At 47.0% G+C, this 288,358-nt stretch overlaps 2 protein-coding genes, 1 long non-coding RNA gene and 1 other non-coding gene across 6 annotated transcripts; 1 reads left to right on the top strand and 3 right to left on the bottom strand.

The window, feature by feature from the left end:
• Positions 1-95,090: 95,090 nt before the first annotated feature.
• On the bottom strand, positions 95,091-97,316 carry LOC138986256 (uncharacterized). Its single transcript, XR_011463114.1, has 2 exons — positions 96,092-97,316; positions 95,091-95,543 (listed from the first exon to the last, which is right to left on the bottom strand). It is a non-coding gene; the product is annotated as an uncharacterized lncRNA (long non-coding RNA).
• Positions 96,931-228,893, top strand: FLI1 (Fli-1 proto-oncogene, ETS transcription factor). Of its 3 annotated transcripts, none has more exons than XM_070365244.1 (9): positions 96,931-96,952; positions 167,513-167,724; positions 176,389-176,543; positions 180,507-180,710; positions 189,595-189,660; positions 221,080-221,145; positions 222,844-222,903; positions 225,614-225,661; positions 226,903-228,893. In XM_070365244.1, the coding sequence occupies exons 2-9, from the start codon at positions 167,594-167,596 to the stop codon at positions 227,430-227,432; spliced, it is 1,260 nt and encodes a 419-aa protein (XP_070221345.1). In that variant the 5' UTR covers positions 96,931-96,952; positions 167,513-167,593; the 3' UTR covers positions 227,433-228,893. The 3 variants fall into 3 exon arrangements, with proteins under 3 accessions (XP_070221345.1, XP_005897048.1, XP_070221346.1); XM_005896986.3 differs by lacking the exon at positions 96,931-96,952 and adding an exon at positions 97,399-97,755; XM_070365245.1 differs by lacking the exons at positions 96,931-96,952; positions 189,595-189,660.
• Positions 228,894-232,571: 3,678 nt separating this feature from the next.
• TRNAC-ACA (transfer RNA cysteine (anticodon ACA)) lies at positions 232,572-232,643 on the bottom strand. The gene has a single exon. It is a non-coding gene; the product is annotated as a tRNA-Cys (tRNA).
• Positions 232,644-256,974: 24,331 nt separating this feature from the next.
• Positions 256,975-260,529, bottom strand: KCNJ1 (potassium inwardly rectifying channel subfamily J member 1). Its single transcript, XM_070365077.1, has one exon. It carries the CDS (start codon positions 260,193-260,195, stop codon positions 259,044-259,046), a length of 1,152 nt encoding a protein of 383 aa, XP_070221178.1. The 5' UTR covers positions 260,196-260,529; the 3' UTR covers positions 256,975-259,043.
• Between the last annotated feature and the right edge of the window lie 27,829 nt (positions 260,530-288,358).

The raw sequence follows: 288,358 nt of genomic DNA on the forward strand, positions 1-288,358 counted from the left end.
GACGTCCCCAACTCTTAGCGACACCAAGGACTGCAGCCTACCAGGCTCCTCTGTCCATGGGATTTTCCAGGCAAGCATACTGGAGTGGGGTGCCATTGCCTTCTCCGATCGAACTCCTACCAGGTCATTTTTAAGTCTGCTTTTAATCACAAAATTGGTATGTGGTCCTAACTTATTCACACATTACAGGACAGGATGAATTAAAACCTGAAATTCACCTAAAAGCCCTGCCCCCTTCCACCCAAACTCGTGCAGCCCTCTAGAATTGTTTCCTACCTCTTTTCTATGAGATTTTATCATAGGTATTTTCCCTCAGCGTGCTGTCAAGCACTTGGCAGTACATTCACTAGGGTCAGCTTTCTGTGTCGGCCCCATCTGAGCGACCTCATTCATTTCAGCAAGTCTTGACCCTTCATCATATTTCATCAGCTGCAACTTGAGTGCTTTTTCCTGTGTCTCCTCGATGCCCAGGCTTCTCTTCCTTCTCTTTCCCACAAAGGCATCATCTTGCTCGTATGTTGTCACAAGGTGCTATCAGATCAGATCAGATCAGATCAGTCACTCAGTCGTGCCCAACTCTTTGCGACCCCATGAATCGCAGCACACCAGGCCTCCCTGTCCTATGGATGCGCTCATCTCTCCTTCTTAGGTCCTCCTGCTTATCTCCCCAACTAGAATGTGATTCTGGGAGAACAGCCATTATCATATCATGTAAAGGGCCTCTTCAGCATACTCCCTCAACATAATGCACATTCATGTGGACTGGATGAGTGTATACAGTTACGGCTTGACAGGTCAAAATACAGTATGTGCAGGATGACATCATTTTTTTTTTTTTTTTTAAGGTCTAAATGTACAGATCACCTAAGTATTAAGTAGTCTTTTCTGGTGGCATGGGAGACTTTTTATTTTATTCATTATACATCTGTGTTTTCTGATTCTCATACAATATAATATCCTCTTCCATTCAGGTGAAGGAAGAAAGGGGATTTTATTTATAAATATGTAACTTAATTGGCCTAAGATGACAGGAAAACACAAACTCTGAGGTTCAGTTCATTTCAGTTCAGTCCCTCAGTCGTGTCTGACTATTTGCGACCCCATGGACTGCAGCATACCAGACTTCCCTGTCCATCACCAGTTCTGTGACTTTACTCAAACTCATGTGCATTGAGTTGGGGATGCCATCCAACCATCTCATCCTCTGTCGTCCCCTTCTGCTCCTGTCTTCACTCTTTCCCCGCATCAGGGTCTTTTCCAATGAGTCAGTTCTTCTCACCAGGTGGCCAAAGTATTGGAGTTTCAGCTTCGGCATTAGTCCTTACAATGAATATTCAGGACTGATTTTCTTTAGGATGGACTGGTTGGATCTCCTTGCAGTCCAAGGGACTCTCAAGAGTCTTCTCCAACACCACAGTTCAAAAGCATCAGTTCTTCAGTGCTCAGCTTTCTTTATAGTCCAACTCTCACATCCATACACGACCACTTGAAAAACCATAGCCTTGACTAGACGGACCTTTGTGGGCAAAGTAAGGTCTCTGCTTTTTAATATGCTGTCTGTGTTGGTCATAGCTTTTCTTCCAAGGAGCAAGCGTCTTTTAATTTCATGGCTGCAGTCACCATCTGCAGTGATTTTGGAGCCCCCCAAAATAAAGTCTGTCACTGTTTCCATTGTTTCCCCATCTATTTGCCATAAAGTGATGGGACCAAATGCCACAATCTTAGTTTTCTGAATGCTGAGATTTAAGCCAACTTTTTCACTCTCCTCTTTCACTTTCATCAAGAGGCTCTTTAGCTCTCCTTTGCTTTCTGCCATAAGGGTGGTGTCATCTGCATATCTGAGGTGATTGATATTTCGCCTGGCAATCTTGATTCCAGCTTGTGCTTCATCCAACCCAACATTTTGCATGATGTACTCTGCATATGTGAAAAGGCAAAATGATAGGATACTGAAAGAGGAACTCCCCAGGTTGGTAGGTACCCAATATGCTACTAGAGATCAGTGGAGAAATAACTCCAGAAAGAATGAAGGGATGGAGCCAAAGCAAAAACAATACCCAGTTGTGGATGTGACTGGTAATAGAAGCAAGGTCCGATGTGTAAAGAGCAATATTGCATAGGAACCTGGAATGTTAGGTCCATGAATCAAGGCAAATTGGAAGTGGTCAAACAGGAGATGGCAAGAGTGAACGTTGACATTCTAGGAATCAGTGAACTAAAATGGACTGGAATGGGTGAATTTAACTCAGATGACCATTATATCTACTACTGTGGGCAGGAATCCCTTAGAAGAAATGGAGCAGCCATCATGGCCAACAAAAGAGTCAGAAATGCAGTACTTGGATGCAATCTCAAAAATGACAGAATGATCTCTGTTCTTTTCCAAGGCAAACCATTCAATATCACAGTAATCCAAATCTATGCCAACCAATAACGCTGAAGAAGCTGAAGTTGAACGGTTCTGTGAAGACCTACAAGACCTTTTAGAACTAACACGCAAAAAAAGATGTCCTTCTCATTATAGGGGACTGGAATGCAAAAGTAGGAAGTCAAGAAACACCTGGGGTAACAGGCAAATTTGGCCTTGGAATACGGAATGAAGCAGGGCAAAGGCTAATAGAGTTTTGCAAAGAGAATGCACTGGTCATGGCAAATACCCTCTTCCAGCAACACAAGAGAAGATTCTACACATGGACATCACCAGATGGTCAACACCGAAATCAGACTGATTATATTCTTTGCAGCCAAAGATGGAGAAGCTCTACACAGTCAGCAAAAACAAGACCGGGAGCTGACTGTGGCTCTGATCATGAACTCCTTATTGCCAAATTCAGATTTAAATTGAAGAAAGTGGGGAAAACCACTAGACCATTCAGATATGACCTAAATCAAATCCCTTATGATTATACAGTGGAAGTGAGAAATAGATTTAAGGGACTAGATCTGATAAAGAGTCTGATGAACTATGGACTGAGATTCGTGACATTGAACAGGAGACAGGGATCAAGACCATCTCCATGGAAAAGAAATGCAAAAAAGCAAAATAGCTGTCCTGGGAGGCCTTAAAAATAGCTGTGAAAAGAAGAGAAGAGAAAAGCAAGGGAGAAAAGGAAAGATATAAACATCTGAATGCAGAGTTCCAAAGAATAGCAAGGAGAGATAAGAAAGCCTTCCTCAGCAATCAATGCAAAGAAGTAGAGGAAAACAACAGAATGGGAAAGACTAGAGATCTCTTCAAGAAAATTAGAGATACCTAGGGAACATTTCATGCAAAGATGAGCTCAATTAAAGGACAGAAATAGTATGGAACTAACAAAAACAGAAGATATTAAGAAGAGGTGGCAAGAATACACAGAAGAACTGTACAAAAAAGATCTTCACAACCAAGATAATCATGATGATGTGATCACTCACCTAGAGCCAGACATCCTGGAATGTGAAGTCAAGTGGGCCTTAGAAAGCATCACTATGAACAAAGCTAGTGGAGGTGATGGAATTCCAGTTGAGGTATTTCAAATCCTGGAAGATGATGCTGTGAAAGTGCTGCACTCAATATGCCAGCAAATTTGGAAAACTCAGCAGTGGCCACAGGACTGGAAAAAGTCACTTTTCATTCCAATCCCAAAAAAGGTAATGCCAAAGAATGCTCAAACTACCACACAATTGCACTCATCTCACATGCTAGCAAAGTAATGCTCAAAATTCTCCAAGCCAGGCTGCAGCAATATGTGAACCATGAACTTCCAGATGTTCAAACTGGTTTTAGAAAAGGCAGAGGAACCAGAGATCAAATTGCCAACATCCGCTGGATCATGGAAAAGGCAAGAGAGTTCCAGAAAAACATCTATTTCTGCTTTAGTGACTATGCCAAAGCCTTTGACTGTGTGGATCACAATAAACTGTAGAAAATTCTGAAAGAGATGGGAATACCAGACCACCTGACCTGCCTCTTGAGAAACCTGTATGCAGGTCAGGAAGCAACAGTTAGAACTGGATATGGAACAACAGACTGGTTCCAAATAGGAAAAGGAATATGTCAAGGCTATATATTGTCACCCTACTTATTTAACTTATATGCAGAGTACATCATGAGAAACACTGGGCTGAAAGAAGCACAAGCTGGAATCAAGACTGCCAGGCGAAATATCAATCACCTCAGATATGCAAATGACACCACCCTTACGGCAGAAAGCAAAGGAGAGCTAAAGAGCCTCTTGATGAAAGTGAAAGAGGAGAGTGAAAAAGTTGGCTTAAACCTCAGCATTCAGAAAACTAAGATCGTGGCATCTGGTCCCATCACTTCATGGGAAATAGATGGGGAAACAGTGTCAGACTTTATTTTTGGGGGCTCCAAAATCACTGCAGATGGTGATTGCAGCCATGAAATTAAAAGATGCTTGCTCCTTGGAAAGAAAGTTATGACTAACCTGGATAGCATATTCAAAAGCAGAGATATTACTTTGCCAACAAAGGTCCATCTAGTCAAGGCTATGGTTTTTCCAGTGGTCATGTATGGATGTGAGAATTGGACTGTGAAGAAAGCTGAGCGCCGAAGAATTGATGCTTTTGAACTGTGGTGTTGGAGAAGACTTGAGAGTCCCTTAGACTGCAAGGAGATCCAACCAGTCCATTCTGAAGGAGATCAGCCCTGGGTGTTCTTTGGAAGGAATGATGCTAAAACTGAAACTCCAGTACTTTGGCCACCTCATGCGAAGAGTTGACTCATTGGAAAAGACTCTGATGCTGGGAGGGATTGGGGGCAGGAGGAGAAGGGGACGACAGAGGATAAGATGGTTGGATGGCATCACTGACTCGATGGACATGAGTCTGAGTGATCTCTGGGAATTGGTGATGGACAGGGAGGCCTGGCATGCTGCAATTCATGGGTTGCAAAGAGTCGGACACGACTGAGCTACTGAACTGAACTGAACTCTGCATATAAGTTAAGTAGCAGGGTCACAATATACAGCCTTGAGGTACTCCTTTCCCAATTTGGAACAAGTCTATTGTGCCTGTCCAGTTCTAACTGTTGCTTCTTGACCTACATACACATTTCTCAGGAGGCAGGTAAGATGGTCTGGTATTCCCATCTCTTGAAGACTCTGAGGTTGAATCCCAGCCCTGCTTCCTTCTGTGTTACCCTGGGCATTTCATGAAAATTTTCTGGTCTGTTTTCCTCGTATGGAAAATGAGGACAGTGATGCGTGCATCTCAGGGTAATGAGTGCTCAGGATTGTTCGTACTCAATAAATATTTTATTAAAGAATTTTATTTATTTATTTATCACTGTGCTGGGTCTTGCTGCTGCATGGGCTTTTCTCTGGTTGCAGAGAGCAGGGGCTACTCTCTAGGGGCAGGGTCTGGGGTTCTCATTGTGATGGTGTCTCTTGTAGTGGAACTCGGGCTCTGGGCATGCGAGCTTCAGCAGTTGCTGTGGGTGGGCTCACTAGTTGTGGCTTTTGGGCTCTAGAGCACAGGCTCATTCGGGCTCACAGGCTCAGTTGCTCCGTGGTAGCATGTGGGCTCTTTAGGGAACAGGGATTGAACCTGCGTCTCCAGCATTGGCAGATGGATTCTTCACCACTGAGCCACCAGGGAAGCCCTGTACTCAATATTTTTTACACGTTTATGTGTTTGTTTTTAATTGGAGGATAATTGCTTTAAAATGTTATATTGTGGTCTTATTGTTCAGTCTGACTCTGTGTGACCCCATGGGCTGCAGTATGCCAGGATTCCTTGTCCTTCCCTGTCTCCCTTAGTTTACTCAAACTCATGTCCATTGAGTCAGTGATGGTATCTAACCATCTCATCCTCTGTCATCCCCTTCTCCTCCTGCCTTCAATATTTCCCAGCTTCAGAGTCTTTTCCAATGAGTCAGCTCTTCGCATCAAGGGCCAAAACACTGGAGCTTCAGCATCAGTCCTTTCAGTGACTTAGGATTGACTGGTTTGATCTCCTTGCTGTCCAAGGGTCTCTCAAGAGTCTTCTCCAGCGCGGCAATTCACAAGCAACAATTCTTTGGCTTTCAGCCTTCTTTATGGTACTCAACAAATATTAACCATCAACAGCATGGCCAGAGCTAGACTCACAGCTACTATTTCCCAGCCCAGCACCATCCTCCCTACACTCCACGAACCCTCAGAGAGTAGTCCAGGGGCTGATTGCCCCTCCTGGCTGCAGTGCTGCCTGCTGATCAGGAAGAAAGAGACTGACGCAGCCGCCAGCAGTGCAACAAGATGCCTGCTGAGAGAGGAGGAGTCCTCCTGAGTTTGTAGAAGCAGCAGCTGCAGCTTGGTGAGTCACACCAAGTAACATGACTGCATTAACGTGTCCCTTTGAAACTGCACTGATTACAGATGGAGGCCAGTCTTGGAGTCGGACCTACCTCCCAAAGACTATAGCAAGGTATCCTCTGAAGCTTCCAATCACATTTTCTAGTCTTGATTTAGAAGGCAAACCAATGTCTTTCTTTCTTTTTTTTTAATTGAATGAAGGATTCTTTGAATTCTATAGTATTTTATAATTTTCAAAAGTTTCACACACAAGATTTCATATAATCCCATAATAACACTAACACACTAATTTGAAAAGATACATGAACCCATTCATAGCAGCCTTATTTACAGTTATCAAGACATGGAAGCAACCTAAGCCAGTATCAATTGCTCAGACAAGATAGGCTTCCTTGAACCAGACCATCATGATCTACTATTCTAGAAGCCATAAGATCGTGAGCTGGGAAGAGTCTTTAGGGATTTTGTAGCTTCATTGACTTTTTAGATAAGCAGACAGAATCAGAGAGATCAACCTCTTGGTTAAGAGAATGTTAATAGGTAAATTTACCATACATCTTCAAAGCTAAATGATTAGCCTGTCTGTAGGAACCATTGTCAGTTGCGTATGAAGTTATCTTGGGTGAGTTGAAGTCTGTGTTTGCAGCTGGAGGAACCAGGACTGAAGGAGCAAAATTCAGATTAATTGAACTGTTGATGGATTAATTCTCTCATTTTCACATCGAGTGCCTGGGGATTCAGTTGATAGCTCAGCCCCCAGTAAGCCAGGAAGAGGAAAGAGCGATCCAGATACCACAAAAGATCATCATGAATTTTGCTGTTTCAAAACATACTTAGGACCAAAAGTCCAATAACCACAGTCAGCCACAGCCATAAAGGCATTGAGAGATTTATGGGAAGCAACATCATCAGTGGGTAATGCACTCTTTATTTTGGCCAGGTGCTCATGAATGATTAGCAGTAGACTTGTTTGTTTTTGAGCTTTTTGGAATATCATTTCAATCAAATGCCAGGATTGCTGCTGACATGTTTATCCTGGATACTTCCCTTTCTTCCTCAATATAGCCAAGATGGTCCCTGAACTCAGAGACCAAAGAGACAAGCTAGGAAGACGCAGATGTCCCAGACATTCATCTACATCTGGTTTCGACCTGAATTCTACCTCTGCAAAGAGACTTTCTCTGAACACCCCTGTCTCTGCTCTCACTGGACTATGTCATCTCGTTATGTTTTAATAGTACATGACTTTCTCTTTTGTAGCATAAATTATACTGTAATTATTTGCATAATGTCCATCTCCTTTGTTTATTGTAAAATCATAGGGGCAAGAAATGGATCAACCTCATTCACCATTGTCCCTGTAACTCATATCATTGTCCCAGAAAACTGAAGACTATGTGAGTATCTGTTGGGGGTGATGAATGAGTGGATAGATGGATGGATGAATGAGTGGATGAACAGAAGGAATAACAAGTGGATGAATGAATGACCAGATGGATGGATGGATGAACAGATGGATAGATGGACATTTGAATGTTGGCTCTATATTATCTAATTAACTCATAATTTCTTAACTTGGTTCTTTGACCTTTAATCTTTCTCCCATTGCTCCTGCTGTTGTCACATAACATGATATCAAATTCTGGCACTCAACTCTCTCTAGAGTACACATCACACCACTGTTCCAACATGAACTTTTTTTTTTTCAATCAACCCCAAAATAAGCATGTCAGAAGAATAATTTATCATTTACATAGCACAACGCGAAAAACTGACAATTAACCAGAAGATTCGGGCTGTGTAAACAGAGAGAATGAGTCACCACTTTGCGCCAGATTTCTTTCTGTCTGTTATCTGGGTAATTCAGTCTACAGCTGGTGTGTTTTTCCCTTACCACTTGAGTAGTTGCCACAATGCATCTTTCATCTTATTTTTCCTTAAGGATAAGCAAAATGGAAGCAATTGACTTGTGATTGCTGGACTGAGAATCTAGAGTTGGGATTTTTTTTTTCACTCCTAATTTGTTTTCTAAGAGTTACAGGTCTGAAAAATTTCTGAAATATCTTACTCATTCTTTTTTTTTTAATTTTATTTTATTTTTAAACTTTACATAATTGTATTAGTTTTGCCAAATATCAAAATGAATCCGCCACAGGTATACATGTGTTCCCCATCCTGAACCCTCCTTCCTCCTCCCTCCCCATACCATCCCTCTGGGTCGTCCCAGTGCACTAGCCCCAAGCATCCAGTATCGTGCATCGAACCTGGACTGGCGACTCGTTTCATACATGATATTTTACATGTTTCAACGCCATTCTCCCAAATCTTCCCACCTTCTCCCTCTCCCACAGAGTCCATAAGACTGTTCTATACATTAGTGTCTCTTTTGCTGTCTCGTACACAGGGTTATTGTTACCATCTTTCTAAATTCCATATATATTCTTATCCATGGTTATTGGCCGCAGAAAACTCCTCACAGCATAGAGGTGTGTAGAAATGGGATCTCAGTACTAATTTGGAATGGGGCCAGCATGATGAATGGAAAGAAACATTTTGGTTGACAATCCAGTATTCTAACTCCCCAATAAGCACACTAACTAGTTACTTACAGCACCAATTGTGTTTTCAAAGAGGCAATGAAGGAAATCACAAAAGCTTAAACTCAGCCTTTGCACCACCGGAGAGCGGAAGAGCAAAGACGCTGACCTTGCCCCAGGGAGAGAGACGCTTGTGAGCAGAGAGAATCAGACTCATTATCTAACGAAACTGAACTCCCAATTAGGGCTGTTTCTTTCAATGTGCTTCACAGTCCATCCTTGGTCAGAGTACAGCAGGATACAGTCCACCACTCTTTATCTTATTTTTGTGGCATTTCAAAAGTGAGTTTTTAGAAATTCTGGCTCTGCAGATAACAGATACTTCCAAAGAGGTCCAAAAGAAACCAAAAATAAATAAAAGTGAAAAGGGCATTGTTGCTTCTAACTTAGAGTAGGGCAAAATCCTGCGATGGGTCAGAGGTGCAGAAGGGCTGGTGCTTGTCCAGACAGTAGAGGTCAGCTCTCTAGTCTCGCAAAATCCAAGGAAGCTAAAAGAATTTATATTGAAGTTATACTCTTAAATCATGCTCCAAGATTCACATTCAAGGACTTTAACCTTGACTCCAAGAACATTCTTCCTTCTATCTCCTTTTCCAAGTACTTATTATCCTTTTTAATCCAAAAGTAATCCGTGTGTGTTGGTTAAAAATTGAGAAATATGGAAAAAATAAAAACAGATTAAATTTATCTATAATCACCCCCCCAATCCAGAGATAGTAATAACATTTCCATGGATAACTTCTTTCCTGTCTTTCTATGTACATAGGTATTTTTATTTTATATAATATATATAATATAATATATAATATATTATATATAATATATATAATATAATATATATTATATTATATTATATATATAATATAATATATAATATAAAATAAAAATTAATAGATATTAAACATGGTATTTTAGCCTATTTTTTCTTAATTTATAAATCCTAAACCTACTTTTCATGCCAATAAACGATTGCCCTTACAGTATTTTATCTGGTACGCTCACACGTATTCCTAAAAACATCTAGAAATTTAGTATAAGATTGAGCCTTCATTTTATTCTGACTCTTTAAGCAATGAGAAGAATCATAAGACATGGATTCAATTCCTAGTTCCACTAAGTAGTTGTGTGTTTGGAGGAAAGTTCTCTGGGCACTGGTTTTTTAATCCATGAGATAAGATTATATAGTTAATTTCTAGAAAGTCCCAGGAGAGGACTTCCGATACAAAAGTCATAAAACAGACTGTTTAACTGCTCCTCATTGCCTATTATGGACACTCCAGATGAGAGGGGTTTCCCCTTTCCCTTCATTCTGTGATTTGCTTTTCCTTTATTTTTCCATTTCCTTTCCCCTGAAAAAATGAAATGTGATGCCTTTGATCAGCTCACCAGAAGATGGGTGGCTGGCCTCTTCCCAGCTTCTGCAAACTCAGCACCAGTATCCCGCTGTGAGGTACAAGATCTGTTTTGAGCCCCAAGCTTAACGCAGGTACTTCCATGTGTATACTGGGGGCTCATCTGAGCTCTGAGCCCCTGGGGTAGAAACTGACTCCCAGAGCTTGAAGTCTTTGCTTTCTTGAAGACTCCAGCCAGAGAGAAACTATGAGAAAATGTTAAAGACACATTCATTTTCTTTGGACCAGAAACAGAAACATAAGTATCTTCCTCTTTTAAAGGAGCCAGTAAAGATTCTGTGTTTCACATCCAAAGGAAGCAAGGAAGAGACAATGTTTTCCACTGTAGATGAAGATGGATGGGGGATCTGATTCACCAGTAATTTGGAATTCAAAGGAATCCTGAGGTCTGATAACAGAGGTTCACAGTTGTCCCCGGTTTTCTGAGTTCCACATACGATCCTGCAGTACTGAGTTCTTAAGGTGTTTCTCATGCCCGTGGCCTGAAAGAAAGGACATCCCTCTTTGCTTCCCTACCCTTCGGATCTAACCAAGCTGCTCATGGAGCTGGCCCAAGACCAACGAAGATCAAGAGATGGAATACAAACTTGAGTTTTATCTCTGCCTATTTTCTGGAGCCTGTCAATTTGGGTATCTCAAGAAGAGCCAAGCATCTCATCAGAGAGCCTTTGCAGCACATCTAGAGAAGATATGATGGAGCTTCTGATGTTTTGCTTTTATCGCGAATGCCATTGACCCCAGAGACTTGAGATTCTGGTATGAAATAGGAGCAGAGCAAGGAATAGCCCTGGTGCATTGCATATCTCAGGAGGCACTGGTATTCCTGCATATCAGCAAGCAGGATTCCAAAGCGTGGAGGCATCAGATCACTGAGCACCCTCTGAGATATTTCCTTCTTGATTCCTCTCCCATCCTCGTCCTTGATACTAAACATATCAATAATCTTCACGGAACCAGACATCTCTCCTTGCTGTTGCCTACGCTCCTAGCAGGTCCTTTCTCATTGAGATGTTGAAAAATAAAATGAGATAATAGAGAAAATGCTTTGAAAGTGAAATGCTTTGCATATGAAAGGGACTGGATATTTTGTTTGTGATAGCTCCGATGAATCCTCCCTTGTCTCCCTGTTGCAGACTGTCATAATATTTCATTGTGGGAATTGAAATTGCCTCATAATAGACAAGTGTCATAGAACTTGAATCTGTAGATAAATATTACAGAGAAGCATATTTCAGATCAAAATGATGGAGTGCTTTTGAGTGTTTGGAGAGCTTTTAAAGATGTGGAGCCATTCAAATGAGAAATGAGAGCCTGGAAAAGCTTTGGATTTGGAGGGCCAGCCAGCAGGGAGGCTGTAGAGACGTTTCTTCCACAGGGCTAGATGATAGCCAGGGTTCCATCCAACTCTAAGAATCTGTAATTCCACTATTTTTGATGAGCTCTAGTGCTATTTTGAAATATATAAAGGGCTGTCATGTGTAAGAGGAAATAGCTCATTTCAAATGTATCAAACCAGGCCCTGTTGATAGAATTTATAGGAAGATGAACTTTCACACCGCAGAGGAACAGCATTCAAACATTTGGATATGCTACACAATTAATTGTTTCAAAGTCAAGTAGATGTGAAGATCCAACTTGTTGGAAAAGACCCTGATGCTGGGAGAGATTGAGGGCAGGAGGAGAAGGGGGTGGCAGAGGATGAGATGGTGAGATGGCATCACCGACTCTATGGACATGGGTTTGAGCAAGCTCTGGGAGGTGGTGAAGGACAGGGAAGCCTGGCGTGCTGTAATCCATGGGGTGGCAAAGAGTCAGACATGACTGACAGCTGAACAACAACAGCAACGAGTAGATGTAACTGTGGGAGATTAAGGTGACCAAAGCTGCCCTGCCCGTGTTAGACCACAAACTCCTGACATTTAATCCAGCTCCAGTTTTTCTATTTCATATGTCTCCTCCAATCCAAGGCCACACACACTGTATTTTAAAAATCAAAAGAAAGCCATGTGTAGTGACCATTTGCTTAGAGTCCTCCTCTGGTCCTGCTACCTTGTAACTCCTTTTCTTAGGCTTCCTTTTTTGGGAGAAAAATAAAGGTAATTAGCTTGTGTTACTCTTAGATCTATAGAATTAAATTGAATTGAATAAAAATTCTTGATGGGAATGTTGTATTTGTTGTTGGGTATCGCGTATGGTTGCTGCCATTCAGAATGCTCTCCTCTGCCTTCCCCTTAGCAAAATCTTATTCAGTCTTCATCTCCTCTCCTCTCTAAATCTATCCTGACAGATTTACCCTTTCACCAGTAACATCACTACAGGATCAGGTATTCACATTTCCGGTTACCTTGTCCATAAAGCCAATAAGTATTTGCTGCCTCGTGTCAGTTGCTTGGTTGTGTCCGACTCTTTGTGACCTCATGGACTGTCACTGTCACAGCTGCCAGGCTCCTCTGTCCATAGGATTTCCCAGGAAAGAATACTGGAGTGGGTAGCCATTCCCTTCTCCAGAGGATCTTCACAGGGACCGAACCCGGGTCTCTCACAGTGCAGGCAGATTCTTTGCCATCTGAGCCACCAGGGAAGCCCCTTACATATTGGCTGCTTGTTTACACTTAGGGCTCATTTATCTTTGGATCTCCAGCATCTCACTTAGTGCCTGGCCCTTAGGAGCTTCTCAGTATACCTGCATTTGGTTGAAAACATGCATAGGTTTTTCATTTATTTTAGAGCCTAGGAAATTAGTTGCGAATCCTCTGACAGCCTTCAATGCAACAAAACATGAGTACAAACTTTTAGATATGTTTATGAATCCTCCAAATGCCTTTCTGGGCTAAGATAGAAAGGGATTAGAGAGCAAGGAATGTTTACTGCGAGGCATTTGCACTTGCTTTTTTGGCTGCAGTTGCATGAAGTTCCCTTCCTTGCTTCACATATATCACATGAAGATGGCTCTTCAGTGGAGTTCTTGCTCGGCTCTTCTATAAAACAAAACCACCCATTCCAGCTCTCAGTACTCCTTATCTACCTTCATCTGCTTTCATTTTTTTCCATAGTAATTTCTATCTAATGCACTGTGTATCTACTTGTTTGTTTCTTCTTTGCCTCCTCTCTCATCAAAAGGGAAGATACTTTGCAAGTTTTGTTCATTGTTCTACTCCCTAGAAGAATGCCTGGCATGCACCAAAGGTTCAACAAACATTTACTAGACAAGTAAATGATCAGTGAATGAATAAATGAATTGTTTAAAATGAGAGAAACATAGGAGTGCTAATTTCCTTCTTTCATATGGCATAAGGTCATCAGTTCAGTTCAGTTTGGTCTCTCAGTCGTGTCCGACTTTTTGCAAACCCATGAATCGCAGCATGCCAGGCCTCCCTGTCCATCACCAACTCCCGGAGTTCACTCAAACTCACGTCCATCAAGTCGGTGATGCCATCCAGCCATCTCACCCTCTGTTGTCCCCTTCTCCTCCTGCCCCCAATCCCTCCCAGCATCAGAGTCTTTTCCAATGAGTCAACTCTTCCCATGAGGTGGCCGTAGTATTGGAGTTTCAGTCTCAGCATCAGTCCCTTCAATGAACACCCAGGACTGGTCTCCTTTAGGATGGACTGGTTGGATCTCCTTGCAGTCCAAGGGACTCTCAAGAGTCTTCTCCAATACCACAGTTCAAAAGCATCAATTCTTCAGCACTCAGCTTTCTTCACAGTCCAACTCTCACATCCACACATGACCACTGGAAAAACCATAGCCTTGACTAGACGGACCTTTGTTGGCAAAGTAATATCTCTGCATTTTAGTATGCTATCTAGGTTGGTCATGGAGAAGGCAATGGCAACCCACTCCAGTATTCTTGCCTGGAGAATCCCATGGGCAGAGGAGCCTGGTAGGCTGCAGTTCATGGGGTCACGAAGAGTTGGACACGACTGAGCGACTTCACTTTCACTTTTCACTTTCATGCATTGGAGAAGGAAATGGCAACCCACTCCAGTGTTCTTGCCTGGAGAACCCAGGGACAGGGGAGCCTGGTGGGCTGTCATCTCTGGGGTCGCACAGAGTCGGACACGACTGAAGCAACTTAGCAGCAGCAGCAGGTTGGTCATAACTTTGCTTCCAAGGAGTAAGCATCTTTTAATTTCATGGCTGCAGTCACCATCTACAGTGATTTTGGAGCCCCCAAAAATAAAGTCTGACACTGCTTCCACTGTTTCCCCATCTATTTCCCATGAAGTGATGGGACCAGATGCCATGATCTTCGTTTTCTGAATGTTGAGCTTTAAGCCAACTTTTTCACTCTCCTCCTTCACTTTCATCAAAAAGCTTTTTAGTTCCTCTTCACTTTCTGCCATAAGGGTGGTGTCGTCTGCATGTCTGAGGTGATTGATGTTTCTCCCGGCAATCTTGATTCCAGCTTGTACTTCCTCCAGCTCAACGTTTCTCATTATGTACTCTGCATATAAGTTAAATAAGCAGGGTGACAACATACAGCCTTGATGTACTCCTTTTCCTATTTGGAACCAGTCTGTTGTTCCATGTTCAGTTCTAACTGTTGCTTCCTGACATGCATATAGGTTTCCCAAGAGGCAGGTCAGATGGTCTGGTATTCCCATCTCTTTCAGAATTTTCTACAGTTTATTGTGATCCACCAAGGCTTTGGCATAGTCACTAAAGCAGAAATAGATGTTTTTCTGGAACTCTCTTGCTTTTTCCATGATCCAGCGGATGTTGGCAATTTGATCTCTGGTTCCTCTGCCTTTTCTAAAACCAGCTTGAACATCTGGAAGTTCACGATTCACATATTGCTGAAGCCTGGCTTGGAGAATTTTGAGCATTGCTTTACATAAGGTCATAGATGTTGTCTAAAGATGATGAATCAAGGAATTAAAAGTTGAGGTATATTATTCAAAGTTATAACGATAACTGAAAGAAAATAAAACCCTAAAACATTTAAGCATTGGGAAACTGATGGGGTTGGGTGTAGTGTAAGTGAGTGACATATTTGGTTTTATATTGATGGTCAACTGGTATTTTTAAAGTGATTAAGCCAAGAAATAGCAGTAGAAGAGTATTCCATGTAATATGGAATTAGCTAGCAAAAAGCTGAAAATATGCATAGTTGTTACCGCTATGGGGTGTGACTGGCTGTGGGATGAGACTATGGACTCTCACATTATATTTCCTAATATTTTGTTAAGTCGGACTTTTCAGTATCACATGAATATATTATTTTTATACTTAAAACAGAAACAACAACAACAACAAAAAACCCTCTGACTTTTAAAAGATAAGACCATTTGTACTGGGAGATGCTGGCCTGTAACCATGTCCCTTATGACATTTGGTGTGTCAGGATGAGAAAAATCTCTTACCAAGAAAATTCTAAAACTAAAATTTGCTTTATTTCTCTCTAACTTGGTGTTTAAGGAAGTTATGAGGACCTTTGAAGGACTGTAGAATTTGGAATGAAAAGAAACAATAATCCTAGAAAAATCTTTTAACACATTTATATGCCTCCATCTTCTAACTCTTCAATAGTGACTTTGCCCATAACATTCTACTCCTTTATTCAGGGTTCCAAGGAGATGAGATGTGCAAACTCTAAGCTATAGGAAACCCTGACAGCATTTTTCTCACTCTATGAACCAGAAACTGTGGAGAAGAAAAGGCTAGTTCTCTTGAATTTCAGATATGCAAATGAATGTGCCAACCTTTGTTTACAGGTTGTTGTTGTTGTTCAGTCACTAAGTTGTGTCCAACCTTTTGCAACCCCAAGGACTGCAGCACGCCAGGCTCTCCTGTCCTCCAATGTCTCCCAGAGTTTGCTCAAACTCATCGTCCATTGAGTTGGTGATGCTATCTAACCATCTCATCCTCTGCAGCCCCCTTCTTTTGCCTTCAATCTTTCCCAGCATCAGGATCTTTCCCAAAGATTTGGCTCTTCACATCAGGTGGCCAAAGTACTGGAGCTTCAGCAACAGTCTTTCCGGTGAATATTCAGGGTTGATTTCCTTTGAGGTTGACTGGTTTGATCTCCTTGCAATCCAAGGAACTCTCAAGGGTCTTCTCCAGCACCACAGTTGGAAAGCATCAGTTCTTTGACAGTCAACCTTCTTTTGGGTCTAACTCTCACATCCACACATGGCTACTGGAAAAACCGTAGCTTTGTTTAAAGGATTCGGTATGATTTCAGAGTCATCAGCCCCAAAGATCTTACTGCATGAAGATCTTCTGAAGAAGGTATTGACGTACTGAACGTGCTACAGCCACCCACGCTATTCAGAGTACACCTGGGAAACAAGCGGCGGGGAGGGGAGTGGACGGGAGACAGGTTCACAGGAGCCTGCAGCCAGCCTCATTCTCTTTTCCTAAAGACTCTGGGTAGTCTTTCTTAAAGACTTTGTTAAAGACTGTTCTTTCTTAAAGACTCATTCTAGTGCCCTGGGCTCTAAAAGACGTAAAGTTGCCCTTTAAGACCTCTCCCCCACTCTTCTAAACAAAAGACTGTCCGGTTCCCCTCCCTGGATTGATGGCCATTCCACGGGGGTGTGCTGGGCTGGGCTGGGCAAGAAATATGCAGAAAATAGAAAAAAAAAAAAAAGATTTCTGCAAATCCTCATCGCAGAAGCCTACATTCCCAGTTGCCTGCATTTATATTAAGGGGGAAATTACAAATAAGGCAGTCAATGAGTTAGTATGAATCAGATCTTTGTTCCTTGGCAAACCCTGCCTGGAACCCTGAGTGCAAGCTTCTCATTGACTTGCAGCATTGATTTTTATAGAAAATGGCTTTGAAATGTTCCTGACACCCATCTCCTCCCACCAGGCCATAAAGTGTAAGAGAAGGTGACTCCACGGCTGAATCCCCTTTGGTCAGGTTTATGAAAGGAGCAACATCTATGCAGTGTCTACGCATTCCTCCCAAATTGGGAAAGAGGTGAGAAAATGGTCCCTGGAGGGATCTGGGAACAGAGGAAGGCAGCCAACAGGAGCAATTGTTCTGGTTCCATCATGTGTCACCCACATCCTCGGGCTGGTTGCTGTCTCTGAGGTCAAACCAGCCATCCCCAGTCACCCTGCAGGCAAATGGAGCTGAAGCAGGCACCTGGAACATTCCACAGTTCAGACAAACAAAAGAAACAGACCTCGGGGTTGGAAGAAAGGGAGGAGAATCATTTCAACTGCGTTTTGATTCTTTTCCAAGTTCAAAGCGCTTACACCTTTTGTTATGGCTTGATTTTTTTTTTATTTTTAACACCAAAAATATTTTGTACCAGGGTATAGCCAATTTAAAATGGTTGTGATAGTTTCAGGTGAACAATGAAGGGACTCCAACAAAAATCTATTTTATAGCACGTGGAATTCTGCTCAATGTTATGTGGCAGCCTGGATGGGAGGGGGGTTTAGGGAGAATGGATACGGGTATATGTATAGCTGGGTCCCTTCACTGTTTACTTCAAACTATCAAAATGCTTACACTTTTAATTCATTTGTCCTCCAGGTAAATTTTGAAGGCAAGACCGTATTTTCTCCATTTAGTAAATAATAACATCAAAGCTCAGATTTGTTTCAGATCATAGCCGATTTGCCCAGAGAGGACTGCACTCTGTTTCTTGACTGGTTTGTTTTCTGGTCTTTTCCCAAGGCCACGTTACCAGTAGATGTCATTATCTGACCAGCAGACAAGTGCTTGACAATAGAAATTCCGACCACTTGGCTGAAAGCTACGGTTTGGGGAGGATGTTCGCTAGAAGGGAAAGACTTGAACCCCATCTTCCCCACACAGAGTTTGGGGACTAGACCTCATATCAACTCCCGTCACTATGACTGGATCCTTTTTTTTTTTTTTTTTTTTTTAACACATACTCCATGAATGAATGGCCTCAGCACCACTCAGATCTTCTACTTCTCTGAAGCCCCGTCACCAAAACGGGGGAGGTATGGACTACATGTTTTCCTTGCAGATCTAAAATATAATTCCAAGGGGTTTATTTTTATATTATTATTATTGTTGCTATTACTGCTATTGTTTGTTGTTACTTATCCCTTCTGGTTGTGAGTCAACAACACATCCTAGAACAGGTGGGTTCCAACACCTTCCATTCTAACTTTAATTTCCACACTAACAATAAACATGGTGGCCTTGATTCCTTATTTTCCTATGCTGATGGAAATTAAAACTCAACCTTTCTCACGCTGGACAGCTCGCTGTTTTGTGGCTCCTGCCACTGCTAACATGGCAGCTGTCACAGCATTTAGTCATGGAAAGACCCATTAGCTCATCTGATCCCATCTCCCTGCCAGAACAGGATATAGGCCCTAAAAAATGCTTCCTGGTCTAATGACTGCTTAGGAGGGTATTTATCCGAGGTTACAGCAAACGTGGCTTCAAAAAACAGGAAACAAGACCTCACCTCAGCTAATTATGATACCAGTTATAACAATGCAGTGGAGGCTCTATGGAAGCCCAGCCTGCACTCTCAGGCAAGGCTCTTGGAACCTCATTGGCTGTCAGGGACCTGAAGTTGCAGCTCTGACCATCCTCGTAGGATCTTGGGAGTACTGCGTATTGCTACTTTCACATCCCGTCAGATGGGTGCCTGATCAGAAATTAAGAAAATTGTATCAGCTAGTGAAGTTCCTAAATTGGTCCCAATTCACAGAACCCCTTATGGGCAAGTCCCTTGTCTCATTTGTCTTTGATTGTTACCAAAACTTAAATACTCAACAGAATTTTATTTAAGACTAGATGAAAAGGAGCGCATGTTTATCAGAGAATAGGGAGGGGGAAAAGGACACAAAGATTCTGGGTTCATTCATCTGGGGAGTGTCTAGGTGAATAAGAGCTCAAATGGAAAAAGAATTTCTCCTCCTAATAACTACCTGGTTGATATTAGTAACTGATGATGTGATCACTCACCTAGAGCCAGACATCCTGGAATGTGAAGTCAAGTGGGCCTTAGAAAGCATCATTACAAACAGAGCTAGTGGAGGTGATGGAGTTCCAGTTGAGCTATCTCAAATCCTGAAAGATGATGCTGTGAAAGTGCTGCACTCAGTATGCCAGCAAATTTGGAAAACTCAGCAGTGGTCACAGGACTGGAAAAGGTCAGTTTTCATTCCAATCCCAAAGAAAGGCAACGCCAAAGAATGCTCAAACTACCGCACAATTGCACTCATCTCACATGCTAGTAAAGTAATGCTCAAAATTCTCCAAGCCAGGCTGCAGCAATATGTGAACCGTGAACTTCCTGATGTTCAAGCTGGTTTTAGAAAAGGCAGAGGAACCAGAGATCAAATTGCCAACATTTGCTAGATCAGCGAAAAAGCAAGAGAATTCCAGAAAAACATCTATTTCTGCTTTATTGACTATGCCAAAGCCTTTGACTGTGTGGATCACAATCAACGTGGAAAATTCTGAAAGAGATGGGAATACCAGACCACCTGACCTGCCTCTTGAGAAACCTGTATGCAGGTCAGGAAGCAACAGTTAGAACTGGACATGGAACAACAGACTGGTTCCAAATAGGAAAAGGAGTACGTCAAGGCAGCATATTGTCACCCTGCTTATTTAACTTATATGCAGAGTACATAATGAGAAACGTTGAGCTGGAGGAAGTACAAGCTGGAATCAAGATTGCCGGGAGAAACATCAATCACCTCAGACATGCAGACGACACCACCCTTATGGCAGAAAGTGAAGAGGAACTAAAAAGCTTTTTGATGAAAGTGAAGGAGGAGAGTGAAAAGGTTGGCTTAAAGCTCAACATTCAGAAAACAAAGATCATGGCATCTGGTCCCATCACTTCATGGGAAATCGATGGGGAAACAGTGGAAACAGTGTCAGACTTTATTTTGGGGGGCTCCAAAATCACTGCAGATGGTGATTGCAGCCATGAAATTAAAAGAGGCTTACTCCTTGGAAGGAAAGTTATGACCAACCTAGGTAGTATATTCAAGATCAGAGACATTACTTTGCCAACAAAGGTCCATCTAGTCAAGGCTATGGTTTTTCCAGTGGTCATGTATGGATGTGAGAGTTGGACTGTAAAGAAAGCTAAGTGCCAAAGAATTGATGCTTTTGAACTGTGGTGTTGGAGAAGACTCTTGCGAGTCCTTTGGATGGCAAGGAGATCCAACCAGTTCACCCTAAAGGAGACCAGTCCTGGGTGTTCATTGGAAAGACTGATGCTGAGGCTGAAACTCCAATTATTTGACCACCTGATGCGAAGAGTTGACTCTTTGGAAAAGACTCTTATGCTGGGAGGGATTGGGGTCAGGAGGGGAAGGGGATGACAGAGGATCAGATAGCTGGATGGCATCACCAACTGCATGCACTTGAGTTTGGGTGAACTCTGGGAGTTGGTGATGAACAGGGAGGCCCGGTGTGCTGCGATTCATGGGGTCACAAAGAGTTGGACATGACTGAGCGACTGAACTGAATGAACACTCTGCATACTTCCTACTTGTTCTGTCCTAAGCTAAGCATTTTAAAAAAATATTTATTTACTTGTTTGGTTGTACCAGGTCTTAGTTTCAGCAGACAAACTCTTATTTGCAGCCTGTGGGATCTAGTTCCCTGACCAGGGCTGGAACCCAGGCTCCCTGCATTTGGAGCACAGAGTCTTAGCCACTGCTCTAACAGGGAAGGCCCCTGAGCTAAACATTTGACCTGTATTATCTCAGGGAGGGGGTATTATTATTATTCTCATTTTGCTGAAAGAAAAAAAATGAGGCTCCAAGAGGTTCAATAATTTGCTTAAAATCACATCCAAGCAAATGTGAATTCAAATTCAAGTTAGTCTGACTCTTCAAGCCTGTATTATTGACCACAGTATGGTACTGCCTTTCTGCTTCTGGTTTATTTTTGGAGAAGCAGTGCTTTCAGAGAAGAGAAGTGAGAGGTAGTATCATTGTTGTTATCCATCAGGTAATTTTAACTCGGCCCTCACTTCTGAGAGGTACCTTCCTTTCCCACCACCTTGGTCCTCATCTGACCCTCACCGTGACTTTCATTGCTCCACTCTCTCTTTTTTAGCCTCTTTTCTATCAAAACCCTAAATGATGGGTGAGCTAGAAGCATGGCCATGGTCAATGACCTTGATAAATCACTTTCTTTCCATCCCTGCCTCAAACTCAGGAGAAGAAATAATCCTCTGGACACTAATTTTTGTGAATCAGAGTTTAATTCAATTTTTGTGTTCACTTCATTCTTACCGTCTTGTTGGATGGAAAGGACAATCATTTAAATTAAGCTAGGCAGGATCGTGTCCAACTCTTTGCAACGCTATGGACTGTAGCTTGCCAGGCTCCACCGTCTGTGGGATTGTCCAGGCAAGAATACTGGAGCATGTTGCCATTTCCTACTCCAAGGTGGGATTATTAATCTATTTTAGAGATAACAAAACTGAAGCTCAAAAATAAGATATAGTTGGAATTTTTTTTTTAAGATTTTTTTTTTTTTTGGTGTGGACCATTTTTAAGGTTTAATTGAATTTGTTACAATCTTGCTTCTGTTTTATGTTTTGATTTCTTGACTGTGAGGCACGTGGGATTTTAACTCCCCGACCAAGGAGCGAACCAGCACCCTCTGCATTAGAAGATCAAATGTTAATCACCAGGGAAGTCCATACAGTTGGGATTTGAGTCAAATCTGGTTCCAGATATCATTGGTTCTCTACAAAACTACAAGAACCTTTAAGGAGAATCAGTGCCTGCCCACTGACGCCATCTTGACGCAACGGTCCATGTCCTCTGGTGGACTTCCAGATTCACTCCCTGGAGCACTGCTGTCATTCGAGCTGGTGAAGAGGTTTCTGTGAGATTCTCGTGTTTATGTTGGGCACAGGATTATTCTTCTCCTTGCACATAAACATTTTTTCATTTCCTTTAGTCATTTCTGCATTGCTTTAAACATTATCTTGATATAAAGGAGAAAATACAACGTCTCAGGTATCAATGTAAAGTTAATCAAAAGTCCAAACAGAAATATGCATCTATAAATATAGAGTATGAAAAGCAGTGAAATGTGATTCAAAAGATCTGGATTTGAGCCTACATTTCCCAGTGATTGCTAGGAAGCCTTGGGAGGGTCTTCTAAGCTGGCTAAACCTCAGTTTCTGCAAAGAAAACAACAGTGGTGGGCTGGTGGGTCCCTCCAGAACCCTCTTGGCTTTAAAATCTCAGTGTTTTAAAGAGCTCTGGCCATGCTGACTCTGATGTGAGCAGAGGAAGAAGGTTTGTTCTGAATAATTGCCGTTGCAGAAACAATAGAAAAGGAAGGTGTTTTCTTCCTGGAATAGCTAGGTGAAAGGTGGAGGTAAAAAGATGCCCAAGGAACAGAAGGTGTGCTGCAGGGCTCATGTGAGAGAGCTGGTCAGCTGGAGAAAGGATAGAAATGCAGAGACCCTTCTCCTAAGAAAGACTCCTTGCAGCCCATGACTCTCTGTGGGTGGTCCTCAACTCTTCCTTATAAGAAACCTGTGACACCATGGGCTCAGCATGATTAACTCACCCGAACAACAAGTGGGCTCCAGATATTTTATAAGAACTGAAAATAAAAGATAAAGTCAGATCTGTTCTTAGAGTTTGACATTTATCAGGGGGATGAGTGAGAAGATGATCTAAATGGTTACTGGAGGTGTGTATGGAGTTAGAGGAGGGAAGAATTAGGGATGTTAAATCTGATCTTCTTGGAGGATGCTTTCATTTTCAAATTTTGTATAATTGCTTTTTCTATTTGAACCTCTTATTATCTAGGGCATTTTTAATAGATCAGAATATAATTAAATAGGTGAATTATGATATAATTTAATAAATTATAGTCGATAAATTCAATAAATGGACCTAGTGGATAAAAATAAAATATAAAATATTTTATAATATAAAAATGTGATAATAAATTTAATAGATCAGGAGAATTTTTATTCTCCTCATTTTCTTCCTAAGGGGTCTCTATCTAAAACCCTACTATTCCCCCCAACCCTGTAGTTGGGCAGGATATATTATTTTATTAATATACCAACTCATTATGTTCTTTAACTACTTGATGTATGGTAAGTCCTAGTTCCTCAACTCCATGTAAAGCTTCTGAAGGCAGGACTGGGAATTTGTTCAACAATACCTAACCTGAAATTGCTGCTGCTGCTGCTGCTAAGTCACTTCAGTCGTGTCTGACTCTGTGCGACCCCATAGATGGCAGCCCACCAGGCTATCCCATCCCTGGGATTCTCCAGGCAAGAACACTGGAGTGGGTTGCCATTTCCTTCTCCAATGCATGAAAGTGAAAAGTGGAAGTGAAGTCGCTCAGTCACGTCCAACCCTCAGCGACCCCATGGACTGCAGCCTTCCAGGCTCCTCCTACCATGGGATTTTCCAGGCAAGGGTACTGGAGTGGGGTGCCATTGCCTTCTCCGAACCTGAAATTAAGCGTGTCCAATTTTGGGGGGGAATATAGTTGCTTTACAAGGTTGTGTTAGTTTCTGCTGTAAACGAAATGAGTCAGCCAGACGTATACATATACACCCTCCCTCTTGGACCTCCCATCCATCCCACTGCTGCATTCTGCCCTTCTCGGTCATCACGGAGCTCTGAACTGAGCTCCCTGAGCCATACAGCGGCTTTCCACTAGCTATCTGTTTTACACTTGTCAGCAGCACCTCCAGTTTATTCACCAAATAAAGCTGGCTTTTCTTCCTCAGTGGAGCGTGTGGTAGAATCTCACTTCCCTGCACCCTTGACGTTGGGAGTGGCCTTAGGACTTGTTTTCAGTGATGAAATTGGAGCTCTTCTGGCAGAAACTTGGAGAACCCACGAAGAGTCTCAACCATTCTCTTTTTCTCTTGGGCATGTGTCAGGTGACAGCTGCTGAGTAACCCATGGCCCTGGGTGACTCAAATGCCATGGCACAAAGCCCCTGCCAACCTGCCGTGCTCGAATAGCCTGAGTAGCAAATGTAGCTTGAGGCACTGAGGTTTGGCGCTTGCCACCACAAATGTCTCCTAGCCTGGCCCGGCTGGTACAGAAGTGTTGAACAAGTATTCCCTGAGCTCTATACCAACTGCTGGATTGTAGCCGATTTAAGTAGGAGGTGAATAAATCAGGTTGGCAACGCCTTGGGGAAAGCTACCGCCACTGGAAAAGACTTTGCTAGGTCTGTCTAATACATTCTTGTTCTGTTTCTAGAAAAGAGCCTTTCAAAGCCACCAACATTTCATATTTTTCCGCATGTCTTTCGCTTTGAGGCTATTTTCTTTAGCAGGGAGGGTCTCTGTCTTTGCCTGCAGAATTTAAAAGTCAGAGTAAAGAAATGCCATAAGTTGTCCTAGAACATGGCAGAGAACTCTGGGGAGAGTTAGAAAGAGAGAGATTGTCTGAGGGAGTATGCGAAGACTGAAAAGGGAAGGAGGTTCCACTAGAGAGCTTGCTGGGGCCTCAGTCAGAACCCACTGGGACACTGAACTCGAAGGTGTCAGCCCAACCTGACCTTGAGTTCCAGCACTTCATTCATCCCCTGGGTGACTCTGGGCAAGTTTCTTCAAGCTCTCTATCCACTTAGGTTTTCTCGTCTGGAAATGGGGGTAAAAATAGAATTCAGTTCTTAAGGTTATTGAAGATGTAAGAAGGTAATGTTCCTTAATAATAAGGAAAAAAATATGTTATATGCTCTTTAAAAAGTCTTAAATAAAGATAAATGACATCATTTTCTAGTGCATTTAGCATAGTAACTAACTACAGCATAGTTAGCATTCAAAAAAAAGGTCTAGGGAAATAAAAGAATATGGAAACATTCACCCAGGGCCCTGGAATACAACAGGGAGCTCTGCCCAGGCCCAGCTTCCAGGAAACTCGAACACTCTTGCCCAGAGCTCACTGATGTGGCCTTTGGCCCACTCACAGGCAATGATGATGCTTTTTCCAGATAGCAGATCTTACCTCCACCTCCACCAGCTAAAAGCTGGGAAGTGCTCGATAAGGTCTTCAGAAATGAGGGAGACCGTGATGATTGATGGGGTTAAATCAAGGGAGAACCTCATTGTCCCCGGGCTGAGTTCCAGGACATTCCAGAAAGTTAGAAGCCGTTAGCCTTTGTTCTGTTCACCTGACTTTGAAACACTGGCCAGAGGCCTCGGGACAAGTGAGAATGTGAAAGGTCATTTGTTCCTCATCTGGGGTTATACTTGTCCTCCTGTTCCAGCTGGAAATGACCCCAGAAAAGCAGGAGGAAATGTCTGCTTTAGTTTCCCAGCCTCCCTTTTCATTACCCTTTCAAGGGATCCTACCTGGACCCAAGCATCCGAGGCTGTCTTAAATATGACTCTCTCCGTAGAGTGGAGAAAACAAAAGGCTTTAATTAAATATCTAAAGCTGAGTGTTCTCACATAAGCTCTTTTGTTTATTGTCCCAAAGCCTGTCTCCTGGAAATCGTAATAACCACCTCAAAGTATAATAATTACTTGATTACATTATAGTAGTAACAGATTTTGGTTTGATTTGAACAGCAAAGACCAAAAAAAAAAAAAAAAAAAACCCAAAACCCAAGCAAACTTCATTTCTGCTCCTATAGGTTAAATAAAACCTTTCCAACTGGATGAAATTCCCTAACTTGCTCAATCCCTTTATTCTTCATCAGTCTCTTCTCTCAAGAAACATTTATTCTGTGACTGTTATTGAACTAAACAGTGCTAAATGCTGAGGACTCATTAATTAAATGGGTAATTAAAACAGAGTCCCCAACTTCATCGAGCTGACAGCCTGAGATAGGAGCCAGATACATAAATAAATTGTAAAGCACGGCAGCACATGCAGTGTTTGAAATATGGTCTGTGTATCTCAGAGGACGTCCAGCAATCCACCCTGGAGCGTTCAGGGAAGACTTCCTGGAGGAGGAAGCTCCTGGCCTGAGTGTAAATGATGCCTTAGACTGAAACAGGTAAAAGAAACAGAAGAGAAAAGGAAGCAGGGATGAGATGAGAGAAGGAAAGATTACTTCAGGCAAAGAGAGACAAGAAAACAAAGTGGCAAGGAAAAAAAAAATTTCTATGTAGCATCAAGCAGGTGGGGAGAGATGGAAAATAGAGATTTTCCTTGCACTCAGTAAACTTTCATTTTAGAAAGGAAACTATAAAATGCACAACTCCTCCCTGGAACCAACCTCTGTATCCTGTCCTCCATGGATTCCCACGTACATTTAATTCATAGTGAAAATGGCAGAAAAAATAAAATGTGATGGTCTTAATGTTCAAAGCTCTCTTCACCTCCCTCTCTCTCCCTTTTTCTGTTCCCTTTGTGAGCACCAAACCCCCAATGGTAGGAAGCATTAGTCTAAAAATAACCCCTCTCAAAGACCCGATTTTTTCTGAGTTTCATAAAACATCTGCTGAACAGTTTCCTATAACTGTTTTTGGCCATTAAATCAAAGCCGGGAGAAACAATGTCCTGTTTCTGCCTTGAAAGCAGAGAACTGCCATGAGGCCTTCCTCTCAGACCCGACGACAATGGAGCCAGAAATAGCCGCGGAGGCTTTGAAACACCTTAAGGCCCCAGTCGGAGCAGAGTTACTGGGGTCTTGTTTTTCTTTCTTTTTAAAGAAGCTGTTCACCTCCCAAGAGCAGAAAAGAAACTCAGATAGGCAAAACCTCATGGGAGAGGGTACACCCCGCCATGCAAATTGCCACCTGCAGGACCAGAGATGGCGAACGTTTGGTGCTGGGTTGGCAGGAACAGCCACTTGGGGAGCCAGGGTAGGGGGAGATGGCGTCTGACTGTGCGGTCGGGCTTGGCTCTGGGTTCTCAGTAGTTGGAGGGTGCCCACCAGTTCATGTTGCACAGACGTGGGGGTTTGCTGTTCCAGGGGGAAAATGGAGGAAGCTCACAGACAGAAGGTCTAAAGACACAGCAGCCACTCTCCAAACGGTGCTCCAGTTAGGCCAGGTCCCGGGCAAGACATTGCTCCTCTCTGAGGTGTAGGCTACCCTAACATGAACAAGCATTGATGTGAAAGCTTCTGGGACTGGCAACCACGGCACATGGAGGAGGAGGAAGAGGAGGAGGCCTGGGGTGATGTGGTCTGGGAAGCCGCCTAGGACCAGACTGGCCCAGTCCAGCAGTTGGGAGGGCAGGGTCAGGTGCAGCTCAGCCCTGGAGTGCTGCCGAGGGGCCAATCAGGGCAGAGCCAACCTCACCGGCTTGTCCTGGGCACTCAGACATTGGAGCTCCTGTACAAGATCCAGTTGAGGCTGGGGGCACAGAGAGCTCGATCCGGTTCCCTGGGGACGAGGAGGTGGAAGTGGGGTCAGGGAGAGGGGGCTGTGGAGGGGGAAAACTCCTCTCTCTCAGATGGGCCTGCAGGCTCTGCGGCTGAGTCGAGGGTCAGGCAAAAAAGTTTAAGTCAACCTCCTGGTGCCAAGGAGCAGTCAGGACAATAGATGAGAGGACATGCGACCGTGAGGTTCCAGAGCACAGAGGGTTCACCTGTGAGGTGTCCGCTGACCTCCCTTAGTGCATGCTTCTGGCCTCAAAACGTAGTGCTGCCTTAAACAGGCAATACTCTGTCACTGTCAGGCAGCTCGGGTCGGAGATGGCCCGGGGACCCAGCTGCAGGCACAGGTGTGGATGGGTGGGCCTGGGCGGGGCCCAGTGTGCCAGGCTGATGGGGGTGGGGTTGGAGGTGTTGAGCTGTGGCCTCCCCCACCTCCTCGGGACCCAGGTCCCTGTGAGTCTGTGTGCGATCTCCCCTTTATCCCAGAATGGCCCTAGTAGGTTTGTGCGGACCCTGGATTCCACGTTCTGCGTTCACCATCTGTAGACTATGTTCACCATCTTCTGACTGTCTTGGAAGACCGAGAAGGCTGGCCAGTCTCTGTGGGCACAGCTGGTGGGGTGCCGGGTCTGGGGTCTTGGAAGCAAAACCAGGAGCTGGAGCTGTGTGCCCTCATCATGGGCACACACATCATTGTGGGCTTGCCCTGAGCACAGAACAGAGCCAAAGAGACGCCGAGATCATTTTCTTCCTGTTTTCTTTCTTTCCTTCTTTTGTCTCTTCTCTCCTACTTGCTCTCTCCCACCCACCTTCCTTCCTTCTCTCCCTCTCGGTAGATGCCGGTTGCTATCAGCATTCTGAGAAGAGTTTCGTAAAAATGACATCGTTTAAGACTTTATCCCCTAAATCTTTATCAGGGCCAGGTCGTGGGCACTGGGTCAGGGGCGTGCCCACCAGTCTCTCGGGTCACGGGTCAGGACATCCTGCCCTTGGCCGGCGAGGGCAGCCCGGTCCTCCCGGCCTCTGAAGCGCCTGCAGTGCGTCCTCCTCACCCTGCCCTTCCTGCAGAAGAGAGCAGCGGATCCTTGTGGGACGCAGCTGTGGGCCTGACACCTGCTGCGGGCGGGAGGCTCGGGGACCGTTGGGCGCTCTCAGCTGTGCCCAAGGGCTCGCCTTACAGAGCAGGGGCAGCTGCTGCTGCTCGGCTTCGGGGTCTGCACATGATGGACCCTGCGGTAGGAGGGGCCTAGGTGACTGCCTGTGCCCCGCATGCTCCAGCCTCCGGGCTGGCCCCGTGCTCTGTGTCCAAGGACACGGGACTTCTGGTCCTTCGTCCCCTGGGAGGCCCTGGGCTTGGTGGAGCTGAGAGGGCTGCAGGTAGTCATGGGGCCTCACGGAGCTGGGCACCAGGGCCTCCAGAGTAGGCTTCTTGAGAAAGAACCCTAAAGAGGAGGGAAAGAGTCTCTCCCGCCAGCATTTGCTGTGTCGGGGTCAGTGGGGAAGCCAGCTGCAGATGGACCACCACACGGGATGCAGCTGCCGGCACAGTGTGGCACTGGGGACGAAAACACAGACACTCATGTATGCACACACACACACACACACAGATATAGACACACACAGACATACAGACACACACACACAAACACACACACACACACAGATACACAGACACACACTCATAGACATACACACACAGACACACACTCATAGACATACACACACAGACACACACAGAGAGACATAGACACACACTGAGATATACAGACACACACACACAGACACACACACACACACACAGAAACACACAGAGAGACATAGACACACACAGAATACAGACACACACACATACAAACACACACATACACACACAGAGATACACAGACATACACTCATACACACACAGACACACACAGACAAATATACACAGACACACACAGAGAGACATAGACACACACTGAGATATACAGACACACACACACACACACACACACACACAGAACAGACAAATATACACAGACACACACAGAGAGACATAGACACACACTGAGATATACAGACACACACACACACAGAAACACACACACACAGAAACACACAGAGAGACATAGACACACACAGACATACACACAGACACACACACACACATACAAATACGCACATACACACACAGAAACACACAGAGATACACAGACACTCACTCATAGACATACACACACAGAGACACACACACAAATAAATATACACAGACACACACACACAGAGACATACACAGACACACACAGAGAAACATAGACACACACTGAGACATACAGACACACACATTCACAGACACACACACACACTCATAGACAGACACATACAGACACAAATATACACAGACACACACATACACACACACACATAGAGACATACACACAGAGACATACAGACACACACACGCACATACAAACGCACACACACACACAGAAACACAGAGAGACATAGACACACACAGACATACAGACACACACACATACAAACACACAGATACACACAGACAGAGATACACAGACACATACTCATAGACATACACACACACAGACACATACAGACAAATACACACAGACATACACACACAGAGACATACACAGACACAGAGAGACATAGACACACACACACAGAAACACACAGAGAGACATAGAAACACACACAGACATACAGACACATACACCCACATACAAACACACACAGCGAGACATAGACACACACTGAGACATACAGACATACACACTCACATACACACACTCATAGATACACACGCACATACACACACAGAAACACACAGAGATACACAGACACACACTCATAGACATACATGCACACAGACACTCACAGACAAATATACACAGACACACACACAGAGACATACACAGACACACACAGAGAAACATAGACACACACTGAGATATACAGACACACACACACAAATACACACATACACACACATACACCCAAAGAGAGACATAGACACACACACAGACACACACAGAGAGACATAGACACACACACAGACATACAGACACACACACACACAAACACACAGAGAGACATAGACACACACTGAGACATACAGACAGACACACACACACACAAACACACACAGACATACAGACACACACACACACAAACACACAGAGAGACATAGACACACACTGAGACACACACAGACATACAGACACACACACACACACAACACACACACACACACAGAGAGACATAGACATACACACAGACATACAGACACACACACACACACAAACACACACAGAGAGACATAGACACACACTGAGACATACAGACACACACACACACACAAACACACACATACACACAGAGAGAGATATAGACACACACACAGACACAAATATACACAGACACACACACAGACATACAGACACACATACACACATACAAACACACACAGAGAGAGAGATACACACACACACACAAACACACAGAGAGACATAGACACACACTGAGACATACAGACACACACACTTACAGAGACACACACACTCAGACACACACGCACATACACACACAGAAACACACAGAGATACACAGACACACATTCATAGACATACGTGCATGCAGACACTCACAGACACACAGAACAAATATACACAGACACACACACAGACATACAGACATATACACAGACACACACAGACACACACGCATGTCAGGCAGACCCAGGTTCAAGCTTGGCTCTGCCACCTGGTTCCCTGTCTGTGGGCCAAACACACAGCCTCTCTGAGCCTCATATCAAGTCAGATAACACACAGAATGTGTATTCACAGTATTCAAGCAAAACGGATCAAGAGTCCACTCTCCGCAGGCCTCTGCCAGGGCTGTGAACACCGCAGAGAACAAAGCCGACACGCTGGAACAGGGTCACAGCTGCGGAGACAGACAACAAACAGGCAAGCAGACAGGCGAATGGGGACTTACAAGCTGTGACAATGGGCCTGACGGAGAGGCCTGGCCGACAGCTGGGAGGGTGGGTGGGGAGACGCGGCCCGGCCAGGGGTGCTGCCTCAGGAAGTGGGGTTCAGGTCACATCTGCAGGTGAGAGGAGGCCAGCCTCCAAAAACAGCAACGCTCCATCCACTGCAGAGCCCCTGGGGTGCCTCACTAAGTTCTAGAGGCTGGGGGACAAAGGTGCAGCCCCACCTGGGGAAGGAGAGAGGTGGAGAAGGCCCTTGGCAGCAACATGGGTGCAACTAGAGACGATCACACTAGTGAAGTAAGTCAAACAGAGAAAGACAAATACCATAGACTATCACTTACGTGTGAAATCTAAACTATGACACACAAGAACCTGAGTCACAAACAGACTCACAGACAGACTGCTGGTTGCCAAAGCGGGACTGGGGGCAGGGGGAGTGGAAGGGGGCTAGCAGGTATAAGCTTTTCGTATAGCATGGATGACTAGCAAGGTCCTATTGTATAGCACAGAGAACTACACTCACTATCCTAGGATAACTTCTAATGGAAAAGAATATTTTAAAAAGAATATATATGGACGTATAACCAAATCCCTTTGCTGTACAGCAAATGTTAATACAACATTTTAAATCAACTATACTTCAATTAAAAAAAAGACAATTTGATTGAAAAGAAAAATAAAATAAAATTTTCTTTAAAAAATTATAATGACCAACCAGTCCATCCTGAAGGAGATCAGCCCTGGGATTTCTTTGGAAGGAATGATGCTAAAGCTGAAACTCCAGTACTTTGGCCACCTCATGGGAAGAGTTGACTCATTGGAAAAGACTCTGATGCTGGGAGGGATTGGGGGCAAGAGGAGAAGGGGACGACAGAGGATGAGATGGCTGGATGGCATCACTGACTCGATGGACGTGAGTCTCAGTGAACTCCGGGAGTTGGTGATGGACAGGGAGGCCTGGCGTGCTGCGATTCATGGGGTCGCAAAGAGTCGGACACGACTGAGCGACTGATCTGATCTGAAGCACCCTGGGGACAGAATAGAGCAGGGGGTACAGATGGGTGGGCTGGCGGCCGGTGGAAGGGAGTGTTGCCAGTTCCCATAGAAAGGTCAGGGCAGCTGTATCGTGGAGGAGACATTTGGGCAAAGACTGGAGGAAGGTGAGGGAGGAAGGGCACCCAGGTCTGTCCAATCCAGCTTCTGCAATGCCAACATCGGGGCCCGAGTAGGAAGGTGGGAGGAGGCTCCAGGCAGGAGGTGCTCAGCCCACGGGTGGCCATGCAGGGGACTCAGAGCAGTGGAGCCCGATAGAGCTTAAGAGCAGAGCCAGCAGGCCTTGCTGACCAACAGCTGAATGTGGGTCGGGAGAAACGGAAGTGTTAAGCAAGACTCCGAGGATCTCAGCCTTAGACCTGGAAGCCAGCAGAAGCTGTGTTGAGAGACCCAGCACCCAGCTGAGGCCACAGGAATCCTAAGATGTTCATGTTTTGAGGTCCATGTGTGTCTGGAGTCAGAGGGATTATCAGCTTGAGGTTGCCGGCTCTAGATGCTCCCAAAACTGTGAGCCTGGCTGGGTTCAACCAAGGAGAAGAGGGTTAGAAGGAGAGCTGGGGATCCTCCAACGTTAAGAGGAAGCTCAGAAGGGGCTGAATGGAGACCAGTGAGACAAGAGGAGGCCCAGAGAGAGGGCGTCCGCACGGTCCAGGGAGGAAAGCACAGCAAGGAGGAAAGGAGGGAAGGACGGTGTCCCACGGCACTTGGGGTATGTGTGTGCATGCTCAGTCATGTCCAACTCTCTGTGACCACATGGACGGTAGCCCACCAGCTTCCTCTGTCTGTGGGATTTTCCAGGCAATAATACTGGAGTGGGTTGCTGTTTCAAGTGGAAAACAAAAACAAGGTCATTCTTTTCTCAGAGTCGCCTGAAAGCCTCCAAATCTCTTCCCCTGAACAATTGCCTTTTCTTGGTGGTACCCTCCCCACCCCCACCTGACAACTGCAGCACAGAAGACCCCCAGCACAGAACAAGAACGGGTGTTATCTCCAGTGTTCCCTGATGGCTCAGAGGATAAAGCATCTGCCTGCCATGCGGGAGACCTGGGTTCGATCCCTGGGTTGGGAAGATCCCCTGGAGAAGGAAATGACAACCCACTCCAGTATTATCAGTGTTATCTCCAGGGCACCACTGATGGAAGGTCAAGTTCTAAAACTGCAACCAGCCTTTGCCCGTGGACTCACGAGTTCACAAATGTAAGAGAAAGTTTGCAAGGAAGTGGAAAGAAGCCTGAGGGAAGCGGGTGGCTGGCAGGAGCATCTCAATAGGGATGGGATGGAGAGTGGAGACAGCCCTCCACACTAGCTCTTTCAAACCATTTTGAAACTTCCATCCAGTGCCTAAGCACCTCTCAGCTAAGGGGAGGAAGAAGGAAGGAAAACTAGAGGAAGCCCTGCATTAGCATCAGATAGACAGCACCTGAGGTCAGGGAGGCTCGGAGGGAGCACACAGCCCTGGGAGTAATTTTCCTGACCCACTCCAGGCTGTTTATGGGTAGGAAGTCGCTGGGCTGGACCACAGAGAAGAAAGTCAAAGCCCCGCCTGCTCACTGCTGATAAGTGATTCTACAAGAAAAGCAGAAGGAGTCCAGACCTAAATCTAAGAAGATCCAGATGCTGGCACAGGGGCCAATTCTTGAGCTATGACAGCTCCTGGGGAGAGAGGCCGTGACACCCCAGCTCAGAGCCACCCCGCTAGGGAGAAGAGGGGACTGTGTCTGCAACCTGATCCCCCAATCCTGGCTGCTTCTTCGCTACACCCCCAAAGGCATGGCCCAGGCTCTGTACAATTTGCAGAATCAAATGTGAGGGGTTAAGTCTATGCTTAATAACTGGAATGAGGGGAGTGCGTCTGGCACCTGAATGGGTGTTCTAGGTACCTTCATAGAGTCCATCCTCACACACAACCTAGGAAGTCATTACTAGTCTGTTTTTATTTGACCAAGGAGAAAATGGGGCTCAGAAGAATGAAATAACTTTCCAAGGTTGCCCAGCTAATTAATGGCCATGCTGTGGTTCCTGCTATTTCCATGGTACCCCCAGGCTTACTACCTTAGCCAGCCACTGAGCCTAGATCCCTTGATATTCAGGGGAGAAGGACCACTCAGATATTACATGTCATTTTTCTACTCCTCAAGTATTTTGCATCAAGAAAGAAAGGGAGAGAGGATTTAACAAAGCTAGGTACTACTTACCAAAAAGCACAGTCCAGATGTTCCTGGATCCTCCCATCTGCGTGTCTTCTCTTCTCCAGCAAAAGAAAAATAAATTACCCAGTTCCTTCTCCCACGAGTTTCACAGAACAAAGACAATAAGACAAAAACGGGCAATGATGAAGTGAGAGGCACAGAACTGTGGCAAATCAACTTGACCCATATCAAAAAGGCGATAATTGAAACAAGATCTCTCCACGTGCCTGGAAAAAAACCCAAATTTCTCTAGCAGAAAGGCTCTCCTTCATATCTTGTGACCACTTGTCATCCCGCAAGACAGACAGGACAGAAACACCAGGAGGTGAGAAAGAGCGAAGGAAGGGAGTGGTGGAGAATGAGGAGAGACAGAGAGAGGGAAAGGCTGGGGGAGGGGGATAAAGATGAAGATCAAAGGACTGGAGACATTTATCTTTAAGCTCACTTCCAACCTTCCAAGTGTGTGAGACCTAGTGACTTGAGGGGGATGACCCTGAACATGCAACTCCAGGGCTTTCATTGGAATAAGCCAAAAGATAAAGAAAAGGAAAGCTTCGAGGTTTTCAAACTTCTTGATAAATAGGAAATAAAGACATAAAAAGACCAAAGACTAGCAGAGAGAGAAATTAACAGAAAATTGGGATGTAAATATATGACAGTAGATCAAAGATGAGAAAAGAAAGAAAAGTCATTGAAAGACAGAACAATCTTTGGGTGGAGTGGAAGAAGGGAAGCAAGATGAACCTGGTCACCTTAGACATATCTCATACTGACCTTCAAAGTTCAAAGCAGAGGCCACACATTTCCCCACCCTGAACCCTGCTGTTCCTTCCAGGCCCTAACTCATGTAACTCATGATCTGGTTACTTGTTCGGGGCTCTGACATCCCCAGTAGACTGTGAGCTCCGTGAGAACACAAGCAGTGGTGGGCACTCAGTAAACACTAGTTGGAAGGATGCATGGATGGATGGACGGGTAAATGAACACACAATGGAGCTTTTTTTACCCAATATGACTGATGCTCTGCAGCTATATCTCAGACACCAGCCTTGACCCCCAGGCTCCAAGCTGTCTTTCCCAGGACTGTGCTCCTGTTCAGGCGACTGCTTCTCACCCCTTCCTGATTTCCAGTTCTGCCTCTCCCAGTATTTGGTGTGAGGAGTCTCCTGCAGATCCAGAAGACAGAAAGGGAACTGGCCCAGAGATTCGAGGGGAGGACTGGCAGAAGCTTTGTCTTCTGTGTCCGTTCATCTGCCAGCTTCCAGTCTGTGCCATGGCTGGGGGAGATCGGGAGATGGGGAGGGGAACTTTGCCATGGATATTTAGAGGAGTGGAAAATTTGAGCCAAAGCCAGACTTTCTGTTGCAAGGACTGAGAAAACACAGGAGGGCGAGAACATCCCTTCCAAGCTAACTCTTGGCTCAACACAAGGCAAAAGGCCAACCAGCTCACAGTGTGTTTGGAAGGCCATACCCTTGGGTCCTGGACCAACTGGCCTCTGACTTCCAAGTCACGTCCACAGCACATCTTGTGTAGATTTCAATCAAGAGCTTCTGCCCTGGGCCTGACACTGTGTGTTCTCAGCGCTAGGGACAAAGCAGAAAATAACACCAGCTAGGACCTCATCCAAATGGTGCATAGGGCCACTGGGGGAAAGTGTGTAAACAAGGAACTAAGCACATGGTTGCATGTGTGCAAAATGCTGTGGAAGAAAAGCACAGGATGCTCTGAGAGCAAGTATCAGTGGGATCTGACCCAGTAGGGTAAGTGCCCCCCAGGAAGTGACTTCTAGCGTCCCCCAGGGATATGGAGGGTGAGTAGGACTGACCCAGCCCAAGACAACAGGAAGGGTGCTAGAGTGGGAAGGCCCTGGCTGGATGCAGCCTGGCTCTCCGAGAGATGAAGAGGCCAGAGTGGCTCCAGTGTAGTGAATAAGAACGTGCCCAGGGGGCTCCACTGAGAAAGGAAAGTAGAAAGGCTGGAGGACTCCCCTGGGGGTCCAGTGCTAAAGAATCTGCCTGCCAATACAGGGGATCTGGGGTTCAATCCCTGGTCCAGGAAGATCCCGCATGCGGCAGAGCAACTAAGCCCGTGCGCCACAACCACCGAGCCCGCACGTGATAGCCCGGGAGCCACAGCAAGAGAAGCCACCACAAGAAGAAGCCTGCGACCCACAACTAGAGAAAGTCCAGACAGAGCAACAAAGACCCAGCGCAGCCAAAAAAGTAAAAAAGGCTGGGGGCATGATGACACTCCTGCTAGTGGCATCAAGGTGGAGGATGCTGGAACTAATCCAAAGCAGGAATAGATGTTGCAGTTACGTCAAGCCAAGGCCTGATCGCCACCCCACCCCACCCCCCGCCCCGCCCCCGGGAGACTGTGGCTCAGAAACAAGGCTAGTGGGCCTAAGTGGCCTATTGTGCCTTGGTGAGGGATGGGGGCAGGAGAGAGGGCCAGCTCCACAGAGCCGGAACTGGAGGCTGGAGGGCCTCCCAGCTAGGGGCTGGGAGCTGCATGTGTGGCATCAGGGCCCAGGCCAGGCTTGGGGATAAGCTATGTGTAAACAAATACTAAGCTATGCAAGGCAGACCAGAGAGACTGCAAGGATTTGCAAAAATCCTTAGGCTGAAATAAATAGGGGCGTCTTGGAGAAGCACATAGAGAAGGTTAGACTTTAAAAGCAAAAGATGGGCAAATCTGGGGGAGTTCTAAAGAGTGGGGCACATTCCTGGGTTGAAGTGGGGAAGGACTGAAGGACGTCTGTATCCCAAAAGGGGAGGACCAGAGTGATCCCACCCAGGGGCTTTTGACTTCAGGTCAGAAGATTTTCATGAGAGGCACTGGAGGTTTCGAAAGGTGGGCACCAGCATAAGTGTAGGTGAAAGAGGTTTTGTCAGACAGTGTTGGAGAAGACTCTTGAGAGTCCCTTGGACTGCAAGGAGATCCAACAAGTCCATTCTAAAGGAGATCAGTCCTGGGTGTTCTTTGGAAGGACTGATGCTAAAGCTGAAACTCCAATACTTTGGCCACCTCGTGCTAAGAGTTGACTCATTGGAAAAGACTCGGATGCTGGGAGGGATTAGGGGCAGGAGGAGAAGGGGACGACAGAAGATGAGATGGCTGGATGGCATCACCAACTTGATGGACATGAGTTTGGGTGAACTCCAGGAGTTGGTGATGGACAGGGAGGCCTGGCGTGCTGCAATTCATGGGGTCGCAAAGAGTCGGACACGACTGAGCGACTGAACTGAACTGAATTCAACATAAACAGAGCAGGAGAGGTGAGAGAGGCTAGTTAGATGGCACAGCCATCTAGGTCCTAACAGGTGGCACAGGGTGGGGGGGGCAAGGCAAGGGTGGGGGGGCAAGGCAAGGGCCAAGGGTCTTGCCCACAGCAGGTGGGCAAGAAAGGGCTGAACCCCAGAAGCATTTCCGTGGCAACAGGCAGGATCTATGGACTTCCAGGTGGCTCATTGGTAAAGAACCTGTCTACCAATGCAGGCGATGCAGGAGGTATAGGTTAGATCTCTGGGTCGGAAAGATCCTCTGGAGCAGGAAATGGCAACCCACTCCAGTATTTTTGCCTGGGTAATCCCACGGACAGAAGAGCCTGGCAGGTCATAGTCCATGGGGTCTCAAAGAGCTGGACACGACTGAGCAACTGAGCAGGCTGCATGCGTGCAGGCGGGATCTGGTGTAGGCAGGAACCACGCTCCTCCCATGCTCTTAGATCTGGGTCTGCACACTGGGAGGACGGCTGAACCATGAAGGAAAGGAGGAGGGGTGGTGGGGAGCAGAAAGGGGTGGGGCACTCTAATTAGGGATATTTTAAATTTCATCAAAGACAGTTTCAACCCAAAGTCAATGGTTGGCAATTTTTTTTTTTTAAGTGGCCGAAAAAAATCTTAGGAGGAAACTTAATACATAAAATATGAGTTTGGCCAAAAAGTTCACTCTGTTTTTCCTATAACATCTTCTGAACAAACCCAGAGGAATTTTTTGGCCAACCCACTAGATCAAAGGGAGATGTGCTAGACTGAAACTAGGCGGGCCCCCAAACGTTAGCCCCTCCACACCCCCCTCCCCACACCTCAGATCCCAAGGAGCCCTCAGAGGAGTGTTGGTACCCACTGCTGGGGGCAGTTGAACAGACTGATCAGACTTGGTTGAGATTAGAGTCAGAGATGAAGATTTGGGGTTCCCAGCATTGGTGATTAGACATTTAGGACATCACCGAGGGAGATGGAGTCCAGTGCTGAGCGTGGGACATTGCCATTTAGGGACAAAGGGAGCAGAGATGACCCTCAGCCAAGCATCCAGCCTGTGTCACCGTTTCAAAGCTAAATATCATGTCCGTGCAATAGACACGTCTTCCCTCCAGGACTCTCTCTCCCTCCTCCCCACTCTGAGTCCAGGCTGTGACTCCACCCCTCCCTCTCCTTGTGTGGTCTCCTCTCCCCTCCTCCTCCTCCCTTCTCCTCTTTCTCGCCTTCTCCCAGCTCCACTGCCACCCCGCCCTCTCCTGTCCCCACCCCTGCCCCTTGCCGGGGTCTTTTTGGTCACGGTTTATTTTTAGCTCCTCTGCCATCCTGAGGATGTGAACCGTATTCCTGAGTCATGGTTTTGGCAAGGAAGCAGGGACAGACGGCTCCCCCCATTTCTCTGAAGATCGCTTATCAACCTCTAGCCAGACTAGCAGGGGCTAGAGCGTAATCTGCCAGTTCCTCTTCTGGTTGGAGCCCCCAGCTCAGCCTCTTAGTCCAAGAAGCAGCTGCTTCTGCTGGTCCCTGGGATCAACTTGAGCTAAACTCACTAGGTCCACATCGCATCCTCCAAGAGAATCAGTTCCATGGAAAAGGACCTTTCGGGGGCCGCTGCTGTCTGTGGGATTGAAAGCAGAGAAAAAGCCTGTTTAGAGAAGGGCAAGGCGAAATTGACTCTAAAGAGCCTTGGATCGGAGTCTGGATTTTAGGGTCCTGAATAGTTTGTCAGTGTTACTGAACAAGTATTTACAGAATCTCCCCTCTGTGCTAATTGCCAGTGTGGATTCTAGTTTCATCTGGGTGAAGGAGACAATTATACTAGATTCTAAGAAGAGCTGTTATTGATTGATTTCCCTACACAACATGTGGCTTCCCAGGAGGCTCACTAGTAAAAGAATCTGCCTACAATGCAGGAGACCCAGGTTCGATCCCTGGGTCAGGAAGATCCCCTGGAGAAGCAAATGGCTACCCACTCCAGTATTCTTGCCCGGAGAATCTCATGGACAGAGGAGCCTGGTGGGCTACAGTCCGTGGAGTCACAAGAAGTCAGACACAATTGAGCAACTAAGCATGCGCATGCAACATACGAGATCCTCAGAGATGCTCTGACATTATTCATAGGGAGAAACTGTTAACTCCAAGAGTTAACAGAACTATACAGCAACAAATTAGGATTTAGAATCACTGTGTGTCTGTGCTAAGTCGCTTCAGTCCTATCCAACTCTTTATGACTCCGTGAACTGTTGCCCACCAGGCTCCTCTGTCCATTGGATTCTCCAGGCAAGAATACGGGACTGGGTTACCATGCCCTCCGCCAGGAGATCTTCCCAAGACAGGGATGGAACCGCATCTCTTATGTCTTTTGCATTGGCAGGTGGGTTCTTTACCACTAGTGCCACCTGGGAAGCCCTTTCGTGTCATCCAAATCTCAGGCATTTTCAGGTTTCTGTCTCCACTCTGCCTCCCCGGACCTTTCCCAGCCTCAAGCTTTACCTATGCTGATGCAGAAGAATCACATCGAGTCACAAATGTATCCACTTGCCGGGGACTCGGGCTGACAGTGTGAAGTCAGGGTGTCAGCAGCTCATGGTGATGAGGGAGTGGGAGACCCTTCTCCCTCCGGACAATAACGGAGCAGATGCCATGTTGGGGACAAGCCCCCAGGTTATCCACAACCAGTTAAACAAGTAAACACATCACATCCCCTACTGGTCAATATCCCCAAATGGGGGAGAAAGAAATTGTGTTTCTGTGACAATGTTTCACCCAGTCCTACAACTTAAACATCTACAATGGTCCCACATAGTGTCAGATGTGACAGGATTGTTGTTCTGTTGCTAAGTTGTGTCCTCCTCTATGCGACCCCAAGGACTGCAGCACGCCAGGCTCCTCTGTCCTTCACCATCTCCCGGAGTTTGCTCAAACTCATGGTGATGCTATCTAACGCCTCATTCTCTGCTTCCCCCTCTCCTCCTGCCTTCAATCTTTCCCAGTATCAGGGTCTTTTCCATTGAGTCAGCTGTTTGCATCACGTGGCCAAAATACTGAAGTTTCTGCTTCAGCATCAGTCCTTCCAATGACTATTCAGAGTTGATTTCCTTTAGGATTGACTGGACCATTTGTTATAATATTATATAACATTATATAATAATATAATTATTATATATACTATTATATAACATTATATAATAATATAATCTCAGCATTATAATGCTGAGAGGAGACTCAGCCTCTCCTTGGCCATTTCACTTCTTTCTGTGTTGTTTCTCTCTCCCCTTTTTTCTTCAGCACCACTCCTTTCCCTTTAACCAACATTTTTATACCTTTGCCTGCAGCTTGAGAATCTCTGTTTGCCTTTCAGATGCTTTGGGATTTCCCAACAGAAGATATAAAATGATGTGTAAACACACGGCTGGGTGAGAGGTGGGACAGAGAATTTTAAGTCCTGAATCTGTTCTTCTGTGACTAGTTTCTTCCAGATGGACACGGACGGTCCCAGGGGTTTTGCTCTAAGAGGGGCTGATTTACTGACCTCAGTGCGAGTCCTAGGACCCGGAGGATCCCTGTAGGATATTAGTCACTCTATAAAACCTCCAGGCCAGTTTCCCAGGCTGTGGGGGCCTATAGAAAATTTCCCATAGGGTTCCAGAGCCTGAGAACATATGCATCTCACGGCTTGGCCATGGGTTCGTGTTGCATTGGATGTGATCTGTCTCTTAAATCAGGACTTCGAAAATGTCCCCAGACAAAACTGTAACGTTTCTCAACTTCTCTCCCACCCATTCACCGTCCTCTGGGCCACAAAGCACCTCAGAGCCCCGAGGAGTCTGGAGTCCTTGATGCATGCTTGTTTCCAAGATGGCACATGGGGAACCTGGGGATGGCGGTGGGGCAGAGGAGGGGCAGAGAGAGCTGGGGGAAGCAAGTCTGCTCCCCAAGCAGGGAGTGGTCCTCAGAGATTATCCAGCAGGAATCCTTCCCACAACATCCCTTTCTTGGATTTATTTCTTGGACCTTGGTTTCAAATCCCCCTTTCTCTCCCCAGAAGCCAGCTTCACCTGTGAAGCCCTTTCCAGGTTATGACATTTTTGTTGTTTCTTAGTTGCTTAGTCGTGTCCAGCTCTTTGCCACCCTGCAGACTGTAGCCTGCAGAGTCTGCTGCCCATGGGATTCTCCAGGCAAGAATACCAGAGTGGGTTGCCATTCCTTCTCCAAGGGATTTTCCTAACCCAGGGATTGAACCCACATCTCCTACTTTGGCAGGTGGATTCTTTACTGCTGAGCCACCTGGGAAGCCCTCTGAAGCTGATCATCAAATGCAAGGGAAGTGGCAGTCACATCTTAGCGACAACCAGCAAGATAACACATTTATTTGCTATTTGTTCCCTCTCTCAGACCTCTAGGCTGCTCATTTCCATCGAAAGGAATTCTGATTCAGAAGAGGCGAAGAGATCAGAGTGGATGGACGTTAGAAGATGAGGAAGACAGAAGGCATGTATGCCTGCAGGAGACCAGGGGGGAGAAGGCTTATGCCTGTTAGATGTGTGGGCTGCACCCTGTCACCTGACCTGGGGGAGATGATCCAGGCTCAGCCTGCGTGTCTGACGCAGGATGCTCTTGTCCTGACGTGAACACAGGCCGCAGGCGTGACCCCCTGGTCTTGTTCTTTTCTTCCTGCCCTGATCAGCAGCAGCCTGAGTCATCGTGTCTGTATCTTGATCTACCCCCAAAATAGCAGCTTAGAACAAAGTGAAAAGCATTCTTCCTAAAAAGCACGACTGGTATTTTTAGAGCATCTTTACTCCTGATGGTGAAATACATGGATGTATCACTTTGGTTCTAAGGCTGCTGTTTGGATCAAATAACACACAAGCACCCCTAGGTTCTAGGATTTGAGACCTTATCCTCCCATCTGTGGGCAGAGCGAGAAGTCTTTAAACCCCTAGGCAGGGCTCAGCCTCCCTGCCACTGTCTCTTCCTCCAGGTCTCAACCAAGAAGCTGAGAGTGAGGACAGGAAGAAACACCCAGGCGTCTGGAAGAGGCAAAAACACGCCAAACTTGCCAAGTTTTACACCAACTTTCTGAGCACTAATGAGATCTAAGTTTCTGGGTTTGGGGCTGACTTACACCAGCCTGGGGTGACTTCCTGTTTTTGAAGAACCAAGGTGGGTAGACACTCAGAGCCGTGATCTGGGCACCAGGCAACTTTGACACCACTGTTAACCGCCAACGTCAGCATCACTGGAGCTGATACTGTTGGTGAGATGCCGTTAGCCCCAGACAAGAGGTTTCTAAAGCCAGGTGGCCATAGGCTTTCTTCGAGATGGGAGGAGGCCAAGACAGGGTCAGGCCTTGGGCCTCCCTTGAGCTTCTGGCTGATGGCTGGGGAACAAAGAAAGCAGTACTGAAAGAGGGTGACTGGTCAGAGACACGCACTCATGCTGGGAGCTGCTGTCTCACTAATCACAGGAAAAGATCTAAGGGAGGATGGGGATACCTGAGCAGGGGCCTTGGGACTACAGGGCACCATTGGGTCAGCAGGACAACACATCTACGGGATTTCCTGGGCAAGAGCCACTTTCAATTCGCTGTCTGAATGGTCCATATGCAGAACCAACTGGCAGACCACAGGTCCTCCTGCCACAGCAGAGGGGAGCGCCATGCCCAGGGGCTGCACTGGTGGTCAGCTCGGACCTGGCTGTGGGTCAGGGATGCTCCACTCTGTGAGGCTTCCCAACGGCTCCTTGGAGAATGGTGTGAGCTCCACAGGCGCTCCCCGCTCTCCAACTCCTCATGCACAACAGCCACTGTCACCACCCTCAATAGCGGTTAAAGGGGTAAGTCCATGTGCGTGCGTGATAAGTCACTTCAGCTGTGTCTGACTCTTTGTGACCCTATGGACCGTGCCCCCCAGGCTCCTCTGTCCAGGGGATTCTCCAGGCAAGAATACTGGAGTGGGTAGTCATTCCCTTCTCCAGGGAATCTTCCCGACCCAGGGATTGGACCTGAATTTCTTACGTCTCCTGCAATAGTAGGCGGCTTCTTTACCACTAGCGCTACCTTATCTCTCCCCAGCCTAAGCTTACGAATGGGGCCTGCAGCCTCCAGTTGTGTACCTCCCAGTGTCTTGTACACAGTGGTTGCTCTAATGAGCAGACACAGGTTGATTCTAGTGGATTCTAGCCCTGGAAGAAGGGAGAGGAATAAAGACCAGGAGCCAAGCAGGCGGGAATCATGCTGAGTCCTTCCAAGAATGCACCCACCTTCACACCCCTCACTCAGCAGCCCTCAACCAGAGTCCAGTCTGACCCCAGCTCAGAGCAACTGAGGGCTGAGTGTTCCCCTCCCCCACCAAATTCCAACCCCCTTCCCCCAACACTCCACTTACATAAGTCTTTCCACCCTTCACTTGGCATAACCTGGTCTCCACAGAGTACCTGAACACTAGTTCAGTTCAGTTCAGTTCAGTCGCTCAGTCATGTCCCACTCTTTGCGACTCCATGGACTGTAGCACGCCAGGCTTCCCTATCAATCACCAGCTCCCAGAGCTTGCTCAAACTCATGTCCATTGAGTTGGGGATGCCATCCAATCATCTCATCCTCTGTCATCCCCTTCTCCTCCTTCCTTCAATCTTTCCCAGCATCAGGGTCTTTTCCAATGACTCCATTTTTCACAACAGGTGGCCAAAGTATTGGAGTTTCAGCTTCAGCATCAGTCCTTCCAATGAATATTCAGGATTGATTTCCTTTAGGATGGACTGGTTGGATCTCCTTGCAGTCCAAGGGACTCTCAAGAGTCCTCTCCAACACCACAGTTCAAAAGCATCAATTTTTTGGCACTCAGCTTTCTTTATGGTCCTACTCTCCCATCCATACATGACTACTGGAAAAACTATAGCTTTGACTAGATGGACCATTGTTGGCAAAGTAGTATCTCTGCTTTTTAATATGCTGTCTAGGTTGGTCTTAGCTTTTCTTCCAAGGTGCAAGCATCTTTCAATTTCAGGGCTGCAGTCACCATCTGCAGTGACTTTGGAGCCCCCCAAAATAAAGTCTGTCACTGTTTCCACTGTTTCCCCATCTATTTGCAAAGAAATGATGGCACCAGATGCCATGATCTTAAGTTTTCTGATTGTTGAGTTTTAAGCCAACTTTTTCCCTCTCCTCCTTCACTTTCATCAAGAGGCTCTTTAGTTCTTCTTTGCTTTCTGTAGTAACGGTGGTGTCATCTGTGTATCTGAGGTTATTGATATTTCTCCTGGCCATCTTGATTCCAGCTTGTGCTTCATCCAGCCCAGCATTTCATGTGATGTACTCCACATATAAGTTAAATAAACAGCCTTGACGTACTCCTTTCCTGATTTGGAAACAGTCTGTTGTTTAATGCCCAGTTCTAACTGGACATCAGCCATCACAATCCATGAACCCACTCCTGTCTGATCAACATCTAAAGACACAAAAGCCTGGTTTTTACCAGCAATCCAGACTCACTGCACCCCTTTTCCCAGGAATGAGCTTCTTTGAGCAGAAACCATGATACATTTGGGCTGGGATAGGAAATGAGAGTGGGAAGGGGGTAAAAGCCCTCTGGAGCTTACTCTCTTCTGATGCTGAACAATGGCGATCATTTTCTGATGAACCTGTTGTGCACTTAGCAACCATCCTGAGCACTGCATGCTAACACTTCTATCTCATTCTCAGGATTGGAAGGTCAAGGGCTCACATGAGACCCCACCTGGGGCCCAGATTCTAGCCCTGGAGTCCCGTGCCGGTGCCTAGGGGCACCACAAAAACACCCAGCCAGACTCTGGGCTTAGAGAGACCTGAGTCTGAACTCCACATTTGCTAACAGTGTGACCTTGAAAAGGAATTAAACTCACTAAGTCTCAGTCGCTCTTGTGTGAAAACAAGAAAATAAGATCTAACTCCCTGGGTGGGTGTGATATTTCAGTGAGATAGCAAACATAAGGTGCCTGGTCGGTGTCAAGGCATGGAAGATATTTGATAATGCAAAAGTCAGCATGGCAATCTTTCTTTCTTTTTTTGGTAGAATGCCAGGTCCCATAGAGGTCCCAGTGGAGATTTCAAAGATAATTTTATAAGCTACCAAGAAAGGGAAGACATGAAGAGGATGACAAAGGGGAGAAAGAGAAAAAGAAAAGAGCACTGACCAGTGTATCTGGGTTGAAATGATAAGAACAGTAGTCAGCCAGCAGCTTTGTGCAAGGTGAAAATTGGTAGCCACGAGCAAGGCTGCAAGGCTGTCACACAGTGAAAACTAAGGTAGGTCTTTATGGACGAGGAAGACTCCAACAGGAAAAAGAAAAGGTATTTCAGGCAGAAGGGATCACACATCCCAAACGCCAAGGCAGGATCCCTGGTCTCGGGTGGCCTGTATCGTGGTCTACGGAGGGAAAGTCACAAGACATAGAAGAGAGTCATGGCCATACTGTGATGGGCCCACCTTGCCTGAGCAATGGGACTTTAATTCAAGTCCTCAGAGATTTCCGGTGGGGAAATAGGGGAGACAGTGGCAATCCACTCCAGTATTCTTGTCTGAAAATGCTTTGGACAAAGGGAGCCTGGCAGGCTATAGCCCGTGGGTCGAAGAGTTGGAAAGACTTAGCAATGAAACAATATCAATGGGGCAATGGGGGAAACAGGACCAGATTTGCTTCTGAAAGATGACTCGGCTAGGTGGAGGGGATGTGATGTGCCGGGGGTGGGGATAGGAAGGAGGTCCCAGGGGAGGGGAAGTAGGGGCAGAGGGAGTTAGCAGCCTTTTCTAAAAGGAAACCACACAGGCTGATGGCCCCATACAGTCAATGAGTATAATCCACAAAGCCAAAGGTGAGCTCCAGACTGGCTAAAAGTCTCCAGTATGACTTGGGTTTCTTGGTGTGGCCGGTTTCTCCTGCCCTCCTATCTCTGCTTCCCAGCTGCTTTCTAATCCCAGAGATAAACGTGAGTAATCCAAAGGAAAGGGCCCCCAAAACCAAAGGGGAATATTTATTTTAAGTAGATTGACGTCTGTAGGAAGGGAAAAAAAATAAAAACCTACCAAGGCCTGAATGGGGAACCATGACATTCACACAGCCAGGCCATTGTGTAAAGAGAAAAATTCCTCAAGATTGTGTTTGTCCAAGAAATCAGACAGTTTACGGTCCCTGAGTCAAAACACTCAAAGATTGGAAGCCAGGGTTTCCTGGGCTGAACCCAGTTACTAAATAAAATGAAAAGGAAGGAGCAATTAGATGCCGTGGATTGTTGGGAAGTGGGTGGGGTCGGTTCCAAGGCTTGAATTCAGCAGATGTGACAGAAGAAATTCAGGGAGGAGGCCCTTGGGTTTGCCAAGCCCCACTCCCTACCCAAACGGGCACTGCTGTGCCCCACAGCTAGACTTTCTGGGGGCTGGAGGTGCCCGGGGCCCCGTGGAGGCTCTGAGCCTGGCCAGGTCTTACGAGGCAGCCAGGCTCATTGCAGAAATAAAAAGACACTGGCTCTCTTCTTGTTCATTTGAGGAGCAGTCTTCACTGGTGTCCTGCAAAGAATGACCCTCATGGGGAGTCTGCCTGTCCTCTTCCAACCTTCCAGAAATGTTGGGAGAGTGGGGATCAGGGATTCTATCATCTATGAGGAAAGGGATTCATGGCAAAAGTCACCAGGTGGGAAGAGTGGGAAAGAAAGAGGGACAGAGAGAGAGCAGGACCATGGGGAGGCTGCCCGGTAACATCGGGGGCTACTGTCCTCCTTCCTCCTCCCCCAGGCCAGCATCCCATGCGCTCAGACGCCGCACTGCACACAGGGCAGCAGGGCGCCTTTCAGGACCACCCTGGCCGAACACTAAGGGAAGAAAGGGGCCGGCGAGCACAGGACATGTCTGTGCCCCTGGTCACCGACTGTGAGCTGCTAGTAGGAAGTTAGAGTCCAGCTGCCTCCTGCCTGGGGGGGAAAGACACCAGCCGCATGGAGCCTGGCTCTGTGTGTTTGGGGTTGCCCAGTGACCTGGCCGTTGCTCAGATGATCCCCAGAGGATCACACCTCAGTGGTCTCCAGAGGGTGCTCTTTCTGGGTTGAGGTTACTGATGGAGCAGTGAGGTATAGACCTTTGAAGTTTCTCCAGGATTGAAGTCCAAAAGATGGACTCGGAGAGCTCCTCCAAGGGTTTTCTTGAGCTGACTTGAGGACAAGGTTTAGCCCGGTGCTTCAAGTAATGGCAAATTCAGAGGGGGTGTGAAATTTCTTCCCTAAGGTGAGGAGCAGAAACATTTCATAAACAAATGAAAGAGGGAAAAAAAAAAAAAAAACCCACCGAAGCTTGTAAAAGATTAACTGTGTCTCTGATTTCTATTTTTGCTCTAAAGTCCTTTCAAAGGAAAGCTCCATTTTTACAACTGACCCTTCCAGGAACAGAATTAAGTGGTTTCTAGAATTGAATCTGATTGTCTGTGTCCCTGAGGAGTGTTTCATGGTCACTCACACCGCATGGCGGAAAATAGAATGTACTGTCAGTCCTCACCGATGCCTTCAAAGGGCTTAGGGGGCGCACCACTAATATCCAGGTCTGTCTCTACCTTTCTCTGCTGACTTGGGTAGGTGCGGAGGGTGAGGTTGTTTTGAAACAGTGTAGATGGCCTGGATTGAAGCACAGCTCAAATCACCGAGGTGGGCTGGGGACCCATCCTCAGGACCAGGCTCTACTGAAGGCTCTTCTGTGCCTTGGTCCCTGCTCTTCCTCCTTCCACTTCCCACTCCTAATTTTTGTCAGCAAAGGAGCTGTAACCTAGAATCACACAAAGATGTTAGGGATGAAGTCACTCATCCCTTATGGAGGCATTTGCATTTTACAGAGTGAAAGCCATGCCAGGGCTGCGTGAGATGGATGTGAACATGAAGCCAGGAAGGCTGAGGCCAGGTTCAAGGCCCGGGGGTGACCTGCAGAGGCCTCTGTGTGCACCCAAGACCCACCAGATGGGCCCCGATGGCTCTGCCTAAAGGGAGGACCTTTGGATAAAGGTGAACTTTGGAGGGTGAGAGGAGGCATGAGTTGGGGGGTGGGGCACGGGGAGACAGAGGGAAGAGATCTTAAGAGCATGATCCTGGAAAGCCCTGCAAGAAGAGAGGAGAGAGAGCCACCGAAGCTGAGTGATCCATCTTCAGCTAAGATCTGGCCATTAAAGACTCCTGGACTTACATCAGAGGACCTAGAACCTCCTAAAACCCTCGTAGCTGAGTGGCATTCTGGCCACCTTATCCCTCTGTACCATTTTACAGGGTATAGAGATTATTTACAGGGTACAGAGATGGTCACAGAGATTGTTGGCAGAGACAAAATGGCCTAATGTAGAGGTCCCCAACCTTTTTGGCACCAGAGACTGGTTTCGTGGAAAACAGTTTTTCCATGGATGGTGGCTGGGGAGTGGTGGGAAGCGGTGATGGTTTGGGGATGATTCAAGAGCACCACATTCACTGTGCACTTTATTTCTAACCTCATGCTGCTGCTGATCTGACAGGAGGTATCGGTCTGGGGCCTGGAGGTTAGGGACCCCTGGTCTAATGCATTTGAAGGTGCCTCCATTCAGAGCTGGGCAGTAAATGCTTGTCAATCACGTCCAGGAGCAGTGGGATTGGAACTGTTTTCTCTGGACCCGGGAGCTCTTCCACACTTAGCCTATGCCTAGGAGGGGAGAGAAAGAGCAACCATACGGGCATGCACCATTTATGGGACAAAAGGGTAATCATGGGGACTGTGACAAATCTCCAGGAGGCTGCTGGCAGGGGCTGGCATCAGGGGAGAGTCCAGGGAGCGGGAGGGCGGGTGTGTTAATGCCCCAGGTGAGCACAGTCGGCTCTTGGAGCATCCGGACACTTGGCCTTTCTTGTTGAAAGCTTCCAGAGAAGCCACCCAGTTCAGCACTTCAGGCTTGGCAAGGAAGCAAAGGGTAAATTGCTCTCAATTATTTTGCAGGACTCCCATTCTCTCTGACGGGTTAGATTCCTGTTAGCATTAACCAGAGACAAACATTTGTCTTTTCTCTAGGTGGTCAGCCAGGCTAAGACTCCATCCTTGACAAGGTTAAGGCTGCAGAGTCTGACACTGTTTCCAGAGGGGTGTGTGTGTGTCTGTGTGTCTGTGTGTGTCTGTGTGTGTCTGTGTGTGTGTTTTAAGGTATCTTTATCCTTTTTAAAGTACTTGGAGCAAAGAAAACAACACACGTTGTAATAACCTTCACTTCTGAAAAGTCCCCTTCTTCCTGCAAGGGGGCAATTTTGTTTTTGTAAGAGCTGCTTGTCATAAAGACAAAAGTCTTAGCAGTTGGGATTTCAGCCTGAGTTTCCTTTTCCTTTCCTTCTGTGTGATTTCTGAGGTTCCTTGGCCTAAACTGGGTGAATGCAGCTCAATGGCGCCCTCTGAAGGCTAATATGAGGGAGTGCAGCAAGAGCGAGGAACTTGCAGGAACCAGGAATCTCTGCAGGAAGGTAGAATCAGTAAAAAACGCTCCTTTCCAAGTTGCTTCTTTCCTTCTCAGCTCTTGGGTCACCCAGCTGGCTATGCAGGTCAGAAAGAGGCTGGGCTTTGCATAAAGCAGGCTTTGATGAAATTCCAGCAAAGATCAGTTGCTTAACCTCTCTGACTCCACTTTCTTTTCTGCATAACATGGATGCAAATAACATTTTTGGATGGCTTACTGTGCAGCAGGCTGTAAGTGTTTGGCGTGTGTTAGGCCATGTCATACTCCCCCAAACCCTATGGTTTTTGTGTTATTATTATCGACTTCACACCAATGAGAAAACTGAGGCCCAGAGTGAGTTAGAAACCTTCACAGCTGATAACTGGCAGAACCAGGTTGGAAGCTGGGTGGTGTGGTTGGGAGCCTAGACTCATCCCACTGCCCTGCAAACTTCCAGGCAGGGCCCCTGGAACACTGGGAAGAGAAATGAGAACTGCTTCACTCTGAGCCTGGCACAGGGTAAATGCTGAATAAATAGAAGATAGGTTTAATAATTATTAGGTTATATATAATAGGTTCCTATTATTAGATTCCCATTTTTAGTCAACTCAGTTTCTTCGTCTGGAGAATTCTCATAGAATCTATGAGACAAAACTATGTCACCTCTCAGGATATCTCCTTATCAATGAAAAGAAGTGATGAGTGGTCCTTAAGAATACCTCGGGTTCACCCCTAGGTAATTCATGTTGATGTAAGGCAAAAACCACCACAATATTGTAAAGAAATTATCCTCCAATTAAAATAAATTGATTAAAAAATAAATGTTATATAAAATTTTCCAAATTTCAAAAAAAAGAAGAGATAGATGACATTAAGGAGATGGTTACTCACCTAGGAGGGTTCATATCTGGGTTCTTACAAGCCAAAGTCTTAGAAGAACAGAGACCAGCAGCATCCTGAAACCCAAATAAGCACATCAGAGGTGACTGTCCTTCCAGATGTATAAAATGACAATTTTCATCTTTCCTATTACAGGTACCACAATATTTCACCTTGTAAACACCTGTCAATATAACTGGCAGATGTTATTATAAGGTCTCATAGTTTCATTAACCCATTAAGACAGTTAATAAATCCTGACTTCTTAAAAAAAATGCCACAGGTTCAGTGACATCTAAGCCATTTCTGTTGACTCTATGCATCACATCTCCAGACATGAAAGCCAAGACCCATGGGTTCTCCCCTCAGCTCTGCCCTTGCTCAGGGTTCTTGGACCCTTTGTAACAGGAAGGCTGGTTAGGAGTCCTCATGACGTGATGAGAATGCAGGCTTGGAAGAGGGTGGTGCAGGGGCTCACTGGTGTCCTGACTCCCTGGGCACATGGGTCCCTGTAAGCCAGAGTCAATGCTCTCTACCAGTCTCACCTCAACAGGACATGGCGTCAGGGGAAGAACGCAGGCTACAGTCTCGTTAGCTGGACCAAGCTCCTCTTCCCACTCTTAAGCGGGAGACAGAACCCAAAACGAGTAACAGTTACCAGTCATGCAGGGAACTGGTAAAAAAGTGTAAATAACAAGATGCTTGGGCTTCCCTGGGGGCTCTGTGGTAAATAATCCACGTGCCAAAGCAGGAGACATGAGTTCGATCCCTGGGTTAGAAAGACTCCCTGGAGAAGGAAATGGCAACCCACACCAATATTCTTGCCTGGGAAATCCCATGCACAGAAGCACCTGGCAGACTACAGTCCATGGGGTCACAAAGTGTCAAACATGACTGAACAACTATCACTGTTTTTTTCCCAACTCCTGCATGACTGGCTTATTTTACTTAGCACACTGTCCTCCAGATTCATCCATGGTGTCAAATGGCATCTTTTTCAGTATCCTACTGTATACACAGATGTACCACATTTTCCTTTTCCACTTAGCTGTCAATGGACCTTCAAAGTGAAAGTCAAACTCACTCAGTTGTGTCCGACTCTTTGCAACCCCATCAACCCCTATAAGTCCATGGAATTCTCCAGGCCAGAATACTCATGTGGGCCAGAATACTAGCCATTCCCTTCTTCAGGGGATCTTCCCAGCCCAGGGACTGAACCCAGGTCTCCCACATTGCAGGCGAATTCTTTGCCTGCTGAGCCACCAGGGAACCCAGTGGGCCTTTAGGTTGTTTGCGTATCTTGGATACTGTGACAAGTGCTGTGATGACCGGGGGCTGCACATATTTCTTCAAGATCCTGATTTCAATGCTTTTGGACAAATGCCCAGAAGTAGTAGTATTAGATCATATGTTAGTGCTATTTTTAATTTTTGAGGTACTTCCATGCTGTTTTCCATAGCAGCTGTACCATTTTGCATTCCCACCAACAGTACACAAGGCTGCCGATTTCTCCACATCCTCGCCTGCACTTTTTGTCTTTTTGATAACAGCCAGCCTGACAGATGTGAGATGCTATCCTACTGTGGGAAAATAGAATATGAAAATGATGTGTCAAATTAACCGGAAAATGAACAGGTAAACGATGTTTGGTCAATCGGCATACCACATCCAGATAAATTATGCTATGATTCAAAAAAATATAATTAACTCTTACTATAAATTCTTAGGATGCTGATTGTTGATATTAACGTGACAATAGGAGAAAAATTCAGTTCAGGAAGAAATTCCCAATGATACATGTAATACACACATACAAATGTTGTTATAAAGAAAAACTTCTTAATAGATGTAAGCTATTATATATAGGATGGATAAACAACAAGGACCTACTGCATAGCACAGGGAGCTATATTCAGTATCTGATGATAAACCACAATGGAAAAGAATATTTTAAAAAAGAATGTGCGTATATATATATATATATATAATTGAATCACTTTGCTGTGCTGCAGAAATTAACATTGTAAGTCAAGTATTTCTTCAATTAAAATAAATCATGTAGTCTAATTTATGTTTTACCTTACCCCATTTGGGGATTATGGTACATGATAATTGCCATCATAAAATAAATTAAAATAATTAAAATAATTAATTTAATAAAATAAACATTAAAATAAAATATTTAAATTAAAATAATTAAAAATAATTAAAATGTAAAAAAAATAGAGAGAAACTCCTTCCCTGTGTACTTTATTTTCACAAAAAGGACACTTGAGTTTAGGGCTAGGAGGGAGATGAGAAGCTGTCTTCCATGGGGAAGGGTCTTGCAAGCATGCCTTCCATCTGGAGGCCAAATTTAGGAGCCTTTCTTTGGAGACAGGAGAGGCACAGAGTTCCTCTCTGTACAGCAGTGAAGCCGGCATTGTCCAGGAATCTTGCTCCTCACTAGACAAGGCTCCTCTCAGCAGCTTCCCAGGCTCTAGCGCAGGGAACCTGTGTTCTGCGCCTGGAGAGACCCCTTCTGCTCAAACGCCGGTGGTGCAACACAGGAGAGGCTGAGATCTCACAGGAGATGCTGAGAAACAGGCAAGGCCCATACTAGCGGCCCCGCAGCCCCTCTGGTCCCTGATGCATCAGGCACAGCGATGGCTTTGCGTCCACCGTGGACCACGTGTCATCCAGCAAGCTCAGCCCGGCTCCCACTCTGGGCGCTCCTACTCCCACAGGTGGGCAGATGAGAGGACCCTTTCCCAGAGATGCTCAGAGCCTGTGGCAGGCAAGAGCTGACATGCGTGACAATGCTGTGGTGGAGGGTGGAGGGTCCTGGCCAAGGGGCACAGCAGGGCAGTGACCACCCTGTTGGAGGCACACACAGAACCTTATCTGAAGAAGAAGCATTTGAGCTACTGGGAAGGACCATCAGCCAAATACAACAGGGGAAAGAGTGGTTGGTCAAAGGAGAGTGTGCAGAGCCTTGGAGACCTGGGAAGAAGGACTTGGCACAGAGGAGGAGAGAAAAGGCAGGATGAGGGGGGTGTGGTGGGAACTCACGCCGAGGGTTAACAGTTTGTCCTAGCTTCTTTGGTTTTTTAGAAGATGCTGGAGATTTATAAGAGAAACCTGAGCTTCCGCTTGGAGGCCTGCCTGGCCTGGGGCTGGAATGATGTGGGGACAAAGTGACAGGGCAGTGACCTCCCAAGGAGCCAGTGACATCTTCTCTTAGCCTGAGTTTCTGTTTAAAGGTCATTTATCACCTCTTTCCTGGGCACAACATGCTGCACTGATGACGAAGGAGCTGGCTAAGGAGCCCCAGTCAACTCCTGATCTAAAGCACAGAATCACCGAAGAAAAGACTCTCCCACCATGGGATTCTGGGACAACCAGAATCCAACTAGGAAGGGACTTGCAACAAAATAGAGGTAAAGGGACCAAAAAAAAAAAAAAAACCCCAAACATGTTAAGAAAGAAAAGCATTACTAAATTCACCTCTAAAACATGCACTGTTTTTAAGAAAGATAAATCACATCCACACAGCAACACCGGATGACCTTTGTAAAAGAAGACGTGACAGCTGAGCCAGAAAAGAAATGACTTGTGTCCCCAAAGGCCCAGACCTTTAGCATCTCTGTAGTTTTTTCTTTTCTAATGCCCATGAAGAGTGGTCCCTAAGAGACGCAAATGGAATAGCTGACCGGGAATAAGAAGCTTCGATCCCAGCTCAAGCAGACCCTGGCCTCAGGTGGCTCGTTCAGCAGATGTTCGGAGGGGCTGCCGGTCCCTGATGCCCTGGGCTCTGGGCACTCCCTTCTGTCTCACCATCCTGGGAAGGGAGAAGAAGGGCAAAGTCCATTTGGCAAAAAAGGACCAAATGGAGAGACTGCCCCAGCACCACTCATTACAAAGAGCACCATTCACCTAAGACTCATAGAGTGCTACACCTCGCCAAGCCCAGGGGGTTCCCCAAAGCCTGGAGCCTCGCCAGCTCTCACAAGCTCCTGTTACCAAGCAGGGGCTCCCAGGCAGGTAACATGATCCTGCCCGGGTCCCCACCCCATGGCTTTCTCATAACCCTGGCTGCCCCAGGGCACTCAGACTCAAAAGACAGCCCTCTTTCTGAGAAGGAGCCAGAAATGGGGGCCCCTGAGATCCTGGAGGAGTCCCTCCTCAAAGGCTCTTGCCAGACCAGAGGTGTTCACTTCTTAGGAAGGCTGCCCACTCAAGTCCCAGAGTCCAGGGATCATCACAGTGAGCCCCGAGTCTCCTCCCATCCAGGGTCTAGTTCATCCCCACACTTGCCCCACCCAGCACAGTTCTCAGCATGCACTAGGTGCTCAAGCACTGCTCACCAGGTACACTAAGCTGACAACAGGGTTTATGACATCTTCTTCACCACCATCAGCATCTTCGCCACTGAACACCGGCAGCATCTAGGCTCTCACAGTCCCCATGACCCAGGTGCCGTGCTGTGAAAGCTTGCTGAAATCTCCCAGCGACCCCATGAAGTAAACACAGCTATATCCCTCTTTCCCAGTAGGAAGTGGCTATATGACTGCAGAGGAGGCCAGACCCACCTGCCACCTGCACACAGGTGTGCTGCCTCTCAGAGACACACCCTCCTTGCCCAGTTCACCAGGGGTCTCAGGCATTGCTGGAGCAACCTGGACAATGGCCTCCTTCCAGGCCAAAGGAGTAATCCTCCCCACTCATAATCGAGGATCAAATATTGTGGACATTTGCCTCTTTTCCTGCCTGGGTTTTTGTTCACTTGGCAAATAATCACTGGGTGTTTATGACATGTTCTGCTAAACATGTGATTGTGTGCTTGAGAGAGGAGATTGAGCATTGGAGAGGGGATAAGTAGGAGTCGCCATAACTAGAAAGCTCTTTTCACTAGTTTCCTTGCCTCTAACTTCTAAAATTCCCTTCTACCTACCCACAACACCATTTGCTTTTTAGAACACATCCGGAGAGGCATCTAGGTACCGACAGTCGGCTCCTCCCATTAGCATCATATCAGGAGAAAGCATAGATGTTAGAATAAGGAAAACCTACCTCTGAATTCTAGTTTTGCCATTTGTTAGTTGATGCCTGTCTTGAGCCTCAGTTCTCATCTGTAAAATAAGTCTCCCTTTGGTGCTCCTGAACGAGCTGATGTCCCTTGGAAAAGACAGGGTTTGGAGAGGGTCTGAAGTATAGGTCAAGAGAGGGAATGGAGACCCCAGGTAAAAACTGCTCCAGGGACGGTGGGCACAAAGAGCAAGAGATCTTTGATGGCAGTGGGGAGAGGGGTGTCCTTGAAAGAGGCAGTGACAGGTAGGGCCAAAGGGGATAAGCAACAGAGAGAGAGAGATGCTAAGACATAGGAAGAGAAAGCTACAATTCCTGGAAAACGCAGAGTCAGACGGACAGGGGTCCAAGCAGCATTGGATGGACAAGCCCCACACTGCAGTGGTCTAATCCCTTCTGCTTGGAGCTGAGCAGAAGGAGGCGACGCCATATGGAAAGTTGCAGAGACGTGTAAGCAGCCAGTGGTGCGGGGGGGGGATGTACAAGTTCCGCTCTATTTCTCTTTTCCTTTCTGTGAAATGGGAAGGACAGCCATGCAAATCAGGGATTGGAATATTTAAAGGGAGCCTGAAGAGAGCGGGGAGAAGCAGGAGGGGAAGGTCATGAAGACAGATGACCCCAAACCAGTGACAGAGTGGATGGAAAGCTCTGGGTCCAGCTGAGTCAGGAGACCACGATTTGGGGTTGAAAAGTTCTACTTGTATTTTTTAAATGTCCTTTAAAAGTGGTAGAGGATGATGAAAAGTTGGACTGAGGGTTCCTGAGGCCGCACTGGCAAGGGTCAGGCAGGGGACAGGAGGGGGCACGAGCCGCAGCAGGGCCCCACATGCCCGAGAGAGAAAGCAAATTGGCCAAGGGTGGGAGGGGCCCTGCCGGCCATGACTGTGTCATAGGGATAAGCAGCCTGGCTGCACACAGCTGACCTCGAATACCTGAGCTTTGGTCCAAAATGATTTTGCAGACAAAACTGACTTAAGATTCGAGCCAGAGTTAGGTCCTGCCTCGGGCAAACACAAGGTCTGCAATGCTGCCTCTGTCCCTCAGGCAATATCCGCCCATCTGCTGTTGTTCTATCTCCTACCGCAGACTCCATCTTGGAGGAGAAGGAGGGGGCCCCCCGGTTCCTCCGGACCCCGGAGACCCACAGGCGGCTAGGAGTCTCACTCCTGGGGACCAAAAGCAGCAAACAGGAGGTGCTGACCAGATACGTGTTTGCGTCTCCCGTCCCTCCCACTGCATTATTCCCTGCTACCTCCAGCCTCCACAGGGCTTTGCTTGTAGAAGACCCACAAAGTCCACGGGGTCCTCTCCTAAAAAAGTTTCCAGTGTTTCAAGGGAGGTGGAACAGATAAGGCCAGCCACCCACACAAGCACCTCTGTCCACTGGCTGTCCTCTGTGCCTTGAACCCTTTAAAAAGTAATTTTATTTATTTACTTATTTTGACTGTGCTGGGTCTTCGTTGCTGCAAGGGCCTTTTCTAGTTGAGGCTCAGGGCCTGTGGGCTTCAGTAGCTGTGGCTCCCCGGCTCTAGAACACAGGCTCAGTAGCTATGGCGCACGGGCTTAGTTGCTTCACAGCATGTGGGATCTTTCCGGGCCAGGGATCGAACCTGCGTCTCCTGCATTGGCAGGCGGATTCTTTACCACTGAGCCACCAGAGAAGCTCCTGTACCTTGAATCTCTCCTCTCCCCTTGCTTCTCTCCTACAAATGGATGAATCTCAAGGTGGCCAAGGTTGGTACCAGCCACCTGGAGAGAAGGGAGACTCCAGCAAATTATACTTCACTTGTGCAAAGCCAAACAGGAAAATCTAAGAAAAATCAAATGGATTTTGGTTTTAATTAGCACGTTGACAATGAGTTTACCATTGGTCATATTTTCACTGTGTTTGATGACTGTGTTGACACAGCCTTGGGTTGGAGGCAGAGGTCCTCCATGCTTTCTTTTCCCTCAAAAACCCGCTCCAAGGAAAACCCACAACTCCCAGCAGACCGGCCTCCTCCCTCTTTAGCGCTCTCCTCACTCAGCGCACTCGGCCCTCCTTTGTGAAACACGGATTTATAAGAAAAGGACCATTTATGAGGACCATTGAGCACATTTCCACACGATGGAGATGCTTGCTAAAATGTCACTCAGCGCTTTCTGCTTTAACCAACTCCCACAGTGCCTGAGCTAAGAGAAAGTCCACAAAGCCCTTCTCAAGCCTCATCTCCCACAGTCACCCTCTCTCCCACTTTTCCCCCACCCCACCCACATCCCATCCCCAGACGCAGGGGGCTGCTTTCCTCTCAGACCACCTCAGACTCCCGAACTGCTTCATCCAGAGTTTTTGTTGTTTAGTGACCCAGTCAATGTCCGACTCTTCTGTGAGCCCGTGAACTGCAGCATGCCAGGCCTCCCTGTCCCTCACTATCTCCCAGAGTTTGCCCAAGTTCATGTTCATTGCATTGGTGATGCTGTCCAGCCATCTCATCCTCTGATGCTCTCTTCTTCTTCTGCCCTCAGTCTTCCCCAGCATCAGAGACTTTTCCAATGAGTCGTCTGTTCGCATCAGTTCAGTTTAGTTCAGTTGCCCAGTCCTGTCTGACTCTTCTGTGACCCCATGGACTTCAGCACGCCAGGCTTCCCTGTCCGTCACTAACTCCTGGAGTTTATTCAAACTCATGTCCATTGAGTTGGTGATGCCATTCAACCATCTCATCCTCTGTCAGCCCCTTCTCCTCCCGCCTTGAATCTTTCCCAGCAACACGGTCTTTTCCAGTGAGTCAGCTCTTAGAATCAGGTGGCCAAAGTATTGGAGCTTCAGCTTTAGCATCAGTCCTTCCAGTGAATATTCAGGACTGATTTCCATTAAGATGGACTGATTTGATCTCCTTGCTGTCCAAGTACTTTCAGTCCTTCCCCTACCAAGTCTAGATGGAAAATCTTTATTTCATCTTCAAGTTCCTGCTCAAATACCCTGAGAAAACATCTCTGATCCCACCAGAATGGGTATGGAGTGCCTCCAGCTCTCGTAACACTTTTTACTGTTCAGGCTCATGATTTGTTTCCTCTGTCATCCTGCTGCACTCAGCTGTTCATCCTCAAATTCCCTGAAGGCAGACAGAGCATCACCTGCCTGCAAGGGGCGTGCACAGATAGGTGTTCGTTGACTAGATGGATGAGGGGAGAGAGAGAAGGAAGGAAGGAAGAAGGAAGGGGGCGGGGGAGAGGAAGACAGGAAGGGGAAAACTGGGCACCCTTATTTCCAGATTATCAAAGCCCATGCCAACAGGGCCTCTGCTGTGGCAAAACCTCTGTCCTTCAGGTAACAGCCCCCTATTCTCCATATTTTTTAGTTCCTATAAAAACCACATGTTTGGGTAGACACAGACTCACAAGCTTAGAGAATGAATTTATGGTTACCAGCGGGGAAGGGTGGGGGGTCAGCGATGAATTGGGAGGTTGGGATAGACATACACATACTACTATATTTGAAATAGACAGCCAACAAGGCTGGCTGTACAGCACAGAGAACTTTGCTCAATATTCTGTAATCGTGTTAATGGGAAAAGAATTTGAAAAAGAATGGATACATGTATATGTATAACTGAATCACATTGCTGTACACCTGAAACTAACACAGCCTTGTTAATCAACCATGCTCCAATATAAAATGAAAATGAAAACAAAAAGAAACAAAATCCCACGTTTTGGGTTTTATGCCTTCAGGACTGGGGCAGGGGTAGCAGAGGACTAATTTGTACTGTGGGATCAGTGACCAATATTTATCTTCTCTTAGTTAGCATCTGAAATCTTAACAGGCTTTATTGCCTTAACCTCAGTGAGTAAGGGTAATTAATGCTCTGCTAAGGCAAAGGGTTTGTAAGGCAGAGGGGAGATTTTGGAGGTTTTGAATGACCTGCAGATTTTATTCTGTTCATCTCCTTGCACCAAGATAATTGCTTTGACCAAGATAATTGCTTTGTCCAAAGCTGAAGTGGACTCAAGAGGCTCCCTACCCCTAATAGAGGCCCTGGATCACAAGGTGTCTGAAATCCTCCTTTGGAATTGACAGAGGAAGTCGGAGGATTTGGGGCAAGTGGGGAATGGAGTGGAGAGATAAGTGGAAAGAAGAAAGGAACCAAGGAAAGAAAGGGAAGAAAAAAGAGCTGCTCTGTGGAGTGCTCAGGGCAGTTTGACTCTCCTGGCAAGCGTGCTTCATCCACGAGCCCAGAGTCTCTAAGGATACGTCAGTTCTGATGGAAACAGGAAACTTATGAGGAAGTGTCCACAAGAGGAAGAAGTGTTTCAGAAGATAAAGCAACACGCTGTGGACCCAGACATGGTGCCCAGTTACGCACAAGTTAAGATAAACAGGAGAACAAATAATCCCCGAAATGCCACATATAGCCCCCAGAGGCTGCGGTCTTGTAGCAGTCACTGCTGTTGCCCCAGGGAAGGGCGCTGAGACGAGAATAAGCACGTCTGCTAATAGCTTTGTCCTTAAATCCCTAATATTCCAGGAAATCCAAGGCAGCGATGAGCTGAATGGATCTTGAGTCCTCACTTCCTTCCATAGGCGTGAAGGGTCTTGGTCAGTTTCCGCTCCACTTTTTCAGGAAATCCTTGCCAAGACTGGGGAAGGGACCCCCTGCTATGTGCTCCCAAAGCTCCCAGGACCAAGTTATAAAATAACTACAGTTGTTATTTTATATATAAAACAACATATAGATACCATATATATGTATCATATCTATCTCTATATATATCTGTATCATATATATGATATCTAGTACTCTTGCCAGGAGAAGGCAATGGCACCCCACTCCAGTACTCTTGCCTGGAAAATCCCATGGACGGGGAGCCTGGTGGGCTGCCGTCTATGGGGTCGCACAGAGTCGGATATGACTGAAGTGACTTAGCAGCAGTATGTATATACATATATAAAATCACGGTTGTAATCACCTGATTGGGCTTCCCAGGTGGCTCAGCGGTAAAGAATTCGCCTGCTAGTGTAGGAGACACAGGATACACAGGTTCAATCCCTTGGTCAGGAAGATCCTCCGGAGTAGGAAACAGCAACCCACTCCTTGGGAAATTCCATGGACAGAGGAGCCTGGCGGACTACAGTCCGTGGGGCTGCAAAGAGTCAGACACAACTGAGCGACTGAGCACACTTGCACATACAGTCACCTGCTTACTTGTTTGAACCCCTTACTGTGTAAATAAGGTAGAAACTGGATCCTGTTTATACTTTTGCCCACAGCTGAGCACAACGCCTGGCACATGACAGAGATGCATCTGCCCTCAGTCAACCTGTCACAGGACAGATATTCAATTAATATCTGAGTCCAATATTGGCCTGTGTAATGTGGTTGGTGCACTTGACTGTACTAACTCATTTAATCTTTACAGTAACCTTCTGAGGTATACTGGTATTCTCCATGCAGGAAAAATAAGGCAGGAAGTGATGGAGTTCTTGCCCTAAAACACCCAGGTAATTAGCATTACAGGCAGACTCGGAACCCAAGACGGTCTGGCTCCAGAATCGATGCTCACAGAGTTCACAGCTCTGCCGCTTGTAACTTTTAGGATCTTCCGATTCAGCAAAAATTTGCTCTGTATCAACTATTCCAGAACTGGAGGCAGGAAGATGAGCAAGCCGCAATGCCCTGAAGGACTTGACAGGGACCCCTCATGTTAAACAGAGTCCGAGCTGCTTCCAAAAGCTTGTAAACTGAGTTTTTCACTCCCAACCGTCTTGAATACTCAAAATAGTAACCGTGGCAATACACAAGCAAAAAGGCTCTGTGGACATAAAGTGCTACAGAAACCTGTCATTAATTCAGGTCTTCCCCACAATTCAAATGTTTCTATTCATTCCAGTTTTGGGCTGAAATCTCCATTTTTGTAATACACGAAGAAAGTAAATAGTATCAATTTAACCTCCATATTACAGGAGGAAAATTATTCTACTACTTCAAAAATGCAAGTATATATTATGACCCTTTGATATGGAAATTTATTGTAAACATAAGGATAACAGGAAAAGACCCTATAAATATACAGGTAAGATACCATGTAACCTACGGGGAAAGAGAAATTAAGATTGGCCGAGTATTTATGGAGAGTTTTGAAATAAAAGAACTACATGCTCATTGATGTGCTTTCACTTGTTATCGTCTTTTGTATGTTCTTTTTAAAAACAAATGATTTTTATTTTTTAATTTATTTTATTGTTAATTGGAGCATACTTACTTTACAATATTGTGATGGCTTCTGCCATATATCAACATGAATCAGCCTTAGGTGTACATATAAAAATAAAGAAATAAAAATACACAGTGGTCCATCCAGAATATGAATGGAATATCATTCAGTGCTAAAAAAAAAATTTGAGCTATCAAGCCATGAAAAGACACAGACGAAGCTTAAAAACCTATTTCTAAGTGGAAGAAGCCAATCTGAGGAAGCTACATATCGTATGATTCCAATGGTATGATATCTGGAAAAGGCAAAACCAAGGGGATCAGCGGTGGCCAGACAGCAGGCAGATAGCAGGGCAAGGCAGTGATGATGTAAACAGACAGAGCCCAGAGTAGTGTCAGGGCAGAGAAAATACTCTGTAAGGTCCTATAATGATGAATGCATATCATTATGCATTTGTCTAAAAGCACTGAACATACAACATCCAGAATGAACCCTTAGGTAAACTATTTGTTGCTGTCGTTCAGTCGCTAAGTTGTGTCCGATTCTTTGGAAACCCATGAACGGTAGCCTGCCAGTCTCCTCTGTCCATGGTATTTTCCAGGCAAGAATATTGGAGTGGGTTGCCATTCTCTTCTCCAGAGGATCTTCCCAACCCAGGAATCGAACCTGCGTCTCCTGCGTGGGCAGGCAGCTTCTTTACCACTGAGCCACAAGGGAAGACCTAGGTAAACTACAGACTCTCAGTAATTATGATGTGTCAATGTAGATTCATCCTTGGTTTAAAAAAAAATTGTATCATTCTGGTGAGTGATGTTGCTCTTAAGAAAGGCTATGCATTTATGGGAGCACGGAGTATATTGTATGGAAAATTACAGCTACTTTTCAACTTTGTTGGAAACCTAAAACTGCTCTAAAAGAATAAAGTCTATTAAAAATGAAAAAAGAAAAAAAAACAAAGGGCAGTAAGACCAAAGCGTCTGGAGACGTGAGTTCAAATTCTGTTGTTGCTCTTTGCTGGATACAAGATTTTAGACAGCTCTTCTGGTCATGCTGTATGCTTCCTGCTTTGTAAAACAGCTACTTAAGAGGCCTTTCTCCACTGCCATAGGAAGGAAGAAGGGAAATACAGAGGCAGATATAAGATGCAGATCTGGTGGCAGGAAGTTAAAGGGATTCCCATTTGATGGTTTCCTTTTTCCCAGTGAAGCAGAACCACCTCCATAGGGCAGGAGATGAAGGGAGAGCACTAGAGGTCTAGGAGAGCTGAGAAGTTTCGTTTTCCCCCAAAACTACATAGTGGGAAATGTTTTATTCTTTGGACAAGTACACTTATTGCATGTTTCTGGACCCACTTTCCTCATTAACTGTTGAAAGAATCTGAAAACCGAAAGGTTAAATTCCTTGAACACATATTGCTTTCATTTATTAGTAAGAAATGTATAAGTGAAATTGTGATTTTTGAGGTTTTGGAAAACAGCTTAATTGAGTCATAGTGTCCGTATTCTAAAATTTGCCCAAGGCGTCCCTGGTGGCTCATTGGTAAAGAATCTGCCTGCTAATGCAGAAGATGCTGATTCAATCCCTGCATCAGGCAGATCCCCTGGAGAAGGCAACAGCAACCCACTCCAGTATTCTTGCCTGGGAAATCCCATAGACAGAGGAGCCTGGCAGGCTACAGTCCATGGGGTTGCAAAAGAGTCGGACACGACTTAGTGACTAAATACCACCACACCACCAAAACTTGTCCATTTTAAGTATACAAAGATTTTTTATGTTTTTTTCATTTTTATTTTATATTGGAATATAACTTATCAGCAATGTTGAGATAGTTTCAGGTGGATAGCAAATACACATGTATTTGCTCACATACATACACGTTACATATACCCTTACATACACATGTATCCATTCTCCATTGAAGAAGTTTTAAAATAGTCATGCAAATGTGGGAGAGGAACATCGTAAGACCACCTTCACAAACCAGTGACTCAAATATTTTCTAAATAAAGGGAGAATTAACTTCGAAATGTTAAGCTATATCATAGAGTTTTATGATTAGAACAAAAATGAGCTTAATATGTGAAATACATGGCCCAAATATAAAGAGCATCATGCTAGAAGTCAGCAGTTAATGAAAGGATACACTTACCAGACATTTGCTCTGGATTTTCTAAAATGCAGATGTTCTGTTTCAGTGAGTCCATTTATAGGACTATGGATAAGGATTTTCACATGGATCATATGACTCCCATACAAATCGGACAAATGTCTACGTAGCACAGTAATTTACCTAGCTTTTGAGCATCATCAGGACTAAGCAATTGTTAAAGTTAACCTGGAAAAGACAGAGAAGTTGCTTTAAATACAAATAAAGTGGCATTTTCCTGGAATCAACAGAAGGGGTGTGTGAGAGAAGCCACAGTAGGGGAGTACATGATTAGGGGAAGGTGCTGTAGGGAGCCTTGAGAAAGTCCTCTGCAGAGGATTCAAGCAAGATGATCGCTAAAATCTTCATTTCTCCACCAGGCAAGGTGGGGGCTCTATGAAGTGCCACCAAACTTTCTTTAAAGACTCTAAGAACTTTACTCTCTCCACCACCACCCCCACTTCCATCCCAATGAAAACTTTGCCTGCATCCCAGCATTAGGGAAATTAACCCTCATGGAAAAAATAAATTCTTACATCTTGTCCCAACTCTCAACAAGAATACTATTGCTGTTTCTTGCAAGCACCACAGTCTTGTTTGACAACATAATGAGATCTGGTTAAACAGATGAAAAATGCCGTAACCTGAGTGTTTATCTCAACTCTGACAAAGCTTTCAGCCCCCCAGGCATTTCCATCTCTGCAGAGAGGGTCAAGAACCTTCGGTGGCAGCCCACGGCTCTGAGCTGGCGTCTTGCTACACCACGCCACTTGGGCAAGAGCAGAAGGCAGGAGTTTCTGTCAAGTTGAATTTCCTGAAATGTACTGGCCCTTGTCACGATCTCAATGGCGTAGGGGGCAGTTTCTTCTTGCATGAAACTAGCAGGAGGGCAAGTTGGCAAGTGTTGCTCCGCAGTGCTCATCTAGGTCTGGCTGGTGTGTGGGGGCTGGGACCCCACCAACAAATAAACCTAAGCAGACATTCTAAAGAACCAAACTCACAGTCTATGCAAAGCCTGTAATTCAGGTGACTGACCATTCCCTTTCAAGTCAAGTCTACAGAAAAAGCAGTAAAACGTTTCTGGGAAATTACCCAGTTAATGCAAACAAGGTATACAGCCAATCAGGATAATTTGGAACGAAAAATTCAATTTAACCTCTGAATATTTAGTGTGAGAATTACTCTGACCCATCCAATGATTTCCGACCCATCCTCCTTGGGGTTTTACCTTCTAACCAGAAGTTTCTTTCCCCAGGGGGGATAAGGTTGCTCGTATCCATTTACATGGCTCTTTCACCCAACTGAATTTAGGGAAAGCAAAGAATTAGCATCTCTCACAGACCTTCACTCCTAAAGATGCTCCATAGAAACACATTGGTTGAATTAACTAATTAATTGGTGAATACAATAAGGTTATTTGAGAAAGGTGGAGAAGGAAATGGCAACCCACTCCAGTATTCTCGCCTGGAGAATCCCATGGACAGAGGAGCCTGGTGGGCTACAGTCTATGGGGTCGCAAAGAGTCGGACATGACTAAGCAACTAACACATACACACATTTGAGAAAGAACAAAAAATATGCCATAAGGTGAGCACTTTGGGGTCTCCACGTCTCTTGTGCCTCCTGCACTGGCAGGCAGATTTGTTTTTTAAGCCACTGTCACCACCCGGGAAGCCCATGGCACTGGAGAATCTCATGGACAGAAGAGCCTGGCGGGCTATAGTCCACGAGGCTGCAAAGAGTTGGACATGACTGAGCACGCACACATTTGGGGTCCCCAAGAGCCACTGAACAAGTCAGATTGTCTGGCACACTTACTGACCATAGTCCCCAGAAAGGAATTTCTTTCACCTCAAGACAATTTCTTCAGCTGGAAATCAGCTTTACCTACACTTCCTGTCCCAGTACTGGTCAGTACTGCCGCTCAGTTAAATCACCTGTGCTTCTCCAGCATAGACTTGACTTTAACAGATGATCGATTCATTTCCTAAAAGACTCTTGGAGATGTAGAAACTAGATTTTCAAAAGTTTGGCAGGAATTATTTAAGCAAGTACTTCACCTGGTAATTAATTTCTTTCAATGGTTTACTTTAGTTTAGAATACACTGTATTGGACCAGAATGACTGGATTGGACTGGATTGGGTTGGATCTGATTGAAACTGTTAGCATTCAAGTGTTGCCTTCCCCTTCAGACTGCAAGCTCCTAGAAGGCAAAGGGACTTTGAGTTTTTTACCTACCACAGAGCTTGATGCATGGTAATTACTCAATGTTTGCAGAATAAACAAGTGAAAGCTATTTGGGAACGAACCTGAAAAATCTAAGACGTACTGGTCATTTATATTTGTCTTTGCCCTCCAGCGACATGGATGGTATTGCCCTTTGTTATTCTTAATACTGCTGAACGTCGTAACTGAGAGGACAGCCATACACTGTAAGTGCCTTGTGTGGAGGCTTTGTGTATATTTGTGGTGAGGATTTTGCTTTCTTTTTTAAGTGCGCATAATGAAGTGAACACCCAAGGGTTTAGACTGGACAAACCGCCATTCCCCCAGCCCATCCGACCCCAGGGAAGCCTTCGCTGGGTACCAAGAAGCAGTAGAGAGAGGGGGGAACACACAGAGCAGAGCCCTATGGGGTCAGAGACAAAGCTGACCAGAACAAAGGAGACACGCATCACCATCCTTCCCTGCCGACGGTTTCCCAATGTTAGAGCTGAAATAAATGCAATTTCCTCTGAAAATTGAGATGTCCCTTTTAAAATGATCTCTCCAGTTATCAATGGGGCAGTGCATGTCTTAAGGATCATTAACCTTCCACCCTCCACCCCTCACACTGGGCTCTGGGAGTGTCCATCTAAGAAGGTAGCTTTCAGAGGGGGTCAGTATTCCCTCTTTGGAGCCCCCGGAACAAATGACTGAACAGATTAGGACGGATTAGACAGATAACAGTTCAGACCCTTTTACAAGCACATTTTTCACTCGACACTCAAATTCCCTTCTGTGCCCCACAGTCTCACACAACCCAGCGACTGGATAGTATTACTGAAATATCTCTGCGCCAGCCGAGTGCGTGGAACTGTGCAAAGCCAGATGTTCTTGTAACCCTGTTTTACTGAGTTATTTATATCCATATAATATTTGACATTTCCTGTGTTGTTAAAGAGTTGGGGCCCTTGACGTATTTTTAAGAGAACATTGCCGACTTTTCATTTTTTTTTCTTTGATGCCCAGCACCAGAAATAAGTAATATAAAGAAGGGTTGTATTAAACAGATGCTTTGCTATCCAGAGTATACCTTATTTTAATGCCTTTCATCTTAAATGATCTTCATGAACAGAAAGATGCTAGAGTCGCCTGAACACATGAATTAAGCCTATAATAAACGCAATAAAAGTGCATGCCTGTGGACCTAAAATAAGTCAGCCTACAAAGAAAAAATTTTAATAAATATTAAAAATATAATCCACATTTCTAAGACTAAACTTTATAGAGTACTGATACATGAAATATATTGTCCCTGAACTTGATCAATATGGAAAGGGCTAGTTAAAATTTTTCCGAGCTGAGCAAGTTATTTGCTGGAAGACTTCTCTGGCAAAATGAAATAATGGAAACTTTATAGAGTTAAAAGTATTTGGTTGGTCCTGTATGGTAAAGAGACTTAAACTGCATGTGAAATTTGATATCATAGAAGGTAATCTTTATTTTTGTTTATTGAGAGGATCCATTCACAAACTATTCTTTCTATTTTGAAGATTTCCAAAATTTTAAAAAGCTTTCTTCTTTGTATTTAGGTTGGTACAAAAGTAATTGCAGTTTCAGACCATGAATTTTAAATCATTATAACTAGGCTCAAACACATCTTTATTAATCAAATTAGGAACCATGACAATCAACACATTTTCGCCAACAAGAAATAAGTTGGTTTATTCCTGTACAGTAAAAATCCACGCTTTGGGATTCAGTGAACTCTTGGAAAGCATTTTCTGCCTCCTGCTGGCTGTGGAAGTGTTTTCCCCACAAAAAGTTGCTGAAATGCTTGAAGATGAGTTAGTCAGTTGGCAGGGGTTGGTGAATATGGCAGATGAGGCAAAACCTCATAGCACAATCTGTTCAACTTCTGAAGCATTTGTTGTGTGACACGCAGTTGAGCATTGTCATGGGGAAGAATTGGGCCCTTTCTGTTGACCAATGCTGGTTACAGGTGTGGCAGCTTTTGGTGCATGTCATTAATTTTCTGAACATACTTCTCAGATGTAATGGTTTTGCCACGATTCAGAAAGCTGTAGTGGATCAGATGGGCAGCAGACCACCAGTGACCATGACCCCTTTTTTGGCTTTGGGAAGTGCTTTGGAACTTCTTCTTGGTCCAGCCACTGAGCTGATCATTGCTGGTTGTCATATGCAGTCCATTTTTCATTGCACATCACAGTCTGATAGAGAAATGGTTCATTGTTGTGTAGAATAAGAGAAGATGACACTCCAATTTTTTAAAATTTCTGGTCAGCTCATGAGGCACCCACTCAGCGAGCTTTTTCACCTTTCCAATTTGCTTCAGATGCTGAACAACCATAGAATGATTGACATTGAGTTCTTCAGCAACTTCTCACATAGTTGTAAGAGGATCAGCTTTGATGACGGCTCTTGATTGGTCATTGTCAAATTCCAATGGCTGGCCTCTTTGCTCCTCATCTTCAAGGCTCTTGTTTCCTTTGCAAAACTTCTTAAACCACTACTGCACTGTACAGTCATTAGCAGTTCCTGGGCCACGTTGCTGGTGTTGCTAGTTGTCTCTGTAGCTTTACACCCATTTTGAGTTTGGATTTTAAAAATCGCTTGAATTTGCTTTTTGTCTAATATCATTTCTATAGTCTAAAATAAAAATACTTTTTATTTTAATGTATTAAAGCTAATGAAAGTAATGTCACTAGCAGAAAAAACATAAAGTGAGAAATGTTCATTAAAATGATGTATAACATAATCACCTTTATTTAATAATGTATTCAAATATCAAATGGCAAAGTTCAATAATGTAAAACCACAATTATTTTTGCACTTAACTAACAGAATGTGACAGAGAGGAGTCCTGGTTCCCAGTGCCATCTTGATATCATTGACTTCTCCATCTTGAAAGCAAAAGTTGTAGAAAAAGAGAAGTAGATGTGAACTATTTGGGGGCTCTATGGTCTTCAGAGTTGCTTTATAAGCTTTTTGAAAACTCCCTACACTAGTTTTGCTTGTTTAAAATCTGTCTCCGCTCCTAAAATTAGAGGAGGTATGAGGATACCACCTTTTGGAGACACTTCCATAACATTCTGCCTTCCAGTGTATATCTTATTCCTACTCACTCCACTCTGTCCCTCCTCACTCTCTGAAGCTGAGGACTTTTCTGATAAATGAAATCCTTCCACCAACTTGGTGAAACAAGATGCCATGGCCGCATCTGAGCACACCGAGCCTGCTCACTCCAAGGTAACAGGCAAATCCCTTGTGAGTCCTCTAAGCTGTGAGAAGTCTCTAGTCTTCAAATAATGGACAGGTGTTCTTGAAGCCTCTAGGTCAGGGTACAGGCTTGCTCATTTCTATCACCAGTTCCCCAGACCTTTACCACTGACCTTCCAGGGTTGCTCCACTGCTACAGTTGGGACTGGGGTGTGGGGTCTGGAAGGTCAGCTCTGGACCCCTAACCCCCTCACCAAGGGCTAGCTGGGTCTGCATCTCCCAGCTTCTTCTGGACTCTAACTAGACCTCTAGTCTCTGGCTCCCACATCAAGATCTTTTCTGCCAACCTCCTGAATTCTTGATCTCAACACCCTCCTCTTTTCCTTGAAAGACTCTTTGGATCTTTTGTTCCATTAAGCATATATTGTCTGTTTTTACCCTTTTTTTTTTTTTTAATACTTACCTTAGAACCTTCTTGTTAAGACCACTGACATCCTTGGTCCAACTCTAGAAAATCTCCCATCAGGAGACAACCTAATTCATTGGGATGACAGTCACAGTTGTCAGTCATGGTGTTTGGGGAGAGGTAGAATTCTGTTCACAGTCTTCTCTATTAGCCTTCAAATCCACTCACCAAGTATAACCCGATAGCAGCCTTTCCTTTTCTGAAATATGAATTTGAGCACCAAATGCAATCTTCTATTTCCTCAGCCTGTCTCTGATAGAAAGAAGACTCAAGCCCCAGAGATAGTCCTCCAAAAAACTCAAGTCCAAGAGATATTCCTCCAAAAAGCTCAAGTTCAAGAGGTATTCCTCCAGAAAAATCTAGCCCTTTCCTCAAAGATATTAATTGATTCACTAGTTGCACCCTAGAATTTATGAAACAAAAGTCCAAGGTTTGGCTTTGGGGTGGAGAATTTCATTTCCCATAAAGACGTTCACACTCACACTAACACCATGAACCTGGAAACTTCTCTAAGCAAATTGGACCAATGAACATGGACAACTTAAGACAGCCCATCATCACCACATGGGAAACAAGCAAACAAAAAATATTAGGATTGGTAGTAGTAAAATTCCTAAATGTGAGAACCACATGTTTAAGTCTAAAGAATGGCATGTATCCAGATAATGGAGAAAAAGAATAATGTGAATTCTAGAAGTGTTACAGACATCCTTATGGAGTATCACAGACGAACATTATGAGAGCTACATGTAAATAAGAAAACATAAGCAAAGGGACTAGCACAGTGCCTGTCTTACACTAAACAATCTGTGAATTATAGCTATGGCTATTATATCAGATAGTCTCATCTTCAAATTAATAACTGGAAGCACAGGGAGAAAAATTTGCTTCTGCCTAGCCTGAACCACTTCTCCTTACTTCTGCCCTTAATCTCTGTTCTCCTAATCTCTGTTCTCAAAGCAAATACTGTTTATTAAACTGATCAGAGCAGCCACTGTTCAACTCCCAGTTCCCATCCTCTGAGCATAACATTCAGAAATGCTTCAAAAACAAACATCTAGTCACCAGATGTCCACAACATCTGGCTAAACCCATAAAACTATCTTCTACACCACTAGCTCCTTCGTAACTCCAAAGTGCAGGGAGCAAAAACGTATGAAATCTCGAATGCAGTGAAATAAGATCTTGACATTTTCATCTTTTTGATTTTTTTTTTCTTTCTTTGTTGTGTGTCCTGACTCCCTCGTCGTTATTTAGAGGAATTTACAGGCTGTAAGAAAAATTTCGACTTCAGTGTAAGGTTAAAAGAAGACATTCTAATAGCCTGTTCTTCTTAAAAATCTAACTTAAACTCCTATGAATGAAAAGGGAAGGTCCTGAGTGAAATGGGAAATCATGTGTATTATCATAATGTGTATAAATCAGAAGGAAAGGAGAGTGATCATACACTTTGCTGTAAAGGGATTTGATGATGGGAACCCGGGTTGGCAATAGAGGAGCAAAGGCGCTGAGGTCAGGACCTTGGAACGGGCCAGGGACTGGGACGATAGAAGCAAGCCTGAGGGCACAAGCAGGAAGGGGAGGAGCCTATGAAGAGACAGTCAAGAATGTAGGAAGCTCAGTGCCCAGGGCAGGGTGAAGGGGAGCTGTAGGACCTGAAAGCCTGAAAACCAGCCCTCTTTGTTTAAAAGGTGCTGATCTCAACTCTTTGGGGCAAGATCCTTTCATCATCAGTTTTATGCAAAAAGCTGTGGATACTCCAGTAGAAGGACCCTTCACCAGGCTCCAGGATTTTGTTGAGCCTGAACGTGGATATCAAATTGTGAGCATTCCATTCATACAGATCCTCAGAACAGGATGAGTTGCCAGGCTCCTAACCCAGCAGAAATGGCATGGGAAGAAGAGGTTAGCATTGGACCTTGGGGAAGTCTAGACCAGGGTCGGTCCACCTCAGCACGATTGCCAAGTGGGGCTGGATGATTCTCTGTTATGGGGGCTGTCACATGTCACTGGAGGAAGTTTGAAGGCATCCCTGGTCTCTACCCACTAGATGTCAATAGCACAGTATCACCTTCTGGTTTTGATGCTCAAAATGTCTCCGTATGTGGCCGACATTGTCCTGAGAGAGTGACAGGTGCAAAACTGTCCTCACCTGCAAATCGCTGGTCTTGACAGTAAGGAAGTCCCCACCCTTATTACACGGAATCTATACCCACCTCCAAGATTTCAAGCCAGATATTCCATCACTTACAGATACAACTTGTGATCAGTAAGCCACTATTTCAGACACCTTGATAGGTGCACTTATTTTAACAGTCTTAAAATATTGGAAGGACCCATTATTTCCATTAATACTCCAACACACACACACGGAGGGGTGGTGAAAACACCACCAGCACAAACTATTCATTTTACAAGTGAGGTAAATAAGTAGAGTAGTTATCATGAAAAGGAAATTTGTGTTAACTTAAGGAGTTGGGAAGTAGGAAATGGCAACCCACTCCAGTATTCTTGCCTAGGAAATCCCATACACAGAGGAGCCTGGTGGGCCATAGTCCATAGGGTCACGAAGAGTCGGACACGACTTAGTGACTGAGCACAAAACTTGCGGAGCCGTGCAGGAAACTAGATGTGACAGCATCAATGGCAAAGCACGGAAAATGGCTACAAGACTAATACAGAATGGAGAACTGGTAGCAACTTTTGTTCAATTGACAATTTCTTCAACACATGGTTCTGTTCAGTTCAGTTGCTCAGTCGTGTCAGACTCTGCGACCCCATGAACTCCAGCACACCAGGCTTCCTTGTCCATCACCAATTCCCAGAGCTTGCTCAAACTCATGTCCATTGAGTCAGTGATGCCATCCAACCATCTCATCCTTTGTCATCCCCTTCTCCTCCTGCCTTCAATCCTTCCCAGCATCAAGGTCTTTTCAAATGAGTCAGTTCTCCACATTAGGTGGCCAAAGTATTGGGGTTTCGGCTTCAGCATCAGTCCTTCCAGTGAATATTCAGGAGAGATTTTCTTTAGGATTGACTGATTGGATCTCCTTGCAGTCCAAGGGACTCTCAAGAGTATTCTCCAATACCACAGTTCAAAAGCATCAATTCTTCAGTGTTCAGCTTTCTTTACAGTCCAACTCTCACATCCATACATGACTACTGGAAAAACCATAGCTTTGACTAGACAGACCTTTGTTGGCAAAGTAATGTCTTTGCTTTTTAATATGCTGTCTCAGTTGATCATAGCTTTTCACACATGCTTAGCAAGTATCATTATCCTCAGATACTAGGAAGGTTCCCCACATATCAGATGAATAATATTGAAAAAAGTATTAATTTTTCTAATACTTTTACTTCATCTGTTAAATGGGAACATAATAACATACTTTATAGGATTACAATAAGATTAAATGAGCTCAGTCATTAAGGCAATTAGCACAGGGCCTGACACATTATCACCTCTCGGTGAAATTAACCACTGTGATTTTCATTATGATGGAATGATAGAGTTGAACTGACAAAGGGTGGTAATAACATTTGACTCTATATATTTAAAGCTCTGACTTACCTGACCCACATGTGGCCTTGTGACATTGTTGCAAAAATGATCACATTCCTTTAACATGGGAATCAAACATGGAAGTTTGACTCATCTTGCTCTCAGGCCCATAATTAGTACATGGTAGCCCCACACCCCAGGCTAGAGCCTTAGATTCCTGTGTTCTCTTCCCCGGGTGCAGTCTAAGTATTAGTCACTCAGCCATGTTTGACTCTTTGCTATCCCTGGACTGTAGCCCGCCAAGGTCCTCTGTACATGAAATTATCCAGGCAAGAATACTGGAGTGGGTAGCCATTCCCTTCTCCAGGGGATTCTCCTGACCCAGGGATTGAACCCAGGTCTCCTGCATTTCAGGCAGATTCTTTACTGTCTGAGCCATAGGAGAAGCCCTCTGTGCTAAGAGTCTACTCCCCTAGATCAGCTAAGATAATTTCAGCTAAATGGCTTAAACAATAAAGAATTTTATTTGCTCCTATAGCAGGATGTCCAGAGGTTGGGTGGCTTCTAAGAACATGTAGTCAAGACTCTGGCTACGTTTCCCTGAGAGGCCCTCAAGCTGCCTTCCTTGGGGTATCAGCCTTGTTCTCAGACCAGTTTCCTTCATGATATTAAAAAGGCCATCGACAGAAAATGAAGCAGAGAGAGAAAAGGGGTGTTTGCTGCTTGTCTTAAAAGTAAGAAACAATGTTCCTAGGAGTCTCTGCGATCTTGGCCTCAAACAGGATAAGGTCTTATGACCACTCCTGAGCCAACCGTGTTCAAGGAGGGAACTACCCTGGAGTCAAGCCGTGGCCCATCCCTGGAGTGGAGGGTGGCTCAACAGAGCAGCATATGGCCAGTACCAAAGAAGGAGGGGGGAAAGGAAGGCATGTAAGCAGCCATCAAGCAAGCCCTTTATGGTGTCCAAAACTTAGTGCTTCCTACTGAGGGCACAGTCCAGATCTGCTTTCTTTGTGGTGATCGCCCTCCACAAAAACAGAGTTTTAGATGATCGAATCTAGTAAAGAACCTGCCTGCCAATGCAGGAGACGCAAGAGACACAGGTTCGGTCCCTGGGTCAAGAAGATCCCCTGGAGGAGGGCATGGTAATGCACTCCAGTATTCTTGCCTGGAAAATCCTATGGACAGAGGAGCCTGGCAGGCTACAATCCATGGGGCTGCAAAGAGTCGGACACAACTGAAGCAACTTAGCATGTAGCACAATAAAACACTCAGCAAGAAAGTGAAATTGGGAGATAGTTCTGCAAGATCCGCAAGAATCATATACCCCAGAAGATCTTTTATCAAAAACAGGAGAAGTAACGAGTCTGAAAGAAGAGCAACCGAATGCGTGAAGGCCCCCTAAACGTGAACATTCCATGTACTTGAATTCCAAAGGACATCGCACCAACTGCTTCATGGTCTCTCCTGTGATTTAATTTGCTCCAAATAACAAAAAACAGCTCTCCATCCTTGGTTTGTTATTTAACACATTGCAGAGAAATTGGCTGGCTGGCTTTTCATGAACAGTTTCTCCTCTGAAACATCATAAATCCTTAGCAGTTCTTCAAGTGCTGGGTTTACTCTGCTTCCAGGTTTTAGCAGCAGCTGATCCATAGATACGGCCTCCTAATGGCCCGAAGATGTCCCCTGAGAACAGGGATGAGGAGCTGAGAAACCACTTCCCTGTGAGCCGAGGAAAGACGGCTACTAGGAAATGCTTTCCTCATGGGTTTGGGGCTTACATTCAATCCTGTGCTGAAAGCCGCTGGTGGGAGGCGGAGAGAGGGAGTCCAGTGCAGGCAGAAGGGAGAGAGCATTTTCACAGGTCGAAGAGAAAAGAGAAGCATGGAAGTGACGGGTGGGTTTTGTTACTACACTGCTTCCTGAGTGGCCACCTGCCTGCCCCTAGCTCACACTGCAAGTGCTGCGTGAATCCTCTAGGTACTTGCAGGCCACCAGCTCCCCTGCACCTTGCCCCTCACCTCTCACCTAACACAAGCCCTCACCCACTCCCAGCTGAGCCCTAAGAAATACATCATGAAGAGGAAAGACCAGCAGCCTGAGAAGGCTGAGCTTAGAGTTTGAATAACTCAGTTACCCATTCAGTTCTACCCAAAGTACCCAAAATGATAAGTCATCATCACTCCTGCAGGACACCCACTCTTTTGAGCACTATCCACTCAGTCAACAAGCCTGGAGCCACAGCATCCAGAAACTAAGCCATGAGCTCAAGTCTCCATGAGCAGAAGAACCAAAGCTAAAGAGCAAGGAGGCAAGAGAGAGAAAAGGGGATGCTGTTGGTGAGATTTTTCCAGGCCGCCATATTGTTGGCTTGGGGACCGCGTGCATGCACGGTGGGTCTCAGACCTTGAGCCCATGTCTGGGATCACGGTCTCCTGGAGACGTTGCCTGCCCGACAGGCACAGTGGCTCCTTTTCGCTGCACACATGGACTCACGAAGTTCTGCGAGCTCAAGCCTTCTGTTTCTGTTTATTTGTCTTGCCTTGTGTTGTTTTATTAACCAGAACTTGAAAAGGAGGATTTCTTTGTTGTATTGCCATTTGGCAGAAGACTAGAGGTTACAGTAGCAAGCAGAGCCTAAACATTTTTTTTAGTCTCGATGAAAGTTCCTTCCAGAGAGAAAAACTATATCCGATTCTCTGTCTCCTATTGAACCTCTGAAGGACTTCCCACACCTTACCTTCAAATAACAGAACCTTGGCCAAGGAAAATGGAAAAACATAAATTTTTGCATGAAAAGTAAAAAATCAGAGGGTGCAGACAGGCCTGTGTCAACAGGGTATTTTTAGCTATCAGTGAATTTTTAGAATCAAGTCATAAGGCATGGTGCTCTGTACATGGACCTAGGGTAGGGTTTTTTTTAGGACCTCTGCTACCCCTGGCTAGTCTCACCTCATTCAACAGTGCCTGATATCCCCATTTGAAAGACTGGGAAAACAGAGGCCCAGATGAAAGGGAAGTGATCAGCATTATTTTCCAGTGGTTGAATAGCAGAGATGATGGTCTAGACAGGATAGTTCCTTGATAACTATAGCTCTTAGGGCTAGGACTCCAACTTGTGTCATTCTTCAAATTCATTTCTCAATATTTGCTTGCTATTCTGGCTCCCTCCCTAGAATTAAACACTGCCCCTTGGTTGGGCATGACTTCTGTCTTTCTCCATCAGAGACAGACTTCCTCATCCTTAAAGCTCAAAAAAGACAAAAAAGAAAAATGCAAAAGGATCTCTTCTGTGAGATTCTCAGAGTCTCTTTCCCAGATACTAAAAGAATAGTTTTAAAACGGAAGGTGACAGTGAGTGATGTCTCTGACTGCACCCTGCCCCTTGTGCCAGGAGGAGATGAATACAGCGACTCAATTTTCCCTCTATTTCCCTCAACAGTCACGGGTGGCTAAGTCTCAACGATCAAGCTGTGGCCGTTAGAGGCAGGAAATGGAATCAGAGAAGAAAGATGAAGACTTACCCACCATGGAGAGCCCCGGGTGGTTCAACTCTTCCAGATCCCTGAGCCCCACCAGGTTGGCACCTGAACAAATCTCCCGAGCTCAGGGCTCCTGCATTTCCTGGACTCCTGTGAGTCTGTGTCTGGGGCCCCCACTCACTGACGCTGCCCAGTCACCCTTTGAGGGGCTGTCCTCAGCTTCCTGAAAAACTGACTCCATAGGATCAAGGAATGCACCTCGTTTTGGATTGAGAATCCGGTGATGTGGTTCCAGCTTGGTTCCCAATCAAACAAAAACATCTGAATGCAAATTGCTTCATTTTTGTCACCAGGGTTCACCAGCTCCAAGGACAGTTCTTTGGGAAGAAGAACAGAATCTTGTGATGGTGAGACGGTGATAGAGAACTTTTATCAACATTGTTCACTCGAATGTTCCTTTCTGTGGCCAGTATTGCCTTTGATCAAGTATTCCATGATGAGGACTTGGGGCTTCATAGAGGCACTAAAGTTATTATTGCTTAAGGTGAAATGTTAAAATTAATGAGCAAAAAGTAAGATCTCAAGGTATTCTCCCCCCCCAAAAAAAACACTTATTAATTACAGAGGAAAAAAATAGTAACTTTGGTGGGGGCAGCTGGTCAAGGTGCTCAAGATCAGCATCACCAGCAGTGCATGGATCCCCCAGAATGATGACCTGTGGGAGACACCGCATATCTATGTGTTCTTCCCCAAAATACATAACCTCAATCTAATCTTGAGGAAAACTTCAGACAAACCCACAGTGGGACATCATACTTAAAACCTCACCAGTGCTCTTCCAAAATGTCAAGGTCATGGACTAGAAGGAAGGACTGAGTTACTATGACAGAGGGACTAGGCTCAGGAGACCCTACAGGTCAGTGTCATGTGGGTCCTGGACTGAACCCTGGAGCAGATCCTGAACACTGCAGGAAAACCGATGAAATTGGAATAGTCTGTAGTTTGTGAATGGTGTTATGCTGATGCTAAATTTTTGTAGTCATGCCAGTCCATTCTGAAGATCAGCCCTGGGATTTCTTTGGAAGGAATGATGCTAAAGCTGAAACTCAGTACTTTAGCCACCTCATGCAAAGAGTTGACTCATTGGAAAAGACTCTGATGCTGGGAGGGGATTGGGGGCAGGAGGAGAAGGGGACGACAGAGGATGAGATGGCTGGACGGCATCACTGACTCGATGGACATGAGTCTGAGTGAACTCCGGGAGTTGGTGATGGACAGGGAGGCCTGGCGTGCTGCGATTCATGGGGTCGCAAAGAGTCAGACATGACTGAGCGACTGAACTGATCTGAACTGATGGTTATTTACGTAATTCAGGGACATTTGGGGAAGGTTATGCAAGCTCAACTCTGCTATCTTTGCACTCTTCCTTTAGGGATGAAGGGAAGGGAAGTGTAAGGTCACATTGGATGCCTTAAACATGGAAAGAGAAAAGGAAGTGATGAAGGCAGTCAACTGGCATTGTTAGTGAAAAACCAGCCCCCAACACCACCTAAAGGAGATGGAAAAGTACTTTATTTCATGGGTCACGTCGATAGAAACTCAACAAGGAAATATGAGATTAGAGGTTAAAAGATCTGGGTTCTAGCCAGGCCCTGCGGCTCCCCCTGCAAAGTTTGACAAACTGCTTATGTAATTACTTAGATAATGTCTAAAACAAGTTACTTCGATAATGTGTAAAAGATGATTCTAAGAGACTCGGGTTTCTCACTTGCGATTCACTTTTCATCAAGTACAAGTAAAGGATGATGATAGCAATAATCGTGTCATGTACTGAAAGAGCATATTTAAAAATTGGCCAAAAAAAAATTGGCATAAAAATGTAATTTCTGTTTCAGATTCTGTTTCTTCATTTGGCAATTGAATTTGAATTCTCTAGAGTCCTTTCCAATAGCATATGACTCTAAAGGCTGCATAAAACATGTCATGTAAATGTTCTGATAGTAGAACAAAATCAAATTGCCTACGTACACTGGTGTCTCTTTGATAGAAGTAATATGTGAAATCTTTATTAGCATAAATGACCTTTCAGTAGCACTCTTGTTAAGATTGGAATAAAAATAGAGGTGAGGAGAGACAATTCGCTTTGCAGAAGCAATATTTGTTTATAAAATTTGAAAAAATGCTAAACCGTGACGTTTATAGAACAGCTTCCCCAGTGCATTAAAATATGACCTAATTTTAATATCACCAATTTAATGGTGTGAAGTTTGTCGGAGCATGTCAGTTTTATCAGTTTATGTCAGATGAATATCCATGCAGTACATATGTATGAGTGAGCTTATGTGTGTGTGTGTGTGTGTGTGTGTTTGTATTCAAGCAAGTAACTATGGATTCTTTTTTTCTTATTCCATGTATAGGAAACTATGTGGAAAATGTGTCTGGAAAATAACCACCTCTGTAGCTCAAACGTACACCATTGTTGATCTCAGTGGGTGCAGTTGAAAATCACCTAGTTCGTGGCCTCAGCATCAGCAATATGTTCCCTCCATCCTTCTCCCCTTTGGGGCAGGCAGGAAATGCCAGCCTCCTCACAGGAAAGCCTGTTGTGGTGAGATTTCCCAATTTACTTTATAGAAGCAAGAAGGCCAGATACAGGAGGAGATAAGCACTCAAGATTACTAGTCCTTATCGTCACTGGGTCCTGGGCCCCACAGCTATGACTAGTCTCTCTGCTCGAGATGCAGGCCAAAATTTATTTTGGTTCCAGATCGAAAGGACTGCCCAACTGAAAAAAATGTGACCATCACCCACCCCTGTCTGTCCTTGCAAGGAAACCAAGCCAAACAACTTGCTGAATGGTCGCCCTGGCTGGTATTCTGACCTGAGGAATTCCTAAGGCAATGAAGAGACTGGCTTCCATGTAGCTTCATATTGCAATCACCTGGGGCTGTGTAAAAAGACTGGGGTACCTGCCCCCCTAGCTAGTAGCTGAAGACATGTTGCCCATTTGCCGCTTGTCCAGCTAACTGGAGCAATGTTTGGTGGGGACACTGCTGCCTGGTTCTGATTTTTTGCTGCTGGTGTCCCTTAGATAAAAATGTTCCTGGACTGAAAAAGGTAGGGACCTCAAAGGACAAGCCAGCCAGCAGAGGTGGCCAGCTGAGTTAACAAAGGACATTGGGACTGGCTGGACTGAAATCAAGCAAGTTCTGATTGCTGCACCCAGGCCATCTCACTCTCTGGTCAGAGCTCAGGGAAGAGGGTGAGAGGGGGCAGGAGGGAGCACTACCCACTTGAAGGGGAGCCCTATGTCCTCAAGGTCCACTCCACCCCACCCTGTTGTGTTCTGGACAATTCTTGTAAAAGAGAGCCAAGGTAGCATCACGCAAGCTGCACAGAGAGTGACATATAATTTCTTTCTTTTTCCAAAGCCAGCTTACAGATCCCTTCGAAACAATGAGAATTCCTGAATCAAATACTCAGTTCATCTACGTGCCACCCACCAGTCTGATCTTTTACAAAGATAAAATAGGATTTGGAATACATCTATGCTCCTCTTGCCCTCAGCCAGAATTCTAGTAGACATCTTATTTTACAAAGTCTGACTTAAAAACACACACCAAGAAAATGAAAACATACCCTCCACTTTTGATCTCTTATCTAAGAGAGCCAGGTTCCCTAGAGGAACTCACAAGGCAGGCGGTGGGTCGCCAGTGTTCATTGTGTTTAGTGAGGTTCACTGTTTTGTGTGCATTGAAGTGATGCTGAGCGGCCATACTCTCTTCAGGACCCCAATGTCCACTGTCCGTCAAAGCTGCAGGTCACCAAAATAATAATAATGACACTTCAGACCAGTATTTGATCAGGCAAGTATTTACATAGCATCTTTTTCCTCTGGAAGTTGGAAGCGCTTGGCTAAAAGTCTCTCAGTTCTTAGAAGATTCTCCTTAGGCGTTAAAATATGAGGAATATTGTTTATACGTGTGTGCTAAATTGCTTCAGCCGTGCCTGACTCTTTGGGACCCCGTGGACTGTAGCCTACCAGACTTCTCTGTCCATGGATTCTCCAGGCAAAAATACTGGACTGGGTTACCATGCCCTCCTCCAGGGGATCTTCCTGAACTAGGGATTGAACCCATATCTCTTATGTCTCCTGCACTGGTGGGTAAGTTCTTTAACACTTGTGCCACCGGGAAAGCCCAATACTGTTCATATCTCTCCTCAATTTTCTATTCATCACCCCACTAATATCATCTTCATTAAAAAAAGAGCCAAAGACCTTCATGTCAAATAGTATTGGCCTTGGCCCAACTTGGCTTTTTCTGTGTTTTTTTCTTCTCTTTTTTAAAATTAATTTTTATTGGAGTAGAGCTGATTTACAATGGTGTGCTAGCTTCTGCTGTATAGCAAAGTGAATTGGTTATGCATATACACGTATCTTTTCTTTTTATTAAATTAGGGTCATTAAGGAAGGAAGAGGGCAAATAATATGGAATCCTATTTCTCTATCCTATCCTAGGCAGTCAGGGTAAGTCCACTCTCATTTCTGTGGCATTTTCCTCAGATCAGATCAGATCAGTCGCTCAGTCGTGTCCGACTCTTTGCGACCCCACGAATTGCAGCATGCCAGGCCTCTCTGTCCATCACCAACTCCCAGAGTTCAGAGGGTACCCCAAAGGTGTTTTTTTTTCAACCAACACAATTATCTTCTACTTCAAAGTTGCAAGGAGATGGACCAGCTGCCCCACTCTGTGTAATTATGTTTCAAACCCTTTAGTTACCAAGTCATTCCCCCCTAAATTGTGAAGGCAACTCTTTTCACAAGAGGTCCTGAACCTGATGCTTTCTTTTAATTCTGTTCTCTTTCCTCTTTTTTAGGGTTGAGTAAGGCCAGACTGCAACTCACTTCAATATTCTTGCCTGGAGAATCCATGGATAGAGGAGCCTGGTGGGCTACAGTCCATGGGGTCACAAAGGGTCGGGCACGACTGAGCAGCAGCAGAGACCAGACTGATAGAGCAAAGATGACATAGTCTTTGCAAGCCTTTGCCTTCTCAGAAATAGCAAAGTGATACTACTCAGGTCTTTTTTATGACTCATTCTCCCACCCCTGACAAATGAATGAATGATTTAATTCATTGTGACGAATAAACATCACCCTACCTGGAATTACACTGGCATTATTAGAAAAAGGAAACATTCTACAGTTTTTAAACAGAAGCAAGGAAGGAGACCATCTCCCAATAACCTGGAAAAATATAACCATAGATGGGATTAGTAATATACCCCTTGAAAGTGCAAGTTAGTCTCTCAGTTGCATTCTACTCTTTGTGACCCCATGGAGTGTAGCCCCCCAGGCTCCTCTGTCTATGGGATTCTCTAGGCAAGAATACGGAGCGGGTGGCATTTCCTTCTCCAGGGGATCTTCCCTACCCAGGCATCAGACCCGGGTCTCCCACGCTGCAGGCAGACTCTTTACTGTGTGAGCCACCAGGGTTTTTAGAGTTATGAAAATTTAAGGTGGAAAAGACCTCAGGGATTATCTACTAAAATAAAATTAGTTAACTGATATCCACGAAAAGATAACTTTAAAGGGAGGGAAAACTTGCTTAGGGTTGTAGAAGAATGAATCTAAATTACACAAAAAGTCTTTGGTCTTCTGAGCACCACTTTGCTTTAAAGCATGGTCCCATTCATTCTCCAATAACCTCACCTCTTCATCCCCAGTCCTGGGAAGCTTTACACACGTTTGATGTATAGGTGAGAGTGAGGGGTGACTCTGTCAGCTGGGGGAGGAGCTTTCTTTTATACCTGTTCAGGTGGCTGAGCCCCAGTCATCCTCCACCCTGGCTCTGGATGCTCCCTGCTGTGCATCCCACACTGCTCACGCTAAGGTAGATGTTCTTTTACACTGAGAATATGTACGAATGTGCCTTTGTGTGTGAGTGTATGTATGTGTTGTTATGTGATGGGAACCAAAGAATCAATCAGGTCACACAAACCTAAAGAGCCCCGGTCAGTCTGATTGCTCTACTCATGCATTCTGTTCAACTCACTGCTTCTATTTCCTGCACTTATCTCCCTGGGCAGATTTCCCGCCCCTTCTCTCTCCTTGTAATTTGTAGGAGCTCAATCTAGGTTTGCAGTCTGTCCACCAGAGAACACAGACACTGAGAGATAAGGTGCATGACACCTCGCCGGCTATACTTTAAAATTTGAAGTTGCGTCTTGGAAGAGAAGGAAGCAACTTCCTTCCTTTCTTCCTAATCATTATGAGCAAAGGCAATACAAGAAAAATCCATACAGGACACTGAAACTCAGTGTGGTTTTGGATCTTATCTGGGGCAGAATCCCTCACTGGCTACGCTTTAAAATCTGAAGTTGTGTCTAGGAAGAGCAGGAAGCAACTTCCTTCCTTTCTTCCTCATTATTAGGAGCAAAGGCAATAAAAAAAATCCATACAGGACACTGAAACTCAGTGTGGTTTTGGACCTTATCAAGGGCAAAATGAACCCCAAAGACAAGAACATTGCTTTATACGTAAGGCCTTACATGGCCCCAAACAGAGGGGATATACAATAAACAGATATTGATCATCACAGCAGTTTCTGGAAACATTGAATCAACATAGTCAATTCCTTTTACCTGCTTGGAGAAACCAAATCATAGCAAAATACCATTCCTCAGTGGTAACTCAGAGAAGGCAATGGCAACCCACCCCAGTACTTTTGCCTGGAAAATCCCATGGACAGAGGAGCCTGGTAGGCTGCAGTCCATGGGGTCTCGAAGAGTCAGACACGACTGAGCGACTTCACTTTCACTTTTCACTTTCATACTTTGGAGAAGGAAATGGCAACCCACTCTAGTGTTCTTGCCTGGAGAATCCCAGGGACGCGGGAGCCTGGTGGGCTGCTGTCTATGGGGTCGCACAGAGTCGGACATGACTGAAGCGACTTAGCAGCAGCAGCAGTAGTGGTACTAGTCTGGGAGGATTGCCATAAGAAAATACATAAGTCTTAGTGGCTTAAACAATTTCTTTTCTCATAGTTCTGGAGACTAGATGGTCTAGACTCAGGTTTTGGCAAGTTGGGTTTCTCCTGAGGCCTCTACCCTTGGTCTGCAGTTGGACACCTTGCTGTGTCTTCAACTGGTCTTCCTTCTGCACTCCCACATTTTTGTGTCCTAATCTCCTCTACTGTAAGGACCTGTGTCCGTGCTAAGTCACTTCAGTCGTGTCTGACTCTTTTCGACTCATGGACTGTAACCTTCCAGGCTCCTCTGTCAGTAGGATTCTCCAGGCAAGAAAACTGGAGTGGGTGGCCATGCTTCCTCCAGCGGATCTTCCCAACCCAGGAATCAAACCTGTCTCTTGCATCTCCTGCATTGGCAGGCGGGTTCTTTACCACGAGTGCCACCTGGGAAGCCCCACTATAAAGACACCAGCCGTTTTGGATTACGGCCCATCTATTTTACCTTATTCACCTCTTTAAAGGCCCCGTCTTCAAATACGGTCACATTCTGAAAAGTAATTAGAGTGTTAGCATATTAATTTTAAGGGAACACTATTCAGTTCCTAACACCAGTCGTCAGGAGCAGAACCAGGACTGGAACTGACTTTTTAACCCTAGTGTGTGAATTTGCCTTTGATTCACAGCCTTTCCTGGGTTAAATTATCTCACAGAATTATAGTGTGCTCTGATTGGAAGGCATCGGGTGATGATCTAATCGTATCCTTCTTATTTGCCAAATAAGAAAGCTGGTCTGAATTGCCTTGCTAACAACCCATGGATGGCCCAGTGTGGTAGGCCTGATCTCTCAATTCCACACCAGAGTCACCCGCCACCAAAGCTCTGGATTGCAAATCTACAGCCCAAGGAAGCAGCTTGGTGCAGGCTGGTACCCGGAGCAAGAAAGTTCCCACCCCTTCTCCTTTGAAAACAGTTGAAAGGATAAGGGCTTTCTTGAGTCTTCCTGCCTCTTCCCCCTCATGCTCCTCTCATTCATGGCTTCTTAAGGCAGCTGCTACCCATTTCAGCAATTTTCTTCTGGCCAGTCGAAGGCTTCAAGTGACAAAGGGAGTTGGTCATGTCCTCCAGGAAGATAAGGGAACCTGGGTCTACTTCCATTCCACCTCTGTTCCCAGACTGCATGGTTAGGGCCATAGGCACTTCCCCTCTGGGCATCCCGAACCCTCCCCACCCCACCCCCATACCTGCACAAACAAGGCAGGCTTCCAGGTCTACATCCAGCCCTGAAACCCTTTCTGAAAGGGATTCCAGATTATTCTTCACTTCGTTCTCAATTCATCTGTTTCCCCAGGACCAACAAGATTTTATTATTTGCATGACCCTTGGGATGAATGCCCATTGCTGGCTCTTAAAAGTACCAGAAAAGTAGAAAATAGGACAACATGCTCAAGCCACGAGTATGCACCTCCTTATCCCTACTCTCCATGCACACACACAACCCTGATGAGTTTGGTACCAAACCCAGAGATGGGATACTTCCACCAGCTGACCATACCCAGAGCACTCGGGGAAAGGGATGATCACATGCTCCTTGGTTAAGCCATTTATATAAAAATGAAACCAATACATGAGCATTGATTTCATGTAACCCTGCAAAGCAGAAAATGAATCAGGATTGCTCACTCAGGTATAATTTTCCTGTTAGTTTTTCATTAATAACAATGTGATGGTTTCATTTGTTTGTTTTGCATTTGTTCTTTAGTTTTTGGTCAGAAAGGAGGATTGTAGCTAAAAAAATTGGGCTTCCCAGGTGGCTCAGTGGTAAAGAATCCACCTGCCGATGCAGGAGACACAGCAGACATGGGTTTGATGCCTGGCTTGGGAAGATCCCCTGGAGTAGGAAATAACAACTCATTCCAATATTCTTGCCTGGAAAATCCCATGGACAGAGGACCCTGGCGGACCACAGTCCATGGGGTTGCTAAGAGTCAGACACGACTGAGCTACTGAGCTTGCATGAGCTAAATAATTGTTCTACTTTGCTGGTCAATTGCAGTATGGAAACTGAGTATCCAAACAGACTCAATTCCTGCCTTCAGGGAACTTATAGTCTAATGAAGGGAGCAAATCTTAGATAGTATGTGTGTATGTATGTGCTCAGTTGCTCAGTGGTGTCTGATTCTTTGCAGCCCGATAGACTGTAGCCTGCCAGGCTCCACTGTCAATGGGATTTTCCAGGCAAGACTACTGGAGCAGGTTGCCATTTCCTACTCCAGAGGATCTTTACAAATAAAGATGTAACGCCAACGGTGAAAACGTAAAGAAAAAAGGGCTAAAAATCTAGGGGCAGGTACTCAAGGGATCTCTTAGAAATCACCTTCAATAAAAGGAAGGTAGAAGGAGAAAGGGTGGGAGGGAGGGAAAAAGAAAGTAAAGGAAGAACCAACGATGGGAAAACCTAACCTGGGTGGTGAGGCATTAGTTAGACAATCTGTTTAGATTTTCATCTCCTCCATGACAGCAGAAGTCTTCATTCTTCATTTTCAAATCTCTAACTTTCCTAAAAAGAACTTACCTTAAAATGCATGACATCAGTGTAGAATTATTACCTAACGAAGCACCTTCTGTTTTATTCATGGCTGTGTGCAGTAGTGTTTATTCCCTTTGGAAGGGAAGACGAGCTCTCCAAGAATCCCAAGAACCAAAGCACGGGGCCATGGCCCTGGTGCTTCAGCCCCTTCCCCTCCCCAGTGCTGTCATGTTTTCCTAAGCCGTGGCCAGGAATGTGCTGGGCGGGGGCAGCCCAGCCGTCAGCGCAGAGCCCGGCAGACCCAGCAGCCCCAGTCACGGTCCAGGGTTGGCCTTTCACCTCCCAGCTCTCCCCGGCCGCTCTTATTAAGCAGCAAAATGTTTCAATATGTTGAGCTTTGGGGGAGGGATGGAGAGAAAAATCGGGATATTGTTGAGAAGGAAATAATGAATAACCCTGCCGCCGGTGTCCATACCCCCCACATGGGGAGATCTGGGTGATAAGCGTGCTTTCTCCAGAAACGGAATCCAAGCCATTACCTTTTGGTCAGAAATTTCCAGAGTCAGTTGGGGGAAGCGGGGAGGCGGAGATGAGGGAGTGGGTACTAAACAAAATTTCAGTGTCCAATGTACCGAAGTAGCCTCCGATCTGGATACCCCAGGAAGGAAGAGGAGGGGAAGGCTGAAGAAACTAATTCTCAGAGGTGCACAGAGCTGGAGGTTTTGCTGTTACAAATTGACACAGTCTCTACTCTTACCTGTCACCTCTACTCCCTTCTTTGAAACTCGCACCCCCACCTCAAGGTTCTGGTCTGGGGCCCGGTGAGCTGTGTTCCCTTTTACAGGAGGCTCTGGAGAGAGGAGCCCAGGATGTGGAAAATGGCCCAGGCTGGAGGGGACCATTAGCCAGGCCAGGTCTGTGGAGAGTGGCCCTGGAATGGGGCAACTGAAATGCTCTGTGAGCATGAACCCACAAATTTGACCCCCAGGTCTACCACTGGAAGGCAAGGATTGAACAACCTTCAAATTTCAAGGAAACACAAATCTAAGGACCCAGAAACCACTCCTTAACCAGAGTATCTTTTATTTATTTATTTATTAAAGTATAGTTGATTTACAATGTTGTGCTAGAGCAAGAGTGTTTTAAAATGTGTATTTTAAAATCAAAATCCCATAATAGCCTTGGTTCCCTAACACAATCCACTTTGCTCTTAGAGATGCCGCCTAGAAAATGTGAATCAGGAGGGATATATCTAGGGAGGACCAAACAAGAGAAAGAAGTAACTAAAGGCTTGAAAAACCAAAATAGAGGTCATTCGTCTGGTTTAAATGTAAAGACTAATTCTTTGCATTGCAATCACTTGAAAGTAAACAGCCAGCTTAAAGAAGGTCCTGGTTTCCACCTCTCCTCATTGCTGGACTCAGCTGTGTGTCTCTACATTTTTGAAACATGATGGTTTATGGTGATCCTGGACATTTCCAAGTAACACAGAGGGGGTCTCTGGAAAAGCAGCTGGGGGCAGATGGGTGGCTGTCCATTAGAACAATTTATCAGATAGCAGTTGAGATATTGATAAGAAAACGGAAATCAAATTAAAAGACAGAAAAGAGAGAGGAAGCAGGAGTGGGACCAGGAGAGCTGGAGAGAGGCTGGAGGGGAGGAGACGCATAGACTTGAGTGGTTCCTGAAGCCTCGAGGATGTGCTGGGGTTGAGGGCGCCTGTCTGGGTACGCTGGAAATAAAGGCACAAGTCACAGCCAGCAGATTTAATTTCACTCTGCCAAGGGTCTGGAGTCTAGGGGCAGAGGATTCGCACCAAGAACTTGAACACCCTGGAGTTGCCGGAGTCAGGCTCCTGCTGGCAGAGCAGGAAGGGGAGCAGGAAGAGGTATCGAAGGTGGGTGTCTGTTGGTTCAGGATCTCTGGGGGCCATGCAGTGTCCCAGCTGCCTGCTCGAGTTGCATCCAAGAGGCTTTCTGGGCTCTTTCTTTCTCTCATTATCTCCCGGGTTTTCTTTTCTGTCCTTTCCCCTCTCCTGCTCTCTTCTTGCAGATTTCACTCCAACTTTCAAAGAAAATGGGGCGAATCTGGAGCGCGGGCAGTGGGAGAGAACCGTGGATGGGAATGTAGGAGCCTAGAGAGACGTACCTGGTCCCTGAACGCCTATGTCTGTTGTGGCTTCAGGAGCCAAAAAGCTGGAATTTGTTAGTGGGGAGAAAAGTGTTTTATCAGAAACATATTGGCTGCCGTAGAAGCTGCACCCTGCCATGTTAGAGATGGTTTAGGAGAGGAAGGGAAGAAACAGGAGACAGACAGCGGCCAGACTTGGCCAAGAAGAGAGAGACTCACTCACGCAGAGGCACCTGGCACCCGAGAGCAGTTTTCACTCCCTTCAGTCCAAATATTCAAGCCTCAGACAGCACCTCCCCTGCCACTAGAAACAAGGCCCCCTCCTTCATTGTCTTTGTCTCTGCAGGAAACCCTATTTTCTTTCTGAAAGTGATGGAGGGAGTCACTCTGGGAAAGGGGCCTCTGTAGACCTCTGGAAGCTTAGCCTGGGTACCTTTCTAAGTGGCCCCCCAGCAGGGAAGAGGGAGACAGAGGGTCACTGGTGGAGCCCTAGGGGTGGTAGGTCAAGCAGACGATCTGTGCTGCCAGGGCCCCAGGGTTGGCAACTCTATAAATATCTGTTTCCTGGGGCCTTCAGTGGCACTGGTGAGGAGGTCTCCCCCTATACTGGCTGCCACCTCTTCTCTGGCCAAGGCACCCCCCCCACCCCCCTGCACCTCCAGGTACCAAACTAGGAAGGTCCTGGGGGAGAAGGGTGTCTACAGTTGCCCATAGGAGAAGGTTACGGGACTGCAGGAAAGAGACACGCCTTAGCATGCAGCCTGGGATAGACGCATAGGAAGGGCAAGGGTACCTGCGTCCCACCCTCTCTCGATGGTCCAGGGGGATTGGAGTCACACCCCCCCACCCAGCAGCTTTCCTGTCCTCTTTTTTCCTTCTCCCTTCATACCCCACAAGGACTCACCCTGCTCCACTCGACAGTGACTGATGTTCCTTCCACACAGGTTGGTTCTTGGGCCTTCCTGACCCTTCCTCACCAACCCAGGATGTTTCAGACAGTCCCTGACACGTCGTCTTACGTCAAGGTAAGACATGACAGCGTCTTTAAACAGGTAATGTCCCCCCACCCCCACCCCAGCCCGCCCTCCACCTTCTGCCCAGACCTAGAGTCCCTTTCTCCTTTTCCGGTTAAAGAGGTGGGGGCCACGGACCGCTCTCTCTGCAGGTGTGTCTAGACTAGGGGCCCTAACTAAATCGGATGGGGGATCCCTGGTTGAGGACTAAGACTCTTGGCCTCTTCGGTTGGGAGAATGGTGTGCGAGGGCCCTGCAGGGAAGCCCAGACCCGCACGGGGACCCGCGGGCCAGCGTCTGGCCCCTGTAAGTCGTGCGCCCCACGCCGCGCCGCGCACAGCAGGTTCCCCCAGTCGAGGGTGTGCGCGGACGCGAGTGTGAGGGTGTGGGCGTGCCCTTGTGTGCGTGCGGATGCAGGCGAGTGACCTCGGCGCGCTCCTCCTACGAGCTCGATAGCCCCCAGTCCTCAAGCCCAGCTTCCTTGGCCCCCCCGGCCTGTTGAAAGCTCAGATTCCTATATTTGACAGTATGTCGAAGGGAGTTAGGTTTTTTTTTTCCCTTTTCCACAACAGTTCCCAAGAATGTAAACAAACCGAGGCCAGGACATCTGGGTTACACGTTTAGTGAAAATTCGCCGGCGGGGCGGGGCTGAGGGTGAGGACCCGCCCGGGGTGGGGACCGCGGGGAGGTCCTCTCGCCGCCCAGGCGCGACCTCCCGCCTTCCAGGTAGCTGCCCAGAGCCTCCCCCGCTCGGAAAAGGAAGGACCACTGCGGTTCGTCAAAAGTACTCCCAACTTCTTGGGTCTCGGCCCCGCCCCCTTCTTCTCGAAACTCCGCCCCTAGAGTTTCCACCCTCACCGCCCCCCCACCCCTCCCGGTTCAGCGTCCAGCGTCCGCTAATGCCCGTGGAGTGACCGTTCGAAGGAATCCGGAACCTCCATGGCGTGGGCACTCTCGGGTCTCATCCGGGGGCGCCAGTTATGCGTCCATCAATGTTTCTGTTTCTCTTAAGGGAAATCCTTTCACACCAAGTAGCGTCTTCCCCGCCTGCGGTCTGAAGGTGTCTCTAGGCACTTTGGGGAAGCCAGGTTGTGGAGCCTTGGCGGGGAAGGGGTGTTTAATCTCTCCGTGATGAATGAATGAAAGACTGAATCAGTGGATGCTACGGCTGGGTGGACCAGTGTCTCCCAGGAGGTGGCAGAGCATACTTAGACTACCGCGTGCTGGGTTCTCCAGCTTTCCCGAGAGGTTAAGGACGCGGTCACCCCTCCCAGCCCGCCGATCCCGGGATGCGGGGCACGGCTGACCCAGCTCTCATTCCCGGCTCTGCCCCGAAGGCTGCAAAGGGCCCCGGGGCGGGCAGCTGTCGTCTCTCTCCCATCCTCTGGGACCCCTCGAGTGTGCAAACACCCGGGGACCCAAAACCTCAGGGAGCCCGGGAGCCTGACCCCGGGCCAAGAGTCAGAGAGACAGCAAACGGGCCCGGCCGCTGGGAGAGGGCCGCTGGGGAGGGGTTAGGGGCGGCAGTCTATGAGTTCTGGCCGCCAGGGTAGCCGCTCGCCGCAGGAGCTCTTTTCAAGGGGAAAAAATGGATTTTTCAGCAGCCACAAAGTTTGTATTGTTGCACAAAGGGGTGCATTGATGAGTGCGAGAGGTCCGCGTGGCGCGGACAATCTTGGGTCTGTTCCGCAGGCTCCCTACGCCTGCCATTCGCCAGAGGGGCACAAACAGTCCCCGGCTGCCAAGCCCCTGCCATTCGGCTTCAGTCACTCGGCTCCGAGCTTGTTGACAAACCCCGGGGGTCCAGGCGCCCGGGCCCCAGGAGTCAGGACACGAGCCGGGCCCTGGGGAACCAAGGGTGTCCGCTGCACCGGGCAGCGATCTAGATTCCAAGTGCTTAAGGAAGACCGCGCAAGAGAGTGCTGCGGGCTTGAGGCTGGAAAGAGCAAGGGAAAGGGGGACAGCATTGTATCTGTACTAACTTGTTGAATACTAATAACAACCCTAGTTGGTGGTCCATTTTGCAAATGAGAAACTGAGGCATTGGGAGGTGTCTGTGACATGGGTTGCAAGGGACAGAGCCAAGATACAAACAAGGAGGGCAAAGTTGTGCTGACTGCTAGGCGAGGTCTAAACACCCACTTCAGCTTTACAACAGCCCTTTGAGGTAGAACCTCTTAAAACGCCGACGCACAGACGAACACGCTGAGGCACAGAGAGGTTAGGCAACCAGTTCAAGGCCACAGAGCGGGTAAGTGCACAGCCAGAATACAAACCCCACAGAGCCGGGTTTCCCAGTGCGAACGTCCGAGCAGGACGTTCCACTTGCTGATAGCGGGGAGGGGCAGGAGACCCAGTGGAGTAACCCGGACCCGGTCCTCGAGAGGTGCCCGCAAGGGACAAGGCACTTGTGAGTCCGAGCGCAGGGAGCCCATCCCTGAAGGCCCCAAGCCGCCCCACTCGAGACTGGCAGGGTCCTCCACGTTCCGTCTCAGACTCCTAGTTTTCGCTCCCCCACCAACTCGCCTGCTGGTTCAGCCCACCCCGCATTCTGGGGGAGACACCCCCCCTCAATCAGAGGAGAGGAGGCTGGTAGCCCCAGAATGTTCGCCGCGGCACGGCCCAGGGGCAGCATCTGGCTGGCAGGTCCTGAAACGGCGCTTCAAGGACACAGGTCTGTACTTTGAACGCTGTTTGGAGTGGCCAGGAGGCTGGCGGCTGGAGGTTGGGAGAGGCCGAATTCTCCCCTCCCCCAAGCCCCCCATCCAGGCGCCGCCACCGGGTGAGGGTCCTGGCACCTGGCTGGTCTCCACCTCTGTCAGCCTGCGCTCTCTGGTCAGTCTCCGACTCCCTTGGGATTTCCTCCTCGACGCCGCGTGGTCTGGGGACCCGGCCCGGGAGCGCCACGGGCTCGGGGCGCAGAGACCCTCCCCCTCCGGGCCCTCCCGCCGCCGCGGCCTCCCACGTAGCGTTTTGAACCCTCTTGGCGCTAAGGCAAGAACGAGCGTGGGGAGCGGGCCGGGCCGGCAGAGGCTCTAAATCTTCCTTCAATCTGTGAGTAGATGAAGTCTGAGAAACAAATTCAAAGCAGGCGCGCCTGCAGAGCCTTCCTGCAGAAATATTCCCCGGCATTCAAGCGCGTCCAGGGGGCGGCTCGAGCTGCCTTGTTTGGCTAAGGTCAGACGAGACTCGAGTTCTCCAATAAAAATAAATCTCAAATTAATTATGGCCTCGAGCGAGGGGCCAGACACTTGAAGCTGCAGTTGTGCAGTCTGGAGTTTTGGCGCTCGCTCGCCCATCCCTCCCCCGCGTCCCCCTCCCCCACCCGCCTTGCCAGTTCGAATACCCGCCGAGGCGGCCGGACGGGAGGGGCCGCGAGGAGGGAGGCCGGAGGGGGAAGGACCCGCCCCACACGCTCTGCCAAGCCTGGCATCTTTCAGGGGTTTCAAGTGACCGGCCGTCCCGAGGTCTGGAGGCACCCCAGGGACCCGGCTCCGGTTGTCGCGTCCTCCCACCCCCAACCCGGGCCGGGGCCGAAGAAACCCGGGGAAGCTTCGTCTGGAAAAGTCTTGACCGGGTCAAAAGGGCTGACATTGAGCGAGCCAAGACACGTTTCACCCCCGCCGCTCCCCTCCCGGGGGAAGCAGGACTTCCGCATCTTTGAAAATATTGTCAAGTGCGTGCGGATGGTTAGAGGCAAGTTACCCCACCACAGTTGCAGTGAAAAAGGTCCCAAGTCCTAAGGTTTCCAGAATATGCGCCCCCCCGGGCATGCTTTCTGCAAGTGACCTTAGAACCATGTAATGGGCTGTTTGTTGGTTAGTCCACTCCCCCCGCTCCCCCAGTGGATAGTTTTTGTTTTAAGCGCTGGTCCAGGGCTCCCTCGGCTGTGAGCTTCCTCGGACTTGAAAGCCAGCGGGGCTGGTGGGGTGGGCAGGATGGTAGCGGGCACCAGGTGCTGCTCACCAACCCTGCCCAGTCTGGAAAAGGGAGAGGCAGGGCAGTCTCTGGTGAGCCAGGAAAAGGGTGTGAGCAAGTGTGTGGGCTGGGATAACCAACCAGCCCCTAGCTGGGTCTGGAGGAAGGAGAGGAGAGGGAAAGGGGAGAGGGCAAAAGAGGGGGTCAAAATAGAGAAGCGGTGGGGAGAGCCAAGAGAAGGGGAGAGGTTCCCCCCTGCCTAGCTCCAAGACAGTTTTCATCTGCAGCCGCCTCACCACAGGCTCTCTATCAATTTGTCTCAATGCAAACATTCGAAATATTCTCTTTGGCTGCTCGTGAAAACAATGTGAGCTGCCAGGATCAAACCATCTTTCCAGATGTCTGGTGGTAACCACATTAAACAGGGCAGACTTGTTTACTGTTGTGTTTGGTTAGGGCTTCTTTCCCCCTTCGGGATTTAAAAAAGCAGCAGCAGCCATGGAGTGGGACTTCAAACCCAGAGTTACATAAGTGGGCAGCTTTGCCCACCACCATGCCAACACAGGTTGCAAGGAGGCTCAGATTCTCTCTGAAGGCTTTTCAGAGTTGGGGTGGGGGCTCTTCTTTCTGGGAAGACTAGCTTGTGAACCGACAGGAGCTCCTCATGGAGGGGCTGGTAAATTCCAAAAGCCAGGGCATCAGTGCCAGTCAGTGACTCACTAAAGGATGACAGCTATGCCAATGCCAGCCTCTTCCCCCTCCCCGCCACCTTCAAAATTACGAAATTGCCAGAAGCTTTGGTTTTACAGGCAGAAAAAGAAAGTGCTGTTGAGTTCCACAGCTCAGTCAGGAGGGCAAGTCTTCATTTTAATCTCGTCCCCCATTGAGTTCTCCCAAGGAGAGAGGCAGCTTCTGCTAAAAGGAGTTAAGGGGGTACGAGGGATGTTGGGGTGACTTACTGACCAAAGCAGTGAATGCAGTCTGTTATTAGCTGTTGGGATAGGAGCTGGGAAGAACTGCCTGGCCAATGTTTTGCCACAGGGGTAGCTTCTCAAGTACTGGGGGGAGGACTGGGTGTAGAAAGGGGAGCCGCTGGCTGGCCTGCGGTGGCCATTAAGGGTCTGAGTGTTTGCCCAGCGCCAGGAAGGGGGCCTCCGGTGGTAGAGTGGAGTTCTCTCTGCCTGCAAGAGGGGGAATGTGGCCGAGGGTGCCGGGTTTCTGGTCGGATCTGGGTGGGAAGCGGTCTCCCCGCGCCCTCCTGAAAGCCTTGTTGTCGTTTGAAGGTCGGCAGAGTCTGGGCTGAAAAGGAAACAATTTGGGGTTTGAAAGGATGTAATTCATTCTTCCTTTCCCTTTAACCTCTTTCCTCTCTGGAAAGCATGTGGAAACGCTGAAGAGAAGAGTGAGAGGGCGGGCGGTGGGGCCGAGGGGAGGAAAGGGTTAAGCCTGATTTCTTTTAATTGAACTCCAGAACTGGTGGCCCCAGGCAAGGGGGGGACTGACCCCGCTAGCGGTAACCAGATGTGGCGGTCCCAGGGGAGCCCCCGAGCAGACCCCTGGATTGAGAAGCAGACAGGAGGTGGGGGGGGGGCGGCCCGGCCCCCATCCAACCCCCACCGCATCCCCCTACCCCACTCCCCCTTACACACACCAAGTCTCAATTGCTGGCAAGCTGCACCCGCCACTCCAGGTCTGGTCACGTTCAGACCCGTGTCTGTATTCGAACCCAAAATTGGAGCTGAATTGATGAGACTAATTTCGAGAGGGGGGTGGGGGGAGGGAGGGAGGGAGGCCAACGAGCTCTCGGGCTCAAGTGCTCCTGAAGAAATAAAGAATTAATAAGTCACCTTTTTCGCCGCTGTGGACACCCTTTTGAATTTTTTTCTTTCCAATTGACTCGGATCTCCTCTGGATTTTTTTCCCCCTCCTTCTCCGGATGGACTCTTAAATAAAAGTGGGAAAGTCCAAAGCGTGGTCTGGAGAGCGTGGACAAGGTAACCTGTTTCGGAAGTCGGGGAGAAAGAAGCGAGGAGTCAGGCCGAGAGCACCCGAGGGTCCCCTCCGTGCCCCAGCTAGAGCGGGAGGGGGGCAGTGCTGGGGGACCCGGGAGGCCTCCGGGTCGCAGGGCCCTGCAAGGCGGGCCGAGGGGAGGCTGGCCTCAGGACTGGATCGGGGTGACGGTCTGGAGCATCGGCCCCGGGGGTCTCCCCGAGAGAAGTCTGGGGCGGTTCATGGATGCTGCCTGCTGGGCTTTGCAGACCCGCCGGCCAGCCTGGACGGATCATCTCGTCTTAGCGTAGGTTTCTTGGGGCCCAAGGTGGCATTGCCTGGACGGCTCAGACCCGGGCGCCAGGGCTTGGGCCATCGGGTCGGGGGTATGCGCCAGGGGGTTGACCTAGAAGGCGCGGAGAGGTGGCCTGGGGTGCCTCAAGGACCGGCCCTCGGCGGGCGCCGGGAGCTCTCCAGTAGCCCAGAGCAGAGGCGCGCCGCCCCGAGGACGTCCCTCGGCTCGCAGCGCTCAGAGCCGAGTCCACGCCCCCGACGGCCGGGGTCCGTCCGAAACCGCCTGGCGTCCGCGTCGCTGGGTGAGCGGGTGCTCCGCGAATCTGTGCGACTCCGCAGCCGAGCGCCCGGAGTGGAAAACTTCCCATTGGATGCACTTTCGAATGGTCTGTCGGCTTCGGTCTGCGTCCGGATCTTCCCGGGCGGTAGGCTCCAGGTTATCCTTAGCCCCAGTAAACTCTTCCGCCCCCCGCCCCCCCAAAAAAAGTTTGACTCCGGCTGGAAAAGACATTAATGAACGTATCTGTGGGAAGAAACGGAAAGTGAATGAGTCAGGAGGGCCACCTTCGGCCAACGGCCCCGGGAAAAGGAAGGAGGCCAAAGGCGTTCGGTCTTGGACTTTGGGGGAAGGTTGGGGAGGGGGGCGGCGGGGTGGGTTCGTGCAGACTTTGGGAATCAGGGCGCGAGCGCCGGGCGTGGACCCCGGCATTGTTCCCAGCTCGCCCTTATCTCCCGGGAACAAGTATCCTGTGTGCGCAGCGCATGAATGTATCTGGGCATCTCCGCGTATATTTATATAGTGTGTGTGATGCGAAAAGCAGGAGCGGCGGCGGGGGTGGGGGGGCGGCGAAGAGGGGGTGTGGGGGGAGGGAAGACGAGGGAGAGCAGAGGGGAGAGAAGAGAAGAGAGGAGAGCGCGAGACAGAGAGAGAGAGAGAGAGAGAGATAGGACTTCCTCCCCATTCGCAAAGTGAAGTCACTTCCCAAAATTAGCTAAAAAAAAGTTTCATCCGGTTAACTGTCTCTTTTTCGCTCCGCTACAACAACAAACGTGCACCGGGGAGCGAGGGCAGGGCGCTCGCGGGGGGCACGCAGGGAGGGCCCAGGGCGCCAGAGAGGCCGCGCCGGGCTAATCCGAAGGGGCTGCGAGGTCAGGCTGTAACCGGGTCAATGTGTGGAATATTGGGGGGCTCGGCTGCAGACTTGGCCAAATGGACGGGACTATTAAGGTAAGCGACCGCTCGGTGGGCGCGGAGCCGGTTGGGGCGGCGAGGCGGCGGGCAGGCTGGGCGCGGGGCGCCGGGGTCCCGGAAGACGTGGCCACTCTCCCTTCCTTCCGCACCCCGGCTTCGCGCCGTCTCCTCCCGCGCTCCGGTGGCGAGTCTCGAAGGCGGGGGCGCGACCCGCCGGGTTCCGCGGAGAGGGCGATCTCCCCCGCACCCCTTGCCCCCGAGCGGAGCCCGGCCCCCTCCCACGGCGCTGCCGGCCGGACTGCGTGCGGGTGGGGCCGGCGGCGTGAAACCCCTGGGAGCCGGGCGCCCATCGCAGCCGGGGGCCGGAGACCTCCCGGGCCCCCACTCCCACCCGGAGAGCCGGGCACTCCGGTCCCGGTTCTGGGCACCCGCCGGGCGGCCGGCGGCTTCCTCTCCCCCGAGGCCGAAGGCGGCGGGGGCGGGCGCGCAGCCGCCAGCAGCCGGGTCTCCTGCCGGGTGGGCCCAGGGGCGGGCAAGTGGATTGGTTGCAGGCGGATCGGGGTGCGAGTGAGTGTGTCCGGGGATCTGTGTGCGCGGGCTCCTCCGGGTGGAAGCCCTGTTTACATGTCAGCGCGGGCCGGTTTCCCTTCCTCTTGGTACTTCTCTTGCCGAGCTGCCGACTCCCCGGGACTAACGGGCCGGACTCTCCTTGCCTTTCCTCCGCCCGGCATCACTTTCCCGGACGGCTCACGCGGCTCTCCGCACGCCCGGCTCCGGCACTCCGCGCCCGGGCTGCGCCAGCTCCGGGGCAGGACTCCCTCCCGCCTCTCGAGGAGGGTCCCTCGCCTGCGGAGCCGCTCCTCCTAAAGGGAGCAGCCCTGAGCCGGCCGCCCTGGGGGATGCCAGGTGGCCAGATCCTTCCTACTCCCACCCCTACTCTTGTCTCGCGCCCGGGTCCAGCTTGCCAAATGCAGCCCAGAGGGACGGGTCAGGGTCTGGGTTTCACCGCAGACTTCAGGAGGGTTCACTGCCTGCTCCCTCTGGAAGGGGGAAGTGGGGTCAGGAGCAGAGAGGAGGGACAGCCCCTAATGTGACGGGCCTTAGAGGACCGAGAGGAATGAATGGGACCAGGAGTTGGCTGCGAGGCTACCCCACAACTGCAAGCCCGAGCCGGTCTGGAAAATCTATTAGGCTGGTGAGGAGGGGACTGGCAGAGCCCACCATTCCCCGAACTCAAAGGAATCAAATCTTTGCTCAGGGTTGAGTAAGAGGAGGCTCAGATGTTGGGCTTGGAGAATTCAAGAGATTTTTATCATTTGGGTGGGGTAGTGGTTTTATTTTCTAAGTTTTTTTTTTTTTTTCTGAGAGTTTGAAATATGCTGACTTAAGTAAAAGGCACCAACAGCAGGAACTTGAAAATCTGGAGATGAGATTACTGATTGTATTGGGTTAAAAGGAGCCTCTGTGAGTCTGGGTTCCTCCAGTTTAAAGTGTGTGGGTGAGGTGTCAGTTGAGGAGATGAGGTTGCTGTAGGGGGGGAACCAGTAGATGGGGGTCCTGTCACTGGTCATTTAATGTCTCTCTCCCTTCTTTTGGTGGATGTGTGCAAGTGTCTCGGTATGTCTGGTTTAGTAATAAGATGCTCCAGTCTAGAAAACTCCCCTCACCAGGACACTTGCCACTGGCCCAGAAGGCCCCTCTGACCCGGAAGGGTGGTAAGATGGCTCCAGGGTCTTGATGTGGACACCCTAAGGAGAAGTGAAGCAATGTCTCCCCAGTGCTCAGACCTCTCAGCACAGGCCCTGAGGGTAGGGAGGAAGCTGTGGTCTGTGTACCCAGAATGTGCTAACCTCTGTAGATGCACACACAGGGATTGGCATGGCCAGCAGTGAGAGCAAGCTTAGGCCAGGACCCTGGTGGGGGTGACAGGCTTCTTTGCTGCAGGGGTGATGGAAGCCCATCAGTCCATCCAGATCTTCCCCTGGGGCACCTTCCATCTCCCATCCAGCTTGCCTGAATATGAGACCGACCAGCAGAGCAGCGGCTTTTCAGGTCGTCATCTTCTGCCCAGCGTTCAGAACTGCCCATCGTTCTGAAGGACTGAGTCTTTAGTGTATACTTTGGTATTTAAATTGTGTGAAAACCACAGTTTCCTGTTCATGTGTGACCTTCGGATCTTGGGGTTCCCAGACCCCACTCCCACAGGGGTTCCAACACTATGTGTGGAGAGGACGTGGACAAGGAGAGGCCCCGGGACTTCTGGTCTCTGTGTGAGGATGCACAGTCCACGAAGCCAGTTTGAGCTTCAGACTCTGTAAAAGTGAAACAGTGGGACTGAATTACCTCTGCAATAGTATCTTTCCAATCGTTTCAGTTCCTAGGATATCTTGCTCACATGCTCTTGCAAGAACATGGAACTCCAAGTTCAGGAAATCCAGTTCTAGATTGAGAGAGCTCAGAAGACAGCACGTACCATGTGGAATTTGTAGACACAAATCCAGAATGTGTATTTGCAGTTTGAATGGCCTTGACACATCATCTTTGACTGATTTGGGGATGTGATTTTTATGCACCTGCGTATTTCTTCTTCATCTATAAAGCATGTTGATATTTCAGAATACCTCTGGGTTTCATCACTGGGGAAGCTCTTTGGTCCAGTTTGCCAGGGAGGTTTTTTGCAGAAGCTTTTTATTTTGTGATTACAAAACCTCAACCTCATCACTCTTGTTATAATAAGTCCTTCTGTATCATGCTCTCTTCTCTCCAATAATGTCTCCTGGGAAGGCTCTGCACATCACGTTGGGAGCACCAACATTTGCTGGAGCCCTTCCACTCTTCATTTGCCACAGGCAAGTCCGTCTAAATATTAAACAACACCTTACCCCGCCCTGCTCCCCCACGGTGATGTTATCAGTTGTTGAAAAGCACGTGATACTGGTTGCTGCTTTAAGAATGACCTGGTTTCAAATATTGCATCTTAGATCTAGGAAGTCTTCAATTGAATCTGTTTATTTCATCTGTGGAAGCTTGATTCAGTCAGTGCATATGCTACCATTAAAGATGGGGAAAGAATCAGAGAAAATCTAGATGTGGTGAATGGAATAGGGAAATGAACTGGGGACTTGGAGTCAGAGAACCCAGGCTCAGTCTCCATTCTGGGAGACTCAGTTTTCTCATCTGTAAAGTGGAGCCAAAGTACCTTCTTGCCATAAGTCACAGTAAGGATTCAATAAAGTTTGGTATCTTCATTGACTGTATGTTAGTTGACTTTCTCCTTGGGGACAGGGCTTGTGGGGATCAGTTGGCCAGAAAATTAGTTCATAGGTCTGGATTTATTATATACATCTTCATTAATTCTACAAATATTAATTAGGTGTCTCTTATGTTCCAAAGCTCTGCTTTATGTGTTGAGGCTAAAGTGAAAAGTGAAAGTGTTAGTTGCTCAGTCGTGTCTGATTCTTTGCGACCCTGTGGACTGAAGCCCGCCAGCTCCTCTGTCCACGGGATTCTCCAGACAAGAATACTGGAGTGGGTTGCCGTGCCCTCCTCCAGGGAATCTTCCTGACCCAGGGATTGAACCTGCATCTCTTAGATTGCAGGCAGATTCTTTACCGTCTGAGCCACCAAGATAGGAATCAAAACCTTGCTGGAAGTTATGCTCTGGTGGAGGAGACAGACACATACATAAATAATTGTGTGCCCAACCTGATACGTCTTCTGAAGAACAATAAAGCGGATTAGGGAATAGACAGGGATGTGGTTAGATAGCCAGGATGGTCAGGACGGTGCTTCCAACAGAGTCCCAGCTGAGCATAAATACAGTCAGTTTTCATCATTTACCTCGGGAAAGCACCGCACCACACAACAGTACATGTGGGGAGAACAAAATGGGAAAGGAGGGCTGAAGTGTCAGCTGGGCTTTGAAAACCATCAGAGTCCATAAGCCATACTGGCCCAGGCGGCAAGTCACCACGGACACTGGGTGTCCAGTTGGAAAACTTCAGGATGAGCCCCCTGGAAGAAAGCAACAGGCTCCTCCATCCATGGGATTTTCCAGGCAAGAGTACTGGAGTGGGTTGCCATTGCCTTCTCCGAGAGTGAGGGGTACCCGGGAACAAAGACTTTACTTCTGTCCTTAAAGATGGATGCTGCCTTCACTCTGGGAGTGAACTGTTCCCCCACCTGTGCCTTTAATTAACCTTCATAGCACCTGGACTCATGCAAACTCAGGGCACCTCAAGCTGTGTCTCTGTCTGGTGACCACAGAGAATTGCCTCCCTTGAGGAGTCACCAAGCGGTGAATCCTGTTTTGTTCCTGAATAATTTCTACCAAAAAAGCTTCCTCCCACGTCTGCTGTTGTTCCACTTCAGGCTTTCAGGACTGCAACTTTAGAGCTTTAGTGGTTATTTAGCTCCATATCCTTGTTTTATGGGAGGGAAACTGAGGCCCAGAGGTGTTTGCTGAATTATCCAAGATCACACAGCTGACTAGCGACAGAGTCAGGGTAAGAATGAGGGTCCTTACCCTCAGCCAGTGTTCTTTCCATTTCCTAGGAACATTTCATTTGCTTTCTTTACATTATTATGAATTGTAGGATCCTGGAAGTGGTGTGTATGTGTGAGAAAGAGAGACGGAGGCAGATAAGCCATTAAAAAAATTATGGAGAATCTTGACAGTTTGGACTAAAGACTGTTTCTCTTATTTAATAGAAATGTATTTCCATACTTAAGAAAAAAATCTCAAATGTTTGTATAGGATTTTTACATAACTGTTCTCCAAAACAAATCCTCCTCTTTCTGTAGACAAACAAGGTCTCCACTACCAGGAGACAAAAAGAAAGAGAGTATTTTACTTAAATAGGCCCCTTTACAGACCAGGGACAGGTGGGCTGAATTACTATTTCAGTTCTTTTAATAATTGAATATTTGACTATTGAAATAGAATGTATTCAGATGCATTAGAATGTATCTTATGGGTCTACCTTCCAGTCTGTGTAGTAAGTAGGTCTTTTAATAACAGCTGCATTATATAAGATTTAGAATTTCAATGTCTCTTTTTATTTGGGGTCAAACAGTTAACTTGGCACTGGCTTTAAAAAGTGGTTCATTTAAACCAAATCTATTTTTTTTTAAAGAAATACAACGTTAGACAAATGTTAGCATTGAGTTGCCCCAGCAAAAGAAAAAGTTGGAAAATTTTTTATAATGATGAACCACCAGGCTGGATTTCTAATGGTCTGAGGCCTTTATCATCCCTCAAATATCAGAAAATATCCCTATGTTGTAAGTCAACACTCAGGCCCTCAGCAAGGTCCTTGTCTTCTTGGGAAAAGTCTCATCCTGCTTGAAGCTTGATAAAAAAGATTTTCAGATTAGGACCTAACTATTTAGGGTTGGAATGAAAAACATCTACTATTTTCATTTATTTGAGACAAGCAGTTGCATTATGTAGGTAGAGAATAACGTTTTTGTTTTGTTTTGAATAACAAGTCTTTCTTTTTTGGCCTGTCTTGAAACAGTTTTTCTAAGCCTTATCTTTTGTTTGTTGCTTTGTGACAAATGGAGAAGACTAAAGGACATTGGCCTCTACCTGCGCGCGCACACACACACACACACACACACACACACTCAACACACACAGTCTCACAAAATCTTCAACCAGCCATAATAGGTTTTTTTGAAATCTCAGAGCTATGCAGGTGTCTTTCTCTCTGCAGAAAATGACACCCTGTTTCATTTTCTGTGGCTTCAATGATATTTATCTATAGTGCTCATCCCATTCATGGGATGCATTTTATGCTTATCTATATTTCCCATTCACAGGAAAGCAAAACAGTGGGACAGTTTTGCTAAATGGTATCACTCTACCTTTTCTACTGACCTGGTAGACCCAATGTCAGTGGCCCAGACTTTGAGATATTCCCCTAGAGGCAATGGATGGGGTTTGTCTGTCCCCGCACTGTCACCCTTAGGGCCATCTTAACAGATGGCTTGGACATTTGACAGAATTAGACAGTCTATGGACTAACCCTTTTCTGCGCAGAGCAAGCTGGTCTTATGGGAACTTGTCACCTTGGTCTCATGGGCATCATAAGCTGATTCCACCTGTGTTAATGCAGGTCAGGAGGTCTGCTGCATGGCTGTTAGGCAGGGGCTGAACTAGGTACTAAATGCTATCAAGACACCAGGCTGGTGGCAAAAGGGCTCCTGCCCTAGAGACACAGCAGGAGGAGAAGCTGTGTGTGTGTGTGCATGCACACCCAGCAGAATGCAGTAGTGTGTGTGCAGTAGAAGAAGGAAAGAGCAATTTCAACTGGAGAGACACAGAAAAGACAGAAGTAGTCATGTGTTTGCCCCTTTCTGTTTACAAAGCATTTTCATGTTCATCCTTGCATTTAATGTTCACTACAACCCTTTGGGAGGTAGTATCGTCACATCTCTGTTTTATCAGGGAGAAATGAAAGTTCAGAGAGGTTAAGTAACCCTAAGATGACAGCGAATAGGTGACATACTTGGTTTTCAAGCCCAGTGTGTTTCTGTTTCCAGAATGCTTGTTTGTTTTTCTTCACACCAGCCGCAAGGCCTCTTGGCCCAGGTAGACCTTGACTTTGAAAGATGGGTAGGACTTGCACAGGAAGATATGGGTCAAGGGCTTTCTAGGAAAGTAGAATACTGTGGGGGTGGGGCATATGAAGGAGAAGGTAAAGTGGAAATATTGGATGGAATAGATTATGGATGATCTTAAATACTGTAAGTGAGCATTTGGATCTTGCAAAACACGTGGAAAGGAGGAATCACAAAATTTTTAGTAGAGGGCTGATCTATATAACTAAAAATTTGTCAGGAATGGAATCTCATCCTAGTCTTATCCTGCTCCTTAGGAGATGGAAAACAAAAACGAAAAAGAAATGGAGATGGAAGTGGCTCTATCACTTATCAGAGGCCGCAAGAATTAAGTAGCAGAAAGGATTAGACAACCAGTCATAGATTCAGGGTACCAGACTATGTTGCCAGCTGTTTGATTATTAAATATGGAGTCAAGGCAGAGAGGAGAAACTCGATTTCACCAGATCTGATAAAAATATGATTCTCCTTCCCTTCTCTGATTGTGTCTTCTTTCACAGTGTTCTAGAGACTTTGCCACAAGCTGTCTTTTCAACCAGGCCATCCATCCTGGGCTACCAACTTAGTTCCTTTTTAGAATGAGTCAGCAGATAGTAAATGAGAAGAGACAAAAGGAAAAGCTGTTTCCTGAAAGGCAAATCCAATTTCTATGGAACTTCAGACAGATCTGACATACTTTCATAGACTGGCTGGGCCCATCATCTCACTTAGAAATACTGATATTTCACCTGTGCAAACCAAAACCTATGTGACTTATCACTATCTTTCCAAAGACAACCAGAAATCAGGTGCTCAGACGCCTTTTCAGATCCTTCAGATCTACTTCTCAACAGCTTAAAAATGGCTTCTACCCACAGAAATGAACCAAAATACTGAATATTTGAGATATTTTCCCTCTTTGGGGAACAGTGTGCCTGCTGTTTAGGTCATGATCAAAATTCCAGAGTGTGTAAGTTTTCACTTCCAAGAGAATGCAGACTTGAAATGTGAAATGCATTCCCCACGGCAGGGCCCATTTTCTCAGACGGCGACAGGTGTCCCCAGGAACAAAAGACCGCGTGTCACACCCCAGTGTGCACGTGTAGGTGATCAGTGTTACAGGTGCTGTGCGAGCTTCCACTCTGCATTTCTAGACCGCTGTGGGTTTCAGGTGTCTACTGGAATCTAACAATCCAAGAAGAGACTTTTTAGGTCTCATATATGGGAATTCATTGATTTTCCATGAGAAGGAGTCTGAGAGTGAACAGTTCGGCAGGACTGTAGAAGAAATGTGAGAACAAACAGGTTGATATAAAATTACCCAGTTTGTGAGTTGTCAACGCTGTTACAATATATATCAATGCATGTATTTAGGGGGAATTATTTTTTAAATTTTTGTTTATTTGACTGTGCTGGGTCTTAGTTGCCGCATGCGGGATCTTTAGTTGTGGCTTGCGAACCCTTAGTTGCAGCGTGTGGGATCTAGTTCCCTGACTGGGGATCAAACCAAGGGCCCCCGCGCTGGGACCATGGACTCTTAGCCACTGGACCACCAGAGAAGTTCCCTAGGTTGAAATTCTTATGCTTGAAGAGTTCTTTTGTCTTTAGGGATTTATCCCTTAATTCTTACTCATGCATTTACTCATTCAACTAAACACTGAAAACTTTTGCCAGGCACAAAGCTTTATATAAACGAACAAGAGCCGGATGTCTTTACTGCTTCTTCTAGGCATCTAGAGGGTAGAGGTTTCTCTGCTCACTGATTTTAAAGTTTCCAAAAGAAGCAGTACTCACTAAGGGCCTCTTTATCCATGGCTTTGTATTACAAGGAAGTGTAGGCACATTTTCCCAAGGGTAACACCCAGCCTATAATTTTTTAATTGCCCTTTTACTCGGGGTGATACTAGTCCTGGAATGGACATTTTTGGAAATCCAGGGTTTCAGCCAAGGAAACTCTTTCTTCTTCTTATTCTCCCTTTCTCAGCTCTAGTTCCTCCTTTTGTATATTGACATCAAGAAAAATACCGTAAGCAGTCTCTTACCTTGGTGGGTAGCACTTTTTATGCCTGGTTTTTCCTAAAGCTGAGATGGCATCCCAGGCAAAGGGCCAAAAAATTATTTAAAAAAAAAAAAAAGAAAAATACCGTAAGTAAAGTGAAAAGACAAATGAGAAACCGAGAAAGACTATTTCCCATCCATCAAGCAGAGGGCACATGTCTTAAAACACAAAGATTATGTGGAATCTAGAAAAATGGTATAGATGCTCTTATTTACAAAGCAGAAGTAGAGACACAGACATAAAGATCAAATATACCAAAGGGGAAGTGGGGTGGGATGAATTGGGAGATTGGGATTGACATATATACGTTATTGACACTGTGTATAAAATACATTAACTAATGAGAACCGACTGTATAGCACAGGGAACTCCACTCAAGCACTGTGCTGACCTGAATGGAAAGGAAATCCAAAAAAGAGGGGATATATGTGTGTGTTAATATATAAACTGATACAGGGCTTCCCTAGTGGCTCAGTGGTAAAGAATCTGCCTGCCAATGCAGGAGATGCAGTTTCGATCCCTGGGTTGGGAGGATCCCCTGGAGAAGGAAATGGCAACCCACTCCAGTATTCTTGCCTGGGAAATCCCAAGCCTGGCAGGCTGCAGTCTGTGAGGTCGCCAAGAGTCGGACACGACTTACCGACTAAACAACAACAGAAATTAAGACAACACTGTAAAGCAATCATACTCCAATAAAAGTCAATTAAAATATAATAATAAAGACTGTTTACAAATAAATAAGAAAAAGGTAGACCACATAGCAGAAAAATAGACCAAAGATGCTATAAATAAATGCTAGAAAAAGAAATATAAATGGTCAGAAAGCATATGAAAAGAATCTCAGGCATCTATATATTCAAATGAAATTAATGAAATTCCAACATTTATCACCTATGAGGATAGCAAAGATGAAAACAGCTTACTATTGCCTCATGGCAGAAAGAGTAAAGGGAAATGTCTCTCACTATTCCTGCTAGTGGGACTCTAACTTGGTACACTCACTCTAGGAGGCAATTTGGAAACATTTATTGAGATGTTAAGTGTTTATATACAAATTTGATGATAATTCCAATTCTAAAAATGTATCAGACATATTCAGTCAAATACCAAAGATAAATGTACAAGATGTCTTTTGTAGCATTGTTGGTAAGGGCAAGAATTGGGAAAACTCTAAATATCCATCAGTAGGGTACTAGACAAATTGATTTTAGAAGACTCAGGTAAAAAATATCATGTAGTCGTTAAGTGGAATAAAATCAATTGTGTATATACACTGACTTAGAAAATTCTCCAAAGTATCTTAATACATGGAAAAAAACATCACAAAATGTGTGGTTCCATTTCTATAAAAAAAGATGAAAGTTTGTTTTTTTATTTATGGATATACTTTTCCAGAGGTTGTCTATGCATAAATAATCCTAATAGATAGATGTGTGTGTGTGTGTTTGTGTTTTGATTTTAACAGCCGCTACTTATGGGCAGGACTTTTACTTTTCACACTATAAACATGGAATATTTGACTTTTTAAATCACTAGTATATATTACTCTTATCCTTTTAAAAACTGATGTAAAAGAGGGACTAGAAATAGATTTGTAAAAAAGAATAAGCTGAACACTGTCATTCTATCCCCAATGTGTTGCTCTCAGAGACTCTGGGATTCCATTTCTCAGTAAAATACAGAGAAAAACTGTCCAGCCAAGGGTCTGGGGACCTGAATTGTAGCCCCAGCTCTACCCCAAAGGAGTTCTGGGAGCTTAGACAAGGCATTTCCCTGCAACAGTATTTGTGTAAATTTCCTCGTGTTAAAGGTTTTCTCATGTATAAAATGAAGGTATGATTTCAAAAGTCCCTTTCACCTCCCATGTTTATAAGACTCTAATCCCAGGCAGACTTTAAAAGCATTTCTCATTTGAGGGCTTGGATGACTGAAGCTCTCACAGAAGTTCTGTCTAGCCTATGTGGTTCTTCTTCATAATCCAAGGATAATTCATAGAATGATCTGGGAGCCGGTTGGAGGCTGGGCAGGGAGGGGCTGGGTCTCACGAGGGCCTTCCTGAATTTCTGGGAGCTGGTGTTTTTCTTACCAAGCACACTGGAGCTGTGTTAATCCCTTTGCATTAATGTAAATGAAGAATAGGGCCTGACTGTGTTTTGGGGGTCTTACGCTCTTTCCCAAAATTTGGTCTCATTTAAAACCCAAAACACATTTGGTCCCAAGTGCCTTTTCCTTGGATTAAAAAAAAAATTCTGTTTAATTGAAGGGAAATTGAATTCGTCTGGTTTTGATTCATTTACACTTAACTCTTAAAAAAAATTTTTTTTTTGAGGACATATTTGATGTCCAGGAAGGATTTTGAGCCTCTTAATGAGTTTTCTGGGAGGCTTTTTTTTTTCTTCTTCTTAAAACAGGAAGTGGTGCTAGGCTTTGGGCAAACACAGTCAACCCTGAAAAGCCCCAATTCAGTTTGAAACCATATCAGCCACCATTTTGCATGAGCCCCAATGGCCCTTACTAAGGCCTTTCTTTTCCTACTCCTCACCTGAGAGTAACAGACACACTCACCTTCCACCCGAGGGGAAGAGTGTGGAGGGCAGACGATTAGAATCAGGAGAAGGAAGAGAAGGAGCAATTCATTGAGCTCTGACTGTGTACCAATAGCTGTTTTTGCCTTTATGGGCATGCTCACTTTTTAAAAAATTTTATTTTATGCAAGGATAGTTCATTTCTGCTGTAGAGCAAAGTCATTCAGTTATACATATATGTACATGCTTTTTCATATTCTCCATTTTGGTCTATCACAGGATATCAAATATAGTTCCCTGTGCTATACAATAGGACCTTGTTTATCCATTCTCTATGTAATAATTTGCATCCGCTAATCCCAAACTCCCAATCCATCCCTCCGCTTGGCAACCACAAGTCTGGTCTCTAGGACATGGTCCCTTTTGATCCTTGTAACGACCCTATGCTGTATGTACTGTTTTCATTTTGGAGATGTGAAATAGCTTATCCGAGGCCAAGAGGACAGAAAGTGGAAAGGCAATGATTTGAACCTTATCCTGTTTGCCTCCGAAGTTCATAGAGTTTAGCCTCTGTGATCCGTTGCCAGTTTGAAACATGCACATCCATAAAACTGAGGCTCCAAACTCAGTCCATCTATGGAGGACTTGCAGGTGGTGGTGGGCTTCCCAAGTGGCTCACTGGTAAAGAGTCCACTTGCCAATGCAGGATATGTGGGTTCGATTCCTGGCTCAGGAAGGTCCCCTGGAGTAGGAAACGGCAACCCACTACAGTGTTTTTGCCTGAGAAATCCCCTGGACAGAGGAGCCTGGTGGGCTATAGTCCATGGGGTCACAAAGAACTGGACACAACTGAGCAACTGAGCCCGCAGGCAGTAGTGTTTGTCTGCGTGACTCCTCTGCTCTAGACGGGTCTGTGGTCTCGCTCTATCCTCCACATCCTGTCCTTAAGAAGGGTTCAGCCCTCTGTTTCCCAGGTTAAGAGTCCCTGCCTGACTCTGCTGGCAGATGGACTGGGTAGCAGTTGGGCAAGGGAAGGGGAAACTGATAGCTTCCATTTTACTTTTTAAATTTGTTTTTCTTGGAGTTTAGTTGCTTTACAATGTGTGTTTGTTTCTGCTGTACAACAACTGAATCAGCTATATGTATACATATATCTCCTCCCTCTTGAGCCTCCCTCCAACCTGCTCCCAACCCACCCCTCTAGGTCCTCAGGTCCTCAGAGAGCACAAGCTGAGCTCCCTGTGCTGTATGGCAGGCTCCCACCAGCTCTCCATCTTACACATGGCAGTGCCTATATGTGAGTGCCACTCTCTCAGATCGTCCCACCCTCTACGAGCTATCAAAATGATTTGATGTGAAAAAAAAAAAAAATCTCTTGTAGCTCAGTAGAGAATAGCATATTCTTTGACTCAATGATGCTTCCTCTTATACAATTTCATGCTTTCTCTTCTCTCTGGATCTAACTCTGGCTGTCTTTTTCATTCTCTTTCACTTACACACACACACATAAATTACACACACTTAAAAAAAAAATCTGATGGGGGATGTGTTTCTATGAAAGACAAAGAAGGGGACATTTTGCAAGGTTAAAAGGGAGTCATCAAGAAAGGCTAACTTCAGGCTCTAGTTTCTCCCGAATAGCATTTCTTGTTATTTCAAGGCTGATTGACTTATAACTGCATCCCCAGCCACCTCACATCAATTCCTTTTATCAGCTCAAGTGAGACTTCCTGTGGACTGGCCCAGCTTCCTGATGTATTTCCTTTTTCCTTTGGCAGAACAAAGAAAACCATAGCTCCAAGGATCCTTGGAACCAAACATCATTTAGCACTGAAGAACCTATTATTTAAAATGTTTTATTCTCAATGTGGAGGCCGTGTGCTTGGCTTTGGGTTTTCTTACCGCCTGCGGCGTACCCCCCTGCCCTGTGTACGTCGTCACGGTGGACCTCGGGTGCAACTCTCAGGGGTCAAGGAGGCACTCGAACTCATTGCAGTTGTAGTTTGGTTTTACTCCAAGAGGGAAAATTAACCCATTCTCCTCCTGAGCACCTCCTCCACCCCATACACACGTATGCCTCTGGGAGTCACATGAAGACCTCTGTGTATAGGGTTTATGTTTTTGTCACCCTAATTCAACATAATCTGTCAGCAAAGAATCTCTTACTTAGAGATGTCAGCTTATCTTTGTTTGAAGTTCTAACTCTAGAAACATGCATATAAGAAAAGAAACTTCAAATTGTATCCCAAGGATCACTGGTGTTAACTGAAGAGGAAATTCCAGAAATTGGGATAAAGGTGTTTCTTTTCTCTTTCGCTTAGAGGACTCCATATTACCCATTACCACTTGGTTTCACCTCCTACTCTACACCTTATTTCTGAAAGGGCTTTAGCTTAATTCCCAGTAAGCAGTTCAGTTCAGTTCAGTTCAGTCGCTCAGTCGTGGCCGACTCTTTGCAACCCCATGAATTGCAGCACGCCAGACCTCCCTGTCCATCACCAACTCCCGGAGTTCACTCAGACTCAGGTCCATCGAGTCAGTGATGCCATCCAACCATCTCATCCTCTGTCGTCCCCTTCTCCTCCTGCCCCCAATCCCTCCCAGCATCAGAGTCTTTTCCAATGAGTCAACTCTTTGCATGAGGTGGCCAGAGTATTGAGTTTTCAAGCTTCAACATCAGTCCTTCCAATGAACACTCAGGACTGATCTCCTTTAGAATGGACTGGTTGGATCTCCTTGCAGTCCAAGGGACTCTCAAGAGTCTTCTCTAACACCACAGTTCAAAAGCATCAATTCTTTGGTGCTCAGCTTTCTTCACAGTCCAACTCTCACATCCATACATGACTACTGGAAAAACCATAGCTTTGACTAGACGGACCTTTGTTGGCAAAGAAATGTCTCTGCTTTTGAATATGCTATCTAGGTTGGTCATAACTTTGAGAACACTACTAAGAGAGCTGCCTGGGGATGTCCTGGTGATACAGTGGCTAAGACTCTGTGCTTCCAAGGCACAGGCCCCAGTTCTATCCTTGGTCAGGGAACTAAGATCCCACAGGCTGCACAAAACAGTCAAGTTAAAAAAGTTTGCTTGTATTTGTCATATTGCCCAAGGCAGACATTGCACTGAGTACCCACCCCTGAGATTGTTAGAAGATAAGAGGCCATCATACCAAAGAAGTATCTAGGTTTCAAGGTCTGATGTGTCTAAAGATGAGAACTGGACAGCGGAACGCAGGTATCCATTCCCTACATTTCACGATAAGAGTGTTTCCACAAGTAAAGATATCAAGCCTCATCGGATCCACAGGTGAACCTGCTTTCTTTGCCTTTCAGTCTTATTTCCTGGCCATTGTATAATTCTCCTGTGGAGTCAAACAGGGCACTTTCCATAGGAACCGCCGATGCATCTAAGCAGTCATGCAGCCACTCAAATGCAGCCTTTCTCTTTACAAAGATCACTGGTTTGAAATGGAAAACAGTTGAAACTGCAATATAGCTCCCCTGGCAAAAGATGTATTTTTCAGACAACAGGAATTATCATGGATAATTCACATTGATTTTTCCCAACCCAATCCTCAGTGTAATCATTTCTAGATGTAAATGCTTTGAAAAGGGGTGATCTTGAGAAAAAAGTCACTCAGCAACTGTATTGTGTGAGGTGAGTGTGTGAGGGTAGGTAAGGGCTCAGTGAGGATACTAAGCCTCAAATAACCTGCTTTGAGGATGCCAGGAGAAAAGGGCTAAATTTTCTGCACTGATACAGAAAAACATGAGATCTTTCTTTTCCCAGCTCTGCCACCAGCCTTGTACCTACATCTGTGACCAGTCAGGAATCTTAGAGAACAAAGACCCATGCATTATCTCTCTCAGTCCCCAAAATGCTATCTGTAGAAAACCATATACGTACAGTCCACTCTGGTACCACCCTGTGCATTGGCTCTTGGATTCCAAAATCAGCAGATGCTCAAGTCGCTTACATTTTGCTGTCCATATCCTCAGCTTCTCCATTCGGCAGATTCAACCCACCACAGATCAGAAATACTATTATAAAACGTCCGCGATCAGTTGCATATAGGGATGAGGAACCCTTGCAAACAAGGGGCAGACTGTACTGACCTTAGTTTTCTCTACCATAAGAGCATATTGGGGGCAACAAGTATAGCCAGTCTTGATCAAATAAGGTCTTTGCTGCAACACAGGACTTCTTTTGAAGTCAAGGACTCGAGGGACACCTGTACTTTCTGCACTTTTCAAGAAAGAGAGAGAAAAGGCAGACTGCTTGTCTGGAAACGTGCTTCAGGAAATTTGGTGTGCAGAGAATTTTCCCAGGGTGCCTCATGGAAGAGGCATCGAGGCATGCAGACTTGCCCCTCTGGGCACTGGGGCCTCTAAAGTCCTTGGTTCTGCAGATCTGTGGTTCCCTATCTACTTTCTGATCTGTACTGTTGTAAAGGGAAATCGCAGTCCTCCTTCTCTGCCTTCTCAGAGTTTGCCTTGCAAGGTGTTACAGGCAAGCCACGATCAGTCAGTGGGGCTGGGTTTGGATCACCTTGGAATTAATCATTTCTTCTCATCAGTTTGGACTGGGCAGGATCTAGATTCTGTTCCGCCCAGAGCACCTTTTTAAAAAACTATTTAGGCCCTGTATGTATTTCATGGAAAATTTCACACGCCTGTTTTTGATTCACTTCCAATTAAAGGCTCAAAATGCTGGTTTTGTAAGAGTGCTTTGATGATTCAGATTCTTGTTGGTTGATCTTTTTTTTTTTCCTTTCTCCTCCTCAAAGAAGTTTAATAAATGTTGCTCAGGCATTTGCATGCTTAATTGTTTAAAATAATTGGAAACAGGAGAGACCGTTTACTGTATGTGCACAAAACGAGGATATTTATGAGCCAGATGCCTTGGTGAAGGTGACTCTTATGGGAAAATAAAGAATATGACGGAAGGTGGACAACTTGGTGTCCCCACCGCTGGGAGGGCAGGGTGCTCTGAGCTCAGTTCCTCCGGAATGGTCAGGGGCATATTACGGGAAACACAGGAGTCCCTCTTAATGCAGCCAGTCAGCATCAACAGGCTATCCATGGGATGGTCAGTCTCACCAGAGATGGACCAGGTGGACTGGTGTCCCAATGCTAATGCTGGTCCCTCTTATTGGAGGCAGTCCATTGTCTGCAGTGACAGCAAGTGCATCCCTTGCCTCCTTCTTCATACTCGATAAAAAGCCTTGATGATGAACCTACCTGCACAAACCTCTGCGCTAAATGAAAAAGAGACCAACGCAGCAGGCCCCCTAGGACCTGTGGAAGCAGTCCCAGGCTCTGCCTGTGTACCGGTCCCTCTGAAGTGCTCACAAGGGCACGGGGCATCTGGTAATCTGATTTCTGCTCCTGGCTTTGCCTTTGGCTGGTTGGGTGACACTGGACAAGTTTCTCCCCTTTTCTTAACTTCTCTTCTCTATCTACCCAAAAGGATAAAGAAGAGGAATAGTCAGTCCTCTTCTGTCTTGACTTTGGTGAAAATCTGGCCTGCTAGATTGCTTTGAATTTCTTGAAGAAAAGCATTAATTAATTACTGCCATTTGCCAAGCAACTCAGCAACTCCTTACATGGTGCTTCTTGTTGTCAATTGTCAAGCAAGCATCATTTCCAATTCTGAGTCTTATTTGGACAACTTACTCTTCTCTCTTTATTGTTACAGGCTGGTTAGCCCTATTAAGCCGGAGTTACACAGTGTAACTTCGTGTTCGCACAGTGTCATGTGGGGATGCGGTGTGGGGCTTCTTGGCTGAGAAAGGTGACAGAAACCTTTATTCTGGTGGGCAGTGAGATGCTATAGTGTTTTGCAGATTACCGTGATGCTGGCAGAATGGCTCCTGTGCAATTCAAAGTGTGAAAATCTAGGTTTGAAAGCAGCTGATTAGCTGTGTGATCTTGGGCTAGATAGTCTCTCATCTCCTCCCTTCCTGTCTGTAAAATAAAACCAGTCGTAAGTAATATGAAGTTTTCTACTGCCATACTGACCAATAATAAGAATCAAAATAAGTGGAAGAAAAAACACTTTGTAAAGAGCTATGGGAATCTGCCTGCCTAGCAGGAGACGTGGGTTTATTCCCTGGGTTGGGAAGATCCTCTGGAGAAGGAAATGGCAACCCATTCCAGTATTCTTGTCTGGGAAATCCCATGGACAGAGAAGCCTGGTGGGCTACAGTCCATGAGATTGCAAAGAGTCAGACATGACTTAGTGAGTAAACAGCAATGTAAATACTGGTTATTATTATCTTAGTTATTATTCTCATCCAGGTGGATGTTTGAACATAACAGGCTGTCCATGGAATTCTCCAGGCAAGAATAGTGAAGTGGGTTGCCATTCCCTTCTCCAGGGTATCTTCCTGACTCAGGGATGGAACCCATGTCTCCTGCATTATAGGCAGATTCTTTACTATCTGAGCCACTAGGGAAGCCCTAAGAGATAATAATTGTTGCTTAAATGGAGTCCATGGGTTACTTTTTTCTGACTTTCATGGTTCCCAAAACTTACTTGCATTTGGTAAAATTCGTCAGCTATTTATTCATATCTCTTTGCTAGTAGAGACACTCTCCCCTACAAATGCACCAGAACAGACCAAACATCCCATATTCCTCCTCTCCCCTCCCTCATATCCGGCCATTGTTCTCCTCCTGAAACTCCCATCCCCATCAATGGGGGTTTTACGTAAAACCCGATGGCAGGATGTGAGTGCAGCTTCAGGAATTCCAGGCTTGTGCTGCTGATAAAGAGTTGTGTCCAACTGAAAACACCAGTGAAACAAAATTCCCTTGTCCAAACTATGCTACTCAGGTTTTGTTTTTTAACTTTTGTCTCTGCCTTTAAAGAGTCAAAAACCCTCCTAGAATATAAGCCATGTATCTTGTACCACTTCCCCTTGCGAATGGTTTTTCGATGCTCATCTAGTGAGCAACCACTGCCCCCACTACTTGTACCACCTCGTCTGTCTCCTCCCTGTCCTTGTGGGAACACAGGACCAGGACTGAAGTGGGTTGACTCAGTGGGAGCTGACATTTCAGTCCTTCCATAGGCTCTGATTTACCTTCCACTTCCAAAAAGAAGAGTCTTCCAGCCTGTAGGAACTGTAGGACTGAACGCTCCTGATCCAGGAATCTGGATTGGTTTGGGATGTGATGGTTTAAGTGTGGAAGTAACTGAAAGCTTAAACTGACTTGAGTGTGAGTGAAGGGGTGACAATGTGGAAGAAGTCATCTACTTTGAAGATGGTCCTCTGCTGGAGCAGAAGGCAGAGATGATGGTGGCTCTTCCCCCAGGCATGGAGACTCAACAGGCAAGCTGTGTCTTTGTTCTCATCCTGCATCAGTAACATTTTAGGAAAGCTTGTCTCTCTCCGTGCTACCCTACACAACCAGTATGACTGTGTGACCAGAGGTGGAATGAAGGGGAAGGATGTTTACCGCCATTATACCCACACTGAAGCAGCTAAGTGATAATGAGACACACACAAAAAAGGAAAATGAAGTTGGCTCTTTTCATTTTAAAAGGCTCATCCAGACATTTAGCATTCTGATGAAAAGCTTCTCCTGACATCTTTTTCTGAACAGGTATTAGGGCTTTCTTCTTCGCCAACAGAATTGGGATTTCAAAGTCCACAGGGTGGACACTGAGCTCCTCAGACGTTTATCTATTAGTTCTTCAGGAACCGCAGTCCAGCTAAGATCAACCCCACTGTTTCTTTCTCCATGAAAGCAAATGACGACCAAGATCTGTAGGCTGTATTGAAGGAGTATTCTGTGTTTTTTCTACACAGAAACCACAGAGTAAAGGTAAAGAGATTAGAGAGCATCTCAAATATATATTTCAAACTATGAAGAACATCTCACACAAACTCAGCCTTGCAGAAAATTCATTTTGACAGTGGTATCTATCTTTGGGTGGTTAAATTGTATAAAGGTTTTCTAGACATACTTAATATCATACCATCTTAGCTACGTCCAGTGTCTTGTCTGAAGATGTTACAGACTTGGAAATCGCTAATTAACACGTTCTCATCTTTTTCAAGTAACTCTTAACATTCTGGTTTTAAATTTATTTGAGTGGGAGGGAGAGTGATATTTTCCTGGTCTGTAGAAAGCTTAAACATCTGGTTTTGGAAAAGACTAATTCATTGGAAACCTCATGAGAGATGTGGTTCTTATATAACTTTTAGGATAAGAGATTTGGGAAATTTCATTAATACTTCTCAGCTTTCTTAACGTGATCTTAAAGGCAAAGTGGAAGATTAAGCAAACTGTCTTCATCTGGGATGTCCAGTAGAACTTTCTACAAAGGAGGCACATGCCCTGTTCTACACCATCCCCTATAGTAGCCACTAACCTAACTATTGAGGTAGCTTCTAAGGCCTTGAAATGTGGCTGGTGCAAAGAAGAACTTAGTTTTTAATTTCATTCCATTTCCTTCTAGTTAATCTACATTTAATTCACATGTGGCTAGTGGCTCCCATATTAGACCATGCAAGTCTGTATATTTCAGGTCAAAAATGGTCTTAAAATCTGAATTCAGTTGGAGAGTATATTTATGTGGATTATTTTTATTTGAGTCAGCAATGTGTGGTCCACATAGAGACTAACATTTCCATTGATTCTTATGACTGACATTAAAGCAAAATCAAAGGAAATGTGGATACCCATGTTTACCCAAATATTACCAGTGCTGGCCTGGGCCTGGAATTAAGGCTACCATCTAGTCTTTTGGCTTCATTGCCAATTCTACACTGGCCTCTAAGAGTATAATGCTGTCTTTTCCCATCTATAAAATGGATGCACTCGGAATCTGTCACCGGGATATTCACAAAAGATGATTAAATGTATATCGGGCTTGTCAAAGAAAGGTGTGGGCTTTTCCTGTAGACCTTTTCACTGAAAATGACCTCAGCCACAGGGAATCCTCCAGAACAAGGTGGTTTCATTTTCCTCATTTGTAAAATGCTGGATGATGATCAATTGTTTTTAAGGTCATTTTCAGTTCTAATGCTGTGTCCTTCCACGAATATATGATTTTCTCTGACAGTAGATTCCATCCTTTTAACAGAGACTTGGCTTTCTGAATTCCAAGATCCCTTTAATTCATTGTAAGTAGATTTCTTCTTAAGTTTAAATGTGAGCAAAGTAACTTATTTAGCAAACGGGTAGGTAGAATGGTGACTTTGAACCCCAGTGTCCCTCCAGTGCGTGTTCCCTGGACTTCCATTGCTTTGTGTTATTCTCAGTCACCGGGACCCACGTGCTTGATCTGTCCAAGGCATGGAGCAATTTCTCTCCCTCCTTCATGACCCTGACCCATGGAAAATCGATCATATAACATGCTCTACCTGCTGTGGATTTGGAATGACCGTGAGGAATAAACACCTAGTTCTTCTCTGGGGAGATCTGACCTCCTTCCTAAGGCCTGATTTTTTTTTTTTGGCTGTGTGGGCTCTCTCGTTGTGTCTGGCAGGCTTAGTTGCCTCGCAACTTGTGGGATCTTTAGTGCCCTGGACCAGGGACTGAACCCACACCTCCTGCATTGGAAAGAGAATTCTTAACCACTGGACTGCCAGGGAAGTCCCCCTAAGGCCTCTTCATGAGCAGAGCGTGGTAGCTTTTGCTTTGGAAGTCTTCAACTGGAATCACTGAGAAGGTTCATCCTGTGTCTACCCCTGAATCAGTGGCGTGCATTTCTGAGCTGAATTGTTTAAAATCAAGATGGACAGATGTTACAGAGAAAATAGAGCAGAGCTCCCTGCAGGCTAACTAACTACACGATGGTTTTAGGGGTGATGAACCACTGTGGTTCTGCTTCTTTCTTACACTTGCCCTGCAGAAAGGAGAAAGTACAAATCAACTCCAGGGCACCTGTGAGTGCCCAATTCAAGTCTTGGATCATCTCATGCTGATTATGTATAGAATCCATCAAGAGTCGGGTATTTCTATGGCTCATGCATTTCCAGAAAAATCTCTGCAGTTTGAAATCTTCCATCCTTGTTCTTTTCAGATTGCATCTGGAATAAAGTAAGGATGTGTGTGCAGAATATAATTCTGTGATGGTGATAGTTCAGTGACTCCTGGTACATCATGGCAAGCACTGAATTGTGGGTTTTCAGTGTTTGCTGTCAGCTTCTTGAGGGCAGACACCCCACCAGTTTGTCTTTGAGACCTCAGCTCCCTGCACATAGTTGTATATTTATTTATTTTTTTATAACTTTTTATTTTATATTGGAGTATAGCCAGTCAACAATGTAATGATAGTATCAGGTGGACAACAGAGAACTCAGTCATATGTATACATGTATCCATTCTCACCCCAACTCCCCTCCCATCCAGGCTGCCACATAACATTGAGCAGAGTTCCTTATGCTGTACAGTAGGTCTTTGTTGGTTATCCATTTTAAATATGGTAGTGATATTTGTGTATTTATTGAGCACTTTCTGTATGCCAGGTCCTGGGATACAGTGGTTAGAAAAAAGACAGGCAAGGCAGTTTTGGTACAGAAATTGCAGTCAAGATGGGAAAAGAGATACTGAGTGTGTTGTTATAAGGGCAAAGAGTTCTGTGAAGAAGGAAGTAGAAGATGCTTCAGGAGAGTGTACTATGGGGACCTAACCAGTCTCAGAGGTCAAAGGTTTCCCCAAGGAAGTGACATTTAGGCTGAACCCTGAAAGATAAGCACAAGTAGGCATGAAGGAGAACAGGCCTTCAAGAAGTGTTCACGGAATGAATGAATGAAATACTGCCTTCCTACCGCTCTGCTACATTTAGTGCCTCTAGGCACTGTCTGTGGGTCTGTAAGCCATTTTCTTCAGTAAAGGCAAGTAAGTGAATAAAGAATATCCCAAGAGGACAATGACTTTAAAGGTTTCAAAGACATGATCAGAGTAGTAGTTGACTGAGCACATAAGAGTTCCTTTGTATTGGTTTATAGACTTTTTTTAAAAAGTGTATTTAAGTGGAGGATTGATATGTTTTGAATATGCAGTGCATCCAGAAATGTCAAGGGCAGGAAGATTCTCTAAGGCTTCTTTCCATCTTTGATGATTTCCACAGCATATGGATTGGACTTGTTCTCAGCCTGGCAGACCTCCTCACTGGCAGAGTAAGGCTGCTCTTGGGCACACAGGGCTCTGGAAGTCATGCTCACTGGCTTCAGTGTGAGCTGCCCTCAGCCCTTCAGCAGGTCCTGGACCTCCTCATGCTTTGGTTTCCTCAACTTCAGAGCAAAGAGATTCTGCCAATGATAATTTTACCTCGAAGTGATATTGTAATAAAAATGGCCGTAAGTGCATTTTGTAAGATCAAAAACAAAAAGAAGAAAATAAAAACCCCTGCTGAAGACGCATGCTTTCTATATCGAGTGTTTGCTAGAATTTCAGAGAAAGCCATCTGGTCTAAAACTTTACAGAGGTTAAGACTGGGATTGGCTTTTAAGGTCTTTTCTGGAGTGGCTGTGTCCTCTACCTATTTATTTACTTTAAAACAACTTTCCAGGAGCTTTCAGTAATGTCAGAAATGATGGTGGGGTCTTCCCTGGTGGTCCAGTGGCCAAGACTCAGCACTCCCAGTGCAGGGGACCCAGGTTCGATCCCTGGTCAGGGAACTAGATCCTGCATTCGCAACTGAGAGTTCGCATGCTGCAACTAAAAAAAGATGATGATGACAATAATAATAATAATATTAATTGAGTAGTTACAGATGAGCCAGGCACTGTCCTGAGCCCTTCAATGCACGTTGGCACTTCATTTCTAGCACAGCCCATGGGTTACATCTGTCATTAGACTTTACCTGAGAGGAACCAAGTGCAGAAAACCCAAGTTTCTTGTCAAAGTGCATGCAACTCATAGGGTCTGTCTGATTTCAGAGACTTTACTCCCTACATATGTGAAATATTTTGAACTTTTCAGAATAAGGGCTCAGGGTTGCTAAGTGACTAAACATATACAATTAATTATTTCTGCCCCAGAATACAAGAGTGTTAACATTAGCAGTTGATTTTTGCAATTCCTTTGGCCTCTGGCGTTCCCACACGCCTCCACCCCTCTTCCTAACTATTGGAGCAGACTTCCGAGGTGATAGTGGTTCAGTTCCAGGCACTGCAGTAAAGCCAGCATCAGCGTAAAGCACGTCACAAGATTTTTCAATTTTTCTTAGGAAAAGTTGCGTTTATACTTTAGTCTATTAAGCGTGCAACTGTATTGCGTCTGAAACCCTTCATTAAAAAACATTTTATTGCTAAAAAATGCTAACCAGGATCTGAGCCTTCAGCAAGTTGTAGAAGCAACATCAAAGATCACTGATCACAGATCCCAATGACAAATATGATAATGATGAAACAGTTTGAAATATTGTGAAAATTGCCACTGTGACACAGAGACACAAAACGCTATTGAAAAAATGGCACTAAGAGACGTGCTTGACATAGGGTGGCCACAAACCTTCAATGTGTCAAAAATGCGACATCTACGAAGCCCAATAAGCAAGGTACGCCTGTATGCTCTTCTGTTGTTTAAGGGGAAAAATAGTTTCCGAACTTGTTCAAGTACAAACGAACTGCCTGAAAACTAGCAAAAGCAGTACTGAAGAACAGACTGTATAAATAGAGAGCGGGGGATTCTAGTCTACATTTTGTTCCCACGATCTTAAACTGTTTCTGAGGGTCTTTTTATTACCTCCTCTATCCCCCACCCCATCCCGTTTCGTTGGATGCTACGGAGGAGAACGCATTTCTAACCTTCTTGAAATGGAAACAATAGGATTTGCCTGTGCTACTTTTATTTCCCCACTGGGGAATCTGAGCGATGACCTGATTGAATTCCGCCCATAAAGGTCAGGCTTTGAATTCGAGGCAGAGGAAAAAGCGAAGAAAACATTTTGCAATGATACCCCCTGGGTCCCAAGCATGGAAGGGCCTCTGCTCGGTGCACTGTGGTCTGCTGATAAGGATAACATGGATGACAAGCGGAACATTTCCAGGACAAAGGAAATTCCCTGCTTCATTGTTTAAAGGAAGCCCCGGTCCACTCGGGAGAGCCAGGTTTGGGGCATAGACACAGATTTCTCTGCCGCAGGGACAGAAGAGGCAGAGAAAAGCCAGGAGTGCGGTGGGAATGGGGAGCAGCCCAGCCCCTCGCGTGCCTGCTGCTCCCTAATTTCATCTGGGGAGCACCAGCGGGGTTGGAAGTCAAAAAGAGGTCATTGCAGTTTATGGCGTTCGTCTCAGCTCAGAGCCAGACTGTTAGTGATGGGGGCGCGCAGGCTGGGAGAGTTAAAAGCCCAAATCGTACAATGTGGCCCATTGAGGAATCACAGAAAAAAGCACTAGGAGATTTAGCGAAGCTGATCTGGTTTTGAGTTTAAATTCTGGACCTCCTTCTCTCCCCACCCCCTCCAAGCCAAAATGTCAGCGAAGGGCCTGGTTTCCCTTTATGGAGTGCAGAATAAACAGATCTACGGCGGCAGGAGAGGGGCCCAGTCCCCCAGCCCGTAATGCCAGAGCTGGGGGTGGGGGGCTGTGGGGGAAAGCAGTTATTCTTCTGTCTGGTTAGTATTTGGCATTGACTTTCATTTTCTCCAACCTCTGTTTTCTAGAAGCCTGCCTGTACGGGAAGTACAGGAATAAAGAGAAGCTGATCTGGGGTGGGGGTGGGGGTGGGGGTTCTTGCCAGACTTCAGAGGAGGTGGACTTTTGGTTTTCTGATTGTTTGGGGAGGCATTTGCAAAATGAAAACTGCTTTGGGGAATTGAACCCAGAGACGGAGCTTTTAGCCGTTGGCCCTGATGGAGGCCAGCGCTGGGCCTTCCCTCAGTCCCCTCCCAGCCCCGGGAGCGCGCCGAGCCCTGGGCATGGTGGGGTCAGCTGTGGTTAGCCTGGCCGCAGGACTCTGCATTCCTTTTGGGCTTTGCTTGGTTTGGGTGGGTGTGACCACGAGTTTACTCTGGAGAAAACTGAGACAAAGGTCTAAATTGGGCAGGATCTCGAATCTAATGACTTGTTTACAGATCCTGTACTTTTTCCAGGGCAGGGAGGAGGAGGGGGAGGAAAGGGCAAGCTGGCCACTGCGGGCACATTATTGTTTTTCAATCTAAGGAGGTGGGATCGTTTCAGAACCCAGCAGGGCATCTCCTGGCAGCCAGTGGGCAGAGCGGCACTCTGTGTAATTTTCCAAGGTGGGGAGGAAGCGGCGGCGGCCGTGGCCTCTGCCCACCAGCTTGGCTTCCGGGGCACAAACGCCCGCCCCTGCCACATGAAAGGCCCCGTGTCCTCCCGCTGCAGCTTACAGCAATGGGGCGGGGGGGCTTGCTCCAAGTGCACCCCAGCCAGGGTACCCAGTAAAGCATGTGCACCTGCAGGATGGCCAAGGAAACAGAGCAGGACCTGTGTCAGGATGAAGCGATGCCCAGAAGGCCGTCTCGAATGGAAGAGCCGTCTCATTTAAGGTTCTGCTCTAAGGTGGCATTTATTTAATGACTGTTAAGTGTAAGAAATTCCGCTGTCCTCCCCTGAAAATTGCACTGCAGATTTGAGGACTTGTGCTTCTAGATTCTGGCCGTTCTTCTGGAGCTCAGAGGGCCTGCTTCTAAGACATTTAGGCCCCCAGGGTTTACCCCCCAAAGGGCAGGTTTGGACCACAGGGCAGGCCGGAAGTGCCTGCGCCCACGTGTGCCCTGGCGCTTTATAGAAACGTCCCTATTGGGCCCACACCCACCCACGAGTCAGATGTTGTCTTTAGCTTTTATGAGGGGGAGACTGAGGCCCAGAGGTGTTCAGTGATTCACTCAAGGCCACACAGCGGCTACACTTCCTTTGCACAGTGTGCACAGATTCACAAGGCGAGGCAGGAACCCACGTGTGCCTGAGCTCCTCAGAGTGAAAAGAGGGTGAAGGAGGGGTCTGCAAGGTGCGGTCTGCCCTTCTCCTGGACTGTTTCAGTTGGGTGTGGCTGATTCAAAGCTGCCCTGCAAGAGAGCGTGCTCCAGTCTGTGAGTAGAGGAGCCAGACCACAGGGCGCTGCAGATTCTTGCTTTGCAGAAATCTTCCAGATGTTGATGTGGGGGCATCTAAGGTGGTGCTGGGATGGTGGGAGTGGGGTGTCCCTGGGACCCTCTAAATCCTCTGGCGGGGAAGCCTCATAGATACTGACTTGCCCAGGGAACTCAGGAATGGAAGGGGACTCCAATTAAAAATAGCATCAGCTGTAGTAACCACCCTTCTGTAAACACTGTAACAGCTAACGTTCACTTTATACCCAGTCACTTAGAAACTCTGTGATGCTGTGAACTCATCTGAATGCAGAGAGGTGGCCAGGGCAGCTAACACAGCTAGAAAGAGAGGCAGCCAGAAGCCATCCACCGGATTCTAATCCCAGTTCCCACCATCAACTAAATGGGATACAGTAATGATTCTCCCCCCATCTTCTGAGGCTCCCCCAAAGCTGGCGACCCAGGCCCGCTGTTGGTCCGCTTCCTTCCCATCCTCTCCCAGCCCGGCCAGGGTCTGACCCATGGGGAGGCCAGGTCTGCGGGAAGGAGTAGGTGGCAAGATTCCTTTCCACTTGTTTCCTGCACCTGGAAACAAGCACAGAGGCCATTATTTGGATGACTTATTGTTTAGAGCTTTTGTTTATTTTGGTTTGGTTTTTAAGAAACCTTTACAGAAAGAATTGTGCAGATTTTTCAAATTTCAATTGTTGTCTGCTGCCCGGTCCAGCTGACCACCTCGCCACCGGCCGATTGCTGGATAAATCTTAGTTAGTGGCCACAGACTGTTATTTATCTGTACCCCCGTAGGTGGAGAGTCAGTGAAATGGGAGAAGCTGCAGAGCAGCTGAGGTTGGACTCAGTGGAAAATCCAGAAGTGCAGATGTGGATCCAAATTGGGCTGAAAAATCTCATGAGATCAGGCTTTCTTGGACTTCCTGCTTTTCGCCCAAGCAGTATGTTCAACATAAACGAACTTTCGGTATTTTGAAACTTCCGTTTCTGATCTCAGAACCTGGAAGTGAAGAGCTGTTGTGAACATTTCCACAAATTTTGTCATGGTTATTCTGGAGGCCAAGTCCAACCCGGTAATTATGGAGCTTTTGGGCTCACTAACACCACAAGAGCCTGCCAGGACTTCCATAGAGGAGGGGGAAGGGCCCTCTGCCGAAGGGTCCAGGTTGGGGAGATCGGTGTTCAAATTGTAGCCCTGCCACTTCCGGCCGTGACTTAACCTCTTGGATGCTTAGTTTCTTCATCAGTTGGATGAAGAAAATATACCATTTCATAATGTTGTGAGGACAGAATTCTCTGTGTGTGTGCGTGCTCTCAAACTCTCCCCTCTTTGCCCATGTACTTGTGTATGATGTGTGCATATATGTCTGTATGGTGCATACTTATCTCTGCACCCACACATACCAAATAGAGGTGTGTGTGCATGTATGTTTATGTATTATTAATGTTTACCTTGAATATGTTCCCCTGGGGATCTAGGGCAGCCAGTTTCTGACAGCAGCTGCATGTGGAAGTCAGTGAAATCTCCCTGATTCACTGTCCAGTGGCACCTCACACACAGGCACCGAGGGCTCTGCATGCAGAAAGGATGAGACTCTGTGAGGCTGGAGAAATCTCTGGTGGTGTAGAACAAGAAGCGAGACTTACCTTGCACTTTGGGAGCTGAGTTATGTTCATCACATCGTCTTTTGCTTCTAGAGTCTCTTGCTCTCCTGCAATAAGCTAGCAGGAATGCCAGGCTGGCGGGTGCAGTAGGAAAGCAAGGTGTGAGCAGAGCCCTGCCCAGGCATTGACTGGAAGGAGCAGAGGTGGGTGGGGGTGTGAAATGAGAGGAGAGACACAAAGAGGCAGGGACCAGAATGAGAGGTGCATTAACCCACCCTATGCTGCTAATCCATTCCCTGGGCAAGCCTACACTGCATAGACTGTGACTTCTTTGCTTCTCTATTTTTTGGCTTACATTTTTCTTTTACTCATTAAATCTATTGCTTATTTTTAAGTATTTTTTAATAGCAATTTCCAAAGTACTACATTATCTTCGCATAAAATTTAGAAAATATGGAAAAACCTGGGAAAATGCCAAAGCGCCTGCAGTATAGCAACCCAGAAAACAACCTATTAATATTCGGGTGTATTTCCTTCCAATCTTTTTAATGCAGATATATATACATCCACGTCTGGTTTTTGTATAACCAGAATCGTATTGTTTTGCAATCTCCTTTTATTCTCTTTGTATTTAATTATGGCTGTTTCCCTGTATCATCAGGCGTTGTGGTAGGTCACTGTGTCTTATGGACTGCCAGATAAACCCTCCATGAATGTTAAGTGCTGCGTTTTTGGACAGTATGTGTCATCTTGCTACTCTTCAACTTCTGAAGCTGGGGTGGTGTTTTATAACAGGGCTAGAAAAGTGTTAGTGGCTCAGTCATGTCCAACTCTTTGTGACCCTATGGACTGTACCTTGTCAGCCTCCTCTCTGTCCATGGGATTCTCCAGGCAAGAATATTGGAGTTGGTAACCATTTCCTCCTCCAGGGTATCTTCCTGACTCAGGGATCGAATCTAGGTCTCTGGCATTGCAGGCAGATTCTTTACCGTCTGAGCCACTAGGGAAGCCCAACAGGGCTAGAATTCTTTCTTTTCTATTTTAATAAAATATCCTTTATGGGCTTTAGAAATGATCTCACATGAAGTGCTGAAAAAGGGATGTTGAAGCAGCTACAGGATCCCCCTTCAGTCGGAAATCGGGAGGCACAGGGGCCTGGGTTCACCCCTTTGGGTCACCCAGAGGGAGGCGGGATTGAGGACTTGCAGGCCAGTCCAGGGCCCAGTCTGATGGCACCAGGACACCTACATCTCTGAGTCTGCTGCTACCACAAGGCTTCGTTTTTGCATAGGCTGTTTGACTTGCACAGACGTGGAAAGCAGCCACTAATAACAGAAGAGCTGCCTCTTCCGTCGTCAGGCCTGGCCGTGGCTGCTCAGCGACTTGGCGTCTGGGGCGGCGGCTGTCTGCCACACCTCTGCCCTCCCAGCAGCAGGGTCAGCCGGTCTGCTTGTCAGAAAGAGGCCAAGCCTCCCTGCCCACCCCGTGTGTGCTGGAGGTGGGGGAGGTAGACTTCTGAGGGCTCTTTGTCTGGTGAGGGAGCCAAACCTCTCTGCAGTGGGAGCCCCTCTGGCCAGCCCCTGCCTGTCGCCCTCCACCCAGCTGATGACCTTCTTCTCCTCCAGCCCCCATGAACCAGAGCTCACTTGGCCAGCCTTGAGAAGCTGGAACCTCCTGGTAGCTTCGAGAGAATCTGTCTTTCCCAACTGAGTGCTGGCAAGTCTGTGAGGGAGAATTTTCTGGGAGGACCAGCAGCTGTGCGTTTATCCCGGCATGATACCTTGCAGAGTTGAGTCAGCCAAACCCTTCATCAAAGCCTGAACTCACATGGTCTGCTTTGTCAACCATTCATTCATTCCATTAATAGATATTTAGTGCCTCCTGTTGGAGGATTGGACTTCCCAGGTGGCGCTAGTGGTAAAGAACCTGCCTGCCAATGCAGGAGACATAAGGGACACAGGTTCCATCCCTGGGTCGGGAAGATTCCCTGGAGGAGGGCATGGCTGCCCACTCTAGTATTCTTGCCTGGAGAATCCCATGGACAGAAGAGCCTGGTGGGCTACAATCCACGGGGTCACAAAGAGTCGGACACAACTGAGGTGACTTAGCAGGCACGCAGCGCACTGCAGGGCGAATGATGGGATGGAGGATAAAACAGCTAACACCCCTGCTCTCATGGAAGACACAAAAAATATAAAGGGAAGTGACTAGAATCGAAGAGTCGATGGTGGGAGTCTCGGGGGAGATACCTCCCAAGTAAGACCCTTGATACTCCTGTCTTAAGTTTGACAGTGGAATCCTGCCCTTAGTCCAGCCCCAGCCTCTGCCGAGCACACAGCTCTTCCAGCCGCTGAGCTGTAGAGAGACCATTGCTTTGGGTAAGATCAGTTACGGGCAGGAAAGGAGCCTGGCTCGAGCACACAGCTCCACAGACCCTTGTGGTCAGAGAGTTCCTAAATGAACTCGAACTTTGGGGGCTGGGATCTGTTTACTCTTGGCACACTGGGATTTCCTGTTTCTAAGAAAATGGGCTTAGATGCTCAGCTGCATTAACCAAACAACATGTTGACGCAAATGAATCTGAAACTTGCCAGCTCCAGACTCTCTAGAAGGTCAGATTTGGGAATGAGGCGTTTGGGTGACTTTCCAAACCCTGAGTTCCAAATCAGATGACTCAGACTAGGTATTTATTGGGGGTGGGGGTGGGGGGTGGGGCTCCTTTCCAACCCTCCCAAACTGAACTCCTGCCAAGTGGCCTTCAGGTCGGAGACTCCCTGATCATCTTGGAGGGAGCAGGGGTGGGGGGACCTTTCCCCTGTCCACAGCTGGCGTTAGAAGCGGGTATCCCAAGTAGCTTAGCTGGGATGCTCTGAAAGATCCAGCCCCAGCATCCCATCTGCCTGAAATGATCACCATGAGCTGATTCCTTTGAGCCCTGGGAAGCTTGTGTCAAAATGCAACTTACTTATTGACATGACTGTCTGAGCCAACCTTAGCAAGGTCCTGTGAATATGGCAAATCTGGCAAGTTTTAACAGGGCATAAGGGAGGGCAGGACAGGAGATGACGTCGAGGATGCTTCTCAGAGAAGCCCAACCCAGAGAAGGGAGCGCAGGATGGGGATGTTCAGACACGGAGCATAAGAGTCTAGTGACACCAGTTTGGTTGAGTGTAGATTCCAGAAAGCCCCATGATCCACCTGGCTACAGGTGGCCCTCATTTGGGACATTCTATCTCTTCTCTGTGGCCCCTAGACTCCAGCACACCTTGCAGAGCTGTACCTGATGAAGCTTCTGGGAGAAGCGCTTTCTCTGCTGGGAAAGATTTCACAGTTTTATCAATATTTGAACCAAGGGACTAAGTAGTGTGGCTTTACATATGAAAGTCCAACTATGTGAGTTGTTGTTCCTTCTTCAGTCGCTAAGTCATGTCTGACTCTTTGTGACCCCATGGATGGCAGCGCTACAGGCTTCTCTGTCCCTCACCATCTCTCAAGAGTCTGCTCAAACTCATGTTCATTGAGTCAGTGATGCCATCCAACCATCTCATCCTCTGTCGCCCTCTTCTCCTCCTGCCCCCAATCTTTCCCAGCATCAGGATCTTTTCCAAAAGAAAAGAGTCGGCTCTTTGTAAAAGGTAGTCAGTTATTGAAGATTTATTCCATCACAGAACTTACAGTCATTGAGATATTGCTGGTTACTGCTTCCTGACCAGCGGCTAGTTGGACCAGGTAAAGTTCCCTTGGGAAAACCCATAGTCCAGGGAATGTGAATGTTAATGCACAAAGTCAATACAGGAGCATTATTTTGTATTTTGATCGTGTATTAGGTATTGTGAACCATGGTGGTGGAAGTCTCTGAAGAACCAGGATAAAAAAATATCTGCTGACAACTGCATACAAGTTCAAAGTAACAGTGGAACTATGAAAGGGAACAGAGGAACGAGTGGGGGATGAGACAGTGTATGTGGATAAGCCAAAAAGAAAACAGAAGAAAAGGAAAGTCCCTGTGGGTTCAAACTAGTGCAAGAGGGCTTCCTGGAGGAGGTGTGTTGTGATCCAGAAAGGTTCATCTTCATGACTGTCCACATCACTGGAAAATAAAAGGCCAGAATCAACATCTTTACAAGCGTTGGCGGCCTGTGAGCAGTGGTGAGTAGCAATGGCTGTGAGTGATTCTATGGAGCTTGTGCACAAGGGTAGAGATATTTCAGAGGTGGAAATAAAAGAATTGTGTTCCTGGTGCCATCTATGTGCTGAGCACCAGGAGCGGGCATGGTGGGGGAAAGAGAAGGAAGGAAGGAGAATGGGAACAGAAAGACTGCTGGAGATTTCCAAGGAAGGGGTGGACGGAGCCCATCCTTTCTTTCATTAGAGTCATCATCAGAGGCGTACTGAGCACCGTGCTGCATTGTGAATGCAGTGATGTATAAGGTGTGGTTCCTGTCTTTGATTAACAGTGTCCTGATGGACACGGGCAGACTCTGAAGGAAAGCAAGTGCTTTCTTTCACAATACTGTGTACTAAATGTCACAAGAGACCAACTGAAGAAACACCCAACTCTGCTGGAAATAGCTGGGAGAGCTGGGGAGGGCTTCGTGGAGGGCAGCTCATGATGGAGTTGGCTTTTTCAAGTGACTTCGGATTTACTTGGCAGGATATTCCAGGACACTGGTTCGATCCCTGGGTTGGGAAAACCCTGTGGAGAAAGAAATGGCAACCCGTTCTAGTATTCTTTCTGGGAAATCCCATGGAGAGACGAACCTGGCGGGCTACAGTCTATGGGGTCGCAAAGAGTTAGACATGACTGAGCACGCGCACACACACACACACACACACATTCCAGGATGAGGGAGCATGAAGGGGAGAAGGATGTCAGTAAGTGTGCCACATTTACAGGGCAACGGGCGGGGAAACTGGAAAGGAGCTTGGGCTTGACCCCCAAAGCTATCACTTTCATATCAGATTCTAGAGAATTTGAATTTTATGTCGTGGCCAACAAAAAAAATCAATACTTGTTTTTGTAAGGGAGTCGGATCAGCAATATTCATTCAATTCCATTAACTATGCATTTATAGGGCACCTACTACAAGCAAAGCATACACTGTGCTGGGTATTCCTAGCCCTCAGGGACCCTCTAAATCTGGGGAGGAGCAATGGAGACAGTGAGGAAAAGACCACAAACAACTAATGCAAGATTGTTGAGGAAGAAGCAGAGGTTCATGGAGGCAGAGATCCCCAGAACCCTACTCAGGCCCGATTCGGAGATTCTACCATTTCTCATTTCTTTCCTTGGTAATTATCCCTAGGACTCACCCTCTTTCCTCCAGGAAAACTGCATTTATTAACCCCAGAAGGAACTGTGGGGTTCAGGTCGGACTGTCAGCAAATGGGGGGCTCCCCAAAGCCACTCAGTACAAGTAGCCAGGGCTATGACTCCAGGCTGTGACTCAAGGTGTTTGGTTTAGATAAAAACTATAATTAGCTGCCACAATTGCTGGTGGATGTGGGAGGGGGGATGGGAAGACTTAAATGTGAGTAGTTGTTTCTGGGTTCCTTTATTTCTGGCTCTTCTGATCTGGAGTCTGTGTTCAGCTAAATCCTTCAGTTTGCATATGCAAAGTAACCCCCTAGGTAGGCCTGAATAGCATCCCCTCCTGGGAAACTCAATCAGGGTCTTCCTGTGCCTTCTTCCTCCTCCTTCCCTTTCCAGTCCCAGCTTGCACACCATGCCATATCCACACCCTCTCGTGTCTTCAAGCAGTACCAGGGGGCTGGCCGGTCCCCTTCAGATCATAACCCACATCTCGGCCCCTCACACTCACCTGTGACCACAGGCAGGCAGAGGCAGGGGATTCAGACTCACTTCCTCAAATCTATCCTGCGCATGCCTCCAGGGGACTGTCTGAAGAGAAGCCTGCGGGGGCTGGCAGAGCAAGGCCAAGCCTGAGCCCAGACCTAGCTATTGCAGTGCCCGGTTTATAGAAAGATAGCTTGTCCTCCCTTTATGTGTTTGCCCTCCTTTTCTTTTTTTTTCTCTTCTTGCTCTCTTTCTGACTGAGTTGCCTCAGCGCTGGTGGTTTCAAAACTAGCAGCTGCAAACTTATGAAGGAAAAAAAAAAAAAAAAAACCAAACCACAAAAACCCGTCTTGTGAAAACCGTGTGTGCCAGTCTAAAAGCGGCAGGCCGTGCGGGAGGAGAGCCTGCTCACGTGTTAGCTGCCAGGGTATGGGGATCACGACTGGGTCTGCACTGAGGCAGGACTTGCAGCATGGCCCGGGCCTGGGGGTGTGGGGGACAAGGCAGGAGAGAAGGAGGGTGGACTCCACGCAGGCTGGGAGCCTGTCAGGAATGACTGTCTGCCTTGGAGGAGATGTTTGAAACAGTCTGGCTTCCCAGATGCAAATCACACCCGCTGTCACCACCACATCACTGGCGTCTTCCTCCCGAAAACCCAAGGTCTGACCTCTATCCTGGGTCCACTCGGGAGCTGGGGAAGCACCTGTACCTGCATCCTGAGTCCCCTTGTCCCCAGCTAACACCCACTCACACTCACCAGTGTGTTCACACCTTTTGGGACCTCCCCTAACCCAGCCTCAAACTCTGACTCCGTTGCTAGTTTCAGCCTGCCACTCAAGGTAAGAAGTAGGAAGGACCTGACAGGAGATCCTCAGACGTTCTTGGAGGAAACTGAGTCCTGGTCTGGCCCAGGTTTGAAAAAAGAAGTCCTCAGAAGTTTCAGGCTGGACAGGAGAGCTCCTTGAGTGACCTCAACAGGCCTGGGCTACTTCTCCTGCCCAAACTCTACATGACTATCCCCTTTGACCAGAACACAGAGGATGCTCAGGTCATTCGGCCAGATCATTGGGAGATCTGTGGATGGCCAGGCAGGCCACTCATAGACCTACAGACAGAGAGCACGGAGGCCACCCCAGGAGGCCCTCGTGGAGCACACCCGTTGCCAAACCCTGTGGGGAAAGACAAAAGGGGGGACAAGACACAGCTCAATGCACAAGAGCCCAGTGGACTCCGGTTGTGAAAGCAAGGCAGAGGAATCTAGGGTAAGTATGTCAGTATTTGAGAGGCAAGTTGGCGAAGTGATCAGCACTGGGTGGGGTTAATGACAGAAAGCTTCAAGGAGGAAGTAAGTTCTGAGTAGAGGTTGAAGGAGGGGAGGGACAACGGCTGGGCCAGAGGAGGGGGAAGAGGAAGTGTGTCCTGTGGGGGGAGGGGCTGGCCTTTGGGAAGGGTGAATGTGCTCTCCTGCTGGCCCTGGGAGCTGGCCACTTAGAGTTGGACCACTTGGTGGTCCCACTTAGAGTTGATATCATTTGGGTATATATATATATATTTTTTTTTTTGATGTGGACCATTCTTGAAGTCTGTTGCGTCTGTTACAGTATTGCTTGTGTTTTACGTTTTGGTTTTTTGGCCACAAGTCATATGGGATCTTGGTTTCCCAGGTGGCTCAGTGGTGAAGAATCCACCTACCGGTGCAGGAGACTCAGGACATGTGGGTTCGATCCCTGAGCGGGCTATAGGATTGCAAAAGTCGGATACAGCTGAGTGACTAAGTACGTATGCATAAGGGGTATCTTAGCTCCCCAACCAGGGAATGAACCTGCACCCCCTGCATTTGGAAGGCGAAATCTGAACCACTGGACCACCAGGGAAGTCCCATTTGGTTGTATTCTTAAGGAGGAAGAATAAGATTTATAACAGGCGTGCTGTGTAGTGGCAAAGATGTAGACTTGGGAAGAAGCACATTTTAGCATCAGACAGATCTGGGTTCACACCATAGCTCTGCTGCTGATAAGCTGGGGAACCTCCCAAGCTTCACCTTCCTGAACTATAAAATGAGGAAATTGGCAACAATGAAATGAGATGAAATAACTTACACAAAGTGCTTTGTTCTGTACTTGGCCAAGAGCAGCTCCTAAATCGATAGTGGTCAGTACTATATATTTTATAGCTTACAGTTTAGCAAGGCAGCCACCGAAAACTGTTTAAGGTCCCTAGAGTGTCAGGCTTTCAGATTCTTGACGTCGGGTCTCAGCAGGTCAGGCCTGTGTCATCCTTTTAGTGGGATGAAGTCAGCCAAGCTTTGAGTGCTGGGTCCACGGCAGTGGTCGTGGACAGGGCTGACCCATCAGCTTCGAACATTGGCCTGCTGCAGCCAGAGGCCTCGAGGCATGGGTTCAAGTCCCGTCTGATTGAGAAGTAGGCACACCCACCCACCTGCACGCATGCTCAGTCGCATTTGACTCTGCAACTCCATGGATTGTAGCCCACCAGGCTCCCCTGTCCATGGGATTTCCCAGGCAAGAATACTGGAGTGGGTTATCATTTCCTTCTCTAAGGGTGTTCCCGACCCAGGGGTCAAACCCACATCTCCTGCGTCTCCTGCATTGGCAGGCAGATTCTTTACCCCTGAGCCACCTTGGAAGCCTTTCTAACTGTTTAACAACCAGCTCTCTGATGTACGTAACCTGTTTCCCTGGTATAAACACTGCCACAGTGGCCAACTGGAAGCTGCCAGTGATACTGAACCTGAATCTGGGGCTGGGAAAAGGCATGCGCCGTGAGGTCTCCCCTCGTAACCCTGGACCAGCGTCTGCTGCCTCCCGCGGCTCCGTCCAGACGTGGGGAAGGACGCCTGTCCTCCGGGCCAGCCTGGTTTTGCTTCTTGTTTGTTTGTTGAGGGTGAGCGTTAAAGGAAGAGAGCATCCCTGCCGTCTCCTCCATCCTCCCCTGGGTAGAAGTAAAGATTCCCTCCCAGGACCCACTTCCCCTTGGGCCACTTCCATCCTGACTAGCAAGTTCACTTTGCTCACAAGCCGAAACAGGACAAAACAAACTGAGGGCTCTCTCCAGCTCTGCTTTAAGAAAGACCAGCAGGTGCAGCCTCCAGTTCTACCACCCTCGTTCTGGGAGCTGCGGTCCTTCCGAGGTGGAGTGGCCACCCCTGGAGCAGATGAGGCTTCACGTCCTTTGGGAAGTGGCTGCACCATCTGCCTTCTTCCTCTGAATTATCCAGCAGCATCCAGCACAGGCTTATGGAGCTGCAGGAGATCTTAGGGATGGTCTGGGTGCCCACTGACTGCCGTGAGTGTCGGACGGGGGTGAGCCCCTCAGATGGGGCAGGTCTGCACACCCCGCTCCCTTTCTGGCCTGTGCTGATGTGCACACATTTTCCTCAACCATTTCTTCCTCATTCCTGTGGTCCCTGCGGGTGTGAACTCCCTCGGGCAAGCCTTCTTTTCTTTGTGTGTTCCCCACAGGCACCCAGCACAGGGCTGGGCAAACCGCTGGACTAACTGATGAATAGATCTGCTCCTATTTGCAATGAAGGAACTGACAGGAGTGGTGGGAAAAGGAAAAAAATCGGGGCACCTCCCCTGGCAAATTCCATCTTTGGATGCCCTCCTTCAGTTACAAGAAATATTAATATCTTGTTTCTACTCCCTGTTTACCCCAGTGGGCAACTTCACCTGGATATCAGGTGGGTCTGTACCACCTACACCATGCTGAGGGATACAGCATGCCATGTAAAACCAACCACAGTCAGTGAGCTCCCTAGCTGGGGAGTGGGCTGAGGGGAAAACCCACGACTCCCCAAACCTCTGTTCCAACCACCAGAGCCACGCCTTCTGCCTGCGGCTCTCTCATTCCTCGAGGTGACCCACGCTGGGCTCCACGGTGACGCTGAGCTGCTGGTGCCTGTCTAGGTCTATAAGGAGCTGGCTGGACTCCTGGGGGAAGCCTAGTGCACTAGAGATGGGCCGCGGTGGCGCTTCTGCAGCGAGCACCTGCCTTCCCCCAGGCCCCTCGCCCTGTGACCTGGTGTGGATGGGGACACAAAGGGTATCTGACCGGGCTCTGCCCAGAGGCCTTATTAGGCTCTGAGTTTAGAAGAAAAGAGGGAGGGGGAGGGGTTAATAGAGTGACAGGAAGTGAGCTTATTATATTTATAAACAATGAGCCCATGTTCACATTTCAGGTGTCCTGATTCATCTCGCAGGTGGGAGGGAGGAACTGCTGGCAACCTTTCGCTCGGGGCTCCGGGTTTTGGAACAGGATTTCCTCTGCAAGTTGTCGAAGATCAGATAAAAGTCTTAATCTCAGGCACACACAGCCGCAGGCCTTGGGCCCTGCCACCGTGTGCTCGACTTTCAGTAATGAGACTGAACAATGGTTCGGGCCATGGGACAATTAAAGAGGTGGGAAGAGAAATGGGTGAGGTTGGAGGGATGCAGGGCTTCCCGTGGGAGATGCGGGCCCGCTAAGCAGGAACACTGGCTGCGGTCCAAGCAAGGTCTCTTTTACACCCTTGGCCTCCTTGTACCAAAGAGAAAGTATACAAAAGAGAAACACATCCCTACCGCCTGTTTTTAAAGGATGGAAACGAGAGGCAGTCACTTCTGCTTCTCAAGCTGGTTTCTTCTGAACTGGCTGGGGAGCATGCCCCAAAATTAGCTGGGAGGGCTGGGATGTGAGGACAACTTGTAAACTTGTAAACAACTTGTAACAACTTGTAAGCATTCTCCAGAATGCTTGCACTCAAAGGATGCCTCCCACTTTTTTCCCCCAAAATGCATCTTTAACTTCAGCATCTTCTCAGAGCAGGCAGAATCAAGATGTTCAGGGGTCCCTTTATGGAGCGGCACGCTGCTCAGGAACCCTCTGCTCTACTGACCTCCAAGCTATTCTCATCTTCCAACACAGAGTTCATTCGTGTTGGCCAAGCCAACTAAGTCAGTTTTAGATATAAGGGGTCATAGAAACCTTGATGATCTTGGAATCAGGGTCTGTATTCCGCAGGATTCTTCCTGCTCAGAAGTCCCTCTTTTGATACTTACTCTCACCATCTCCATTCTGCCTGCCGTGCATGTCTTTGGTTGTGTGGGAACTGTGCTGAAAACTTCACCCATCCTCGTTCATCTAATCCTCACCACCTCATGATCCCCATCTTACAGATGAAAACCCAGGTCTCAGAAATGTCTCCTAACTTGCCCAAGGTCTGCCAGTGCACACATTAGACCAAAGTACTTCCGTTCTCACTTTGTGGAAACAGTATTTCAGTCGCTCCACTGTCCTAATGGGGTTTTCCTGGTGGCTCAGCAATCAAGGATTCGCCTGCCAATGCAGGAGACACGGGTTCGATCCCTGGGTTTCGAAGATCCCTGAAGGAGGAAATGGCAACCCACTCCAGTATTCTTGCCTGGAGAATCCCATGGACAGAGGAGCCTGGCAGGCTACAGCCCATGGGATGGCAAAAGAGTCAGATACCACTTAGCGGCTGAGCACAAGCACGCGCATGCACATACACACACATACATTGTCCTAACACTCATCCGGTGTTCATTCAGCGGAGAGAGGAGTGTGGTAAAGGGCAGACCACTACTACTAAAGCCATGGCCCAATTCAAGAATGTACTAGGGAAGGGAAGTCGCTCAGTCGTGTCCGACTCTTAGCAACCCCACGGACTACAGCCTAGAATGTACTAGAAGGCTGATAAATAAGCTGGCCTTCCCAGGAAGCCACTTCCAAAGTGATGAAGAAGGGCTCTTCTCAGAGGAGAGACCCAGGGTGAGAGGCCTTTCTCCTTCCCTTTGGCCACTCCCGTGTGAGGACAGGGGTGACTCCCTGAGTCTTGACACCACTGCTGCCCTGTTGACTCTGCCTCTGATAGAGTTCAGGGGGACTAGACCAAGCCTGTGTGATGAATACACCACGAAGTGGGGCGGGTGGGGAGTGTGCTTAGTTATTTGCCAGGAGGATGCAGTGGGGAGTGAGGGGAAGTAAAGCCTAATTAGTGAGTTTCAATTTACGGAATCAATGATTTTCCCAGATGGGCTGTATTTAGAGGCTCCTGGAAATCCTGCATTTTTCTACCCCTGGTTCCCATCCTTTCCAAGCCTCGGCTGAATGGATCCGGAAATCCCTTGGGAAAGAAAATGCATGGGTCTGTTCACCTTGAAAATGAAGAAACCAAAGAGGCAAAAGGTCCCTCTTCCTTCTCAGGTGGACTGATTAGTTTTACAAGCACCTGGGAGACCCCGAGGAAAACGCAAATGCCAAGTCGTCTCCCGGTGAAAAAGCACGTAATAATCTGTGCAAAACAGCACCTCTGGATAAACACAATGTGGCTATATATATATATATACCGTGGTCGTTTCCTGTTGCTCTGCAGCTTGTACAGCGAAGGTGGGGTGAGGCTGCGGCCATAAGCCGCATGGTGACATGTACATTAGCCGTGCCCTCTGCTTCCTGTGCTGCTGATCGCCCTAAGGGGACCAGCTTGGCACTGCTCAGAGCTGCCCACAGGCAGAGAGCCCCTGAGGTCTGACCTGGGGTGTCTGTCTGTGTCTGTGAGGTGCACTCCCATTCTCCCTGGGTACCGGCTGCCTCTGTGCAGAGAGATGTCAGTGCACAAAGCACCAAAGAGCCAGCAGCCGGCATGCATGTCTAACGGTCTGCTTGTGTAACTTCTGCACCACGGAACCAGAGGTCTGGGAAGAAAGGGTGGTAACAGATGAGCGGCCCTTGTTCCGTTAAAGGGGCAGCTTCAGTAAAATAAAAAAAACCCTTAGTGAGGTTGTATTAAAAATCATTTTGGTGAAACCTAGGGCTCACAGCCCATGTGCTAGAAACCCACAATGCCAGGAACAGCAACCATGATTGGACTCTGAGAGTGGCCTCTCATCTTAGGATTTCAAAATGCTTGAGTAGACATCTCCCAGTGTAATTTTGGATTTGCAGACCAGAGTCCCACTTTACTAAGCAGTGAAATGTAGGCACCAAAAATGCAGAGATTGGCCCCACACCTAGAGCAAGTCAGGAGAAGAGACTGGAGTAAAATTCACCAGGACTCACAGTTTTCCATCTGCTAAGCCAGGGATCGCCACCCCATTCCCAGGTGCTGCCCCTCTCCTCTTGTGGGAGGTCCAGGATGGAAACTGGCATTTTTCAAAAGTGTCATTTTTTAAGTTTGGCATTTTAAAAATTTTCAGGAAATTCTGTTGTGCAGACAGAATCACCATGGGTCTTAATCACTTGGCCTGACATGTTCTACATGAATTGTTAAACTAGAATGCTGTAATTTATCAAGGCAGTAAGCAAATATTGAGTGTATACTGTCTGTGGGCTTGATGCTGAGTCTTGGATACAGAAGTGAACAGATTAGACCAATGATTCTGCTTTAAAGAGTTTTCTAGTGGAGGAGACACTATCCCAGTTTTGAACAGATAAAGTTCAGTTTTGCACATGTATTTCTAAATATGGTTTGTGTGATGACGACAGGGTGGAGAGAATAACTCAAGGCTGGATGTAAGTTAGTCTGAAGATTCAAAGCAAGACCCTCTGAAGATAGGATATTTATACGTAAATGACAAAGATGGAAAGAAGGACCGTGCATCCCCAGTCTTTCAACACAAAACCAAAGCCAGTTATGATTCTAAGAAGCAACTAGTTACCACAAAAAGAAGAAAAGGGTTGGGGGTGGATTGCTGTCTTGAGCTTAAGAGCATTTATCTCTATTGAGGGAACCATGGCTCCTCCTCCCAGTGGTGGAGGTGGTTTATGGCAGGACAAAAGGGAAAAAAATGAAACGCAGGGACATAGGGTCCACTGGTAACTCATGATGAAGGTTCTCTTAGGGCACTGATTGCTTCCAGAGTGAGTCTGGGGGACGTTCACAGGTGCTTTATGCAAACAGGAATCTGATCAAATTAGTGTGGGAAGCACTGGCTTATGCACATATCCAGAGGCCCATGTCTCAGGACTTAATCAGATAACCTTACACATGCTGACATAGGTCGTGAATCTCTAAGGGGAGGAGAGGGCTGATACGGTCTGCCGTGTTTTCCAAAAATATGTCATGGTGGCACAGTTTTTCCATGAGCACCTAACCAGGTTCTGAAATATGATTCTGCCTAAGACCCTCTTGGGGAGAATAACAGATGGTGAAACCAAGAATCTGGTTCTCTCCATCTAGAATGGTCTTCACTAGCTTCCTTTTTAACCAACACCTCAAGAGATTTTGAGGCAGCAAATCCAGGAACCATACTTCAAGAAAAACTAATAGGACTAGAATTCCACGGAGCATCTCCATATCTTTGCTCATTTCCATGACTGGCCTCCCTGGCTCTTCTGTGTTCTTTTAAACCTGGTTCATGCTGAGTGGACACAGCTAAGTTATTGGGCCAGGATAGACTTTTTACAAAATCATTTATTTATTTATTTGGCTGTGCTGAATCTTAGTTGAGGCCTGTGGGATCTAGTTCCCCAACCAGGGATCAAACGCATGCTCCCTGCATTGGGAGTACGGGGTCTTAGCCACTAGAGCACCAGGGAAGTCCCAGCATAGACTTTTTTGAAAGTAATAATAATAATAAGTAAAATGAGTTACAGACAGCAATTTCACCCTTGGTCTAGAATCTGCTGGGCGTCCTGTGTGGGGTTACAAAGGCCACCCTGGTCATTTGGACTCAGGTTGGCAGGAGCATCACGTGTGGTATGAGATGCTGTGCGTCAAAAATTCCTGAAGCTGTGCAAATACTGGGTCCATCAGAAGTTTTCTTCTGCAGCATATACCCACCTGCCTTTGTCTGATTAGCTCCATCTCTTTAGCTACCTCCCTTGCTTTCCAAGAAACACGGGTACTCAGAAAGACCCTTCTGGATGCATTCATATGCACAGAAGTTTGTGTCTTTTATTCTCTCCCTTCTGTCCTGGCCACCAGAAGGAAACAGGCTGGAGAAATGGGCTCTTTGCAGAGGGTGTGGAATCCCCTGGCCCCTTCTATCTGGGTTGCATTCAGCATCCAGAGGAGGGGGGAGGACCAAGCACGTGATCAGACAAGGTTTGTTGCTAAGAGGCAAGGTTCAGATTACTCACCTGGGTCCCAGTAACTCCCCACCCCCACCCACCAGAGCTCCAAGTACTCCACGGCTGCAGATAGAAAACTCGTTTGGTGTTACACTCCGAAAGCATTCCAAAGACCAATGTGCCAGTGATCTGAGTTGGTTAAAAGATAGCCTGGAGATGGGAAGAGGAGATGCAGAAAGAAGCATGTGAGAAAAATCGTGTTTTCCTGCACATTTAATAGCCCTGCCTTGTCCTTCTCAGAGCAAGCAGCTGAAAAAATTTAGAGAAATCTGTACTTGTGTGTGGTTTCTCAGGTTGGTGCAGTGGTAAAGAATCCGCCTGCCAATACAGGAGACTCAGGTTCGATCCCTGGGTTGGGAAGATCCCTGGAGGAAAGAAGGGCAACCCACTGCAGTATTCTTGCCTGGAGAATCCCAAGGACAGAGGAGCCTGGCAGGCTGCAGTCCATGGGGTCACAAAGAGTCAGACACGACTGAGCACACACACATATAAAACTTTTGTGTGAGGCAGGTCTAAAGATGAGTTTTGTGTGAGAACACAGACAAAGAACCAGGTTAAAAGTTGAGGATGGTTGTGACTGAAACCACGGTGAGAGAAGTACCTTTCCTTCAAGATGACTGCATACTGACTGCTTGTCTTTCTGACTCACACATTCTGCATCTTAGTGTGTTTTGCTTGGTTTGCACTAATCCTTTGGCTGGTGGTCATTTGCTCTTGGAGGCCAGTTTCGCTTCCTGGTTTTGCGAAAATGGCAGTGTGGCCAGTCGCTCGGGCACACTGTATCAGTGCGGGAAGTGTGCAGTTTTAAAATGTCAAAGCCAGCAGCCTCCTGTCCGGTGCCTGCCATCAATCAGCAATGTCTCTGGACCCCCAAGGAGCCTGCTGCCAGTTAAAACGGTAGCGCACAGACGAAGATCTTGCCTCAAGACTGCCTACTATCTAACCGAGGGCATGATCAAAAGGGAGAGAAAGATGGGATCAACAGAAAAAGTAAATGCACTCACTGCTACAGTGTTTTAGGGCAAAGCGTGAGTCAGAGAAAGGGCTGCCCATGGGGAGGGCAGGGTGTCTGGGGTCCAGAACATGGGTTCACATTTTTTTCACTGATGGGCTGTGTGACCAGAAATGAGGTCTGAGCCTTCCTGTATCTCCCTTTCTTCGTCAACAAAATGAGGAGGTGGGTGATAATATTACCTACCTGTTCAATTTATTCTGGTGATTAAACAAGGTTATAGGTGTGGGAAGCTTCCCAGGTGGCTTAGTGGTAAAGAATTCACCTACCAATGTAGGAGACGCAGGTTGGATCCCTGGGTCAGGAAGATTAACCTGGAGAAGGAAATGGCAACCCTCTCTAGTATTATTTCCTGGGAAATCCCATGGACAGAGGAGCCAGGTGGGCTACAGTCCATGGGGTCATAAAGAGTCAGACACAACTTAGGGACTAAATAGCAATAAATAGGTATGGGAGGGCTTCCATTAAGATAAATGCCTTACACTATAAAATTGTCTAAAAGTTCAGTTATTATTATTGCTACAATAACAGCATGGAGAGCAATCAGTCTAGAACATGCATCATCAGCCATTTCCCCTAAAAAGCGAGAGAGGAGTAGAGACTGAGCTGAGTATAGGGATTAAACCAGCCCAGTACTCTGTTCTGGCCCCGTCATTCTTTGCTCGGAATTTCTGTATCACTACTGAAAGCTAATCATGGTTACCAGTTGTACTGAAAGATTTAAGATGAACTTATCACATCTAAGATTTGAAGAAATCCAAGAAAAGCCTGTACTTCCTAAGTTATCACTTGGTTTTAATTTTACGGAGCTACCTTCAATTTAGGAGAATTTTGTGACTGTGCAGTTGGTGTAAATTCCATAGAGATCCATTTGATGACTAAAAAATGATCATAGTAATTATGAGTATTATTAAATATCTAGATAAGAGAGGCAAATATAAGGTGTCCTTATGACATCTATGTGATTGTCATTTCCTAGGTAGCTAGATGGGTTTCTTTGGTATCTCAGTGGTAAAGAATCTACCTGCCAATGCAGGAGACACGGGCTTGACCCCTGCATGGGCAAGATCCCCTGGAGGAGGGCGTGACAACCCACTCCAGTATTCTTGCCTGGAGAATCCCCATGGACAGAGGAGCCTGGTGGGCTACATTCAGTGGGGTCAAAAAGAGTCCGACACAACTGAAGTGGCTTAGCACAGAGCACACAGGTAGCTAGATGAACCAGGAGACTGTATTTGGCTATGGTTGGAGAATTAATTGTGAAATGCTAATGAATTTCGTAGGCTTTTGTGAGTCTTCTCCTCCCTTATATGCTAGGTCCTGTTGGAAATTCATATGATTCCCACAAACAGAAAATAATACTGAGAATAATTTTTTTTTAAATTTTCCTTTAAGGATCTCATGTGCTGGTCTGAGAAATTGTTTAATCCCACTTTAAAGGGAGGACCTTGGGAGGAATAAGACAAAGACCAGTTGAAAGAAGCAGCTAGAATTAGGGACTGGTTGATCCTGAAGATTCCTGATACTAAAATCTCCATTTGGTATCAGAGGCCAAATGTCAGTTCCTCATACATCTCCAAGGCAGCCATCTATCTGCTTACGCATTGAGACTGCATTAAGACTGAGACTTTTCTCCTTCAATCCTTCACCCAACCCCACTAAACAGGAAATGCAAACCACTTGAGCTGAACAAGCAACTGCCCTCTGGGCCCCACCCCCACCCCACCCAGCATAAGTACTTTGTTCTCTGCTTTCCATTCATTTTGATGAGCTATGTACATTCATTTCATAGATGCAGGGCAATCAGTTAGAAGTTGTTAGAAAAAAGAAGACTGGGTCATAATTCTTACCCTCAGATATCTTGCCTTCAGGAAACTTCCAACCAAAGAGGTCCTGTGAATTGATAAGCTACAGCTTTTGATGGTGATATTAGCAGCTCTTGATATTTAGAAATTTTGGGGGCACGTACTTGTAGGGGGCACATCACATTTAAAGTTCTGATCGTTGACTTGATATCCTAAATTGGTTTGTCACTTGATTGACTTTGGAGAGGCAGGAACCTGGAGAGACTTCTTGAGACACATCCATTTCAGACACTCCCAAAACATGCCAGGTCCATATAAAAATCTCATCTGAAGCTACCTCATCTAAAACCAGAAGCCTATGGCTAATCGTCCACCAGTAAACTGTTTACTGACTTTCTGGGGCAAATGTTCAGCAAATACTATATGATCAAAAGACAGCTAGAAAGAATGTTTTGCTTTTTTAAAAAATTCTAGATGAGACAGATGATTGCCTATGTGCATTCTTTCTTCTGTAACACTATTTGCATACATTAAATATTTATAGCTCAATTTTTAGTAGTTTTCCAAATGCATTGTAATTTGTGGGTATCTGAGTGTGTGCAGGTGTGTGTGCGGGGGACAGTGAAAAAGACAAGGGCTTCTCGTCGTTGGGGGTAGAACCTGACTCAGCACCCCAGACCAGTCCAGCCCAGTCTGAGTTCCAAAGGATGATACGAACCAGATGAGTCCCTGTCCAAGCCCCAAACAAACATGTTCTAAAGGACCCGTCAGTGTAAAGAACATGGGCATCTGCACTCTCGGTGCACACTTAATTCATTAAATAGATGAGGACTTCTGAAAACCCTTAACTGAATTTGTTGAATCTAGCCAGTTTCTTAGTGATGATGGTATGGGCTCTCGATGGGAGCAGAATATAGAGACAGAGGGAAGGAAAGAGCCCAGGGCCAGCACAGCTCTGTCCCCACATCTGTAGAGGGAGGGGACCCTCTGATCACCTCCCAGCATTATCCTCAGGTCTGCCTGAACTGGGGCTTCCCCGGTGGCTCAGTGGTAAAGAATCTGCCTGAAATGTGGGAGGCATAGGAGACGCAGGTTCAGTTCCTGGGTCAGGAAGATCCCTTGAAGGAGGGCATGACAACCCACTCTAGTATTCTTGCCTGGAGAATCCCATGGACAGAGGAGCCTGGTGGGCTACAGTCAGTGGGGTTGCAAAGAGTCACACAAGACTGAAGCAACTTAGCACATGCACACATGTCTTAACTTGGAGCTGAAAAACCAGACTATGAAGCACAAAGTCAAGTATTCATGAGTGAGATTGGTAGGATAGACATAACCTGGGCCTATTTTGCATTTCTCCAGACTCCCACTATGCCGGCTCACTGGCCTTCTGCGCTGGGCTTCTTCCAGGGTCAGTGAACTTAAATTTTACTCAGTCCTACATGGGAATCTCATCCAGCACTCCGTCTCCAAACCATGAAGTCAACCACGAACAAGATCTTCCTTTTTTTACCCTTCTTTTCAGTTTGATTTTTAGTCAAATAAATAATACAAATACATTATTGGGGAAAAAAAAAGTCAAATAGAGATAAAGTCAGAGCCCCCTGACTCTGAGGTGAGACCACACCCAGTCTCACTTCCCATCCTAGAAGTGGCCATGGAGGGTTTATTGAGGGCGTAAGATAGATCGTTTGAATGATGCATCACTTTTTCCCGCAGGAAACTTTCTTTTTGGCTGAGTTCCAGTTACTTTTGCTGTAATGTGACTTGTGAGGCTTTTGTGGAGAGTTTACTTTCTATCCAAATGCAGATGGTCTACACTGTATGTCTAATGCTGAAGCCTTGGCAGTCAGGTGCAGAACTGCTTAATTGAAGTTTGCGTGGAAATAACTTATTATCTTTATGGAAGTAAATAGCCATCTGTAGTTCCTTAAGTAAAAGACATCAGCACCCTAGAACTTGGGAGCTGGGACGGGTGGCAAACTTCTACCATTGTGCTTCCCATCTTAGTCCTAGTAAGTCATCTCAGTATTTTACTCTAGTGTTGTTATTGTGGTTGTATAATTTTGTAAAAAAAAAAAACAACAACTTTTTATTTTGTATTGCAGTATAGCCAATTAACAGTTTTGTGATAGTTTCAGGTGAACAGCAAAGGGACTCAGCCAAACATATACATGTATCCATTCTCCACCAAACCCCTCTCCCATCCAGGCTGCCACATAACATTGAGCAGAGTTCCCTGTGAAATACAGTAGGTCCTTGTTGGTTATCCATTTCAAACATAGCAGTGTGTCCATGTCTACCCCAAACAATCCCTTCCCCCCCATCCCTCCCACCAGAAACCACAAGTCCGTTTCTCTGAGTCTGTGAGTCTCTTTCTGTTTTGTAAGTAAGTTTAACTGTATCACGTGGTTGTATAATTTTTAAGAGAATGTGCTCATGAGGAAGCCAGCATGCTCCATGCTACCCTCACTAGCTTCTACCTTCTTGCATTAGGTACTTTAAGAGAATGTGCTCATGAGGAAGCCAACATGCTCCATGCTACCCTCACTAGCTTCTACCTTCTTGCATTAGGTACCATTTTGACCCACTCCTTCATTTTATGAAAGGAGTTGTGGAAAATCAGAGGAGCGGTCTTTGCCTAAGACCACCATAGCTGAGCACTGATAGAGCAGAGGCCAGAGTTCTGGATCCCTTTTTCCAGGATTCCTTCTACTCTCACCACATCTTCCATGTGGGCTTCTCGCTAACATCTGATACTAAAAAATCAGCCACTACCAATACAGGGAAATCTAGGACGGCCCTACCTTTCTTGCGTTACTCAAGTGCTGCAAAGCTCAGAGTTCCCCTCTACCCTGGTTCATCCACTGCTACCCAAGCTTTCCAAATCCTTCTAGATGCTACGCCCAGGCTCAAGGCCATTCTAATTTCTGAACATCTTCTAGCCACTGAGCCACTGCATGGGATGGAATGAACAGAACCCAGCTTGATAGCCAAAGAAAACCTGGGTTTTCCCCCTGCCACTACACCTCAAGTTGTGTGGCATTGGACAAACCACACAACCCAGCACAGGCCCACTTTACACACAAACTCTCTGCCCTGCCTTAGAGGGTTGTCATGAGGGCCAGATAACACAGCGCCTGTAAAAGCGCTTTGGAAAAGAAAATGCTGCAGATAGATTGCCATTATTATCAACGTTTGACTCATCCTCTTATATCCAGGACTGAAAATATTTCTTCCATTGATGTCAGAACAAAACACGTTGAACAAAGCCAAGCCCCAGGGCTGCGTTTCTGCTCTGGAGTCCCCTGTGTTACAGTATCTATGTTGGGCTTTCCAGTGAGTAGACTGAAACCAAACAAAGCAAAACAAAAAAGAAGAAGAAAAAGCAGCAGCAAATACTGCTGGGTTTTGCATTTTCCCTTCTGTTTTCTGATTAGCGTCTCTATGGCCTGTGAGCACAGAGAGAACCTCAAAAGATTGTGTTCGCTGTGGATAAGCACCCAACCCGATGTTTATCAGCACTTATCTCTTGCAAACTCACTCTCTGGAGGCTTCAAAGCAGTGGGGAGATCTCTCAGCCTTGTTCTGAGGGAAGGCGAGCTCCTGCAGGGCTGGAGCTGCAGGTGTGGCTCCACAGCCCTAGCTCCATCCTTGGAACATGGCTCTCTTGTTCCTCCTAGTGCAGAAGAAGGAAGCAGGGGGTTTACCCAATGTTTGAGGATGGGTAGTGGGGTAGAGGGAGCTGCGTAAAAAAAGGAATATTTTTAAACAAGCTCTGAAAGGCTGAAAAAGTAGGTAAAGCTGGGGAGGGGAAGGCAGGCTACCTCCACCTACCGACACCCCCACCCCCGCAACTCCACCTCACCCCCACCCACCCCAGCCCTTAATCTGCCAAACAACCCATCACACCTTCAAAAGGTGTTTTAACTCCCTTCATCTGCTCCCAGCTTACCATCCCCTACCTCCTTGGCTGCACCCACTACTCTCAAGGCAGAGCTGTGGTCAGCCAAGGGGGACCCTGGGAGGGAAGGAGGGAGAGAGGGGGAAGGGGAAGGCAGCATTTTATTAGGCTGTTGAATTTGATTTATTAGGGGGGAAAAATCCTTCGCTTGCTTGCCACACAGGTTATTCTCAAAGTGAAAACTCTATTTTACTTTGAAAAAAAAAAATGGTGAAAGTGCCTCCAGTTATGAATGGAGCTCTTTGTTACCTTCCAGATCGACAAGACAGACTGTTTGGTTCATGTCTGTGAGCCAGCAGAGAAGTGCGGGGGCCTGGGAGGCAGATGTGGCCTTAATTGCATGGAAATATTAGAAGATCGTTAAGCCATTTTGACAGGATTTCCCTCCTGCTGCAGGAGCAAGGGGCCATGTCTGAGCTGCATCAGGTCTGGCCCGACCCTCTGGCTGCTACGCCTCTTGTCCCCACATGTGAGGGACACGTGGGTTTTGAGTCACTTGCCCTGATGTTACAGGGAAGTAGAGGTGTCCTTGCTATCGACTTCTATGCGTGTCTGTGCTCCAGCAGTGCAGAGAGTAACCTCCCAAGAAACCCTCTGTCCTGGAGTGGGAAGAGCCACTGGATAGTGAAATAAATACTCAAGAATGTGCATACACATACAGGTAGGGCATGGTCGGAGGTCTCTATCTGTAAGGTGTGCTCAGAAAGCTCTCAAGGGACCGACCCACAGAGGTCCCGAAAGAGTAAATCTGTGATCATATCAAATTGTTGTTGTTGTTCAGTCGCTAAGTTGTGTCTGACTCTTTGTGATCCCAGGGACTGCAGCATGCCAGGTTTCCCTGTCTTTCACTGTCTCCTGGAGTTTGCTCAGATTCATGTTGAGTCAGTGATGCCATCCACCCATCTCGTCCTCTGTCACCCTCTTCTTCTTCTGCCCTCAATCTTTCCCAGCATCAGGGTCTTTTCCAATACTGGTGTCTAAAGACAATATCTTCCCTATCTTTTTCACTTGGAGCTTACGCTTGATGCTTACAGGAGCACTGGCTCACTGGGCATCCTGAAGTTAAGTCCAGAAATCCTTGAACGTTGTTGGGTTGTCAAAGACCAAGACCCATGAATGTGGTCAACCTGGTTTCCTGTCCGCTGGCCCGACTGTGCCCCATCTTGCTTTCACTCCCCGCTCTTCCCCTTCTCAGCTTAGCTTTCTGCGTGCTTTGTTGTCGTTTAATTGCTAAGTCATGTCTGTCCGACTCTTTGGTGACCCCATGGATTGTAGTCTACCAGGCTCCTCTGTCCGTGGGATTTCCCAGGCAAAAATACCAGAGTGGGTTGCCATTTCCTTTTCTAGGGGATCTTCTGACCCAGGGATTGAACCCACATCGCCTGCATGGCAGGCAGATTCTTTACCACTGAACCACCAGGGAAGTCCTCTATGTGCTTAGGGAATGCATTTTTAAAAAAACATTTGTCTAAGTTAAAAATACTTAAGAGGGTTAAACCGCTCAGAGGGAAGAGGAAACCCCTCTCAAACTGTAGTTCAGAGATCTCTTTGGATTACAAGAGTGAATATTGTAGATCAAATCTTGCTCAATGAGCTTAGAACTGTGTTAACAGTTGGGGACCTGGGGTGAATCCACGCTGTAGGTGTCCTAATGGTCAGGCCACGTCTTAAAGTTGGGGTGGTGGATAGTGGCTTAGCTAATGTAGGGCCACAGCCTGGGAGGGATGGGGACAAGGTGGCCAGAAAGGAGGAGTGGAGGAAGGGAGGAAGAGAAGGTGTGGCTACAGAGATCCTGTTTTCATGCAAATGTTGATTTTGTGGGAAGAGGCACTCCCAGGCAGAGCAGGCACCCAGAGTCCCAGGCTGCACCCATCAGAGCTGCCGCTCTCCTAAAGGCTGAGCATTTGAGAAGCATCTGTGAAATGTCTTGGGGCCAAGAGTGCACAGTGTGAAGCTCTGGCTTAAAGCACAGTCACCCGCCCACTGGGACTTGGGCTCCGGAGCTGAGCAACCTGCCAGGATACACGGCATCTCCCCATCATGCTTCCAGAGTGCTCAAAATCTCAGTGTTGCTTGAGGACCCTGCCGTGAGAGCTACCACCTTCTACTAAAGGGAGGCAGTATCCTTCCAAATCCTTAGGAAGAAGCCCCCAGGGGTGGGGGTGCCGCGTCTGTACCCCCTTCTCCCTGCAGCATGCTCTTTAGACACGAGATGAATTATTTTCGGGAGGTCCTCGCTGGCTATTTGTGACGAGGAAAGTCCCTGCTGTACATTTGTTGACAGGCAATGAAGTGTTAACGCCCTCCCCTCACCACGTTCCTGCTCAGTTCACTGCTCTCCCCTCCCCTGAAATCCCCCTGCCTCCGCAGTGGCCATCTCTCTGCTTCACGAGCTGCCACCTTTTCAGGAGGCACTCCTGCGCTGTTCTAGTACTTTCTTGAGGATGCTACACCGGGGTGTCTGGGAAAGCCATTGGCTCGGATTGTTGTATGAAAGGCAGTGTTTTACACTTTCCAGACTTCTTTTGCAGACTTTGTTCCTTTTTAATTCGATCCTCACAACATACGGTAATTCCTACCTATTTAATTCAGGATTTCCTCCCTCCTCTCTCTCCTACCACCAACTCCCCCCGCCCTGGGCAGTGATTTCCACAGCAGACTTGGAGAGGCTGCTTGCTTGTCAGGGGACCCTCTGCTCACAGAATCACCTGCAAGAGATACAAGAGATACTTCACTGCAGAGATACACCAGATCAGTGGGGGAAAGTTTCTACCCATCTCCTAATTCCACCGTAATCAGCAAGTGCTGTTAAAACTCTCTGTTGCCATTTTCCACGGACTCGTTCTCGACTTCTATCACAGTGCCTAGTACAAGGCATGTTTCTAGTCAATATTTGTCAGATGAATGAATGCCTCAATGAAAGAATGCTTTTTGTGACAAATACGTTTCATAATCCCATAATGAGACAGGACATGTTCAAGAAATATCCAAAGTGACCGTCACATGGTTTGAGTAGCATATAGTCCAGCCACCAAGCATGCATGTCTAGAACCTATGCTGGTCAATATAGTAACCACTAGCCAATGTGGCTATGTAAATTTAAATTAACTAAAATGAACTAAAATTTAAAAAGTCAGTTCCTCAGTCACACAGGCCACGTTTCCAGAGTTTGTAGCCACCCAGCGCTAGTGGCTTCTGCATCGCACAGTGTAGATTGGAGAATGGTTTCCTGTAGCGGAAAGTTTTCCTAGACAGAGCTGGTCTGAAGGACCAAATGCAAGAGTTCAGTTTCTTTCTACATTGAAGGATCATAGGTTTTATATAAATGCTCTTTGTTTGTTAATTCTTCTTTTTTTAGAATGTTATTAACACTTTATTTTGGCTGTTCTGGGTCTTCGTTGTGGTGTGTGGGCTTCTCTTGTTGAGGAGTATCGGCCTTGGAGGACATGGGCTCAGCAGTTGTGCTGTGTAGGTTTAGTAGCCCCATGGCCTGTGGGATCTTACTTCCTGGACCAGGGATCGAACTTGTGATCTTTGCATTGGAAGATGGGCTCTTAACCACTGGACCACCAGGGAAGTCCCTGTTTCTTAATTCTGAGTTTATCACAAGACTGAGGTTGAAGAGTATATGTATACCTATTGCTCTTTTCCACAATCTTTAACACTTTTCAGAAAGTCCTTCAGGACATTGTCTCGTGTTTTATGTGGTCTGTTCATAAAATTCCCTTTTTCAGTTTATGAGAATATTCATCTACCAGAAGAAAATGCTGTAAATGTTTGTAACAACATTGTTTAAAACCAGGCCAAAAAAGGGAGAAAAAACAATTTGGGGGAACAAGTTGACATAAAAGTGGTTTTATATATATATATATATAAAAGGAAAAACGCACTCAGGCTAGAAGACCTGAAACCTTTGTTGGTTCAGGATTAGAAGGAGCAAGGTGACCACAGGTTCCAAGAAGGGCAAAGTTGACATCATTGGGTTTAGCCTTTTCATAAGAATCACCCAGCCCCACAGAACGTGGGACACCCCATTGGTGCAGAAACCCAAGCTGAAGTCACAGCACCAGAACTGACAGCTGTCGACAGTGGATCCTGGAGTGAAGGGACCCAAGCAGGGAGAGGAGCCGAGAGGCTTTTTAATGAGGTTTGGACACGTCCTCATGGCTTCACCATCTTGGAGGGTGGTTTCCTATTTCCCATAAGGTTTTGGAACGTCAAGGATTAAGCTTCACAGTCATCATGACTCCTGTCCTTGGGACAGACAGAGAGGCCTGGCTCCTGCAGGGTAAGGCTGGCCCCTCCTGAAGCTTCCAAGAATTGAACACTAAGTACCTTTTATAGAGAGAGTAACCAAATCAGTCCCAAGGCCCTAGGAACTGTCAGGGGGCTTCAGCTGGGGTTTCTGCTCAACCAACTTTACTGAGAGTGACAAAGGAAATACCACCATGTAACCCCATGGAGATGTTTTCATTGGAAGCCCTTGGCAGGACTTGTTCACAAAATATCTGCTTTTCCTATAGATGGACGCTGAGAGACAGGAGGCCGGGGGCCAGAATGCCTGGGCTTGGCACTCAAGTCACATGAGGATGAAGGCCAACCCAGTGGGCGACGGCTTTGAGGGTGGCTGCCAGCGGAGAGGCCAGCTGTGTACCGGAGACAGAGTCTGAGCTCCGAGAGGGGCGATGCTTGGCTTCTTGTGTGGGGAGCAGGCTGTCCTCGGATCCCCTCACCTCATCTCAGAGGGGAGGGCGGGGATGGTGAGCAGCAGGTCCATGGAGCTGAGGCACACACTGCCATCTCTGAGTTACTCGCAGGTGGGGCGGCCCCACTGTGCATCAGCCAAACCGCGATAATTTTGAGAGTGAAAGGAGGCATTATTAAGCATTTTCTGGAACAAAAGCCATCAACTGGGACAGTCCCAGACAGACAGGGCTGTTGGATCCATCTGCTAATCGATGATAGGCATCTTGCTCTACCTAGTTCAGTCTTCTGTGTTTTGATAAAGATACAGGGCTTCCCTGGTAGCTCCATAGTAAAGAATTTGCCGGCCAATGCAGGAGACCCGGGTTCGATCACTGGGCTGGGAAGATCCCCTGGGGAAGGGAATGACTACCCACTCCAGTATTCTTGCCTGGGAAATCCCATGGACAGAGGAGCCTGGCAGGCTGCAGTCCATGGGGTCACAAAAGAGTGGGATACGACTTAGTGACTAAAGAACAAACAAAAGAAACAGGCCTAGAGAAATGAAGTGCTTTTCCTATCTTAGAACCTGTGAATTAGAATAAGAAGGTTAAGCTTGGGGAGTGCTTATAATGTGCCAGGCATCACTTAGAATGTCTTGTCATCGTCTCTATCTCACCAAAAAGGAAACTGTGGCAAAGAGAGATGGAAGAATTTGCCTAAAGTCACAGGACTGACAATCCTAAAGGAAACCAACTCTAAATATTCATTGGAAGGACTGAAGCTGAAGCTCCAATACTTTGACCACCTGAAGTGAAGAGCTGACTCATTGGAAAAGATGCTGATGCTGCGAAAAACTGAGGGCAGGAGGAGGGGGCAACAGAGGATGAAATGGTTGGATGGCATCACTGACTCAATGGACATGAATTTGAGCAAACTCTGGGAAATAGTGAGCTTCCCTGGTGGCTCAGTTGGTACATAATCTGCCTGCAATGCGGGAACCCTGGGTTTGATTCCTGGGTTGGGAAGATCCCCTGGAGAAGGGAATAGGTACCCACTCCAGTATTCTGGCCTGGAGAATTTCATGGACAGAGGAGCCTAGCAGGCTACAATCCATGGGGTTGCAAAGAGTTGGACGTGACTGAGCGACTTTCACTTTCTTTCTGGGAAATAGTGGAGGACAGAGCCTGGCGTGCTGCAGTCCATGGGATCACAAAGAGTCAGACACGACTTAGTGACTGAATAACAGCATCTCAGGACTGACAAGTGGTGTCAGAAACCGAATCTCAAAGGGGACGGCATGGTTCCGCTCAGAGCAGGGACACAGTGAGGAGCCCCTCACCTCAACTTGTGCTCAGCTGGACCCTTTGCAGTCATTTCTGTCATTGTGTTCATTTGACGGGTGAGGAAGCCAAGGTGTCTGAAAGCGTGAATAATGTCTACAGAAAACACGAAGAAAATCCACCCATGTGGGATTTGCTGTCTGGAGAGATGGAATATCAGCGTACGACAAACTACCATATCCAGAAAGAGTTAAACAAAAATAAAATGCAGTCTAGAATAAAGTATTGAATTGGTGATGAGTTAGAAAGTACCGCAGGGACTTCCCTGGTGGTCCAGTGGTTAAGACTTCACCTTCCAATGCAGGAGGTTCGGGCTTGATCCCTGGTCAGGGAGCTAAAATCCTACCTGCCTCCAGGCAAAAAACCAAAGCATAAAGCAGAAGCAATATTGTAACAAATTTAACAGAGACTTTTAAAAAATGATCCATTAAAAAAAAAAATCTTAAAAAAAAAAGTACTACAAATTTCAGCAAAGTGAGAGCTTACTGCAGGGGACTGCAGGAGGGTGAAACTTCCTAGAGGAGGTGATGGAACTCCAGGTGTTCTGGAAGGTCCCCTCCACCCACCTTGGGCTCTACCTGTCCTAGGACGGCCTCCCCTGAGCCTTTACTCACTGCCCCCTACCCACCGACATGAGCCCCTGTACCCGTATCAGCCTTCTCCCCAGACTAAGCACCTTGGGCTCATTTATCTTTGCATCCCCTGGACCAAATGCTGGCATGGAGTATGTCCTCCAGAAAGGTTTGGTGAAGAGCTGAGATTCAGTGAGACAAAGGGGGTGAGGAAGGCAGCTCTGTGGGATGTCTGGATTGAGCAAAGGGACAGGAAAGCTGGAATTCACAAAGGTGTTTTGTTGTTGTTTAGTTGCCCGGTTGTGTCCTACTCTTTGGCGACCTCATGGACTGTAGCCCACCAGGCTCTTCTGTCCATGGGATTTCCCATGGCAAGAATACTGGAGTGGGTTGCCATTTCCTTCTCCAGGGGATCTTCCCGGCCCAGCGATCAAGCCCATGTCTCCTGCATTGGCAGGCAGATTCTTTATGAGCCACCTGTAAAGCCCATATGTTTGCAGACACCCAAAGAACAGTCCAGAAATGTGTATTATAGAGACATCTACAGGACAAGAGTGCTGGGAAGAAACAGGTAAGAGGTCTTATTTGAAGAGAAACCATTTAATAAGGACATTAAAATGCAGCAAAAGAAATGAGAAAGGCAAGAAGGAATAGAGGGGACAAATGGAGTGGAGGAGCAGAGGATAGCCAACCTAAGAGGTGGGCAGAGACAGGGCGGGGGCATCTGAGCCAGCCCAGAAGACAGGCTCCATGGGCACCTCCTCTGGTCACTCGCATTCTCCTGTGCCTGCAGCAACCTGGTAACCGTATGCCCTGGGACCACAGAAGGACTAGACACCTTGAGTAGAGTGACTCATGCAGATGTGAAAGTTAGAGATCCTGCACAGTCAGGATGGGATAGGCCTAAGGTCACCCAGTGTGGCTTCCTGGGCACGAGTCACCAAGAGGAAACAGCCATGAAGAACCGAGAAATGGATCTGGGCTCTTCTTTGCCCAGTGCCCTGAGGGAAGTGAAGTCAACAGGGGTCTTGTGCTAGGACCCAGGTCTAGGTGAAGGTGAAGTGGACTCCTCTCTCTCCCTGGACGGGGCCAGCAGGGCTCACGGACATCGACAGCCTGCTCCTTGAGGCTGGTTTTGTTTTTGTCCTACTGCCAGGACGCTCCCTGGGTGTAGCTGAAAGAACAGAGCAAAGGGCCCCTGTGTGCTTGTTTCCTCCTGGGCTTCCTGTGATTATGAGGGCACCCGTTGCCATGGAAACCATCACATGAGGACATCAGCGGATAATATCACAGCTTCTAGGAAAAGGACCTCAAGTCCTTGTCGGGGGTGGCGGGTTGGGGGAGCGGTCAGTGGCTTCATGTTTAAACATGAACAAGAAACGGTCGCTGGGTGTGGCTGGCTAAAAAAATGGACAAGCCTGGGTGCAAGGCTTAATGTCTCATGGCCAAGAGCGAGTGGGAAGTCTGGCTGGTGGCAGCGGCACTGGCGGTGGGGAGCGAGGCTCTCGGTGTTTTTCATCGTGCTCTGGGGTTCCCATCATGCTCTGGGGTTCTTATCCATCCGAAAAATCTTTTGCACACCTAGTAGGTGTGCCAGGAACTGTGCAAGCTGCTAGATGCAAGCAGTGATTACGATAGATGTGGTCTGTCTCTTTGGGCTGCTTCTCTTGGTCTTTGAGAGAAAGGATGAGAAAGGTCTCAGGACCCCTAGAATTGGAAAAGTTCCTGAGGGTACACACTGCCTACATTTCCTCCTCTCCTCGGGTTTGCAAACAATGGCAGAAAGTCTCATCACCGCTGGTAGACTGAGAGTCTGCTTCCCCCTGGGGGAGCCCATCGTTTCAGATCTGAGCTGCCTCTGCCCCCTCTTCCCTTGTCATCACAGGCCAGACTGAGATCCTCTTGGTCCAGCTACCAGGCCAGAGCCACGAAGACCAAGCCCAAGGGGACCATGTCCCTTCTCCCAGGCCGTTCCATCACCCCCACTGTGGGGGAATTCAGATGCTTCAAGGAAATACTGCAGCCACCCCCACCAGGCTGCTGCTTCCAAGCTTTCAGCATTCTGTGGTCAGGGCACTGCAGCCATTCATCATCGTCAAAGAGCATTAAACGTTCAGTGGAAGACAGTTAAAATTTTCCAGGAACCAAGAGGTTAGGTAATTTGCCCGAAGTTGCACAGCCAATAAAACCCCGCGTTGTCGCAGCTGGCACACTGTGTCTTTTATTGAAACAGACTTTACAGCATCACACTATGGAGTGAAGAGAGTGGTGAAGTGGTTTGCTTCCTTTACCCATTCACCTTTGACCTCTCCTGCAGCAAACCTGCTCAGGGATCCTCTGGGGGACAAGGCTGCTCCCAGCCCACCCAGATCCTCAACTGTCCTCTTGTGCCACCACCTCCGCAGTCAGAAAAACGCACTCCAGGGCAGGGAAAACATTCTGATATAGAACCACCCATGTGCCATAGGGGCACCAGGGTATCAACCTCTTGTCTTGGAGCTGAGTCTTGGAGGACCTGCTGTGCCAATCCTGACCTTTTAGTTCATCCCCAGGGCAGAAGAGAGCAGGAAGAGGTCATAGCAGTGGCCTTCAGCCACCGATATGGAAGCTTCCAGTATTGTTAATGACGAGTGCAGCCACCGCTGTGCAGCCAGGCAGGGTACAGTCCCAGTGCAAGTGATGAGCAGTGAAATCTACTGGGACCTTATGTCTGGTCCATTATCCAGGATGAATGCCTTCCTTACCAGAGTCTCCCATGGCTTCTGTGGTTGTGTTTTGATGGTTGCCAGTTCCCTCTTCATCATCATCCCTTTGTACCTGGCAGGGCTTTATTTAACCCTTCCAGTCCATCAAAATTGGCAGAAGAACACAGGCTTGATTATACAGGCTTGATTTCACGGGCTCCGTCTAAGCTTTCCAACCAGGGTGAGCCCTCATATCCCACCCTCATGCTGCCCTGCCCCTTGGGCACGTTGGGGTCCACCTCTGTGATCAGGTCACTCTTTATTATTGGAGAGGGGTGTGGTCCCTGGATTGTCAAATTATACACAGCAGATCATGGCTGGCCTTTTCGCGCTCCCCATTGTCATTGAGAAAAAGCAGCTTGAAGTGTGGCCAGACCCACTGTAAAGACACAGAAAGGTCAACATACTGTAAAATGTTCCCTTCTTGGAGCTCAGACTAACCTTCAATCCGCCTTCCTGTTAGTTTCCACATTCAGCACTTTTCTTCTTTTCAACAGTAGACTCGTTCTCCGTGGGAGGAGATTTTCACTTTGATCTTTAGAGATGCCCTTTAAATGTGGTTATGGTCAAAAAAGTGACTGTGAAAACTCAATGTCAACAGGCAAAGGTAGAGACCCACGGGAGACGTGGAGAAGCCTCTAATGGGAGACTATGATTAACAGGGGCCTCCGGCTCTGGATTCTGTTACGTGGCCTGCCTGTATGGAACGCCGAGCCCCTCTCCTCTGAACGCACTTAGGTTCATTCCCTTAATTTATTAAACTCCATTAAATAAAGTACTTTCATCTGCAAAGGATTCCAATTCCATCTTCTAGGAACTTGGCTGACTGCCTTTCGCCGGGCCAGTCATGGCAGAAGCCCCCCTCTTCCCCAGTTAGTGAAGATTTAAGTGACAAGGTGGCTGGTGGAGGACTGGAGGTGGGGGTGGGGATGGGATTAGAAATTTCAATAAGCTACTTTAGAAATCAGCCTGGCACTCTGAGTTTCCAGGGGCATTTTGGCTATGCGACACAACCCAGGATGGGGCGAGACCGAGTTGCCAAACTGGGAACAGTTTGGGGGAAGAGCTTTTCAGTTGGGCCACAGATTGGAGAATCGCTAGTTGAAGGACCTAAGGCAAGCGCTGAGCCTCTGGACACTTCGTTTTCTTTTCAATAATGGGAAGATCCTAACATCCTCGGGCTTCCCAGGTGGCGCTAGCGGTCAAGAACCTGCCTGCCAAGGCAGGAGACACAAGAGACGCGGGTTTGATCCCTGGGTTGGGAAGATTCCCCTGAAAAAAGGAAATGGCAACCCACTCCAGTATTCTTGCCCAGGAAGTTCCACGGACAGAGGAGCCTGGCTGGGGTCGCAAAGAATCGGACACAACTGAGCACGCGTGCGTACGTATCATAGTTAATTTACCCAGCTGCCTTTGGTCTTAGGTGCAGCATGCAACATTTTTCACTGTGGTGTGCGAACTTCTCTCTAGTCGTGGCGTGTGGGCTTAGTTGCCTCGTGACATGTGGGATCTTAATTCTCCAACCAGGGATTGAACCCACATTCCCTGCATTGGACCACTGGACCAACCAGGGAAGTTCCCTGTCACCTTCCACTTGTGGAGGTATCATAAAGTTTCCTTTGGGTTCACAGGGAGGGGAATAGACATGGCCTCTTGGTGGGGAGTGGCCAAGATTGGAAATACTGCTGTGGCCGTTTTGGGGCAAAGACAACCTTCCTGACCTGAGTGGGAGCACCTGCACTGCTGTGTGCTAAAGAGCTTTCAGATCAATCTGGGTGATTGATCCATGTCTTCACCTTCTTCCTGATCCATCATTGCCAAACATGTGCCTCCTCTTCCCTTTTGCACCTGCCTTCCCTGTATTGGAAAAAAATGAACCAGAATCAGGCACAGGGCTGGCTGTTAAAAAGGAGGGGGAAGCCGAAGGTTTGAGCAATCTCATAGGAGCCACCTCTCCTGACACGTCAGCTGTGACTGTGCTGAGCATCGTCCACGCCCCGCCCCCCACAACCCCCCACCCCGCCCTGCCCTGCCCCTACACACACTGCTGCAGAGCCTGCTGGTTTCCAAAAACAGAGAAGCCAGAGGACTTTGCTCCCTGGAATCCTGTCTGCATTGTATATGCTCTCTGGCTGCCAGGAGAAGGGACTTTATGTCATTATGCAAAGAATGTAATAAAAAGCCACAACTCGTGGCTTCCTGTGGTGACCCAGGGATTAGCTTTCCAGAGGCCTGGTCTGGGAGTCTTGGACTCCTGGAGCAGAGGCAGCGAGCGGCAGGGAAGTCAATCTGGTTGATTTTGACATCTTTTCAAATTGCCTCTAGCACAGCTCATTGGCCACCGAAAGTTGTCCTTACAGGACTTGGGGCAGCACCGGGGAGAGGTGGGCAGCGAACCAGTGTAGGGTTGGTTGTTCTGGGGCCCCGTCTTTTGGGTCATTCCCTGTGCTAGAAATAAACACTCAGCCTCATTATAAGAATCAGGGTCTCTTCCTTCTCTGACTCCATCTGGCCCATCGCTGTGGCTCCTGTGTGTCCTTCCTGCACATGGACTATGGCAGACACTTCTTTCCTGCCCTCCTGCAGGGAATAGGGGACATCTCACATCACCCTCTTCAGCCTTTGCTGGCTGCTCCAGAGGCTTTTCCCTCTCTGCCTCCATCTCTGCTAAGCTGTCTGGGGACGCGGTCCTCGGTTCATCACTAATGTCAGCCAGGCCGTCATGTGGCCAGGCTCTGACCACATCCCCCCCATCGCTCAACTGATGTGAGCGTGGAAAATAAGCCTGGACTTAATCTAAGGAAAACAAATGGTGGGAGACACATCTGCTGGTATTTAAAAAAAAAAAAAGGAAAAGAGAAGAAACAAAATGTATACATGACAAATTCCGAAATAAGGGAAGTTTATTTATTTATGAATTCACAGTCATGCACCCGGCATTCTTCTGATACTGTAGGACTGATATAGGGACAGCGGGATGAGTGGGTGCTGCTACTGCCTCCTGTCTTTCGCAGGATGATTTCTGAGCCTTGTCTGTGCCTCCTAGAGGCCTGAATTCAGAAACTAGAAAGAGAGAGCAGACTGAGGCTGCAAGGAAACAATCTGATGGTTTGCATGGAGGAGAAGCACAGAGTAAGAAGTAAGCTCTCTTCTCTAGAAGTCCGTGGAATCCACATTACAAATCTGTTATCTCCAAACCTGCTTGTTTTGAACCTTAGGCAAACTTGGTTGCTTTTAAGTAGGCAACACATTTGAGAAGGAGGTACCTCTCTGGTTTTATCTGTCTCCCTTCTCCAAACTGCATCTCCAACCCAGAGGTTCCCATGGCATTCCTATAGGATCTCTCAGCATTGTACTTCTTTTTGAATTTTTAAAAAATTTTATTTATATTTATTTGGCTGTATGGGGTCTTAGTTGTGGCATGCGGGATCTTTTAGTCGTGGCACGCAAGATCTAGTTCCCTGACCAGTGATCGAACCTGGATCACCTGCACTGGGAGTGTGGAGTCTTAGCCATTGCACCACCAGGAAAGTCCATAAAAACATTTTTTTGTTTGTTTGTTTGCTATGTCCTAAGAACTTTAGTAACATGTCGGTTGCGTCTGACTCTTTTGCAACTCCTTAGACTGTAGCCTGACAGTCTCCTCTGTCCATGGGATTTCCCAGGCAAGAATACTAGAGTGGGTTGCTATTTCTTTTTCCAGGGGATCTTCTTGACTCAGGATTTGAACTCGAGTCTCCTGTATTGGCAGGTGGATTCCTTACTACTGAGCCACCTGGGAGAACTTTAGACACTTGATTTAGGGAGTTCATTTATATTATCTCATTTTATACTTATTCTAAATCTGCCAGCTTAGGGACTGTTATTATCCCCATTCTACAGATGAGAAAATGACGTTTGTAAACTGTAAATGAATTGCACTGGGTGGTACATTGGTGAGTAATTGATGGAACTTGAATTGGAACTCAAATCTCTGACTCCGAAGATCAGGCTCTAGGTATGTTTCGACAAACATAAGAGTTACCCTCAAAGAGGTGACAGTCTAACCGGTAGGTGGATGGTCGTGGTTCAATGCCCAGACAGCAGATCTGAATTAGAATCCCAGGTCACATTCAGTTGCTGTGTCACCTGAGCTAGTTAGTTCACTTCTCTGAGTATCTGTTTCCTCATCAGAAAAAAACAGAGGTGATAACAGCACATCCCCTTTAGAATTGCAGGGAGAATTAAATTAGATCGCTCAAGGAAACATGCACTTAATAAATAATACGATAATCATCTGCTACTTTGATCTTTCTTCTGTAATGAGATGTATTAGAAGTGATGTGTATTTAAGGCAACCTTATCCAAATTGGGTAAAAAGGACAATCTGCACCAAGACAAGTGCCCCCTGGCTGTGCATGTCTGCAGGCTCCCAGAGCCAGCAGGAGATCCTGGGAAGGAAGGCTGACATGGTTTGGTCAGCATTTGTACAGCCAGTATTACCATCCTGTTAGCTTGGAACTCAAGCTGCCGCTCCAAGACGTTGCCCTTGCCTGAGTGCCCTAGTAAATGGGTCAAGTAGGATACTGATGTGCTCGACTGTTTCCCTATTTGGAGCCCAGGAGCCCTGTGCTTCTCTCTGGCTCTAGGACCTCCCTCTGGCTCTAGGATGCAGTGGTGAGGGGCCAGAGCATCCTGATGAACAGGCGTTTTGTTCCCAGCATGCAGCAGAGAGAAGGCATGTGCTTCATAGAATCCAGTTACTAAGCAGTTCAGGGCTGACTTCGCAGGGACAGTGATGGGGACCATGAGAGACCTCAGACTGAGGCCACACCCGGGATTAGGGCCCTGCTTCTGTCCTTCCCACTAAGGGCAGTTTCCCTGCAGGGTGCTCTATGGCGACCTAGACTCAACAAGTCTTTGAAGAACCACTTGTCTCCCTTTGAATGAAGGGATCAGTGTCATTCCCAAGGTCAAATGGAGAACTGAAGGAACCCAGCCACTCTGAGAGTAGTGTGTGAACTTTCATGCTGATACTCTTTCTATATTCAGCCCATCCTCCCAGAGTTAAACATTTAGAAACCATCCCTCAGTGTAAAAGAACGGAACACCAACTGTGGACTCATTCCTGTAAAGAGTTTTAAGTACTAGTAAAGACTTTCACCGGGGAAGGCAATGGCACCCCACTCCAGTACTCTTGCCTGGAAAATCCCATGGACGGAAGAGCCTGGTAGGCTGCAGTCTATGGGGTAGCTCAGTGTCGGACACGACTGAGCGACTTCACTTTCACTTTTCACTTTCATGCATTGGAGAAGGAAATGGCAACCCACTCCAGTGTTCTTGCCTGGAGAATCCCAGGGACAGGGGAGCCTGGTAGGCTGCCATCTCAGGGGTCGCACAGAGTCGGACACGACTGAAGCGACTTAGCAGCAGCAAAGATTTTCACATTGAAACGTTTATAAGCTTTAAGTATTTAAGTAAAAGTAAATGGCTTCTGAGCTTCCCTGGCGGCTCAGTGGTAAAGAACTCACGTGCCAATGTAGGAGACATAAGAGACGCAGGTTCAGTCCCTAGGTTGGGAAGATCCGCTGGAGAAGGGACTGGCTACCCACTCCAGTATTCTTGCCTGGAGAATTCCATGGACAGAGGAGCCTGGCGGGCTATATCCCATGTGGTCACAAAGAGTCAGACATGATTGAGAGACTATACAAGAAGCAACAACAAAAACAAACAAAACAGCTTCTAAGACATGGAGTAAATAGCAACAGCTACACATAGGTAATATGTTACAAGCATGTCATTGATCCGTCTGCCTTCTCGGCTGAGAAAAGCAGCCCCTTGGTGCCCGCACCCATCAGATCACCCCCAGGGACTTCCGGGACCCCCAGTGGGGACACGAAGCTGTAGCGCAATACGGTGGCAGCCATCAGTCTACACTGTGCCCCTGCGGTGTCTTCCTGTTCTATGTCTGTCTCCCCGAAATGCACCCGCCACCCCCAAAGCAGTGTAGAGGAGACCTGCCACTGGCCACAGAGACTGTACTGCGGGTGTGGTCTCTGGACACCCTCAAAGCGCTCAGGCTTATTTTCTTTTAAGATTTTTTTCTCCAGGTGGACCATTTTAAAGTCTCTATTGAATTTATTACAATATTGCTTCTGTTGTTTATGTTTTGGTTTTTTGGCCCTAGGTTTGAGGGATCTTAGCTCCTTGACCACAGATTGAACTCAGGCCCTCTGCAATGGAAGGCAAAGTCTTAACCGCTGGACCACCAGGAAGCCCCTGCACTCAGCCTTGTGTGGCAAAGCGCTGCTATTTCAGACGCAAATCACCCCAGCGCTCACGCTCCACCTGAATCCCAAATCAGCTTGCCTGGGCCCTGGTCTCCCCACATGTATGATTCGCATTGATGGTCCTCATGTCCCCCCTGCTTGTGTTCAGTTTTCTGATTCAGTCCAGGCCAGGCAAGGAACCATTCTCCTGCATTTTCTCTCTCTCCCAGCTTCTCCCAGTCACCAATTCTTTTCTACACACTGTGATGAAATTTGTTTAAAAAAGCCATTTCGCTATGAATGGTTGCAAACAGGTGTGTGTGTGTGTGTGTTTGTGTGCACACGCGCACACGTGCCCGTGCACACATGTACGTCTACCCAAGCTGTATTCTCACTAGGCCTTTAAAAGTTCAAATGAGTCAGAGGGCATTATTATCAGGGAAGGTTTCACGGAGTAAGGAAGATTTCATTCACCTACAAAATGGGTAGAATTGGATGTGCACCCGGCTAAGAGGGCAAAGAAAGGATGCTCCGAGAGCAAGGACTCACAGTGTCAGACACAGGAGGGCACTGAGGGCCCGTTTAGTGCAGCTGTGGAGACAGCGAGCCTGGGGGCAGGAGCTGCGTGCGGAAGTCATGAGCGGGAACCACGGATGGTGGGCAGCTGCGATGACCCCTAGTGCTGGGACCACAGCAGACAAGAACAGACTTGTGATGACTGATGTCACGGATGCTCTGGGAGGGTTCTGAGCTCTGGTTGTCTACAGCTCGCAAGGGAGCTGGCTCTGGCAGGGGAATGAGCAGGGTGAACTGGGTGAGGGGGCATATGCTGACAGAGGAAAGAGGCCGAAAGAGAAAAGCAGAGGAAATTGCTGGCAGGACTGGACGGAGGACAGGACATATGTCCTGGAGGAAACCAGGGTCCTCTCCTCCCATGACGTGGCCCCTTGACTGGAGTTTTCTTTGTGAACTAAAGGAAACTTCTATTCCAAAATGAGTTTTAACCAGTTTTGTACCGTTTACCACACTGCACTTTGTTCTATAGAGTATTCTTTCTCATCTACTTGAGAGGTCTGTCCATGGTCAGCCTCTGGAAACCCTGGCTTGGTCTTATCTGTCCTCCGTTGCAACCTCTTTGCTGTGAATCCTGGTTTTGCCATCTGCTTGGTCTGCTGACTTGACAGCCCTGCTTCTCTGCTTCCTGACCTGCCCTCTGCAGGGATAATGATGCTAGGTGTCTTTCACCCTTTACCAGAGCATCACTATCGCCAGTCCTGCCTCCCAGGCCTCTGTTATTCCTTCATTTTCTCCCCTAACCCAGAGGAAAGGAGATGGAAGAAATGCTTTAACTGGAAACTCCTAGATTTGTGCATGATCAAGCATGCATGTGAGCCACTCTCCATGGCCAAAGACAATGCCTGAATCCTTAGGTATATAGTCTCTTTCTGTAGCAGAACTAATGAATGTTTACCACCTCTATCACCAAAAGGGCATTTATAGTTTCTAGCTGGTAATGCATCTTGGCTTCTGGTGTAGAAAGAACCCCAGGAAGTTCATGGGCTCACACTCAGCCCTCTGCAAAATAACAATGCCACACTTTTCAACTTGGAACCATTATGTGCTTGGCTATCCGTACCCCTGGTTTGGGATGTGCAGTCAGGGTGGATCCTTAATTGAAAAGAACAATGGATAAAATAACCAATAGACAAATGGTTGCTGACAGATGGAAGCACAGCTTTCCTCTGAACACGGAACCAGGTATCTTTGTCTGCGTGGAGAGTGGCTCACATGCATTCTTGATCATGCACAAATCTAGGAGTTTCCAATTAAAGCATTCGTTCCATCTCCTTTCCTCTGGGTTAGGGGAGAAGATGAAGAAATAATGGAAGCCAGGAGGCCTGGGAGGCAGGACCAGGGCTCGTGATGCTCTGGTAAGGGCCAAAAGACAACAAGCATCATTATCCCTGCAGAGGGCAGGTCAGGAAGGAGAGAAGCAGGTTGTCAAGTCGGCAGACCAAGCAGATGGCAAAACCAGGGTTCACAGCAAAGAGGTTGCAAGAGAAGACAGCATGGCATAGGACAGCTGCTGGAAATTGAAGGAACCCAGCTGATTTCAGGTCTGAGTCAAGGGACCCCCTTGTCCTTTCCACACTCTGCCAGCAGCTCAGCTTTGAAACTGCCGTCTCTGGCCATGTCTATACTCTGCAAAGCCTCCTGTGCGGGAGCAGACTTCCTGGACTGTGTTCCAGTAATTCTTCCCTGATCCCAGCCGGAAACAGCCACAGAAGAGCCTTTCCCTTTGAAGTATGGCTATCCTCCTGCTGGGGTTGAGGATGGTCCTGGGAGAAAGTTAGCTGGTAGAGTGGATTGTAATTTTATAGGTCTGGGGGCAAAAGTGTCATAGGGCTGCTACAGCAAAATGCCACTGACAGGGTTCATGCAATAGCAATGCATTTTTTTCTCACAGTTCTGGAAGCTGAAAGTCCCAAGTTGGGGTGCTGGCAGGTTATGAGGTCTCTCTCCTTGACTTGCAGATGGCTGCCTTCTTGCTGTTTCTCCACTTGGTGGTCCTGCCGTGCCTACCATTCCCAGTGTCCCCTGTGTGTCCAGATACTCTCTTCTTCTTCTTCTTTTTTTTTGTTTGTTTAGAAAAAATTTTTATTAAAAAAATTTTTTTTCAAACTTTAAACTTTCTGTTTTGGGGTATGGCCGATTAACAATGTTATTATAGTTTCAGGTGAACAGTGAAGGGACTCAGCGATACATATACATGTATCCATTGTCCCCCAAATTCCCCTCCCATCTAGGGTGCCATATAACATTGAGCAGAGTTCCATGTGCTAGACAGTAGGTCTTTGTTCATTACCCATTTTGAATTTAGCAGTGTGTATGTGACGTTCCCAAACTCCCTAACTATCCCTTCCACCTGGCAACGATAAATTGGTTTTCAAAGTCTGCGAGTCTCTTTTCTGTTTTATAAGCAAGTTCATTTGTATCATTTCTTTTTAGATTTCACATATACGGGATGTCATAGGATGTTTTTCCTTCTCTGATATTTCACTCAGTATGACACTCTCTAGGTCCATCCATGTTGCTGAAAATGGCATTATTTCCTTCTTTTTAATGGCTGAGGAATATTCCATTGTATATATGGAGCACATCTTATCTATTCCTCTGTCCATGGACGTTGGATTGTTTCCATGTCTTGCTATTGTAAGCAGTGCTGCAATGAACACTGAGGTGCATGTATCCTTTTGGATCATGTTTTTCTCCAGACACATGCCCAGGAATAGGATTGCATCACATTCACTTTCATGATAGTGCTATTTTCAGTTTTTTAAGGAACTTCCATACTGTTCTCCATAGTGACTGTACCAATTTACATTCCCAGCCATATTGAATTAGGACCCACCCAAAGGGCCTTGTTTCAACTCAGTCATCTCTTTAAACATCTTATCTCCAAACACAGGTTCTTAGGAACTGGGGTTAGGGTATAAACATGCAAATTTTAAGGGAACAGTTCAGACCTTATCAGATCTGAGAGAGACCTGCTGGCCTAAGAGAACTTTTATTTGAAACTGATAACCATCAAAGGTAACTTTATTGGGTGTCACTATGTGGCAGCGACAGTTCTGGGCATTTCTCCCATAATACTACATCTCATCTCCAAGATTACAGATTGCATAATTACAGATGATATCGATTATAATTAATCCTAGATTATAGACTGTGACCTCCTTTCTGAAGTGCGATCAACTTAATTTGGTGGAACTGTGTGACCTAGTGACCACCACACCCCAGGCCATGACCTGGTCCCTGTGATCTGCTGTGACCGGGATGGAAGGGAGAGTTTCATTACCCTGCTCTGCTTGGTAGATGTCTGGAAAGTGCGACGCTGCCTTTCTCCATCTGTCATCTCCCCCATCCCAGCAGGTGATGGGATAGCACACGTGGGAAATACAGACTTGACTCCCCCTCCACAACATCCACAGAGCTGAGACTCCACCCTCTTTCTTGGGTGGGCAGAATCATCCCACTTAAGACTGGAAACTGTCATCTCAAGGAGTCAGACAGGAAGGGATGATGAAGCACTCTGTGCCAGGGAAGCAGGCAGTCCCCTACCCAGATCTCTGATATATAAGAAGCTCAGCACATCCTGGAGCACCTCTAAACAAACAAGCTAGACACCTGTACCAAGGTCTTCTCATTTAATCACCCATCACCTCTGAAAAAGCTATTCTTATGCCTGTTTACAGAGAAGGAAACCGAAATGAGAGGGGCCCCACCCTTCCCCTGTGTGACCTTGAGCCACATACTTAACCTCTCTGGGTGGGTCTCACTGGCCTCACCTATAAGAGCAATGCTCCCTCTCTTATGCCCTGTAGCTTGGCGGCTTCCTGGCCAGGAAGGGGCATGTCTGTCTATCTGTTCCAAGCACCACTCCAACATCACGTGTGTACTGTGTAACCATTCTTCTTGGCCTCAGCCTCCCCACCCTCCTTTCCGGGGGTCCCAGCCTACAGAACCAACGGAGGAACACATTCCTAGGGGTCCCCATTCCACGGCCCAGACTCCCTCCTCACCCAGGGTCATCTGCAAAGAACACATCAAGCTTGCATAATTGTGGACCAGCCCGCGGGTTCCCAGGGAGGGTGGTGAGGAGTGACACCGGCTAAAGAGTGACCTGGGGCTCTGTGTCCTTCTCTGCCCTCCAGGAGGCTTTGTCGGTGGTGAGCGACGACCAGTCCCTCTTCGACTCCGCGTACGGAGCGGCGGCCCACCTCCCCAAGGCCGACATGACCGCCTCCGGGAGCCCCGACTACGGCCAGCCCCACAAGATCAACCCCCTCCCCCCGCAGCAGGAGTGGATGAACCAGCCAGTGAGGGTCAACGTCAAGCGCGAGTACGACCACATGAACGGGTCCAGGTAAGCCCGCTGGACCCGTGCTGCCGGGATGGGGCCAGGGGAGGCTGGAGGCCTGGGGCTGAGTCAGAGATCTGGCGGGAAGTGCGTCTGTGGCAGACGGACCTCTGGTGCTGGGCCGGGCGACTGAGCCAGGCTTTAGTGAGCTGGGGTGAGAGGGCTCCTTGAGGTGGGGCGGCACAGAGCCAGGAAGGCCTCTGGTTCTCTGGGCCCCAAAGCAGCCCTCAGGCCCATGACACTAACAGATACTTTTGTAACACCTGCTTTATGTCAGGCCCAGGCACTGCCCCTCTTGGGGATAATTCAGTAATAAGATACTCTTCTGTTTCTTGTTGAAGATACTTGACCTCTCTGGGTGGGTCTCATCAGAGCAAAGATGAGCAAACCATCCTTCGATTTAAAGTCTAGGATGATGACAAAGATGAACAAATCTGAGGGCTCTCTGTGCGAGGGAGGGCACACTTGGAAAGTGGGTTGGGACTCGGTGCTGCCCAGGGCTGGTAAGACTTTGATCATAGAGATGGACAGGAGAGGACCGCAGAGAGGGAGAGCACACTGGGGGGCCGGGGGGCCCAGGCTGGAGTCCTGGCTCTGCCTGTGGACCAGTCACTGCTCCCTCTGAGGACCAGCTGCCTCCTTTCTGCACGGCTGGAGCATCCGTTTCCCATAGGCTTGTTACGAGGGTCGACCCTGATACTGTAGAAGTGTCCCAGGGCAGGGCCCAGGAAGTGACCCATCCCAGGACTCAGAAAGTGCTGGCTATTCTGAGGGTGACTGTCACGAGTGAAGTTTGAAAGCTGAGAAAACCTTAGTCTAGTTCACGAAACATCAGGGAAGCACAGGGAGATAAAACCAGAGACCAAGGGAGCCCTGATTGGCTGGCTAAGAAAACAGGGAATTTATTCCATGTGCAGATGCCGATTTGACATGACATTTGAACATCATCAGACCTGTGACTGAACACTTGAAAGCTGGGCATCATTGTATACAGAGAGTGGGGAGGGGAGAGTCAGAAAGATAAGAAGTTAGTGAAATATTCCAGGTAGAAAATGACAAAAATTCGGAACTAGAGTCATGGCACTGACTGTGGAAACGAAAAGGGGAAGACACATGAGGGACACATCAAAGGGATAATTAACAGGACTCAGGTTGATAAATATTGCACTGGGGGCGGGGGGTGGGTGGGAAGGGGGTTTGTGCGAGGAAAGAATCGAAGATTAGCAAAGGTTGGGTGTTTTCCAAGAAGGACGGTGCCAGTGGCACCCAGAGGGGTGGGAGGAGGAAGTGCTTTGAGAAAGGATGTCAGCACCCTGTGAGATGCATCAGGAGCCATCAGTAAGTAGGACATCGGATAAATACTATGAGTTACTGGAAACAGATCAGATACTACTAGGGGATGCAGTTGGAATTTAGACCTGGGCATCATCACTAAAGAGTTCTACCTGTGCTGGCAGATGAGGTCAAGGAGCAGACAAGACTAGAGAAAGGAGGAGAAGGGGGTGGGTGCTTGTGTGGTGGGAACTCCCCCCCAGAAGGTCCTGGTCTCAGAGCTGCCTGTGAATACACCTGGCCCACCACACTACAACCCCACTAACCAACACCAGCCCCTGGGATCCCAGCCACCTTTCTGGCATAGAGGATTTCAGGGAGGCTTAGGGGTTCTGAGCCAGGAGCCCGTCTGGTGAGTCCCTCCACAGAGATAACGAGGGTACTGACTCACTCTCTGTGGAGGGAAGTCAGAGTTTGTCAATCTTTCCACATCACCATTTGCTCTCTATCTGCCTCCCATGAGGTCCATATTGTATTTACATCTTGACCTAGAGAGGCCTGGCATGCTGCAGTCCATGTGCTCACAAAGAGTCAGACACAACTTAGCGACTGAACAACTAGAGAGGCATATTGGGCTTTGAGGGGGTAGATGACTTGCCTAAGGATTCAAAGGTGCAGTGAATCCTTTTCAAAGTTGTAGAGCTGGCCCTGCATCCCAGCTCTCTGATCCTGGCCCCGTGGCCACTCTTTCTATCCCCTCCCCACCCACCTGCACCCACCCCACATGTGGACAGCATTCAGCAAGGCCTCCCACATGGGCCTGACCATGGCACTCCCAGTGCTTGCTGACAGTCCAGACTCACCCTTGGACAAGCTGGAGCCTGAGTCCAAGCACCACTCACCTCCACCGCCCACCCATCAATGCCAGCAGCACCTCTCCTTCTAGGCCATCTGGGAGCCTCCTCCTTCTTCCCCTTCCTCCTCTTGCCTTTCTGACGTCTCCTCATCAGACAGCAGCCTGAGTCTTCTTTTCAAAACATTTACCTGTCTTGCTCAAAATCCTTTAATGGCTTATGCTGCAGGGAAGCCTCAAGCACTGCCATATATGAATCCTGGGCAGAGGAGGTCCCCCCCAGAGAAATCAGTTTTCAGAACCCCCTCACCAGCTCCACCGAGGCTCCTCCCATCACACCAGACACCAGCTGGAGGGGAGCTGCGTGAAGACCCCCGGAGACCAGACGTAGTATTTACCTGGCTCTGGTTTCACAAAGCAGCCCCTGCTTTTGATCTGCCGGTCTTGACCAGGGCCAGGAGCTGGTGACAGCATAGGTTCAGAAACTGATGTCTCCTCGCCCCTCCTGGGAAACCAAGATGATGCAGTGGACCCTTGAGAATCAGGCAGGCTAGGTCTAGACATCACCAGCACCTCATAAACATCTCCTAAGCACTCTCATGGAAGCTGGAGTGGGCAGCAGGGAGCCAGGGTTTTCAGAAAAAAATGTCTCTGCTTAGGATGGAGCCCGGTCAGATCACATTCTTGGATCACGCAACAAAGAACCAGCGTGATGAAGCAGATGCCTCCCTAATTAAATCTCTCACCTGCCACGCTGTGCTTCTGTCCTTTCAGTAGCACTGATGATGTGCTTTTAATGCAGAAGATAATTCCTAACTTCAGATGAAAAAAAACAGAGTATAAAACTTGGGATTTCTTGGCTCATACACTGAATCTATGCTGTCCAAGGCAGTAGCCACTGGTCACAGTTGCTGTTTTGGAGCACTTGAAATATGACCTATCCAAAATGGGCATGTGCTTGATGTGTGTGTTAATACACTGGCTTTAGGAGACTTAGTGTAGGAAAAAAGTGAAATACATCATTAATTATTTTTTTTATATTGATGATGTTGAAATGATCATCTTCAGGCTGTATTGAATTAATATATTTTAATATATTATTAAAATTAATTTTACCTTTTTTATTTTAAAAATGTGGCTACTAGAAAATGTTACATTATGTATGTGCCCCTTCGACTGGACAGGGCTGGGCTAGAATGTTTTGGACCGACTCAGGGCTTCCCTGGTGGTTCAAACTGTAAAGAAGCTGCCTGAAATGCAGGAGACCCTGGTTCAGTCCTTGGATCAGGAAGATCCCCTGGAAGAGGGCATGGCAACCCACTCCAGTATTCTTGCCTGGAGAATTCCATGGACTGAGGAGCCTGGTGGGCTATAGTCCGTGGGGTCGCAGAGAGTTGGATACGACTGAGCCACTAACACATTGGTGGCACTTTGTTATAGCTGCCCTAGCAGATCAACAAAGTACCCAAAGATGTGTTTCTCTCTTCTCTTCATGATTCACTGTGAACTCTCCCCATGTTCTTCGATAACTTGGAATTCTGAGTTACTTGATGCTTATCAGAGACCCTACAGATATTTATGTCTCTAGAGGAGGTATTCTGTGCGCCTAACGCTACAAGGTCCTTCTTGCTTCTGATGCTGCCAGTAAGTCATCCACGCCGGTGGAGAGACCGAGATCCAAGGAGCTCACAGAAATTCCATCTTGCCCACGTTGGGGCAGGTTTGCCCCCTTTCTCCCTACCTTCCGCTTGTGGTTGAATCTGTTACCATGAATTGTTCTTCAAACGGTGTGACCCATAGGCTGTGTGCTGGATGTAGACTTCAGCAAGATGATCCAAGCTGTGGTCTGCAACTAACTCTCAGCTGCATCCTGTCTCAACCACGGGTTTGGGGGAAAACATCCCATGAAGGAAAAAAAAAATATCAACTTACGGAGGGGAATGGCAAAGACTCGCTTGCCAGAGTTGCTGGACCAGAGTTCACTGTTAGTCTGCCCTGATGCTGCCTAGCCTGGCCAGCAGGATCCAATGCCCTTATTAGACACCTACAGACTTAACATCCACACACAGGAGGACGAGCCTCACACACCCTTCACTTCTGCCTCTGACTACACAGTCCCATGCTAAACTGCCTCCTAACACTCTGCACCTTGCAATGAGAAGCCTGTCAGGCAGAAAGCTGAGTGGGAGGGGTACTCAGGGTTCTGGAGAAGCTGTGAGCATCTACTAAGTACAGGTTAGAGTGAGAGCTTTGCTATGGGTGATTTCTTGAAGTTTGCTTTTGCATCTCCTTTTCAAAAGCAAAAAGGTCACATACACACATCTCTGCATGGCTCCTACAGAAATCCTAAAGACAACACAGATTGGCGCAATTTCCGCAGTATGCACGTGATGTAGAAGGCACACTAGATATTGCTAATGCTCCAATAGCCCTGGGGACCTCCTTTTAGCTGTGTGAACATTAGGTATCCATTGACTGTAAGCCTGGGCTGCAGACCTGTGGGTCTAGATCCCATACTCTGAGTAAAGTTGCTCTCAGTTGAACCAGAAGGTAGAAAAGATGTTTACATATTTGAATGGGATTATCTTCAGGTAACTGGGCTTCCCTGGTGGCTCAGTGGTAAAGAGTCCACCTGCCAATGCAGAAGCCACAGGAGACGCAGGCTTGATCCCTGGGTGAGGAAGATCCCCTGGGAGAGGAAATGGGAGCCCACTCTAGTATTCTTGCCTGGAGAATCCCATGGACAGAAGAAGCTGGCAGACTACGGTCTATGGGGTCACAAAGAGTCAGACATGACTTAGCAACTGAGCAACAACAACAATCTTTAGGCAAGGTCTTTGAAATCTCCTGTTATCCAAATGCTCAAGATTTCTCATTGTGTTTTAAATCACTTGACAGTCCGTGAGGCACTTTTGGAAACCAGCAGCCGTCTTTTTAAAGCAATGATCCCTGAACACAGAAATAAAACCAGAGGAGCAAAGACCTTATGTCCTTCGGTGAAAATAAAGGACAAGGCTACAGGGCCCACATGCCCTTGCTGTGGCCTCCCAAGTGTGGCTTTCTGAGCCATGGTTGAGCAGGACATGCTCTGAGTTACACTTTCAGAGCCACCACCTCCTCCCCGCTCCATGTGGCAGCCCCTGGCCCTCCTGTCACCTGTCCCAATGCTGTCAGCTGCCTGCAGACCCCAGCCCCATGCTAGCTGTAAGCAGGTCTCAATACAAGTCAGCAGCAGAGTGGGTGGGCTGAATGGCAAAGCCTCCCCGCTCCATGCGTGCCCCCCTTGTTTTCATCGGTCCTCTCCACAGGCGCCAGCTGCCTCGTTTAAGAGCAGCCTTTATGCTGTGCTTCACCTGTATTCCTGGCTCCTTCCAGTAGCTGGCTCGGCTCTTGGGAGGCCTGTGCTGTCTGCCCAGGCGCAGAGTCCCGCAACCCCAGAGTGGAGGTGGGGTGGGCAGGTGAATGGGGAAGGCATGGCTTTCCTTCCTTCTCTCCTAGGAGTCAGAGGAGGGCCGGCCTGCACAAGGCAGAGGTCCAGGGTGACGGCCAGGACGTCTCCCTTAGGGTGCCCCTTTGCAGAGTCTGGGATCAAAGACAGAGCCTTGTTCCAGAGGACAAGCACCCAAGCAGGTGGGCAGTGGGCAAGCAGATCACCTTGCCCTGCCCGGGAGCAGGAGAGAGAGGAGGGCACAGAATCGTGGGAGCTTCTGTGGGCCCAAAACGAAGAGGCCCCACCACTGGACGACCCCAGCGGTGCTCCTAGCTGGAAGGGCCAGGCTTGACGCTGTTCAGACTTTCTCCCCAGGGCCCCCCCACCCCCCACCCAGCAGGCGCCTTTCTCACCACGCTGCTCAGACTCCTTACCAGGAGAGGTACCAGGCAGCTTTTACTAAACGATTCCTTTATTCACATTTTTATTTTTCTCTCTTCCTGATACCAGTGACTGGCTCTGCCCTGCGGCGCCGATGGCATAAGGGGCCATTTCACTGCGATGCTTTCTGAGGTTCGACTTCTCACCTCTGAGTGGCCAGAGTTCTCTTCTGGGCTAAGAAATCCCCAGAGGCCCAGCTGATGGTGGAAAAGAATGTTCACAACTCATCTATTTCTCCGATGTTCCCAAAGAGAGATGCAGCCCACGGAGGGCAAGTCCCTTTCCGCCACGCCCGCCCCCCCCCCCAGCACTCCCCCCAACCCCAGACACCGCCCCCTCACAGAAAAGTGCTCTCCGTCTGCCCAGCCGGGGGAAGCGTGTGCAGCCCCACCCTCTGCACGGCCTCTCCCAGCCAGTGAAAACGTTGCTGTCTTGGTTAAAGGCCAACTTAATCCTCCCAACTTCGGCTGCACTTGGGTTGTTTCACAGTGGACAAGTATGCTGGGGAAGGCTGCCAGGCCGTGGTGGAGGTGGTGTGTGTGTGTGCGGCTGCGGGCCTGTGCATGCGTGCATGTGTGTGTGCGCTCCTGCACGGCTAGCGTATGTGCCCGTGTGCGTGTGCCTGCACCGGTGGCGTCGGCGCCTGTGTGCACATGCGCCCACTTGTGGTTTGCTTGGACTAGGGTGGCGGGGACCCGGCCAGCTCCACCAGAGCTCAGCTCAGACGCGGGACCGGGGTCTTTCCGGGACTGCTTCATCTCAGGCCAAGTCCTGCTCCAGCAGAAGCCAAAGGGCCAAACCCTGGTGCAAAGCCCCGAAGTGCTACTGCCGCCCCTCAGACTGCCATGGGGACATTAAACCTTCAACAATCTGGGGCTCCGACGGCTGGTTCTTGGTTCTCTGCCTGGAAAAACAGTAGGCGAATAGTAAAACCTTAAATTCTAACATGTGTAAGTTATACATCTTATTTTCATTTTCAGCCCTTGTTCCCCTCTGTAAGACATCAGGAAAAAATTACCGTCTGACTTCTAATATCTCAGTGGAGCATTTATCTCCCAGCTATGATAAGTGATCTTCAATATTTTTTTCCTTTCAGATTAAGAAACAAATTCATTTAATTTTCTTTATTGAATGTGCTCTGGCCTCCCCCTTCCCCTGCCGTGTCCCCACCCTCCTTCCCCTCTCCTCTCGGGCTCAGGGACCATTGCTTGCATGCCCTCCGTGTTGCTGCCTTTTCAGGATGGGCGGGTCCATCTGGCACAACCCTGCTCCTCGCCTGCTCCTTTAGGCTTCAGCATGGTCTGTTCCTGCCCACAGCAGAGAGAGGGAGGGCAGCGGCCAGACCTCTGGAAAACCGTTGTAGGTTCTGCAGCCCAGAGTTGGCCGGCTGTAATCTGAACCTTATCTGAACTCCTGGGTCTGAGGGCCTGGTTTGGAGCTCTTGTGAAGACTGACTGTCTCCCAGGTTGCCAGAACTGATGCTTCCTGCTCTGGACAACCGGGAGGGTGGGTGGGAAAGCTGCAGCCTCTCCTTGGTCTCTAGTCATCTCCTTCGGCCCTGGCACTGGGGGAGTGGCTGAGCGGAAGTGGCAGGGCAGGATAGCACTGCCCTAGGCACACCAGGAGAGTCTGTGACCCCAGGCTCTGGGTAGGTGGTGTGTTTTGCCAGCCTGCTGAGGCACCAGGTGGCCACAAGGGAGATGTCAGCTCCGTCTCCAGACAGATAGATGCTCCTTGCTGAACTGAAGCCCTATGCTCCCATGTTGCAAAATAGCAGGGGCTAACCATGTACTTCTCTGGTTTTCTTAACCATAGGAAAGAGGTGTTAACCTTTGTCATGTCTGACCTGGAGAGTGATGGGGAGATTCAAACACTCTATGAGAAGCACATTGAAATGATACACATGCAATAGTAAAGAGTGATTCAGGGCTCAATGACTGTTCAGCCCCTCTGGAAGGCACTATTGAGGATTGCTGTTGTTGTTTAGTCGCTCAAATGTGTCTTGACTGTGCAACCCCGTAGACTGTAGCCTGCCAGGCTGCTCTGTCCATGGAATTTTTCAGGCAAGAATACTGGAGAGGGTTGCCATTTCCTTCTCCAGGGGATCTTCCCAACCTAGAGATCGAACTTGAGTCTCCTGTACTGGCAGGAAGATTCTTTACTGCTGAGCCACCAGGGAAGCCCACTATTACAGGATACTTGAGGTTAAAAAAAAAAAAAAGCCATGGCATTGATCCAGCCAGGGGAAGGGCACCTGCCAGGCTAACCATCCCACAGTGTGACAAGTCCTAGAGCCATGGCCGAAACAGGGTGCAGTGGGAGTGGGGAGAGGCCTGTCCGGGAGCTAGGTCCAGTGCTTGCGCCTGGGGAGGGTAGGTCGCCTGGCAACAAGGCTAAAAGTGTCAGCTGCAGGCAGAGCCGAACTCAGAGGTCCAGACTCCAGTCTGAGGGCTGTGACGCTGCCAGAAAGTCTTTAAGTACCGTAATTATAGGATTGGGCTGGGATTTGGAGAAAACTAGTGGCCGTGTGGATAGAAATAAGGCAGCGTCAGCAGCACCCCCATCGCCCTCGTCCCACCCGGTAGGGCTGGGCAGAGGCTCCACGGATGCTCTGGTGGCAGTGGCAACGGTGACACTGATGCCTTCCCCTGAGCTTTGTCTCTTCTCGCTCCAGGGAGTCTCCGGTGGACTGCAGTGTCAGCAAATGCGGCAAGCTCGTGGGCGGAGGCGAGTCCAACACCATGAGCTACAACAGCTACATGGACGAGAAGAACGGCCCCCCTCCCCCCAACATGACCACCAACGAGAGGAGGGTCATCGTCCCCGCAGGTACTTTGGGAACCCTTTCACTGGGTGCCACCCACGTCCTCAGTCTTCTGAGCTCGTCGTCCTGGGGAGGGGCATCTACATCTTCACCTGGTACCCTGTTCTCTGTGGAAATGCTTACCTGGGAAAGCTGCACCTTCTTCCCTGGCCACCCTCCATGACAGTTTCCCAAATGTCACCGGAACCCTGACGCACAGATTCGGGAAGCCCCGCCCTCAACAGGTCACATCACACTTTCTACCCTCAGTGCCTGGTTCCACGGACAAGGCCTGCCGAGAGAGGAGAGGCAAGATCTTCTGAACCCCAAAGGAATCCTGGGAACACCCAGACGTGCCCACCCTTGCCTTTAAGGACAAGAGTGGCCCGGAGGTCTGTCCTGTCCATCGGGCATGCACTTCCTGGCATCCGCAGGGTCCCACCTTTCCAGAATTACAGCCATCTCTTCCAGGTCCAAAATAGAAACAACTATATTTAACAAAAGGAGTGCCTGAACATGTGTGCAGCACGCTTTGTCATTCTGTAAAAATAGGCTATTTTTCCTAGGTATCGGTGCTGTTGGTCACAGAAAATAAAATCATTGTTCAGGCCTTCTGTGTGCTGGCTGGACACTGGCCTCGGCTGGCGAGCTCAGCTGCCTGTTGAAAAGGGAGGAGAAACTACCCCGTGTAGAGTCCGTGCCAGGTAGAAGGAGCCAGAGTGTTCAAATTTGAGGCAGTCAATGACTTACCAAAATAAGTTTACCCGAAAGGTGAACCCCTTCCATTTGGGAACGTGTAAATGCAGTTGTGAATGAAAGCCAAGGATTAGATGTCCCTTTGAGGTAATCCAGAGGAATTTGCGGGTCGGTCTAGAAGGTGTGGTTCTGTAACAGGCCACTCCGTCCTCGGCCCTCTGTATTTCCTTTCCATGGGAAGCTGTGTGTCACCATCTCCTAGGACTGCAGACACATGCTTGTGCTCCAGGCCAGACTCCAGGTGGCAGGGGCAGGAGGGGTGGGGACAGGGGAGACGGGAGGGCTGGGCTCTTAGGAACGTCTCTGTGCCCTGCAGGACTTGAAAACTGCTCATAAAGCATGTTTATTTCCTTCTTCCATAAACTTGTGGCCTCCCAGAGGAAGAGGAAGAATAGCTCCGTATACTGAGTGCCTCCTGGTGCTGGGCACCGTGCAAGCAGCTTCATCCTTGTGATGTTACTTCTGTCTCTAACATCGAGAAAGAAGCATCTGTAGCTGATCTCCCCTCCCTCGGGACACCAGCTAGGAATGTTTAGCTCAGGTGCATCTGTGAGAGCCAAGAGAACTGTGCCTTTTCCCTTCTCATAGAGAGAAGGCAGAAATGAAACTGAACTAAAACTGGCCTGGAGAGAAACTTCTGGACTCCCCACATTGGAGCCAAGCCTCTCCAAGCCTTTGCTCACTTGGAACCAAACTCTCCCCCCCCCACCGCCCCCCGCTTCTCTCAACAGTGGCCAACATAGGGAGGAAATCTTGAGGACAGAAGAGTTAGGGGGCCAGAGGTTGTCTCTGAACCAAATGTTGACAGCATTTCATTTCCGAAGTCACTTTGGGGAGAAGATAGGGGAAAGAAGGGAGGGGAATGACCAGACTGGTTGACCCTTCAACTCTGAAGTAGTGTTGAAGTACTTTTGAAAAGATAATCAAGGTGGCAGTCTTAGGGGGCCAAGGTCACCAGAGCAGTAATAGTGAAAATAGCATAAATTCCCATCAAAAATGTTCCAAGCACTTCGTGTCATGGATCTGCTAGCCAGGGCTTCACTTCATTACTTTACTCCTGGCGGGATCTTGCAGCATTATCCTCACACGTTTTGGCTTCCTCCTGGCCAGCCTCCTAGACATAAGAGAAAGTCTCACAAATCAAGGCCATAAAACATCGGTGGAACAACCCATTGGATTTATGGTGGGATTTGAAGACAAGCATAAACGAGGGCCCTAGTTCATCACCAGTTCCAAGTTCAGATGGGAAGAAACTAGGACTAAATCATCCAGGAAATACATTTGGAAGAGCTTAGCACGCTCCGGAGTGGAAGATTTATAATTCATTGTGCTGTAAAGGGAGAGAAATAATATTGTGATAGAGCCCAAAGCAAGGGCGGAAATAATAAAATAAATAAAACCTACAGTGTAAAATTGAATTGGAGGCCTTGGATATTCAAAGTGAGAAATTAGGAGAAGCAGAGGCGAGCTGATGAAATAATATGTGACATAATCCAGGTTCCCCCAGGACATTTTCCTTTAGAATTCTGAAATGGTGCAAAATCATGTCCATTTACCAATGGTCCATGCCTAATTGTTCCTGGAGAGTAAAAGAGTGAAACAAAGCAAGAAATTTATGTGAGATTCAGAGAGGGAGAGAGATCCAGACTTGTACAATGTAGCCCTGAGTAGCTCTGCTTTTGGAAGTGATGGCAAAGCACCTCCTGAATGAATTAAGACAGGATGGTGAGAGGGGAGGAGACTTAGGGTGCAGGGACCCTCAGCTAAGTGCAGTCCTGGGAGGCTTTCAGTCGAACCCTGGCTCATACTAGGATTAAAGGTCAGGTTGAGGACTTAATGTTTCAGGACTCCACTTCCCACCTTCGAAATGAAAATAGCCATTTTTCAGGGTATTCTTGATGAGTAAAAAATAGCACACTTGAAGCAGCGGGCATCTAGGAGGTGTTCAAAGTCTGGACTGTTACAAGTTTCTGGGCATTGGGTGCTTAGCATGAACCCTGCTTCTCTCCCCACGGCCCTTCCTAATCATTCAAACCTGCTCCCATTTTTACCAAGAGCCTTAACAGACCCTTAGAATGAGAAAGTGAGGTGGTAGCACAGATATTCCTACCAAATAGCCGGCTAATAAAACAGGTTCAGTAGAAGCTAGGGGCTACTATTAAGTCTCCTCCCCTCCTCCAGGAAACCTTCCATGATTGCAAATTCACAGTCACCCCTTCTGCCGACCAGTCCTCAAACTGCCACCACAAAAATCTGTTGCTTAATTCTGTGCTTTCCTGCCTGAGTTTTCCTGGGCATGGGTCTTCCTGTGATGAGCATGTTTAACTATTTGTTGGTTTAGCTAATTATCTCTAATAATTAGGTGCCAAGGAGAGAGCTGGTTATCAAATTGTGATATGTGATAAGATATAAGGGTTCCACCTACTGTGGAACCTGCTAGAACTCATCACGGCGCTCAGAGTACACACGTTTCCCCCTACCACACACACACCTGTTTAGGAAAGAGTCTGAGGGTCCCAAGTGGAGATCTAATACCTTGAGGTTCTAGGACCTCAGCCCTTACATTGTTTATCCTCAAGAGTGAAAACATTTTCTCCGTCCAACACCATTTCCCTTCTTTGGGGATTCAAATATCCTAAAAACTCTGGGGGGATGATTTTAAAGAGCTTTTAGTACCACTGTCCCTAAAAGGAGAAAATCCGGGTTGGAGTTAAGCTGAAGACTTAACACCACTGGGTTTTCCACCTGCACAGATGGAATTGCAGTCTAAGTGTGCAGGCCCGTCTTTTCTGCAGCCATAGAAGAGATTGCTGTTGCTTCATGAACTCACTGATGTTCTTAAGATATGGATGGTGGCCCTTTCCAGAGCCGTTGGTCCCTGCTCTAGGCAACTGGGCTTATTTTCATTCTGATGCCATGATTTCTCAGGCAGAGGTTTCAGTTGCCCTCCAAAGACTTGAAAGAGAACATCCTATCTGGGTGCATAGTTACCGTCTAAGAACCTTTTCAGAGCGCTAAGTGGTTCAGGCTGCACCAGATGCGATGGCGCCAGATGCGTGTTCTGGGAGGACCATCTGGGGTGGGGGTGGGGGACCGCTTTCCCTCTGTAGGAGGGGCACTGAGGAGGGAGGAGATGGGAGAAAGGTGGAGGTGGGGAGAGAGAGAAGAGACAGACAGAGAAGGGGAGGAGCCCTGCCTCTGGCAGCCTTGCTAACAGCCTGTCTCTCCTGCAGACCCCACGCTGTGGACACAGGAGCACGTGCGGCAGTGGCTGGAGTGGGCGATAAAGGAGTACGGCTTGATGGAGATCGACACGTCTTTCTTTCAGAATATGGACGGCAAGGAACTGTGTAAACTGAACAAGGAGGACTTCCTCCGAGCCACCTCCCTCTACAACACGGAAGTGCTATTGTCACATCTCACCTACCTCAGGGAAAGTAAGTGCCCGGTCCCTAACATTTCTGGGTAGCGAAACACCCCCAGAGGCTATAGCGCCAAGTCCCCAGGGCTGGAGAGAACTCTGCCTGGCCGCTCAGGATGCAGACTGGTTCCCATAGTGACAGCCCAGGGCAAGGAGATAGGGTCCCTGCCTCAGTTTATGCTGGGTGGGTGCTATAGTAGCGACACCTCTGGGTGTCAAGTTGCTAAGGTCACATTGGCTCCCAGGGACCCTGCGAGGGGGCTGACCCTGTCCTGCCATGTCAAAGGAAGGAAAACAAAATATGAAGAAAAACTAGGGAACTGCAGCCATGTGTGTGTGTGTTGAGGGCAAGTCTGCTGGAGGCTGGTCGCACCCTTCCCATGAGAATCCCTTTCTGGAAACTACTTTGCCTCACATTAGAAATAGATGGATGCCCTGGCTGGTTCTATCTTGAGCAATGATTTCAAGTTTCTACAAAATTCTAGGTTCACGGGTTTACTTTTTTGAATATTTACACATGAAGTTCTTCTTATTCTTGGGTTTTCTCTGGCACTGCCCGCTGTTACCTATACACTCTTCTCAGCTAAACAGGAAGAGTAGCAAATGCTACGGATGGGTTAGGATCTGTTGGAGACTCTCCTGGCAGAGTGAGAAGGAAAAGAGCTTTGGAAAGGGAGAATTTGTAAAAGAAAAGGCACAGTTGTCCAAAGGATTTATCCAGTACAAGGATTTTCTAAAACCAAGCCCCGTCAATTTGATATGAATTTCATCTGATATGAAATATACACAGAGATAGGAACAGAATTTTTGAAACCCACTAATAACCTCAGCCTTAACTCTTTACCAGAAAAGTGTAAGTCATTCAGTCATGTCCAACTCTTTGTGAGTCCATTGGACTGTATAGCCCACCAGGCTCCTCTGTCCATGGAATTCTCCAGGCAAGAATACTGGAGTGGGTAGCCATTCCCTTCTCCAGGGGATCTTCCCGACCCAGGGATTGAACCTGGGTCTTCCGCATTGCAGGCAGATTCTTTACCATCTAAGCCACCAGGAAAGCCCCAAGCAGGTGGAACATCAATAACCCCAAGTACCAAAGGATTGTTCTGTGACCAGAAAAGATGGTACTAAGATGGGGAAGCAGAAGATACAGGAGAACAGATGTGGTTCATTCTACAAGGGGTTTTCTAGCAGTCAGCCCTGCCCGAAGATCTACCGGCAGCCTCAGGATGCAGGGTTTGCTGTCTGTGGCCAAGGCTGCAGGAGTTCAGCCTTACAGTGAGGGAGGTTGGTGGTTTGAAAGCCCCTGTACAACTGAAGTCCTTGGACAGCGTTTAAAGGCCGCTTCCCCAGTCTCTTGGGCTCTGGTGGGTTAGTTCTTCGTTTGTTTTCCGTGTTTGGTGTGTCTTCAGCTCGCCAGTCCTGGGAGCTTCCATCTCCTTCTGCACCAGTGCACTCTGCAGGGTGGGCTGGGGGGCAACACACACTGGCTGTAAAAACGAAGAACTTTTAAAATGCCTTCGGAAGTTTCCACTGGTGCCTCCGGGCTCCCCGGTCACCCCTCCAATGCGTCTGGTAGGCAGTGGGATTGTGTGGGTGATGCAGTGTATGTTAACAGCAGAGGAATTACCTCATGTCTGAGTCTTGCTGCAACATGAGGTCAGCCCAAGAAACGATCGTTTCAAAAACGGGGGCAATTTTCCACCCAGTCTTTCTGAGCTTTGGAGAATGAGCATTTTCTAACAATCCATATTTCTGTAAGTGTTTATAGGGTTTTTTTTTTTAAGAAAGAATCTTTGCACAGAGTCCTGCAGCGATGCTAGCTGGGCAGGGCAGGGGTGGAAGTGGGCACACGGAAGCTGAGCGTGATGCGTGACGAGGAGAGACCACCAGTGAAACAGAAACACTCACCCATTCTGCCTTTCTGCACCTCCTGGCCTCATACAGCGGATGGTCTGGGAATCGCTGGCCCCTTTTCTTTGTTTGTGGGGGAAGAGATGGACAGAGGTGAGGACGGTGACTGTGGGGCCCTTAAAGGGCCCAGTTTTCAGATGCCCTTGATGGGGAGTGTGTAAGCACATTCTGACTAACGCGAGTGCTGTGCGTTTTAAGTCACTCCAGTCGTGTTTGACCCTTTGGGATCCTATACTGTGGCCTGCCAGGCTCCTCTATCCTTGGGTTTTCCCAGGCAAGAATACTGGAGTGGGTTGCCCTGCCCTCCTCCAGGGGATCTTCCTGACCCAGGGATCAAACCCAGGTCTCTCCTGTCTCCTACATTGGCAGGCAGATTCTTTATCACGAGTACCACCTGGGAAGGCCTGACTGATGTGGGGAGATGCCATTCATGCCATGTGATCCCAGCCCCTGCCTTCTGGTGGGTCCATGAACATACCCAGGTCCTCGCTAGGACTTCGTCTCACAGAAGAACCCAAGCCACAGATGCTGAAGCAAAACCAGCCTCTGCTCAGAAGGCCCAGGAGTTAAACATGGTGGTCGTGGATAAACCGTTCAGGAGGCTTCCTATCAGAGGAGAGCAGATAACAAAGAGCAGAGGGCCGAGCAGCCTGAGGAGAAGTGGAGGCCAGACAGTTTGGTTTGGGAGTTGTAGGTAGCGGGGCATGAAAAAGGATGGATTTCTTCTTTCCTTCTCAGAATATTTGTAGACATTAAAAAAGATAGCCCCAAAGCAACAAAAATATGAAATTTCCAGAAAAGAACTTAGGAGCAGAGCAAATTCCCAGAGCTGAGTGGAGATGAACAAACCACAGATAGGATATAATGTTGGGTGAAACAGCAAAATATAAAGGAGTCTGTGCAGAAATAGAAAACCACGTCTGCCTGCAAAAGTGAAAATTAAAATACTTGTATTAAGGTTCAAAAAAACTTGCCCCAGCATAGCCTTGTAGTCTGGAGGCCTTTTGAGGACTTTAGGCTTAAAATGATCCCCTATCATGGAAATAACTTTTGATTCTTGCCTCTTTTTCGTTGGTGTCTAGTCTCTGGGACCCCTGGTGGTGAGTGGTCCACGGAGACCCCCGCAGGAGGTCGTGTTTGTGGTGACTGTGCCCTTTCGGTACTGTGGGGGAACTCTCCAGGGCCCTGCAACTTGCCTTCAAACACTGCTTTGTTTTCCCCGTCTTGTTTCCAGCGGATGTTTTGTGCGGAGGCAAGGAGGCCAGCCCTCAGGGGAGAGGCCCGGGCAGCCGAATAGAGGCCGGGAGATGGGTGCTAATTCCTCTTGTTTTGTCATCTGTTCTTTCATGGAGGAGGGGATAAGGTTCAGACAGTTCGACTTTGGTGAGGAGGTGGAAGGAAAACAGCTGAGCTTCTCAGCACAGAGGGAGGAAGTACTGCAGGGCTAAGGAAAGTGGATGGAAGAGAGTCAGAGTCCTTGTAACTTAGCCTCGGTCAGAAGACTATAAAACAGTCGAACCTCTCAGAAGTCTCTGAGCTTTCTGAACTTTAATGGAAAAAAAGACAAGGTTGAATTAAGAAGGTCCCCAGTGACTCAGTGGCAAAAAATCCGCTTGCCAGTGCAAGAGATGTAGGTTCGATCTCTGGGTTGGGAAGACCCCCTGAAGGAGGAAATGGCAACCCACTGTAGTATTTTGCCTGGGAAATTCCATGGACAGAGGAGCCTGGTGGGCTACAGTCCATGGGGTCAGACAGGACTTAGTGACTAAGCAACAACAACATAATATTTACACTTTCACAAAAGGTGCTTGAGTATTTATTTGGTGGTCAGGGAGAGGAGCTATACTTTCAAATTTCAAAAACCAAGTTTCAGATTAAAATGTATTTTCCATGATGGAGAAGAAATATCAGTGTCCTAAGCACTGGCTAGCATGCTAGGATGTGCCTGGCCTGCCCAGAGGCTCCTATTCTCCTTACCCTGGCTTTTCAGCCAGCCCGGGCGACGTGGCTTGTACCTGATACCGCCCCTCCATAATGTCACCTGCTCTTGAAATGGGAGGAGGACAGGTCTGGAGAGATGCCCACAGTGCTTGGGATCATTCTACTGTCCCCTGAGGACACCAGGGCTCACACCGCATCTGCCCAGTTGTCATCCACTTTACGGGGACAAGATGCCCCCTTGTGGACACCGTGGACAGCTGATTATAAATTCCCATTTTAAAGCCAAAGCCACTGAGGCCTGGAGTGCTTCAGAAATTGGTTCAAAGGCACCCAGCCTGTAGAGAGCAGCTTGGTATCTAAGACCCAGGTTTCCTGAGTCCCAGGCTGCAGCCAGGCTCACGACCTCACACTCTAAGTCAGAGGCCAGGCCTTATAGAGAGTGCCTGCTTACCTGGGCCGCCTGGTCTTCCCTCTCCTGCTGTGGGGTTAGCCTCAGGCCCTGGCCACACACACAGACACACCCCTGGAGGGCTAGGCCACTTTCCCCACAGCATTTTCTGTTTTCATTTGTACCTAGAGATAAATGCTTTCTGAAAAACTTCCCTGTGGCCTCCCGGAATGAGGCCACTTAGGACAAACCTATCTGGGTGCCAGTCCTGCCCCTCTGCCTTCCGCGGGGTGCCCCACACCCTGGACCCGCCAGGCGGCCCTATCAGTATCTCTCGCAGGCATACCTCGTTTGGCAGAGGCTGTATTTACAGTCTCGGGCTGCGGGAAATGAGATTGGGTGTCATACGGCAAGATTGGGACGGACCTCAGAGGAAGTGGGAGCTGTCCCCAATGGCAATTCAGACCCAGGGCCACTGGGGGGAGTTTGGGCCTGAAGGGTCCCCAGCGGGATGGCTGGAGGCAGAAGAAGAGCCTTTTTCCATTCTACGGCAAGTCGTGTTCTGTCTGTCTATCTGCGTCTGACCTGGGAAACAGGCTAAGAAATAGCGTTTTGAAATAGTGGCAGCGCTAGAGACATGAAATATATTGGGTGACAGGGAGACCGCAGCAAAGGTATCTATCTTGATTCCCATTTTTAATTTAAACTTAATGGAAAACACATTTTGCGTTTTGTGGCGCTCCCACCGGCCTCCTCAGATGTTCGGGCAAAGGTGATGGGTCCCGGCAATTAAGTGGGTGAAGTATTACCCCTTCCAGGCCGGGTCTGACTGGTGAAGGAGAACAAAAGGCCGGGTTTCCCCAGACTCAGCCGTCAGCCAGGCTGTTTCGAGCACAGAGCCTCCTTCCTCCTCCCTCCCCACCTGCACCCTTCAGCCAGAGCCATTGATGGCAACGCAGAGAAAAGGGAGCCCAGCTTCAATAGGCTGGCGGCGGGGCTGGCGGGGTCTCTGCAAGGCGGGAGACAAAGCCTTTGGCGCTCAGACGGTCATTGTCTCGGCTGCAGGTGCCCCAGATGAAGACCAGGTCCGTTGTCGGCGGGGGGTGGGGGGCAAGGGGCTGAAGAAAGCCCAATTGTTGGACTCCCCACACCTGCGAGCTTCCCTCTGTTCATTTCCATCCTCTTTCAGATCCCAAATACTGTACCAGTGACGGATGGACTCGACAATGGGAAGTGATTTTGTCCTGGTGCTTTCACATGGGGAAGCCTGTTCCATTAGCAGCCCCTCCGCGCTTTCCAGGGCCCCCAGTACATAGATAAACGTGGATGCTCGCATGCATGAATAAAGACATCAACAGAGAAGGCAACAAACGTTTTAATTAAAGTATTGAACAGAGAGAAGTGCAAAAATCATAAATGCACAAGTCAAGGAATTATCACAGTGTGAAGCCACTCACTCATATGAGCACCCCCAGATCAGGGAGGAGGCTGGAAGCCCCCGTGTGTCCCCTTTCCATCAACCCCGCCCCCCTTCTTTCCCCAAAGCAACCACTGCCCTGATTCCAGCACCCTAAGTGAGTGCTGCCTGTCTCTTAGATGAAGCCTGGAGCGGACTGAGAGCAGGTTTTGTAGGTGGACCAGAATGGATATCCTGTTTCCTGGGCTTGCTGGCTGTGTGACCCTGGGCAGATTGCTTGACTTCTCTGAATGTTGATTCCCTCATCTGTATGAGGATTAAGTGAGAAAACAGAGAGAAAGCATCTGGCAGAGGACAACAGAGCGTAGGCTTCCCTTCTCGCCGCACAGCCTGTTTCCTCTGACCAGGTGGCGTTCACCGCACACAGAAGGGACCCGAAAGCAGGAGAGAGACAGTACCCAAGCCACGGAGTGAAAGGCTGGGCTCCAGGGGGTACCTTTCTGCCTCTAAATGAATTTCTTTAAGGAAAGAGTGTGCCTTGCCACTCTCTGTAGCCTGAGGAACTGGCTAAATAAACTGGTTAAATAAAAACAGGAGGAGAGAAGGAAAAGTTGGTCCCTTGGGAAGGAGGTCACTCTCCCCGAGTCAGCCCTCCACGGGCAGGCAGGCAGCCTCTCCTTCTAGGGGGAAAACTTGAACCAAGAACAGTCTTCAGGGTAGAATCCTTCTCCGGGGTTACCATGAAATATATATTTCACGCAGGCTTTGCCAAGGTCAAATGACCCTTTCTGTAGGCTTTCTGGGAGTTTCCTGTGGAATTCACGTGTGCCCAAAGAAGAACTTTCACCAAGGGGAGAATTTAATAAATGCGGTTTATCTAAGCTTCGTGCTCTCTGCTGCATCTGCGCTAATGACTCAGGCAGTTCAGTCCTCTGAGACCATCATTTTTCTTTATTTGCTCCAGCCATGAGGTTTCCGCCCGAGGCAGAGAATGTCGGGGACAGAGAGGCAGACATTCTTGGTCTTACTCCGGAGACTGTTTTCGCTTCCCTCGAAACGTTTGCTTCCTTTCTGTAACCTCCTCCCAGTCATAGAGGGTTACTTCTTATTGCAGCAGAACTCATTCATAACTCTAATTCCAGAGGACAAGACAAATGCCCAGCGAGCTCTTTTATAAAGAGTTTATTGTGTGTCATTGTGGTGTCTGCGGGAGCAGGGATGTAAAAATAATCGTGGTAGTGCCTAGCGTGCTTTGAACACTCATTGTGAGCCAAGGTCTGTTGTGAACAGTTGTATGTATTACTTGAGTCAGTTGTGTGTATTCAGTCTTCACAACAACCATATCAGGTAGGTGTTATTATTATCCTGTTTCATGGAAGAGGAGCCTGTGGCTTGGAGAGATGAGGCAGATTGATGGAGGTCACCAGGCTGGCAAGTGGTGAGAGGCAGGTCTGACTCTGAACTCTCATCATAAAGATCTATATTAAATGAAGTGTAAAAATCACTTTGTGCTCAACTTCTTGGAGAATGGAATAACCAAATGCATCCGGTTCTCGGATATTCCAGGCATGTGACTGCCTTCTTTCTAAAAGTATCTCCACCTAGCCACACTTTGGCACAAAACTATCTCAATCCCACCAGCATCCCTGCACTGTTTCTTTTTTTTCTTTTTTTGCCTGGAACTGTTTCAGAGCTGAAAGGCATAGTCGCCCAAGCCCAGAGTCAGTGATTCTAGCCAGTTGGATGGTTCTTCCAAAGTTCTCTTGGTCGCCCGGCCTGAAAGGGCCCACAATTTCTCTGAGGCACACAACCAAACGCCCACGGCTGGGTGAGGCAGGCGCTCCACTCCGTGTCCCTTCCGTGACTTGAGGCTAAAAATAGGAATGTCTGGCAGTCCATTCCCTGCTCTGGAGCCCTGGCACCTAAGTCTGTCCACTTGGTCCCAGGGATCAGGGAAAGGATTGTTTAGAAAGACTTTTTAGCCTCCAACACTCATGTCCAGCCTCTCGCGTCCTTTGTAAAAACAGATTCTAGCCCTCTGGATCAAACTTCAGAGCCTCAAGGCGGAGGGCAAAAATGCCTACATTTCCAAAATAAAGCTCTTGAGCTTGCTGGAAACAGAGGAACAAGCCCAGTTTTAGGAATGGGCTCAGTTGCTCAGTCATGTCCAACTCTTTGTGACCCTATGGACTGTAGTCCTCCATGCTCCTCTGTTCATGGGATTTCCCAGGGAAGGATACTAGAGAGGGTTGCCATTTCCTCCCCCAGGGGATCTTCCTGACCCAGGCATCGAACTTGCCTCTCCGGCATTGGCAGACAGGTTCTTTACCACTAGTGCTACCTGGGAAGCCTAGGTTTTAAGAAAGAGGGGAGAATTTTTTTTACATGCGAGATAAGAGAAAACTAGAAAATGCCCAGACTAGTGTTTGCTAAGAGTAGTTCTGCATGAACATTTAATTTTAAAAGATTGTATATCAGCAGCCTTCAATGACAGGAAATTCAGTGTATTACGGCTTATGTCTAGTTGTGTTCTCTTAGACATGAGTAAAGGGAGACAAAAGTTGCTCTGAGGAGCGCTGCCACTCCAACCCCGTTCCCAGCTCCCAGCACTCCCTCCACCAACGTGACCATCCAAGCACCTCGCCCACCTGTCAACCCAAAGGACATCAAAGCAGGAAGGACCTGGCCAGGCCTGTCCTCCTCCAGGGCATGGCAGTCAGTGCCAAGCAGCAGCTGGATCTGGCCAGCACTTGCCCGTGGACAAAACAGAGATGTTCCACAGAGGTAGTATTTACTATCTGGTCTTGATAAAACGTTTGCCAGTCCTTCTTGCAGTTCAAGATGAAGAAATCAAGGTGCAGACCAGTAAAGTCCCTCATTCATCGTCACACAGGGAGTCGGTCACAGGACCAGAACACTGTCTGCAGCCGTGTGTCCCTGCTGGGTTGTAGTGTGGACCCAAGACCTCCAGATCCTTAATCATGGCCACTGCGAGGGCTTGTGTGTGACCCACCCATGAGCATTCTGTCCTAGCTGCCTTGGACCCCAGGAACCCGTGACAGTCTTGCACGTTGGCCCCCCAAATGGCTGGCATTAACTTTTCCCTTCTCTCAAGGAGTCATCTGTCCCTCCATTCTCACTGTCTCCTCCCCTCCCCTGTTCATTCTCATCCATCCCATTTCCTGGTCTTGATCTCGGAAGTTAGTCTGAGACACAACCTGATGTTTTTGCTTCGCCTTTCAGGTTCACTGTTGCCCTATAACACAACCTCCCACACGGACCCGTCCTCACGGCTGAACGTCAAGGAAGGTGAGTGTGTTCTCTCAGCCGTGTAGAGTTGTAGAAGTGTCCCCTGTACCAGTCCAGGACTGTGATGGGAAGACTGGGGTGGGGAGCCTCAAGTGTGGGCCCCAAGTCTCTTGCCCACTCGGCTGTTTTAGAAGCCTAAGCTGATCCCCTTTGTGCTGCTCATTGCAAAAACATGACAGGGGTGTAAAATACCTTGTGATAATATCATAAAAATATGACCTGAGGCTGTTACTCCATGAAAGAAAGCATGTTGCTCTTGGAAGGAAATGGATGCTACTCACTTTCAAAGCCGAAAGGCAGGGGCTTTCTCTGTTGAAGAAAACAAAGTGAAGATTTCGAGGATTCTTGCAATGTCACATTTTCAGGGTTTTTTTTGGTAAGACATTTTAGCACTACCAATTCATTTTTAAAGTGCTGACTTGGGGATATGGTCTAGTTCGCTTGGTTTGGTTTGGTTTGGTTGAGAGAGAGAAAGAAAATCATCTCAGAAAATGGTTTTCGCTGGTGAGGGTTTTAGCAAACATTATAATACATTTCTTATCATCTCTATTTGGGAAACAGTGTTGTGGAGATTTCCTGCTTCAGATACTGTTAGATTCTGGGCATTTAAACAAGTGAATAATTCATAGTACCTGGTTTAAGGGAGAAGAAAATGTGAGTGAAAAAATTTCTGCCCGAGGCAAAAGAAAAATTTCGTGGAGGAAGGGCATTTTGAGTGGGGCCTTGAAGGATGAGTAGGAGTACGATGAGCACTCTCTTCTTGGCTGTCTCTCCTTTAATACTTTTTCTTTAATGCACACCTGCCACATAGAATGAATGAAGGCAGAAGCTGTCGATATTGGTTACATGGAATTAGCACAGCATAATATTGCAGAGAAACATAAGGCTCTTCTACGGGAAGAATCTTAGAGACCATTTAGTTCAAAATTGCCATGGAGGAAACAGAGACTCGGTGAGCTTGGGTGTTTTGACCAAGTTCACACCTTCCATCACATGAGACTTCCTGTTTCCTGTTAACAGTTTATAATCAGATGATGACCAGACAGCTCTGTGGAGGAAGTAGTCAACATAATGAATCTGTTTTGTGAACTTTGCTGGTTTTCTGCAACTTTCTTAACCTCCTACCCCACCCTGGGCCAGTCCTATTTATGCTACTGTTTTCTTTCAAAATCAGAGTTACTGGCTTTTGCCATAAAAAACCTGAAGTCATATTGACTCATTGTACAGTCCAAGCCGCATTTTATTAGGTGACCCACTTAACCATCGCGCTGCAGACACCCATGAAAGAAAGAATGTGCTACAATGACAAACACATGAGACTGAGGTCGGAACACCTCTGGTTCACTTTGGGGAAATCACTTCATGCCCCGAACCTCAACTTCCTGTCAAGTAAAAGGGCCAAATTAAGCCAGTAAGAGGGCTTCCCTGGTAGCTCAGTGGTAAAGAATTGCCTGCAATGCAGGAGACTGGGATTCGATCTCTGGGTTGGGAAAATCCCTTGGAGAAGGGAATGGCAACCCACTCTAGTATTCTTGCCTGGAGAATCCCATGGACAGAGGAGCCTGGCAGGCTACGGTTCATAGGGTCTCAAAACAGTTGGACATGACTGAAGCAACTGAGTACACACACACAGAAGCCAGTAAGAATCCTCCCTGACTTTGGAGTTCTTGGGTTTTAAGGAGATGACCCTGCAGCCTCAGGTGAGGCTCTGCTTCTATCCAGAGTCCCCCCTCCGCTCTGATCTGGTTTGCTTACTGAGCTTTCACTTCACCTGCAGGTAGGGATCCACTTCTTGCAAGGAAGGAAGAAGAGAGGGAGGAAGGAAAGAGTGAAAGAAGGCAGGCAGGAGACCCCTGAAGCTCATGCAGGGCTACAGGCTGAGACCCGCTGCTGACAAAAGGACTAACCAGTGAGACTGTGGGACGGACGCAGTGAGAGGGTATCCGATATTGGACTTTAAATACAGATTTCTGTTAAGAAGCAAGTGTGTCTGGGTTGAACTGATTATTGGCTGATTATTATTGCTCTGGTTATTGACTCATGACTCCTGCAGGGGTCTTAGCTCTCAGCCTGTCCTCTACCTGCACCATGCCCCTTCCTTTCCTGGGTTCTTTTGTGTGTGTACAGTGCTGTGCCGGGCTCTCTGGGGCTTCTGCAGGAGCTGCTCCTCTTCTGAAATGAATGAACTGCAGCCTCCAGGCAAGCGAGCGCTGCCAGACCCTCAGTCAGGTGGTGCCGGGCATTTATCTCCCAGCATTGGCCCTGGTCTCCGGAGACGTCTGCGCTTTGCAGGTGCATCTTTTGTCCACCCCTAAAGCTTTCCACTTGAGATGTCTTGCTGCTCCAGCGGCTCCCCCCTCAAGAGGTGGTCCAAATCTGTCTAAACGGCCCTTGGTCCACAAAACAAAAGTACATTAGCAAGACAAAGCTAGTCACACTCCTCGCTCCCTCCCTTTCACCCTCCACCCCACCCCTCTCTCTTCTGCTTTTCTCTAAGAGCAATCTTGAGTTCTTAAAATTTTAAATGGAAAAATAAAGAGAAGGCATGGTGCAACCTTGGCTCCGCCTTCTTTGAATAAGGCACACGCACAGCCCCAAAGAAACCCAGAGCCCCTCAAGAGATCTGGAGCTGTGTGTGTGTGTGTGTGTGTGTGTGTTTCACAAAGGACAGGTGCTGGCATCAAGCACAAAAGAAAGAAGTTGAGGAGGTGAACGCGTCTGTGAATGCATCTTCACTGTGCTTATCCAGTGAGAATGCCTTTTTACTTTAAAATGGCATAATCACCCTTGCAGCTTGTCTCTTGAAAACCCTTGTACTCGCTAAGGGTTATTGGTGCCCAGGAAGTACTACTAGCTTTTAAAAATCATTTTGTAACAGTCTTTAAGCTTATTTTAAGTTTGTTTTTTTTTTTGATATGGACCATTTGTAAAGTCTTTATCGAATTTGTTACAATTTTGCTTCTGTTGTTCATGTTCTGGTTTTTTAGCCCCAAGGCATGTGGGATCTTAGCTCCCCCACCAGGGATCAAACCTACATCCCCTGCATTGGAAGGCAAAGTCATAACCAGGGGACCGTCAGGGAAGTCCCTAAGCTTTTTAAAATTAAATATTCTGTGGTCACAGATTGGACCCAGCTAGAACAATTATCCTCTCTCTACCTGTTTCCAAGCCTAATGTTGTTAGAAAATAAATTAGAATGGAAGCAATTGTTGAGATGATGAGATGGTTAGATAGCATCCCTGACTCAATGGACATGGACCTGAGCAAACTCCAGGAGACAGTGAAGGACAGGGAAGCCTGGCATACTGCAGTCCATGGGGTCACAAAGAGTCGGACATGACGTAGCTCCTGAACAACTGCAACAGTTGTTACCCATTGGCAAGAGCAGCCTCTGCTGTCACCTGTACAGGATTCTGCAATGCCCCAGGCACTCTCACAACCTTTGCCTCTGCTTCTAAGTCTGGCAACGTCCTGCGAGGTAGACAGAATCAGTCTTGTTTTTCAGACAGAGAAACTGAGGTCCAGGCCTGTGAGTGGTTACTTGAAAGACACACAGCTATTTAATAGCAGAACAAGGATTCAAACCCAAGTTGTAGGATTCAGAATCCCTTGCTTCAGATCGTCCTCCTGACATACACAGCATTTCCCTTCTAGCTGGCTTTTCATGAAAGCAACACCTTGTCTAACTGTAGCGTGGGTGGAGACTTGAATTGTTTCCATTATGTTTCTCTGTCCCTGCAATTTTCTCACTATCATCTCCAACCACATCCATGCATTGTCCTCTCTTCCCAAAAGTGACTTCATACAAAGCCCCCGCTCGGCTTACTCCCTCGTCCTAACTGAGCAGAGAATGAGCTGGAGAACTTCGTAAAATAACTGATGCCCTAGGACAAATATTGTATGACTCCACTCACAGGAGGAACTTTAAGTCAACAAATTCATAGAGACTAGAGAAGTAGCAGGGTGGTTGCCAGGGACTAGAAAGAGGCAAGAATGGGGAGTTATTGTTTAATGGGCACACGGCATTTCAGTTTGGAAAGATGAAAGAGTTCTGATAGTGATGATGGTTGGACAGTGTGAATGTACTTAATGCCACTGGAATGTACACCGAAAGACGAGCAAAATGGTAAATTTTATGTAACGTATGTTTTACCGCAATGAAAACTGCAAAAACACATGAAAAGATGTTCAGCGTTGCTAATTATTAGAGCAAGGCATATCAAAACCATAGTGAGGTACCACCACACAACAATCAGAGTGGACATCATCAAAAAGTCTACGTTTGCTGGAGGGGATGTGGAGACAAGGAAACCCTCCGACACTGTTGGTGGGAACACAAATTGGTGCAGCCGCTATGGAAAACAGTATGTAGGTTCCTTAAAAACTAAATCCAGAGCTACCATATGATCCAGCAATCCCACTCCTGGGCATAAACCCAGAAAAGACAAGAACACGCATTCGAAAAGATGCACATACCCCAGTGTTCATAGCATCACTATCTACAATAGCCAAGAGAGGGAATCAACCCAAGTGCCCATCAACAGATGAATGAATAAAAAAGAAGTGTTATGTATACCATGGAATATTAGCTATTAAAAAAGAATGAAATAATGTCATTTGCAGCAACATGGATGGATCTAGAGATTATCCAACCAAGTGAAGTGAATCGGTCACAGAAAGACAAATATTATGTATCAGTTACATGTAGAATCTAAAAATAATATAATTGAATCTATTTACAAAAAAGAAACAGATTCATCGGCATAGAAAACAAACTGTGGTTACCAAAGGGGAAAGGGATAAATTAAGAGTATGAAATTAACAGATACATAACCGCTGTGTATAAAATAGCAACAGGAATTTACTGTATAATAATTCTAATTTATCCCTTCCCCTTTGGTAACCATAAGTTTGTTTTCTTTGCCTATGAATTATACATATATATATATATATATATATATCTATATGTATGTAAATAATCTGAATATGTATTATATAACTGAAAAAAAATACTGAAAAAGTCAACATAAAAAATGTTTTAAAATACTGATGCCCAGGTCCCAAACACAACTTACTGATTCAGAATCTCTAGGGGTGACAGGTGGGATTGGGAATTTTTTCAGGATCTCCAGGTTACTCTTAAACCTGCAGCCACAATTGAGCAGTGCTGTCCTACTAGGCAGACATGAACCAGAAAGAGGGAAGGGAGACCCATCTCCTAGCCACCCAGGTTTTCTTGGAAACACATTGGGTGGTTGATCTTGATCTTTCCTGGCCCCAAACCAGCCTCAAAAAGGAAGGGCAGGACCTCCTGGTGTACTTATGGAAGAACAGGTTGACTTGACTACAGGAATATTTGTTCTGTTTCATCCTTGTCATTGATGAGGTTAATCTTTATTAATCTTGACCTGAGCTTTACCTGAGTCCATCACTTCAGCCCTCAGAAATCTCTTTCTTATATGTTCTCACCATGTGTATCTAAATAGTAATTGGGAAACTTCTCTGATGGTCCACTGCTTTAGACTTCATGCTTCCAATGCAGGAGGCGAGGGTTCGATCCCTGGTTGGGGAACTAGGATCTTACCTGCCACACAGCACAGCCAAAAATTTTTTTAAAAAAAAATTAGTAATTGGGATTGGAGTTGGCAACCTGATTTTATCAGGAGGGCACTGGGGTTTCTGGACGTTAAATGGCTGTTTCGAGCACATAGTGACCAAGGGCTCGCTCAGCCTCATCCTCTGATCTCTACGCCCAGGGGCGAGTGACCGTCCTGAATGCAGGTCATTGCAGCCCTGCCCTGGGCCCTTCTAGCACACCCCTGAAATGCTGCTTTGCATCCTAAACCTTATGTCCTCAGCTCCTCGTGCCGGATCCATTTAAATGCCTCTGACTCTCCAAAAGTCAGAGGATACTGAGCTCGTTGTTTATGAACTCCTGGAACTCATAAACCATAAGCCCAGCCCGTGGAGCCTGAGCCTCTACCCTCAGCCCGGGAAGCCTTTCAGGACCTGCTGTGGAATGCAAACTGCTCCTCCTCCATGTGGGTCGCTGGCGGCCTGCGGAACAACCCTGGCCTGCAGTCACCTGAGCTGATGGATAAAAAGTCTGTCTGCTCGCACGCTGAGTGTGGGAGAGAGAGGGGGAGAAACCAGCTTTCCGTGTCCTTCAGAGTGAAATGCCTAACCAGTGCTGAAGATCATGCTAAGGAGAACTCTGCTGGCTCGAGGAGATTTCCAGATGGTGGGGCCTGTGTTACAGCCAGCACCATCATTCTGCAGACCCTCATTGTTTGCTGAGCATTTGCAGGTCTGTTATCTCATTTGCACCTCTCACCCTCCATCCCTGTGAGCTGGCAGAGCTGGTATTATTATCACCCTGGATCTGCAGATCATGGAAACTAGGCACGGAGAGGTTACAGGGTTCACTTGAAGTCACTGACGTCTCGGGACAGAGCAGGACTCAAACACACGTCCCTAAAGACGTCTGCTTCTCATCTCAGCATTTAAGCATCTGACGTCTTTTTAAAAAATTTATTTTATTGAAGTATCATTGATTTGCAGTGTTGTGTTAATTCTGCTATATAGCATAGTGACTCAGTTATACACATTTATACAATCTTTTTCATCTTTCCCATTACTATTCATCATGGGATGTTGCATATAGTTCCCCATGCAATATGCAAGGACCTTGTTGGTTATCCATTCTTTATGTAATAGTTTGCATCAAGCATCTGACATTTTAAACTGTCTTTAATTGATGCTTTTAATTTCCCTAAAGCAGGTGTTCATCTCATATTTCAGCCTTATAGCATATTGGTTTAAAACTCAGGCTCTGGGCTCAAGCTAGGTGAACTTGGTCAAGTCATTTACTTTTTTCTACCTCAGTTTTCTCATGGGTAGAATGAGGACAGGCTTTAGGCCCCTTCAGGGGTGACATCATCTGCATAAATGTCTTACCAGCTGTCTGACACAGCAGTAAGTGTTCAGTGTCTTAGCTCCATGAATTACAGTAGTAATTGGTAGTATTATCCCAAAATCGTTAGAACCGGTTTACTACATATTGACACAATGCCCAGGGTTGTGAAGGACACCATATTAGATGGCATGGTAACGCTGTAGATGAGATGGACAAGTTGTTTAAAATCTCAGCAGGGATATTCGCATGTGGAACGATTAAGGAATAATATGAAACTGCTTTGATCAAATGGAAAATTGCATGCGACCTACAAGAAGCTCCCTAAGAGTAATGAAGAGTTGGAAAATCATTCAGTGTTAAAGTGGACCATTCACTCTGAACCTTTCATGGGACAGAGGCAGTGAGAGGCTAGAGAAGGCGTGGGTGCCCCCACGACCACACAGAGGGTGAAGAGCTTCACCCGAGACCTTAGTCAGGACTTGTGCCCTCCTCCGCCCATTCACACGTCTCTTCATTTATTAAGAACCCACTATGTATGGAATGCCAGACTGAGCCTCAGAAATGTGGTACCCAGCCAGCTGCCCTCAAGGGGTTGTAGTCAGAGACAGATGGGCCGCTAAGTCAATGCTATGTGTTGTTTATGGCTGATACAACACCACGTCTCACCACTTCCCCCTGCATTTTCAGCCCCTACGGGGTGTCCTTGATGATTTAATGATAGAGATTGTACTGAAAGATGGGAGAAGATCTGGAAGGACCCAGCATGGTGGCACTGGAAATGGGTTTTGAAGAAGAGGAGGTGGGCATCAAAGACACCAGTCACCGCATCTGGGTCTGTCCTGTGTGAGGGCTGCATTGGCACGGGCTGAGTTTGAGGGACAGGACCCAGTGCTCTCCCCTGGTACACCTTAATGTGCCCCGTGGGAGCACCAAGGTCCAGTTTTGTGACGTGTGCATGGTAGGGGAGGCTTGGTGGGGGACTCTTGGTGGTGTTCATGAAACCGATAGACAGGTACAGTCTCACTCTGTGAGAAGGAAGCTTAGCAAAGGACCTAGGGATTTGCTTCAAAGTAGTTGGGGTGGAGAGGGGGCATGGGTAGATGCGGGGGAGAGCTGAAGTCAGGCTGGCCATGAGTTCATGCCTGTTAAAGCTGAAGGGCCCTCTCCGGTGCAGTACATCTTGCTCTCTGCTTTCCTACATCTTTGACATTTTCCATGATTTAAAAGATGCTGCAAGAAGTTTTGCTTTGATGGAGAAGATGTGCATGCATGCAGAATATTGATTCCTGTGCCCTGTGTGTGTGGCCGTGAACAAGGGTAGCAGGTTAGGGGTTCAGCGTAGGGGGTGGGGTCGAGGCAGCATCCTGAGTGAGAGTCTAGGCAGAGTGAGGGTGTGTTTGGCGGGGCCTTGGGCCTGTGTGCATTGCTTGCACGGGGTTGGTCTGGAACACGTGTGCCTGAAGGAAAAGGCCAGTAATGCTGTGAGGTAATGGCCTGTTATTTTTAGGGAGTAAATAACATCTCTCATGGAGCAGGTTATGTGGCTCCACAGGCTCCGTCTGTGTCCGCTAACGTGCACTTAAAACGTGAGGGTATCGAGGCCTCCCGGGAGGGCCTGTTAAGAACTTTGTCATTATATGTTTTCTTTTATGATGAAATAGGCCTAATCCATTTTTAGCAAGGATGATTGCTGAGTGCGTGTGTGTGTGAGTGTGTGTGAGTGTGTGCTATTTCTGCGTCCAAAGGCAAGATTTATGATTCTAGAACAGACGGTAGCTTGCTCTCTCTGTTTTATTTTTTTTTAATTGTTTTCCTTTGAAATTCCAGAGTTAATGTTTTGTCTACTTTCGATCTGACCCTCTTTGGAGAGCTGCATGTTGTATGTGTGTGTGTGTGTGTTCACCAGAGAGAGATTGAGAGAGGGAGAAGGAGAGAGAGAGAGGGTTGGAAACAAAGAATCTTTGTCTGTAAGCTGGAGCAGGCAGGAAACCCCAGTCCCCAGAGACTTGAGCCAGCCAGCCCTGTCCTGGAGTCAGACTCCAGCTCTCTGAATTCAGTTTGACAGCTTGTCTGGGACACTTTCTAAGTAACCATTACCCGTCCTTTCTCTGAGTGAAAGAACTGTTCTTTTGTTCCGTGGGTGTGCTGTGTGCGCTCTTATCGCACGTGTGGGTTCCACAGCGACCAGGACACGCTTTCTCTAAAATGATTGGAAACACTTAGCCCGTTTCCTCAGACAAGTGTAAATTTGTTCCAGGATAATGAAGCAAGCAACTTTCCGTGTCGCACCATCGCTGTTAGAGGCAGGTAGAGATGGATTTCGCTGGGGCGTTTTTAGTTTCAGCTAAGGCAGGAATCCACTTACTTGAAGGAACTTCTCCATCTCAGGAATAATTCTAATTGTGCACATTTTATTCCTTTGAAGATTTTTTTTTTTTGAAACGAACATATAAACAAAGATACCTTCTGATGAACATTCCCTTCCATTTCTGTTTGATTGATTAATTGATGACTTTTAAAGAAATCCACCATCATAGGTCTCTCTCACCTCAGAGAACAGTTCCAAGGTAGGAGCATGTCAGCCCTGAGCCCTGGGGGTGGGGAGCCAGGCAGGCACAACTGGATAACCACCGGGAGCCCAGCAGCCACTGCTGTCCTGTGTCCCCCAGCCGCTCACATCAGTTGACTTTGCCACAGTCGCCTGATGGATTGTGAGGCAAACCCCACCTTCTCCAGGCTGTGTATGTTTGCAGGCCATCTGGGTCCGGCCATGCAGGATGGCCAGAGGCATCATCTAATATGGCCAAAGTCAATTCAGGGTCCAGGGCATGACAGCTTGGCCAGCAAAAGTCTTGCACGCTTAAGTTCTGACACCCCCGCCCCCATTGTATCCTTCAAATGTGAGTGGATTCCTGTCTAGACTATTTTCAAACTGAACTTTGAGTGTTTCCTATTCTCGCTTTGCCTGGTAAACTTTCCTTGGTTGTGTCACCCCCACCCAATCCACACTCTATGAGCTACACTCACGCTTGATGGTCCAGGTCAGATGATGTCTCCTCAACCAACTCTGCCCCATGGCACCTTGCTTGTGCCCACTGTCCTCCCAGGACAGCATCCCGATAGTCTATCCAACATCGTTTGGTCTTATAAGTCTTAAAGCATCTTGTAGGCAGGGACTATGCCTTAGAAAAGGCCGTTGGCTAGATGGATGGATGGATCAGTGGATCAATGATGCATGGATGGATAGATGAATGGATGAGTGGATGGATGGATGGATCGATGATGAATGGATGGATGGGTAGATGGATGAATGGATGGATGAAAATTGCAGACAAAGTGCCTTAAACCACTCCCCAAGAACTTACTGTAAAACTCACCCTTTGTGATGTTTCTAAAGACAAGAGCGAGGTTTTGGCCTCGGCCACTGAAGAACTCTACTCAGGACTGCCTTTCCTTCTCTGTTTGCCATAATTTCCCCTTCATTTGACTCCACCATGAGTCCTTCCAGGCAGAAGTAGAGGGAAGAGCCTACTGAGAACCGATTTCAGTCACAAGGTGGTGGTTCCATGTCACGCTTTTGCCCCATTTTTTATTGGCTTAGACTCCCCTTGGAGGCCCTTCAGATCTCGGTCCTCTTGCTATAGGTGCTGATGAGAAGGAGGCCAAGGGCAGAACCGGAACAAGGGAAAGTCATGTTGCAGGAAAGGTTAACTCCTGCTCATTCAGACCTCCCTTCCTGACCTTTATTATCACCCCCTCCCCTTGCCCCATAACTATAATAGCTGCCATTCACTGAGGGCTTGTGCTAAGAACTCTTCTATTCACTTCATCTTTACACTTCATAATCACCTTATGTAGTTGGTACAATTATTATTAAGACTTCTCCGATGACCCAGTGAGTAAAGAATCCATCTGCAATGTAGGAGACATAGGTTTAACACTTGGGTTGGAAAGATGCCCTGGAGAAGGAAATAGCAGCCTACTCCGGTTTTCTTGACTGGGAAATCCCATGGACAGAGGAGCCTGGTGGACTACGGTCCAAAAGGTCACACAGAGTTGGACACGACAGAGCGACCAAGCACACACACAATTATTCTTCCCATTTTGCACATGAGGAAACTGGGGCACGGATAGATGAAGCCCAAATCACAAAGCCTGGTAGGAATTAAAGCAGACTGGAGCCCATTTCTGCAGTTCCCTCCCCACCCAGCAGTGACGGGCTCTATGGCCGCATCTCCCTGTTCCAGCCTCCACCCCATAGCATGGCTCGTATTTTTCAGGAAGCTGACATCATCTAGTTGTTAAGATGATATGATGAGATTCACTGATATCCACTACGCCCCCCCCACCAAATTAGGACCCTCACTTGGGTACTCAGATCTTGCATTTCCCGAAGCATGTTAGATGACCTCACAGATATTCTTTTCCTTACTGTGCTTGATAATTTACACACCATTACACATTTTATGTGTGTTTAATATGACATTTTTAAAAATCAGAGAGAAGGACTTCTCTGGTAGTCCAGTTGTTGAGAATCCCCCTGCCAGTGCCTGGGACACAGGTTCGATCCCTGGTCCAGGAAGATTCCACGAACCTCAAATCAACTAAGCCCATGTGCCTCAACTACCGAGCCCAAGCTCTATAACCTGCGCTAGAAACCGCCGCAACGAGAAGCCCATGCACTGCAACTAGAGAGAAAGCCCTCCCACAGCAACAAAAACCCAGTACAACCAAAAAAAAACGAAATAAAATAATTTTTTTTAATTAAAGAGGAAAAGAAGAGATTTAGAAAATGACACGCTATCTTGAGTAACACTCTGTTGATCAAGAAAGAGTGCAGTAAACTTAAAAAAAAAGGATAGTGGATGTTTGTTTGATAAGTCTAGTTGCGAGATTTCCTCAGTTACAGGAGTTAACCAAGGCCTTGCCTTGGTCAGCTTCCTTGACCCATGGCTCTCCAAGAGAAGGAAAGGTGTCGGCATCACCTGGACCATTTTAAAGACAGAAGCCACCTGCCCCAGGATTCTAGACCACAGCCCCTTCTCAGTCCATAGGCATCCTTGGTGGGTGAGGTTGGAGCTGAGTGTTCCCACTGCTTCTCAAATCCTCTCCCCCTCCATCACCCCGCCACCGACCCAGGCTTTACTTGAATACTTAATGGAGATGCAACGTGTTTTCGTTGCTCTGTATCAGCATCATTCCGCAGTGTTGTTTTCTCCTCATCCCTGTGCCCGCAGGCATTCTAGCCCCTGATACCGTTCTGGGCTGCTTGGAAATGTGCGCTTTGCCCTTCCTGCCCCCACCCTGCTTGGGCTTATCTGTTGTAGTCATGTCTGTCAAGGCTGCTCCTACATGCTTCCTTGAGAAATCGAGAATCTGATAGGCACCACCTTGCTCTGCAACATGAGTGAAGGTGACAGTGAAGGCGTGAGCCCTGATGCGTTTTAATAAAGAAAAATGCTCTCAGTACACCTCAGGACGGGGAACGAGGCATGAGGCTGTGGGAAAGGTATTTGGGGCCACCTTGACCTCCAGAACAATGTTGTATAGGAACCTGGAATGTCAGGTCCATGAATCAAGGCAAATTGGAAGTGGTCAAACAGGAGATGGCAAGAGTGAACGTTGACATTCTAGGAATCAGCGAACTAAAATGGACTGGAATGGGTGAATTTAACTCAGATGACCATTATATCTACTACTGTGGGCAAGAATCCCTTAGAAGAAATGGAGTAGCCATCATGGTCAACAAAAGAGTCCGAAATGCAGTACTTGGATGCAGTCTCAAAAACGACAGAATGATCTCTGTTCATTTCCAAGGCAAACCATTCAATATCACGGTAATCCAAGCCTATGCCCCAACCAGTAACGCTGAAGAAGCTGAAGTTGAACGGTTCTATGAAGACCTACAAGACCTTTTATAACTAACACCCAAAAAAGATGTCCTTTTCATTATAGGGGACTGGAATGCAAAAGTAGGAAGTCAAGAAACACCTGGAGTAACAGGCCAATTTGGCCTTGGAATACAGAATGAAGCAGGGCAAAGGCTAATAGAGTTCTGCCAAGAGAATGCACTGGTCATAGCAAACACCCTCTTCCAACAACACAAGAGAAGACTCTACACATGGACATCACCAGATGGTCAACACCAAAATCAGATTGATTATATTCTTTGCAGCCAAAGATGGAGAAGCTCTATACAGTCAGCAAAAACAAGACCAGGAGCTGACTGTGGCTCAGATCATGAACTCCTTATTGCCAAATTCAGACTGAAATTGAAGAAAGTGGGGAAAACCACTAGACCATTCAGGTATGACCTAAATCAAATCCCTTATGATTATACAGTGGAAGTGAGAAATAGATTTAAGGGATTAGATCTGATAGACAGAGTGCCTGATGAACTATGGACGGAGGTTCGTGACATTGTACAGGAGACAGGGATCAAGACCATCCCCATGGAAAAGAAATGCAAAAAAGCAAAATGGCTGTCTGGGGAGGCCTTACAAATAGCTGTGAAAAGAAGAGAAGTGAAAAGCAAAGGAGAAAAGGAAAGATATAAGCATCTGAATGCAGAGTTCCAAAGAATAGCAAGGAGAGATAAGAAAGCCTTCCTCAGCGATCAATGCAAAGAAATAGAGGAAAACAACAGAATGGGAAAGACTAGAGATCTCTTCAAGAAAATTAGAGATACCAAGGGAACATTTCATGCAAAGACGGGCTCCATAAAGGACAGAAATGGTATGGACGTCATAGAAGCAGAAGATATTAAGAAGAGGTGGCAAGAATACACAGAAGAACTGTACAAAAAAGAGCTTCATGACCCAGATAATCATGATGGTGTGATCACTCACCTAGAGCCAGACATCCTGGAATGTGAAGTCAAGTGGGCCTTAGAAAGCATCACTATGAACAAAGCTAGTGGAGGTGATGGAATTCCAGTTGAGCTCTTTCAAATCCTGAAAGATGATGCTGTGAAAGTGCTGCACTCAATATGCCAGCAAACTTGGAAAACTCAGCAGTGGCCACAGGACTGGAAAAGGTCAGTTTTCATTCCAATCCCAAAGAAAGGCAATGCCAAAGAATGCTCAAACTACCACACAATTGCACTCATCTCACATGCTAGTAAAGTAATGCTCAAAATTCTTCAAGCCAGGCTTCAGCAATACGTGAATGGTGAATGGAAATAGATGTTCAAACTGGTTTTCGAAAAGGCAGAGAAACCAGAGATCAAATTGCCAATATCCACTGGATCATGGAAAAAGCAAGAGAGTTCCAGAAAAACATCTATTTCTGCTTTATTGACTGTGCCAAAGCCTTTGTGTGGATCACAAGAAACTGGAAAATTCTGAAAGAGATGGGAATACCAGACCACCTGACCTGCCTCTTGAGAAACCTATATGCAGGACAGGTTCCAAATAGGAAAGTTTCCAAATAGACTGGTTCCAAATAGGAAAAGGAGTACATCAAGGCTGTATATTGTCACCCTGCTTATTTAACTTCTATGCAGAGTACATCATGAGAAACACTGGGCTGGAAGAAGCACAAGCTGGAATCAAGATTGCCGGGAGAAATATCAATAACCTCAGATATGGAGATGACACCACCCTTATGGCAGAAAGTAAAGAGGAACTAAAAAGCCTTTGATGAAAGTGAAAGAGGAGAGTGAAAAAGTGGGCTTAAAGCTCAACATTCAGAAAACGAAGATCATGGCATCTGGTCCCATCACTTCATGGGAAATAGATGGGGAAATAGTAGAAACAGTGTCAGACTTAATTTTGGGGGGCTCCAAAATCACTGCAGATGGTGATTTCAGCCATGACATTAAAAGACACTCCTTGGAAGGAAAGTTATAACTAACCTAGATAGCATATTGAAAAGCAGAGACATTACTTTGCCAACAAAGGTCCGTCTAGTCAAGGCTATGGTTTTTCCAGTGGTCATGTATGGATGTGAGAGTTGGACTGTGAAGAAAGCTGAGCGCCGAAGAATTGATGCTTTTGAACTGTGGTGTTGGAGAAGACTCTTGAGAGTCCCTCTGATGCTGGGAGGGATTGGGGGCAGGAGGAGAAGGGGACGACAGAGGATGAGATGGCTGGATGGCATCACTGACTCGATGGACATGAGTTTGAGTGAACTCTGGGAGTTGGTGATGGATAGGGAGACCTAGTGTGCTGTGATTCATGGGGTCGCAAAGAGTCAGACACAACTGAGCGACTGAACTGAACAGAACTGACCTCCAGAGCGCCCTTCCAACTGGGCTCAGCCATAAAACTGCTCCGCCCACCCCTGCGGGCGGGGTGCCCAGTGGGCGGGGCGCAGCACCACCCAGCCCCGCCCACTTCTCAGGCGGTTCACACTTAGTGAGTGGGCATTAGGTTTTGCATTTCCAATTCATCTCCAGAGTCTTAACTGTTACTATTTTAAACCTCCCATCTCTACCAGGTTTCACTTTGACTCAGACGTGTCATCCCATTCCAGATAGCAGAGCTAAGACTCAGAATGAAATTGGCCTCCGTTGATGTCACTGTATTTCCATGACCACGGGGTCTTGGTTTGTAATAGAAACTAGAAGTGACCACTGTTGGCTCTGTTGAGGAGTCTGGTCACGGGGTACTTTGGAAAGAAAAGGCTAGGTCCATAAGTGCTCCAGATAAATCACTGGTGTGTGCCTCCACATAGAACATTCCAAATACCTTTGTTTTGCAAAATACACTGATTTTAGAAATCGCAGCGGTTGTTTGGAGGGACAGTAGTTGCTGAAAAGTATTTAAAAGGTGCTTGTTTATTCTCATGCTCATAAACCAAATTTCTCTCTCTCAAGAAAGAAGCTTCTTAACCAACACAACATTGTAACAATTTTTTTTAATATTTAAATTTTTAAAAATAGGGAAAAAAGAAGCTTCTCTTATGCCAGACAGAGGTGAAGGGACTTGGGAAATCTTCTAGTGAAAAGCCAAGGCGAAAATAGCATCAGTTGTTATTTTATTGTAAAAACTTTCTCAAATTCTTTTTAAAGATGTAACAACGAACCCTCTTCAGAGAAGTCCATGTCTAAGATAATAATTATTTCTCGTGAAACATCCTTTTGGGAGAAGTTAAAGTCTTTGAGGAAGAAATGCTATAGTTAGAAACACTAACCAGGACCCATGTGGGCGTCTCCCCTCCAGCCTCAGGGATTTGTAAGCAATCACATGTGAGGATCAACACAAAGTTTAACATGCCGCTGATGAAGTTCAAATTCTTGTGTTAGGCATATTCTAAAGAGTGAGTGGTAAATTAAATGGAGTTACTACTTTATCAAAATTCAACACATCCTTCAAGGCCTAATTCAAGTTCCATCCTCTTCAAGATAACTTTTTCTTTATTCGCAAAGACTACATGCAGTCACTTATCAGGACCCTACCTTAATCACAAGCTGTACATGGACCTAACTACCATGCTAAGGTAACTACAGATTACTTTATCATCTCTAATTCTGAGTTTTGTTCTGTATCCCTTTTCCCAGCCCTGTAGATATTCAGTAAATACCATTGACAGTTGATGGATTCACTGGGGAGGGAGGATATGGTTTATCAATTTAATTAAATATATACTCCATCCTTCTGCTTCCCTAAACAAAGAACCAAAAGAAATTAGCCTTGGTTGACATGGGAAAGATTAACTTATTTCCATGGAATAAAACTCTGGAAAAGAATAGCAGCTATAATCTTAAATGATACTTTGGAGTGTAGAAAGCATTTTCACATGCATGATCTCATTTATTCCCAAAAGAACTCTGGGAGGATTAAATAAGCCATTTGCGTCTCCAAATTCTTAAATTTTAGGAGAATTGTTTCTCCCCTGTTACAGATAGGTGGCCTGAGAGGTTCAGAGAGATTGTCACCTGCGCAAGCTCACACAGCTGGTAACTGGCAGAGATGGAAAACAACCCGAGAAGTTCTGAAGCCTCATGTAGTATTCCTTCCACGGCAATGAACTGTTTCCCTAATGGGAATGAATTAAAGAGGAATCACGGAATTCCTTCCCATGAAAATCCCTAAGAGTCCTTAATTACATCACATGTGACCTTAGACTCCATAAGATTTAGGTATCCCTCTTCCAAAGAGATGAAAATTGTTCTCACTCTGACTTTGAAAACTCCTTGAGCTTCCAAAGTCTTTGGCCTGCCTGTAAAAAGAATGGTCCGTCCTGCCCAATATCCTGGAGTTTAGAGAAAGGCAGTTTTTTCTGCTGTGAGTCATACTTTCAATTTCTATTAAAATTCTTATATGGTCGCATATGCTTTCTCTCAGGCTTTGGGCCTCCAGGCCTGTGCTAATTTGCATGTCTGGTTTAGATAATGTCTGAAGTCCCTTCCAGCCTGAAAAGAAGCCTCAGATTCTATTATGTAAGTGAGACCACACTCCACCTGCTCATGGTTCTTTGTCTTTAACTCCTGTGCTTTTTTTCCTGTAATATTTATTTGTTTGGCTGCCTCAGGTCTTAGTTGTGGCACTCCGGATCTTTAGTTGCCACTTTCATATGCAGCACGAGGAATCTTTTTTAGTTACAGCATTCGAACACTTAGTTGTGGCATGTGGGATCTAGTTCCCTGACCAGGGATCAAACCCATGACCCCTGCATTGGAAGCTCAGAGTCTCAGCCACTGGACCACCAGGCAAACCCTAATCCCGGTGCTTCTGATGTGTGAACGCAGAACACAGAGGTGGGGGTGTTCTGGGGCTCATGCGCTGGCCACAAAGATTGAGTGTTCCACTGGGGAGAACTCACTTGTGTATTTCTCATTCACAGTGACCCCAGAGAAATGCTCTTCCCTGCAGTCCACTTTAGAGGTGGCTCAAAAGCAAGGCATAGGAAGTGTGGGATTTTAAGTTTCTTCGTTTAAATGGCTTTCCTATGTCAGTATGAGTCTGGGACCATAGATTTAACAATACCTTGATTCTAAATATGAAAAAATTGGTGAACTCTTTAATTGTTGTTGTTCAGTTGCTAAGTCATGGCTGACTCTTTGCAACCCCATGGACTGCAGCACACCAGGCTCTCCTGTCCTTTACTATCTCCCTGAGTTTGCTCAAATTCATGTCCGTTGAGTCAGTGATGCTATATAACCATCTCATTCTCTGCCAACCCCTTCTTCTTTTGCCTTCAATCTTTCCCAGCATCAGGGTCTTTTCCAATGACCCTTCACATTAGGTGGCCAGACTCTAATAGAGCAGACTTATTTCGCCTTTTACTAGCTCTCATCCAAACATACAAAAGATACTATTGACTTTTTTAGCTAATTTTTTTTTCATCTTCTATCATAAAATAATTCTCACCATCTAAAGAACTGACACTGAGGGATTAACTTTGTGGAAGGGCTTTGAGATCAATTAGGGTGACCCAGTCACTTTTCATAGGAAAATCATGGCACTATGGAGAGTTTTATGTTCCTAACATTAGACAGGCCAATTCTTTGTTCAAAATTGTGTCATCAGTGAGGCCCTCTCCTTCCCGTTTTCTTTTTCTCATAGCACTCACCAGCTTCTAATTTACGATGCAGTTTACTATGTGTTTTGGGAGCTTCCCTGAAAAACATCTATTTCTGCTTTATTGACTATGCCAAAGCCTTTGACTGTGTGGATCACAATAAACTGTGGCAAATTCTGAAAGAGATGGGAATACCAGATCACCTGACCTGCCTCTTGAGAAACATGTATACAGGTCAGGAAGCAACAGTTAGAACTGGACATGGAACAACAGACTGGTTCCAAATAGGAAAAGGAGTACGTCAAGGCTGTATATTGTCACCCTGCTTATTTAACTTATATGCAGAGTACATCATGAGAAACGCTGGGCTGGAGGAAACATAAACTGGAATCAAGATTGCCGGGAGAAATATCAATCACCTCAGATATGCAGATGACACCACCCTTATGGCAGAAAGTGAAGAAGAACTAAAGAACCTCTTGATGAAAGTGAAAGAGGAAAAAAAAAAAAAAGAAAGTGAAAGAGGAGAGTGAAAAAGTTGGCTTAAAGCTCAGTTCAGAAAACTAAGATCATGGCATGTGGTCCCATCACTTCATGGCAGATAGATGGGGAAACAGTGGAAACAGTGGCTGACTTTATTTTTCTGGGCTCCAAAATCACTGCAGATGGTGATTGCAGCCATGAAATTAAAAGACACTACTCCTTGGAAGGAAAGTTATGAACAACCTAGAGAGCATATTAAAAAGCAAAGACATTACTTTGCCAACAAAGATCTGTCTAGTCAAGGCTATGGTTTTTCCAGTGGTCATGTATGGATGTGAGAGTTGGACTATAAAGAAAGCTGAGTGCCAAAGAATTGACGCTTTTAAACTGTGGTGTTGGGACTCTTGAGAGTCCCTTGGATTGCAAGGAGATCCAACCAGTCCATCCTAAGGGAGATTGGTCCTGGGTGTTCATTGGAAGGACTGATGCTGAACCTGAAACTCCAAAACTTTGGCCAGCTGATGCAAAGAGCTGACTCATTTGAAAAGACCCTGATGCTGGGAAAGATTGAGGGCAGGAGGAGAAGGGGACGACAGAGGATGAGATGGTTGGATGGCATCATCGACTTGACGGACATGGGATTGGGTGGACTCTGGGAGTTGGTGATGGGCAGGGAGGCCTGTTGTGCTGCGGTTCATGGGGTCTCAAAGAGTCGGACATGACTGAGTGACTGAACTGAACTGAACCTTGGCTCAGCTGGTAAAGAATCTGCCTGCAATGCAGGAGACCTGGGTTCAGTCCCTGGGTTGGGAAGATCCCCCGGAGAAAGGAAAGGCTACCCGCTCCAGTATTCTGGCCCAGAGAATTCCACGGACTGTATAGTCCATGGGGTCGCAAAGAGTTGGACACGACTGAGTGACTTTCACTTCACTGATGGCTCAGTGGGTAAAGAATTTGCTTGCAGTGCAGAAGACACAGGAGACTTGGGTTCAGTCCCTGGGTTGGGATGATCCCCTGGAGGAAGAAATGGCAATCCACTCCAATATTCTTGGCTGGGAAATCCCATGAACAGAGGAGCCTAGCGGGCTACAGCCCATGGGGTCGCAAAGAGTCAGACACGACTGAGGGACTAAGCACAGCGCAGCACTGTGTGTTCTGAATGTCAGCTCCCAGAGCAAGGTTGTGTGTTTGGCCACCAATGCATTCTGCACACACTGAAGAGGGTCCAGCACCATAATACGCATTCACTAAAACGTTGCTGAATGAATGAATGTTTGTGGAGTATGAGATATCAGCTAGGCCCAATAGCTCATGCTGGAAGAGAAGAGGAACCTGGGGGTGGGAAAGGAAAACCAGGTGATAAGATACAGTCCCTCCCTTCCCAAAGATGCTCACCAGGCGAGAGGCATAAGTGCACCAAGGATCACAGCAGGAGGCTGAACAAAACGAGGGTGATACCATGAGACCCTCACCAGTGAGCCTTCGCAGAACTTTGGGAGGGAAAGATGCAAAAGTTGAGTCATGCATCACATGTAGGACTGTGTCCCGAATAATCAGGGAGAGTGAGGGCAACCCCCCCAAGGAAGCGGACAGGAGCACATCAGATCCCGGCTCTCAGAGGACCCAGGGGGCTGAACACAGATGGCCACTCATTCATCTCAAGCCTGTTACCTAAGTGAGCAACCGGTTAGGTTTTCTTGTTCTGACCTGAAATAGTCTTAAACCTGAGACAGATTTGACCCAAGAAGTCTGCAATTTAGTTGCATCTACACTGCCTAACGTAGAGGGGAGTTCTGGCAAACACCCAACTAATGGAGTCAGTATGAATTGCTTTTCCACACAAGGCTGGCCTCCAAATCCCACTTGGAGGCCTTATCAAAATAAAGAGGTCATTGAGGCTTATGTGTCATTCAGACACAGAGCCCCGTGGGAGGAGTGGAGCCAGAGAGGGGCCGGCCTTAGCAGGTCCAGCCTCGTGGGACCGGGGTGAGGCTGTGCAGAGAAAGTACCACTGGCCTTTCCAGCCATCATCTTTGAAAGCTGACCATTCTTTAAGCATTTCTCTCATGTGTCCTTTCAGATATTTCTTCACGTGAAATATCTGAAACAGTAGCTTCATTCTCTTCCACGCAGCAGGGCTGGCTCCGAGGCTCCGAGGCTGTTTGGATTCCAGGACAGATCCTTGAGCAAAAGAAATCTGATCCAGGATGTTTGTTCTTTTTTTCTTCTCCATGCATTCCAAGTTTGAGGCAAACCTTGCCTGGATTTTTCCCTCTTCTTGAGGTCTCCGTGGAAGCCAAGACCCCCTGATGCCCTTTAGAACATAGGATGCCTCCAAGGCTAAGGCTGAGCTGTCCTTGTAGGTGAAGTTGCCAAGAGGTGAGGACCCAGCTCAGAGCTCAAGCGCTGGCTGGGCAGGAAGCTGGGGGAGCTGACAGTCGGGGGCGGCGGAAAGAATGCTGGGTAAAACCTAGGCTAGTAGTAGACCAGTAGGCAGCCAGAGCCACGGGCCCTCACTGGCTTCTAGGCCAGCAATTCTAAACTGGGATCCAGGATACAGCAAGTCCCCTACATACAAACCTTCAAGTTGTGAGCTTTCAAAGATGTGAACGTGCGTTTGTACTTCAAGTCACATAAGTTAGTTCACGTGCCAGCATCCTCTACAGGTAATTGTGTTTTCATGTTCTTTACAGTCTTGTATAGAATATGGTGGTACAACATCTTTATTTCAAGCCCAGGATGTCCAGAAAGAAGAGTAAGAGCAGCAGTGATGTGGCCAGTACTGCTAAGATGCACCGAGGGATAACGATGGTGTTAGCTGGGTACCTAGGCTAACTGTGTTGGACTTACAAACAGATTGGACTTACGAACGCGCTCTCAGAAAGGAACTCATTCATATGTAGGAGACTTGCTGTCATCCATTCTTCTAAAAGAGAGCGAGACTTTATTCCTGTTTGGGAATCACTGATCTCGGAGCACAGGAATGGGACTCTCCTTCCTCCTTTACAGCTTCTCTTCTTTTTCAGGGTTTTCCCTGGTGAGCTTTCTAACCTCACTTCACCAAGACCAACATCTTAGAGGTGCAAGCAAGATTGTATAGACTACGTGTATATTGTGTATATTTTTTAAATTGCCATTGAGCGAATCCTTATTTAATCTTTCCAGCAATCCTATGCAGCATCTGTTACTGATATTTTTAGAGAAGCAGAACATGGGGTTCAAAAAGGCAGAGTAATCTTTTGACGATGATCGTTTGCCAGGGCTGGGATCTGAAGCATAACCACCGACCTTCTGGAGAGAAAGGGTGTCTGCCCAAGGGGGCCCACGCCCTGTATGACCTTGCACAGCCCAGGTGCCCATTGCCTTAGCACAACTTTGAAAGTGGGAGGCCAGGCCAGCAGGTCAGATGTCTGCTACGATGGCTGGCAGGGGCTGTATGGCGATGGTGGCCGGCACAGGGCTGGTCCTGAGTCTGGAAGGTTCGGCATGCTGGGCAGGGCAGAAGAAAGAGCCCAGAGAGAAGCAGAGCTGGACTGGTGGCCAAGCCAGACCTGCTCCTCCTCTTAGGCTGGACCTCTTATACCCCAGGGCCTCAGAGGGATGGGGGTTATGGAGGACCATATCGTTGAGTCCTCTGCCAACAGCAAGGATGTTGTCTTCACGTACAGTCTTCCCTGTACGTGGGACTTCCCTGGTGGTCCAGTGATGAAGAATCCACCTTCCAACACAGGGAGTGCCGGTTTGATCCCTGGTCAAGGAACTAAGATCCCACAGGCCTCATGAACCCCCCTCCACCCCCCAATAAAACAACAACAAAAAAACACATGTTACCTATAGATGGGGGCGTTTGGGCAATGGGTCTTCCTCCTGGTGGGTTTGGCTCTTTCTTGGGAAGCTTGGGGCTTTGGACTCAGGGGTTCCCTTTCTTAGAGCTTTTCTCCTTGGGCAACCTCGCTCTCCCAAGAAAGGTCTGGATCAGACTGAGAGAAGCCTCTACCTTGAGCTGGAGCGGCCTTGCCTGTCCTGCTGAAAGGTCTGCATTCAGAAGCCGGGCTTTCCAAGGATAAACAGGGTGAGGTGCTGCCAACCAGAAACTCGAAGAGAAGTTTCAGGGAATATTCATCTTTTTCCATCAAGTAATCGAGAGCACGGGCTCATGCCGGAAGGGAGGAAGAGAGAGGCTTTTGTGCCCGCGTCTCCTGCATCTCTGGCCCCCGGGTGAGGTCATGACAGAATGTGGAGCTGCGTGTTGCCTGGGACACTGGGCCTTCAGACAGCGAACCGTCGGCATCAGAGCAGAAAGAAAGCTTTCCTGAGATGTTTGGCCAGGTTTCTAGGACCCGTTTAACAGCTTCACACAGAAGCTGAGTTAACACTGGGATGTCTGTGAGAAGGTCACGTCCAGAGAAAGTCTTCCCCTTCCCACAAGGAGTTTTCAGAAAAAAAAAAAAAAAATCTCCATGCTCATATTTCTCCACCCCAGGAGGCTCCCCTGGAATCTAAGAGGCCATTGAAGGTCAAGTCAGCCACACCAGACATGCTATAATGAAGATACTGTTCAGACCATTATATACGTGAAGCTGAATTATCCACAATGCCTAGCAGTGCCCAGAATGAGGCTCAGTCTTTCTCAGCTTTGGCCAGAGTGGATGTCAGGACTGCCTGAAACCATAAGCTCCAGGCAGAGCCCTTCTGGGAAGATCCTCTGAAAAAGCTTATTATAAGATTCATTATCAAGCCGGGGGTAGAAGGCATCACTGAAGTAAAAAGTGATTTTCTCCTGATCAAGCATCTGCTGCCACCCAAAAGTTCTGAGACCAGCTACACCTGTTGTACCCTTGGTCAGGGGCTTCCCAGGTGGCACCAGAGGTAAAGACCCCACCTGCCAATGCAGGAGACATGAGCTGTGGGTTCGATCCCTGGGTCAGGAAGATCCCCTGGAGGGCATGGCAGTCCACTCCAGTATTCCTGCCTGGAGAATCCCATGGACAGAGGAGCCTGGCAGGCTACAGTCCATGGAGTCACAAAGGGTCGGACATGACTGAAGTGACTTGGCACATACACACGCACCCTTGGTCGCCTGCTTAAGTGTGTGTTTTCAGAAGTCAGTTCTCAGAAAGCAGACAGCAGTGCCCAGGGGACACTCAAGGCCGCCTCCTGAGCCAGGCACACCCCACAGGAGAACGGCCCACATGCTGATGGGCAGCTGGGTACCAGGGAGGCAGAGTGTGCAGGACTCTGAGTTGTTGGGTAGCTCCTGGGTCCAGGCTTTTCCATTTTGGTTGTAGATATATTTCTGTTTGAGTGTCTGGTACCAGAACTGACCATCATGCTGAGTTCTCACTTGTATGCCTTTTAGGAATAAAAAGTCTTCATTTGAACACTGACATTGTTAAAATATATATAAGATACACAGCAGGCCACCTGAATGAGTGGCATCTAGTCCTGGGCTTCCTGTGGGGACAGCTTTCTGCCTGTGCTTTGTTGTAGGAGGACTGTAGGCCATTCTGCTCAGAGGGCAGCCCGGGTTAACTGTGTACACTCATATATCACCCATCACCCAGACTGGAATGGGTTTCCCAGGTGGTGCTAGTGGTAAAGAACCTGCCTATCAGTGCAGGAGACATAAGGGACTCAGGTTCAATCCCTGGGTCAGGAAGGGCATGGCATCCCTGGAGGAGGGCATGGCAACCCGCTCCAGTATTCTTGCCTGAAGAGCCGTATGGACAGAGGAGCCTGACTGTAGTCCATGGGGTCACAGAGTCAGACACGACTGAAGTGACTGGGCACACACCCAGACTGGAATCACCTGGTGACTTCATTTAGTGGGGAGAAGTCTGGGCAGAGGCTTAGAATGCCCATCAGCTAGGAAAATAGTCAACAACAAGAGGAAGTGTGTCTATTTAGCAAGAAGGAGAAAATGTTGGCTGGGCACTCATTCATTCATTCAATGAATATTTATTGTGTGCGTGCTCTGGGCTGGGTGCTTGGTTCTATCAGAGAACCAAAGAGGGGTCCTGATCCTAATGGACTTGACATTCAGGTGGGAGATGCAGACAATAACCATCATGAATTCAGTTCAATTCAGCCGCTCAGTTGTGTCCAACTCTTTGCGACCCCACGAACCGCAGCACGCCAGGCCTCCCTGTGCATCACCAACTCCCGGAGTCCACCCAAACCCATGTCCATTGAATCGGTGATGCCATCCAGCCATCTCATCCTCTGTTGTCCCCTTCTCCTCCTGCCCCCAATCCTTCCCAGCATCAGGGTCTTTTCAAATGAGTCAGCTCTTCACATCAGGTGGCCAAAGTATTGGAGTTTCAGCTTCAAAATCAGTTCTACCAGTGAACACCCAGGACTGATCGCCTCTAGGATGGACTGGTTGGATCTCCTTGCAGTCCAAGGAACTCTCAAGAGTCTTCTCCAACACCACAGTTCAAAAGCATCAATTCTTCAGCACTCAGCTTTCTTTGTAGTCCAACTCTCACATCCATACATGACCAGTAGTCCAACTCTCACATCCATACATGACCACTGGAAAAACCATAGCCTACTTGATTAAATTAGGCAATACATGGAAAAATAAGTAGAGCAAAGTACAATGGATGGAAGCAAAGGGAGGCGGGTTAATGTATATTTGGTAGGGCTGGCCAACCTGTTTCTGGGTTTGAGCATTCATAAGGTATTTAATGACGCAAATATAGCAGTAATTGCAATAATATTACTTGCTAATGTTCACTGAGTTTCACTCTGTGCTGGGCACCATGCCAGCTGTTTGCCTGGGTATCTCATTTAATCTGCAGGGCTGCCCTGGTGCTTCCAACCTCTAAGGCAGAATGCCAGATCTTAGCTCTTGATCTTGGCCTTCCCCATCTTCAGCTCTATCCTTGCAGTAGGACTTAATCCAAAAACACTGGCTTTCATTTCAGACTTCCATTTAGTAGGTGCCCTCACGTACCCCAGTGCCCACTGACAGCATTTGTTAAAGTCCTCAGTAAATGGACCCAGGTGTCCTCCGTGGACTCAGATTCCAGGGGCGGGTTTTCCATGCAAGTGGGTGGAAATGAAAGAGCACGTGGGAAGGGAGCCTTGTGGCCTCTGCTGCTCTGATTTCACACTCTGCTCCGGGACCCTTGGCTGTAGGCATGACCAATGCTATTTATTGCTCTGTTACCTTCGCTGGAGGAAGCACTTCAGGCTGATTGCTCGTGGCCTTTCTGTTTCTGTCACTTTTTTTTTGGTACCTACTATAGGACTTTAGGGTTGGTGGGGACCTCAAAAGTTCTCTCAACCAGGCTTCCCCCAGACCCCCAGGGCATCACAGGAAAAGACAGAGGTGTCAGACACTCCTCTGATAGAGTATCAACCACTAGAGAAAAATCCAGCCACGACCTGCGCTCTGTTGGTTACAGGGAATTCATCCGGGTGTCCTGTAACTTTTGCATGCCTCTACTGCTAGAATGACCAACCTAGATAGCATATTCAAAAGCAGAGACATTACTTTGCCAACAAAGGTCCATCTAGTCAAGGCTATGGTTTTTCCTGGGGTCATGTATGGATGTGAGAGTTGGACTGTGAAGAAGGCTGAGTGCCGAAGAATTGATGCTTTTGAACTGTGGTGTTGGAGAAGACTCTTATGAGTCCCTTGGACTGCAAGGACACCCAACCAGTCCATTCTGAAGGAGATCAGCCCTGGGTGTTCTTTGGAAGGAATGATACTAAAGCTGAAACTCCAGTACTTTGGCCACGTCATGCAAAGAGTTGACTCATTGGAAAAGACTCTGATGCTGGGAGGGATTGGGGGCAAGAGGAGAAGGGGATGACAGAGGATGAGATGGCTGGATGGCATCACTGACTCGATGGACATGAGTCTGAGTGAACTCCGAGAGTTGGTGATGGACAGGGAGGCCTGGCGTGCTGCGATTCATGGGGTCGCAAAGAGTCGGACACGACTGAGTGACTGATCTGATCTGACTGTTAGAATAAAAGAATAGGAGGGGATATGTGTATACTTACGGCTGATTCATGTTGAGGTTTGACAGAAAAACAACAAAATTCTGTAAAGCCATCATCCTTCAATTAAAAAAAGAATAGGAGGAATAGCTGGTAAAAGTCGATGGTAACTATAGCCAAAGCCTTAAGGTGGGCCTTAAAAAAAAAAGTTTCTTCTGAATGAATATAACATAGCTTTCAGAGAGGATGGATTGATTCCTCCAGTAAATTAAGATCGAGAAAAAAAACTGCTTCGAAAACTCTGAGTCAGAGATCTTATCAGTGCAGAGTAAGTCACAAGTCAAGTCAAAACTTCAGATAACACACACCAATTCCTGGAACTCGGTGATTTGCTATTTCTCTTTGCATGAGTTTGTCACTTTCTATTCCACTTTCTATTCCGTTCCTGTTAGGTTCACCTCTCGTCCCCCCGGTACCCACTGCATCCATCCACCACGAGCTGCCTGCTCCACCACATCGTGTGTTCACGGTATTGCCACCTGCCAGGGGCCTCTCCGGAGCCTGGTAGGCTGCAGTCCATGGGGTCGCTGAGGGTCGGACACAACTGAGCTACTTCACTTTCAATTTTCACTTTCATGCATTGGAGAAGGAAATGGCAACCCACTCCAGTGTTCTTGCCTGGAGAATCCCTGCTGTCTATGGGGCAGCACAGAGTCGGACACGACTGAAGTGACTTAGCAGCAGTAGCAGGGGCCTCTCCTGGTTTCTGCGGCCTGTGACCCAGGGCCACTAAGCTTGTTGATCAGCTGTGGACACGGTCTTGAGCCTGACCTCATCCCCCCAACTGCAGACCCACAGGTGGTTGTCTCCCACCGACACATTCACATCTCACTGCTCACATCTGCCACATGCCCACCTCTGATGCATGCTCTCTTCTCTCCAAAGAGGCCTCACTCAAGCCACCCGGCCCCACTTAGACTGGCTTCTCCCTCCTTCACCCCCAGGATCTCCAGCACTCCTTTGGCACATGACCTGTACAGACTCACAGTCTTCTATTTGTTATCTTCTCCTATTTAAAGGCAAGGACAGGGTCATCTACAAATGACCCATTTGTGTCCCTTTTTATGGCTGAATAATATTCCATTGTGTATATGTCCTACGTCTTCTTTATCCTTTTCCTCTGTTGATGGACAACTTTGTTTCCATGTCCTGGATACTGTGAACAGTTCAGTGAACACTGCGGTGTGTCTTTTTGAATCATGTTTTTTTTCATACAGAGTGAAGTCAGAAAGAGAAAAACAAATATTGTATATTAATGCATATATGTGGAATATGAAAAGATTGGTATAGATGATCTTATTTATTTACAAAGCAGAAATAGAGACACAGATATAGAGAACAAAAAAAGTATGGATATACAAGGGGGATGGAGGAGGGGTGGGATGAACTGAGAGATTGAAATTGACATATATACATTACTACATATAAAATGGTGCTTCCCAGGTGACTCAGTGGTAAAAGAACCTGCCTGCCAATGCATGGGGTGTAGGAGATGTGGGTTTGATCCCTGGGTAGGGAAGATCCCCTGGAGGAGGAAATGGCAACCCACTCCAGTATTCTTGCCTGGAAAATCCCATGGTGGGCTATAGTCCATATGGTCGCAAAGAGTCAGACACGACTAAGCACACAGCTGCTGCTGCATCGTTTCAGTCGTGTCCGACTCTGTGCGACCCCATAGACAGCAGCCCAGTAGGCTCCCCTGTCCCTGGGATTCTCCAGGCAAGAATACTGGAGTGGGTTGCCCTTTCCTTCTCCAATGCATGAAAGTGAAAAGTGAAAGTGAAGTCGCTCAGTCGTGCCTGACTCTTAGCGACCCCATGGACTGCAGCCTACCAGGCTCCTCCGTCCGTGGGATTTTCCAGGCAAGAGTACTGGAGTGGGCTGCCATTGCACACACATGTATAAAATAGATAACTAATGGGAACCTATTCTACAACTCAGGGAACTCTATTCAGTCCTCTGTGGTGATCTAATCGGAAAGGAAATATAAAAAAGAGGGGATATATGTATACACATGATTGATTCATTTTGTTGTACAGCAGAAATTAACACAACATACTCCAATAAAAATTTTAGCTAACTAATTAATATAATAAAAATAATAAAGGCAAGAATAGTGGACTTGTTTCATATTCTTTCACTTGCACTCTATAGCCAAATACACAATCCACTGCAGAAATCAGTCCCAGACAAATGCCTGGAGGCCTAACCAGCACCCCAACCCCAAAGAAGAAGTTTGGAAGAACCTGGCCTTTCCGCAAAGGTCCCCCACCCCAGCCTTGTACACACTGTTGCCCCCTGCCAGACAGTCCAGAAAATACCCATGAGAACCTTCAACCACATACCCCAGCTTGTAAACAAGTTAGGTTCTTTGTTTGTTTCTGTTCTGCTTTGTTTTTAAGCAAGCACAGGAATCTATTTGCAGAAGGAATTGTGAAAAAAAGAGTCAAAAATAAAAACAGACAACTCAACTCAAATGAGCCAGGTCTGTCTCTTTTGCCCCCTTCCCTCCCCTTCTTCCCATCTCCATCCCCTCACTTTCTGTTTTGCTTTTCATGGCAATTGCTGAAGATTGTAATTTCCAAAACTAGGAGGAATGAGCATCTGCACGTGGATTTTTCCACCAAAAATCTGGTCCTGTAGTTTGGTTCTTCTTAGCCAGAAACAATCAGAACAGGCCATGGGACCAACCAGCCCATCTTCACAGTTCTTATTCTAATTTGTTTGTGAGGCTCAGAAGGGGTGGAGGGGGATGGTTTGCGTTTCACCCCGTCTGACAGTCGTTTGATGAGGTTTGCACTCCATTTGTCCGGATGGTTTTTATGGTTTCTTTGTTGTCCATGGAAAGACTTTGAAAGTCATAATTCTATATCCTTAAGCTCTTCTGCTATTCCTGCTCCATGTCTCCACGGGACTCACAGCGTGAGAAAGGAAAAGATGTTTCCAGCCAGTCGGTTAAGCAGTTTCTGCACAAGGTTAGGGAGGTGTGTGGATTCTTTCAAGAAAAGGGTTGGGATCATGAATGTTCAGGTTCAATGGAGTGTCCACCAAGGTGATTTGGAAGCCTCTCTGCAGTCCAGGTGGGAAGCGTCTCTCCAGCCCCTTGTTTTTGGTCCAGCCACACCTCTGCCCCTTTTCCTTTGGCTGTGGTCATCACCCAGCTCCCCACTATCAACAGAAAAGCTGAGGGGCCAATGAGAATCCAGAATGTGCCCAAACATGTGCTGGAATGAGAGGCTGAAATCACTGCTGGGGCCTCAAGGCACTGCTATGAGAGTTTGTCCATGAGCCTTTAATCTAGACATGACCATCTCCGCAGAGCTGCTTAAAGGGTTTTGCAACACAGGCTTTGGACACTTTTTTTCTTTCTAAACCTAGATTATGTTTGTAGAATGCCTTATAAGATGCTTCACACGTGTTATCTCATTTGATCATTACCTGTCTTCATCCCTTGGGGCTGCTATAACAAAGAATGATAAGCTGGGAGGCTTATACACAACACTAACTTCCGACAGTTCTGGAGATTGAAAGTCTGAGGTCATGTGCCAGCATGGTCAGGTGTTGGAGGCCCTCCCGTCTGGATTGCAGATGGCTGCCTTCTTCTTGTGCCCTCATATGGCAGGAGGCACACAGGCAAGCTACCTCTGTGACCTCTTCTTATAAGAGCACTAACCCTCTTCTTACGGGCCCCACAGTTAAGACTTAATTACCTCCCAAACTCCACCTCCTATTACGATCACATTGGGGATTAGACATCTGCATATGAGTTTGAGGAGGACACAGATATGCAGTTGATAACATTTGCACACCCTTCAAGGTAGATTAAATCGTGTAAAATCTTATTTCCATATTTTTTTAAAAAAGTGTTTGGTAGTGCCGTGTCTTTGTTGGAATACATGGGATCTTCAGTCTTCACTGTGGCATGCAGGGTTACTTTCAGATTCAGCATACAGGATCTTTTTGTTGTTTTTCTTTTCAGTTGCAGCATGTGAATTCTTAGCTGTAGCATGTGGGATCTAGTTCCTTGACCAGGGACTGAACCCAGGCCCTCTGCATTGGGAACACAAAGTCTTACCCACTGGACCACCAGAGAAGACTCTTAATTACATATTTTGAAAAGCTGAGGCCCAAGGATGTCTGGATTCATCCAAGGTCTCACAACAAATGATGGAAGGATAGAACCTGAACCAACCCTGTGACTTCAAATTCAGGGTTCTTTCCACCCCTTTTGACTCCCAATCAGTGTGGCAGTGTTACTTCCGTCCGTCCCCATTTGCCCCAGGGAAATGCACTTCTGGAATTTAGTGATGCTTGAGGTTATTGCTAAGTTAAATTTAATTTTTCTGGATCACTAAAAGATAATCTTCAGGCAACCTTTCTGAAGAGCAGAAGATGCTTTCGTTGTTGTTCAGTCACTCAGTTGTGTCCGACTCTGCCACTCCATGGGCTGTAGCATGCCAGGCTCTCCTGTCCACCATCTCCTGGCATTTGCTCAGATCCGCATCTATTGAGGCTGATGTATCTCTGTTTTTTTCCACTAGACCCTTCCTATGACTCAGTCAGGAGAGGAGGTTGGGGCAGTAACATGAATTCTGGCCTCAACAAAAGTAAGTAAACGTCACTCTGTTCTTTGGGAGGAAAACCTTTTTCTGGGGTGGGGCGGAGAACAGGGTCATAAGCGAAAGGAAGAGAAGAGTGAGCATTTTCTTTTTCTGCTTTTTGAATGGACATCAAAATTAATTACCAATGTAGAACTTGTCAGTGATACCTAGTCCCAGAAAGATAATGGAATTTTCACTCAGACCTTTGAGTTTTGTTTCACTGCATTTGGCTTTAGAATGTTTGAAGTTGTCAAGTTTCTTAGGACAAGTTTCTGTATGAATGAAAAATCCCTGGATTTGGATTCTGCCATTTAAGTTTCAATAATGACCCTCCATGACTTCACCTGCTTCCCTAATTGTCAGGATAGAATCCTCCCAACATCTCTACCTCATTTCGTGGAACGTTGAGGTGGGGTGGTAACCGGATGAGGAGATGCTAGTGATATGACATCAGTTTGTGTTGAAATCTGACCCAGAATCTCCTGTGAAGAGTGCAGGGGAAAGAATGATTCATAAAGTCCTGACCCAGAACGTGTCAATCTTGCTGTCTCTAGGAGGTAAAATATCAAGCACAGAAATGGATGGTGAAGGGAATTCTTTCAAGAAAGAAGTTAGGACTGAAAATTAATGCCCAAGCAATAGCCACAAGCCCTTTTAATAATATGTATTATCTGTTTACTCTGCCTCCAGCCCTGGGCAGTGTGGGTTTCACATGGTGAACCCGCATGCACCAGTCTCTCCAGGAGGGGAGAGGAGTCAAGCACACGCGCGTGCGCATACACACACACACACACACACACCCCTTTCTCTCCGGGTGGCATCAGGAACACCTTAGGGACCTGGAGTCATAAGAGTTGGTTCTAGAAAGAGGCAGGATTTGGACCCAGAGAGATGGGAAAGATGCCTTCCCAGGAGAGGCGGGTTCAGGCAAAGACATCAAGGTCAACATGTCTGAGAGTCAGGGAGGACTTGGGTTCCTGGAGTTTAGGGTGCACGAAGGAAAAGAAAAGTCTGGAAGGGTGAGGAAGGGGTTCACAGATGCTCGGACCATAGACCTCAGTGCTTTAGTCAACATCAAGTCACTGAGGTTTTTGGATGGTGGAGTGAAGTGGTTTATGGAGATTAAACTGGCTAAATAGCATTTGAAGGGTCAGTGAGAAGACAGAGGAGTGGTGAGGATGCCAGTCAGATGAAGCCAAAGACAGTGCAAGAAGCAACACAGCTCTAACGTGGATATGTGACATGATGGCAGGAGCAGGAAGGGTGTACTAAGAGATGCCACAAAGAGGGGAGCTCACAAGATGTGGAAACACAGGAGCAGGAGACTGGCGCTCAAATGCCACCTTCTCATTAAAGACCTTTCTCAGTTTTCTATTTAAAAATGAAATCCACAGCCCCAATACCATCAGACATGCTCCTTCTCCGTATTTATTGCTGTTTATCATTGTCTCCTCCATTAAAATGTAAGCTCTGGCAGGAACCCCTTGCTCAGTGCTGGGTCCTTAGCATCGAGAACAGTGCCAGTACATAGATTCTGGATAAATATTTATAACATAAAATGAATAAATGAGTAGAGTGACCGAGTGAGGGAGTGAGTGAATGGGAAAGCACAGTTGTCCCGCTCGGTGGGGATGTGCTTGATGAGACGTTCCCTCCCCTTCGTGGAGAATGGCTCCACTTACCATATTTCTCTTCTTGCCGCAGGTCCCCCCCTTGCTGGAGCACAAACGATGAGTAAGAATACTGAGCAGCGGCCCCAACCAGGTACCTGTCCATGATGTTCGAACCCTCCTTTGTTTCCTGTGCGGCCACTGGTGCCACGTGGTCAGCAGAGGAGGATTTAGACAGTATCTTGTGTTTGTCAGCACTGTTCTTCATAGAGTCCTGTATTTGACACTGTGCTAGATCTGTCCATGGCGCACCCAGCCCTGGAATGTGGAGAGACTCATGACATATCAGAAGTGAAAGGAACCTCAAGATTAACATGTTTCATGTTGTAAAATAAAGAAACCGAGATCTCAAGAGGTGAAGTGATTTGCCAGAAGCCACACAGGTGGATTTGGGGAATATGAGAGCTATCATCCCAGACTCCCAAGTTGTTTCACCTTCTTCCATCCCTGTAATGAATCTCCCTAACAGTTAAGGCAGAGCAACTTTGAAAACCATGGAACTGGAGACTCTTCATATGGCAAGGGAACCTAGAGACATCTAGGTCTACAACATCCTCCTGTAACATCTCAGGAGGTCTACAACATCCTGTAACATCTCAGTCTTATGACTGCATCATCTCCACTTGAATACTTACAGCTATGGGAGCTCAATACCTAACCAGGCTCAGTTCCACCATTTGAGCCAAAGTCCCCCCAATGCTGTATCTTCCATTCAGGCTTCCCAGTTTGCCCCGTGGAAAGGTCTTCTTGTTCTCTGTGAAGGTTCTTCATGAATCTGAAGACTGCCATGTGTACCCTCCCAAGCCCAGCTCAGTCTCTCTTGGGACGCATTTAGAGTAAGCTCTGAACATGCTGTTGCTTTGGGTGAACATACTTGGTTTTCCATTTCCATTGAAGATAAGCGTAGAAAGTTGACCTGCATTTCTTCAGGAAGGCTGAGAACTTGCTGACTGTGAAACACAAGTCAGAGAGGATTTGACATGGAGGATTTAAAAAGTCCCCAACAACAAAATTAGACATTGTTGTTCAGTTGCTCAGTCCTGTCTGACTTTTGCGACCCCGTGGACTGCAGCTCGCCAGGCTTCCCTGTCCTTCACTGTCTCTGGGAGTTTGTTCAAACTCATGTCCATTGAGTCAGTGATGTTATCTAACCATCTCATCCTCTGTCACCCCCTTCTCCTCCTGTCCTCAGTCTTTCCCAGCATCAAGGTCTTTTCCAGTGAGTCAACTCTTCACATCAGGTGGCCAAATTACCTTCCCCCAAATATTTGTCACTGTATAGATAGAAAGGGGTAGATTGAGAGGTCTTAAGGACTCTTCAAGTTAATTTGTGGTTGTGAGCAAAAACCCCTGAATCATGTTGATTTTTTAAAATTATAATTATATAGAAATTGTAAAATTGTATCAAACATATGACATCATCACCAAGCTGTGATCCAGCTCTCTCCCATGATCTATCTCAGCTGAAAAGAAGAAGACAATCCTCACTATGTCAGTATTGCAAAGGTTTCTTTTATGGCTAAACTATCATGTAAGTTTTATGTAAACTGAGATATTAAGAATAATCATTTTAAGGACTGCTGTGGAAGCCCAGTAGTTAAGACTCCATGCTTACACTGCAGGGGGCAGGGGTTTGATTCCTGGTCAGGGAACTGAGATCACACATGCCACATGGTAAGGCCAAAATAAGTAAATAAAGAGATGTTATTTTAAAAAAAGAAATTCAAATATATATATATGTGTGTGTGTGGGTGTGTGTATATAAATATATAATCATTTTATGGCTAAAATACAAATTGTGGTTGGTTGGTGTCAACATTTCCAAGCTTAAAATCATAGAAGGTTGTACTGGAAGGGAACTGAAAAATCCAAGAGCCAAACCTACCATTTTGCAGAGGAGAAAAGCAATACCCAGAGATTGTCCACTGAGTTATTTAGCTGATAATTTAGTTGGGCTAGAACCCAGGCTACTTGATTTCCAGGCATGTGTCTTTTATGCTGCATCAGAAAAAGAGAGACATGTAATAGTTAGTAATAGTTAGAGCTATTAAAGGCCAGTCAGGGATTCCCAGGTGGTTCAGTGATAAAGAGTCCTCTTGCCAATGCAGGAGACACAGGAGACATGGATTCGATCCCTGGGTCAGGAATCCCCTGGAGAAGGAAATGTCAACCCACTTCAGCTTTCTTGCCTGGAGAGTCCCATGGACAGAATAGCCTGGCAGGCTACAGTCCATGCAATCACAGAGTCAGACACAACTGAGTGACTGAACAGCAACAAAGGAATTCCCTGGTGGTCCAGTGGTTAAGACTCAGCATTTCCACTGCAGGGCCATGGGTTCAATCCCTCGTCAGGGAACTAAGATCCCACAGGCTGCATGGCATGGTCAGGAATAAATAAATAAATTTTTACAAAGACTGTTGTAGGACCTTTACAAAGACACTGTTAGACTTTAAGCTCTTTTAATAAGCCATACTTCTTATTCATGTGACTGGATATCAGCTAGCTCCTTTCCAAATGTTTTTTATTATTCTATTGTAGGTATTATCTATAAATTGTAGACACTAAATATGAAAAAATGATACTATCACAATTACATGTTGTTTCTGTAATAATGGGGATATAGACCATAACTCTGATCATGGTCTTTAAGGTTTACAAGTAAAAGCAGTGCAGTTTTCTGAAATCAGGCTTTCCTATGATCTCAAAATAAAAGTAGAAACCCTTAGGGGTATTCTTATTGTTAATGCTGTTGTTTTTATATTTTTCATAACAGTGAAGCAAATTTCTTTTCTTGTCTCCTTAGATCCATATCAGATCCTGGGCCCAACCAGCAGTCGCCTAGCCAATCCTGGTGAGTTTACTTTGGCCTGAGAGGTTGTGTTCCAGAATGTTCCATAGTTTTATGAGATCACTAAGGGAAGCTTCCCTGGCAGCTTAGACGTAAAGCGTCTGTCTACAATGCGGAAGACCCGGGTTCGATCCCTGGGTTGGGAAGATCCCCTGGAGAAGGAAATGGCAATCCACTCCAGGACTATTGCCTGGAAAATCCCATGGACAGAGGAGCCTGGTAGGCTACAGGCCATGGGGTCGCAAAGAGTCAGACACGACTGAGCGACTTCACTTCAAGGTGTCCTCAGTTCAGACACCTGACCAGGGAGGGACATGTATGCCTTTCCTTGAACTGTTTGACCCCTGTTTCTCTAGTGCACAAGGAGAGAACAGGGCTTGTCATTAGGCGGTGATGATATCCATAAGCTGAAGATGCCTCTGGACCACAAACATTTTAGCCCCATGTATGTGCATGAGGTTGAGATAAGTTTCAGCAGGGAAAGATAGAGGGGGTAGGTGTGGGAAGGGCAAGGAACAAGCTCTCGGTGAATACATATTCTAAAGCTGTCTCAGTATTCACTTTAGGTGGTATTGCAGCATTACTTGGCTTCCTAGGTAAGAGGTTGCAGATAAAATAAACTCAACAGTGTATTTTAAGGGTTTGTGATTCAGGTAACTCAAGCGAGTTCTGAACCAAGCCCACCTCCTGTGTGAGTTAATAGGCCCTTTGGAATTGCGAGGCCAGCACTGTCCCACCAGGGAAGTCCCACTGCTCCTGTCTCCAGGCCGTTTCTGCTCAGAGGGTGAGAAAGCCACCAGCTCGCTCTCCTCTTTTTTTTTTTCTTTGTGCCCATGTTCTCTGTGGAACTTAGAGCAGAGAGCCAAGCACAAAAGCTAAGGAGCAGTTCAGGTTGCTTCAGCCTAAAGTGCTGTCACATGTTCCCCTGGGACTCTGAGGGAGGCCAGCACTGAATAAGGAGTAGACAGTGGTTCAGGCCTTTACAGAAGAAGAGAGGCAAGCATCTTCCCCCAAAGGGATGGGGCGTGCCTCGCCCCAAGCCACACAGCTGGCTCTGGGTGAATTTCACCAGGCTGGGGGCGGCTTATATAAAGATCTAACCTTGATGATTATGCCAGTCTGGTTGAGAAGTGGATTCTGACTGTAGACGGAGATCCTGGGGTTCCTGTCTGGGGTGAGTGGACCCTTGCACTTAGGATCAGGTTCTGATTTCTCAGGCGGAGCCTGTTTTCTGTCTCCCGCAGGGAGCGGGCAGATCCAGCTGTGGCAGTTCCTCCTGGAGTTGCTCTCGGACAGCGCCAACGCCAGCTGCATCACCTGGGAGGGGACCAACGGAGAGTTCAAAATGACGGACCCCGATGAGGTGGCCCGGCGCTGGGGGGAGCGCAAGAGCAAGCCCAACATGAATTACGACAAGCTGAGCCGGGCCCTCCGATACTACTACGATAAAAACATTATGACCAAAGTGCACGGCAAGAGGTATGCCTACAAATTTGACTTCCACGGCATCGCCCAGGCTCTGCAGCCGCATCCCACCGAGTCGTCCATGTACAAGTACCCTTCCGACATCTCCTACGTGCCTTCCTACCACACCCACCAACAGAAGGTGAACTTTGTCCCTCCCCACCCGTCCTCCATGCCCGTCACGTCCTCCAGCTTCTTCGGAGCGGCGTCACAATACTGGACCTCCCCCACGGGGGGCATCTACCCCAACCCCAACGTCCCTCGCCATCCCAACACCCACGTGCCCTCACACTTAGGCAGCTACTACTAGATGCTTCCTCATCGGTGGCCTTCTCGCTGAAGCCCCCTCCCTTACACCTCCCTTTGGACTTACGTGGCCTTGGAGAGAAAACAAAACTGGATGCTCTTTCTTGTTGGATAGAACTTTTGTACCTGTTCTTTAAAAACAACTCTTCTTTTTTTTTTTTTTTTTAACATTGGTAACTCCTGCTTTTCTCTACCTTGAACAAAGAGGTGGATAATTCCATGGGCCAGTATGCCAGTTTGGAGTCCCAATCTCCTGTCAACCTATGAGTTGAATATTTAGATTACTGGAATGGTTGTGTCATGGTTCTGGGAAAGAAACTGTATGTAGATTTATATTTTTAGGACCAAAAACAGTTTCTTACAGACACACGGGTCTCATCTTGAACCTTGAAGGGTTCAGTAGGATAAAGAGTCATGGACTTAACCAGTTATGCTCTGGTTTGAGGCTTAGTGAACTAGAGGCAGGAAGCTTATCATCTTATCTTAGGAAGACCTAACTCAGTGGAGGGCAACTGGAACATTGGTTGTAAGGCCAGTGAAGTTTTCACCCAACTGGAATTTAACAGAAAGAAACAAGTGTGTATTTAAGAAGCCACGGGCATTGCAGAATCCCTTTCAGTGGGCAGTAAATATGCGCTAGGCTGACCATTCTGTCTAGAAGTAGTCAAAATATGAACTAAGAGATGTTAATGCAAATACAGACATTCCTGAAAAGCCAGAGAAGTAAATAACTGAAAAAAAGAAATAATGACCATGGGTCCCAGTACTTTGAAAAGTCCTAGGGATTTCTAAACACAAACAGATTCGCAAGTGCTGTGCGCTTGTCAGACGATCAGTCCCGGGTCCACCAACCACAAGGCAACTTACTGTATAAATTATGCAGAGTTATTTTCCTATATCTCACAGTGTTAAAAGTAAATAATTAAAAAGTGAAAAAGAGTAAAGAAACGAGTTGACCTCGGTCACAGATACAGTGTTCCTATCAAATCAGTCGTTATTTTTTTTAAATGTAATTTGTACATCTTTTTGTCAATCTGTACATTTGGGCTGCTTGTACGTTTTTATAGCTGGTTTTTAAAAAAGCATAATGTGACTTGTTGCAGAAAAGAGAACAGGGCTTTGAAGTCACTGACTTACCCGAAAGAGAATCACTGTAATTATTTAACAAATGAGCAGAAGCGAGTCAAGGCATCCCCTTTAAACCGTTAACTGCTTTGGAGATGTTTGTAAATAACTGAACTGCAATCATAACAACTTGGAAAACAGCAACCAAACTTTCCCTTGTGGATACGAGGGATTTTCTGCCTTATATATACAATATATTTTTTAGATATTAAAATATATATAATTTTGCAGGTAATCATTGACTCTGTTAAACTATATTAAGTGTTAAGTTGACAACTGTCCGTGAAGACTATGGTGTAAAATAATTTGACTAAATAAATTGTGCCTTCTTCTCTCAGAACTGAAGAGAACGTTTTCTTATTTACAACCAACCTTCTGTCCCCTGTCCCCCGCCCCAGGTCCAAGGGTTTTCCCAGGGAAAGTTTCCTACTGACCTCTTCTGGCACCGTGAAAACTTTTTCACATGTACATATAGCAGAAAGTATAGAATTATGTGGGTTTTAGTGTTGTTTGTATTAGCTCTCTCCAGAGAAACAGAACCAATGGGGATATATATACGGAACTTTATTACGAGGACTTGACTCATGCAATTGTGAGGGCTGAAGAATTCACCCGGTCTGAAGCTGGTCACTAGGGAAGCCATGTGTAGCATATGCTCGGTTGCTTCAGTCGTGTCTGACTCTCTGCGACACTGTGGACTATAGCCCACCAGGCTCCTCTCATCAAAGGATTCTCCAGGCAAGAATGCTGGAGTGGGTTGCCATGCCCTCCTCCAGGGGATCTTTCCAATCCAGGAATTGAACTCGTATCACCTGCACTGAAGCGAGATTCTTTACCCACTGCGCTGCCTGGGAAGCCCTCAAGGGAAACCAGTAGTGTGGGATTCAGGGGAATCAGGGAAACCGGCTGATGGTATAGATCTCAGTTCAAGGGCAGGAGAAAAGTCCTGCTTGGGCAGGCAGGGAGGGAGCCCCGAGGGTGAATTCCTCCTTCCTCTGCTTTTTGCTCTATTCAGACCCTCCGTGATTAGAGGGGGCCCTCTGGCCTGCATCAGGGAGAGGAGTCCTCTTCAATGGGTCCACATACTCAGTGCTAATCTCATTCAGAAACACTCACACTTACATACCGGAAATACTGTTTAATCTTGGCCACAGTCAAACTGATACTTAAAATTAACCTTTACATTGTTGATGATGCTTGCAGAGATTTTTTAAAATATTATTTAAATCTTCCTCCAGCCGAAAAAGGTTTTAAAGGAGGGAGCCAAGGCCATGGATATGTGTCAAGGAACACATATCCATACAAGCAGATTCATCCAGGGTAGACCTCATACCTTGGACTTCACTCGTGCATCCTCCGAGCATCTCCAACCCAAGTGGCCATTCCCCCAGCAGAGAATCCTGCTGGAATCGATACTCCAGCAGAGAATAAGATGGTCCAGCCTCCTCTGGTCCTGTGCCAGGAGTTTATGGCTCATGCAGATTTTTAAGATCTTTTTTCTTCCCAGGGAAGAAATTTGCCTCAAGTCGTTTCACTGTGAGTTGGCTCATTTTCATTTCCTCTATTTCATAATGAAAATGAATGAGCCCTGGAAAGTCCTTGATGTTGTGAGAAAAAATTAGACTCACAGCCTTGGTCACCCAGTAGACTTCCTAGGGTGACACCGAGTACCTTCTAGACAACTTGTCTACTTAAACGAAAGGAAAGAAGGATTGAGGGCAGGAAGAGAAGGGGGTGACAGGATGAGATGGTTGGAAGGCATCATCGACTCAATGGACATGAATTTGAGCAAACTCCATAAGATAGAGAAGGACAGGGAAGCCTAGCGTGCTGCAGTCCATGGGGTCACAAAGAATTGGACACAAGTAAGCAACTGCAACAACAAAACGAAAGGAGACATGTTCCAAATTTTAGTGTCTAAATTTTTGACACTTGATCTTAGCCAAAAGGCTAAGAAGTGATGTGTCTAAATTTTTTAATGTGTACCCTACCATTAAAAAATGTAAGTATTCTCATTATATATACATTAATTTATAAAGTATATATAAAGTGAAAGTCAATCAGTCGTGTCCGACTCTTTGCAGCTCCATCAACTATGCAGTCCATGGAATTCTCCAGGCCAGAATACTGGAGTGGGCAACCGTTCCCTTCTCCAGGAGATCTTCCCAACCCAGGGTTTGAACGCAGGTCTCCTGCATTGCAGGCAGATTCTTCACCAGCTGAGCCACAAGGGAAGCCCAAGAATACTGGAGTGAGTAGCCTATCCTTTCTCCAGCGGGATTTTCCCAACCTAGGAATCGAACCGGGGTCGCCTGCATTACAGGTGGATACTTAACCAGCTGAGTTACCGTTCTCATTATATGTACATTAATTTATAAAGCATATATAAAACTGTTATGTTGTTATTTAGCTTATAAAACAAACACAAAAATATAAAAATTTTAGGAGTGATAGAAAAATAAATTGCAGATGAAATTCTAATTGTTTCTTCCTATTCTCATTGTACTGCATTTCTCCCACTGTCAATACTCAACAAGGATATTAGTCTTTAGAGGAATAAGTTTGTATGTATACTTCTATAGGGATTTCCTAGTGGACTTCTAAGAAAGCAGAAAATAAAAATTTAGTATAAGTGGCCTAAGCATAGAAAGAGAAATGATAAAGGCCAGGGATGTTTAAGAATAGTCTAGCTGGATTTTCTTGCAAATCTCTATCTCAGGCAAGCAGTTTTCTCACCAATTCTGAAATCTGCTAAGTATTCATTAGGGAAAATCAAGGCACACACTTCTGACTTCTGTGAGAAAGATGGGATGGTGAGGCATTGGAGGTCATCCTTTTAAGAGGTTTTCTTAATATGCCCTGGCTATTCAAGCACTGGCTAAGGTCCATCACCTTTACAAAGTCTTAGAATTTGATCTAATATTGCCCCTGGAGAAGGAAATGGCAACCCACTCCAGCGTTCTTGCCTGGAGAATCCCAAGGACGGAGGAGCCTGGTAGGCTGCAGTCTACGGGGTCACACAGAGTGGGACACGACTGAAGCGACTTGGCAATTGCCCCTAGAATTCGTTTCCCAATCATTTATTCTACGCTTGGAAACCTGGTCCACTCATAACAGGACCAGGACACCATTTCCTTAGAAGCATTCGCATGGAGTGAGGGCTGGCACTTATTCCCTGCAGTGCTCAGATTTACGATTTACTAACTTACTACAAGGGAGCTGGCTGATTGGACACGAAAGACAAACAGGAACTTCACCATCCTGGCTACTAATCCAACCTTTCCCCTACTCAACCATTCTGTACAGATGTCATGAAGTGCTTTGAGTCTTAGTCTAAGAGGCAGACTTAGAGAACGCTTGCGTAGACATGGCAGGGTTGGGGGAGATGAACTGGGAGAGTAACCTCGACACATACACACCACCATCTGTAAAATAGATGGCTAGTGAGAAGCTGCTGAACATCACAGAGAGCTCAGCACGGTGCTCTGGGTGACCAAAAGAGGTGGGAGGGATGGCGAGGCTCAAGAAGGAAGGGATATATGGGTACATATAGCTGATTTTCTTCATTGTACAGCAGAAATGAACACAACATTGGAAAACAGAAAAAAGAAAAGAAAGCAATTAAAAGGGGGCAAAAGCACATGCCAAGCAGAGAGGAGCATGGCAAGCCTGTGGGAAGTTCCAATGGAAACTGTCTTCCCCATAGTTTGAGAAGCTCTCAACAGCCCTTTCGAATAAGAAGTCATTTTGTGTGTGGGGGGGGTGGGGTGTCAAAAAATGTTGTTGACTCCCATGCAAGGGAAGCTATATTTTCAATATCTGTTGTTTTGCAACATTCTTAATGGTCAGTGACCACTAGAAATGTAATGACACCTAGTCCAAATGAAATCACTCAATCGTGTCCGACTCTTTGCGACCCCATGGACCCCACGGACTGGAGCCTACCACGCTCCTCCATCCATGGGATTTTCCAGGCAAGGGTACTGGAGTGGATTGCCATTTCCTTCTCCAGAGGATCTTCCCAACCCAGGGATCGAACCCGGGTCTCCTGCATTGTAGGCAGACACTTTACCATCTGAGCCACCAGGGAAGTTCAAAGACACCTAAGATGATTGCTATTTTATTAAACCAATGAAATCTACATGCTCCTGAGCCATCCATGTGTACAGTGTTCATTTAGTCCATGAGTAATGCATCAAGTGTGGACCCTCACACGGGTTGTTACTAGCTTAGACCAAATGAGGGCATGAGGTTTCAGAATGCCAGGGCAAAAAAAAAAATCTGACTGCCCTAAGCCAAGGAGCTGCCAGGCCAAGGCAACAGTGAGGGAGGAAATTAGAAACAAAACCAAACCAAACCATACGCAGTGCTTTCTGTAAGTGGTCTGTGGGCTTGGTTTCGCACTCTTACTTCCTCTAAAATCTATTATTAACAGCCATCATGTAAACAGGTCACCTTAGAAACTACTGAAAAGGTACCGCTTTGGGGAGCAACCCTTGGGCAAGGCTCCTCTGCTGCTGAGAACTGCTCCACGCCTGTCAGGGGATCTGCCTCCATCAGCAGCACTGATGAGGCTGTCAGCGGTGCTTAGTCTCTTTGGAAGGAGAGGGGAGATAATAAAGAACTGAAATAGGGGACAGGGGGAGGGATCCTGATCCATAAACAGAGGCTTCAACTCTTAGCCTCGAAGAACTCTGTGTTTTGCAAAAAGCACACTGGTCACTTCATCATACAGAAAAGCTATTGAAATCCAGTCTGCACTTCTTCACCCAGGGAGTCTGGCTGAAGGATTCTGAAAGTTCAGCTGATTTCAAGACTACACATCCCAAGCTCCCTTGGGGAGGACAGACACTTCTGAGAGGAAGTGGTTTAGCCAGTCAACCCTCTAGGGTTTCAGCCAATCGAGAAAGGGGCCAAGGGAAGCTTTTAAAAGGAATGTGGGCTCAGCTCACATGCCTGGGGTCTGCCTCCCTGTCTCACTCTTACTTGGCCTCCTGTCTAATTGGTTCAGTCTGTCTGAGCTGGTAAATTCCTAAGCACAGAGTCAATTTACACTTTGCTTACAAGCTCTAGGGGGAAGCTGAAAAAGTTTCCAGAGAGACCACTCACCTATCATTGCTCAACTAGCACTCTGGATTTTAACCGTTACCTTGTATGTTTTGTTAGTGGGAGGAGAGAGGCAATTTAGGCAGATGAGTGACCAGGGATGTAACTCCAGAGGCCCTGGGTTCAAATTCTGACCCTTCTACCTACCAGGCAACTTATCCCCACCTACGAATTGGGGAGCTAAGTAATACCTCCCACCAGAATTCCTGTGAGGTGTTAGATGATACACATGAAAAACCCTTTATAAAATACTGTACAAAATGTATGTGTGTGTGTATATATATATATATATAAGTGTGTATATATATATATATATATATATATATACTGCTAAGTTGCTCAATTGTGTCCAATTCTTTGTGACCCCATGGACTGTAGCCCACCAGTCTCCTTTGTCCATGGGATTCTCCAGGCAAGAATACTGGAGTGGGTTTGCCCTGCCCTCCTCCAAGGGATCGTCCTGACTCAGGGATTGAACCTATGTCCCTTATATCTTTTCCACTGACAGGCAGTTCTTTACCACCAGTGCCACCTGAGAAGCCCATAATCATATATATATATAGTATTTTTATTAAATATTATTTTATATAAAAAGTAAAGTAGAGTAAGTACCCTACACCCAAATGAGTTCCATGCTGAGAGCGCATTAAGTCTAATATTTTTCATAAGCACAAGAGAGTTAGCCTAGATACCCAACTAACACAATCAGCTATATAGCACCGTTTTTTCCACTTGGTTCTGGACATCCTGGACTTGAAATAAAGACTCTGTACTACCGTGCTCCATACAGTACTCTATAGTGAATACACAAAAGCACAACCACTTGTAAAGGATGCAGGAATGTGAATCACCTTACGAGACTGGACATGCAAACGCACCTTCACATCTTTGAAAGTTCATAAGTTGAAGGTTCGGATCTAGGGGACTTACTGTATATATATATAATATATATTATATACATACACACATATGTATACACTGTTTATGTACATAGATACATAGACACTGTTATCTGTTAGTATTTGTTAAGTTTTTCCAAGAACTGTTATTCAGTCCTTGGTAATCAGTAAGCACTCTGTTTAGGAGGGAGTTCTATACAGTATGGATTTTGTTTTACAGTCAGAAAGGCATTGTCCAAATGCGTGAAAAGTGGGAGTAAACCGGGTTTTCTGGTCCCCAGTCCTCGTCGCGTCCCACGTGGGCTTCCCCCTTTCCCTGGTTCCGTGTACACCTACAGTCAGCCCACCAGGCTTCCAAGCGGCAGGACGCTGCAAATAAGCTGAGACTGTTGTGAAGGAATGCTAAAAATGCACTTTGTCAGAAATGCTGGGTTGGGTTTTCAAATGAGCTAAGAAACAGAGGCTGGGAGCTGGGATTTCATTCCTAGTAAGCTTGGATCCAGATTTTTTTGCAGACCCAAATAGCCTCTCAGCTCCTGAGAAGAGACTGTTTCGTTTGCTGCCTTCCTGACCACACGGCAATTGGTCATTAACTATATGCTGAGTGAATATGTAAAAACCAGGGATGGAGTCGGGGGAATTTGGACACAAACCCAGCATTTCCACCACACTAATTATAACTACTGTCTTTGAGCCTGACTTCCATCTGTACAATGATTATAGCCACAGCCACGCAAGTTTATCATAAGAGTTAAGTATGAGTAACAGAAAATACTCCATATGTTGAAAAGACCTACAGAAATGCCAGATACTGTCTTGGTTGATGAGCAGTCCCCCTGAGTCACTCAAAAGTCTGGTCTCTTCTCTGCCATCCTAAGACAGAGGGGTAAATCACACTTCTCTCTTTTTTTTCACCAGTTACAAGCATATCGTTTTTTAACCATAAAAGAGTAAAAGTTTGTAACAGTCACTAACTTACAAATAAGCTGGGACAACGCAAAGAACATTTTCAGGGAACCGTCTGAGAGTGTCTAGTCCTTTGCAAAAGGATCTCCCTCAGAATTACACACTGCATTGGGAGAGTAGCATTGATATATACACGCCACCATGTGTAACACAGAGAGCTAGTGCGAAACTGCTGGAAAGCGTCTGTTCTGTGATGACCTAGAGGGGTGGGAGGATGGGGAAGTGGGAGGGAGGGGATATATGTATACGTGTAGCTGATTCACTTTGTTGTACAGCAGAAACTAACACAACATTGTAAAGCGATTATACTCCAATAATAAAATTTTTTTAAAAATTTAAAAATCACATCTTGTATTTAGCTATCACATACCTTTAGTCTGGGATACTCCCAACTTTCCTTAACTTCCAAGAAAAGTTTTCTTACTTCCAGGAAACAACTTCCAGACAACTTTGACCATTACAGGCCAGCTGTTTTGCAGAATGGTCCTCAATCTGGGGCTGTCTGATGTTTCTTCATGATTAGATGTAGCCTAGGCATCTCTGACATCACAGATATTTACCCCAGGGTTGATGATGTTCATTTCGATGATGTGACTAAGGGATGGTGTCTGCCAATCTTCTCCATTGTAAACTTACACTTTCCCCCTTTGTAATTAACTATCTTGCGAGGAGGTACTTTGAAATTACATAAATACGCCATTCATCATCAGACATCAGTGGATTCACTCATGTATCTCTAAAGTCTGCTGTTTTCTATTTTACTCAGTGGGTATGATAGTTCTTATTTATTTTGATGATTACATTGTCTGAGTAAGACACCATTCACATTGGCCTCTGTGTGCCTTGATGTGTTCCTCTCAATCTTTCTCAAGCAACCACATATTTGGGGCTCCTAGTTTCAGCTTTGGAGTCAGTACCTTCTCCAAGGATCACTGGCTCTTTTTAGCAGAAAATGCTATTCAGAAGTCAATATCGGGGTGCTGAATCTGCTCAATGCTACTGCAGCGTTTTTGCTTCCACGTCCTCTCTAGTAGACAGAACTTGGAAGCCTGTGTGTATACACGCATAAACACCGTGTCCACACACATAGAATTCTGTAGACATACGTTTGGCTGTGTGAGTCAGGTTTCTCCAGAGAAACAGAACCAAGAAAATACAGTCAGTAAGGGAAAGACGAATATCATATGATATCACTTCTATGTGGAATTTACAATAGGACACAAATGAACATATCTATGAAACAGAAACAGACCCACAGACATAGAGAACAGATGTGTGGTTGCCAAGGGGAAGGTGGGTGGCAGAGGGAAGGATTGGGAGTTGGGATTAGCAGACGCAAGCTAGTATATGTAGGATGGATAAATGACAAGGTCCTACTATATGACACAGGGAACTACATTCAATATGCTGTGATGAACCAGAATGGAAAAGGATATGTAAAGGAATATATATATGTATATATGCACATGTATGTATGTATATATATTGCTATTGTTCAGTCACTAACTCATGTCCAACTCTTTGCGACCCCGTGGACTGCAGCATGCCAGGCTTCCCTGTCCTTCACTATCTCCTACAGTTTGCTCAAACTCATATCCATTGAGTCAGTGATGCCATCCAACCATCTCATCCTCTGTTGCCCTCTTCTCCTCCTGCCTTCAATCTTTCCCAGCATTGAGGTCTTTTCTAATGAGTCAGTTCTTCCCATCAAGTGGCCAAAGTATTGGAGCTTCAGCTTCAGCATCAGTCCTTCCAGTGAATATGCAGGGTTGATTTCCTTTATGATTGACTGGTTTGATCTGCTCGCTATCCAACAGACTCTCGAGAGTATTCTCCAGCACCACAACTTGAAAGTATCAGTTCTTCAGTATTCAGCCTTCCTTATGGTCCAGGTCTTACATCCGTACATGATTACTGGAATAACCATCTCTTTGACTATATGGACCTTTGTTGGCAAACTGATGTCTCTGCTTTTAATATTCTGTCTAGGTTTGTCGTAGCTTTTCTTCTAAGGAACTTCAACCTCAGAAGATGGTATTCCTAAAGATACAAGCTCTTCACCTCTGTGGGTTCTGGCTAAATCCAAGAAGGAAACCCTGAGCATTTGCAGAGTTTCCAGAAAACTTTCAAGGTGCCGTAAACATCATATTTGCATTCAATGTGCATATAAGTTATATCTTGCTTTGCAAGAAATAATCATTTTCAGGAGATCAGTTATTCAGTTTGTTGAGTTAATTACAAATGACCCCACAGCTTTGCATTAACAAATGTCCAAAAGGCAATGGAAGGGAACCTGGAGTCAAAACTACGGCACACGGAGTAGTTCCCTGGAGGAAGACTTTCCCCACTCCAACATTTTGGGTAATCATGGTGGACGGATGGATGTCCTTTAATTATGAGTGTCTGCTGGATTTCCTGGGAGAAACTGAGACAAAAAGATAGAGGGACAAACACTTGGTTTCCAGGACATGAGTTTAATAAGCTTAGTGTAAAAACACTTAGTTTACACAGTGTCTGTATCTTTACAGACATAAAAACCATCCCTAGTTAAATCTTCAAGCTTCTTGGTCTCTTGAGAAAAAATGGAAAGATTGGCCTAATGATGGAATTTCCTGGTCTTAGTGGATTTACAACCAACGATGCAGCAGCAGATGACCCAGGTCATAATTGTGCTGGCTGCGCAGCAAATTCAATTATCCCAAATTCCGACACACCCCCCTCCTTCCTGTCCCTTACCCCTTGCTTATCATAATCTTTCCTGGGCCATCAACCCCCACTGGCTGGTCTGAGCCCAAGTTTAATCTCAGCAAACTCAGAGCTAGGAGAGGACATTTCATCAGAGCTCCCTCTGATGAAGGCCACATTCTTTTATTTTTTTCTTTCAATTGGAGTTTAGTTGCTTTGCAATGTTGTGTTAGTTTCTGCTGTACAGCAAAGTGAATCAGCCATACGCATCCATTTATCGCCTCTTTGTCACCACTGAGCATTGAGTAGAATTCCCTGTGCTACACAGTACATTCTCATTAGCTGTCTATTTTATACATAGTAGTGTATATATGTCAATCCCAATCTCCCAATTCAATTCATCTCAGTTCAGCCCCTTCCCCCCTTGGTGTCCATATGTTTGTTCTCTACGTCTATTGCTCTTTCTGCTTTGCAACTAGGTTCATCTGTACCATTTTTCTAGATTCCACATATATGCGTTAATATAAATATTTGTTCTTCTCTTTCTGACTTCAGTTCAGTTCAGTTCAGTCGCTCAGTCATGTCCGACTCTTTGCAACCCCATGAATCGCAGCACGCCAGGCCTCCCTGTCCATCACCAACTCCTGGAGTTCACTCAGACTCACCTCCATCGAGTCAGTGATGCCATCCAGCCATCTCATCCCCTGTCGTCCCCTTCTCCTTTTGTCCCCAGTCCCTCCCAGCATCAGAGTCTTTTCCAATGAGTCAACTCTTTGCATGAGGTGGCCAAAGTACTGGAGTTTCAGCTTTAGCATCATTCCTTCCAAAGAACACCCGGGGCTGATCTCCTTCAGAATGGACTGGTTGGATCTCCTTGCAGTCCAAGGGACTCTCAAGAGTCTTCTCCAACACCACAGTTCAAAAGCATCAATTCTTCAGCACTCAGCCTTCTTCACAGTCCAACTCTCACAGCCATACACGACCACAGGAAAAACCATAGATAGCCTTGACTAGCCGGACCTTTGTTGGCAAAGTAATGTCTCTGCTTTTCAATATGCTATCTAGGTTGGACATAACTTTCCTTCCAAGGAGTAAGCGTCTTTTAATTTCATGGCTGCAGTCACCATCTGCAGTGATTTTGGAGCCCCAAAAAATAAAGTCTGACACTGTTTCCACTGTTTCCCCATCTATTTCCCATGAAGTGATGGGACCGGATGCCATGATCTTCGTTTTCTGAATGTTGAGCTTTAAGCCAACTTTTTCACTCTCCTCTTTCATCAAGAGGCTTTTGAGTTCCTCTTCACTTTCTGCCATAAGGGTGGTGTCATCTGCATATCTGAGGTTATTGATATTTCTCCCGGCAATCTTGATTCCAGCTTGTGTTTCTTCCAGTCCAGCGTTTCTCATGATGTACTCTGCATATAAGTTAAATAAGCAGGGTGACAACATCCAGCCTTGACGTACTCCTTTTCCTATTTGGAACCAGTCTGTTATTCCATGTCCAGTTCTAACTGTTGCTTCCTGACCTGCATATAGATTTCTCAAGAGGCAGGTCAGGTGGTCTGGTATTCCCATCTCTTTCAGAATTTTCCACAGTTTCTTGTGATCCACATAGTCAAAGGCTTTGGCATAGTCAATAAAGCAGAAACAGATGTTTTTCTGGAACTCTCTTGCTTTTTCCATGATCCAGTGGATGTTGGCAATTTGATCTCTGGTTCCTCTGCCTGTTCTAAAACCAGCTTGAACATCAGAAAGTTCACGGTTCACATATTGCTGAAGCCTGGCTTGGAGAATTTGGAGCATTACTTTACTAGCGTGTGAGATGAGTGCAATTGTGCGGTAGTTTGAGCATTCTTTGGCATTGCCTTTCTTTGGGATTGGAATGAAAACTGACCTTTTCCAGTCCTGTGGCCACTGCTGAGTTTTCCAAATTTGCTGGCATATTGAGTGCAGCACTTTCACAGCATCATCTTTCAGGATTTGGAATAGCTCAACTGGAATTCCATCACCTCCACTAGCTTTGTTCATAGTGATGCTTTCTAAGGCCCACTTAACTTCACATTCCAGGATGTCTGGCTCTAGGTCAGTGATCACATCATCGTGATTATCTGGGACATGAAGATCTTTTTTGTACAGTTCTTCTGTGTATTCTTGCCACCTCTTCTTGATATCTTCTGCTTCTGTTAGGTCCATACCTTGTCTGTCCTTTATCGAGCCCATCTTTGCATGAAATGTTCCCTTGGTATCTCTAATTTTCTTGAAGAGATCTCTAGTCTTTCCCATTCTGTTGTTTTCCTCTATTTCTTTGCATTGATCGCTGAAGAAGGCTTTCTTATCTCTTCTTGCTATTCTTTGGAACTCTGCATTCAGATGCTTATATCTTTCCTTTTCTCCTTTGCTTTTCGCTTCTCTTCTTTTCACAGCTATTTGTAAGGCCTCCCCAGACAGCCATTTTGCTTTTTTGATGGTCTCTAGGTCCATCCATGTCTCTGCAAATGGCAAAATTTCATTCCTTTTATGGCTGAGTAATATTTCACTATATATACATACCACATCTTCTTTATTCATTCCTCTGTTAATGGACATTTAGCTTGCTTCCATGTCTTGGCTAATGTAAACAGTGCTTCAGTGAACACCGGGGGTGTATGTATCTTCTGAAATTATAGTTTTCAGGTATCTACCCAGAAGTAGGATGGCTGGGTCATATGGTAGCTCTATTTTTAGTTCTTTAAGGAACCTCCATACGATTCTCCATAGTGGCTGTATCGATTTTCATTCCAACCAACAGTGTAAGAGCTTTCCCTTTTCTCCACACCCTCTCCAGCATTTATCGTTTGCAGATTTTTCTGATGATGGCCGTTCTGATCAGTGTGAGGTGATACTTCATTATAGCTTGGATTCGTATTGCTTCCCTGGTGGCTCAGGGCAAAGAATCCACCTGCCAATGCAGAAGACATGGGTTTGATCCCTGGGTCAAGAAGATCCCCTGAAGAAGGAACTGGCAACCCACTCCAGCATTCTTGCCTGGAAAATCCCAAGGACAAAGGCACCTGGTGGGCTACAGTCCATGGGGTCCCAAAAGAGTCAGACATGATTTAGTGACTAAACAACAGCGACAAATAATTAGTGACGGTGAGCATCTTCTCACGTGCCTCTTGGCCATCTGTATGTCAAGAAGGCCACATTCGTGATGTCACCAGTGACATCAATGTAGCCCCAGCCTGACCCAACCAGCACAAAGATGACGTATGTCAGTCCTGCCTACTCTTTCCAGCCATGTCCCAGAGTGGAGAAAGCATTAGGATACAAGAAGTGATTTTTCAGAATTTTACACGGGTCCCTTGACAGATGGAGGCCCTTACAAAGAAGGAACACTCTTGAAGCGGTTTTACCTGCTGCAGTTTGAACACAGTCGTTCACAATCATCGTACCCTTGGTCTGCCCCTGCCTGTCTCCAGCCTGGCCACAAAGGGCTGAAGAGCGTCTGTGTGCTGTTGAGACAGACTTCAGGGAAGGTGAGCTCTGTGCATTGTAAGAGGCAGGCGCTCACTCAGGCTTCCTGGAAAACTGGAAATTGACTGTAGAACACCCACGGTGATGGGAGTGATGGGGACCTCCTAAAAGTGGACAGACAGCCTCGTAGAGTCCCAACAAGAAAGTCACTGGGGTCCCATAGGTGTGAAAGAGAGCATCCTACATCCCCATGACTAAGACGCCCTCCCCACATCTTCCCACCTGTCACCCCACTACCACAGGCCTCAACCTCTCCATTTAACCAAGCTGAAGTGTTTGAGAGGACTTCCCTGGTGGTCCAAGGGTTAAGACTCCGCCTTCCAGTGCAGTGAGTGCGGGTTTGATCCCTGGTCAGGGAGCTAAGCTCCCACATGCCACAGGCTGTGGCCAAAGATTAAAAAACAAACAAATGTTGTTTTTTTAAAAGGAGAGAGAGAATTTAATTTTTTTTTAATGTTTGAGAAAGAAGGCTTACCAAGCAAATTGCCGTCACCTGACTCTGACCCCTCACAGTTCACTTGAAGTCTATGGATTGACTGTCCTCAGCTCAGGACCCAAGGGTGGCAACGGGGAGGGGAAGGGTCACCTGTTTCAGCAGCCCAGACTTCCCCAAAGCGAGTGGGGCTGCGGGCACAGCGCGCAACCGGATGGGCCAGCCTGGGCCATCCCTAATGCCAGAGTGATGACGACCCGAGTGCAGGACCACCTTAAATAGCATCTCCAGTGGAAGGGATGCCAAGGCCCAGTGTCCAGGACTTATTTGATCTCCAACCTGTACCCCCCAAATCTTAAATTCTGTTCCAGACACTCTAATACTGTCACATTACAGAAGGGACTGTACCTCTACTGGGCCCAAACGGAACCATGGCATTTGGGGCTGGGAGGAACTAACATTGAGTGAGGTGGGCTATTGATTTTCATTTAAATTTTCATATCAGCTCACAATATTCCATGAGATGGGCTTGAGCCCAATTCCCTCTTGAGGATTCAGAGGTTCTGAAATTCATTTGCTAGTAGCTGGACTTGGACTCCAGCCTGCTGGGCCCACTACCTGAGACCTCAGGAGTGTGCAGCACCTTCTGAGTCTTCTTGCCACTCATCTGCATAACTCATCTGACACCTGCAGAGGGGACCAGCTAGCCCGCAGGCAGCACCTTCTCCACCTTAGGGGGGACACACAGAGGACTTTATAGTTTTCAAAACACCTGTTCACCAGTTTCCTTCTCCCTGTGCATCACCAAATATTTTACCTGTTGGTTTGTCTGTCTCTCCACGCTGGAAGACTTCCCAGGTGGCTAGGTGGTAAAGAATCCACCTGCCAATGCAGGAGACGCGAGTTCCATCCCTGGGTCAGAAATGGCAACCCACTCCAGTTTTCTTCTCTGGGAAATCCTGGGGACTGGGGAGCCTGAGGGGGGGATGGGCTACAGCCTATGGGGTAGAAAAGTCAGGCACGACTTAATGACTGAGCCCACTTGCCTGCCACGCTGGAATGTCAGCTCCACGAGGGCAGGGTCTCTGTGTTTTGTTCCCTGCTGCACCACTGGGATCCCCTGGGGGATGGGCACGCATCTTTGTATGAGTGGTTGTCTGGAGAGACCAGGCCCACTTAACACCTAAGTGTGGGAAGTCCCACAGCCACCTCAACCCTGAATCCTAATTTGACAAGTGAGATATTCTTTGGGGGTGGAAGAGGAAGCTGCTCTCAGAGTTTCTAGACGTTTACCTCCCTAGTCACATTTGACCACCAAAGAAAAGTCTGCAATTTGTTTTGAGAAAGGTCCCAGGAAGCCATCCCGCCCACACCGGGCAGCCCCATCCCCCTACCCAGGGTGGAGAGCCAGGCCTGAGAGGAGCCCGCCACCTGGCAGCCTCACCCGGCTCTGGCCTGACCACCCAGGTCCGCGGGCTCCCCCTCCCCTCACCCGGGGCCCCCACCCGGCCCCCCGCTCCAGGCCGCTGTGAATCCAGCCCATTTACAATTCCCTTTGAAAAGGTCTCTGTTTGGGTGAGTTCCGTGGGCTCTGCCTAGAGAGCGGCAGATTATCTGAAAATAGGTGTTATTGATCACAACCAGGTGGTCTTTGTGGAAAGGGGTCCACTCGAACCAAAATAAATATTTGCCGCACAAAGAACAAGCCGGGCCCTGTTGCGGGCGGGGCGCTCCCGGCCCCTCCGGCCCCGCGGCCGCCGGGCGCGTCGGGCGCAAACCCGGATTGTGTTTCTGCAATTAGGAAGGGGCGCGCAGGGGGTGGCCGAGGGCTGCACAAAGGGCCCCGGTTCCCGTGCCAAAGGCTCGAGGCCGGGCCAGGCTGCAGGCCCCAAGCCTGCCTGAGCCTGGGAACTGTATTTTCTTTGGCTTTCTGGCGCTCTCCTTATTATTTATTTCTTTTCCCTCTGTTTTATTTGTATTTTCAAGTTGCCGGTCGGGGCTGCATGCTGGCCATCCACCCCGCTGCCTTGGAGCGCGGCACGCAGACAGCTGGAGCCGCTCGGGGAGGCGCGGCCAAGGGCGCGGGTGCCAGGCTGCACCCATGCCCGGTGGGGCCGGTGGGATCGGGCTGGACTCCGAGTCCCTCACCGGTCCCGCCTTATGTGACCTGGCAGTGATAATGTGGCTTTCTTGGAAAGACGATGGTGACTGGCGGTGAAACCTGGGGGATAGATCAGAAGGAAGCTGAAACCTCGTCTGACCTTTACTGGGTCCCCTCTCCCCATTCTCTGGGCAAATGAGGTACCTGCATCCCGCCCAGGGTCAGCATTGACATCCCCCCACCCCAACCAGGAGTGCTCCTCCTGGCTCTGAATAGTCTTTAACTACTTCGTCAGATCCCAAACCTCCCCTGCTTCTCAACGTCAGGGGTGGTTGGGTGGGTGAAGGTTAAAGCAAGCAGAAAGGGTCCCACTTCTTAGTGTAGGGAGACCAGAGCCTGGGGCCGTAACCAGCATCTTGAAGAGGCTTTGGGGAAGGTGCCCCTGGCCATCCAGAGGGCATTGTCCAAAGCCAAGGGTGGGGGGCTGGAGGCTGGAAAAAATATGGGCCGTAGGAAGCAGGAAAAGCCTAACACAGAAGAATCTGGAGGGCGGATAGAACAGCTAGGGGCAGAAAAAGAGAGACAAGGGCATAACCTAAGGACATAGAAATAAGATGCAATAAGGCTTTCCTGTTAAGGTCAGATCACAGGAGGGCAGGTTGCTGTTCTGACCGGGACCAGAAGGGGTCCAGAAAGAACTCCACAGCCATGGAGGTGGGTACAGACCCGTTGCTACCCTCCTGCTTAGCCATAGACCCCTCCCTAACCCAAGCAGCCCCTCGTGTCAATGAAGGATACATTCCTGGGGGCTGCTGTTCAGCTAGTGGTCTGTTTGCTCTAGTGTGCTAAGTTAGTCACTCAGTTGTGTCCAACTCTTTGCGACCCCATGGGCTGTAGCCCACAAAGCTCTTCTGTCCATGGGATTCTCTGGGCAAGAATGCTGAGAGAGTGGGTTGCCATTTCCTTCACCAGGGGATCTTCCTGACCCAGGGATCGAACCTGAGTCTCCTGCTTTGCAGGCAGATTCTTTATCGTCTGAGCCACCATGAGTGCTCATGTAGAATTTCAATATAATGGTGTCTGCTCCAGGGCATCTCTGTGTGTCTTTGATTCTCTCTGCTCCCCAGATCACAGCAAGGGCTGCGTTGAAGCCCAACGTGGCATCAGCATCAGTCCTCAGACCAGCCCCTATAGAGCTAGGACCACTTCCTAGGGCCTGGAGGACATGCTGGGGGCCTCACCGGGCCTTGTGCTCCTTCAGCTTTTTCTTGGGAAGCCTCTTCTGAAGGAAATCCTGGCAACTTCTCCTGCTCCCCCTCTAAGCCTCAGGAGGACAGGCTAGTTACAAGTCCTCCCATCCCAGGATCAGACCCACTTAAGACTAGCGAGCAGGAATTACTGGTCAAGGTGGAGATCTCACCACAACTCAAGCCACCGAGGCAAGGCAGTCTCCAGAATTGCAAGAAAAAGATGGCATAGTCGACATGTCTAATATTTGCAGTCGCAGTTTCCAGTCTGTGAACAGGGGAAAACCAGAAGCAGATTGTTTTAGAGCTAAAAAATAACCTCGAAGGATGTGTAATCTGTGGATTCTAGAACCCCAGTGTACAGGTGTTTGGAATCATCTGGGGCATCTAAAAGTTCTGATTCCAGAGGTAGGCAGTGTGGTCCAATGATTCTGCACTTGTGTTCTCTTTTTTTTGACTGTGCTGGGTCTTCACTGCTGTGTGCAGACTTCTCCAGTTGCAGGCTTCGTTGCCCTGCGGCACACTGTATCTTAACTCTCCGACCAGGGATCCCTGCATTGGAAGGCGGGGTGACGGCAGGGGCCCTGATGCGTAGCATTTGCTGGTCTCCAGAGTATAAAGACTTTATGTGGCCGATTTCAGGTGACCAGCGTGAAAACTCTGAACTCAGAGCCGGGGAAGAGATGCTCCCCATCGGCTCTTGTCACTTGGACCTCCCCTGAGACCCACAGCAATGAAGTGACGGCCCCTTGGGGCTGGAGTCAGGAGAGGAATGTGATTTCAGGGCTCTGCCCACAGCAGAGCCTGGCTGTCCCCTTAGTCAGCAGAAATCTTGACCACATAGCCCTGGGGTGAGCCTCACACCCTGGTGCCTTTGACCACAGCCAGAACGAAACCAGGAAGCAGAACAAGAAGCAAACAGTGTCGCCTCCTGCCTTTCCTTCCTCTTCACCTTGTGATGATGAAGTTCCTAAGAATGTAGGGTGGCTGGGGAAGAGTCTGAGTGCCCGACTCCTGGGGATCCTGTTCTTTGGGGGGAAAGCAAAAGAAGCAAGACAGTGATTCTGGGAAGTGTGGGTAGAGTCCTGCTAAAGATGGGAGCCGAACAGAAGGCACTTTGCCAGCTGGCTTCAGATGATTCTAACCAGGGCCTCAGAAGCATTGTCGGTGGTGTTGTGAGGGGTGGGCAGCAGAGTGAGGTCATGCTGGGAGAGACAGGATGAAGAGAAGGGTATAGTTCATCCTTTAGAGCTTCCTTCAAGCTGACATAAGAAAACAGCAGAGGGTCTTTCCTAGTGGTCCAGTGATAAGAATCCGCCTTGCTATGCAGGGGACCCGGTTCAGCCCCTGGTTAGGGAGCTGAGACCCCACATGTCAAGGAGCAACTAAGCCGTGCTCCAATAAAGAGTCTGTGCACCACCACAAAGACCCCGTGTGCTGCAGCTGAGACTTGATGTGGCCAAATAAGCAATTTTTTAAAAAAAAAGAAAATAGAAACAAAGTTCAAATGGAAAGTCCATGGAAGAACAGAAGAAGCAGTTGACGAGATTCTCCCAAACTCTGAAGGTTCGGAGTTGGCTGTTTTTGGAGACGTTAACGTATATGAAGTCAGGTCTGTAATTGTTTAGGTGTCTGCTAGCTCTTCCTCCTCCAGAACTCTAGTTCCTAGAATCATGAAATTGTAGAGTTCACTCTAGAGATGAGCAAAACCTGAGGCCCAGAGAGGTAACAGAATTTGCCCAAGATTGTACTGCTACCTATTCATTCAGCAGCAGCTTAGACATTACAATGTACTACCTCTAAGTTATCCTTTTTTAATTGAAATATAGTTGATGTACGATATTATATAAGTTATAGGTGTACAATAGAGTGCTACACAGTTCTTACAGGTTATGCTCCATCTGTGTGTGTGTGTGTGTGTGTGTGCTCAGATGCTCAGTCGTTCAGTCATGTCCGACTCTTTGTGACACCCTGGACTATAGCCCTCCAAGCTCCTGTGTCCATGGGATTTTGGGGGCAAGAGTACTGGAATGTTTATAAAATATTGGCTATATTCCCTGTGCTCCACCATATATCCCTGTATTTATTTTATCCATAATAGCTTGTGGGTCTCAATCTCCCACCCCTATTTTGCCCCTCCCCTCTCCCTCTCTCCACTGGTAACCACTAGTTTCTTCTCTATATCTGTGAGTCTGCTTCTTTTTTTATTATATTCATTTGTTTATTGTCTGAGTTACCTTTTGTTTCAAATTATTATGAGAGAAATGCGTGGCTATAATAGAAATCTGTAGAGTACAGGATATTAAAAAATGACAGTAAAAATGACCATTATGCTACCATCTAAAGATGGTCAGATACACTTGTTGCCACCTGGATAGTGGTCCTCAGCCTCACCGTGTATTAGTGTCACCAGGAAAGCTTAGAAAATTCACAGTAAAAGTGAAAAATCCTAATGCCCAAGCTGCACCCTTAAGGCATTAAGTCAGAGTCTGGGGGTTGGGAGTGGCAAGCAGTAGTATTTTTTGAAGCTCCCCACATGCTGCCAAGTGCCCCAGGGTGAGGACCACTGGCCTTGACTATTCTCCTCCCATATCTTTGCATAACTGGCTCCTTCCCTTTGGCCATTTCTCAGCGTTGGCTTCTGGGACAGGCCTTTGTCCCCACTCTGTTAAAGCCCCTTCTTCCCATCCAGTCATTCTCTATCCTGACTCTCTTGAATGTGCTCTGCGACCTGTATCATTACGCAGAATCTTCCTAAAGGAATGCATGCACTGTTCATTTTGCACTTACCTCCATTGGAAAGTAAGTCCCTAAAGGTGAGGACGATGATCATCTTCCTGGCTGTGCATCCCACCCGAACCCTGACCCTCAGAGTCTCAGAACTTCGGGCCTTCTGGGCACATTTGGCGAACGAATGAGTGAATGAGGATCTGTGGGTATTTCTGAGTTCACCTTCATGTGTGTGCACGAACAGTGTATGTGTTCGGTGCTAAGTCACTTCAGTCACGTCTGTCTCTTTGTGACCCAGGGACTGCTGCCTGCCAGGTAAGAATACTGGAGTGGGCAGCCATTACCTCCTTCAGGGGGTCTTCCCAACCCAGGCACTGAATTCCCATTTCTTATGTCTGTGCATTGGTAGGTGGCATCTTTACTATTAGCACCACTTGGGAAGCTCCAATGTATATATATGCAACATGTATGTATATATGTCCCATATGTGTGTGTGTGTGTGTGTGTATATGTCTCTCTATATATGCAACAAAATTATATGTTTTTTAAAAAGTATTTCAAGTCTAATTTTTTAAATTTAATGAATCAATTTTTATAAAATTTTATCATTTTTGATTAAAACTTCTTTCATTAGAAATTTTTCAGAGATTGTGTAAAATGATTACATTTGTTAAATGTGGTTGGTAACGAGCGTGGTGTAACAGCTGGGACTCTGGATGCATCCCTGGAGCATCCCCTCCCTCACCATGATCCTTCCTCACCCACCCCCCATCACCTGACTAACTTTTCCTTACCACACAGGCTCCACCTTGGTGTCTGCTCCTCGGGCAGCTCTCTTTGGTGCCCCCAACAAGGTTAGGACCCCCTGTGTCTGGTCTCCCCTTGGACAACTGTATCTCCTGTCTGCTGCCTCTGGACTCTGAGCTGCATGGTGCTCCAAGTGCGTTTTGTTTCCAGCCGTTCCCAGGGCTCCGCTGTGTGCCCAGATGTCTGTTGAAAGCAGCTAGCATCTCACCGTATTCTGGTCCACACAGCACCTCCCTGTTGTGGAACATTGAGCTCTTTCATCACTACAAATAATTCTGTGACAAATGTCTGTGTATGCGTTTTTACGTCAGTTGAGCCATTGGATGGCTGCAAGAAAAATGATCCCGTAAAATAGAATCATGCTTTATAATGAACACTGAAGATACCCATTGATCTCCATAGCCTTGTGTAGTTGGAGAGGGTGAGTGACTTGCCAAATTCATGGGAAAGCAACCAGAAGGGTCAGGATTGGACCCTGGAGACAGGAAAGCCATGAATTTTGACACAACTTGACCTGTGCTTGCATGGCTGGATTGTTCCTACCTCCTAGTGTTGCTAAAAGGATTAAATGAGTAAATAGACATAGGTGTTTAGTATGTAGATACCAAGCTTTGCCCTCACTAGCCCGGAGAAGGCAATGGCACCCCACTCCAGTACTCTTGCCTGGAAAATCCATGGACAGAGGAGCCTGGTAGGCTGCAGTCCATGAGGTCGCTAAGAGTCGGGAATAACTGAGCGACTTCACTTTCACTTTTCACTTTCCTGCATTGGAGAAGGAAATGGCAACCCACTCCAGTGTTCTTGCCTGGAGAATCCCAGGGACAGGGAAGCCTGGTGGGCTGCAGTCTATGGGGTCGCACAGAGTCGGACACGACTGAAGCGACTTAGCAGCAGTAGCAGCAGCAGCCCTCACTAGCCACCTATGGACCTTGGGCAAATATCTTGATCTTTTTGAGCCTCAGTCTTCTTATCTTTAAGATGGAGATAATAATATTATTTCAGCTTTATTGTAGAGAAAATGGAAAGCAACTGGACTCTAGGAGACTCTTCATAAATGATGACTTTCTTTTCTGCCACCATAACCTCCCTAGAGTTATAAACTGCTTCTATCACATTTATTTTTTCAAAGGCTTTCACAGTCGTTTTAACAGCCCAATAATGATTAGATGACCCAGATATTTTATGTCTCTCTGTTCAATGTTTAAACAACAAAATGGTTATTAAAGAGCTTTCTGGGTCGGCCAAAGCCCTCCCTCCACCGGCTAACTGTTGGAGGCCGACTTCACTTTCACTTTTGTGATCTGGAAGTGGATGGCGCCACCTGCTGGCCAGAAGCACGCTGCACTAACTGGAAGGTACAGGCTTGCTTATAACTGACCCACTGACCTCCTGTGTATGCTCCCCTCCCTATAACCTTCCTCTCCAGGTAGGTCTGTAATAACACCTGTTTTTACTCCCCTGGCCACCTGGTAGAGTGTCTGAAACACAGGTGGAGTCAGAAACCTACACTTTCTGAGGTCCATCAAGACACACTGGACACACCATCTCCTCCCGTGACCTTCAGTCTCTCCACATATGACTGGGTCCAGCAGGGTTTTCATAGGGTCTTTTCACCACTAGGATTTAGTGTATCTGCAGTAGAAGCAGAAGCAGTGATGGGAGGGAGGGGAGCTCTTTTGTCTCCAGTTAAGACCAAGAAAGCAAAGGGCAGGGGTGATGCTCATGTTAAAGGAGTAAGGCACAGTGCGGGACCAACCACAGGGCCAGGCACCTTACCTTCATCATCAGAATCATCACCTTGGCTGCAGCATCACTCAAGCTGCCATCTCCTGGGAGCCTGTAGCAGGCTCTTTGCTGGATCCTTTACATGCTATTTCATTATGTATTATTTCATATAGTTGTCCTTACAGGGACCTTCTAAGATGGGGGATCATGTAAATCAACTCTACTCTAGTGAAAATTAATTAAAAAAATTTTTTAAGTGCTTCAGAAAGGTTAAGATCTAGTTTGGGGCTTCCATGGTGACTCAGTGGTACAGAATCTGCCTGCAATGCAAGAGATCTGAGTTTGATCCCTGGGTCAAGAAGATCTGGAGGAGAAAATGGCAACCCACTGCAGTATTGTTGCCTGGGAAATCCCAATGACAGAGGAGCCTGGGGGCTATAGTCCATGAGGTCACAGAGAGTCAGACACGACTGAGTGACTCAGCAACAACAAAGAACTAGTTATAGACGACATGGCCAATGGGGAAAGCTGTGTTTGACCAAGCATGTCTGTCTTCCAAGCCTCTGAACTTCACACTGGCCTTGCCTTCACCTCTCCTCTTCATCACCTCTGTCTTTTCTTCCATGCTATCAGCAGGGCATGTCCTTCAGAGGCAGCCCTGGGCTCAGGTGGGGTGTGGTCGCCACTACCAACGTGGGCAAGTGAGAGAGCCCTTGGGATCATGGCGGCCTCTCACTGCCACTCAGAGTGCAGCCGGAACCAGATGGGCTGGTGGTGCAGAACCCACTCATCAGTGGACCACTTACTTTTCACATCACCCTGAGAAGTGGACAAGCCACTCACCTTCTCAGGCTCCTTGGCTGCTCAGTGCCAAGTAGATGCATGTGGCTTCCTTGTCCCCAGGAAAGCAGTTAAAGGATGTGCCTCTCCAGTCCCCAGACTCACTCCCTCTGGTCTTGGTGAGTAGTCCTTGGCTTCCACCTTCCTGGTGAGTTTTCCTTCAAGGACGGTGACCCCCAGGCATGAGATATATGGGTGACTCCAGGAAAGAGCCCTGAAGCGACTCGAAAGCGGAAGCCCAGGGCCCTTGCCCTTGCTTCCCCCTGCATGGCTAGTGACCTCGGCGTGTGGTCTCTGAGCAGGTTTTCCCCTCCTGGAAAACGAATGCTAACACTTCCCTTCCCAGTCCCTGGAAGCTAATTTATGCCTCTAATTTCTCCACTCTACCCAGCACATCAACACCAGAGACAGATTCCTAAAACACCCATGTAATCAGGTCACTGTCCTTCAAGGACTCCAGTGGTGGACTGGCAGAGCCAGGGTGCACATTTGGGTCACTCGACGAGCCTTCTTTGACCATAGAGTCATGCTGCCCTCCTGTGCCTGTGCTGTGGCCATGGAAGTAGTATGTCACTTCCCAGGGGCCCCAGACAACCATGCATCCTGCTCTGTTAGTCTGGAACATGTGCCCACCTGGTGCCCAGCTCTCTGTCCCGTCCTTTCCCTATTTTAAGTCTTATCCATTCAGTAAGCTCAGGTCAGCTGCCATCTCCTCTGGGAAGCCTTCCCCTTTCTCTGTCTCCCTTGGCATGTTCTTTATACTTCCACTGTAGCATCTTATTTATTTCATTCATTGAACTCAGTACCTATGAACAGAATTTCACATAGAGTGATGGGTTCCATAACTTCTATCCCCTACAGGGTCCCTGGATGCTCATCAAAAGGTGATGACCCAGAAGCCCTGGGAACAATCCCCCCTTGTCCTAGCAGAGACTCCAGATTAGGTACTACGGGAGCAAGGCTCTTTCTCTCGAGGACACCAGTTCTGACTTTTTCACCAAAGATCGTGGGAGTTTTGATTCTTAAAGGGCTGCTCATCCAAGCAGATCGGCTTCCACTGAGAACCCTGGTTCCAAGAGACCAGCTCATTTCCAGGCAGCTGGAGGCACTCTGCAACGGAAGAAGAATGCAAAACAGGCACAGCCAGAATCTCTCTGGCACATAACAGCAGAGTAGGGGGCCTCTGGAGCAAGATCCCAGCAAGTGCGGCAGAGCAGTGAAGGCAAGTGGTGGGAAGGGTGGGGAGTGGGGGGAGGGGGTGGGGGGAAGGGAAGTGGTGGTGGGAGAGCCCACAGGAGCTGGTGTTATCTATCAGCAATGGCCCTTACACAATAATCTGCAGGATGAATTATTAAGTAAACAGTGTTTTTAGAATGCTACCTTTCTGTTTAAGAATGGGAGTGAGATATAGACATGTGTGTACCGCTTATATTTTTCAAAAAGAAACAGCAGCATAATAAAAAAAAAAGAATGGTTAGCTTGATATGAGGCAAGGAAAGGAGAGGCCACAGGAATAGAGTGAGTGTTCTAAATCCTGTTCCATGATTTTGGAACCATAGAACCGGTCTTTGCATGATTAATCAAAGAAAACAGTTAAAGCCATCGAGGAAAACAATGCGTAAGCTCTCATCTCCAGAAATAAGCTTAGGCAGGGACTTCCCTGGAAGTCCAGTGGGTGAGACTCTGCACTTCCAATGCAGGGGATAAAAGTTCCACCCCTGCTTGGGGAGCTAAGATCCTACACACCATGCAGCCAAAAAATGTTAAATAACAACAATAATAAATGGAAATAAACTTGAACAAAAAGGACCTAACTCTGTGTCAGATTGTTGCATGGTCATGCAGAGAAAAGAACTCCCACAAGTGAGTTTACAAGCACTTTGCTGACTGTACATCTCCAGTAGAATATATTGTAAAGAATTTTTTTTAATTCCCAATAATTATACGTTCCATAATCAATAGTCTTAGCAGTAATGTCAACACCATTTTTGGGAAACATAAGCATGTTTCATAAGGCAAAAAAATAAACTTTCTCCACACTCAACACTTCTCCCATTTAGCTCTGGTCCCCAGGCTGGTTTAAGCCCCTCAGGATCCTTTATCCCAGTGACAGAAACCATCCTTACATCCTCACTCTCATCCCCAGTGCCTGACTCACAAGAGGTCCTCAACAAACATCTGTTGGGTTGAAATGAAGTCCAGGGTACCAAGGTTCTACTCATATTCCCCCAACTCATAGCCTGTGCTATGTTCAGGAGGCCTCTGGTCTTTGTCACAGCCCCACTCAGCTCTCTGCATCCTTTGCCCATGAAGCATCAGGTGGCCAGGGGTCTACCCCGGGTACCAGGGCTCCCAGCTTCAAACCCACGCTCCTACCCAACTATATACATCAGTAGTCATTTACTTCTTACAAAGAAAAATTTTCCATCTATTATTTTATCTAATTCTCCCCCTTACCCTATTTCAAAGCTCACTTTTACTAATAAGGAAACCGAGATTCAATGAAGCTAAGTCATTTATCAAGGACCCTCTGCAAATGAATAATGTAGCTTGGTCAAAAATTCTTTGGACAGATGTAGGATGAAAGCCACCGTTACCCATGTTGTCTTGAGCAAATCATTCATTCATTCATTTACTGATTCAAAACCCCCTTACTGACCACATGAGGCAATGTGTTGGTGCTATAGGTATACAGAGGTGAATACGGAATATAAACACTGCCTTCCAGGGGTATCCAAAGCTCCATTTCCCCATCGATCAAAATGAAAATATCTGTTTCTACCTCAAATGACAGATTACTGACAGACTGAAATAAACCAACATATATCTAGTTAGTACAGATACTTAGGGTGTATGTAGACCTAAGAGATACATACCGCTATTCCTAGAACACCCAAGTCCAGAGATGCTTGTCAAGCACTGGCCAGGGGCTCAATCCAGTGCCAAGCAATGTGGGATTTCTCCCAAAGCATGAGACAGAACCAGAAACGGGTGCTGACTATCCACTGGATCCAGGTAGATGTCTGGCAGCCCTGGCGAGTCCTCCCAGAGGGTGACCCACGTTAGAGGATGTAGACTTGAGTGATTTTAAACCCATGGCTTTCAAGACAGATGTGGGTTTGGGTCTCAGCTCTGCCATTGACTAGCTAGTGACTCTGGACAAGTTCCTTACCTGAGCTGTCTCTTGTGGAAAATAGGGGGAATAATAGCACCTCACTGGATCATCGGGAAAATTAAGTTAGATAGTGTATAAGTAAGTGTTAGTCGCTCAGTCATGTCTGACTCTTTGAGACCTCATGGACTGTAGCCTGCCAGGCTCCTCTGTCCATGGGATTTCCCAGGCAAGAATACTGGAGTGGGTAGCCATTTCCTTCTCCAGGGGATCTTCCCAACTCAGGATCGAACCTGGAGCTCCTGCATTGCAGGCAGACTCTTTTCCATCGGAGCCACCAGGGAAGACCAGATAGTGTGTACAAACTGCCTTAAACGGAACCCCAGACATAGTAAGAACTCAGGAAGTAGCTCCTGTACTAAGCTTCTCCTACTATAGCACAAGACATATTTGGGGTTCCTCTCTCGCCTGAAAGACGCTCTGGCCTCAACAACACCCAGGGCTGTGGAAGTTGCTTGGAATGGAGTTGTGGAAGGACCCACACCCGCCCTCACCGCGCCTCGCGCCCCCCCAACCTCAGCCCCCTTGCAAGTCTCCATCTCCGCAGGGCGCAGCTCCAAGGAGTCCAGCTGGGTGCATCTGGCTGGGGAGATTAAATTATTTTTGAATTCCTAACTGAATGTTCTTTTAATGGAAACTTAATGACAGGCATTGAAATAGATTTCCTCCGTAACCCCTCCTCGTGTGGCGCCCCCCACGCGGCTCTGTGCAGCGCAAATTCCGATAACCTTTATTCCCTACCCCTGGACTTTTATCTCCCCAGTGACAAACAGCCCTTGCTGGACAGAAAGAGGAAATTCCAGTCATTGTTCTCAAACTTCTGGCTTCCAAAATAAAAAGCTCTATCTCCCCTGTCAAGCTTTGATTGACATGCACTTCCTGGAATGGGGAGGACAACGGCCCGGGGGCGGGGCCAAGGCCTTATTTGCATTCTGATCGTCGGAGCACAGGGGACGGACCCGTACTAGTCACAGTCACCCTGTTGAGGACCCATCTCCTGTTTCATGTAAAATCTCCAAGGAAAACACCTCCTCAACTGTCCCCGTGATCCACCAGGGAAGTTCTCTGCTGTCCATGGAAACAGACAGGCCAAGCCTCTTGCTCTTTAAATTTGGCAACGTGGAGAGGAACTTCTCCTTCCTTTTCTGTCTTGAAGAATACAATTTTAGACAGTCCCCCACGTCTTAACTCCAAATATTGGAGCTTGAACCACCCTAAGACCTGGAACGTTAAACCAGGATCAGACTCTGCAAGTCAAAACCACAGGGCGGCAGAGCTAAGCAGGCCATTCAGGGGGAATCAGTCCCCACCCACCCCGCCAATAGAACACTTTGAATATGGTGATGCACCATGCGGTTCAGTTTTTCTCGAAAGGACTAAGAAATGTTGAATACCTTTTAAAATGGATAAATCAGTAAATAGAACCATAGAGCACACCGGTAGCAATAGCAGTCCCTGTATGTTCAGGCCTTGCTGGGAACCCTGCTACCACCTTGGAATAAATGTTTAATGCCTTTAACACTGGCATTAAACTATGGGCAAGATGGCCCTCTGGAACATTCTGTCTCCTATGCATTTTATTTACTCACTGGGCTCCTGTGCCTGTCATAACTCTCTCTCTCCGTTTGTCCACGATTCTTAGGCTGGTTTGGGGTTCCAGCCACCCCTTAGGTGCCTTCAGGGACTTATTTCATCTGCGTGTAAGTAGTTGCTAAAGAGTCAACGTGACTACAATGGTGGCTCAGCAGTAAAGAATCCAGCTGCAATGCAAGAAATGTGGAAGGAGCTGTGGGTTCAATCCCTAGGTCGGGAAGATCCCCTGGAGTAGAAAATGGCTTCTCACTCCAGTATTTGTGCCTGGAGAATCCCATGGACACAGGAGCCTGGTGGGCTACAGTCCATGGGGTTGTAAGAGTCAGCCACAACTTAACAACTAAACAATAACGACCACAACAAAAGTTTCAATGGGAATTTGCATTAAAAAGTAGACTTCAAGAGGTAGAATGCCTTAATCCTAAGGAAGGAGTCCTTGGAAGCAGACAGTCTTCCATCAAATAACCTGGAAAGAAAGGTCATTCGCAAAGGTTCTGGTTGTTCTGCTCTTCTAACTATCAAGAGGAATGGATCGCCTATGGTGACCTATTGATCTCCTATTCACTGCCAGCATCCCCTAGCATCTGCTAAGGAGCAGAACAGACCCTCCAATCTATAGAAACACTGGAGTCATAAACCTTCATAGCAATGGGTCAGCAGAGGATTCTAGCTTCCTCAAGCTTGTTACCCCTGATTTCCTTTTGCTCTGTCAGCAGATTAAATGGCAACGCCACACGCTTACAGTCACGGAGTGATGGACCCATTGGGTCCACCATTACGGACACGGACAAAGTGCACAACTCTGACCCCAGCAGACTCCTCACTCGTCTTCGTCAGAAGGACCAGAGACTGTGTGTGCATCTGAACAAACTCCACCCCAGGCCTGGGAAAACAACGCCATCAGTGCCTGCAACTTTGTGCCAAGACTCACACGGAGAGTTTTGAGGGGCCACTAGGGAAGGGGGCACGTCTGCACCAGAGGTCATGTCCTGGGGACGCTGGAGTCAAGACAACAGGTCACCCCTCACACCTCCCGGGAGAAAGCCCGCCCTCCGCAAGAAGACTGTCACTGGTTGGTCTTTCACACTAATGCACAATGACTGACACTTGGGGAAAGGACGTCACAACGTCAGAGATTTAATATGTTAATCAACACACTGAAAACATTTTGATTCCTACGCAGTTTTGGGTACCGTCCGCTCCAGAATACATTCAAAATAACATGGGGGGTGGGGAACTGAACAAGACATTCACAGTTAAATCCCCTCCTTCAGAGCAAAATAAAATACTCCTCTGTCCATGGAATTCTCTAGTATTCTTGCCTGGAGAATTCTATGGACAGAGGAGCCAGGCGGGCTCCAGTCCATGGAGTGGCAAAGTGTTGGACACAGACTGAGCGACTAACACACGCATAATTTAAGGATATCACAGTGGTCTCTTTGAGGAAGATGTGGTGTTGGCTCTCAGAGGCAGGAAGACCTAGCACTTTTCTTATGGGGAAGTCACATCCCATTCCCTACCCTTCCATGCTTCTCCTTTTGAAACAGCATTTCAGTTACAAACCCTCAGGCGAAAAACATAAGACATGTTTTTCTCGGAAGCGTTAGCAGTGTTTTCCGTTCTAAACTGCCTTTCCACTGTCAGACTCCCCATTGCCTTCTTGGAAGATCAGCAAGTACTGTTTTAACAGATTTGAAGCCAGCGCCTTCTCCCATTGAACACAAATGGGAAGAAATATCAAACCTATTTTCAAACCAAGCATCCTTTCTTACAGGAGAGAGTCCATTGAGATCCCAGAGTGGTGCTTTAGCTTCTGTCTAAAAGTACATGGGCCAAAGCCCTGGCTTCACTGCAGGATGTCGGGATGGCGTGGAGCAGGCTGTGTCCCACGCTCCTCCCCTCATTGGGTACTTAGAGATGTGGGGTCCATGGACTGGGTCTTCCCTGCTCTGGGAAAGCAGCATGACCCAGACTAATACAAAAGCTGCAACAGCCAGGGCTGGAGAAGATCAGAGCTTCACAAATGTTCACTGGGCATCTGTCTTTTCTCACTGTCATTAATTGGTTCATCTCCCCCAACTCAGGAGGCAACTTTTCTTTTAAGAGCCAATGTTCAAATAAAAGTGATTTCTTTCTTATCAGTAGAATCAAAGTAAGAATATAGTTTTCCCCTGATCTTCAATAAAGCTCATAACTGCTTTAGGGAGACTCTTAAAAAGATCTCATTTGGCCTGTCCATGAGGCTTTCAGTCATTTTTGTCTGTGCCAATCAACACTGCATGATTTCAAATAATCCTATTAGAGAGTTTATGTGAGCTCCTATGGCTCGCATCCTGGAAAAGGGAATGGCAGCCCACACCAGTACTCTTTCTTGGGAGATCCCATGGACAGAGGAGCCTGGAGGGCTCTGCACAGAGTTGGACATGACTGAGCAACTGAGCACATGGCTCCCATATTTCAATTTCCTGTAAATCCATCCCATGTTCTCATGCAATTAACGTGTAGAGCTGTGTGTCTTGTAGGATCATGGTTTGGGGGTTCAGGGGCTTTGTGCAGGGAGACTTTAAAGGCTCTCCTCCTACTGTCATACCCCAAATTGTTGATTGTTTCATAATGTTTCTAGTCAACTAGGTATCTTCAAGATTTCACTGTACTTGTGTGGAAAACTCAGTGTTACATTTTGGTGTCGTCTGTTTCATTGACTTCTGACAAGACGAAGTTGGGGTTGTCGTAGCCTCTTTTCATCTTGGCTCGAGCGTCTTTCTCATTATAAAGGCACATGGCACAGTGAGGCGTCTCCACTTCCACAGTCTTGCTAAAGTTATGGAAGTCCACTCGGTATTTCCCTTCCTTGGTCTTGGACACTATGGGAGCAAAACGGTAACCCCAGAGCACCTCTTCTGGGACGTAGGATGTCCGGACTTGGCAGGTGGCACTGGTTGCCTCCACCGTGCCATCTAAAAACACGACTAGTTCAAAGTCCTGCTGGGGAAGGGTTTCTGCTGCCATGTGGAAGAAGGGGCTGGTGTGATCAATGACATGGTAAATCGTCAGTGGGGAGATGAAAAATAAATTTTCATTCCCTGCGTCAACCACAAAGTTGATATTGATCTGGTCCAAAATGATGGTCTCTCCTTCAGGAGTGATGGTGGTCCTCAGAAGCTTTCCGTATATGTGACTGCCGATGAGGAGGCTCTTCCGAAGATTAGCCACTCGGATCAGAAGACAAAGCTTCCCACCCCGCTTGCTGATCACTGCGTTCTTGCTGAAAGTAATGGTCTTGGCGCGTTTTTTGGGCCTGGAGATCTTGGCTAAAATAGCACCACACATGAAAGAATTGATGATGACGCCGAGTATAGACTGGAAGATGAGCAGAAAGATGGCAGTGCCACACTGCTCCGTCACACACCGGAATCCATAGCCAATGGTCACTTGCGTTTCCAGAGAAAACAGAAAAGCTGAGGTCAGGCCATTAATGTGTTCCACACAAGGGGTGTGGTTGGCAGGGGGATGGAACTCAGGGAGGTCTTTGTGGACGTAGGCGACCACGTACCAGAGGAGGCCAAAGAAGAACCAGCTGCCCAAGAAGGCTGTGATGAAGATGGTCATTTTGTATCTCCACTTGAGGTCCAGCACGGTCGTCCATATGTCCACAAAGAATATCAGCCTCGACTGTGCCTCCACGTTGCCAAACTCAATGTTGCACCTTCCGTCTTTGGAGACCAGCCTCGCTCTCCGCCGAGAACGCCCAAAAAAGCGAGTGACAAACCATTTCCGAAGATGCTTGAACATTCTTTCTGTCAACACACTGATCTGAAAACACATCAGAGAAAGACAAAACAGAAGAAAATTATGTGTATTGCACTAATGAGCTAAGTGACTCACATGAAGAGCTGTCTATGAAAAGGCCATTCAGTACAATCTGTGTGACTGATCACTTGGGCAAGCTGACAACTTTATTCTGCATCCCACAATGCTATTTCCAGTAAAAACTCTCTACTCTAAGACCATATGGCTTGAAGATAAAGAGGAAAACTAATTACAGGGAGATAGACATGTAGAGGAATCTAAGAGAATATATATCCACGTGTTTTCTGACCTTAGTCACGCCCAACCTTAAAAATGTTTCTTATAAACAGACATACAGAACAGACTTGTGGTTGCCAAGGGGATGGGAGGTGCGGGAAAGATGGAGAGGGAGTTTGGGATTAGTAGGTGCAAACTAGTATATATATGATGGATAAGCAGCAAGGTCCTACTGAATAGCACAGAGAACTATTCAGTATCTTGGGATAAACCATAATGGCATAGAAAAAAAAAAATCCATCTATTTATCTATCTATATATGTATGTATAACTGAATTACTTTTCTGTGAAATATAAATTAACACAACATTGTAAGTCAACTACTTCAATAAAATAAAATTTTAAAAATGCTTATGATAACAAATTATGACCTGTACTCTGATTTATTTGATAGTATTCTTTAAAGAATACTGACTCTCCTTTTTTCTTTAATAAATTTAGCCTTATGCTAAGCAAAAATATCTGTGACAGCAGAAACTTGATGCACTATTTACATTTTTGGTTCATATATAGAAATAAATAACCATGGGGAAAAGTTTCACAACATATTACCTAAATCACCTTGTAGCTAGAGAAATTATAATCCAATTCAGTTCTCTCATTTATCTAATGAAGGAATTGAGAAAATTTCAGTGACATATCCAAAGTCAGGTACCCTAGCAAAAATGAACACAACATTGTAAGTCAACTATAATTCAATCAAAATTAAAAACAACAACAAAGTCAGGAACCTGACCAGTGGTGGGATGACAACCAGAACATGAGTTTCTCTGCTCCCAGGTCAGAGGAATCTCTACTTCACTTGTGTCTCAGTTATTACTTTGTTTATATTCTAAAGTGAGATTTCTCTGGAACATTTAAACACAAGCTTTGATCAACTTCCTTATTTTGTGCTCAACATTACTTGAAACAGAGGTCCTCAGCACTGTTTAGTCAAGTCTTATCATAAGATCTGAGACGTTTTCTCTATGGATCGCAAGCCTGGGATGCCAAAATTCCCAAAGGGAATAGTAAGATGGTCACTGTGTCTCCCACTTTCTTCCCTGCTCCCAAGCTGACGGATGGAGCACTGTGATTTAACAAATCCTACATAAGGTAGAACCATGTTTTATTCACTCATCTATCCTAGCTGTTAGCACAGACCATGGGGGTTACTATTTATTCAATGACAACTTTAATTGAACAACATTGAATAAATGAGCATCAGTGGAATCATTCTGTGAATGAATTAAGAGCTTCAAAATACTATGTGGGCAAAGGTCTCATTAAAAACATAATTGTAGCTTCCATTTTACAGCATAGCACTGAAGGGATTTCCCCCAAAGAGCCAACACAGCTCAATATCCCGGGGTCATAACACTAGACGGCCCCCTCCCCTAGGTGTGCCCACCCCACTCCCAAGGTGTGCCTGTTGTGGTTAGCAGTGTCTTCGTGGTATTTTTAATCAAATGCAAACACGTTTCTAAAATAGATTTCAAAATCCCCCTTCAAAAATGTGTTTATTCATACAAACTAGGAAGCGAAACCAACTTAGTGATAAAAGTTAAACAAAAGTGATATTCTACCGCGTCTTGCCCATGGCCTTCAACTATGTGAAAACACAAGAAGACCCCAAGTAAAAGTGGTAAAGAGAAAAAAACAAATATATATAAATAAAAGAAAATATTACCAGGAGAGCAGACAGAAGTTCACTCTCTCTGAGGGCCCTGCTCTCATCCCACCCAATATTCATTGACCTCAAGCTCCCAAAGAGTCCCAAGTACATGGTCCCAAGAGTAACTCAGCCAGGGAAATGGTCTGTGTCTTCCTCAATCCTTCCCTTTCTCTGCACACATCTCATCTCATTTTGCTTCTATCCACTGGGGACTTTCTCCCTTTCCCAGGTTTGTGGAAGCTCAGACTGTTTCCAGAAGCTCTTCATAGGGTGAAGTGAAGTGAAGTGAAGTCACTCAGTCGTGTCCAACTCTTTGCGACCCCATGGATGGTAGCCTACCAGGCTCCGGGTCCATGGGATTTTCCAGGCAAGAATACTGGAGTGGGCTGCCATTTCCTTCTCCAAGGGATCTTCCCAATCCAGGGATTGAACCCCAGGTGTCCTGCATTGCAGACAGACGCTTTACCATCTGAGATCTCACCTAAAACAATAACTTCTCTTAAAGTAAACATTCATCAGTCAAATCCACAGCCTCTTTGTCATGCATTATAATTCCAGTGGTAGCTCCTAACATACCAACCTCTGAGTTTTTCTGCCTAACCATTCTTGTCCTCCCGGTCCACCTAAATTCATTTTCATTTTGATGAGAGTATTTCTGTAGAGTGAGTGAATCCCCCTTGATTACTCTCTCAGATAAGCTGGGGTTTCCATGCTTGCCCTCCTAAAAAAATATTATCTGCCTGGCCATGCAAAGAGCCAGACAAAAAGCAACCATCTTAAAAAGCTTTCCCCACATGGCCTGCACTTACCAACATCATCTTAAACATATTCCGTCCTGAAGCGTCCACTGCTGAGAAAAGCAAGGAAGAAGTTTTGGGAGTTGGTCTCCGTAAGCAGGCTGATTTCTTCTAAACCCAGCTTAATTTAATGTATGCTTCGGCCAGTGAACAGATGATAATTTGTTTTAGCCTTAAAACGTTAATTTGATAGTGGAGTTGTGCGATTTAAACTAAGGCAATTGGTTGTTCTCAGGCCAAGCCCCAAGCTGGGTATGTGTTTTTTTTCCCAGACGTCACATGGCTTGGATACCGTCATGCTAAGACATGACGAGCTGCCAGCTAAGGTCCTTGAGCAGCAGGCATGGATTCTGTTCCAGCATTTCCTTCTTCTCCTTTGCCACCCTCTGTAGCCCTCTCACTCTTTCTCCTAGCTTGTGCCTGATGCCTTTCACCAGAAACAATCAGTTATTGTCAATCTCCCAGCCTATCTCAGAAACACTGGGATACTGAGATTTCCAAGTGTTCACAAACATACAGGCGGATAATATAGACAAAGATAAGTACAGATTTGTAAGACAAAAATAAGATCACACCAGGAAGCAACAAGATACCCTGTTAATCTCTCTACACAACATTCACTGTTATGTAAGAAACTGAGATTTAAAAGCAGCCTTTATTGTTGGATTGATCTTGTAAAATCTGGCATTTACTGAAAGTAGTTTGTATATGCACTGAGTTAGTCAATGCTGTTGATTTATGTATTCAAACAGTAAGAGGAATTATACCTAGAGAATGTGAGAATACAGGATAAATTCTTCCTCTGACCAACCCTATCTTTCTCATGGCAGACTCATTATACACAGCCCACATCCTCCTTTGAGTAGACAATGGCATTTAATCCCACCCTAGACAGAACCAATATGTGTTTTTTTTAACTATTGAGTTATTAGAGATTGGCCCCAGATTATGCAACATGCACAGTTTCTAGGTTACTTTCTAATAAATCAGTAAATCTTAATAGCAAGCATAGGGCTGTCCATTAGCTAATGTTTACCAAGGTCTTCTTAATGGCCTGGCAAAGCAAGTGGATTATATTATTGTCATTTTTTTTTTTTTTTTCAGGGCTCCAGCATTCTTTTTTGGTCAACAGTGCATTTTTAAAAAACAGACTTTGTATGAACTTTCCAAACATTGAGTGTATGCTTATTGTGTAGGATTTCAAAAACAAATAGAAATCTGTTCTTGTTCTCAAGGAGCTCACAATCTAAGGGGGAAGTGAGCTCAGTAAATGAGCAATTACAGGGTCATGTGGTTTCTATAATACCAAAGGGCTCATCTCTGCTTGAAGGTCTCACCTAGATGGGCATCCACGCCCTGTGAAAATACCTCAACCAACAGAAAACTCACTTCTGTGTCCATTAATTGATTTATCTGACCAAAGTTCCTCTAGTCAAAGGTATGGTTTTTCTAGTAGCACAGATGTGAGTTGGACCATAAAGAAGGCTGAGCGCTGAAGAACTGATGCTTTTGAACTGTGGTGCTGGAGAAGACTCTTGAGAGTCCCTTGGTCTGCAAGGAGACCAAACCAGTCAATCCTAAAAGAATCAACCCTGAATATTAATTGGGAGGAGTGATGCTGAAACTGAAGCTCCAATACTTTGGCCATCTGATGGGAAGAGCTATCTCACTGGAAAAGACCCTGATGCTGGGAAAGATTGAAGGCAGGAGGAGAAGGGGGTGACAGAGGATGAGTTGGTCGGATGGTATCACCGACTCGATGGACATGAGTTTGAGCAAACTCCGGGAGACAGTGAAGGCCGTGGAAGCCTGGCATAATGCAGTCCATGGGGTCGCAAACAGTCAGATGCGACTGAGCAACTGAACAACAATGAAGCAGCAGGGATGTGTGAATTCTAACTTGTGTGCCAGACAATCCTTTACCAAATAGATACAGTCCCTGTCATCTGGAAGAAGCTTCTAGTCGAGGTGGGAGATACAAATGAGCTGATAAACCATCAAAAACAGTTTGATACCTGCCAGGGTAGCAGATGTTCTGGGAGCATCTTATTTGAAAGGCAGAGAAGTGCCATGGAGACCCAAAGCCTGGACATGGCTTTACAGTCACACATAGTAGGAACTCTATATTTGTTGAATGGAAGTCAGTTAGACAATGAATGCAAAGGTGATGAATGTGCCATCACTCACATGGTTCCCCTTCCAACCATAATTTGGAAGAGACATTTCTGTGCGCTGTAACTGCAGTTGTGTTTGTGACCAGGGCAGGGGCACAGAGGAACTGAAAGAATTGCTGGGTACATAGGTGACAGAGAGCTGGGGGAGACACCTGGCTGGCCGACAGCAAGGGCCAGTGCACTCAGCGCCCGTGTGCCTTGCGAGATATTCTCGTCTATACCTCCTCTCGTCTAGAGGAGAAACTGATACCAAGAACTCTGATCTAGTTCTGCCTCAGGGACGACTCATGATATTTCTAAATAAGTGTCATCCTCTTCTGGGGAACAACCGTGCAAAGTTTTGAAGATAAACACATTTTCCTCCTGCATCTCCTTTTCTCCATAGAAATACAGGCTTCATTTGCATACAACAACCCTGGTCACCAAACCCCTCTGCCTTCTAAGTGAGGTGTCTGCATTCTGGGCTCCTGGATGACAAAGAGCCAGGACCCAGGCTGTTCTTTTGCAGGCAACCCCCTAAGGAGAAGCCATTGGGAGCTGGGGGTTTCCCCATGGTTGATATAATGCTGCTTCTGTCTCACCCCAGAAGGCTCAGCAGCCACTGTACCCGAGAGAAGATGGCAAAATAGACATCGCTTCTGAGATAGTAGAATTACAATTCTATTGTATTCAATAGAATTCTTTAGAATTACAAAGGGTATCACTACTCTCTGTGGATGAAAAAAGAGCTGTTGCCTGCCTTTTGGTCCAACCACTCACAGCTCACACACAGCCTGGGTTCCCTCAGGACATTCCTGAGACTCAAGATTATCAGAGGTAGAAAATAGAAGCTGTGGCGCCTGAGAACAGAAGTCCAGTGACTTTCTGTAGACCCTTTGCAGTGTTGCTGGAGAAGAAATTCAAGCTTCCATGAAAATTGACAGCTTGAATTCAGCCAGGCTTCCTGGTAGCTCAGACAGTAAAGAATCCGCCTGCAATGTGGGAGACCTGTGTTCGATTCCTGAGTTGAGAAGTTCTCCTGAAGAAGGGAACAGTTACCCACTCCAGTATTCTTGCTAGGAAAATTCCATGGACGGAGGAGCCTGGCGGGCTACAGTCCATGGGGTCACAAGGAGTAGGACACGACTGAGCAACTTTCATTCTCACTGGATTCAGCCTGCCGGTCAACCACATGAACCAACATTTCCTGAGGACCTGTGGGTAGCAGGGCACGGAAAGGGATTATGGCCAAGGTCTCTGCCTTCTTAATGAAATCAAGCAAACTCTCCACTGATTGAACTCACTACTTGCCAGGTGCTACCCTAGGAAGCAAAAGAGGCAACAGTTCCCACTGTGGAGTTGCTCAGGGATACAGAGTAACTTAGTCATTATCCAATCATTGTAGGGCAGCAAAGGTGCTGCCCTGAAGGGGTTGAGGACACAAGAGAGCAGATAAAAGAGGCTAAAGGTCAAGTTTATACTCTTCAGCACAAAATGCATCTGACTGGTACCGCAGAGAACTTCCTGTTTTCTATGAAAACGGCCTCAAGCTGTTGGAGGATGGCCACCCAGCTAAATTTGCAAACCTTCAGTGCCTAAGGAGAGTCCAGTCAGCCAGCTCCCAGGATGCTGACATCTAGAACTATTGTTGACAGAGGGCATCGTTGCCTTCCTGTTCAGTATTCCCAGAGAAGTCACCTCAGATATCGTTAGCTCTACCAGGTTGCTCACTTGGGCTCAGCCTGAGTTCTTCTTACATAGAACCTACCAAGGCCATTGGAAACGATTTTTCCGGCCTCATAGGCATGTGAAAGGTCATGCGCCTCAGGACACTTCCAGGCCTGATTTGAGGCTGCACTTCACCTTTCCCGTGTGAGGAATACACACCCTCTTCTCTGTGAAGCCACGTGTCTGTTTGCTCAAACTCATGTCCATTGGGTTGGTGATGCCATCCAACCACCTCATCCTTTGTGTTCAGAGTGGGAATGCGGCACAGACTATCTGGGGCGCCTGGTTCCTTCCACAGAAGAAAGGTTGGGAACAAAAGCCAGGGAATCACAGGGTCTGGGAGTGTTGGTACTCTCTTAAGGCCCATCGCCTTCCATGGGCATCTCTGGGGCCTACCGGTCCAGCATCATTTCCTGAATAACTGCAAAGATCTGCCACGCATGGGGATCAAGGGCGGGTGGGAGCCCTGGTGCAGGATGTTCATGGCACAGGGAAGAAGCAAAGGCAGCAGGAAAGAGGAGGAAATCCATCTCGGGGAAGTGCAAACACGGACTTGAACCCCAGTTCTGTCACTTGATGGCCAGGCAACCTGAGCAAGCCACTTGGGCTAACTGAGTCTCAACTTCCTCGCCTGTGAAACAGCTGTAAAATATTCTCAAAGGCTGTCATATGCTTTAAATGCAATCCCGTATGTAAAGTTCCTAGAACATAGCAATTATGTAATAAATAGTAGCAACCATTATTACTGGTTCAGAAATTTAAACATGCACAGCAGCTTAATCAGGCGTCACCAAGCCAGGCTACTTAGGGTCTGCTCTGTAGAATCAAATGGGCAGTGTTGGGGGAGATGACAGCCAGGTGGGGGACAAGGTTCCTGGGAGAGAGGGTGACAAAGGTTCTGACCACGTGTCAATGTCTGTGAAGCATCCTGACTTCAGAACCTGTCCTGCCCGGTGGAACAGAAGACCTATAGAAAGCCTAGCATTTCTATAAAGGATTTGTCCATCTTCAGGGCAGAAGACTTATCTTGAAGAGTGAGGACACAATTGTTGTCATTGTTGCTGTTCAGTTGTTTAAGTTGTATCTCTTGGTGGCCCCATGGACTGTAGCCCACCAGGCTCCTCTGCCCATGGGATTTCCCAGTCTGCAATACTGGAGTGGGTTGCCATTTCCTCCTCCAGGGGATCTTCCGGACCAAGGGATTGAACTCCAGTCTTCGGCATTGACAGGTTGATTTTTTTTTTTTTTTTTTTTTTACCACTGTGCCATCTGGGAAGCCTTGGGAACAGGAGAGGGAGAGAATTTTCCTTGGCAGGGTTGAAGAGAGGCATGCAACCAGGGGTGATGCTCTGCTTCTCTTACCACAGACATTGACTAGGATTCGATCGTATCACTGACAATCTACAGATGCAGTCAAAGAGGAGAAAGCAGCCCCTGACAGATGGGAGCCAGCCTGGCACTACATCTTGGCCTGGTTGTTGCTGAGGGCTGTCCTGGGGCTCACAACTGGGTCTTGTGTTCTCCTGTTGAACACAGCTTCACAAGACATCAACATCAGAATCATGTCTGAATACACAGAAACATGAACACGGTCCAAACCACAAAAACGACCAAATGTCCCCCCAATCCTGGCACTATGAGTGATCACTGCTTCTTTGCCAATAACAGCATTAGCCCTGCTGCTGCTGCTGCTAAGTCGCTTCAGTCATGTCCGAATCTCTGCGACCCCATAGACAGCAGCCCACCAGGCTCCCCTGTCCTTGGGATTCTCCAGGCAAGAACACTGGATTGGGTTGCCATTTCCTTCTCCAATGCATGAAAGTGAAAAGTGAAAGTGAAGTCGCTCAGTCGTGTCCCACTCTAGCAACCCCATGGACTGCAGCCCACCAGGCTCCTCCGTCCATGGGATTTTCCAGGCAAGAGTACTGGAGTGGGGTGCCATTTGCCTTCTCCTAGCGTTAGCCCTACACCAACTCTTCTCTCCTTCTTGATAATGAGACTTATTAACATAATCACGGAATTACCCCTACTTCTTAACATCAAATCCTGAGCAGAGTATTGCTCCGTTTACTCTCCCAAATCACCTAGATTAAGCCCAAATTCTGTTTATGTGCTTTCTAAAACTCTTTCACGCGGAGCTCCTCACCATTCCTCGAGGTGCGTGTTCTCACTAGCTGCAACACGCCAACCTTTTCAACTACTGCAGTATGCCTGGTGATCTTTGGCTGGAAGACATTGATGCCCCCAAAGGCAGAACAGCACAAGAAGAGAAGGTCACAAAGCCACTTTTACAACAATTAGTGATTCCATTCTACTGCTTCCAGAAGTCACACTCACATATGTACACAGTGCATGCTTTTGTATCAGGATGTGAAAATGAAGGACCAAATTTAAATATGAAAAGTCATTAAGGGACTTCCCTAGTGGGACAGTAATTAAGACTCTGCACTTCCACAGCAAAGAGCACAGGTTCAATCTCCGGTCAGGGAACTAAGATCTCCTATGCCTCATGGCTCAGCAAAAAAAAAAAAAAGTTATTAAAAGGAGTTAAAATGTTCAAGTTCAGGCTTTGAATTCTATCTAGCTAACTAGTTTATAAGGGCTGCTGGTCATCCTAAGATTATTCCGCTCTTCCCACAAAGACCTGCATCACTTCCTGGCACCTGGATGGGGACCCAGCAGGAGGCGTCAGGAGATGCGACATTTCCCAGCCATCCTGGGAGTCTGTTAGGCCCACCCCGAGCCAGGTGTCTCTCCCATCTTCGGTGGGAACTTGCCTTTGCTGTGGAGTCAGAAACCTGCACTTTGGGAGCTGACACTAATTTTATGCGCAATTTCAATTTTGTTTTCTTGCTGTCCTTCAAAAAAAATTTTTTTCAAGTGTTTTGGAAACACTAGTATGTCTCAGCTCTGCAAAAAAAGACCTAAAGGGGCTTGCTTCATCTCTGCCTGGCTCAGAGTTTTGAAGGGAAAGCACACACCCCTGGGGGCTGTGGGTGGGCAGAGCAAGAGAGCCCTAGAGGATGAGAGGAACTCATGGAACTCACAGTCACAGAGTTGGGTCTTCTTGCCTTTTATGCTAAAGATTTTCTAAGTAGTCTATCTTAGTCTATCTTCTCAACTTCAGGGAGTTCTGCACTTTACCCAGAGAAGGCATTGCTTTGCTGGGTATGCGTGGATTGAGTCAGAGTTGAGAGGATAAACTGAGGGGGAAGTGAGGATGCACAGCTCAACATGAATGAAGAGAAGCCCAGTATTGAGAACAGCCTCTGCAAAGTGCGCGATGGCCATTAAGAACTGGGTGGAGGAACTCCTATCGGCATCCCGTGCGAACAGCGCCCTCTAGAGCACAGTTAAAACGCTGCCCTGAAGCAAGACCTCTGGGGCCAGGAAGCCCACAGTGCAGCCTGAATAGTCCATTGGCTTGTTTACTGAGAAGCCTGTATGGACGTGAAGCCACTTGACTCTAAAGAAGTGCAGAAGGTGATTTTAAAGCTTCGTGTGTGACTGGAATTTGCAGTGACCCAAGAGTCGCTGGTTTTGGGATTCCAGTTGGAATCCACCAAGTTGTCTTTGCTGGGTTCCAGACTGGGGGTGAAAGCACAGTAGGGAAGATACCTAGTAACACACAAGGAGATCCAACCAGTCCATCCTAAAGGAGATCAGTCCTGGGTGTCCATTGGAAGGACTGATGCTGAAGCTGAAACTCCAATACAATGGCCACCTGATGCGAAGAACTGACTCATTTGAAAAGACCCTGATGCTAGGAAAGATTGAGGGCAGGAGGAGGAGGGGATGACAGAGGATGAGATGGCTGGATGGCATCACCGACTCAATGGACATGGGCTTGGGTGAACTCCGGGAGTTGGTGATGGACAGGGAGGCCTGGCATGCTGCTCTTCATGGGGTCGCAAAGAGTCGGACACGACTGAGCGACTGAACTGAACTGAACGCACAAGAAGCATGGTCATTGTCTAGAGGGAGGAGGGGTCCCTAGAGAATCCCAGGTGAAATTCCCTTCAATCTGTCCCAGAACCACAGGGGACAAATGGGGTGAAAAGGTCAGTTCTCAGACCTCCTTCATGCACTCGGGCCACACCTCCTGAGAGTCACTGTCCCAAATGTTGGATTCTAGTCTGGTGAACCTATAGCTGAACATTAACACAAGGATCCAAAGATTTCAGAATCCAGAGGATCCAGAGATTTCTGGTCTCATAGCCTTTTATTCTAATTACTATTCAAAAGAAACTCATTACAATGAAAATATCATTATACAAGTCTAGGTATATAATCCCATGAGTGTGTGCCTGCTCAGTCACGTCCAACTCTTTGGGACCCTATGGTCTGTAGCCCACCAGGCTCCTCTGTCCCCAGGATTCTCCAGGCAAGAATACTAGAGTGAGTCGTCATTTCCTTCTCCAGGGGATCTTCCTGACCCTGGGATCAAACCGGAGTCTCCCGCATTGCAGATGAATTCTTTACCACTGAGCCGCCTGGGAAACCAATATAATCTTTTGCTGAAACCAAAATCAATAGATGGTGTTCTCAAAAGATAGTATGTGAGGGACTTCCCTGGTGGGCCAGTGGTTAAGACTGCACTTCCACTGCGGGGGGAAGCACAGATTCAATCCCAGGTCAGGGAAGTAAGATCCCGCATGTCCCAAGATGTTTTGAGCAGTCAAAAACAAAGACAGTATGTGAACAGAAATTGCTTCATATAGTAAGTCATGTAACATATGATATATGCACTAGGATACTATAGATATGTGTTTGTTTTTTTCTTTGAATTTAAAAAAATTTTTTACTGGACTATAGTTGATTTACAATGTTGTGCTAGTTTCGGTTTTACAGCAAAATGAATCAGCTGTAAGTATACATACATCCACACTTTTCTTTAGATTCTTTTCCCATGTAGCCCATTACAGAGAATATTAGACATTTAAAGGACTCCTTTACTGAATTATTATACATTATATTTATATGATTATATATGTATTTTGTTTTTATAATATATTTTATTATACATGTATGTGTGTTAGTTGCTCAGTTGTGTCTGACTCTGAGATCCCATGGACTATAGCCCACCAGGCTCCTCTGTCCATAATGATATATATCATTATATATGTTATATAAATCATATGTATTAATATATAATATACTAGTCGGACACTGAGCGACTTCATTTTCACTTTTCACTTTCATGCATTGGAGAAGGAAATGGCAACCCACTCCAGTGTTTTTGCCTGGAGAATCTCAGGGATGGAGGAGCCTGGTGGGCTGCTGTCTATGGGGTCGCACAGATTTGGACATGACTGAAGCGACTTAGCAGCAGCGTATGCTATATTATATAATAGTTTATAAAGAAAAGAATCATTTTTGCAAATGAAAATATCATCCTCTCACTTATGTGATTTGTACAAGTCCGTGTGTTGTGGGGATGTGTAGTTTGTTTTGTCTGAAAACTAGACACATCTGTGATAAAATGATTTTTAAGTCACCTCTCTCAAGTACCCAACTCAAATGGCACTGGCATTTAATAAAAGAATTTTAATGTTTACCAAGAGTTCTATTTATTATGTATCCAGAGACCCTGTTATTAGTCTGATCCTTCTAGTTCTCTATGGTTTGGGTTGGTATCACATCAATTCAGTCTTTCCAGCCCAGAAAGGAATGGATTCTATGTGGACTAGGGGCCTTGAATATGCTTTACTGAGTGTCTGCATCAAGAAAGTACACTTTGTTTTTGCGAAAACACATAGAACCCCAAACCTCAATGCCCCATAAAATAGTGGAGTAATTCAACTGATGCCTTGAGCTTGGCCCTACGGGACTAGTAGTCATGAAGCGGTACCACAGGTGAAGGGTTTCCTGTGGGTCCAGCCTCACACCAAGAAACACGCAAAGAGAAGGCACAGAACTGAGTTTGGAGGGGGCATCTGGATGCCTTCCAGCCCCATATTCTAGCTTATGTTTCCTGTCACAGCCCTGGGAAGGGGCCTTTCGTGCAGGATGTAAGAGGTGGGTGTATGGGGTTTGAATTTGGAGTTGGTCAGTCATTCTGTGGCCCTAACACTGGGTACCACCCAGCGTCTCGGTGTGTCAATTTCCTCATCTGAAAAAGGGGCCCATCCATGTCTATTACAGATGAACAGAAAGAGCTCAGACGGCCCTTGAACTTGGAAAGTGATCCAGCCACTAATACCTTCAAGAAGGCGATCTCCAGTTCTGATTTCTCTCTCAAGTTACAGCCAGATGTTGAATGAAAGATCCAACACATCCTTATCTGTGATGCCTTGAATCCTGGGCTTCTCTGCCCCAGCATCCATGCTGCAGTAGCACTGCGCTTCCCATAAAGGTGCTGAGGAGGGCAAAGCTCTACCATAGGAAGCCGTGGCTCCGCCCGGGGGAGCCTGGAGGGTCAATGATTACCAGCATGGGCTTGGCTTCCGCCAAGCACAGGAGTTGCATTAATGGGGCGGCACGCCTGCATGCCAGCCTCCCACGTCCAAGAACTTTCTGGGAAAGCCCTGGAGGCAGAGGGAAGCAGAGCCAGCAGCCGGGTGCTCTCTGCCCTAGAACCGCCCTTGGGCCCCTGCTGAATTCCTCTCTTTAGGGCTCTTCTTGTCATGGGCAGGGCCCATCCCAGGAGACCCTCCCAGAGTGGGGATGAGGCTGCAGAGACCTCCCATCTGCCTCCTCACAGACTGCCAGGCGACTCTGGCAGCTGTCTTGAGCTGCTCTTGACTAGAGTCTGCCTCCGAAACAAGAAGGTGAATGAGAGAATGAGGAGAGCATCTCCCAGACTCAGAGCCCAACCAGACCTGCCCCTCAGAAGGTCAGGAGCCCACGCAGCCCTGCTGACGCATGTCCCCCCAGGCCTCTCTTGTTTTTTCACTCACTGGTGTGTATAATGTCCTGCAAAAGGTGAAGTGAAATTCCACCTTACTTCCTCTTATTTGCCCTTCTAGCATAATCAAACCCAATCACAAGAAGCTTTTCCATCTCAGAAATGGTACTTAACCACTCTGCGCTGCAACTTTTCCTAATAAATCAGTGATTATAACACCTATTTGTTGCCCAGGGGATTCACTGGAAAATACACACATCCATACAAAAACCGCTCCATGAATGTTGGTAGGGCATTATTCGTCTCAGCCAGAAAGTTAAACTCAAATGTCCATCTACTGGTGAATCAATAAATAAATGAGGTTTGTCCATACAATGAAATATTGAAAAGTGAAAGTGAAAGTCACTCAGTCATATCTCTGTGACCCTATGGACTGTAGCCTGCCAGGTTCTGCTGTCCATGGAATTTTCCTGGCCAGAATACTGGAAGGGGTAGCCGTTCCCTTCTCCAGAGGATCTTCCCAACCCAGGGATCAAACCCAGGTCTCCCACATTACAGATAGGATTTTTACCATATGAGCCATCAGGGAAGCCCCCAATGAAATATTATTCAACCATAAAAAGAGAATGAATTACTGATACATATTACAATGTAGAAAAACCTTGAAAGCATAGTACTAAGTGAAAGAAGTCAGATATAGTATTATTCCCTTTGTACAAATGTCCAGAATAGACAAATCTAGACACAGAGGTAGTTAGATTGGTAGCTCTCAGTAGGGTTGGTGAAGGGAAGTGGCGAGTGACTGCTAATGGGTACCCTGTTCCTTTTTGAGGTGATAAAAAAGTTCTAATATTGTTGGTGGTGATGGTTGCCCAACTTTGTGAATATACCAGAAACCCTTTAGAGGGATGGATTGCATGGTATGGGAATTATTGTATTGTATTGTATTGTATTGTATTATATGGCTCAGCTTTCCAAGGTGGTAAAGAACCTGCCTGCCAATACAGGAGATGTAAGAGACATCTTACATCTTACATGTGTTTGATCCCTTGGTCAGGAAGATCTCCTGGAGGAGGGCATGGCTACCCACTCCAGTATTCTTGCCTGGAGAATCCCATGGACAGAGGAGCCTGGTGGGCTACAGTCCATAGGGTTGCAAAGAGTCAGACACAACTGAAGCGACTGAGCACGCATGCATTCGTATCGTATTGTATTGTATCGTAACATATCCTATCACATCCTATTGTATTATTTCAATAGAATTTGTACAGGAAAAATCCACGTCAAGGACCTCTTGCTCAGCGGGGACTCAGGAAACTGTCCGCCATCCACGTCCCGTCTCTCCATTTCTTAATCCCATTCCTCCCTCCTCTAGCACCAGACAAAAGCACCCCCTGGGCCTTTATGGGGTCCTCGGCTGAATTTGGCCCCTTCCTCCTACAGCAAGTGGCCATGGTGATTCTGGAGATACCACACCCAAAATATTTCCTTGGTCACAAGAGCCTGGAGGTACAGAAAGATGCTTCTGCTGATCCTCCCCCTCAACACAGGCTCTGGTGGCAAAAAGAGGGACCGCGCCTCTCCCAGCATGTGTGGGACAAATCCTCGGCCCCTGCCACCCCGGCCAGTGGTGACCACTGGAGCAGCCTAGGTACAGTGAGATACCGCCCCACCGTCCACCCTGACCTGGGCTCCCCGCACCATGCCCCTGACCTGGCAGTTCAGTCTGAAGCCCGTCAGCTCTGTCCACTCTGCCGCACAGCTCAGGGCTGGAAGTCCAGCCAAGGACTTGGCTTGGGAGCCGGGTCTGCTGTCCTCAAAGCATGGAAGGCGCACGGACTCATGCTGTCTGATGGGATGCACGGGGCCTTGAACTTGTCAGGCTGCAAGTGTGGGCCACCCCCGCCCCCACTCCCTGACCCTCTCTCTCACACTCACAGGAACTCAGCTCCATTCCCTCCCGCCCTCTCCTTCACTTGGGACATTTTTAATCTTCATTGTTTTCTGGAACTTTTTTCCTTGCCCATAGTCCTTGCTCTGTTCCTGGAGTCAGTAACCTGACCTATAAAATTCTTACTTAGATTGACCTCTCTGGAGATGCGGTGACCTCACAGATTAGCCAGAAGCCCATGGGACCATAGAAACCCCTCCTGGCCCCACATTCCCACAGTAGTCCTTCCCTCCGCCCCGCACACACATGAAGGAGGGTGGAGAAGGGGGGCTGAAGCATGGGTGGGGTTCTTGGCTGCTTTCTTGGTGACAGCTATGGAGAGAGCTGTGTGGAATCCAAATTCAGGGGGCCTCTCAAGGAAGAGACAGAAAACTGCCTACTGTGGAGACCTGGCGGTTGGCCCCTTTCTCAGGCCCCAGGTGGGATTTCTCTATATGCTTCCTGAACGCGGGCCATTTCTCTCTCTACAGATCGCAATGACCTCTTTGATGACGTACCATCAGGACCAAGCCTGGACCATGATAAAGAAACGATGTTTTGAGGACAAAGAAACTAAAGCACAGCCCCTGTCCTGTGATGAATGCTAATTCCTAACCAAAAGGGGGGCCAGTCTACCTGGAGAGCACGGGCAGGTGTCCCCGACTCTCTGAGCTTGAAACACCGGATCTGGAGTCAGACTTGAGTTCTAGCTCTGCGATGCCTGGATGCCCGGATGCCCGTCTGAGCCGACTGCCTGTATTTTTACAGGGCGAATTTCCCAAGGTAATCGATTAAACCTGGAAAAAATCAGAACAGAAAGTCACTAAGAGAAATTTAGGAGTCATACAGACCCTGGGGCTTACTGTGAGCTATGTTTGCTTCTTCCTTCCTTCCTTTCTCTCTTTCTTTTCTTTTTTTTTTTTTCTGTCTTGCTCCTCTGTCTAGCCCTGAATTGCAGAGCCAAAGCCTCTGTTTTCTGGTTTACTCTTCCTGTCCATGACACTGCCAAGAGCTATACCCTTTTTCATCGATGGGTTTTCATGCATCATTTTAGTTCTGGTCTGGTCCCCCTCACTGGGGTTCCCCTGCACTGCCCCCGGGATCAGCCAGAAGGACTGCCACTAGGAATTGCCCAGAGATGGACCAGGGGTTTAGCACTGACCAGAATGCCAGCTCCCCGGCACCTGGCGGGCTGTGGGTCTGTGGGGTCGTGGGGCCCAAGCCGTGAATGCTGAGACTGAGAGCATCACTGCAGAAGGCCAGCGGGTGGGGTTGGCAAAGCAAAGATGGGGATGAACAGGTGTCCCTGTGGTAGTGAAGGTCAGGCTACAAGGTGATGTGGACTTGATTTAAAGCCTACTCCTTCCACTTGTGAACAGGATAAACGGCTTTGCTTCACTGAACCAGAGTGTTCTCCATGAACGTGGAGTTAAGAACGCCTGTTTCTCAGGCTGAGACGAGACCCAGGGTAAGAGCACCCCATAGCGGATCCAGAACGTGGAAACCTCAATGAGGTCAGCTTCCTTCTGTGCCTGGCAGAAATGAGGAGCCTCCTCGAAGAGACGGCCAGAGATTGACTTGGCATTTGGGGAAAAATTGGAACTCCCAGGTCTGAATTTGAGCAGGCGGCCGGCTCTCCTGCCAGACCCAAGGACGGACTCGGAAGGGCCCCTTGAACTGCAGAGGAAATGCAGGGGCGGGAGGGTGTGCTGCCTGGGGGAGATGCCAGCCGTGGGAAGTGTTCTTCTGCCTCTGCTAGCCCTGTCTTCCCTGGCTCTTCAAGAAGTCTCTCCCCTCAGAATCTCTGGGAGGAGGAGGCAGTGGGCTCTGGGTTGCTTTAAGGGGGCCTGTAAGGAGCATTTTTGTACACAAGAAGCCCAAAGGGAGAAGACTTTGTTTATTTGGCTGCTTGGGAAAAATAACAAAGCTAGGGGGAAAGGACTGAAGATCAAAAAGAAAAACACTACCCATAAAACGATCAGATTAGATTAGACCACGAAGATCTAATTATGCCAGGCCAATTGAATTTCCTCTGAGGTTAGCGTGACCAGCTTTCCAGAAGCAGAGGCAGCTGGGGTGCAGGGCTGTGACTGACGCCTGGCATGTCCTTCTTCCGAACACTCTTAGCGGGGGGTCAGTCCTGTGACCCCCGGGTGGGCATGTGAGTGCATCTCCACTGGGCATCTTGGGCTAAATTCCACTTCCCAAAGAATGTCTCTAGAATCCCCTTTTCTTTCTTAGCACCAGCACAGCTTATTATATATTTATCTTGTTGAATGTGTGCCTTCCTCAGCTCTGTCAATGGCACAACTATCAAGGAAAACTTCATTCAACCTTGATTCTTCTCTGTCTCTCATCCCCACAGTCAATCCATTGGCAAGTCTTCTCTGCTCTTCCTACAAAATACATTCAGAACCTCTCTGCTCTCTGGGCTCCATCTTCTCCAATCCCACCATACTCCAAACCACCATCACTCTTGCTTTGGCTATAGAAATTGCCTGCTGTCTCTCTCTCTCCTCACTCTGACAACTTTCCCCAGGTAGAGGAGAAAAAGATCAGAGAAGCCAAGTTATCACCCCAAGTTCACAGAGCTGTCCTGGGCTCAGTCATTTCAGTCGTATCTGACTTTTTGCCACCCCATGGACCATAGACTGTCGGGTTCATCTGTCCATGGGGTTCTCCTGGCAAGAATACTGGAGTGGGTTGCCGTTCCCTCCTCCAGGGGATCCTCCCAACCCAGGGATCAAACTCATGTCTTCTGACTCTTCTGCATTGCAGGTGGATTCTTTAACAATGAGCCACAGAGGAAACCAGAGTTCACAGACCTAGAAAGTGTGCATTCAGCTCACTGTAGCTTTCTCTGTTGTGATATGTGTCCACTGACTTAATAATTAGAAGAAACTTATTAAAATGCATCTCTTTCACTGTGACTTTCTGTGGCACAGATGGAAAGCTGGCAGTGTATTCCCTAAAAGGTCTCCATTCCAGCCAGGCAGCACTCCTCTCTAATGTGGTTGGAGGCACACTGAAGGGTTTGACTTTGCTTTACAGAATGGGGGTGGGAAGGTTGAAACCAACCCAGAAGGAAAAGAATACATGCTTGTTGCATGTCTGCACATGTAAGAGCCTGTGGTGGCGGCTTGGCAGAAACCAGTCCATTCGATCTTCACAGTGACCCCATGAAATAGGTATAATGGTCCCTATTTTATGGGGTGGGGACACTGACGTGTGGAGAGGTTAAACAGCTCAGGTGGGCAGAGCTGAGATGGGAACCCAAGCCTTCCTGGATCCTCCTACCGGAAGTTCCATGAAGATTGAGTGAGTTCTGATCTAAGGTCAGGAAGGAGAGGCAGGAGAGCTTGGGGAGAGACAGACCCTCCGTTTCCCTCTCTCTTTCCTTCCTCGATTGCTCTTCCTTTGCTTATTCCTTCCTTGTTTTCCTTCGGTCAATAAATAATCTACTGAGAGTCTATCACATGCCCGGCTCCAGGCTGGGAGTGGGGATAAAGCATCAACAAGGTTGGTGTTCAGGGAGGTGGAGAGTGCAGGACAGATAACAAAAAGAACTAAATAAACAGGGTCATTATAGATGGAGATAAGGGCTGAGAAAGCTGCGGCAACAAGGGGTGACCTTGACATTAGCAGCGAGTAGAAGGCCACTGAAAGCCCAAGATGGTGGGGGTAGCAATGCCAAGAGGAGAGGGTGCAAGTCCTCCCCAGGCTGGGGGGTGCTGACCTCACCTGCTGGTTCCAGCCCAGGGTTTTGCTCGGAGACACTTCAGGCAGAACCAGGAGACCTCGCCTACCTCCACTCCAGGATGGGCACAAACCCAGCTTCAGTCTTCCCATTTGTCAAATGACAATCATAGCACACCTACCTTCCGGGCCATTATAGCAATGAAATGATGTAGTGTTTGGGAGAGTCCACGTGGATGAGTGATGAGCTGTATAAGAGTTAGAATCGTAGTTAAGAGAGGGTTCAGTTAGACACAAGAAGAGCTCTGATGGAAAGGGTGATATGATGTGCATCAGGTGTCCAATGAAGAATCTTCTCCATATGGACCATTGAAAATAAAAGCAATCAAATTAGCAGATGTAAGCTATTGTATATAGACTGGAAAAACAACAAAGCCCTACTGTATAGCATACTATATATAGTATATATACTATATGTTTTATATATATATATATATAGTATAATATACTATGGTATATTATATTCAAAATCCCATGACAAACTATAATGGAAAAGAATATTTAAAAAGAAATGTATGTATATATATTTCTTTTTAAATGTTCTTATGTATGTTGTTATTGTTTAGTTGCTAAGTCGTGTCTGACTCTTTGGGACCCCATGGACTGTAGCCTGCCAGGCTCCTCTGTCAGGAAGATTGCCTGAAGAAGGAAATGGCAACTCACTCCAGTAATATTGCCTGGGAAATCCCATGGACAAAGGAGCTTGGCGGGATACAGTCTATGAGGTGCCAAATAGTCAGACACAGCTGAGTAACTGAGCACACACACACACATATATATATGTGTGTAACTGTATCACTTTGCAGAAATTGACAGACTTTGCAGAAATTAACAAAACATTATAAATCAACTATATATTTCAATGAAAAATTTTAATAAAATAATGCAGAATTTTTCAAAGAAACAGAAGAATTTTTCAATGTAGACGTGACTTGCAGGAAGAGGCAACATAAAGAAATCAGGAAGTCTCTTTGCTAGTAGTACATCAGGGATTCTAGAAGGTTCTATATGAGCAACAGTGAAGGTATTGCCCATCGGACCAGGTGTTACACAGGACCCGTGGAGATGTGCCTGGGCCCCTCCCCACCCCACCCGCCACAGCCCCACTGCCCAGGGTTACCCTCATGAACTCCAGGGTGGGGGACTGGGGAGCGTCCACAGCGCAGAGGCAAGACTAGCATCTTTCTGTGTGTGCTTGCCTTCTCTCCGTCCCCCAACACAGCCGGGCCTGGAAATGGTTCAGCATCTGGACACTAGTCACCAGCAAAATATGCATGGCCTTTACAGTGTCTGCATTTGGAAATTAGCCTGTCTGTGGTCTGGCTGTTGGTGTCCCTGCAGTCCCCTCATCCACAGGGCTAAGCCGGCAAAGACAGCACCCACTGCACCGTCAGCTCCCGCCCAAGCTCTGTCCAGAGTGAAGCAGGCGGACAAGGGGATTAAAGAGGCCTGCTTCCCAGAACAGCATCCCCAGAGAGCTGAGGAGGGGGACGACGGTCCAGGCAAGGGTGGGGTCTGCAGGGCTGGCACCCTGGGGAGAGAAGTGCCCCAGAGCCTTTGGAATAGAACAAGAGTAACAGCTAGATGATGCGAAGAGCAGCCTCACTGGAAAAGACCCTGATGCTGAGAAAGATTGAGGGCAGGAGGAGAAGGGGCCGACAGAGGATGAGATGCTGGATGACATCACCGACTCAATGGATATGAGTTTGAGCACACTAACTTCAGGAGGTAGTGAAGGATGGGGAGCCTGGTTGCTGCAGTGCATGAGGTTGCAGAGTAGGACACGACTGAGCAACTGAACAGCAACAGTAAGAAGGCAGTGAGGGGCTGGTGAGGGGATAAAGCATCTCTGGGAGCTCTAGGACAGGAAGGAAGCTTTGAGGTGGCTCATTTATAGGGTAGACCCAGGCTGCTTGAAGAAAAACTTAGCCAGGGGAGATGGTCAGAAGTGGCTGTTCCTCCCTGGTCCAGGCTTAAACTTAGAAGCAGATAGCTGCACCTTCAAAACACCAGAGAGAGTGGGATTGTGGAGGACTCACCTACCTGGTTCAAGAACATGAGATCAAGAGTGAGGGGCTCGTGACTGCCTTCTGCCCCCGAACCCCTCCCCTGAGAGCCAGGTGTGAGTTCCTGTCTGTGTAAAGAAATACTTCCTTCTGAAACCCATCCCTACCACTCAGCACCTGGACACCCAGCTTCTTCCTGATGCCTAACCCACATCCTCAGGCTGAGATTTGAATCTACTGTCACCTAACCTTCAGCAGGTGTGAGAAAACCAGCCCTCTCCATGTTAGAAAGCAATTTTAGCCCACATCTCTCATCGACCTTCTCAAATGACAGCCTGTTTCTCAGCTTCCCTTCACTGTCACTAGACTCAAATCCTTTGGAAGGAATTTGCCCTCTCCATGCCGAGTGATGAATCTCTCTGCTCACATCGCTCTGGGCACAAGCCTGGCCTGGGCCCTTTTCCCTCCCCTCCCCACACTCCCACTCACAAGTTCCTTAAAGAAGCATCTTTGTCTGTAAAAATCCAAAACGACAAACAGCTTCAGAGGCCAGAGGAAGGCATGTGCGATAAAAAGGTAAATAAAATCCAAACCTACAACACACTTCTACTTCTCAGCCAGCCCCTTTCCCCAGGAGACTTCATCTTGTCCTTGTCTTGACAGTGGTGAGCGTCCGCACAGCTCTCACTCCCAGTGGTCTAGGACAAAGGAGTGTGAGAACCTAGACTCAAAGGGTTGCTCAGAAGGGTGCAGGTAAGCACTCTGAGTTAGAATCTCTCAGAGGTACCCTCTTTTGCTGTTGTTCAGTCACTCAGTCGTGTCTGACTCTTTGCAATCCTGTGGACTGCACCACACCAGGCTTCCCTGTCCTTCACCATCTCCCAGACTTTGCTCAGACTCAGGTCCATTGAGTTGCTGATACTATCCAACCATCTCATCCTCTGTCACCCCCTTCTCCTCCTGCAGCACCAGGGTCTTTTCTATGAGTCAGTTCTTCACATCAGATGTCTCTCTACTCCATCAAAAGGGATGGAGCAGTTGGGAGAGTGGATAAGTCTTCTCTCCTTGACCCCCTCACCCCCACCTCACTGGGGCAGCCCAGGAAATAGACTGGTGGGAGGGGAAAGCCCAGCCCCTTCAGACAGAATGTGCCCCCACTCATGCTTCCCTTGTTCTTTCCTGTCTGAACTCCCAGGAGCCTGAAATTTCTGCAAGGAAGGGACAGGGTGCTCACACTTTGGAAAAGTCGGGCACATGGTGGAATTCCCCAGAGGTCTTCCTAGGTGATCCTCTGACCACTCCTGTGACTTATCTCTGACTGTCTCCACTCCATGCTTGATTCATCAGCTGTCCCACCCTTCCCAGCCAGCCTCTGAATCCCCTGGTCCCTGACTTGGTCGAATGCCTTCCAGCACAAGACTGGGATTACTGTTATCTCTCCCAGCATCTCACCAGTGACTTGGACTCCAAAAGGCCACACCGCACAGAATTCTTTTCCTGTGAGAAGCTAGCAACAGTTCTTCGTACTTTCCGAGCTCTGTCAAGCCCCTCAAGGACACGTGGCAGATCTGGACAGAGCCAGAAAGCTCCCAAGAATTTAATCAAGGGCAGCAAAGCATGAGTCTCCCCGGAGGGTAGTCACCTGAGAGAGCGGTGCTGGTTCCAGCTGCAAAGACGGTTTAGCCTGTTGCTTTCAGTGGTGTTGTGTTGCATATTTAAATCTGCCCCTAGGGATACAGTAGCACATTGGTATACCGCCCTGCCCCCCATAGATGAAATTCCCAACCTGACCCAAGAAACATTGATGGTTGTGCAGTTAGAAAAGAGAGAGGGGCCGCAGATGGACATCGGAAAATTCTGAATATATGAAAATTTCTGGTTTGTATTTCAGAGTACTCAAAACGAATGTTCTATTAAAGCCTAAGGGGTGACCTGCCTCTGTGAGTGTTTAGGAGTCTGGGTAACTGCAGCTTAGAGCCTGGGCAGACACACGGCCACCAGAGCAGACCACACACAGGGGGACCAATTTAGGAAAAAAATGACAGGTTACCTTGAGGGAGGAAGTCATCAATCTAAAGCCCTACATGGTGAATTCAGATTTCTGCTTTTCCTGTGGGTTCTAGAAAGTCTTGGACTCTTTTAGGCCTTAGTTTCTTCTTTCCTACCATGAGTGAGCTGGAGCATTTGAACCCTTAGGATGACTCTTTAAAATTAGTTATATATGTGTATGTGTGTAAGTAAATTACTTTGCTGTACACCTAAAATGAACAACATTGTAAATCAACTACACACCACTACAAAATAAAAATCTGCCAAAAGAAAAAAATTTTAGCTCCCATGATTCTTTTTTTTAATGGGATGGCACTGGTTGGGTTTTATATAACAGCCAAAATCCTTTTAGAGTTTTTGAGAAGGAACTATTCCTTGATAGGATCATCTTTAGATGCTCGTTGGTCTTGAATTTGCCCGTTGTCTGCATTATTCTTGGCTTCTTTGTGTTCTTCAGACAGAACCAGGGACTTTTAGGGATGAGGACCTCCCTCCCATTGTCTGCTCATGGATTCTGACAAGGCATCGGCAATGATGGGGAAAATTCTCTGAACATCTTTCATCACAGAGCCAGCAAGGATGGCTTAGGACCCTCCATATGCAGCAGGGAATAGAATTCTCTGAGCCCCATGACCTTGGGTTATGTTTTGTTTCTTGTTAACTTTTCTAGGTCTACCTCCTACATGTCTCCCATGAATTTTTCCTTCATCTTTTTTTTTTTTGAAGGTATTTGCTTTTGCAATGGCAACCCACTCCAGTACTCTTGCCTGGAAAATCCCATGGATGGCGGAGCCTGATGGGTCCATGGGGTCGCTGAGAGTTGGAGATAACTGAGCGACTTCACTTTCGCTTTTCACTTTCATGCACTGGAGAAGGAAATGGCAACCCACTCCAGTGTTCTTGCCTGGAGAATCCCAGGGACGGGGGAGCCTGGTTGGCTGCCGTCTATGGGGTCTCACAGAGTCGGACACGACTGAAGCAATTTATTAGCAGTAGCAGCAGCTTTTATTCCATTTTTTTTTCCAGTTCCCACATATGCTCCCTGTTTATTCATGAAGATTATGAACTATTAATACCTGATCAAGCCAAATCACTTTTGCTGTCTGGAGCAGAGCTAGAATTACTCGTGAATCATACATAATCCAGGAGATAGAGTAGACTGGGAAGATCTGATCCTTTTCTCTCTTTTTTTAGATTTTTTTTTTTTTCCTGGTACTGACTCTCTTGTGGCTTGCAGGCTTAGTTGTCCCTTGGCATGTTCCCCAACCAGGGATCAAACCCACATCACCTGCACTGGAAGGTAGATCCTTAACTACTGGATCACCCAGGAAGTCCCTGGTTCTTTCTCTTTACTTTTGGCTTTAGACTAAGTCATCACTGCCTGGTACTTTGTCTTCTCAACCTATATAATTTTAATGATCTTATTGGCCTTGAGATGAAGGTAGATGGATGGTCCCTTGGAGCTATTCCTTAACGCCTTTATCAGGCTGAGCATTACCTCCACCTCTGAAAAGGCTGAGCTGATGTGGAGGAAAGTGATGGTGGCAAATAGAGCCATTACAACTGATTAACGTAGTCAACTATCCTCAGTTAACTATTGAACAAACTTTAATTTCTATGCGAAGAAATTCACTCAACTGGGCTTGAACTTGCAACACAAAGTGTATTCTGGCACAGTCTTCTTCTCAGGCCTCACAGAAACTAAGCTGAAACACTGTGAGTCTTTGTGGGGACCCCAGGAGTTACTTCATCTCCAGGAAAAGGAGTCCTAGGGGCCCCTGAAGGTGGCTACTCTGACATGAGCGTGTCCACACTTAAAGTCCAGTGTGCTGTTTCCTCCAGGTATTTTGAGCTGTGAGATCTCAGTATTCCACAGCCTGTCACCCGCCTGTTGAGTGGAAGGGGGAGGGACGTTTGGTGGATCTTGGGGTCAGATGGACTCACTGCCTGTGGGACCAGCCCTGAGCATCTCAGATGCTGTGATAGGATGGGGGTCACACGGACTCAGATGCTGTCCTTTCCCCATCATGGCCAGGAGGGCCCAGAGTGAGTGACCATGCCTGAGATGTCAGTGCCTCCACTGACCCCAGCAAGGGATAATCATCTTATCAGTGTCATTCTGTTCCCTGTAGCCCGTTGGAAAGAAACTCAGGAATTCTGACTTCACTTATCCTCCCTTTCTCTCCATCATTTTGCTGTGCTGTGTGCTTAGTCACTTAGTTGTGTCCAGCTCTTTGAGACCCCATGGACTGTGGCCCACCAGGCACCTCTGCCCATGGGGATCCTCCAGGCAAGAATACTGGAGTAGGTTGCCATGCCCTTCTCCAGAGGATTTTCCCAACCCAGGGATTGAATCCAGATCTCCCGCATTGCAGGCAGATTCTTTACCATCTGAGCCACCAGGGAAGCCCATGAATACTGGAATAGGTAGCCTATCCCTTCTCTAGGGGATCTTCCTGACCCAGGAATTGACCCGGGGTCTCCTGCATTGCAGGCAGATTCTTTGCCAGCTGAACTACCAGGGAAGCCAATACTTCCCTGCAAAATGGGCCTGAAAATAGACTGACTCATAGGAATAGGGCTTCCCAGGTGGTGCTAGTGGTTAAAAAACCTGATTCCCAAAGCAGGAGACATAGGAGACATGGATTTGATCCCTGGGTCAGCAAGATCCCTTGGAGGAGGGCATGGCAACCCACTCCAGTATTCTTGCCTGGGAAATCCCATGGACAGAGGAGCCTGGCGGGTCACAGTCCATAGGGTCACACAGAGGTGGACATGACTGAAGCGGCTTAGTATGCATGCATGCATAGAAAAACCCACATGGAAGACATCTCAGCATCTGCTCAGTGTGAGTGGGGAATGCTTTGCAGCAATTAATGGTGCATAGAGTAATCTTTTTAGAACCTTCACAGAGGCCTCTAATGCTCAGTGATTCTGTTATTATTTCTAATATTGTCTCAGCTGTTTGCTCCACAGTTGGGAGGGACACATTTTCTGCCCTGCCTCCTAAGGGTTGACAGCGGGGCTCAGCAGAGACCTAGAGCAATGCCCTGTCTAGGGCTGGGCACTCAGGGCAAGGAGAAGGAAACACAGGCTCACTTTGCTGAAGATGTGCTTTCTCGGCAGACAGGCAGTTGCTCATTTTGGTGATGGAGGAAAACAAATGACCAGGGATTTCACTTCTGAGGTGGGGGTCCCTGAAAGGCCAGCCCCCTAGCCTACACAGTGCCCACCTCCCATGAGGTCCAAGCCTGTTAACTTATTTCTCTGGGTTCAAGAGGCCATGTGGCTTGAGGGTAAGTATAGAGAAAATGTTTTTTTCTACTCAAAGTTTGCTCATCATTTGGACTTTGGGGAAATTTACAGAATGAGACCAGCTAACCCTCAGGTTCCCATGTTCAGGGCTATACTTCATCCTCGCAGCCAGAGTGCCCCAAATCTTGTGCATTCTGCCTTTTAGTAATTTCCCAACTGGTTTCCAGAAATTGTCTTATCCCAGCCCAATTCACCTGGCACTTTGCACACAAAGCAGCTTTTCTAAGTTGTAAATACGACCTCACGTGGCTTCCCACTGCCTTCAAGACTGTGCTGCTCTCGTGGGTATCATACACAAGGTCCCTCATCACGGGCGCTCGCCCTGCAGCCTCGTCTTTCTTCTCCCCTCCCCGTCCACCCACTCCAGCCACAGTAGCCCCACATCCCCTGAAGGTGTCACATTTTCTCATGCCTCTGTGTTTTTGTAAATACTACCTCGTATTCAGGAATGTCCTTCCTCTTGCCCCCACCAGTCCCATCCTGCCCACCCAGGGAGTTGAGGACTACCCTTCCACACAGGCAGTGATTATATCATGACTACATTGGGCACTTGCCCCACTCAAGTTTAACAGTCTATCTCCATGTACCCAAGCCCTGAACAGTAACTGCCATGAGAACAAGGGCTATTCAATAATACCCAGGACTTCACAGAGCTCCCAGAACACAATGGGTGCTCATTCTAAGCTTGTTGAAAGGCAAATGAGCAAAAAATACCTGTATGTCTAAGACTAATAGTAATGCAGAGGGCAATGATGAAGAGAAGAAAATAGGATGAGCATCTTGAATTTTAGAACCAAGAGGAGTAGGATTTGGGTCAAACTCAGGCCCTATAAGCAATCCCAGGGAGAACTCAAAGAGGAAGAATTAAGAAGCATTCACGCCATGGAAACCACGGGACAAGTAAGAGGCAAAGCATGTGATCAAAGCTGATTCCTTGGGAAATCACTGAGCTGTGAAAAGGTCCAGGGTAGATTTGTAACCTGGCACAGAAAAAAATGAATTGCTGGGAAAAGGAAAGAAGACATGCATGAGAAATCCTGACTCTCAGCTCTGCAGAGCATTTCTTGGCAATTACAGCATCTTATGTATTTAAAAAAAAATACACAGAAAAAACGCCACCAACAGCATCAAAGCTCAGAGAACCATTTACAAGTCATCCGCTCCCTGTGCTGACCTGCAGATTCAGCCCGCACCTGAGCTGACTTGAGGTCCTCCTTACTGAGGGATAGGGAAGGGGACAGGAAGCATCTTCGTGCCTTACATATTAAAATAAATTTTTTTTCTAATGGTTCATTACTTCACAAAGCACCCCTCCCCTGCCCCTCACCGTGTTTGGAAAAACTGAAGCTAACTTAGTGAGAATACATTTTCAAAAAACAGGCCAGAGTAAGGCAAGACAAGCTAAGCCCACGACCGAAGGGCATCAGGCAGTGGACTAAGTTAAGTCCTTGTCAAAAACAGCGCGCTTCCCGTCACCGTGCCTGGCTCCATCTGCATGCCCAGCTACAGTAAAAAGCAAACACGTTCTTCCTAAACCTTACCAATTGCTAAAGACAAATATTTTTGGAGCTGCTATGCACAGCATCTGTACAACATGGTTGTTTGGAGAAGGGGACTGCAGATCTGCTTGTTCTCAGGCTTGTAGAAAGCAGAGCACAGGGAACAGG

Source organism: Bos mutus, chromosome 29 (genome assembly GCF_027580195.1).
Source record: "Bos mutus isolate GX-2022 chromosome 29, NWIPB_WYAK_1.1, whole genome shotgun sequence".
In the NCBI taxonomy this organism is placed as follows: Eukaryota; Metazoa; Chordata; class Mammalia; order Artiodactyla; family Bovidae; genus Bos; species Bos mutus.

What these genes read in the sequence shown, in the direction of transcription:
- FLI1 (XM_005896986.3), top strand. An exon ending in GACCACATGAACGGGTCCAG is followed by an intron (nt 167,725 to 176,388) that starts GTAAGCCCGCTG and finishes TTCTCGCTCCAG; the next exon opens with GGAGTCTCCGGTGGACTGCA. An exon ending in GAATTCTGGCCTCAACAAAA is followed by an intron (nt 221,146 to 222,843) that starts GTAAGTAAACGT and finishes TTCTTGCCGCAG; the next exon opens with GTCCCCCCCTTGCTGGAGCA.
- KCNJ1 (XM_070365077.1), bottom strand. Translation starts at nt 260,195, where the DNA reads ATGTGTTTTCAGATCAGTGTGTTGACAGAAAGAATGTTCAAGCATCTT.